The sequence below is a fragment of the Enhydra lutris genome, unplaced genomic scaffold (genome assembly GCF_002288905.1).
Source record: "Enhydra lutris kenyoni isolate GAN:26980312 unplaced genomic scaffold, ASM228890v2 scaffoldscaffold19, whole genome shotgun sequence".
NCBI lineage: Eukaryota > Metazoa > Chordata > Mammalia > Carnivora > Mustelidae > Enhydra > Enhydra lutris.
The window spans coordinates 5,022,049-5,281,652 of NW_019154103.1; the positions used below are offsets into that span (position 1 = coordinate 5,022,049).

Sequence of the window (259,604 nt, forward strand, 5' to 3'; positions counted from 1 at the left end):
CTTTGCTTGGGGAATAAAAGTGTCTGCAAACTCACTGTTGCCCCCACTGCCTTGGATTCCCAGCATTGGTTTTCTTCCACCCCGTGCTCCAGATCTATTTCTAGTCACACCCATCCCTCCACTCCCATGCCCTCCAGGGCAAATAATTGGTCAATATTTACAAAGATTACTGTGGGCAAGACACTGAGCTAGTGGCCAAAGAATAGAAAGTTAGAGGACTTGGCTTCGGTGTCAAAGAGCTTCTGAGCTAACTTAGGGCCAAATAAGGCTAAGTGTTAGGTGCCAGTGAGTGTACTCAGAATGGCAAGCAGGAAGGACTTTCTTCCATAGGGTCAGGGAAGTCTTCCCAGAAGAGGTGGGATGTTGAATTGGGCATTAGTGGATGAGGCAGGCCAATGGTTCTAAATGCATTTAATTTAAATTTAATTTTTTTTTTCTCAACGCATTTTAAGGAAATAGATGCACTGGACTCTATTCCCAGAGTTGTGATATGTAGGTCTGAGGTGGGATCTAGTTGCTGAATTCTTCCTCCTCTTCCTCCGCCTCCCTTTCGCAACCCCCCCCCACCGCCGCCCTTTCTGTCTTTCTTCTTCTTCTACTTGTCCTTCCTCTCCTTTTCCTTCTTCTGCTTCTAAGTTTCATGGGTGACTGAGTTAGGTGATCACTGTTGAGAATCTCTGGTTTGGGGGTGAGGCAGGGAGAAGTAAGGCATATCAGATAGAGGAAACAGCTGTAACCAAAGAGGAGAAGCAGGAAAGCACAGAGCTTTTATTTTAGGTAGGACAGGCAAGAAATAGACTCATTTAGCTGGTATCTATTAGTGTTTGAAAGGCAGCTCAGAAGTTTAGATTCTATACTTTAAGCAATGGGAAGCCATTCATGGTTATTGAAGGGGGTGGGGCAAGAGGTCCTAAGAGATATGAAAGGGTTTCTATAGCAAGCACTTGCTCTGCCTAGAATTCTTTCTCTTCTCAGACTTGAAGGCGGTAAACTATTTTCCTGTGTCCAAAAGCATTAGTCCTGGTCGTTTTTGCAAAACTAGATGTCATGTTGCATCCAGTCCCAGGATGTTTGGCAGTGATTATGTCCATTGCTTTATTCTCATGTCCTCTGAAGGACCATCATAAAATGAGTCTGATGGTGCATTTCCCAAAATTTCAACCACCTGATCATGTCTACGATCATGTTTTCATAGACACATGGGTAAAGGTGATAGAAAAGAAAAAAGGGAACAACTTAAGCGGGATAACAAAGGAAGAAATGTAGGACTTGGAACACAAAGTAAGCAACCAGGATAGCATATAAGGAATTCTTAAGGAAAATAAGGGTTTTGATTTATGTGACCCAAACTGTCACATGGTAGAAGCATTAGGCTTGTTGTGTATATTGATAAGCTTCCCCAAGAAGTAACAGGGTGGGAGTGTTCAAACAGATCATGGAGGCTAAACTATGACACTGTAGGATTCCTGGTTCTATTAAGTGCTTGAATATACACAGTCAGCCATTCCCCTTAGCAAAAGCCCATCGGTAAACCAGGACTGTAACAATAGCACTGCTCATAATAATGACATCTTTCATTTGCATAATATTAGGCATTACATTTCTTTCAAGTGCTGCACAAAACCTGTCATGATTTTGGCCTGTATGTACAATTGGAAAAATATATTACATAAGGCTTCTGCCCTCCTATAACCTAGGGGCCCAAATGAGCAAATACATTATCCAAAAGAAAATACATGTTACACTTACAGAACATAGTCTTCTTCCCTCTAACAATTAAAAATTCTCTTTTTCAAGTCCTGGCCACTATTATTTAGGATGAATCCTAGTGCTCTATTCTCTCTAAAGTCAAGAAACCCTCCTAGGGACAAGTTAGATGCTTGACTCCATCACCTAGCTCTGTAGGAACTCCTGACAAATAAGACCTTTCATAGTAAATGGTGAAATAGAACAATAGGAAAGGACAGCTCAACAGCTACTCTCCTGAAATATATGGAGAATTCTCATTAGGAAAATGCTGGGAGAAATGCTTGCACTGTGCTGAGAATGAGAAAAAAAAATAGTCTTAACTTTAATAATGATGTCAAGAATGATAGATAGACGTAATAAAATATTTTCTAGGTAAGTCTCTGAATAATGCAGTCATTTCCTTTTTTTTTTTTTTTTAATTTGAGAGAGAGAGAGAGCTCGCAGGGGGTGGGGCACAGAGAGAAAGTGAGAAGAGACTCCCCACTGAGCAGGGAGCCCAATGTGGGGCTTGATCCCAGGTCCCTCGGATCATGACCTGAGTTGAAGGCAGCTGCTTAACAACTGAGCCACCCAGGCACCCCCTAATGCAGTGCTTTTCTTAAAATTAGTGTTAAACTGGGCCCCTAGGAGCTGCACGTTAGCCCTACAATTACCTCTGTCTATGATCCAGGCGCTAGACTATGAGCACCATGAGAGAAGGTGTCTTGTTTTCACTGTTTCTATGACTATCATCACTGCACCCTTAGGACCAAGCACAGTGCCTGGCCCACGACAGGCCCTCACTGAACTTTTGATTAGAGAAAGGATGGACAGACTTATTACCTACTGCCACAGAGTATTGCATATCTTATTTTTTATTTATGAAAAGTAAAGAAGTAGCCATAAAGAAAACCACCAATCTCCCTACATAATATACAGTTTGGCCAATAAAGAATCTTGGATCATAGAGAAGAGCTGCGATGAGGCAATCACTGGAAATTATGTAGACTTGGAAAAGGACCAGAAATGTCTAGGCAGGTCCTAAGTTCAGCCTGTACAAGATTAGAGCAATAAACTGAGTATATTTATCATTTAAATGAACAACAAATGGGAATGTGAGATAAGCTGACATTTAAACTTACTAAACTTTATATTTACAGAATGAACACTTTGCAAATGGCCCCAAGGTTACAGTTCTTTTAAATTTTTCACATTATTGCTCTAAGATGTGGTGGGCCTGAGATACCATGATGGTGTGATGATTGTGCCAAAAAGTGATCAATGTAAATATTTGGGAAAGGAAAACATTACCTTTTTTTTTTTTTTTTCTCCGTGGTTGCAGGTTTCAGAGGGCCATTTTTAAAAATGGAAAAAATTAGGGGCGCCTGGGTGGCTCAGTGGGTTAAGCCTCTGCCTTCGGCTCAGGTCATGACCCCGGGGTGCTGGGATTGAGCGCCGCATCGGGCTCTCTGCTCAGCGGGGAGTCTGCTTCCTCCTCTCTCTCTGCCTGCCTCTCTGCCTACTTGTGATATCTCTCTCTATCCAATAAATAAATAAAATCTTAAAAAAAAATGGAAAAAATTGGAAAGGAAATTTTCTAAAAAGCAAGGAAGAAGTTGGTAGAAAGAAAAGCAAAAGTGAAAAATGATAGAATACTTGGAAAAAGAAGATAAAAGATTAAGGACAAGCAGAGGAAAAGAAAGGATAAGTACAACTCAGGGTTCTAGGACCTTGCAGGTATAAGAGGAGGACCTCTGGGGGTACCTGGGTGGCTCAGTGGGTTAAACCTCTGCCTTTGGCTCAGGTCATGGTCTCAGGGTCCTGGGATCGAGTCCCGCATCGGACTCTCTGCTCAGTGGGGAGCCTGCTTCCTCTCTCTCTCTGCCTGCTGCTCTGCCTACTTGTGATCTCTCTCTCTCTCTCTCTCTGTCAAATAAATAAATAAAATATTTAAAAAAAAAAAGAGGAGGACCTCTGAAGTTCTATCTGCAAAAATAGTAAAAACATTAACCATAAAGTGGCAGTCTCAGGGAAGCCTTGAAATCTGAAGATATCTAATACTCAAGTCTGGGAACTACAGGATGAGGTTTTACATCGACATCATGACAACAAGCCAGATGTCCTATGAATCCCTCCTTCTCTCAAGGAGAAATACAGTCTCCAGATAGGCTCAGTCTGGTTATGAATTTGTTTTAGAAAGTTATGGACAGAGAAGGCGGGGCGGGGGGTTCAAGTTCCCTAAGGAGGGGATGTGAGTGGCATCTCTTCTACAATTCTCTCCAAGCTCCCAGTTTACCATAGTGCGCATGAGCAATGAGTAAATCCTTACTTCTTTCAACCTCAGGTTCTTCACTTTAATAATTAATGCAATTATCCACCACAACTAGTTACCAAACAGATACTGTGAGAAGTAACATCTGATTTTCCAGCCTCTTGTTATTCCATAGAAAGATGAATTCTGGGAACACCTTTGGGATTAAGTCCTTCCAGTTGACACAGGGCACAGGATCTCTGTATAAAGAGAGAGCCAAGCCCTGTGCATAGCCTCTTCGACGTGCAATCACTTAGAACAGGCCTCAGGAAAATATTCAAAATGGTGAGGTTTCTATGCACCTCTTTGAGACTTCCCTCCCACCTCCTGGCAAGTTACTATAATGACTTCCATTTGCATAGTGCTTTACAGTTTAGCAACATTTTGAGATAAACGATCTCCTCTCATGTTCACAGACACCCAGAGAAAGGCATCATTACCAGTGTCATCCCCATTTTACAGGTGAGGATACTGGAGTTCATTCAGCTACTGTTTATAGAGTAACCGCTGAGTGTTGGGCCCGTATTGGCGACAAAATGATGAATAATACACAGTTCTTACCTTCAGAGAGGCCTGCAGAGAACACTAACCACCAGCAAGTCCTAGCCTATCAGGGCACATAGAAGCGCCAATGATCCAAGAGTGGAAAAGTTTTCTGCAAGGGGTGTTACTTCATTTTTTGTTGTTGTTGTTGTTACCTCATTTTTATAGAACCAGGTGAGTAAGGTAATAAGAGCCACAGGAAGAACATTCTAGGCCCCAACCCATTCTTATCTGGCCTCTTAAAGAGGAAATCTGTCAACTCAAATACACTTCCGGTGGGATTTTAGACCCTGTAACAACACACAAGGAGATACTTGAAACAGGCAATGTTGGGGAAGGTTGGGCTCAGAGGTGTCATCCGCTAGTCCCTAGACTCCCTGACCAGCCTCCAGGATACTTTTTTTAAGTACACCTGTCTGGAAACTGCTGCCTCTTTCCCACAGACAGACACAGGGGAACTCTCCCTAACTCTTTTCCTAACACAAAAATGAAAATATACGTAGAGATCACAGATCCCATGTGGAGGATGGCCCTTCTGGAAGTGACAACCTGGGAAACAATGTGAAAGCTTTGCAACCACAAGATGTAGTCTAATAACTTCAAGCACCAAGAAGTGTTCAAGCAGACGTTCAAGCCAGAACAAATTTTCCTGCTTCTTCAATCTCCCTGGAAAAGAAGAGGTACAAGCTGAGTCTTCCATGTGTCCTTCCTGCAAACAGGGGCCCAAAAGGAGCTAGTATTCCAAGGCAGCAAATGAATCTGCAGCATTTTGTTCCAAGAGACAAGCCTAGCCTCTCCAGGGAGCGTCGGGCATAACGACCATGGCGTACCTTTGGTTTTTCTCTCGGTTGGACACAACAGAAAAATCTAAATCATTCTGAGGAAGAACAAAACATCACTTTTGTTCAAGTGGATCCTCCTTTTTAAAAACATCTGGGATAGCACAATGGGTGAGTTCAGTGCAAAATCATTTTAAAAGATGCCATTCCTAGAAATAGTACAGAACGGCTTCCTTATGTGGCCTCTGTGGTGGCCAGGGGTCTGGAGGCCTAGGAAGTGACTTGAACATGGCCAAGCAGCCACATCGTTGGAGAAATCCTGGGGCTGGATTTGGGAATGGCACCTACTTGAGAAGGATATAAATTCTGGTCTTGTGCACATATTGTTTTGCAAAATCCAGGCATGAGATCATTTGGCCCAAATGTTTTCTCTGAGGGTTTCTCACAGACAAACACAGTTATCTGAATTGAGTTAGGCCAGAGGGAAAGGCATTCTGGGGATTATCTGATCGTGCATGTGGACATTTAAACATTTCTCGGTTGGGCCCCAAACCAAAGGTTTTATATTTGTTTTCAAGAGGGCCCACAGAGGAGGAGCCTGCTGATTTCTAATCATCCAATCTTTTCCTACTACTTTAAGAAGAACTAAAACGCTCTCTCCAAATCATGGGGTGGAAGACAGAACAGCCGCCACTATTCTTTCAGGCAGCATTGATTTGATTAGATGGGTGAGCATTTCTGTTTTTTATTTTAGACTTTGCAGAAGAAGAGCCTCTAAGATGGCTCATAGTTTTAAGTAGGATTTTCTATTGTAAGTGAAAGGTGATTAAAAAACAAAATAAAACAAACAAACAAACAAAACCCTTAGTTTTAAATCAGGGCACTGGATCTTTCCAGAAGAGAATGGTCTGACTGATGGCATTACATCATTGCAGTGTCTCTGACCATGTGCATCAGAATCATTTGCAGGGAGACCAGTTAAAGGGAAGATCCCTGTACTCCTTTCCAGATATCCTCGCTTATCGGGTATGGGTCAAGCCCTGGATTCTTTCTGTAGGTGTTCCTCGTACCCTGGTACACTGGCAATCCACAGAGTCCTAGATAAAGTGGTCATTCTCTTCCCCCATGTCCTTTGCTTGATTTTGCTCCAAAGAATTTTTTTTTAAAATTTTATTTATTCATTTGACAGACAGAGATCACAAGTAGGCAGAGAAGCAGGCAGAGAGAGAGGAGGAAGCAGGCTCCCTGCTGAGCAGAGAGCCCAATGTGGGGCTCGATCCCAGGACGCTGGGATCATGACCTGAGCCGAAGGCAGAGGCTTAACCCACTGAGCCACCCAGGTCCCCCCCAAAGAATGTTTTAATACAAGATTTTTTAATATAAAAATTTGTATTAACATATAATGTATTATTTGTTTCAGGGGTACAATACAAAAAATTTTAAAATAGAGCTTTCTGAGACTAATTTGTTAGCACTCATCAGAAAGGTAGGGGAGGAATGCCTGGGTGGCTCAGTAGGTTAAGCGTCTGCCTTAGAAGTCCTAGAATCTAGTACCGTGTCTGGCTCCTTCCTCGGCAGGGAGCCTGCTTCTCCCTCTGCCTGTTGTTCCTCCTGCTGTGCTCACTCTCTTTCTGACAAATAAATGAATAAAATCTTAAAAGAAAGAAAAGAAAGAAAGAAAGGTAGGGGATATTTGGCCTATTAACAGTGGGAAATACCAAAAGGCAAGAAAGAACCTGAAGCCTATTTGGTTACCAGTATCTTGATTAGAAAGAGAGAGAGAAGCAGGTGTCCTGAAGGTAGACCTGCAGGGCAAACGGGGGAGGAGGCAGTGTCCAACCGAGGGGAGGCCTGTGAGGGAAGCCACATAGGATAGGTTTTACCTTTTCTTTCACCTGCAAAATGTTCAGAATTAACTTCTGTAACAAAGAATCTTGCATATGAGGGGGGACAGACTCAGACACAGAAATTGGGTATTTTTTTTTAAAGATTTTTTTACTTATTCATTTGAGAGAGAGAGAGTGAGAGGAGAGAGCAAGCCAGCAAGAGCAGAGCGGGGGGAAAGGGCAGAGGGAAAGGGAGAACAGGCTCTCCATTGATCAGGGAGCCCAACATGGGGCTCTATCTCAGGACCCCAGGATCATGACCTCAGCCAAAGACAGACACTGAACTGACTGAGTGGGGCTCGATCCCAAGACCCAGAGTTCATGACCCAAGCTGAAGGCAGGCGTTCAACCATTTGAGCCACCCAGGCAACACTTTCCTAATATTTCTTAAATTTATTTGTAGTTCTAACCTGGATGAGCTCTTGGGATAATAAGTGCCTTAAGTCACTACCAGTTGTGTTATTCATTACTGCTTTTATATACATCTAAAACATTTTTCAAGCTTCAGTGGGTATTCCCCATTGGCAGTGTTCTGAGTTTTGGGGTGTACATTCTTTCCTTAGCCATACTCCCAGAATTTGATAAAACTTGCTCCTATCTTCTTCCTTAATTAAGAATATCCAGTTTCCTTGGGGAACAATTGAGGTATTCCAGCCACTTTCCTCAGGATCATAGATGAAAATATGATATTACCACAGTTCTTTGGGGGTATACTTCTGTTATCTGACAGCAGCCGTAGACCAGGACCTCAACTCCAATTCTATTTCTCCTGCTTACTAGCTGGGAAATGTGGGGCAAGTTATTTTATCTTTTGGTCTCCTCATCTGTAAAGTTAAATATTAGTATATGTAATACCTATCACAGAAGGATCATGGGAACAAACTATGCCCAGAAGTGGATGGGAGCTCAGTCAATGCTTTGGACTCATGGCATTTTGGGCTGGATTCTGAGTAAACCATGTGTTCCCTATGTCTGGCCACACACAACAATTTCAGCATTTGCATGAGATCTCAGCATGTCCACGCCAAAAATGTATATGGAAAAAATAATGTCTGAACACATTAACCCATTAGCAAATTCAAAACCTAATTCATTGAGTTCTGAGTTTTAAAAATAGTTGATGACAACTGCTCTGACTTTATTTAGTAGACAAGTGACTTATTAAATGCTAAATGCATACATTGGAGAATGCACATCAAGTAGACAAGTCTGAGGGTCAAAGTTTTCCTCCCCATCTCCTCCTCCTGTCGATAGTTGAGATGGAATTAGACTTCTTCCATAAAACAGGGTAGGATTAAATCCCGAAGGTCCAGGTCCTGAGGAAAAGACATGACTGACAAGCTCAGGCTGGGTGCCTAGAAGTGCTTATGCCATGAAAGGCATCTTTTCTATTCTGAGCACACATAAGCCCTCTGCTTCCAAACTGTGCTTTATGTTCTAGTCCCCCACGTGGTTCCAGTGGAGAACTGAATAATTTATTTATATTTCTATTAAAATGTTCCTGGTGCTGTCAAAAATAGCATTGTGCAAACAGCCTTTTTCCTTCAAAACAGGGTTTCCAAAAGGATTCCAAATGATCATGTTCAAACTCAAGTGTCATCTAACTAAGTGACTGAAAGCCAATGTTTGTGTGCACACATGGATAAACAGTTCTCCTGTAGAGACTGGAATACCGCAGGAATTCAGTGCTTCAACCCATGGTGGGTGTAAAAGGTGCCAGGAGTGTGCTCCTTTCTACAATAGTGCTGGTCTGAGACCTAAGCAAGTAGTTCGGGCTTTGGGCTTCTTGGTATTACTATCTTCCTTCCCTTTTTTTTTTTTTTTAAGATTTTCTATTTAAGCACTCTCTATGCCCCATGTGGGACTCAAACTCACAACCCCAGGACGAAGAGTCACGTGCTCCACTGATGGAACCAGCCAGGCTCCCTGCCATATCAAAACTTCCTTCCATCTTTTATTCTCATAGCATTGTGTTGCAACTTCCGCCAACTATCAGTTTATTTTTTCCTATGTAACATAAGAAAAGGAATTTTTGTAAAGGATACTGTTATCTGATCATTTCTAACTAAATCATCTCTTATAAAAGTTCTCCTCCAAAGCTTTTACTGGTGGCAAATATGCACACAACACTTTACAGTTTATAACGTTCCCATTTTTCCTGAGCTCCACATCAAGCCTGTGAGAGAGGAAGGGCAAGAATTATCACCCCTGTTTCACAGGTTGGGAAACTGAGAGCAGAAAGTTTAGAAAGGATGTAAAAAGACTTCTGGTTGATCTTTTCAAATAACAACAGATACCTTTTTTTTTCAATGATGAGATATCCTTTCCAGTTTCCTGTGTCTCTCTTGAGTTCTAAAGTATTGCCCAAAAGAAGCCTTGAAGGAGTAAAGGCTGTGGTATATATGTTCTCATATGGTTAAACCCTACTGCAATGTACTTTTCCAAAGAAGGCACTTGGAATAATAACAGCATGGTTGTCCCTTGAACAACATGGGTTTCAACTGTGTGGGTCCACTCATATGTAGATTTTTTTTTTTTCAATAATATACATGCAGTGCTGTAAATGTATTTTCTCTATAACATTCTTTTCTCCAGCTTACTTTCTTGGAAGAATACAGTATATAATACAGATAACATACAAAATATGTGTTAATCAACTATTTATGTTATCAGTAAGGCTTCCTGTTAAGGGCAGGCTATTCATTGTTAAGTTTTGGGGAGTCAAGTTATATGTGGATTTTTTTTTTTAAAGATTTTATTTATTTATTTGACATAGAGAGATCACAAGTAGGCAGAGAGAGAGGAGGAAACCGGCTCCCTGCCAAGCAGAGAGCCCGATGCGGGACTCAATCCCAGGACCTTGAGATCATGACCTGAGCCTAAGGCAGAGGTTTAACCCACTGAGCCACCCAGGCGCCCTATATGTGGATTTTTTACTACATGGGCAGGGAGGTTCGGCAGACAACCTCTGTGTTGTTCAAGGGCCAACCGTAATTTATATTAATCATGGACCAGGTTCTGTATTAACCACTTATATGTTTTATCTCAATTAATCCTCACCACATTCCTAAGCCGAGAGGCACGATTATTAGCACCATTTTACAAATGGGAGAGAGGGGCTCAGAGAGACCTAGTGACTTTCTCTGAATCACAGAAAAGCAATATTGTCAAATCGGTCACTCCAGCACTCTTTTTTTTTTTTTAATTAATTTATTTATTTGACAGAGAGATCACAAGCAGGCAGAGAGGCAGGCAGAGAGAGAGAGAGAGAGAGGAGGAAGCAGGCTCCCCACTGAGCAGAGAAGCCAACGTGGGACTCGATCCCAGGACCCTGGGATCATGACCCGAGCTGAAGGCAGAGGCCCACCCCACTGAGCCACCCGGGTGCCCCACTCCAGCACTCTTAAGCAGAGCTTTTTACAAAGCCAATTCTCTGTCCTTGCAGATGACCCAAAATAAAGGCCAATTCAATTCAATCCAAAGAGGAATTGTCTTTCTCAAAAAAAAATCCAGTACCCCATGGCTGATGTAAATGCAAAATATACAGCCACTTTGAAAGATAATTGGTCAATAAAAGGAAACATACCCTTAGCATATAACAATCCCAGTCCTAGATCTTTCTCCAAAAGAAATGAAAATACATGTCTGTGCTAAAGCCTGAGTGGGAATCTTCACAGTAATAGCCCAACCTGGAAATAACCCAATGCCTGTCACCAGGTACGTGGGTAGCCTGTGGACTGGCCACAGGATGGATTACTACTGAGCAAGACAAAGGGAAGCTACTGGAAGATGCAGCGGTGTTGGGTGGAACAGCCTCAAAAGCGTCACACGGAGTACAAGAGGCCAGACACAAAAAGCTACATTCCATGGCATTCCTTTCATGTGGAATTTTAGAAAGCTCACAACTATACTGACAGAAAACAGCTCAGTGCTTGGGGGTGGGGGTGGGGCTGGGAAGGACAGAGGGAATTGACGAGAAGGGATATGGGGAACTTTTGAGGTAATGGAAACATCCTACATCTTGCTGGGTACAGTGGTGACGGGAGTTTATACATTTGCCAAGACTCCTCCAACATTCTCTTTTCAAAGGATGGTTTTATTGTGTGTAAAGTACACCTCAGTTAGTCCTCCTTAAACACAAATCTAACATTCAAAATAGGCCCAGCTCTGCCCCTGCTGCCTTCCAGAATTATTTGATTATGGGCTGTTGTCACAGCAGGGTTACAGCAACGTCATCGTGGCACTTTTCTTCCCTCATAAAGCAGCAGTTAGTGTTCAACACCCCTCAGCCCTTCAAGAGAATACTATAACTCTCTTAATGTTTCCTCTTCTCAGACATTCTATGCATGCCCCTCACGGAAAATCCAGGGCTGCAGTTCAAAACTGAAGCTGCCTGCTGAGGACTTTACTCTTGCTTGAGGGAGGTCAGCCTTTTTGTTTTCTGTAGGCATTCAACTGATTGGACAAGGCTCACCCATATGAAGGAAAGCAATCTGCTTTCCTCAAAGTCCACTGATTTAAATATTAATTTCATCTAAAAACACCCCCACAGAAATATCCAGAACAATGTTGGATCACATATCTGAGCACAATGGCCCAGCCAAGTTGACACATAAAATTAACCATCACAATCTTCTTTTAGCTCTGTTTCTACTCCAGTTTTTAAAGACAAGGAATGAAATTGTAGGCAATGAACTCCTCAAGACAGTGTTTTCCAAATTTGAAAACTCTTCCAAGAGTCCCTTGGAGAGGGTTATTAAAGCTGCAGTTTCCCATCCCTCCGTGCAATAGATTTTGACTTAGGAGGTCTGGAGTGGGGTCTGAGACTCTGTGGTTTAAATATACTCCCCAGGAGGCTGTGATCAGGAATATTTGGGCAATGACACTGTAAAACAAACCTACTTGTAACCAAGGAGCCAAGCTACTGGTGGAATTTATAAGGGCATTTGCTCAACGGGAATTGTATCCCTTGAAGCTGCTGTAAGGGCACACAACAAAGGCTATTTAAGAGCTCGTTTATTAAGCAATTAATCTGGCATGGGGATGCAACTGGGTCTCCTCCTGAAGGAACTCCATTAAGAGTGGTGGAACTTCAGGGGTGGATGTCCTGGATGGTCGCAGCTCAGACAGGCCCACCTGGGCCCTTCACAAAGGTGGGTCTGGGGCAGAGTCATAGCCATTCTCTGGGCTGCCCCTTCCAACCACACACTGAAGAGATTCCCTGTTTGTTCTATGATGAGGCTAAGCCCGCAGTCCCACAATGCTGTAAGCAGGAAAAGAACTTAGAAACTGAAGGGAGAAGTACACTTAATTCCTTTAAAACAGATAGGGATCTTCTTCTCCTTTTCTTTCTTTCTTTTCTTTCTTTCTTTCTTTTTTTTTTTTTTTTTCTTGTTTGTTTTTAAAGGTTTTAGCCTGGAGTAGAAAGGACATCAGATAAATATCTTGAAATAGCTGAAGAGTGCTCATGTGGAGGAGAGGTTTGACTTTTCTCTCTATGCTCCCAAGAGACAGAAATAGCCCCAGTAGGTGAAAGCTATAGAGAAGGGGTATTATGGGCTGGAAATACAGGGAATACATGGAAAGAATGAGGAGTTACAGCAGGATAGATTGCTACTCATCTGTTGGCCTTGCGACTCACCAGATATGGGATCTTGGGCAAGCAGTTAATCTTGCAGAGTTTTGTGAATTGCAAAATGGGAGTAATAATAGTTTCAGGGCTGGGTGCTGAAATAATAGTTTCAGATGCCTGGGTGGCTCAGTGGGTTAAGCCTCTGTTTTCAGCTCAGGTCATGATCCCAGGGTCCTGGGATCATGCTTAGCAGGGAACCTGCTTCTTCCTCCGCCTACTGCTCCCCTGCTGCACAGGAGCACACACGCGCTCTCTCTCTGAGTAAATAAGTAAAATCTTAAAAAAAAAAAAAAAAGTTCCAGGGCTGTGGTGAGGATTAAACGAGACGTTTGTAAAGCTCTTAGCAGAGAGAAGGACCCATAAATGGGGTTCAATAAGCCACAGATGATAGAAATAAGACTAGTTCAAGTTGTGAAGGGTGAAGAGTCTGCCTAAAGGAGGAGTAAATGTCCATCACCAGAGGTGTTCAAGCCTGGTTACAGCCCTCCTTTCTGGGGAGTGAGGGGGGTGACAGGGAGTGGGGGCTCAAAGATTGGTGTGAGTGGTTGAATGGAACCACTCTTGAAGTCCTTTTCGCCTTGAGCAATTTTACTGTTCATGGAGGAGGTAGAGAACCCAGTTATGCGCTTGCAAAATGATTGTTCTTTTGCTTTTAGTGAAAATGTTTACTCTAGGCAGCCAACCCTTAGCCTTCGAGTTTAAAAATCCAAGAACTTATGATTTAGTTTTTGCTGGGAAGTTATGACATTACCCAATGTTTGCTCCTATTCCACCCGGAGTACCAAAGCTTAAAATATCTACCACAAAACCAAGTGATGGCAGGGAAGACAACTGGCCCGGAGTCCTCCTGCCATGCACACGGCCCGCTGTCTCACCCAGGACCGTGAAAGGAACAGCATTATCAAAGAACCATGGGAGGCTGGGATGGCTATTAAACATAGGAACTGGAACTGCAGTGTTCCCTAAATGTGTTATAAGGATGCCCAAATGTTCACAAGAATTGGAATAAAGGTAAAGAGAAATGAAGAACCCTGTGTCTTTCCCCACCCCCATCAAGCAGGCAGCTACCTCCTTCCCACACCCCCTAGCTCAGAAACTAGATGTTTACTCTCTGGAAATTTGAGCATAAGAGCCTCCTCATTTTGGTATATTGGCACATGTTAGATCCCAGGTGAGGATGGACAGGAGATGCTCTATTGAACACAGGGAGGTTAAGTAAAAATTTGCCTACTAAGCGGAGAGTCCCTCAGCCCCTTTCCCTCCTGGCTTTCAAAACAAGGGTAACCAGGATTGTGGCACAGGGACAGAAGATGAGAATCTTCTTTGAAAAAAAACTTAAAGATTCCCCCAAAATTCTACAGATCCTGACCTTGTAGGACCCCGAATTCAAAGGCCAGCTTACCACTTGATCCCCTTAAAACAGAGTCTACCACTTGTACATCTTTTAATGTGACCTATGGATAATGTCTTGGATTTGATCATTCCACTATGGATCACCAGATATTTGAGGAAAAGCTTCAGCTTGAAGGACAGAGAACATAGCGTCCGTAAAGAGGGGAAAAAAATAGAACCTGGAAGGAATCCAGATAATAGGGAGAGCAGATTTTTTAAAAAAATTCTAATATCCTCAAAGAAATGGGAGAGGAGATTGTGTCTATGAAACAAGAAATGTATTTTATGAAGTGACAATATGAGACTAGGATACATGAATTTACAAAAAGAAAGAGAAGTCCTAGGCAGGAAATGGAAAGCCTATCGGTAGGCATTGGCTCCTAGCTGGACTCTGCAGAAATACCAAGGGAAGAATGGCCTGAAATTGCCCTGTTTCGGGGCTGCAAGCTCCCTCCATTCTGATCCTCTAATCCAGTGTGTCATGAGCTGGGAGTTCCTGATCAGTTAGTCTGTCCTTCACTTACTATCCTCCCACCCCCACCCCCTCGAAGTTGAAATGTTGAAATGAACCTGGCCTGTTCAGGCAATAGTCTTGATCCTGGCTGCAACTGACTTGTGGGAAGAGAAGCGAAAAACAAGGAATTATTATTGACCAGCTGGCTAAGGGAAATCCAAATATGAAAATAAAAGAAGGAGAGAAAATACATAAAATTCAGTGGACTGCTTTTATCAGAAAATATTTTCAACCTGCTGCCTGGTGGTCAGTGTCTGTGATCAAGGACAGCAAGGTAGGCTTAGACAGAGACAAAAAAGCAGGCTGCAGAGGAGGAAAGTGGCAGCAGGTCAAGACAGGGAAGAAACCCAGGGTTTGCTTCCCGCACTGACAGACTATTGGAGGAAGATCAGGTGAGGGCTTGCTCAAGATAGAGCAGGGCGACAGGAGCTAGGGAAAGGTCACACAGACACAAGCAGGGAGAAAGGAGCGAAAGACATTTTAAGCGATGACTCTCAGAAGAAACAATTGCACAGGGAATGAGGTACACAGTAATGATGCTGAACAACGGCGGGTGCTCTAATTTAGACCTGTTTTGGAACTGCTTTGGAACTGTTACAAAGGATGATTCAGGGAAAACCAAAGGTGGTATTCGCGCAGAAGTTGGGTTTTGTGGTGACTTTGGGAGGAAAGAAGCAATCGCAGCTTTTCACCTTTTCACTTTTTTCCCCCTTCTGACAGTTCTAAACTTTATTTAGCTTTGTGAATTTAAATCTAGGTTCACAGGAAGCTACAAAGACAGAATAGAGAAGAGAATTCCCATGTAACATTTACCCCGTTTCCTCTAACGGTTACATACATCTTATATAACTATACATTGATTCAATGTGCGCATATAGTTCAGTTCCATTTCGTTACATGCATAGGCTTCTGAAATGACCACCAAGATCAGGATCCAGAATATTCCATCACCACAAAGGTCTCCCTCTTGCTACCTGTTTGTGGTCACAGCCACCACTTTTCTACCACCTGCCCTGTTATACTCCCACTTGCCCCCTCAGCCCCCATCCCACTCCCTTGCAAGCACTGATATCTTCCCATCTCTTTAATTCTGTCATTTTGAGAATGCAATATAAATAGATTCATACAATACATGACCTTCTGTGATGGGCTTTTTTTCACTTGACATATCTCTGCGGTCCCTCTAAGTTTTTACCTGCATCAATAATTAAATACAATAGTTTAGTCATTCACACAGTGAAGGACGTTTTCCTTGTTTCCAGTGTTTGGCTGTTACAAATAAAGTTACTGTGAGCATTGTGTCCAGGTTCTGTGTACACATACGTGTTCCATTTCTCTGGTATAAATTCCCAGGAGTGCAATTGCTATGTCATATAGCAAGAGTATGTCTAGCTTTGTAAGAAACTGCATCAGTGTTTTCCAGAGTGACTGTAACATTCTATAATTCCACTAGCTGTGTATGAGAGCCAATGTCTCCACATCCTCACCAGCAGTTGCTACTGCATTATTTCTTTTTTTGAAAGATCAGGAACATCCTGCTACCTTCCTTTTTCACCCTCTAAGTAAAAAGAAAAAAAAAAAATCGGTATTTTGTATAGGTATGTATATGTGTGTATGTGTATGTTTGTGTATACATATATATACACATGCACATAAAATCTACTTAAGTTCAAAGCACAGTAAGACAAACATCTGTGTTTGGGTGTTTACATCACCCAATTTAAAAACTAGAACATATCAAACCCAATTTTACCCTTTGCTTCCCCCACCAAGAGAGTGGTCGGCTAAGTAATGAACTCCAAATATACACTAGTCCCAGGAACCTGTGATTATTACCTTATATGACAAACACAGCAGGTGAGATTAAATTAAGGATTTTGAGATGAGGAGATTATCTTGGGTCATCCAAGTGGGCTTAAATACAATCCTTTGGAAATCACAGAGAGAGATCTGACTACAGGAGAGGAGAAAGCAAGGTGACCACAGCGGCAGACACTGGAGCGATGTGGCCAAGGAATGTTGGCAGGCTCCAGAAGCTGGAAGATGCAAGGGATGAATTCTTTCCTAGGAAGGAAGCACAGCCCTGCCGAAAACTTGATTTCAACCTAGTAAAATGGATTTCAGACTTCTGGCTGTAGAACTGTGAGAGAACAATTATTGTTGTTTTAAGTCACCAGGTTTGTGATCATTTGTTACAGCAGCTACAGGAAACTGACACAAAGGCACACTGTTTTGTACCTATATGCTACTAAAATATCTACCTAAATAGTTCATGTAACTAGATTGGATCTTTATAAAATTGCTGTACTCTTATATGGAAAGACTCTGGGAGTTATTTTTCGTTGTTGTTCAACTTTGTTTCTAAGACTTATCTATTTTGTTGCAAACCTTAATTCCTTTATTCTTACTGCTGGGTAATATTCCATTATGTACTTCTTCATTCTCAGTGGATTATGGTAGGTTTCCTTTATCAGATTAAAGAAAACTGTTTTTTTTCCCCCAAAATGAGCTTATGAGCAGATGTCACATTTCCCATGTTCTTTCAACTTCAAATATTGAGTCAGACAAAAAGTGTGGAAAGTAAATTGAAATGAATGTTGTCAGATTATGGGATTCCAAATACTCCATCAAGAGTAAGTGTGAGAGCAAGTAAATGTGAAAGCCCAGATGTCCACTGACAGATGAAAGGATAAAGAAGATGTGGTATACATATACAGTGGGATATTACGCAGCCAGCAAAATGGAAATCTTGCCATTTGCAATGACATGGATAGAATTAGATAGAATTAGAAGGTATTATGCTAAGCGAAATAAGTCAGTCAGATTAAGACAATTATCATATGACCTCATTATTATGAGGAATTTGAGAAACAAGACAGAGGATCATAGGGGAAGGAAGGGGAAAATGAAACAAGACAAAACTGAGAGGGAGACAAACCATAAGAGACTCTTAATCTCAGGAATCAAACTGAGGGTTGCTGGAGTGGAAGGGGGTGGGAGGGATGAGGTGGCTGGGGGATAGACATTGGGAGGGTACGTGCTATGGTGAGTGCTGTGAATTGTGTAAGACTGATGATTCACAGATCTGTACCCCTAAAACAAATAATATGTTATATGCTAATTAAAAAAAAAAAGTAAATGTGAGTGAATTTCCTCACCACTAGGGAGGGAAAGCTAAGTAAGATATATTGAGATGAGGTGTACACAGGGCTTCTCCTCAGCCCCGTGCAGATGCACTCAAACGTGGGAGAGAGAATGCCGCCCCCCCCCCAATTACTCCTGTGGTTAGTGAGAAGTTGGGGCCTCCCTGGCTGAGGCAGATGTGGCTGGAAGGCCCGCCTGAGATGCAGTGACTCACCAGTGGGAGGCTGACCCACTACACAAAATCAAGAATAAATAAAATGACCTCAAAAAGAATTTCTAGTCGGACTTGAGACCCCCGCTTCTCCTGAATATCCAGGAAGGTAAAAGTCATGAATGAATCTGAAGGAACTAAGGATGACTTAGCCTGGGATGAAATGGGTGAGTGTCCATGAGACATTTTCCCTTTTTCCCTACAAATGTTTGCCCTGGACTAAATCTTGCTTGAGTGGCCAGTGAGTCAGCCCACATACCTGGGAGTTGTCATCCAGCTCTTACTACTATTCAGCCATCTGTCTCCTCTCCCCTCACCATATTATTTCCTCAGCTGCTGCTCATATTATCCCCTCTCATGAGAATCATAGAACTTGTCGATTTCAGAGGGAAATGGAAGATGGTCTCACTTTGCACCCCAGCCCAAGCAACGGAAAAATCTATTTTCCAAATTAATGCTCTCTCAAGTTTTCATCTCGGAATTGCTGAGTCATTTCCAATACAATTTCTACACTGCTGAGAAATTCAGGTGAGTTTCTTTTTTTGATATATTTCTTTCAACTTGAAGCGTCACCATGAGACCTACCATAATCCACTGAGAAAGAACCAGCTCCTTACTTCTGCAGAGGCAGAGACACACAGAGATGACCTAAGTAAGGAAAGACATGTGGCTAGGCAGGTCAGCTTGACCGGATCCAGGTAGGCAAGCAGTAAGCACCTTAGCTCCCAGACAAAAGTTTCCTTCCAGCTGTCCTCCTGGCACCATCTCTGGGGCTAGAGGATTGGCTGAGCTCATCCTCACCATCATCCTTCCTACATATTTATAGGCAACTACCAACTGTTTAACAATTTAGTTCTCCAGCCTGAGAATGACTTGATTTTTTTCCCCGCTCTTTTCCACTGTTAGTCCTTTGGCCATTTATTTCTCAAGTGCTGTACTACAGAAACAGTAAAAATCTGGGCAACGGTTTGTGAGGAAGAAAGGGAAAATGGTCAGGTAGCCTTCACTATGCTCTAATATCTGGCTCTTAATAATTAGGGACAATATAGAATGGTCTACATGCTACAACCTCTGATTTATGAGTTATTCAGCCACCTTTCTATCCAGAGCCTGGTGAGAAATTCTATGTAGAGAGAGCACATCAAGACTACATTCAGATCTTCTGACTCTCCATCCAAAATTCTCTTTCCATTATACCATATCCTATTTTTTAGAGTTGAAATTGAACACGTCAGTGGCTCAGTAGGACATTCAACAGGTCACTCCGGGCTCTTGTTGTCATAAATAGGCAGATGATAACTCTGAAGGTCTTTGCCAACAGTTGGCAGCAATCTTTATTTCCATCATCAAAGACCGAGACGATAAATCCACTTGCAAGGCAATGTCTAATGCCTTTAGTGGCAATACCAAGACCAGCTATGTCACCAAACACTCCCAACATTTCGAGATCTATTCAAAAATCAGTGGTTCTCTTAGCAGAGCACAAAGGCAAATACCAAACCATCCAAAATTAATAAAAAGTGATGGACAGGGGAGTAGGACTGGGTAGTACAAAGGATAAAGAAATAATACAGTCAAAGGTTATGGAGTGATTGCTTTATAATTTGTCTTTATAAAAAGGAAAAGAATCAAATGAAAAATTGGCAAGTCGCAGAGTGAAAATGTCAGAAACGTTTTATATGCTAAGGTTTTGCCACACACTGTCTTGCACAATGTTAGAGGAAGCAAGGTTGACATGGAGAATATTTTCACAAGTCTGAGCCAGCCAGGAAGCTGGGGGAAAATGCTCTGAAATTTGGGAAAATTACAGACCTGCTATTTGACATTAGTTTAAGGAACACATCAAACCTCAGAACTTATTCTGAGAACTTGAACAAGAGAAGTACTTCAAGCCCAGAGAAGGGTGGATCCCTCTACAACTTGGAAGCACTATTGGTGGAGGCCTTTAGGGAAGGCCTTGCTAAAGGGGGACGGATGAAGTGGGCTCGCGTTTCTGTAAACCATCTTCTAAACGTGCATGAAGAGCAAAGAGAACCTGACTCAGGACCGGGGCCTGAGAAGAACATATGAGCTAGGTTGGAGAGTTGGATCTCCCCCCTACATATGGGCCTACCATCACATTTAAATTTAAAGTAAATAAGCTTACTATTTTGAAAGAGAAAAGTGATGAGAGCACAAGATTTCTCTGATAATAAACACGTTATTAAAATAAAATACACAACACTGTGTGGTACTGACACGCAAATAGTCATAAGTCATAAGTCATATTGACTTGAAGATCCGTAAATTGACTCAAATACAAACCCATGGTAGCTCTGGTCCCAAACAGCAGGCTCTAGGGATGGGATTTTGGAGTGAGGTAGGGATAACCCGAGGCATATAGCAGCGTCCCAGTCACAGACTCTCACCTGTACGGGTACAGGTAAATGGTGAACACTGGGGTATGTGGCAGCTAGGACGTGTGAATGGAGTGGAGGTGAAAATTACAGACATTGGGGAGCTGGTCTGATTTTAACTCTCTGGAAGCCATGAAAAACCATACCCTGCTAATTACCAACCCAAGGTGTGATATGAAAGCTCGAAGGCCTCCAGCAGTTACTGAGGTGAATGTGCTCAAAATTGGTCCCAGGATCTAATTATAACAGTGGCAAAAGCAGCAAAGAAAATCAACTCACAGCTTCAAAGAATTTCTTTTTTTTTTTTTTTTTAGATTTATTATTTTATTTAACAGAGAGAGAGAGACAGTGAGAGAAGGAGCATAAGCAGGGGCAGTGGGAGAAGGAGAAGCAAGCTCCCTGCTGAACAGGGAGCCCAATGGGGGGCTTGATCCTAGGACCCTGAGATCAGGACCTGAGCTGAAGGCAGATGCTTAATGACTAAGCCACCCAGGTGCCCCTCAGCTTCAATGAATGTCTTAAGTCAGAGTCAGAGTAGGAAAAAGCTAAGACCCTGCGATGTGGCTGGGGATGTTTGGACAGATGAGCCTGAGAAGCACAGATCTTCATCCTCCCCTGTACCCTCTCCCCGGCTAGAGGAGAGCCAACTGCCCTTGCCCAGAGTTGGTACTGACGCCCCACTTGATGTCTACCTTCTTGATCATAACCCTGACTCTGACTCTCTTCAGAGTTTAAGAACAATGAAGTCGCAGCAGTCTGACTGGAAAACACGGCTCCTCCTCCAGGAATAAAAATTGTCCACGTGAAAGACATCGTGACTTGGTTCACACGTACCAGGAAAAGCCAAGAATCACATGTGGGTGTGGATCGTAAAAGAATCAGATGCGCAGGGGGCTGGGGAGGGGGTGGAATTGGTAGCAAGGGCAGATTATCAGGCTGGAGTGGGGGCAGTTACTGCTACGGGAGCCCTCTCCCATAGTTTGACTATCAGGGAAAGGATAACCAGGAATGATCCAAATATATTGTTGTAACAGTTTCTTGAAGTTTGGACCAAACAATGGCCACAGGAAATGAGGTGGAAATGCTGGAATTGCCTTAAGCATTGTCTTAATGAAGAGGTCGGAAAGCTTAGGTCTGTGGGAATGTGAGAAGAGATTTACTATGTGAGACCACAGGGTCTATTAACGTCCTGTATTCCTCAGGAAGGCAGAGGGAATATTCCCTTCACTAAGGCCATGAGCATTACAGGTGAGGAGGCACTGACCTCCTAGAGAACTCTGACGGTGGTTGTCCTTGGTAGGGAGCAGGGCTGACAGTAGGAGCTACTGTCATGGAGATAGGCTCCCTAGTATCAGTGGAAATGACAGAATTCTAAAATGACAGAGAATAGATGGTGGCAGTTAACCATCAGAGCAAAGGAGGCAGAATTACTATGGTGAGCAGCAGGACCCAGACAGCAATCAGTGTATTTTGACCAGCAAACAGAGGTCTATGGCAATGGCTAATAGATCATGATGTTCCTGGGAGCAAGAGCCATGGCTAGCCTGCTAGGATATTACTTACCTTGTCAAGAATCATGAAGGGTCTGGAACTTTGCCCTAACTGCAAACTAACAAGCCAGTCTACCATGGTTTCACAGATGCCGGCAGGATACGTGAGATTCCTGAGTCAGAGACAAGGAATTTTATCATTTGTGGTAGAGCAAGCAGCGTGAGCTTCATATCTGCATTGGTGTCCCTTGCTCCACACCCAACAGGGGCAATGCTGAGGGACACAGGTGACTGTCACCTGTACACAAAATGCCTTTGTGCCACAGTTGAGAAATCCTGAGCTTGGGGAACTTGAATTTTTATAATGGGGGTAAGCAAATTTGCCTGACTTTTGCTCAGGAGAGACATCCCCTGCCCCTGCTGTCTGCTCCACAGGGAGCCCCTATCTCTGTCTCCCAAGGCCATTTTGCTATACAAACATATGGGAAGATATAATTAGGAACAAATGGTTGTTAGTGCCTTTGCTCCTAAGACACAGAAAAAAAGGAGAGATCCACGGAGAATAATCTCCCAGCACCTGCCTAAAAAATAAAAAAAACGAACAAAGAAAAAACAACTTTGTGACAAACGCTTTTTGTTATAAACCACTCTAATAAAAAGATCTTTCTCTAGATCTTTCATGGGGGCAAAGATTCGACTTTGTTGGTTATAACTCATAAGTCTTGTTGGGATTGCTGTTGTGGAAGTTTACCCTGTCTACAGAGTTAGCCTCATACCAGCTGAGACCAGGACAAGGGTACTATTTCCACACTCCCTGTCCCAACATCCTCTCACTAAAGTGGCGGTCTATCTCCCCACTCCTTGAGTCTGGGCTTGGCTATGCGATATCAGCAATCTTTTGCAGAGGATGTAGGCTCTCTTGTGTTCCTTTAACATGGCATGAGCACAAGTCCAGGCTGGCCTGCTGGAGGATGGGCTGAGCGAGCAGCTGAGCTGAGTCACCTCGCCACCCAGCTAACAACAGCCAGCCAAACCTTCCATGCGCAAAGCACCCCAGCAGAGCTGCCTAGCCGGCCCCCCGCAGACACATGACCCAACAAATGGTCGCTGTGGTATGTCACTGAGGTATCGTGGTTGTTTATTATGCAGGATTATTAGTGGTACTGCAAGGCAGACATCTAAGGATGACCATGGCTTTGAACAGCAAGAAGATGTGATTACCTGAAGGAGTCTATTGCTCTTCTCTTTTCTACAGTTACATAGTTGGAACCCGGATGGAAGGAAGACTAAATCTGGCAGTGGATGAACACTAATAACACCATGCACTAACCCCATACGTCCGGGCAAAGAGGACTAGGTGGGAACGGAGCTGCATCTCCCTGACTACCTGAAGGTCGCCTGTACCAGCAGGAAGGGTGGGTGGTGTGGAGCCCAGATACCAGAGAACCGGGAAGCAAAGAACCAGGCCAGAGGGCGGGCATTTTGGGAGTCACAGGCTTCTCCACACCTGGCTGGTACCCCTCCAGGGGGCTGATTCTGAACTCATGGCTTCCTTCCCTCTCTCATGATGGAAAACGCACACTCTTTCCTTGGATTTGCTGCTTCTCACCATGTGGGTGAGCCCCTCACCAGGTTCCTCCTACCCCAACACGACTCCTTCAAGGGTTCTCTGCTGAGCCTCCAGGCCATCAGGAAGGTCCCAATAATCAATTCATGCCCAGACACCTGACCTAGCCCCAACCCCCATCAGGAAAGAGGACCCCTGCTCTCAGGCACACGCTTGCTGGCATTCCGAGTATCAGTTATTCCACAGGGACAGGTTGGCAGGTAGGGCATTTGATACAGAGTAGGGCCTAGAAGCTCAGCCAGGGCAGAGAACTCTGTGCCCCTAGAAAACCTCTCCAATCTGTGACGAGTGTTACCCTGTAGCACACACGGATTATGACCCCCTCTAGATCCTGCTGGGCACTGAAGGGACTTGGGGGGAAGTTCAGATTTTCTGTAAATTCCATTTGTATGGACCAGAGCTGAAGTTTGTCTGGTTACCACAATTGAGGGACCTCAGTCTTTGGTTTTTATCCATTCAGACCGGGACCTAGAAGGGGGGACTTTTTCCGCTTTTAGCACCAAGATACCTTTTGGTTCGTGGCACCCCCGCTGGGACCCTGACATGGGTGCAAACGTCTCCACCGGCAACACCCAATCTATTGGCTCCCATGGCTGGGCACTTTCTCGCAGTTTCTAGCACAACCCTGGTGGATAAGGGGACACTGGCTTTTAAATCCCCTTCGTGGTTCCCCTGGGGTCCCCCTCAGAGCCCTTGGCAAAGCTCGGGAGCTTCCTGCACCGTCAAGAGTTCAGCTGGGCCTTGCCCTATGTATAAACAGGAAATTGTAAGGTTCCAAGGGGCACCTTCTTCAAGCAATAATGGCTCTTAACAAGCACTGCAGTAAAAGATGCTGAACCAGAAAAGTAAACTTTCACAGAGGGGCGACTGCATTAATAGAGTTGACCAGTCATTAGTACTAACCCTCTAACTGTAATGATTTGCACAGATGACCTTCCAAAGAAAAATAAAAGGACAAATAAAAGCAGGCCTTCCAAAGCAGGGCAGAGCATCAGAATTTAGGAGGTGTAGCCCCCAAGTAGGAAATTCCAAGTAACCCTTGAATGGAATGAAGAAGAAAGGAAAGAGTCTCACAAAATTCTAGAAGGAGATGAAGGAAAAAAATTTAGAAGGAAAAGGGAACAAAAGAAAGGCAAACAAAACAAAAGAAAACTAAGTTCACCTCTTCCAAGGGGGAATGATCTTGGAGCAGATGAGGAAGGCCAAGTGGGTATTGTTAGTAGGTGACTTCCCAGTGGGACAGCCAACAAACAGCTGGGGGTGGGAGGTAAACAGGATGCTGGACTGAACAGGAAAACAGGATAATATTATAGGAAGTGCTCTAATTCCTATGTAAGGTTTCGATTAAAATCTCATGTAGGCTCACTGCTTTATTATCTTGAAAAAAAGCTGACACATTTTCAGCCTGTTTCCCACGTAGAGAATTCATAAAATGACCCTTTAAAAAAGTCACATGCATCACATTTGCAAATGAACCACACAAAAGAAAAAAAAATACCTGTGTGGAAACAAATGCCATTAAGATTTCGAAATATGCAGCTGTATTCACTCCAATTTCAGAGTTTTGATTTGATAATAAATTTAAGACTCAGGGGGAAAATATTCATTCTTTTTGGCCATAATAACAATGGTTGCTCTTACTTTCTCATACACTTTGGAGGGACGGCCAGTGAAAAAAACAAAAAAACAAAAAAACAAAAAAACTAAGAATGAGAAGAGACCTTATCCAGCATTTACTCCATATTAGGCACTATTCTCAATGGTTTACGTGTATTAACACCTTCTTTTTAAAAGATTTTATTTATTTATTTGTTTGTTTGAGACAGAGAGGAGAGAGAGAGAGAGAGAGAGCACACAAGTGAGGGGGAGGGGGAGAGGGAGAGGCAGAAGCAGACTCCCCGCTGAGCAGGGAGCCCAATGTGGGGCTTGATCCCATGACCTCGGGATCATGACCTGGGCTGAAGGCAGAGGCTTACCCCAGGCGCCCCTGTATTAACACTTTTAATCCTAACACCAATTGCATGAGGCAGCTACTACAATAATTTCCTCTTAATGGATGCAGAAAGCCCAAGCACGGAGAGATTAAGTGACTCACTCAAGGTGACACAGCTCGTAAGTAGTGAAGCTGGGATTTGAACCCAGATGATCTGGTTTGAGAGTATGAGTTTCTGAACTGTGCTGTTAGCAAGAATACTCTCAAAACACAGTTGTGTTTAACAGAAGAAAATGGACTGACTTTAAAGAATGTTGGGGTGAACTATTAGATCACAAGCAAGGCTGTAACAGAGGGTCCATTCAGAGTTGATTTTAGAGCACCCCAAACATTTCATCTTAAAGCCTAAAGAGTCAACCTTTCTCAGTGTCATTTTTCCTAAACTTACCTTCCTTCTGAGGTGAGAAGGATCCCCATTTGGATACTTCCTTGTAGGACCAAGAGTCACCTCAATGTGTCACACTTAAATCGGTTATTCCTGGAGCAACTATGAAGGAGTCATCATTACAGAAAACTAGAAGAGTTTGGAAAAGAAACAAAACTGGATCATAAGATCACACATGTCTTGGGTAATCATTTTCATCCTTTCAACCCTCCCCTTCTCCATCTGGATTTTGAAAGATTTATTTTGGTCCCATTAAAGAGTGATTTCCAGACCAAAAACTGTCCATGAGCTGCCAAGGAGTCAAGTTTGCCCCTCCCCCTCTTGAGTGGAGCTCCCTGTGCCATCCCAGGGCTCATCTGGAAATCCACCCTGCAAATGAGCCAGTCTTAAAACCGGTTTACAGAGAACATTTTCATCTTGTCACATTAAGCCCAGCAATGAAACAAAGAACAGCATGTTTGTATGATTTCCATCAAGTTAGAAACAAAATCTGAGGTCCACTTAGCCCATAGAATTAAGAAATTTATAGTCTTAAAAACAAAACATTAACATGCTTACTGAAAAATCTTATCCCATGCATTAAATAATCACTGGTCACAAATTATAATTTCCTAAACTCCTAGAACTACAACCTAAGTTCTCTGGATGCTAGTTTTGATGTGCGTGAATGTCTTTCACCAGTTTTGTAAATCTCTCTGCCATATGAAAAGTGATTTTTGTTGACATGCTTATGTATTAAGAAGCAGTGTTTAACTGCTCTAGAAATTTTGTCCTGATGTCCGTCTCAGACTTCTCTGAGAGATATTTTGCAGTCCCTTCGGGGGAATGGATTTCTATCGGTGGTTACTTTCATTTTTTTCAAACTACACAGACACTAATGAAGATTTGGTGGTTGCTTGTTTAAAGAAAGTCATTAAGGCATTTTAAAGTGTCTTTATAGGCCTGGTGCCTGGTGCTTTCTTTCAAATATGTGGAGAGAGAGAAGAGGCCCATGCCAACAAGTAACGGAGGAACAGTTCTATAAAGAACATTTGCTAATAATAACAGCATTTTCTGAATGTTATTTATTAGGTAAACTAAAGGGCCTTTGTTCTCCAGTGAAAAGGAACAGATAAGTCAATCAATGTGGAAAATCAGTTTCTCGATGGTTTGTAAAATAAAATTGTACTCTATTAATATGTTTTATACATTCATTATAGAAGAGAGTCAAAATACAAAAAAGTTTAATGAAAACGGTATAATCACTCAAACCCTCACTTCCCAGAGTGGGGAAGAAAAACAACCTTTTTCTCACTTTTCTATACACACACACACACACACACACACACACACATACACACACACACACACACACACACACACACACACATGCACCATGTATTTTTAAAATCTGTCTTTGTGACCCGGCTCTGTTCAGGTTTATTCCTTTCTTCAATGATGAAGGCTTGGTGACAGGTCAAGCTGGTCACCTATGTCTTATTCCCTCCCCGGATGGATTCATTCCTAATAGGGATCTTCACAGCCTCATTCAGACTTCTGACAGACACACCCCAGCAGTTTCAGAAAAACCCTGGCATCTCTGCATTTTAGCTTGGAGTCAGTCCGGGTCATCTTCTCACATCCTTGTCCCTACATTTAGTTTGAAGAGAAATATTGCAGCTCCCTTCTCATGTTGGAAGGGTGATCATAGAGGGGAAGGCGCACCGTGGCTCCACACAGTTCTAGCGGACAAGGCTGGGATTGATGGGAAATAGAATAGTCTTACTTGAGAAGAATTGAGTTCCCTGCCTTTGGCTATATTCACTTGCCAGGATGATTGTGAGATAGAGGATGGAGAGCAGAGAGAGTTGATGACAGTGCCCTTGTCATAAAGTTTTGAGACTCCATTCTTTCCAGGGTTGACCTTACATCTGTCTCCACATCAACATCTTGATCATGGTGGCAGCTGCAGGGCCCACTATGGTTTCTGGCACATAGTAGGTGCTCAGTATTTTTTGGAACAAATAACTGGATGCGTCAGTGAATCTGACTGCTGTATCCTTTGCCCTCCATTTCTGGAGATTATGGACAGTGACTATGCTAGAATTTGAACAGGCTTTGGTGGAAAGAATGGAGAACTGCTGGCTTCTTTGCTCACAGAATTATCCATTTTCTGTTGTTTCTTGGGAGGACCCTTGGTCTTGGTTTTCACACAGTGGTATGTGGAATGGACTGGGAGACAGCCAATTTGGGCTTTTTCATCTACCAAACAAAACAAACCCAAACATTTGATTTGATGGATGGAATCCCCAAGTGGATGATTTCACTCAGTTTTTTAAACAGTGCAGCAAGACCACTGGCCTCCTGCAGGCTTTCTCTTGGTGGGGGGCAGGGGAGGAGCAGTGGAGGCTGCAATGGGAAGATAAGGAGGGTAAAGGATTAAACAGACAGGGAATGACCTCAAACTAGCAATGGAGATCAAATGTTACATACACCCCAAACCGACAATACAGAGATCTAAAATCAAGGATTGCTATGTTTTTGTAATGTAAGGAAGCAATGTATTTTTAAAACTTCTCTACCAAATGCCATTTTAGGACTTGATAATATTAATATTTTCTGACCTGCTCGAATGAATACAAACAGCAGTTCCATAAGCAGAGATCAACTCACACAGATTTAAAGTGATGGCTTTAGAAATTAGAGAGCTGAGTTAATTTTATGTCTGGAAAGTGGAGATAAAACCACCAGCCAGGAGTGAAGGTCTGTTTTTTGCGTTATCATGTGCGAGTGGGGATGCCTGGGAATCTCTAGGGAGCTGCGGTCAGCTAAGGTTTCAGTTTGAAAGAGTGGTAAGGGATGGGTGTTTCCCAGAGGTGGCCTCGGGGTGAGCCAGGTAACTGGAAATACCTTTCTCCACCCTACACAAGAATGCCAAACATCAACCTAGCTCGCCCCCTTCATTCACACCAGGGTGGTTTGCTGAGATTGAACAATGTTAATGGGTACATTCTCAGGGTTTTTTAGGAGACACATTGTATCTTGAGGCGGTTTACCTGTAGAACCTGTTTAGGAAGGACACTGTTGGACCTTTACTCAGGACAAATAAAAACTTCTACTTGAGCAAGAAAATATGCCCAGTGTTCCCTTCCGGAACTGGCAGTTAACAACAATATGCCCTTGGCTTTGGACCAGTTTGAACACAGGTGAGTTCAACCAGACATACTTACAACCTACGAAATAGTTGTATAGAGATAGCACTTTCTAGACTAAAGGGTCGATTACTGGTATTTACTGACTAGGAAAATAATCGTATACCCATCAGCAGCATATCCAGGAGCCAGAGGGAATGTTAACAGGGTGGTAGTTTTGAATGTGGTTACAAGAATGGTCCACAGGGGCTCCTGGGTGGCTCAGTGGGTTGGGCCTCTGCCTTCGGCTCAGGTCATGATCTCAGGGTCCTGGGATCGAGCCCCGAATTGGGCTCTCTGTGAGGCGGGGAGCCTGCTTCCCCCTCTCTCTGCCTGCCTCTCTGCCTGCTTGGGATCTCTGTCTGTTGAATAAATAAAGAAAAATCTTTAAAAAGAAAAAAAAAAAAGGAATAGCCCATAGCTATTGAGTGGGAGGAATATAAAGTGCATGACTTTAGCCCTGGGACTCTCAGAACATTATCTGCTGCCACTCAGGAAGGAGCCTTGAGGCTTCAGTACTCTCTGGACTCCTGGGACTCCTTGCCTGGCCCTCAGAACAAAACCACCATCAGTTTAGCATTCCCTCCTCCCTCCCTAGTAACTGGACTCTCCCCAGTCAGGCTAGGCCTACCAATTCCTCCCCCCCCCAACCCGCCATTATTCTTCCGAACTGAGGGACTAAATAAAAACATAGAATGATTGTCATCATGATTCTTCTGAGGCTGCTTAGCTCAGCCCTCCCCCTTCAGTTGAGTGAGTTCTGTGGAAGCTTACCTCTCCATTCTAGCAAGGCTGCAACAGACCAAGGTCCACTCCCTAATTTTCTGCTCTCACCCTTGACTAAACACTTCTCTGCCCCCCTCAAAGATTCCTAAGAAATTGTTCTCTCTTTTTTTTAAGGGTGGAGGGGCAAATGGAGAGGGTGTGATAGAATCTTAAGCAGGTTCCATGCCCTGCATGGAGCCCGAGATGGTGCTCCATCTCACAGCCCTGAGATCATGACCTGAGCCGAAATTAAAACTCCAATGCTTAACCTACTGAGCCAGTCTGGTGCCTTGGAAATTGTTCTTTAGGAAAGCCTTGCCAGGGTGAGGGGAGGGAGTGAGTTGGGGGTGGAGTAACAAGGCAGGGAGTTATATTGCTACAGAACTGTGCTTAGAAAAGCCTCCTAGATGTGTCTCTTTTCCCTCAAATCTCTGCCTTTGGATGCTTCCCACCTGAGCTCCCTCAGCTTCAGTATCCTCTCCTGGCTCCTTACCGCAAATTTCCCACACCTCACCCTTTTGCTTATACAAAGTAATTTGGCTCCTGGACCTGCAGAAGCAAGATGTTGGGGTCCAAACACGAGAACTCCCCCAGACACTGGGAACCCTCCTGGTGGAGGAATTTTAAGTCCCAGATCATTTCCTGCTTTACTTTTTGTCTCATCACCTTCACCAACTCACCTAGGCACCCTGCACATCACCTCTTTTGAGGTCCCCTTGTTGAGCCCACATCTTTTTTTTTTTTTTAAGATTTTATTTATTTATTTGACAGACGCCCCACGGTAACTAATTCTTTTTTTTTTTTTTTTAAGATTTTATTTATTTATTTGACAGACAGAGATCACAAGTAGGCAGAGAGTCAGGCAGAGAGAGAGAGAGGGGGGAAAGCAGGCTCCCCACTGAGCAGAGAGCCTGATGTGGGGCTCCATCCCAGGACCCTGAGATCATGACCTGAGCTGAAGAGAGCGGCTTAATCTACTGAGCCACCCAGGCGCCCTGAGCCCACATCTTTGATGGTGGCAGCTTCTCTGTGTGCCACACCAATTTCTGGAATGAGCTCAAGCAAACACCCACTGACCCAAATTAACACGACCCTTTTGTTCTGATTCTAAGCTTTTTGGTGACCCCCACACAGAACCAGCTTCATGAGCACCCCACCTGTGTAGTGGCACCGGGCCCTGTGTTTAGAAGTGCCCTAATATGGTTTAATGCTCTACCGTCACCATCAGAAAATTATTTATTTATTTATTTTTAACCATCAGAAAATTCTTAATACGTTTGAACGAAGGGCCCCACATTTTCATTTTGTACTGGGCCATAGAAGTTAGGTAGCTGGTTCTGCCCAACATGACCTTGCAGAAAAATTTCCCTTCCTTCAAAGCAGTTTCTCCACAGTTCCTCACAATCCTTAACCTCCAGGCCAATGTGCCTTCCCCACTCACTGTGCGATACTGGCCGTGGAGAGGGCAGTTAAGCAGATGGAGAGAGTGGGGGCCCTCTTTTACTCTAATGAAGCCATGGAAACCAGCATTTCAGGGGAAGAGGTGAGGGGGAGAAGGCACGGAAGTCTAAGGAGGGAAGAAGAGCCCCTGCAAAATCACCCACCTCACCCACGTGCCAATTCCAGAAATGCTACCAGTAGACACAATTCTTCTGGGGTAAAGTGCTTTCCAACTGTTTTAAAGATAAGACTATTTCTGAGAGGGCCAGTACCCCACATCATTGGTCTCTGCCATGTGATAAACAAGTCCATAAGCTGTTGTAAGCTGACCACTGGCAGAGGTCTTGGCACAGGGGAAAATCTGAAGAGGAAATGAGGGTACTTTTGGAACTTGGAGAAGAATGAATCACAAAGGAGAAACCTGAAGGAAGCCTGACAGAATGGGCGCTGGGGCAGGAAAGTCAAAAGAGGGGCAACTGAGTGGAGGAAGAAGCTGCTGAGGAAGTATTTCTTCTACTTCACAAGTATGCTCAATTCCGAACAAAAGCTTTCCTGCTCAGCCTATCTTGATGGGCAAAGAGGGCTGTATTAATTTCCTCTGGCTGCCATTTTCCTTTTTTTTTTTTTTTTTTTTTTGGCCAGTAACAAATTACCACAGCCTTCGTGCTTTAATTAGCAGAAACTTATTCTCTTACAATTTTATAGACTGAAGTCTAAAATCAGGAAGGTTGGTAGTTTTTGGAGGCTCTGAGGGAGAATCCTTTCCATGCCTGCTTCCTACCTTTTGGTCACTGCCTGGAAATCTTTAGTGTTCCTTGGCTTGTGAATGTGTCTTTCCAATCCTGTCTTCATCTACCCAGAGTCCTCTCCTCTGTGTCTCTGTGTGTCAAGACTCCCTTTTTCTCTGATGGGGACACCAGTTACCAGATCTACGGCACAGTCTAAAGGCAGAATGATCTCCTCTAGAGCACCTTAACTTAACCACATTTCCGAAGACTGTATTCCAGTAGTTGACAATACTGAATTACATACTCATCACACTGCAACAGGTAGATGAGCGACATGGGGGACACCTTAAATTTACACAATGTGATATGTAAATTACATCTCAATTTGCAAAAGAACTTTAAAAAAGAACTTGTTTTCTCATAGGGTCACATTCATAGGTACAGAGGTTAGGATTTGGTTGTATCTTTTTGGAGCCACAAGTCAACACATGATAGGGTCTTCACATTTTTTAGCTTGCTCACTTTTTATTCATGCTTCTTGTGAACTTCTGAGCTTTGGTTTTTCCCTTGATGAAATCCTGAAATCCTAAGGCTGATTATTAAATAATAATAGCAAAACCTCTATAAATCCAAAAGATTTTACAAGTATGTACCACAAGAAATTCTGCAGGATCTCCCAGGATCTCAGGAGAATGGCCAGAGAACAATAGCAAAATGCTTTTGATCCCTTCAGTAGGAAAGTTTCATAAAAGCCAAGGCCCATGTGTCAAATATTGTTGTACATTAGTCAGAACTTAGAAATGTGAGTGTTTACGGTCCTGAAACTGACATGGAAAAGTAACAAAAGTGTGATTCTGGGAGGTTTTCATTAGACTTACTGTTTTGTTGAAAAATACGTAAAAAGCCTAACACAATATTTGTGAATAAAACCTCTAGTGACTGAATCCTATCCTACCACCACCTTATATGCTTTTAGGAACAAGAATTGCTTTTCAGCAAATTATACCAAAACAGTACCACAGATGAACAATCAGAAATTATGCGTGTTTCCTTATCACTAAGGAAAGATTCCATTACCCTCAGAGATCTGGCAATATTAAAATTACTAAAAGAAGAAAATGATCTCATTTAAAGCTAGGGGTTTTTTTCTCCTCATTTATCTTCACTACTCTCTAGGTCAGTTCTATTTGAGTATCATCATGGCTTGGATCAAGGCCACAGAATATTCTGCAGAAATTGAGATTGAAATCTTTCCCTCTGAGTGCCAATTTTCTTTTTAGGATGCCAGGTTACCTCCCATTTCCTTCTTTTATGTGCAGAAAAATCCCAAACACCCCAGGGTGTCATCCTAATCATATTTCATGACCAGTAATATCACCATGCAATTAAAGTTAAGAAATTGTTTTCATGGAAAAATAAACTTGAAGGAATAACCTAGAACATTATGAAAATGATGAATAATGGGAATTAGATATACTAGATATTAAAATAGATTACGTGGCTACAATACTGAAAATGGTGTGTGGGGGGCAGGGAAGAACTGTGGCCAGACCCAGAGTTGCCCCATAGCCATGGGACCCCACCCCAGACCCAGCCGCTATGTGAACGCAACTTCCAGAAAGATCCCAAAAGAGAACAACCAGCCAAGTCACTCATCACCTGGACCTATAGAAACCATGAAAGAAATGATCGTTGTTTGAAGCTGCTAAGTTTTGGAGTGATTTGTTACACAGCAGTAGTTATAGATTTTATAGATAACTAATATAGGTAGCTCTCCGTGCTTGCTGGTGGTAGACTGAATTGGTACATCCTCCTTGGGGATGAGCAATTTACTAATCCCTAATCAAAATAACAAATACACAGACCCTTTGCCCAGACCCTGACAAATAGATTCACATGGATGCAAGGTGATATAGGTACAACATATTTATCACAGTATTTTTTAAATAGAAATGATTGGAAATAACCTAAAAGGCCATCAATATGGGCCTCTTTAAGCAATTTGTAATATTCAATAAAATACTGTCCGGTCCAACAAAGATGACGGTATTCTTTAAATGACATGAAAAAAAATCTCCAATGTAATTTCTAAGCACAACAGTAACAAAACAGTAAGGTGCAAGGCAACGTGTATAGTAAAGGGGCAATTGAAAAAGAGGAGGAAGAAGACCTGTTTGTGATTGCACGAATATGCCTAGATTATCTTCGCAAGTCACAGGAGAAACCTTCACAGCCACTGCCAGGAGAAAAGTACTGATAGCAGACCAATAAGAATGGGAAGGCAGAGGTTTGCCACATACCCCTTAATATCTTTTCATTTTGTTACAGCAAATGTATTATTTAATCATAAATAAATAAAATTAACTTAAAAAAAAAAGAAATTTCTGGGTGTCTGGGTGGTTCAGTCAGTTGAGTATCTGACTCTTGGTTTCAGCTCAGGTCATGATGTCAGGATTGAGGATCAAGCCCCAAATTTGAGCTCCCTGCTCAGCAGGGAGTCCGCTTGATTCTCTCTCCCTCTCCCTCTGCTCCTCTCCCCCTCTCTCTAAAATAAATTAATAAATCTTAAAAAAAAAAAAAGAAATTTCTATCCATTGTTTTGGCTTTGATTTAATACTGTCTAGACTTTTCGATATTAGAGCTGGATCTTCAAATTGAGGTACATATAGGCCCAAGGATCAGGAATATTTTCCTTTCACGGTGTATATTTGTGGACTTTAAAGGAAACAGTAAAGAGAATCAGTTTCCAGATTTCAAATGAGCCAGAGGTTCTTGCCTGAAATTCATTTGCTGGGAAAGTCCCTTGCCTAGCTGGTTCTGTTTCTGCCCTTCTTTCTCTTAGCCTTCCTTCCACCTCGCACCTATCTTGCCTGGGATACTGGGATACTTCCCCCCAGAAAGTGAAGACCCTGGGGAGGCCAAACGGTTCAAAGTATTGACATTGCTTTTGAGAGAGCAAACAACTTTAAAGATGGGGAAATAAATCCTTTTGCAAATCCAATTCTTGCAAAAGCTAGTTTCCAAGTTTTTGTTTTCCAAAAAATTGAAAGAGAACCTATTATAGTCTAGCACATTAAAAATTATTTTTGATCATGGATTCCTGGGCCATTTTTTACATGTAACTCCAGACTTCAGAGAAATGAGGGAACTGCTAAAAGTCTTTTCATTGCCGTCTGCTTGTTTATATAAATAATGTTCATCAGCACTGACATTTTTAAAAACAGAAAAAGGTAATACAATTGATGCAATAAATTATACTCAGCCATAAGAAACAGAACTTGCTTAAAAACCGAAATAGCCCTATCCATCTTACTAAGTGATACACTGCCAATGAAATTTTACCCTTATGTGTAATGATTGTCGTTGTCAAAACAATTGTAGTGATAACTCCACTGAAAGTTTTCTTTTTTTACCCTTAGAGCTTTATAGTCACAGGAAATTTTTCATTTCAATTTGTTCACATGCTTTTTTTTTTTTTTTAAGAAAAAAAGACTTTCAAGCATACAACATATCAGAGGTAAAATTCTTTGGGGGACATATAATGAAATTAGTTCCTAGTAAAAAAGAAACAATGTAAAATTTGTATGTATTAAAGAATAATTTTGGATTTATTTTTAAAGTGGTGATGGTGGATATAAAATTTCTGTGGCATTTTGGATACGTTTTAAAGAATGATGTAACAAGGTTTTTTTAAGTGTCCATATTTACAGTGTGTTGAAAATTATGTCTTTTGTTAAAGAAACACTTTAAATAACATAAGACTGTATAAGGGGGAAAGTTCTTTGAATTCTTTAAGAAGTACACAAACAAATAATTTGAACTACTGCTTTAGAGACCATCTGGTTCTGCTCTCTTCACTTTGCAGATGAAAAACTTGTCCCTAAAGTGAAGTAACTTCGGTAAGGTCACCAAGTGACATTTGGGACCAAACCCTGGTCTCCTACCTCGTGGGGCGGTCAGCCAGATATAATCTATCAGGCAACAAGCCCAGCCTGGGAAGGGTGAGAAATCCTCTAGGTCTTTGGCAGAAACACCTGAGTGGTAAGGAGCAAAGACCATAGGCCCAGATCCCAATGTTGTGCATTCCAGTGGCCCCTCAGGAATGGAGATTAACCCAAGCAATAAAATGCTGTTTTCCCACATCCTCATGGGGCTTTGTGCAATGTTTTCATGTCCCCTTATGACCACCCTTCATCCGCTTTCCCATCTTTTTCGTCTCTAATTTCTTTCCTTTAAAAAATTTTTTAAAACTTTATTTGTTTAAGACAGAGAGAGAGAGAGCGAGAAAGCGCATGCATGAGCAGAGGGAAGGGACAGAAGCAGGCTCCCTGCTGAGCAGGGATTCCCAATGTGGGGGTTCGATCTCAGGGTCCTGGGATCATGACCTGAGCCGAAGGCAGGCGCTTAACCAACTGAGCCACCCAGGTGCCTCTGCCTCTAATTTCTGCAAATCTTTTTTTTTTTTTTTGAAGATTTTATCTATTTATTTGACAGAGAGAGATCATAAGTAGGCAGAGCCGCAGGCAGAGAGAGAGGGGGAAGCAGGCTTCCTGCTGAGCAGAAAGCCCGACTCGACTCGGGGCTTGATCCCAGGACCCTGAGATCATGACCTGAGCGGAAGGCAGAGGTTTAACCCACTGAGCCACCCAGGAGCCCCAATTTCTGCGAATCTTTTTATTTCAGTTTGCTCACGAGGCATCTCTCCTGGTAACAGGCCTCATGCCCACTGACTCATCCCCACTGCCTACAGTGCCAGCAAGAGCTGGCTGGGACCCAAGAAGGGAAGAACAGGGCTACAGGGAAGACAGTGGCACCTTCTTAACTTCACCTTGGGAGCTCTGCTTTCTCTTGTTCTCACTCCAGACCTGCCTTCCAGCTTTTCATTCAGCTGCAGGCAGGACTACCATATAACTTATTTTTCAAATGAGCATACATTTGAAAGGGCGCCCGGGGTACATGTATTAATAATAATGCCAGAGAAACAGGTAGAAAGCAGGGTCATCCCAGGAACATATGGTCACCGTAGCCATAGGGCTCCTGCAGAGGAAGGAAGGAAAAAACCCACTCAAAATGTTGGATTAGCCATAGGGAGTGTTGGAGCAGTGGATAAATCAGGGAGAGCTGACCTAGAATGGAGTCATAATACCAAAATGAGGGGGGGAAATGTATAGATGATGAATGTCGATTGTGTTGCTTCTGTCTAATATTCTGGGATGATTCAATCCTACCTGTGGGCAAAATCAGCAGCTAAACACACTGGAGTGGTTCAGGGAGTCCAGAACTATCCAGAAATACATCTATAGGACCGATGACTCCTGAAATAACTGATATCCCCCAAATTAAAATTATTGCTTAGGCCTTCTGGACACTAGTTGATTTGACCTGGGTGGCATAACTTGGTGGGAATATCATAAATGCATCCTTCTTTACAGAGAAGAATCATGAGAACATGGGTCATAGGACAGCTAAGTTTTGAAGTGGGTACTAGAGGTGACTTAGTAAAAGATCCAGAGCTTAAGTACTGACCCAAGCTTGTTGGGAGGTGGCAGTTATGGCCTCTGGGGTGGGCATCCAGTATGGCCTGATCACACATGCGGCCTCATTTAACCCTTCAGCGACCACGTAGGTGGGTGTGGTCTTCCCTGTTTTCCTCAGGAGGTAATGCCCAGATGGCCTGTTAGCCCTCTGAACTTCTCTGAGAGATCATTACACGGCATAGACTGTGCCAGGAATCAAAAGAATAACATCTTGTATCCATGCAGTTGTACGCGTTGACAAGTGCTTTCACATGCATCACGTGGTCACAGGGAGAAACTTGGCATGTCTGACTCCATATTGCTTCCATTTGCCCTGCTGCTGTGACCTATAGCTTAAAGAACTTTTGAGGAGCCCTGCGTATAGGCATGTTAATCACAGAAGGAATTTTGCTTACAGCAGAGATTTGCAAAAACTGCTTTTTTACCCAAAAACTACCTCACTCGAGGAGAGGAGGAAGAACATACAGCAGTGAGGATGTTATGTTTAATATTTACAGGAATGATGTGACCAGATTCCTATATGCAAAGATCCAGAAACCAAGGACAAAGGAGTTACATGATCTTTCCTCAGGTTTCCAGCCCTCTCAGTTACCTTTGACGCCAAGTCCCTCCTGCTCCCCCCTCTTCCTAACACAAAAGCAGCTCCAATTCCACGCCGAGGGGAGATGGTTCTTTGGGACAGTAATCTGCCGTCTCCTCAGTTTGCGGCTGCCTTATGGAAAAAAGTTCCTTTCCTCGCCCACATCGCCTCTCCTCGATTTATTGGTCCGCCTTGTGGAAAGCAGATGAGCTTGGACTCAGTTACATTTTCCAGACTTGACAAGAACCTTACGCAAAAGACTGGCTAAGTATCCTGAGGACTGCCTTCTAATGAGAACAGCTGATACCCATACTCATGTGACCTGACTTTGGGTTTAGGGATTTGGTGCTATTCCCAGAGGCTATAGAGCTCTGTGCTCTATATGCAAAGAGATCAATCCTGACAATTTCCTTGGCCTTATGGGGAGGATCATTGGATCACTCAGTCATGCATACTGAGAAAATACTCACTCACAGTTAGACTCACGTGCAGTCTACCAAGGTCTCTAGATTCCTAAAACCTTGATTCCTACCCATCCTAGAGTGGCCTCCTTTCTAGTCCTTGATGATAGCATAATCCTTCCCCACTGGTTATTTCCTCTGCCTGGATTTCCTTCCCCCCAGATCTTTACAGGGCTGCCTTACTCTCGTGCTTCAGGCCAAGGTTGATTAGACTCTCCCTCTCGTCTCAAGTGGCCTCCTCAATTACTCTCTCTCTCATCATCCTGTTATTTCCTTGAATGCACAGCACCACCTGCTTATTTATTACCTACTTTTATCATGTTTTCTCCACTAAAACATAAGTCCCATGAGGTGAGAAGCAAGTCTGACTTTTAATTGCTTAATTCCCAGGGCTAGTACATACGAGGTACTTAATAAATGCCATTTTATGAATGAAATGAATAAGCAACTTCAACTGGGGATGCTTGATCTGGGTCTGTGGCTTGCTAGCACAGCCATGGTTATGCTATAATTCCAACAAGAGTTCATTCGGGAAACTACACTCACTCAACTAACCGTGAAGGAAGGGAGACTAAATTCTCTGCTTGAAGGGGTCTTCTAATCTGCCGGCCTCAGGAAAGGGAGTATCAAGATCATATTGGACAAACTTGTCACATACAAACCCTCCAGTCCACGTATAAACTGTTTGATCTTTTCAAAAAATAAATCCCACATGCTCTCATTCAACTTAACAGCACAGTCATGAGGAAGCATAGAATATAGGATTATTTAATTGAAAAGTATATCAAGCAAAAAACACTCTCAATCTGCTTTGACAAAATGCTGAGCTCAGGAATTCTTCAAACCCAAAAGATTCTAGAAGCTCCAGCATGTGTCAACCTCTGAGCAATTTCACTGGACTCTGGTCATTTCAGACCTTAGATACTATTGCCTGTTTAATTAAAAAGAAAAAAAAATCTACTTTTTTTCCTGTTGTCTGACCACGATGCTAGTTTTTAAAGCAACGATTTCCTAGGATTCTGGCATGAGATAGCAGTCAGAGCGAAAGGAGCTAAAAACTCTATGGGGAGGAGAAGAAATCTTAGAAATACAAAATAGAGGGGTGCCTGGGTGGCTCAGTGGGTTAAAGCCTCTGCCTTCAGCTCAGGTCATGATCCCAGGGTCCTGGGATCGAGCCCCGCATCAGGCTCTCTGCTAGCAAGCAGCCTGCTTCCCTTCCTCTCTCTCTGCCTGCTTCTATGCCTACTTGTGATCGCTGTCTGTCAAATAAGTAAATAAAATCTTAAAAAAAAAAAAAAAGAAATACAGAATAGAATACAGAATAGAAAAAAAAAATTGAAGGCTAATTTTTTTCAAGAGCCAAAACACTTTCAGATGTCCCCTAACAGAACAGATGTCAATCCAATTCATTATGAATGTTGTTTTTTTTTAACCCTGTGAGAATATCCAAAAAAAAAAAAAAAAAAAAAAAAATTACAGGGGCGCCTGGGTGGCTCAGTGGGTTAAAGCCTCTGCCTTTGGCTCAGGTCATGATCTCAGGGTCCTAGGATCGAACCCCGTGTCGGGCTCTCTGCTCAGCAGGGAGCCTGCTTCTTCCCTCTCTCTCTGCCTGCCTCTCTGCCTACTTGTGATCTCTCTCTATCAAATAAATAAATAAAATATTAAAAAAATTACAGTTGAAGCTGCAAATGGACAGAGATCTCTTATCAGTTTACTTCATGCCATAAGAAAAAAACTAAAAACTCCCAAATTGTCACTATAATCTTGGCAATTTTCCTCCTAGACTCTAATACAGGAAAAGCAATCTTTATGCTTTTTAAAAAATGTATTTATTTTATTACAGAGAGAGGGGATGAAGGGCAGAGGGAGAGAGAGAGAACCTTGAGCAGACTCCCCACTGAGCACATAGCCTGTCACATAGCCCCATCTCACAACCCTGAGATCAAAATCAAGAGTCAGACTGCTCAACCAACTGAGCCACCCAGGTGCCTCAGTAATTTTTATACTCTAATATCGGCACAGAAATTGAATAAATCACGGTGCCTGGGTGGCTCAATGGGTTAAGCCTCTGCCTTCGGCTCAGGTCATGATCTCAGGGTCCTGGGATCAAGCCCTGCATCAGGCTCTCTGATCAGCAGGGAGCCTGCCTCCCCCGACCCTCTCTCTCTGCCTTCCTCCCTGCCTACTTGTGATCTCCCTGTCAAATAAATAAATAAAATCTTTGAAAAAAAATGGAATAAATCACCCTGGAGCTGAGATACACATTTTTAACCCTAGTGATATAAGGATGTAATGTCATTAAGTAGATTCCTTACTCATTTTTTTTTTTTTAATAACTGAGATTTTAGGAATGATAGCCTGGTCAATTTAAACCAATCTACCCACTGAGAAAAAATAGAGGAATTTTGCAGCAGGATACTAGAAATGCTTGTTTGAAGGCTTCTGAGAGCTCTCAAAGTGGTACAGAATTCCCAGGCTAGAGAACAGAGGCCCAGGGAAGTGGCCCAGCATATGGGGATGTTTTTTCCCTGGGGACTTTTTTTTTTTAAGATTTTATCTATTTATTTGACAGACAGATCACAAGTAGGCAGAGAGGCAGGCAGAGAGAGAGGCAGAAGCAGGCTCCCTGCTGAGCAGAGAGCCCTATGCGGGGCTCGATCCCAGGACCCTGGGATCATGACTCGAGCTGAAGGCAGAGGCTTTAACCCACTGAGCCACCCAGGGGCCCCTCCCTGGGGACTTTTGCCAACTCTGAAAGTGGCTGAGATGCTGAATGTTGCTTTTGACATTGTCAAAATTTTGGACTAGGGGACCCACACTAGTGCCCACCAAGGGGATCTCTGGTGAACTATAAATTGAGACCCCAAAGTAGATCACCCACTTTCCAAAGGGAAAAGGGTGGACTAGATTTAGAAAAGCCTTATATGGATTAAAGCTCAACTTCAAATGATCTCATCTCCAAACCTGAACTGAGACTATCCAAATTGGTGGTGTTCCTTTCAGGAAGAAAATATCATCCTAGACCTAAAATTAATTCTACAAACAATGTTGTAAATACAACATTGGGCACACAGTAAAGAATAACCAGGTATGTGCTAAGATAAGGCAACATGACAATCAACCAACCAACCACACCAACCCAGAAACAACCAACCCAAAACAGACCCTCAAGAGCTTCAAATATGCAAATTATCAGCTAAAGTCTTACTTAATTTTTCACTATGCCAAGGAGATAAATGAAAAGATGGGTAATTTTGAGGAGAACTAGAAACTATACAAAGTAAACAAATGGATATTTTAGAACTGAAAAAAGATAACTGAAATGAACTTAGTGGATGAGTTTAACACAGATGAAGAGAGAATTGGTCAAATAGAAGATAGGTCAGAGAAAATAATTCAGAATGAATCATGAAGAGAAGGATTAATGGACAATATCTAAACAAGGATAAGTAAAAGAGGATACAGTAAGAAGATACCACATACTTGAGAAAGAGAGAGAGAATGAGGTAACAGTAATATCTGAAGAAATAATGGTGAGAATTTTCCAGAGCTGATCAAAGATATTAAGCCATATATTCAACAAATCTTACCAATCCCAAACAAATCCCCTCCCTCTCTTTAAAAAAGAAAAGAGGAAATTGTATCTAGTCACATTATAGTAAAACTTCTAAAACCAAAGACAAAGAGAGAATAAGATCCTGATTATTATACAAGCAACATTCAATGGAGCAAAAAATGAGACAGAAAACTGAGTTAAGCAGAAGTAATGTAAAACAAAAGACAAGGGAGCATTGTCTTTAAAAAGCTGAAAAAAATAACTACAATGTATTAGAATGAATGGGAAATACATCTTTATACAAACAAAAACTGATAGAATTTTTCACTAGCAGATTTAAGCTAGAGGACATTATTCAGGCAGAAGGAAAAATTACTCCAGATGAAAGCTTGAAGATGCAGAAGTCGGGGCAGAGAAGTTTAATTTACCTTAATATTGACTTATCAAACAAAAGTAGGAATTAGAATACTGGCAGAATATTGCATAATGGCAGATAAAGGTGGGGGGAATAAATGGATTTAAGGTATTCTAAGATCTTTACATTGTTGAGGAAGAAGACAAAAATAGCAATCAAATTAGTCTTGTGAAGAATTCGTTATCTATATGCAAAGGAGGATATAACTTCTAAGCTAGAAGAGAAAAAAATAATAAATTAAAAAATCCAAAATAAAAACAAAGAGAGGAGAGAAAAAAAGAACGTAGACTAGAGTAACAATAAGTTACTTAAGATTATAAACCTCAAAAAAAAAAAAGACTATAAACCTCAATGTAGCAGTAATTATATATAATGCAATGAGATAGAGTCAAAGATCTCCAAAGTGACATAAAAAATTATGCTTATAAGAATTGTCTATATCTCTATATGAATAAAAAATGTAAGTAAAGAGATGGATAAAGAAATACAATAAAAAAACCAATGAGAAGAAAGTAGGCATAGCTATGTTACTATCAGATCGAGTAAATGACATCTATAAAGAGGGACATGATCATAAAATTTACATTAGAAAGATATGACAATTCTAAGTCAGTATCCACTTCAAAATATAGCTTCAAAATACTATAAAGCAAAAGTTGACAGAACCAAATGGGAAAGCAGACAAAAATATTTTAGTGGGAATTTTTATTGACATACTTTTTAACTGATGGAACACACAAACGAAATCAGTAAGACATGGAGGACTTCGGCAAAATGAAATGTTATTAAGAAATAATATGAGAGAATAAATCTAACCAAAGAAGCAAAGACTCTGTACTCAGAAAACTATAGTATACTCATGAAAGAAATGGAGGAAGACACAAAAAAATGGAAAAACATTCCATGCTCATGGATTGGAAGAACAAATATTATGAAAATGTCTATGCTACCTAGAGCAATCTACACATTTAATGCAATCCCTATCAAAATACCATCAACTTTTTTCAAAGAAATGGAACAAATAATCCTAAAACTTATATGGAACCAGAAAAGACCCTAAATAGTCGGAGGAATGTTGAAAAAGAAAACCAAAGTTGGCAGCATCACAATTCCAGACTTCAAGCTCTATTACAAAGCTGTCATCATCAAGACGGTATGGTACTGGCACAAAAACAGATATAGATCAATGGAACAGAATAGAGAGCCCAGAAATGCAACCCCAACTCTATGGTCAACTAATCTTCAACAAAGCAGGAAAGAATGTCCAATGGAAAAAAGACAGTTTCTTCAACAAATGGTGTTGGGAAAATTGGACAGCCACATGCAGAAGAATGAAACTGGACCATTTCCTTACACCATACACAAAAATAGACTCAAAATGGATGAAAGACCTCAGTGTGAGACAGGAATCCATCAAAATCCTTGAGGAGAACACAGGCAGCAACCTCTTCGACTTCAGCCACAGCAATTTCTTCCTAGAAACATTGCCAAGGCAAGGGAAGAAGGGCAGAAATGAACTATTGGGACTTTATTAAGATTAAAAAGTTTGCACAGCAAAGGTAACAGTTAACAAAACCAAAAGACAACTGACAGAGTGGGAGAAGATAGTTTCAAATGACATATCAGATAAAGGGCTAGTACCCCAAATCTATAAAGAACTCCTCAAACCCAACACCCAAAGAACAAAGAATCCAATCAAGAAATAGGCAGAAGACATGAACAGACATTTCTGCAAAGAAGACATCCAAATGGCCAACAGGCACAAGAAAAAAAAGTGCTCAACATCGCTCGGCATCAGGGAAATACAAATCAAAACCACAGTGAGATACCACCGCGCACCAGTCAGACTGGCTAAAATTAACAAGTCAGGAAATGACAGATGTTGGCAAGGATGTGGAGAAAAGGGGAACCCTCCTAAACTGTTGGTGGGAGTGCAAGCTGGTATAGCCACTCTGGAAAACAGTATGGAGTTTCCTCAAAAAGTTGAAAATAGAGCTACCCTATGACCCAGCAATCACACTACTGAATATTTACCCTAAAGATACAAATATAGTGATCCAAAGGGACATGCACTCCAATGTTTATAGCAGCAATGTCCACAATAGCCAAACTATGGAAAGAGCCTAGATGTTTATCAACAGATGAATGGATAAAGATGTGATATACACACACACACACACACACACACACACACAGGAATATTATTCAGCCATCAAAAGAAACAAAATATTGCTATTTGCAATGACTTGGATGGAACTAGAGGGTATTATGCTAAGCGAAATAAGTCAATCAGAGAATGGCAATTACCATATGATCTCACTGATGTGAAGAATTTGAGAAACAAGACAAAAGATTATAGGGGAAGGGAAGGAAAAATGAAACAAGATAAGACCAGAGAGAGAGACAAACCATAAGAGATTATTAATTTCAGGAAACAAACTGAGGGTTGCTGGGCGGTGTTGGTGGGGGAGGGACAGGGTGGCTAGGTTATGGACACTGGGGAGGGTATGTGCTATGGTGAGTGCTGTGAATTGTGTAAGACTGATGAATCACAGACCTGTACCCCTGAAGCAAATAATACATTACGTGTTAATTAAAAAAAGAATTCCCACAGTCAAAAAAATTTTTTCTAATGCATTATTGTCAAAAAAAAAAAAAAGAAAAATCGATCATATACTGTGTCACAAAGCAAGTCTCAATGAATTTCCAAGACTGAAGTCACATTGCATAGATTCTCTGACCACACTGCAACTGAAAAGAAATCAAAACCAGAATATATTAGAAAACCCCCATATATATGGAGATTTAGAAATAAGCCTCTAAATAATCTCTTGATCAAAAAACTATCACAATGGAAATAAGAAAATATTTTTGGATGGCATGAAATGAACGAAAATATTATATATTAAAACATGGGGGAAATTTCCTGATTTTAAAATGTTGCATACTATCTTATGGAAGAGCTAGATTTAACATTTCAAAACTTTCTCACCTCCCCACCCTGCCACAAAAATATATCTCTTCTCCCCTACTTCCCATCTTCCTAAATAGTTACAGCACATTTTGATTAAATTAATATTCACAACTTATTCTTTTGACTATATAAATATATAAATATTTTTCGCAATATATAAGTGGGGCAGATGTTGCCCTTAAGGCAGACCAGTCTTCACCTTTCATCTACCCTGCTGACTTCCTGATTCCTTTGCCATCCCTGAAACTCTTCACTCAAGCTGCCAATGGCATCAACTAAGAGTTAAGTAACTTAAAAATCTCCACAATCCAGACTTCAAGGCCAAAGCTTGAACTAATGACAACTCAAGACGGAAAGAGATGTGTTTGCATATTGCAAAATGGCAAGAGCAAAGCTAAGGAATGCACAAAGGAAACAGCATTAAAAAATTTTATAAAAGTAGGTGCTCTCAAAGTGGGTGGGGAATAGCTGTTTGTTGTTGGCTAACTAAGAGTGCAGAGCAAGAGCAGACCGAGTGTCAAGCATTCTGAATGATTTTATTACAGGGGGAAAATAGCAGATCCAACTGTCTTTTTATTTTCCTTCTTTCAATACCTAAAAATAAGCAAACTAATAAAAAGAAAAGAAAGAGAAGAGAGAGAGAGAGAAAGGGAGAAAAAAGATTCCCAGGATACAAGTCCATTGCTTGAAGAATGTTCTCTCAGATACAAACATGTGCTTATGAATGTGAGTAGGTGATGTTCTCTCTGCTGTGACCCCAGGAGACACCTTTCTATGCTCAGAGTGCAGGGGATCATGTGTAAAGAAAGGAAAGAATCGGGACGCCTGGGTGGCTCAGTTGGTTAAGCAGCTGCCTTCGGCTCAGGTCATGATCCCAGCGTCCTGGGATCGAGTCCCACATCCGGCTCCTTGCTCATCAGGGAGCCTGCTTCTCCCTCTGCCTCTGCCTGCCATTCTGTCTGCCTGTGCTTGCTCTTTCTCCCTCTCTCTCTGACAAATAAATAAATAAAATCTTTAAAAAAAAAAAAAAAAAGAAAGGAAAGAATCCCCTCTCACAGTCAGGGTAGGTGGGGAGGTAGAGAGCAATGGTCTTCCTGAAGGGCCCTAAAGGAAGATGCGGAGAATTATGGTAAGGCCCCTGTTGGAAGCCTTGAGTATTTGCCAAGAGAAGTGGTGGGAATCTGTACAACATGTGAGGTGTACTCTTGGATCCAGATGGGAGAAGAAAACACAGATATCATCTGTAAAAAATAAGAGTTGGAGTTTTATTTTTCTCCTGTTGAAATTGATAAGTTTCTATGGAAGAGCTGGAAACTTGACCTTTTTTTTGTTTGTTACTGGTTCAACAGATAGTTACAGAACACTTACTGGGCACCCAGCACTAAGCTAAAGCTGGAGAGAGTTCTCAAAATGCACTTAACGTTCAGTAGGTAATAGAGACATGAGAAGGCAACCACAACAGGGTAACAAGGCTAAAATCAGGTGGATTGAGGTGTTAGGAAGGCCCTGGGAGAGGTCATCCTCAGCAGCCTGGGTGGATGGATGGGAGGCCTCCAGAAACTGGTCACCTAAGGTAACATCTAAGCCATAAGGTCTGGGACATTGTAACTATGGGAAAATGTTATAAATCCAAACTTCGGATTTACTAATTTATCAAACCTACTTGACATGTAAATTTCAGATTGCTTGTACCCTGTGTCTTCCTAAAATGCAGATAGAGGTTGATTATACTCCTTGTTGTTAAGACTTCTGCTTTTTCCCAATTGTCCTAAGCCTGAAACCCTTTCTGTTGCTTTCTTTTTCAGATCATTACCTAAAAAGGTCCCAGTCCACTCATCTGCTTGCTCTCCTTTTTTCTGACCTATTATGCAGCCTTACCTCAAAATATCAATCACTTGGGAATGAAAGGACAGTCCTGGTGGGGAAGGCTGGAACTTCTTTTTTGAACTGGCTCTCACCAAAGGCCATCAAAAGGTAACTGGCCATGTCCAGCTTTTGATCAAATTTTAATGATCACACTGATATAAACCACTTTCTGTTCCTGATCTATTTCCCAGGGTCTGTCCTGCAACCAGTCACCAGCTGAATGGATGCTGGGGCTCCAGGCCAAAGTGAAAACACTCCAAGGCTTGGTCTCAGCAATTTGTACAGGGACATTACAGAGCACTTTTTATTAGCTCTGACTCAGTTTGGGCTGTCTCCACACCCTGAAGTCAGGCTGTCTGATACCTTTGTTTCCTCCAGTTTCCATGAATACCACCCCAAGGGGCTTTGAAAGCTTCTAACATAGGTTTCCTCTGTTTTTTGGTCCTTTCCTTGGAAATCCATTGGGGTCCACCTTAGTTTTTGGTTTTCAGAGAACATGGTGTTCTCTTGATCACCCGCCTCGGCATGGCACTATTTTCCCTTGGGGGGTGTCCAAAATATTGTGGTTGCCTCTAGAAGCAGCTCCTTGGACTTGGGGTTGAAACCTTGTTGGGAGCAAGGCAATTAACTGGGCTCCCTGTAAGTTGGCTGGGCAAGTGAAGTGAAGCAGAAAACAACTCATTTCTAAAATAGGATAGAAATAAACAACTCATTTCTAAAATAGGATAGAAATAAATTAATTAATTCAGTTAATTGATTAATTCAACCTCACTTCAATTTTCCAGAAATGTCAAAGAATTTCAGTCCAGACGATCCAAAGAATTGCCTGCACTTTACACTGTATGTGTGGACAAAGCCTTAGGCAGTTCAATGCCCTCCCTCCAGTCCCCCACCCTCACCCAGATATCTCGACCCTGCCTGCACTTTTATAAATGTGCAGAAGGGCTTACTGGCTCCCCCATTTTCTCTTATATTCCATGCAGAAGAGAGAATCATTCCTACTTCTTTTTCTTTTCCAAGCAATGCGGGCCTTTGGTCACAGCTGGAAACTTTAACAAGCATGGTGGAAGAAATCATGTTCCAGCTATGGCTAGAAGGTGAACCTGCAAATTAATTACTCACACAGATCCTCAAAGCAGTTGTTGAGGAGGTAGGTAATGTTTGTGGATGAGCTAAGTGCAGGCAGTCTGTCCTTAGCCGAGGCCCAGGTCCTCCCGCATGTTTGGGTGGTCCAGAGGGTGGGGTAAGGGGCAGGGGAAAGCTCAATGGGGAATTTTGTTTCTTTGGCAGCCCATCTGCTGAGGTCACGAACGAACCTCACTCCCGCCTCCCTGTCATGGCGGTCGAGAGGGTGGTCTCTCATACTCAAACTCAACCAGCTACTCGGTACAACCCACACCCTGCTTATGGCCTCTGCCAAAGTATTTATTGGGAGCTTTGCCCCCTTGGAAGTCTAAATGGCTAGGACTTTATAATTAAAGACTTCATTAGTTTCCTACTGCGAATTTCCATAGCTAATGGGACTCAGGCCTGCATTATTGATGGCGTTGGAAGGCGTGTTATCCATCAATCTCGGCCATCCTCTTAAACCCAGGAGCCTGCTGTACCCCCTCTCGCCACGAGGCTGTCAGCAGACTAGGAGAGAGTAAATGCCAGAGTTAACAAGAAAGAACTTCCAGGGTCCCCACACTGGTGTGCATAAATTTGTACTGTAGCCAAAACTAGGCTGGGAAATGTAGTGAGTCCAACACCCATTTATCATCCTTTAATTGTCTTCTATTCTGAGCTCATCCCGTAAGAAAAGGGGCATTCCAGCAGATAAAGCTGGACCTTCTCCATGGCTCATCTTTCAAGATTGTCACCAGTGAGTAGTTTAGAAGCTCTTTGGGGCAGAGGAATGGCAGCCCTTAGAGAGAAGGGGCTGAGAGATGAACTCAGAGCTGCCAAAGGAAGCTGGCGTAATAGGATCATGAGATCAGAACATATTTCCTAGAAAGAGTCATTTTGTGGCCTAATTTCAGGAAAAGCTTTCTCTCCTAATTCATTTTTTTAAAAATATTTTATTTATTTATTTGACAGACAGAAATCACAAGTAGGCAGAGAGGTAGGCAGAGAGAGAGGGAAGCAGGTTCCCTGCTGAGCAGAAAGCCCGATGCGGGTCCCGATCCCAGGACCCCAGGATCATGACCTGAGCCGAAGGCGGAGGCTTTAACCCACTGAGCCACCTAGGCCCCCCTCTCTCCTAATTCCTATAGCGTGAGAGGCTGTACTAAAACAGCAGATATTTGAGTGCTATCTTTTCTCAGGAAACATTCTGTGCACCTCATGTGCATTCTCTCGTCAACTCCTCACACACCATACCTGCACCAATCTATTTTGGCTCTCCTCTCTGGTAAGCATTGTAGCAGGAACATGGCTATGCGGCCCAGAACTACATTTCCCGGCATGCCTGGAGGCAGGTGAGGTCCAGGGTCTGTACCTTCCCAGATGGAAGGTGAGCAGAAATGTGCTACACTCAAGCTGGAGCCTTTAGGGTGGAGCCTGCCTCCTTCATGCTCTTCCCCCTTTCCTGTTGGTTAAGTTGGTGGAAAATGTAATGGTTTTAAAACCCATGAGTTGCTATTAGACTTGGTGCCTATGCCACCCACCAACCCAGAGCACCCGTCTGAGATGGTTTCATGATAGAGAAATAAATAGCCTGCTCCTTAGCTCACCACACTTGAAGGATCCTTATGAGAAGGCTTATGCTCATCTAATACTTTGCAACAACTCTCCAAGGCAAGTTGTTGTTGTTCTTGTTTTAATTAACTTCATCATTAACTAATGACATAATTCCAGTTCTGAGAAGTTAGGAGACTTGTCTGAAGTCATAATGATTAGCAGCACTGGAATCTATAATGATAGAGGTCAGAACAGTGGTCCCTGGGGAAGAGTGCACTGATGGAGAGTGAGCACAAGGGAGACTCCCTCAACCCTGCCTTTGTTTTTCTTCATTTTTGGAGAAAGGTACTTAGATTTGTAATTCACATTCAGACATTTTATCCTTATACAAAGCACTTTCACACAATCAGCTCATTTAAGCCTCAAAAATGCCTTGTATGTTGTACAGGTGAAGAAACTGCAGATTGGACAAGTTGTATGTCTTGAACACAATTAATAAGAACCAGATCTAGGTTTTGAATGTAGGTCTTCCCTCCAAATCCTGTAGCCAATCCATTATATGCCTGTTGAAGCAACTTGCAACTCTCACACGTATAAATTGCAAAACCAACTCACACTAGTTTAAGCAAAAACCAAACACCCCCTCCAACCACCTCAACCACAAACCCCCCACCCCCACACCCTAACTCTAAGTCCTGGGGAAAGACCCTGATTGGGCTGGCTTGACTCTATTGCCTTTTTCATGGACCAGTTGTTGAAGCCCGGGGAATGGGGCAAGACACTGGGATTGGCTGTCCCACTAGAGCCGCGTGCAATGGGTGGCAGGACAGAAACAATTTTCCATAGGAAGTGGAGGACTGTGGATGCTGATGTCAAGTCGGGAAGGGATACTGGACGGACAAAAACAGACACATTATACATATCATGCATTGTAGAAAGGATTCAGCGTAGAACTAATAGCAGCATCCCTTCATTGTGAAAGCATTGTGTGTATGTGTGTGTGTGTGTGTGTGTGTGTGTGTGTGTGTGTGTGTGTATTATATAGGTAATCGTCTCTTGGTCTAACTACAGGCATCCTCTTGCAGTGTGGTCCAAAACACTGTACTCTGTGTCTTGCTTGTTCATTCAGAAACTCTCTCCAGAACGTCTTAGCAGCTCTCTTCTAATTACAGGCCCCAAGGGAGGCTGACCAGTGGTGTGTGCCCACCATCCTCTCCCAGGATGACCAACGTCCTGGATTTATGGGACGAAGGAGTAAAATAATTACACACTGGGTATCCCTGTGAAGAGTGGGAGAGTGAGAGCTAGAGAGAGAGAGCACACACAGAGGGAGAGGGAGAGAGACAAGCAGGCTTCCCGCCAAGCAGGGAGCCCAATGAAGGACTCGATCCCAGGCCCTTGGGATCATGACCTGAACTGAAGGCAGACGCTTAATGGGCTGAGCCACTGAGGCATTCCAAAACTCATTTTCACTACACTGAACTGAGTATGGACTGAAGAGTAATGATAAGTCAGATATGCCACCCTGCCTGTTCCTCAGCATACAGAGGTGTCTGGCAGCTCCCAGCCAATTCAGTGTACTCGGGGACCAGCTGCTGGTCACAGACATGACCTTCACAGTGTACTGGGCCAAGAAAGCAAGCAGTCAGAGCTGTCCAGCCTCATGGAGACTGTCCTCTCTCTATTGTGGCATATGACTTAACAACTTGTGACACATTTTTCACACTCCAGACATTTATGTTCCATGCTTTGCATTTGCTTCTAAACTTAAAAAAAATTATTCACCCACAGCAAAACATAATTTTTACATCGGTCTTGTATACCTACACACAAAATATAACCAAACATATTTCCTGAAAAATACCTAATACTTACCCTTACCTTGTGTGTTGCACTTGGATAAACTCAATTTTACTTCGGTCTTTAAAACTGTGGGGCCTAATGGCCTACAATGACTTCATGACAGGGTGTGAGACTGGCAGGAGAACCCGCAGTCCAACCATTCCATGCACTGCTCCGAGGGCATCATCCATTTCAACTGTGAGCATCTTCCCACCAAATGTTTCAAAAGCCTTTTGTTTTGGGACTCTGGCCCAGGAGTGATGGGTAAGAAAGCTGTGGGGGCCTGACATCATCTCTCTACTTCCTCCTGAGGCATCTCTGAGTTAGAATGGAAACTTTCTCCATACACCGGTCACAGGCTCTGCTCCACACCTCGGGCAGTCAGAAGCTCACTGCCTGCTGCCTTAGCTGAGTTATTATTGTTTTTTAAAAATATTTTATTTATTTACTTGACACACACAGAGAGAGAAGAGAGAGACAGCGAGAGAGGAAATACAAGCAGGGGGAGTGGGAGAGGATGAAGCAGGCTTCCCACTGAGCAGGGAGCCCAACGCAGGTCTCAGTCCCAGGACTCTGGGATCATGACCTGAGCCAAAGGCAGATGCTTAATAACTGAGCCACCCAGGCAACCCTCGCTGAGTTATTAAAAAGTTCTATGATGTTCCCAATAGAAATGAACTTGCTGCCAAGTGAATCCAGGTGAGCTGAATCTCTTTTCCACCATATACTTTAAAATCTTTGAAGACAACACCTATTACTGTCATGAATCCCCTGTCACCAATTTCTTCCATCTGTAAGGGATACAGTTCTCACCATCCCATCTGCTGTTTCTGGACGCTCTTGTTTGCTAACATCCATCAAAACGTGGAACAAGCAATTGAGTTCTTGGTAAATATGTAAGTATCATCCCATTTTAAAAAATCAGCTGGTATAAGGAGAAGAGCCCTTGATTCCAAGATATGGACCCTTGTCCTAGCTGCATGACATTGGGCTAGCCTCTTTTGGTTGATATCTTCATTATTAAAGAGAAGGTTGTGCTGTTGAGTGGGTACAGGGTTTTGGTTTGGGATGATGAACAAGTTCTGGAAGTGGGTAGTAGTGATGACTGCACATGATAAATGAACTTAAGGTAACTGAATTATACACTTAAAATGGTTGACATGAGAACTTATGTGTATTTTGCCACAATTTAGAAAAAGAGAGGGTTGGATGTGGTGATCTCTAGAATTCCTTCCCATGCTTCTAGAACCTTTGCCATCTGACCTCACATTACTTTGCTTTGAAGGCCCCAGGGGCCAGGCTCAACTCTAGATATTGCATGGACAGTGGAGGAAAGACACTGGCTGAGATTCCCAAGGAAGCAGTCATCCAGTCCCTGGTGCACAGCCCTCACCCCCATTGTTCTGGAATTGTGTGGTCTAGTAGGGCATCAACACTGAATACATCCCCAACAAAATTAGAACAGTGACCCTGTGGCAGCCCTTGGGCATAGAGCCCTGCAGGGCATTTAAAACGACCAAATGTGGGGGAGGGGTGCAGGGAGAGAGAACCCTGAGGAAGGTGGTCAAAAGATACAAACTTCCAGTTATAAGAGAAGTACTAGGGATGCAAAGTATAACATGGTGAGTACAGCGACATCACTACATGATTATATGGAAAAGTTATTTACAGGGTAAATCCTGAGCATTTTCATCACAAGGAGAAAATGTTTTTCCTTTTCCTTTTTATTGTATCTTTGAGAAGATGGACATTAGCTGAACCTACTATGGTAATCACTTCACAATATATGTAAAATCAAACCATCATGCTGTATGTCTTAAACTTATGCAGTGATGTATTTCAACAACTTCTCAAAAAACCTAGAAAAAACAAAACAAAACAAAATAAGGGCACCTGGGTGGCTCAGTTGGTTAAGTGTTTACCTTCAGGTCAGGTCACTGTCTCAGGGTCCTGGAATCGAATACCACGTCTGTGCTCTCCGCTCAGCGGGGAGTCTGCTTCTCCCTCTTCCTCTACCCCTTTCTCTGTTCATGCTCATTCTCTCTCTCAAATAAATAAAATAAAATAAAATACCAACCAAAACACATTAAAAATAAAACAAAAAACAGGCAAACGCTTCCTCCGACAACCTGACCTCTGGGTTATATGCAGTCCAACTCCAAGAAGACTTGAGGAATTCCTTCCCTACTCCCTGGTTTCTAAAATGATCTTTCCCCTGCTGTCTATCCCCGGGGTAGTGGTGGGCCCAGAGAGTTGTTGGGACAAAGGTGGGGAAGCCATCCAGTCCGTTCCTTTTCTATAGTTTTAGGAAGCAGCCTTTAAAAGGTGGAGGGAAGAGGAAGCTGAATCTGAGGCCTAAACAGATGGCCTCCCAGACGCGTGCCTAGGGCCATCGCAGAGCTGGGTAATACCAGTTCCCACCATGCCTGGGTGATCCTGGGGAGCAGCACCCACAGATGGCCTCCGCCTGGCTGCTGACTCTAGAACTCCCAGAGCCTCTATCCGCGTTAGTTGGCCGCTGGAGGGACTGGCTGATTCTCTGCAGCAGCTGAAGATGAAGAGCCGTTTTTACACCACTTATCCCCCAAGTGGTGTAAAAACCACCACTTGGGGGATACACCACTTGGGGGATAAGTGGTGTAAAAACCACCTTCCTTCCCCAAGGAAGCCTGCTAGGAACACCAGGGTTTGTCCTTGAGGCAGCTCAGATTCTGATTGGGTGGGCAGCCAGCCAATCCGTGCAGCAGACACACCTGCAGGGGGCCGAGGAAAGTGGAGAGACACTTGATGTGCTCCAGCAGTGTCCTCCACGGGGCCACCTGCTGCTTTCCTGCAGACCAAGGGGACCTTGGCAGTCAGAACACCGGTGTGGTTCCACCACCTCCCAACTCCTGCCTAGCATCTCTTTTTCTTCGTTTGCCCCTTCTCATTCCTTCATTGTACATAAAGTAATGTGTATAAGCACGAATGTTGTGTTTTAAAAAAAATAATAGCCCACGGTATGTTAGGATCGTCATCGAGTGGAGATGAGACGGATAAAAGAACTGGTTTTGGGAAAAGACTCTCCATTAGTGGCATGCCATATACCACGAAGGTATTTTGCTCTCACTGTTTAACAAAACAGCAACAATAAAACAATCCCTACAGACCTTGTTTGATTATGGAATTCTAGTATTTTTCATCGATCATTGTGAAACCCAGGACAATTTTTTAACAGTTTTGTATGTAGCCATTACATGTAGGACAATTTAAGTAGGGACTCTAAAGGTAATGAATCCTAGATCATTTTCCCTTCAAAAGTCTTATTGTTCGGGGCGCCTGGGTGGCTCAGTGGGTTAAAGCCTCTGCCTTCTGCTCAGGTCATGATCTCAGGGTCCTGGGATCAAGCCCCACATCAGGCTGTCTGCTCAACAGGGAGCCTGCTTCCTCCTCTCTCTCTCTCTGCCTACTTGTGATCTCTCTCTCTGTGTCAAATAAATAAATAAAATCTTTAAAAAAAAAAGTCTTATTGTTCAAATAAGCTTCTTATTCAAAATGAAAGAGGGAAAAAAGGATGAAACTAAAACTCCCAAGTGGAGGTCTGGGTGTTTATTAACGATTAAAGAACAATTAAAGAGCCAAACCATATGTAACCCATTTGCAGAGGAGGGAAGGGCCCACATGTGGGCACCCTCTGACTTTCCTCCAAATGTCAGATGCTTTCCACCCAAAGCAAGGCACCGTGCCAGCCATCTGCCTCTGGGCCCCAAGGGTAGAGCATTAGTCATGGCTTTGGGTTCGGGAGTCAGTCAGACCTGGGTGCAAATCCTGAACCTGACATTTTCCAACTGTTACTTTGATCAAACATTTCATGCTCTCTGTGCCTCAGTTGTCCCATCTACCAAGTGAGGATGATGATAATTACTTGGTAGGCAGTTGTGAGACTGAACGAGTTAGGACTTACAAAGCACTTAGTGAGCAGTAAGAACTCAATAACCTTCATTATCATATTCTGTATTCCATGTCGGCGATCATTGAAAGCAACTGGCTCTCTTGACATTGATTTTTCTCCTTAACATTTTATTATAAATAATTTCAAGCATACAAAACAGGTGAAAATTGTACAGTGAACATCCATATACCTACCACCTAGGTTCTACAATTAGCATTTTGCTATACATAGGTTTTATTACATATTTATCTCTTATCCACTCATCAATACATTTTTTTAAAGTATATTTTAAAGTAAGCTGCAGATGTCAGTACTTTTCACAGTGTACATCATTCTCTGGTTTTTTAAAAGGTAAAGTTTATATTTGGTGAGTTATATAAACCTTAAATATACCATGAATGCATCCATCTTGGATCCTTACTTCTGTATCCCTACCCTCTGTTGCCACAGAGACTGCTTTGCCGTAGATTCTCCTCTCCCAGGAACCAGGTAGTGAGTGGTCGTGGTAGGCAAAAACACAGGAGGGAGAGGATCCCACCTACAAGCCATTCATCCTTTGAGGCCCAGCAAGGTCCTACTCCTCTGGGAGGTCCAGATTGAGCTGATGTTCCAGCAACGGCACCCATGATTATTTCATAGGTCCAAGACAGTTTTAGATATCATTTAATTTATGTAGTGTGGAAAATCCTTTTGTACTATCCCTAACAGATGATATTAAATCTCTCTTTGCATGCCTCCAACAACCTACTAGCTTGTCTTCCCCAACTCAGAAGTCCTTTCTGTTGATGAGCTGGAATTCTTCTTCCTGTAACTTACAAGTTCTTCCTTCTGAAGAGAGATTCAATAAAAATAGGAAGCCTGGTCTCTCACATGCCCTTCATTTTCTCTCAGTTTCTCCAGGTCTTTCTCTTCTTCCTCATTTGGTACTATATCACATCCTGCCTTAAACTGTTCATTAATGGGTCACATATTCTGTCTCCTTTTCCCCCCTTTATAAAAAAGATTTTATTTATTTGAGACAGACAGAGAGAGCGTGGGGGGGTGCAGAGAGAGAGAGAGAGGGAGAAGCAGGCTCCCTGCTGAGCAGGGAGGCCCACGTGGGTCTCGATCCCAGGACCCTGGGATCATGACCTAAGCTAAAGGCAGATGCTTAACCTACTGAGCCCCCCAGCAACCTCTGGCTTCTGTTTCCTTAATGAAGTTTCCTGGGGGTGAGGACAACATCTAAATCTTCTGCATGCCAGCCTGAAACACTGTCCTCCTTGAAGGTGCTCAATGCATGGATGTGATTGACTTCGATGGAGAAAAATAAGAATATTAAACATGTTATATATAACTGTAACTGATCTGGGTTCAGACCATTTAAAGAACTTTAGTCTTTTCAGTGTATTTGGAACCACACATCATGAGTAGGAAAGCTTGCACACCACTCGGTCTATGTTCTGTAGAGGAAATAGTCTTGGAATCTGACATCTTAATGAAGATCCTTGACTAATGAAGCTATAAATAAAAACACTGTCCCATGAACTCTATGTTGTTAAAGCTGGGCTGCCTGAGCCACCATGGTTGTATGCTTTGGATTATTAAGATCATAATTTTGGAGAAGAAAACCTTGCTGTACAAGAACTTTCTCTGAAATGTCTGCCCAGTCTTAATATGCACCGCAAGGCCAGGGCTGGGTGGATTTCAATTTTATATTTCAGTCCAAGACACATTCAAAGGGCATTCTGGTGTGAAGTTTCTTCGAATTTCCCAGACCCATCTTCCAAACAAAACTTCCCTGTTTTCCATAATGGGCCCTGGTGTGTGGTAGACCATGTAAATGAAGAAAGTCCAGTTCCAGTCCAGTCTACTTTCTTCCTAATTCCTTCACAGGAAACCCAAGCTGAAGTATCTTTATGAACTTTCTTTAATACCATAAATGCCTCTATTTGGGGCAGGCAAAAACTCTGCCGACTCAGCTGGTTTCCATTTTTTCCGGTTGTGTTTGCTGAAAAGAAAAGTGAGTTAATTTTTACTAAACCTTCTCTCTGCCTCTCAGGAGACCAAGAGTTAGCCAGAAGCCAAATAATCACTCTAACTACATAACTGGTTCTTGCCCTGCATGTTTTTCTTTTCTTCCAAAATTAAGAGAATCCCCCACCCCCTGCTATCCCCTGCCAAACCCATGGCCATTTTTTATCTCATGAGAGGCCAGAGCTGTTGACACCATCCAGATGGGGTCTGGGAGGCCCTGGTTCTTCCCTGAAGAGGGTTTTCAGGGGACACAGAGAATTGGTATAGGAGCCTCTGATATACTCGCAATGACTTGTGTCCACTGGGAGCTTAGTAAATGTAAAGTAAGCCTACGCAGGGTACTTTACTACAAAAGTCAGGGTACAAAGGCACACCTCCAACAGCATGATGGCACACAAAGGGGCTTTTCTGGGGAGACATCTTCTTGAAATAAGAGCAACTTAGGATCTCAAGATTTCCAGAGACATGTGTCCAGTTCTCTCCCTGCTGCAAACCCACTTGTTATACATGGCCCAATGGTAGGCACAGGAGTTCCATATTATTACAGTGACTGGTTGCTCTCCAGAGAGGCTGGCATGGCCTGGTGGAGGTGCTGAGGGGTAGTTCCTGACACAGTGAAGAACAAGAAGGCCAGAGGGAGTGTGTCCACCTGTGGGGGGCAGACCAACAGGGCAGCCTGGGGAGGCTCGATTCTGTGTTCACTGATCTTATAATGGTGCCCAAAACAAGTACAAAAAACCCGCCACGTTGGCCGCAGAAATGGATGGAAAGTGAAAGAAAGGATAGGAGATGAGGGGAGAGGTCAGGACAATCTCCTGAACTAAGTGTCCTGGGTATTCGGGATTGTTTCCTGGAGCAGAAAAAACATCCCGCTTGTACTGTATTCTTTGCTCAGTGCGTGGGTGGGGAGAGTATTTGATTTACATGGAAGCACAGAGCCCAGGAAAAAAGCTGCCTCCAAAACAAGGTGATGTTGATTTCTGGAGCTGCCCTGTTAGCATTAGGAGTTTCTCCTTCCCTTGGGGGCAGAAAGATCTGCCTCTTCAATGTATAAGTCAAAGTTAATCTGTGTCAACTTTTGTTCAACCTAGGACTTTCAACCACACTGTTAATTTACCATGTCAAAGGTCTCATCTCTTTTGCCCTGGAAAGTTTAAGGATACTTAGCACAGAGTTGGATACTGGATGTACATTTTAAAAAGTACCTTTCCTTTCAGCTGGAAGAACTTTATATTACACAGTCACAGCAGTGTCTGAAAGACTGAGAAACCAGGACCGTAAAATAATGGGCCTTTAAAAAAAATTAATTAATTAATTTGACAGACCGAGATCACAAGTAGGCAGAGAGGCAGGCTCAGATAGAGAGAGGAGAAAGCAAGCTCTCTACTGAGCAGAGAGCCCGATGCGGGACTCAATCCCAGGACCCTGGGATCATGACCTGAACCGAAGGCAGAGGCTTTAACCCACTGAGCCAACCAGGCACCCCAATAATGGGCCTTTTAAATGATCTCTAAGTGACCATCAAATAACAAACACATTAGAACATATAAACCAAATATATGTATGTATACCCAAACAAAGGTTGTTCTCAAAACAATCTCTGTACTCAAACGATGTCATTATTGCCAGAAGCATTTTCAAAATTTCTCTTTCTGAGTAGCCTTCAAAACAACCGGCCCAAAAGCAAAACGACGTCACTCGACTCGAGGGCCATAGGTTTGCTTCTTTGAGCCAATGTAATTTTCTGTCTTTCACACTTTTTGAAACTTTCTCCCTCTTTTGCATCATGAACTGATAGCCAAGAGATCCCAACAGATGTGTTTTAATGGTGCTGAGAATGGAAAGCTCCAGCAAAAAGACTGAGAGGCCAACAGCTGCCTGGAATCTGAGAGACCAATGGAGCATGGCCACTGTCCCAACTCTTTAGGTACTGAGTGACTGTAAGAAATGTGAGAGATGCCCAGGTGGCTCAGTTGGTGAAGCAGCCAACTCTTGATTTCAGCTCAGGTCATGATCTCAGGGTCCTGGGATGGATCCCTACATTAGGCTCTCAGCTCTGTGGGACAGCTGCTCAAGTCTCCCTCTTCCTCTGCCCTGCCCCCTGCTAGCACTCTCATTCTCTCTCATTCTCTCTCAAATAAATAAATAAAATTTTTAAAAGGAAGGAAGGAAGGAAAGAAGGAAGAAAAGTAAGTGGATAACTGGCCAAAGTGTCCTCAACTCAAATCAAGTTGAACTCCATTAAGTCAAGGACTATTCCTTGGTTATAGCCAAGAGGTAGCACCATGCATTCAATGTAGATCTGGATTTGGTCAAAGCCCTTTTTTGCAACAGGCCAGAAGGTGAGGACTGGCCAGCCATGCTGGAGCTGGTTGCCACTGGATGGCAGGGATGTTTAAGCCTCAGAGGTAAGGAAGAAAAGAACCAAATGTTGTTTGAATTCCTTCAATGGCAAATGAGACTTAAAAGAGCTGGCTTGGGCCAGTAAGATTAGTTTGAGAGAGTTCTAGGTGTGTGGAGCTACAGGAGAGAAGAGCAGCTCAAGTAGCCAAGAATAATGGAGAACCTGGGTGTGTCCTCAAGATTTGGAACCAAACAACCAAAAACCCCGGTTGGCTTATTGTGTGGATTACATGAAATATTTATGCAGATGCTTGTAAACTATATCATGCTTTTGTTGCTGTGTTATTCACCACCCTTTTTGCCCACCAGGAAAGAAAACAAGCTTCAACCTTTCCACCCTTCCAATTATCACTTATCTACATTCACCCCTATCTCCTTTGCTCTTTCCTTATCTGTTCTTATTCTTATCCATCGAAGGCTAATTACCTGGGCAAATGTCTGTGCTCTTCTACCATACCTCCCTGCCCTGCTCGCTGAGTTCTCATTCCATCCACTATGCCCCCATTCATTCACCTCTTCAACTTCTCTCTCCTTCTTCCCCACCACCATTGAAACATGCTCTTAGATCTCCTAACAAAGAGAAAAACCCTCTCTCATGCCATTACACCCCTATAAGTCCTTCTTGTTTCTTACCTGATTGCTTTTTTCTTTTGAGTCAACCTTCAGTGAAGGGCATGGTCTACTCATTACCTCTGGTTGCTTACATCCCATGCATACTTGAGCACACAACAAGTCTGGTTCCTGAATCCATCACTGCACTGGCATTGGTTTTGGCAAGTGACTACCCCCACCCAATCCAAGGGGCACTTTTTTGTTTTTCCATTCATCCACTTTCTCAACTCTCTTCCCTCAGCTTCTATGGGAACACACTCTCCTGTTGTTTCTTCCATTTTCCCAACTGTTCCATTCCATATTTCTTCCTCCACCCATTCCTCAAACATTTGGGATCCCGTTTTGCCTCTGAGGGCACTAAGAGTTCTTCAGCTCTTAGGAGGCTGCTTGGCAAACAGTTCACAGTCAAGACCCTATGTTAAACTGCAGGGTCTAGAGTTGGTGCTTTCTCCCTCTTGGACTCTCTTTCGGGGCTCTTATCTTCCAGATGGCCAGTTTAGGGTGTCAGCCTGTAGCCACCTGCTGCTGGGAAAGCATGTTATAGAGGCACAGTTTGACCAGCAATGTTCCAGGCACCAAAACGAACCCCTCTTTTTTTCCTTACCCATTTATTGTCATGCCTTTTCTAGGGTTCACCCTGCTGTTCCATAAGTGTGGAGACTTGTATCTGGGCTTATGAAGACAAGTGACCATTCAGTCTGTTTGATCTAAGTCCAATCTCTCCACTGTAGGCCAGAGAGTCTGTTAAACCCAGCATATGAGGGCTAGGGCTAGTCCCTGAGGGCAGAGGCTCAAGCCTTCAAACACCCATTCCTTGGAAGCTGCCCCTGCCTGGCTAAATTCTTCATGAACTTAACCTGTCCCAGAGTCCCAGAACAGGATTTGGGTGTTGAGTCCTGGGTGCACACATTCTCAAATGCATCCTTATATGACCAACTTGTATCTATAGTCTCTTTCTTTTCTATATATGCTTGCTCTGAGAGATCTGACCCACGCACAGGGCTCCAAATATTACACACGGGTGATAAGGCCCAGTCACCATCTCGGGCACCCAGACAGGATTTCTGAGCTGTATCTAATTATAGGATCAACATGCCTAAAAGTTAATTCATTAACACTCCCCCAAACCATCCCTTTACTCCCTACTCCCATTCTGTCCTTACCCTGACTCCCACCTCCCTTTTTATCTAGTTAGCTCTTACTTCTCCATCCAGATTTGGCAAGCCAAGATACCAGTTCACCAGAAGGCTCCGCTGGCCCAGAAGATGAGGTTGGCCCTCCTCTATGTTCCTATAGCACCCCCTACTTTCCCAATGTGTCACTGTATTATAATCACCTGCTCCTTTTTTAGTTTTCCCACTAGATAGTGTGTTCTTCGAAGGCAGGAATGCTGTCTGGGGTATGAAAGTCCAAGAATAAGTACACAGGTAAAATGGAAAAATGCTCCTGTTGCAAATTGAAATACTAACCTTCCTCAAACACAAGCCATCAGTTTATTGAGCAAGCTGAACTTAGTAAGGTTTTTTTTTTCTTCCACCATTGTCTTCAGAGGAACTCTTTGTCTTGTTTCTTACTCTTCGGTGATGTCTCCAGGCAGATTCCAAGACTTCAGTCTCATTAAGCTCCACTCCAACCTCACACTGGAGTCTCACATCAGGTTTAGTTCCTTCCTACTCCTCAGCTCAGGTCTGACATGAGGGTTAAGAAGCTCCAGGGGAAAAGGGGATACTTTTGTTCTTTCATTCTTCCTGATTTGCGTTGTTTACTTACCCTCTCCCCACCCCCAGCCTTCTTCAGAATCCTCTAGGGCAGAGCAGATGGGCAAAACTGAGAGGAAATCATGAGGCCATTATGGGCAATATATGCAATCTGTGGCTTTTGCTTGAGTGTCTGAAGTTCCCTTCATTCTAAGTCCAGCTCTTTTACAGGGCGTGGTAACAGGACTTTTGGGACGCATTCCCCTACTTCTGCCATGGAGATTTCCCACAGTGCACCATGGGTCATGCCCTGTGCAGCTGATCTCTGTCTCTGCTGGGACCCCCTGCCCCACCATGCAGCTCTCTGGCTATCGCTTGGCTCCATGGAAATCTACTCACTCTTAGCCTTCCAAAGGCAGAAATGCATCGTGCTATCCCTGCTGCCCCCTCTCAGCTTACCCCACCACCAGTCCCAGCCAGCCACCCGCTCTCATAGCCCCCTGAGAGCCAGGTGCCAGTCCTCATGGGCCCAGATGCCAAGAGACACAAGGCAGGCTCTCCCAAGACCCTTAGCATTTTCCACTCTGCTAATAGTAATACACTGGCTTAAATGTGTTTGCCACTTAACAAGCGATCATCTACAAAGTGAGAGACCAGTTTGTCTCCCCTTCTTGCAAGAAACTTCTCCCAAGCCTGATGTTCTCTTGACCCTGCTCTCTGCTTGTTTTGGGTGAAGGAATCCCTTTCCCCATGAGGAGTGGAGGAAAAAGCAAAGTTTGCTCCTCTTAGGAATTCCCTTCAAAGAACTCTCTCTTCTAAACCTCTAGCCTTTCCTTGGCAAGTCCTGTGGGATTTCTTTAGCATCTCTCTTTAGAATGTGGGGGTCCTTATCACCCATTGACTTCAGCTTTGAAGCTGTGGCAAACACCTGAGACAACAGGAAAAGTTCCACTACATATCCTGTTAGCTCTTGCTTCTGCTTAAAATATTCTTTCTCCTTCCTACACCTGCCTTCAGCTTCACATCACTACCCCACCAAATTCATCTAAAATATTGTAGTAAAGAGTGAGGAAAAAAGGGGTTTGATTGGAACTTTATCTTCAAACAAAACTAAAACACCACAAAACCCTATTTTGCCCATTTTATAAAATGGATGTTGTGATTGTACACTAATTCTCAGACTGAAAAAATAGTTCATTTTTTGGGCATTAACTGTTTGATAAAATTATAAGATACACAGTATGTTTTCCTTCATTTTACATTCAAGGATAGGAAGATAAAGAGGAATATTTTTGCAGAAAAGAGTCAAGAGTTTTTCATCAGTTTCCTGAGGGCCTCTCTTCTGACTTTGATATTCAAATCACCTTCCTTTGAAGAGCCTAGTGTGTCAGTATCCTTGTCAATTTCTCTCCTTCCCTGTTAACTGCTCTAGTTCCATTGTCATATTCTTCTCCATAGGTTTACCCGTGAGTAATTCTCCAACGTCACCGCCCACTTCACGAAAGTGTATTCGATTTGCATCTTATCTCTGTATAAGCACAACATTAGAAAACCAGCTGGAGGCTGGCTAGGAAGGAGGCTGGTTTAATTAGGACTGAGGTACTTGCATATGGACGCCTTTTTGAGTGCCAAATTCCTTACTCACCACTGTATTATAACCACGTTTGCTTCCCCATGCCACCTTATACCTTTGGGCTTGGTTACTCAACTGTGGGATAACCAGGGACCTCTGCCAGTTCCCAGGAAAGAGTTATACCTGAAGAGCTTCTTGGCTAAGATGGAGGCAAGGACTGACTGGAGCCAGCAGAGAGCTCACAGGAGACAAGGATGACCAGGGATGAGGGTGACAGTGCTGAGTCACAGAGCCAGTAAAGGACTGGAAGGGTCTGACAGGGAAGGCAAGGAAGGTCCAAGACTATTTTGGCCTCATGACCAAGTGGGGGAGACTCAGCCGTGGGATGGAACAGAAACTTCCTCTTCTATAAGATAGCTCTTTGCTCCTGTGCCATCAACAGGACTACAAGTATCTGGGGAAGATACCAGACTACTTAGCAGCATCAAGGGTCAGGCTGGGGCTTCAAATCATCATTTCCAAAATGGCTCCCCCCTCAGCTAAACACTTCTAGAAATGACTTCTTCCTATAAACCTACTGTCTCCCATCCGGTACTTGGCCTCTTTAAACAGAGACTCTGCCAGCACCTAGTCCTTCTGGGTCCACGACCCGTACAAGCAGAATATCTGACCTAATGCCCTGTTACAACTTAAGGCCATTCCCCACTCTCGCTGGCACAGAGGAAAGAGTGAAGCAATCATTAGTCCTTTCCATAAGCATAGCCTGAACTGGGAAGGAAGCAGAGAGACAGAGAGGAGAATGGGACTGGGAAGAGGGACACAGTGGGCAGCCTGAGATAGTGCCCCAGGATTGCTGCCTGCTGGTATCCACACCCTTAAGTAATCCTCTCCCCTTGAGGGGGAGGGCTGGATTCAGTGACTGGCTTCTAACAAATAGAATATAGCAGACATAACATATGTCATTTCTGAGAGATTAGTTATAAATGGTTGCAGCTTCCATCGGGGGTACTTATGCTCTCTCTTGAATCCTACCCATACTCCCCAAAATCAAGCCTTCAACTGAGATGACCACCCCATGAGAGCCTTTAGCCAGAGCTACACAGCTAAGATGAACTCAGATTCCTGACCCTCAGAAACTAGAGATAATATTTTTTGTCTCCAGATGTAATTTTGTGGTGATTTGTTCCACAGCAATAATTAATGCATGGGGCAGGGATTATCGTGTGGGGTCGTTTCCCTGATTTCTGAGTCCACCTGAGAAAAAAGGATCAGAATCTCCACACAGTCTTGATCCTGGTAGACATCTGTGATCCTGGGCCCTAGGGGGTGGGTTGATTTCTTCCTTCCTTCCTCCCTCCTCCCTTCCTTCCTTTGTTGCTTCCTTCCTTTCTGGGGTCTCTAGGTTTCATTGCCGCAGTCAGGTCAAGGGACATACATGTAACCCAAATGGTGCTCCTATCCCTGTCACTGACTTCCACCTGTACTTGGCAGTCACTATTCTGTATGGTCTCTCTTTGAACTAACTGTGAACTCCCTGAATGCAAAGACCAGGTCTTATTTTTCTTTGTTACCTGCCATGACAGATAATTGGCGTTTACAGGAGGTACTCAACAAATGTGAATGTGTGTGGTCTTAACTACATTTGTGCCTTACACTTTTCACCAAGATTCATGCTATCCTAGTCTGCGTCTAGGTAACTAAGCTTCTATCTCAACTATCCGGGATGCCTGGGTGGCTCAGTGGTTAAGCGTCTGCCTTCAGCTCAGGTCATGATCTCAGGGTCCTGGAATGGAGTCCTGTGTTGGGCTCCTTGCTGAGCAAGAAGCCTGCTTCTCCCTTTGCTGCTCAGCCTCCTCTGTCTGTTCTGCCTGCCACTCCCCCTGATTGTGCTTTCTTTCTCTGACATAAATAAATAAAATCTTTTTTTTAAAAGATTTTATTTATTTATTTGACACAAAGAGAGATCACAAGTAGGCAGAGAGGCAGGCAGAGATAGAGGGGGAAGCAGGCTCCCTGTTGAGCAGAGAGCCCGATGCGGGTCTTGATCCCTTGATCCTGAGATCACGACCTGAGCTGAAGGCAGAGGCTTAGCCCACTGAGCCACCCAGGCACCCCAAATAAATAAAATCTAAAAAAAGAAAGAAAGAAAAGAAACTATCTATTATCCCCAACCCCTGCCTTGAAAAAATTCAATTCCACTTTCCTTAAGGAAACCACCAGCTTGTCTCCATTGTATCTACACCAGAAAAACCACCCACTCCCACCCTGTAGAAGGAGAAAAGCCTGAATAAATACAGATAGATAACAAAAGGGCATCAGGAAATCTGCCATCTGCCCTTTCCAGCTAGCCCCTGGCATTTGCAAGACTTATCTCAGTACCAAGTACGAGCTATGAAGCCAGTTTTCTGCAGGAAAAGTCACACATGGAAAAGTATTTGTAATAAAGCTTGAGAAAACGAAGGGAGGAAAATCTTAGGGAAGGATTGGAAGATGAAGGGGGAAAATCTGAGTCTGTCCAAATATGAGACCATAAAAAGTGTTTGAAGCCATCAGCTGATATCTTGGAAGAGATCCCAGGATAAACAAAACCTGCCTGAGGAGTCTGGATAGTGTAACATTCACCCTGATTTGACGAAGGCGCTGAAGTCCTTCCAGCTGATACAGATAAAGCCTTTGAAGATAGCCAACGTTCCAGACACACATTTCCCCCTGAGCAGGCAAGAGGGTGGAGCTGCTGTCAGGCTGAGTAAACAGGATTTGCAGGTAGAGGGTACAAACAAGGTCTGCAGGTTGAGAACAAGAGCTAACTTTGAAATCAGGGGCTACAATGTCACCTTAAAATTAAAAGATGATTGAGTCCTTTGAATTCAGTGAATGGAACTCATTCAACTAGGTATTGTCTAAGTGCCAAACACAGCCCTAGGAGACAAAGATATTCCATTAAACACACCAGACATGAGACTTCCGCCTGGTGGGGAAGACAGACATTTATTTATACATGAGTAACAATGCAGTGTGATGTCCATTCTCATAGGAACACCATTCCAGTTCAGCAGGGCTAGGGTAAGCTTCCCAGGGGAAGGAACCCATGATGTGTAGATCTGAAGGAGGAGCTAGTCCAGAAAAGAGCAGAAGGAACTCCAGACGCAAAGGCATTAGCCTGCGTTAAAGCTTAGAATAATCACCAGAGCACCAGCAGACTGCAATGGCTGAGAGAAGTGTAGAAAGTCAGATGAAAGGCATTAGGATTCTTCATACTAAAAAAGGCAAGGCTAAAAGTGGAATGAAAGTTTTCAATTATACGTTGTTTATACATAGGGCACTGACCTCCCCCACGGAGACTGACTGAGGGGGGTGGGGAAGGGGCTTCAGGGACCCGCTGGGGGAAATCCATTCAGATGGGTCAGCCCAGAGAGAAGGGCCTGAAGGTGTGACAGTGCTGTCACCAGGGAGAGATGGGTCATCAAGACGTCTCTCATGTGTGGGGTTGGGTGGGATCACCTCATGGGATATGCTCAGTAAGAAGCAAGCAGTTGGGGCGCCTGGGTGGCTCGGTGGGTTAAAGCCTCTTCCTTCGGCTCAGGTCATGATCCCGCATCGGGCTCTCTGCTTAGCAGGAAGCCTGCTTCCTCCTCCCTCTCTGCCTGCTTGTGATCTCTGTCTATCAAATAAATAAATAAAATCTTAAAAAAAAAAAAAAAAGAAGCAAGCAGTTGTTGGACTGACTCATGAGCCAGTTAACCTGCAGGGATTCATTTCGGCAAGTGTGAGTGCAGGTTGGGACCAGATGTGATGAGTCTGGGATTTCAGGGGGAGTTCTGGGGCAGCTGCCAGCGGCCTCCTATCTCCATCCCAACACAGTGCTCCTATTCCGAAATTAAAAGAACATCACTTTTGGGGTGCCTGGGTGTCTCAATGGGTTAAAGCCTCCGCCTACGGCTCAGATCATGATCCTAGGGTCCTGGGATCAAGCCCCGCATCCATCGGGGAACATCACTTTGAAGGATCACCGAATTTTTACCTTTCTCACAAGTCTCAGTTTGACTGTGTTGATAACAAAGGAAAGGGATCTTGCCCACTCCCTCTCCTCCTCTTTATTTTTCCCTGCCTCCCGACACGGTTCCGAAGACTGAAAGTAAAGCAGAGACAGCCAACCACACCGAACGGACCCACCTGCGAAAGCACCAGCAGCCCGGGCTAACACAATGGCTCAGGTGCAAGCGAAGGAGCTAGGGCTCCTGTTCTCTGCCCCCCACCCCATCCTCCTCCCTCTAGGCAGGACCAGTGGGAATGGGGAGGAAGAATGGTGATCAGGACACTCAAAAAAGAGCCATTGGGACCAATAAAATTATGGAAAAGTCCAGTCTCTTGGTAGTAAAAGAAACACAAAATAATGTAATATTTCAAAGCCTGTCAAACCAGCAAAAATCTTCAAATTGTATGATAATAAGTACCATGAAAGTAAAGGCAAATTCTCTTTATTGATGGTTACGCGTAAAACCTTAGTGACCAAAGAGGAGAGACTAATGGCACTACCTTCTCACTCCTCTGTTTTGCCATACCAGTCCAAAGACGGGCTGTTTCTCCCCCACTGGGGATGGATTAGCTACACCTTGGTGACTAGGTGGGCTTGCATTGTTGGGGGTGGGGGGCAGGGGGACGCAGTCCACGGGGGGGTGGCTTAGCCTGAAAGCCAGCAGATGTCCCGCAGGAGCCCAGCCCTCATGCAGGGACAAATCAGATGCCCCAGACGCGCGTGAGAAGCAGGGAATTCTCTCTCACTAACATTTATCTTTCTAACCAGAAAGAGGAGTTGTGGGCATAATTACTACAGCTCCGCCACAGAACTTTTTACTTGAGGCAACCATGTTTAGCTAACTACTGAAAACAAAGCATTTCTCTAAATAGGTCCTGTTGACCAACACAGAGCTCTCTAATTTGTAACATTTTAAAGCAAAAACATAGCATTTGAACCTAAACATAGTCATTATTTGTTCTTCTTCAAGGAGAGACCCTCACGAGGCAATATTCCTCATAACCTCTGCATTCTTTTCTCTCCTCCTGATCCCTAAAGAGAAATGATTACAAATGGAACTTTAAGAAATACTGGTGTATCTGAAGCGTTTGTTATTTTTCACCTTATAGCCTTAGACACAGAGCAGGAGGGAGGTCCTAGGGACTTTGTACAAAATAGAGTAGTCAGTGTTGCTGGTAGGAACTACCTCCAGAATTCAGCAAGAAGGTAAGTGAGTATAACTGAAGATTAAAGACTGGGTAATGCCAGCTGGTCATAGAACAGGATAGAACACAGGGTCTGTTTTCCAACTAGTGCCTGCATCAGAAGCTGCAGTGAGCTTTGAGAACCCACCTGTCAGCCTCGCCTCCTCACATCAGCCTTGTCCTGCGTGTCCTCTGCACGTTCGCTGGGGCAATAGTCACAGTCTTCTGTGACCTGCGTGTGGGAAAGCGGATTTTCCTATGAAATGTATGAAAAACAAGACTAAATTCCCTTTCCAAGCTGAGTCACTTGAACTCCTTTCAAATGTGTTTTATTTTCTAAGCCTCCAATTAGTTTTTTATCACCCTACTTTCTTACCTCTGTAGCTGTGGTGCCTTCTTGGCTGAACCGTTCATTGCACTGGCCTCCTCCCTGGTTTTCCTGCCCCCCATTCATCCCAGGCCCTGTGTCAGCCTGAAGTTCTCACCTAGCTTTGAATGCCACTGGCTGATGCTCCCTGAGTCCTGAATTATAAGAGTGGGACTTCCTACAGTTGCTCCTCTATCCGTCCTTAAAGGGGCAGGACAAAAGGGAAGGGAAGGCAGGCAAGATTGGAGCATGCCAGGAAGTGTGATAGAGAGCAGAGGCTTTTTAAGAGCAATTTGGGCTCCTAATTCCAACTCTACTGGCTAGAGGACGTCACTCAAGAGAATTTTCAAATTGGTAAAAACATTTACCTAAGGATTAGGCGTTATCCTGAGGCCTTTGATAGCCATTTTAAAAGTTTAATGTGCCTGCTGTATACAATGTCCCCAGTAAAGGTTAATTCCTTGCCCTGTCCCTATAATGGGCAAAATAGGGCACACTTACAGTATTCAAAAAGGCTGTGTGAATCTGGGTCAGATGATGCCATGTGGGCACGGAGGGGGTGCGAGCTGGCTGATGGGTGCAGATCAGAGCCATTTTTAGGCATTTGTGACCCTGAGTCTCCCGGAGGGTATCTTTGGAATCAAACGCCAAACTAAGAGTCCTGGAAATTAAGGCTCAGGGACTTCCTAGACTCAAGAAACTTCCATGTTGTCTCTTTTTTCCCCTTTCTCAGTGTTTACTTCTTCCTAATATTTCATCTCTGTATGTCGCATCTCCACCAACTTGTTTATTGACTTTCTTGGCTTCTTCCTTTCCTGGATCCTCTGTGGTTTTTCTACTGTATCATAAAGGATGTGTATGCTGGTTTCTTTGTGTGTTTATACATTAGCTCATTTAGAATGCTTCCCTTGCTTCGGGGTCTCCAGGCACACGAGCAAAACAAACTGTTAGAAGCAAAAGGACAGCTGTGGTTCTTCTTGGAGGGAAGGGCAGACGGAGGGGACGGGAGCACCTCGGGAAGTTCTGGTCACTGCTGAGTAGCTCCCAGCACGCCCACAGGGTCTGATCTCATGTCCCCAGACCGGCATGCCTGCCCTCAGGGAGTTTCCTTGTCTCCACGCCAGTGTCACCGAGTCACAGCCCTGGCACCCATGACACTGAACCACGTAGTGAAGAAGTTATTCGCTCTTCAGGAGCCGAGAGTAACACAGTTACTCAATTCTTTTCTTCCAGGCCAGAAATAGTTCCCGGCTCAGGTTTAAGAGCGATTTGTATTCCTTGTATGCATTTCTAAGATTACCAGTGACACTCATTTTCTCTTTAGCATAGTGACCAAAAAAGCATCACTTTACGTTATTTTAGTAAGGAGCGTACATTTTAGGAAAAAGAGAGGACTCCCAGCAGTGAAAGGCCCTACGTGAGCAAGAGTCATGGCCGGAGTCTCTAGCGGCTTGGGGAATTGCTAGGGTGCCCTCCTGGTCTGGGTCCCCAGGGAGCTCAAGCTGCTTTGGGGAGGAAAGGAGTAGGTGGACCTCGTGACAGAAGACACGTGGGGCCCAGTGAGACAGGCCTTTCTCCTTGTCCTGAAGTCCTGCATGTGGGAGCTTCAGACTTCCACCCGCCGGATGTGTTAAGCCCAAACGCTTTCATTTAAGCCCTGGTCTACGAACCAAGAAAAACCAGCCCACTCTAGTGAAGTCCAAACAAGGAACATTCTTCAAACAAACCAGCTGTTTCTCTAACACATTCAGAGGACCCTCTAATCAAAGGGCTTAATTAGAAAGAACTTACTGCTTTCCTGGGTGTGTAGATACGAAGCCAAAATGACAGCTAAATGACTCCTCACGGCGAAGGCCACACAGCCTTTCCAATGACTCTAGACGCCCCGCCCCCTCACTTCCGGTTCCCGGGCCTGTCCTGGGACTGCCTCCTCGGGTGGAGTTCCCTGGTAGGCGAGCTTCGTGGCGGGGAGTCTGATTTCCCGCACCCTTCTTCCTTGCTAACATTGGTGGCCCACTCCTCACTCATATCGCAGTGTGGACTTGAATAATCCCAGTTACAAAATGTTGGCATAAGAAGCAATTCCAGTTCTGATTCACTTAATGTAAATAAAGGCACTCTAAGACGGGTTTTCCTGAAGTGGGGGCGCCCGCGCGCGCGCGCGTGTGTGTGCGCGTGTGCGCACTAATATTCTCTGCCTCGCACTGCGAGACTCTGGTCTGAAGGCAAAGCGCCTACTTTCTGGTTTGCTTGACTGCTCGAAGTCCCTTGGCGTGTGGAGGCCCTTACCTCTTGAGGCCTGTGGAGAAGAGGTGGTGTAGGGACAGAGAAAGAGCATATGTTTGCGTGAAGTGTGTGTGAAATCCTGTCCCCTTGGAGCAAAAAGCCCGGGCAAATGATCTCTACTTCCTTAATGGGATTAAAATAAGGAGTTTCAAAACAGGTGACATTTTATTTCTCTACCATCTTGAGTCTCCAGTGAGGGCTCAGCTGGGCACAGTGGGATTTGAAAAGCAGTCTGGGAGGTGGGCCACTTTAATTGCTCTCTTAAAGAGTTATGAAAGAAAGTTAAAGGTGGCTGTTTCTTGGTGGCTGCTTTGTGGGTTGTCTGATTTCCTTTCTGCGTTTTCTGTATTTTCTAAAATTGTTACAGTGGTATGCTTTATCTCTGTTGTCAGACAAATAATAAAGGTTATTGAATGAGATATCTTAAGCTCGATGATTTGTAACTTGGGTGAGTTAGTTTGAGAATTAAAATTGCCCTTCCCATTTCCTGATGGTCCAAAGTCCTGGAGTCAGGCCCCGGGCAGCATGAGTCATCCCTCTTCTGCTTTGTGCTACCTGTTGGGTGGCTCCTGTGGCAATGGGACAAAGGTGAAAGTGATGGGGTAGGCCCCTCTGCAGCTGTTCGAACCTACCTGCTCCTGGAGGTCAGTTAGGATGGCGGCCAGAGTGAGCAGGTCTTTTGACCACCTGAAAATGAACCAATCTGCTTAAGTTGAGGCTATGCTGCACGTGGGGGGAAAAATCGATTTTAAAGTTTAAGTGGTGACTAGGAGAATAGTAACTACTTCAATATGTGAGGCTGTTCAAGAAGCCTGGAGAGAAGCCCAGAGGGCAAGGAACAGAGGCCTCCACCAAGAGCCTTGTGAGTGAGTCATTTTGGAAGTGGAGTCTCTGGCCCCGGACAAGCCTTCAGATGACTACAGCCCAAGCCAGCTACTTGACTATCATCCCATGAGAGGCCCTGAGCCAGACCCACCCAGTTAAGCCACTCCTAGAGTGCTGACCCCATAGAGTGTGTGGAGTAATAAATGTTTATTGTTTTATGCTGCTAAAATTGGGGGTAATTTATCATACAGCAATAGAGAAAAATTCACTCTTCTTAACATTTTATAAGCACTCCAACCCTCTCCTGACCTTCCTCTGATAACTTACTTTATAGTTTGCACTCTTGTGGGCAATGACTGACACATTTTTTTTCAGTTCTGATATTTTTGCTATGTTTATTTATTTAATAGTTTTATTGAGATGTAATTTACATACCATAAAATGGGCCAACGTGTTAAAAAGTTGTAAAATTACATAAAAGTTACCATTTTAACCACTTTAAAGTACACAATTCAGAGGCATGTTGTGCCAACAGCACTACTGTCCAGTTTCAGAATGTTCTCGTCGCTCAAATGGAAACTCCCCACTGACACATTTTAAACGATAAAGTAACTTTCTGTTCCTCAGATCTGGGACAATCACGTAGTAACAAAGAAAAACAATTAAGTCAATAAGACTTTTCTTTAAAGCAAATTTGGAGTGAAACAACATTAATATGAATCTATTCACATTCTTACACAGAATAAAGAGACCTAACAGGATACATTCTACTAGGGATAAAATAAAATCTCAAATGATAATTTTACAATAACTAATTTTTACAAGTCCCTTTAAATCCACAGAGTGTAGAACACCCATGTTGTACTCGGCCACCAACGGACGAGAACCGGGGCAGCCCTGGGCGCAGAGCAGGGAGGGCGGACAGGTGTCCTGTAGTGATGGCCTCTAGTCTTTTTGGTATTAACAGACACTGGGATTAGAAGGATCCAGAGAAACATCTGGGCTCAGTTAGTTCATGGTATCTGCCACAGGTGTGGGGGTGCTAGGTGATGGCATTTTGATCAGCTGTTTGCCAACCCAGGAGTGGGGGAGAGGTTGGTAATACATGTCTTTAGTTCTAGCACCATTTCCTTCCAATCATCTTGTTTTATTACTATGCATATTAGTAGTGACCAGAAAATATTGCTACTGAATTGGAGGACAACTACACAAGGACCTATCACATATTATCGGCTGGTTTTAGTTTCTAGTGTCCTATGAAAAATAGAACAGAGGGTTATTGCCAAAAGAGTATCTTTGGCAGGCGTGTTTCTCCTTTTCCCCCCTGGAGAGGACATTATGGCTTCACTATGGAGTGTCTGTGACCATCCAGATATGCATACTCTGCTCCTACCCTGGGAGGGCAGCTTGAAACAGAAAAGCAACAGTTGGAGGATATGTTTAGCTCACTGCACTTGCATGGTGTGCAACTTTCTCATTTGTCCAACTGTCCATTCATTCATTAAAAAAAAAAAAGTACCGACTGTAACAGGCACTGGTCCAGGCATTGGTGATGAGCAGTGAACAAAACAAGTGGAGCTCATGGGAAAAAGAGTATAGATTTTGCACATAGTTCTCAGAGTCTGACATTCTTGAGAGCTAATCTGGATTGATCTGCATTAGTAGGACACGAGTGGGACTAAGAAAGGGCTGGCAGGTCCAACTGCACATCCTCTTTCCCTCACCCCAGAACCTCAATACAAATAGTAAAAGTGAAAATAAGGGAAACGTGGATGTGGCCTCCTTTGCTTTACTGAGGCCCATCATCTCAGATGCTGGCCATTTCCTTTCAAACTTCCCATTTCCAACATCCCAAGACAAAGTTACTATTTCCCGGGGTTTCTCCTCATTGCTAAGGAATAGCATGCAACTTGTAATACATTATGAGACAAAGCCACAACCATGACAATAAACTCTAGGCTACTTACAAAAGTCTTCCCCAAACAGATGACACAGACCTGAGCATCACCCGCCCAGACCCTTTGTGTCCACCATGAGCATGTCTGCAGAGCCAGACTTGATCACCTTCTCTGGGCAGGGCTCTAGCTTCAGCGTTTAGAGGCCAGAGGAAGGCAGGGCACAGCAGTCTTCCAAAAACCAGCGGTGCTCAGAGTGCAGAGGCAAAGCAGCCTTCCCAGGCACAGGGTGACTGAGTCAAAAGGAGGTTGGGAAAAGAAACACAGGGGAGAGGGGGTAGCAGGAAGTCTAGACAAAATGAGCAATGGCTGGGGGAAAAAAAAAACTGGGGATAAAAACACATTTCTTTATTGTAATAACCAAAACCAAAAAGCAGGCTTATTGCCACGCTGACCATAAATATGAAATGGGCCTTATGCTCCATGATGAGATGAGTGACAGGGTGAGTGAGTGAGGGGTGAACCAAGGGGGGTTATTCACATGGAATGCCTGAACATGATCTCTCACAGACAGGGAGATTCCCTGGCCAACAGAACCATTAAAAACTGTCTGCTTCCTACATTTGTTACAAGGAACATGAGGCACTCCAATAAAACCCAGCTATTGGCAGAGGGAGATCTAACATCTGACTCGCAAGGCAAAAAGAGCCAGCTGTTCCAGCTTCCAGGACTCAATAAGAACTTCCTATTTCAAGTCAAGTTCCCAGCTGTCCCACGGCTCAGGAACAAGAGGTTGAACTCGGCCACCCTCTCCCCCAGACACACACCCTGGCCAACAACAGGAGTGTTCCAGTTTTTATCAGCTTCTTAAATCCACTGGGGGTTGCAATGAGATAACTTAACATGATTAAGGACCAAGAGAAAGCCAGGGGAACCCAGGTTGGGAGAGAAAATGAGATGAGAGATACAGGAGTAAAGGCCTGAAGTCCAACCTGTAACAGAAAGATTGTCTGGCACCCCGGGACTGAAGAAGTCTTACACCCAGGGGCCCCAGGCCCCAGTGTCCTTGGGGTCACAGCGTGGGTCCTGTGCTGGGAAGTGCACAGGCACTGAGTGTTTGTGGTAGAACTGTAGGCGGGAAAGGAGCTGCTTGACAATATGGGGATGGTCTCTTGACAGGTCATGTCTTTCTTCTGGGTCCTGGTCAATATCAAAGAGCCAGACGGTCTTGGTCGGTGGGTCCGATGAGGGTATCACAGAAGCATTGTTTTGAGATGGTGGAGGAAACCAGCAACCACAGCCTGGCAAAGAAATGCAAGGTTTACTGGGGGAAGAAGCATCCTGGGCAGATTCACACTTCAAGTAAGAAGACTACAGAAGAAGGCTGAGTGGGGTCGCGGGCAGGAACACGTAAAAAAGATGCGGCCCTTGATGCAGTATCTACATCTGTCTCAGACACTGACTTCCGGTGCTGTAACTAGACCTGGTTCACGGCTTCACAACCAGGGGCTTCCAGGCCAGGAAGGTGCATGCGTATGTGCATGTGGGGGAGGGGGGCGGGGGAATTTCTGGTTGTCACAATGACTTAGGGGAGGTGCTACTGGCATACCGTGCCAGTGGGCCAGGGAGGCTAAGATACATTGCAATACATGGTACGCTACCAGACAAAGAAGAATTGTCTGGCCACAAATACCAAGAATGTCATCATTATAAACACTGCTTAACGGCATCACGGCCTTAGCCATCATACCCCACATTTTAAAAGTATGTAAAAGACGTCACTTTTAGGGAATGTGCTCAGGGGAAGCAACCACCTTCCTCAGCTACGCAATTGGTTGAGGATGTGACTTTCAGAGTTTCTCCTTGCTAGCTAGGTGTGCTGTCCTCGACAGCCACACATCTCTGAAATCCTTATTTTACATGACACCTTAGAGCGGCATTGCTTCCTTTCACCCCCCACCTACAGTTAATTTTCAGTCTTCTTTTGTCAGGACAGTAGATAAATCATTCTTCCCCATTCAGCGGCCCCAGAGGTATGTTCTGCAAAAGTCGTCACTTTGGTAAAGTTTTCCTCGCTGTTCTGGGGGGAAATGCTCAGCATTCTACCTGGGTAGCCGGTGAGAAGTTTCCAATTCTTGTGTCTAATTGCAGCATGGAGAGAAGTGTTGAAGGCAAAATATTCTGGGCCAGAAGAATCATCCTTTGCTGGAGCCAGGCTCTTCCCAGGACCTGGAAGAAACAGTGCGGAAGCATTAGATCACTGTTACAGAAATGCGTCGTTATAAATCAACATTTAATATCCTCCTTGTAGAATGGTAGATTTTATTCAATGCCTGAGTGTAAATGCACATCCCACCACAGAAATGAATCTTCTATTAAATATAAACAGAAAGCTATAGTTCATTAAACCTCAATCATAAACCACCACAAATATAAAAGGAATCCCAATGAGATTAGAACACTAATTCATCCTTAAAATCACTACGTTCTGCCAACGTACAGCTGGCTTTATGTGGAATAGTGTTCTGTTACAGCAGTGCAGGTTGTTTTCTGTGTGCCTTTTTTCCTTTTGCTGTTAAATGACTGAATTAGATGAATACATTTTCTATATATATTTATCCCTATGTAGATAATGGAATAGATTATAACATGTACACTTTAATGGAGTCTGTCTCAAGCCATGAGAGTTCAATCATGCCATGATCAATTATTTAACCACACTGATGAAATTTAAAAGTAACTGAGCAATGCTCAGTTAACTATTCAGACAGGATAATTAAGGTTTTAAGAATGACTTGGTATACAAAATCTTGGTTATTATCATGGATTACATTAAAGTCATCTTGGGGTTTTATACTAATTGATTATTAGGTTTTTGAGGGGAGCAATTAATAGTACCTACTCCCCCATCTTCTTGAATTTGGAACCAACTGAAAGGTGGACACCAGAAGGTTAGAGCTAAAAATATTGCCTTTCTTACTGATAAAGTTGATTGGAGAGAAGATAGCTTCAGATTTGGGGCAGAGAGTCCTTCCTACTAACTGACCCTTGACTTAGAAAGACTAAACCACCCATCACCGATCTTGCTGGACACCCATTGGGCTCCCTCAGAGCTGAGAGCTGACTGGAGTGTTTACGTATATCCTGGGGACAGTCTGGCCCCCAAATTAGACAGACAAAATGTCCGAAACGAGCACGCTCAATTCCTTCTTTTGAATAACTCCCTCTGTGGCTTGCTTGTGAGGAGTGACTAAGGTGCAGCAAGAGAGACCTGAGTCCTACTCTAGTTAAAGACCCTGGGGGAGGGACGCCTGGGTGGCTCAGTGGGTTAAGCAGCTGCCTTCGGCTCAGGTCATGATCCCAGCGTCCTGGGATCGAGTCCCACATCGGGCTCCTTGCTTGGCGGGGAGCCTGCTTCTCCCTCTGCCTCTGCCTGCCATTCTGTCTGCCTGTGCTCGCTCTCTCTCCCTCTCTCTGACAAATAATTAAAAAAAAAAAAAAAAAAAAAAAGACCCTGGTGGAGGAGGCACTTGGGTGGCTCAGTCGGTCAAGCCTCTGCCTTCAGCTCAGGTCATGATTCCCAGGGTCTTGGAATCAAGCCCAGTGTTGGGCTCCCTGCTCAGCAGGGAGTCTGCTTCTCTGACCCCTCTGCCACTCATCCCACTGTGCTCTCTCTCTCTTTCTAATAAATAAGTGAAATCTTAAAAAAAAAAAAAGATCCTGGTGGATCTGTGAGGGCAAGGTATGGAGGCCCCAACCTTACTCATACCTGTGTATGTTTCAAGGCCTCGATTTAGGGACTAACTATAAAACATCTACTCTGTTTTCAGTCTACATTTACCTGTCAACTTTTCAAACACGGTCACAGCAATCGCCTTGGGTGCACTTTCTTTTCTTTTCTTTTCTTTTTTAAATATTTTATTTATTTATTTGACAGAGAAAGAGAGATCACAAGTAGGGAGACAGGCAGGCAGAGAGAGAGGGGGAAGCAGGCTCCCTGCTGAGCAGAGAGCCCGATGTGGGGCTCAATCCCAGGAACCTGAGATCATGACCTGAGCCGAAGGCAGAGGCTTAACCCACTGAACCACTCAGGAGCCCTTGGGTGCACTTTCAAATGCTGCCACATCACCTGCCCGAGGGCTAATTGTGTGTGTGTGTGTGTGTGTGTGTGTGTGAGAGAGAGAGAGAGAGATAGGTTGGGAACAATCCCCTCTCCACCATGGCGGCTGGCCCATCTCTCCACCATCCTGTCATAAAGACTCTGAGAGTGCCCTCCTCCCCTGACAGAGCTGATGCCCAGGGCTTCCTGTGGGAAGCACTGTCCGTGAGGGAAAAGACAGGGTCCCATTCCTCCGGTCAGTCTTGTGGCAATGGCTCTGGAGGGACATACTGGAGACAGAGCCAATAAACGTTAGTGGTTTCAGACCTTCAGTCTTCACAATCACGTACCAACAAATCGTTAGCACCAAACAGCAGATCTTTTTGACTTTTTGTTTCTCTGCCTGATTGTGGATATTTTGGCTCTAATACAAACAGATGCTTGCCGAGACAGAGGCACAGAGGATGTCTATTGTAGGAAATGTGGTCTCAATGCACAGACTGGGGTGTGACTGTGAGCCTTCATGATTTACTCCTTACAAGCTTGCATAAAGGACACATTTTGATACCAGAGAATGTTAAATCAAACAAGCATGCTTTGCAAACATAAACAAGGAGAGGAAATTAGCTGTCTCGGCTATACTTATATTTATATACATTTTTTCTTAAAACAAACAGGAACATAAAATACCTAAACAATAAATAAGTCTAAGACTAAATGACGGAAGGTGCTATTATGTCAACTCTACTTTTTTCTTATTGAGAAATTAAACAAAAAGAAAATTACAAGGAATAATCTGCCTAACACCCCATGAGCCTACACCTAGAATGTTAACATTTTGTCATGTTTGCTTTAAAAAAGAAAAAAAAAAAAAAAAGGAAACAACAATGAAAACAAAGGGACAGTTTCCATGTGACAATTTGTCCCCATCCTCAATCTCAGTCCCCTCCTCCTGAGGCTGCTGCCATCACGGTTTCAGAGCACAGTGAATCCTGCCTACAGCCATTTAAAAACAGAGTGACATATGCATGCATCAAAGAATAATATCTAGACCTGTTTTATACTTTAAAAATGTCCATGTGTATGTTATGCTATACATATTCTGCAACTTGCTTTTTTCCTCCACTACAGTATTTTTAGAGCTCTCTGATTATGTTCGTGTATATATATTCCTTTTAACTGTTTGGTATTTGACTATATAAAAAAATCACATTTTATTTAGCCATTTTTCTGTTAGGCATTTCGGTTACTTCAATTATTCTTCTGTTTTTCCTACTACAAACTCTCCTGCCATGAGCACTGTTTTCCACATCTCCTTGCGCAAGTTTCTCTAGGATTTGTGTCTAGAAGCAAAACTGTCTGGTTGCAAGGTGCACAGCCTTCCAACTTTCTAACACATACCAAATGGCCCTCCTACCAGCAATGTCTCCCTTTCTCCATACCCGATAGCTGATAGTTTCAGACTTAAAATTGTTGCCTAACTAAACATGTTAGACAGAATCTTCATTTTTTAAAATCATTCAGTCTGCAGGAATTATCCTTCTTTTTCTGTGTCAATCCAAGGGTTGCTTTAAAAAACATTTTTAAATAATACCCATTGAAAAAAGTGCACAGAAGATGCTGATGAAGACTGGACACTCCTGTAGACACAGCCCACTCAAGAGATAGGACGTTCGTAGGACTTCAGAAGCCCGTGTGGGCAGCCTCCAGTCTCCATCCTCCTCTCAAAGATAGCTGCTACCGAACAATGAGTTCTTTCTGCCTGTTTTTGAGTCAATGGAAACCACACAGCGTGTTCTTCTTTCTCTCAGGCTCTGACTGATCTCATAATGTTTGTGAGATTCACCCTTGGTGTTGAGGTTCAGTCTGTTTCCAGCACTTCATTCATTTTCATTGCTGGATGTTATTCCCTTGCATGAAGGTTCCACAGCCTCTTGCTTTCAGAGTTGGAACCCACAGGGAACTGATTGCTGTGTGTGAAGCGAGGCAGGACTCGAGATTCATTTTTCAAAGATAGCTACCATCTGACCAAGACTGTTGAAAAGACTGTTCTTTTCTACTCATCTGCAGGGATACCTTTGTCAAACACCTGATTTCCATTTGTGGTGAGTGTCTCCAAAGCAGTACAGTCCAACAGAACTTTCTTTAGTGCAGTATCTCTATCTTTGCAGTACATCGCAGGGACCACTCGCTGCACATGGCTACTGGGCATGAGAAATGCAGCTAGTACAACTGAGGAAATTAATTTAAACTTAAATTGCCACACATGACTTGTGACTACTGCATTGGATAGCTGAGCTCTAGAGTTTCTGTTCTGTCCTACTATTTGTAGGATAAGGATATTTGTCTATCCTTATGGACAAATAAGGATATTTGTCTATACTTAGGCTAATACTAAACTATCTTAATTACTGTAGATTTATCATACGTTCTTCTATCTGCCAGTAAAGTCCCCAAATTTGTTGTTCTTCCAGACTGATTTCATCATGATTGGCCTTTTGCATTTTCAATAAAAATTTTAGGAGTATCTTGTTCAATTTCACAAACTAGCTGGTGGGATATCAATTATGATGGTATTGACTCCAGGGAGCAATTTGGGGGTACTGCTGTTTTAAAATATTCAGACTTACAATTCACTAGTGTGGTGGATCCTTGTATCTTCTCTTGATAATAGTTTATGATTTTCTGTGGAAACGTCTTACACATCTTTCCTTATGTTTACTCCTAGTTGTATAATGTGGATTAACAGTACTATAAACAACATTTAAAAATCGATTTCATACTCTGGATGCTGTATGTAAAAATATAATTGGCTTTTTTAGATATTGATCTTGTTCCCTGTGACTTTGCAAAATTCATTTGTTAATTCTAACCTTTTGCTTAGAGAGTCTTTGGATTCTCTACGCATCCTACCATGTCACCTGCAAATAATGATACTGCTTCTCCCCATCTTATATGTTTTAGTTTTCTTTTTCTTACCTCGTGACACTGGACAAAACCTCTAATATAAATTTGAATAAAAGTAGTGATAGAGTTTCTATCTCATTCCTGATTTCTGGGGAAAAGCTTTTAATATTTTACTATTAAGTATGATGTCAATATAAAATTTTTATAGCTATGCTTTATCAGATTAAAGAAGATCTTCTTTTTTATCAGATTAAAGAAGATCCTACTCCCCATTCACTAAGTTTTTTTAATCATAAAAGAATGTTAAATTTTACCATTTACTTTTTCTGCATCTGAAAATATCGTATAATTATTCTTTTATCTTTTAACACAATGAACTATATTAATTGATTCTTTTTTTTTTTTTTTTTAAAGATTTTATTTATTTTTTTTTCAGAGAGAGTGAGAGAGGGAGCACAGGCAGACAGAGTGGCAGAGGGAGAAGCAGGCTCCCTGCAGAGCAAGGAGCCCGATGTGGGACTCGATCCCAGGACGCTGGGATCATGACCTGAGCTGAAGGCAGCTGCTTAACCAACTGAGCCACCCAGGCATCCCCATATTAATTGATTCTTAAATGCTAAACCAACCTTGCATTTATGGAATAAACCCTTTTTCATCAGGATGCTTGTCATTTTTATATATTGCTGGATTCACATTTTTTGGGGGATTGATTATATTTCCTGGATTCACATTTAGTTCAGGGTTTTTGCACTTATGTTTAAGACAAAAATTGCTCTATTAAATTTTTCTTGAAATATTGTCATGTTTTTGAGTCAAGGTTATATTGGTCCTATAAAAGGAACTGGAAGTGTTCCCTGAAAAGTTTGTGTAAGAGGGTTGCTATGCCTAAATATTTGCAAGAGTTCATTTGTAAAACAATGGGGGCCTAGAGTTTTCTTTGTGGGCAGGTTATTTATTAATTTAATTTCTTTAATAGACATAGAACTTTTCAGAACTTCTATTTCTCTTTTCTTAGTTTGGTAAAGTGTATTTGGGAATTTGTTTAGTTCATACAAATTTTCATCTCTGTATTATCTTTTTAATGTCTGTAGCATCTGTAGTAGTACCTTCTCATTCCTGATATTAGCAGTGTGTGCTTTTCACTTTTTTTCCCATGATAAATTTTGTTAAAGGTTAATTTTTTTTTTAAGATTTTTTATTTATTTATTTGACAGAGATCACAAGTAGGCAGAGAGGCAGGCAGAGAGAGAGAGAGAGGAGGAAGCAGTCTCCCTGCTGAGCAGAGAGCCCGATGCGGGGCTCGATCCCAGGACCCCGGGATCACGACCTGAGCTGAAGGCAGAGGCTTTAACCCACTGAGCCACCCAGGCGCCCCAAAGGTTAATTTTTATTAGTTTTTCAAACCAACATTTTACCTAGTAGTCCCTCTCTATAGTGTGTTTGTTTTCTATTTCATAAATTTGCCTCTTCTTTTTATTATTTCCTTCCCTCTGTTTCCTTTCGGCTTAATTTGCTCTTCTTCTTCTTCTTCTTTTTTTAAAGATTTTATTTATTTACTTGACATACAGAGATCACAAGTAGGCAGAGAGGCAGGCAGAAAGAGAGAGGAGGAAGCAGGCCTCCCGCCGAGCAGAGAGCCCGATGAGGGGCTCGATCCCAGGACCCGGAGATCATGACCTGAGCCGAAGGCAGAGGCTTTAACCCACTGAGCCACCCAGGCCCCCTCTTCTTCTTCTTTTTTTTTTTTTTTTTTTTTTGAGAGAGAGAGAGAGAGAGAGAGTGGGGGCAAAGAGTAGGAGCAAGGAGAGAGAATCTTGAGCAGGCTCCAAACCCAGCATAGAGCCCAACTTGTGGCTTGCTCTCTCGACCCTGAGATCATGACCTGAGCCAAAATCAAGAGTCAGATCCTTAACTGACTGAGCCACCCAGGCACCTCTTAATTTGCTCTTCTATTTATAGTTTCCCAAGTATTTCATGTTCAGTACTTCTCTATTTCTAATATATACATTTAATACTATAAATTTTCATCCAAGCACTAGTTTATTTTTATCATGCAAGCTTTAAATATGCATCCTTGTTATTCAGACCAAAATATTCTCAAATTTTCATTGTGATTTCCTTTTTGACTCATGGATTATTCAAAAGTGTATCTCTTAATGTCCAAACATTTGAGAATTTCCTATTATCCTTTTGTTACTAATTTCCAGTTTAATTCCATTATGATTAGGAAATAGATCCATAGATTTTTAAAAAATAAAATTCTAAATTTAGAATCCTGTTAGATGTACCGTATATGATTTAAATCCTTTGAAATGTGTTTCTACTTGCTTTGTGGCCCGGTATGCGGTCAACTGTATAATGTTCCATTCTCACGTGTAAAAAAAAAGAACATGTGTTCTCAAGTTGCTGGGTGTAGTGATCCATAAATATCATAGTTTGTTAATTATACTGTTTGAATATTTTACATCTGTACTCACTGGATTTGCTAATCTCTGAGCAGAAACTAGCGTTCGAAGAAAAGCATTAACAAAAAACTCTTTCTCCTTTCCTTCTGAGCTGAAAGATACCATTGAGATAGAGCTTTCTGGCCAGAAAGACATACACAGTTATAAGATGGACCAGTCACATGTACTGATGTTGGATATAAAAAAGGAGATGAGCAAAACATTTTCGGGCTAACAAAGGAAATCACTCTCTTACATCATAGGTAGTAAACTTCTAGAGCTCCTTATCTGAGCAACCTCGGGAAACCTGAAGGAGTTCGAGTTGGAGCTTCTAGAAATGAGGTGGGTCCGTGGTTTCCAGTGGAGAATGTATTCTCCAGAACCAGAAGAAGTGCCAGAAGCACCTTAGGAATTGGTTATGTGGGACAGTGAGTCAGGGGGCAGGGTCCAGGTTCCCTGTCTTCATTTCAGTCGATGCTGGTTAACACTTAAGGAAGAATTTGTAGTATTTGCTAAATACATTATACTTCTCTACATTTTTGTTTGAAAAAAGGGTCTGCAGCTAAATGACAACTGGAAAGATATGAATTAGTGGTGGTGATGGACTGACCAAATGGGAAAGGGACCCAGTGGTCCCACGGGATACTTCTAATCTCCCGGGGCTCATAAAAGGCAACGTTGTTTTCTTGACTGTACAACACACCCTCCTCACTCTTCGGAAACTACTGTCCAATACAGTCTATGACTTTATTTTACAAAATACATTATTTTCCTGTGTAATTTATACGTTTCTTGTATGTAAGTTAGAAACACAGAAACGTACAAACAAGAAAATTTAAACTATCTCTAAATTTATTAGCTGCATGTTAACATTTTGGTGTATAACCCCTGGAGGCTTTTAGCTACACAAGGCTTAAATAAAATAAATACGTTCGCTGACTTGCAAGGAAGAGGAAAGTTCGTAGAAAACAAAGTTTTCGTGGCTAGAGAAAATAAGGCAGGGAAGGGAGGAGTCCTAAGCATCAGGGCAGGGGTGAAGGGGATGGTCTGGGTCTCTTCCTCTCCGGGCTCTTGTTCAAATATGCACTGGGTGTGGCTGGAGAATGTGGCTCGGGAAGAGTTAATGCTGTGAGCCTTCTGGAAAGAACAGCAAGGGGTGGGAGTCAGGGCAAGGAGAGGGCCTGCAATCCTAGTGAGGTCCCTGCCCAATGGTCCACAGAAGGCCACAGTGTGCAGCAGGACACAACAAGCCCTTCTGGAGTGGGATTGCTTGGGTTCAAATCTCAGCTCCATTATTCACCGGCTATGTGAGCATCAGGGTTAGCAGATCTCCCGGGACCTACATTCCCTCATCTGTAAAATGGGGATAATATCATCTATTTCACAGGACTGTTGTGTAGTCTAAATGTGCGGATACGCTGAAAATGTACATTAGCACTACATCCATCATATAGTACATGCATAATAAATGGTTTTGATACGAGTTTGCAATCTTGGGCAACTTTCCTAATTCCCCCTGCCTCAATTTACTATATTGAAGTAATACAGTCATTGCAGGTGAGAGAAGGCATATCCAGTGCTTAGCACAGTATCTGGTATGTTATAAGACTATCATCAACATTGTCAACATTAAAGGTAATGATGCTAATAATTAAAAGCACTCACTACATGCTTATAAAATGCTGTTAAGTGTTCCATGTATGTTAACTTGTTTAATCCTTGCTCTATGAAATAGGTAAAAATGGCTGGTAATGATGGTCACTGAACGGCAGCTATTATCAATATAAGATAGGTTCTTTTCTTTTATATTTTCTTTTACTGAAGACCTTACAAAGAGGAGAAAAGTAGGCAGAAGTCATTATTATACCGGGGAGGGGGGCGGGGGGAAAGATGCCCTGAACTAAAATCCAAACCAAACAAACCGCTTCTCTGGTCTGGGTCTGGAAAGGACCTATATTTGCTCCCCTACACTCATGTTCCAGAGCTTGAACAGGTTTGGGGGAGAAAGCATTAATAGCGCAGCTTTCATTTGCTACTTGAGGCTTTTGTCCCTTTTCTGCCCGGCTGCGAGGGTTGGCCTTCGTTTCTACTGAGCCCTTTCTGGTTTTGAACACGTTTATAATTTACAAAGACCAGCCTAAAAGTTTATTCTGCCTCTAATGACCCAGTTTATTCCTTGCTGCTGGGAAGCCACCTTCACGTTTTTATGGGATATGCAGTTGTACTTCAGGCAAAACGTACTCACTTGGGCTAAGTGGGGGGAAACCCCCAGCATTCCCAGATATTTAGTGATCAAGGTATTTTTAAATATGGAATCCCAAAAGGTATCTTTTCTAACCAACAGGCAAACGGGTCTGTTTATTACATGAGCCAAATGTGCCTGGTAATTAAAACACCAAAGCTTTATTTACTCCCGACGTTTGACTGGCTAGCCAATTTCTTCATGGCTCGATCCAAGAAAAGTTCAAAAGAGTCCCAAATCAAAGGGCGGCTGAAGTCACTAAGGTCCTCATTGTGCCAGGCAGTGTGAGCACCCCTGCCCACAGCTGGCACGGCCTCCGCAGCACCTTTGGACTCCGTCTGGATGCGTGCTGTGCGCACACGTGTGGATGGGATCTCTATCTGCTCACGGTCTGACAAGTCCTGAAAACTGCAGGCTCGGGCCGCAGCTGCTTCTCATCTCGCTGTGTGGCAAGGGCTTACACACCCAGACACAAATGTGTTCATTGTTGTTTTGATTCTTGTTTTGAAAGTCATTCTAGATCTAAAAATAAGTTTTTCTCTAAAAATAGTTCCCAATGAAATGCAAGCTAGAACCCCACACTGTGAGCTGATGCTTTACTGAAAACTTTGACTCAATTTTCAGAGATGGACAAAGCCCCTGCCAGCCATGGGTATGGCTCTGGCAGCCGGCAAGCTGGCATTCACAGAACGGTTCAGAATTTGCCAGCGGTGTTCCCTATACTATTACTTGCTAGTTCTGAGAAGGAACTCTGACAAACCACTGTGCATTTTAATAGCTTTTAGAATGAATAATCCATTAAGTCATTTAGCCACTCTGAGTTCCTGTTTTCTTGTGTGTAAAATGAGGAGAAAAATAATGCCTAATGCCTACCTCACAGGACAATGGTGAGGATGGAATGAAATCCTGGGGGTGGTGAGCATTCTTTGATTGTTAGTATAAAAATACAAGTCTCTTGAATTCCCACAGCAGTTGCCACACAACTAGGTACATGGATAAACTAATTGACGAACTGAAAGAAATCATTCAATTTAGGTCCAACCTATGGCCCTTGATTGATGGCCACCAAAATCAAGGTATGGACAGCTGCTCGAACCTGTAACAAATGTGAAACCAGACCAGCTGCCACGGGAACAAGATATTATTAAAAAATTGTGGGGAAGACTGGGAGGGGAAATGGGAAAGTGAAAGGGCACAGAGTTTCAGTTAAGAAAGATGCATAAGTCCTAGAATTCTACTGTAGAGCACAGTGAGCATAGTTTATATTATACTGTGTCTTTAAAAACTTGCTAAGATGGGGCGCCTGCGTGGCTCAGTGGGTTAAGCCTCTGCCTTCGGCTCAGGTCATGATCTCATGGTCTTGGGATCGAGCCCTGCATTGGGCTCTCTGCTCAGTGGGGAGCCTGTTTCCCCCGCCCCTCTCTCTGCCCACTTGTGATCTCTCTCTGTCAAATAAATAAAATCTTAAAAAAAAAAAAACTCGCTAAGAGGGTAGATCTTGTGTTAGGTGTTCTTATCACACCTATATACACATATATACAAAGGAAAATAATAACAGGATGGAAGGAAACTTCTGGAGTTCGTATATGACACAGATTGTGGCAATAGTCTCAGAACTCATCAAGTTGTAAATATTAAATATCCACAGCTTTTTGGATGTCAATTACATCTTAATGAAGTGATTTCTTTCAGTGAAGGGTGTGTGGGTGACTCAGTTCAGCAGCCGATTCTTGATTTTGGCTCAGGTCATGATCTCAGGGTCCTGAGACCAAGCCCCGAGTCAGGCTCTGTGCTTAGCATGGAGTCTGCTTTTCCCTCTCCCTCTGCTTCTTGCCCTATGCATGCACATGCACTTGCTCTCTCTCAAATAAGTAAATAAAAATCTTTAAAAAATAGTAAAGTGGTTTTAAAATGAATGAAGAAAACTGTGGGGAAAAAACATGCCAATACCACCTAAATTATGTATGCTAAACAAGATGTCTGGTTAAAATTGTGAAAACAGAGTGAAACAGATCAGGGATTCTCAATTCTGGCTGTCCACTGGCATCACCTGACCCCCTCACAGTCACCTCAGGACTTAACCACGGCCCAAGGCCCTCTGCTGGATGCGCCCACGTGGGCACAGGTGCGGAGGAAGGGGGCCTAGGGAGCTACGCCAGCACTGGGGTACGGTGGAACTGGCTTATGGGTCCCTTGCCCCTTTGCCCTCAAGGGGTACTCCCACGGTGTGCACCCCGGAGCAAGGTAACATAGAGAGGCCTGATAAGCATTAAAGTTATCCCACCAAATTCATCGTGCCTCTTGTTTCTGGACTTAAACCTGATTGCTGCAAGTCTTCTGTTACACCCACACCACTTTAGAATCCTGTCTCCCTGGCGAAATCCTTGCAACACGAAACAGGAGTGTTGGGGAAAATATGCCAGGCATAAAGCTAATCAGAAAAAGGTGAGGAGGAATATTACAGATGTTATTTATTACCTACAAGGGGAAAATCAAAATGCTCATAATTTTTATATATGCATGCCACATGACATATTTCAAATGAATCTGGGCTTATGATTTTCGGTTTACAAAGTCAGTTTCTCCAACACCTACTCATTCAGTCCATATTTGATATTTTAAAAGTCCTAATGAAAAAGGAACTTTGATGTGGCTTGCTCAGCCTAGACAGAGTTCAATTGTTAATCATTATTGAATGGTGCATGATAAGTATTCAGAGAATGTGTGCGCTTATGTTAGAGCGAACTCCAACAGTGGGTTAATGTCTGGCATCAGCCACCAGCGTCAATGCAGCACCGGAAACCCAAACAACAGAAAACAAGCATTCAATGAGTCCTCAGCGCCCGACTGCCCCAGGAAGTTTAGCAAATCTGTCTGAAACAGGTTGTCAGATCTTCTCAGACACTGGTTCACCTTGAACCCTGAATAAATGTACTATATATATTGCTGATTCATTTGCCTGTTAAACAAATTTTATTTCAGTGATCACTCTACATGCTAGATCCTAAGTCTTCAGAATGAATAAACTTGAGTCCATAAGATAATAATAAAATAATGTCATTAAACACCACCAGTTCTAAAACAGTGGAATAAACATTTGTGGGCTGGTGAATGAAATGTACGAGGTGCCCGATGATTCCAAAGGAGATACAAACTGCATAGAAGGATCAGGAAAGCAGTGCTGCCTGAGCTGGGCTCCAAAGCACAGGAGGAACAGGACAGATAAAGTGTAACAGAGAAGATCCAGAGCGTGTCTCTCTGCTTGAAATTTTCTTCTCCCTGTGATGTCTTCCTCCTTTCCCGTCTCTAAATGAGAACATGGAGGCAAAGCACTTAACCTCGGTGCCTGGCACCAAGAGTGCTCAATCAGGGCCGGTTCTTATTCCTACCTGAGACCGCTTTTTAGTCTCCTTTGCTTTTCTTTCTCTGTTCATCTCTTAAATGTTTTCATTCCCCCAGGTTCAATTCTTGACATTCCCCTGGGCATTCTAGGCGCCAGAATCTTATCTCCTACCCAGAGATCGCTCTTTGTTCTGTCCAACTGCCCATGCCTCTAACCCAGGCTGACCTACCCAGGCCACCAAGGGGCCGGAGCCCAGGCGTCTGGCCTTGCACACATGCTGCACCTCAATCATGTTGCAATCCTGCATTTGTAGACAGGGAAATGGACATCCCTCTTCTATTTCTGGCCTTTGCCATCAAAACAGCCTCAACCTCAAACCTCAGCTTGCCCCTCCTCTCTCGTCCCTGGACAGTACATATACTCTCTCTGGCTCTACCTCCTTTCCAGGGCCACCTGAGCCACTGTGCCTTTCTTCAGCCTGTGCCCAGAGGGAAGAGTAGAGGTGGCAGGCAGAGAAATCCTGTATATATGCCCCTAAGATGCTTCATTGAAAGCTCCTCTCCAGGGACACCTGCCTGGCTCAGTTGGTTAAGCCTCTGCCTTTGGCTCAGGGGATGATCTCAGGGTCCTGGGATTGAGTCCCACATCGGGCTCTCTCCTGCTCAGTGGGGAGTTTGCTTCTTCCTTTGCCTGCTGCTGCCCCTACTTGTGTGCGCTTGTGCTCTCTCTCTCTCTCTCTCAAAAATAAAATAAATAAAATCTTTAAAAATGAAAAAGAAAGCTCCGCTCCCATGTAGCCCACATATGGTCAAGTCCTGGACTCACATGCTGGGTGCCTCCTCTCCACAGCCTCCTGCTGTAGTGACAGTGGTAGAAACGTGTGGGATGAGAAGACAAAGAGGTAGAGTATGGATCCCTGGGGAGAACCAAACTTTGAAAGGCAAAGCAGAGAGGAGGAGCCTCCAAAGATCTGAGGAAGAGGAGTTAGACTGGAAAAATGCCTCAGAAGCCACGGAAAATATTCCACGGAGGAAATGGTTACTGCCAATGAGAAGGAAAGTCTGAGAACACGAGGGAAAGAGAGCACGGGATGGGGCAAAGAGGATGTCAGCAATGACTGTGGACAGAGCAATTGCACTGGGCTTGCGACACACAGTGCCCAGAATAAACATGCACAAGGGATCCAGTAAGCTTGTAAGAACAAGGACAAGACAGAAGAGCATGTCTTTTCTCTAATCATCCCTCAATTAAAGTCATAACAGATGATCATGTCCAGTGCTGACGTCATCAAGGGCCAACTACCACCTCTATTCCAACCTGCTCCACAACAGGCTAATCCAAGGCAGAACTGTGGCTCTCCTCGTCATTCACATGTTTGCTTTGTCTCTCTCTAAATACAAGTTTTTAAAGTAATTGGTAGAGTCCGTCAGCAAATAGCTATAAATAGGCCCTGTGTATATATGAAAAAAGGGAAACTAACCAAAAATATTCATCTTCAGCCTGTGATTAAGATGATGAGCACGAACCAGGCTGGGTCGTCTGTTCTCTGGCGGGGGATGAAAGGAGAAAGGCTCCCCCGCCCCCCAACATGGCATTTAGTGAAATCCCAACCACAAAGCCTCATGGTCCAAAATGCTTGGCTGAAGACTTCTCTCTTCCTGGGGTGTACTGTTCATATTCCAGCACGCAGGAAAGACGTATCTAAGCTCTGAGCACATTTTTTGGATACGGAAGAAAAAATGCTAATTTAATACTTACTTTGGAAAGGGGGCCCTGCCCATGGAATTGGCCTGTGACAGCTGTCAGGTGGGCCTGGCCTCTCTGGGCAGGTCGGGGATGCCGCCCTTCCTGACCCCGGGAGCTCAGGCTGGGGCGGCGGTGCCAACAATTACAGTGCAGAAAGCTAAGGCCAGTCGGCACCCTTCCAAGGGCAGCCCTGCACAGCACTGCTCTTCCGGCAGCCCCAACCCCAGCGTGTTATACCAACCTTATCATCACCGAAATGAGGACCACAAGGTGCTGCCCGCCGAAGATAAAAAAGCAAACATCTGAGACTGCTCTTTCCAGCCGAGCCTGGTTCAGTTGAAACGAAGGATGTTTTCTATTTTGAGACTCTCTGGGACCCACGTGAACCAGGCTTCGGAACACAATCTCTCTTTCCAAGGAAAACTAGAAGCACATTTGAGAAGGTAAGCAAAGATGGGGTCTTTGCTCTGCAACTGATTTAGAGAGAATGAAGGGTCAAAGCACCACCACCGAGTCCTCAGACCCACTTGAGAAGATCTGGTTCCAGAGCACACCCGCTTCAATGCTCTGTCCAACACGCAGACATCCCGGGATTCCCAAAGCCCCAGTGTTCTCCCGGAAACACCGGCACTAACACTCACACCCATAAGCCCAAACGTGATCCTGGAAGGGTGCTGGCCGCCAGGGACCCCACACACATTCGGGAAGGGACTCACAGAAGGGGCAGCATCTGACCCTGTGCTGGCCATCCCCCTCTGGAGAGACACTCTCTCCCTATTGGTCATTTGCTCTCTATTTGAAGCCCGAAGCAGGTGGGAGGGACTTGACGCTAAGCATCGCTATCACTTCTCCCCACCTCCAATCCCCCAACCAGTGTTAGCCTGCTCACATTAAGGAACGATGTGCAGAGTTAAACCTCACTTCTGAGACCTGCATATGGAAAACCAATTAAGATACAGAGAAAAACAAGACAGAACTGAATTTTCCATCTGACTCAAGAATGTTGAGAATCGGGTAGATTGGGAAATGGAACGGAGGGGTCTCCTATTATCTCGGGGGTTCACCTACTGCACGATGATAGTCTAGGTGAACGAAACCCCGCAGAGCCAAAGCACATTCTGAAAACACGGCCGCTTGCTTTGATGCTGTCTCCTGGCCCTAGTATAGTTTGTCACATGGACAATTTAAAAAAGATACCCAGGGCAATGCTCCTACCCCTTCTTACACCTTCTTCTCCATTTCCTTCTTCTTCCTTTTTGGAAAAAGGAGCGTTGTGAATGCGGAAGTGGGGATATTTGCACCATGACAAAGCCAGAGCTGGGCAGAAGAAGCAAAACAGGAAGCTGCCTACAGAGGGCCAGACAGTCACTGGCAATTTGACTCCCCACGCAGTATTTTGCCCAAAGGTTTCTCTATGGGGCTGGAATTCCCAGCAAAAGGATTCCCCCTAAACTGACTGAAGCTTTGCATTTATGAAGGTATCATGTAGGAAAACAACAAGAAGAAACCAACAAGAACGTTTTGAACACCTGCTCTGTTGAAGGAACTGTGCAAGGTGTCATGGGAATTACAGAAAAGCATTTATTAGTTTTTTTGAGGATGTGCCAGGTACAATTTTAGATACAGAGAAAGTATCTTTACTTAGGAAGTTTATAATTAATTGGAAGGATAGAGGTCAGTGAAAGGCAAGACATGACGAATGCCAAAGGAGTGGCACATAACTGAAATCATTTAAGCACTAATTGAGCACCAAGTATTTGCAAGTCATTGTGCAAAGGGCTGGGGGGAGTGTCCCAGAATTCCAAAGACGGAAAGCGTATTTCTGGCTGAATGGGGGAAGGGAAATCTCCCTGGGAGAGGTGAGGCTGGGGAAAGCGGGCTGGCAGTAAAGGACTGGTAGGAGTGGACAGAAAGGAAGAGGGTGCCCCAGGCAGAGGGGAGGAGCACCAGACAGGAAGTCCCTAAATGTGGTCATTCTGGAGGACAGTTGGGCATCTTGGCTGGCTGCGGGGGACACAGAAGAATGCATTCAATCAGTTCCCCCAAACTACAGAAGTGAGAACTTTTTTCAGCAGCTAATTGGAAACAAGTCACAACTTTTGGAGCAGAAATGAAAGGCACATTTTTAGAAAGCTTCATCTCCATGCTCACTGTGATGTGATTAGTAAGTTTCTCAGATGACTTAATACTGGGACAACACCATAGCTGGGAAAAACTGTCCCTGGGAGAGGACAGTCCACACTGCAAACGAGCCTGCTATCAGCAGAAGACAGCAGAAGACGCACCAGAGAGCCTCGACAGGCCGGAAATGAAACCAGGAGATAGAGGGAAAGCCTTGGGGACCAACAGAGCAGGAGAAAAGGGGACTGTTAGGTCTGGAATGGCACTACTAAAAGAAGAAAGTGAGGGCGAGCCTGCTTTTTGATGGGAATGGTGAATTAGGTTTAGATACACTGTGACATGAGCGAATGAACACGTCAGTGTAGACGTGGTGAGGGATTTACCGCAGGTGTGTTTCCAGTGTGTCCAGGGTTTGCATCACCTGCCGCGTCTCCTTCCGCGGATCATAGTCCCACTGCGTTTCCTCGCTCCCTTGCCCTTAGGCTGTGCTGGCAGAATATGAACAATGAGAGGGCAGACTCCCAGGCAGGCCTGGGCCCAGAAAATTCTCCTGTGCACAAGCTTCCATGCAGACAAGCAGACCGGCCTTGGCTGCTCATTAAACACGGTGGGGGCCACGAGATGGAAGCAGCCGTGGTTCTCCAAACACCACTTGGACAAGAGCTGTCTGGTGCTCAGGAGACCCATTTTGTTCTCTGCATGAATGAGAGATGCTTGTGTGAATGGGATTAGCATGGACTTTCTGTCTGCTCCACTAGCCGGCCTTATAATCCATCCCTCCTCCATCGCATGGCCCTCCCTCCTGACTATGTTCCAGACCTGCTGGTTTCTTCCATTCTTTGGCCGCACCAAGCTCTGTTGGTCTATACAGCCCTTCCCTGCAGCAGACATCTTTGCATTTGCTCTTCCCTCCTCCTGAAAGACTTCCTGTGGGCTTGTGGCCCAGCTAACTTCATTTTCGGCTCTCAGATCAAATACTACTTCCTTAGAGTAGCCTTTTTTTTCACCACCTAAATGAAATTCGGTCAACCCCTGTTCACCTTTCATAACCCATATTATAATTTGCAATTACATATTTCTTTATTTCCTATGTTTCCCTATGAAAGTATAAGATCCCCAAAAGGCAGAAGCCATGGTTTTGTTGGTCACTGTACTGTTCACCCAGTACCTTGCACTTTGGAGGGATCTGATCATCAGTACCTATTAAGCAAATGACTGGTGCTCCCAGGTTCTGGTAAGACCTGAGAGTGATCCGACTGGGGACAGACAGGAGGAAGGGAGCAGCAGGCAAGACACAACTGTGGGAAATACACACTTGGGTAGACCACTGACATCTCAATTCACACCCCAGACAGGGTCACTGCGGAAGAACGCGGTGTAGGGAAATGATATGAGAATAATGAAGGAGCTGACAGCTACGGGATAAAGACTGTTCGAGCTCCTGGGGTCCCTCAGACATCACATCTCCAGAGCTGCCCTTCATGTAGATAAGGAAACAGAAGGTAAGTCCCTGACCCAGCTAGTTGGTGTCCGAGGTATCCAGCTTCAGTAGTGGGCCCTGCCAAAAAGGTTTGGACTCTTCTGGTTGCCTTGATAGCTGAGAGGGAATATAATTTTAAATCTGTGGCCAGGGAAAACCTGCATTTCTACTGCTGGACCTAAGGGGCATCCCGTGATGGACTTAGGTGAACCTGTATGTCCTAAGATCTTGACTCCAGAGTCCTTTCTCCTGAGTGGGCAGAGAGGCGGGCAGCTGTGTGTAAATCTGAGGAAGAGACACCCACATCGCACTTGGTTATGTCTGTCCTGAGAGTGCAGCACGTATCTGGATGAGATGAAGAGCCTTCCTCAGAGAAGTAAGGAGTGGGGCTCCTGGGACCTGAGAAGAAACATGTTCCCTTCCCCTGGGTGACTCCTCTGTTCTCATGGACAGCAGTTTTTACTCACACATTGGAGCTGGAGATCCAGTTCTGACGATCACTCTAACACATTTCACTCTGTGCTAGGGACACTTCTCATATTAATACAATTAAATTAGCTTATCAGGCCCCTGGTATCCTTTGAACATTTGTGAGAAAGCTGGCAGCTTACCAGGGCTTTTTCCAGAAAAAATATTTGCTACTGAAAAGTGATTTCCACACACATCCATACCTCCCTTAATCGGGAGGTAATTACTGGGCCGGTAAGGACATCGGAGCTGGGGGCTGGCACAGACAAGTGTGCGCAGCCCTAAGTGTGCCAGTGGAAGCCGAGAACGACCCTGGACTGGCACTACCCCTGGCCCCTTCTGCTTTTGCCAGCTTCCCTGAGGTCAGAGCATCCAAGTTCCTCCTCGGCTGGAGGGCTTGGATTAAATACCTGCTCCCTGGTTTATGACCGCTTTCTTACTTCATCCAGCCCACATGCCTCCTGGAGGTTCAAAGGATGTAAGCTCTGTGGAGACTAGAATCCTTTCCCCATGGAATACAGTTGTTTATCTCATTATTTCAACGAATATTTGTACCTTACTAGGAACTGATTTCTTTCTACTCAGTGACTACTTATTAAGCACCTAATACGGCTGGGAACTGCTCCAGGGCCACTCCCTGCAGGCAAGGAGCTCCTGATCGCAGGAGGGTCTGTTCCCTGAGGGTACCTGAGGGCAGCGGGCAGCACGGGCCAGGGTGCCCGGCAGTGCTGGGCAGTCAAGAGTATAAGCAGGATGCCTGAAAGGCTCTAAGACTCTTTAGCCAGTAATGTTTGGGGGATAAAAGAGAAATGCCTCTTAGTTTCAAGGAGCTCACATAAGGTACAAGCAGCGTTAGACTCCTGCAGAAAGAAGAGATACTCTCTCAGGATTAGTAACTGCTCATAATGATGTGAGGAGAATATGGAGTGAAAAGTAAACAAGCATTTCGCTCCAACTTAGGGAGAATTTTTGTCATCAAACTAGTTCACTCCCCTCCCTTCCCTTGCCACCCCCTCCATGCCTACTACCACTGAGGGTAGAGGACTCGGTCAGTGGAGTCACATGAGCTTCTCGTGAGGAAGAAAGCAGAGGGTAAGTCAGAGAGGACAGGAGGGGCTGGGAAGTGCCTAACTTTCACGTGACTCAGCAGAGACAGAAATCACAGAGCTCCCCCGCCTTGTCACACTGGGTGACACGGCTCCTGGGAGGACGGGACAAGAGTGCAGAGGATCAGGGCAATCTCCTGACATGGCAGATAATATACTAAAACCATCAAGCAAAGCAGAAATGGAAGCTGTAATTACCCAAATGCTTTCCAGGAGCAGATCCTGAAGGGGAGGCAGAGAAGGGCAGTTTCTACCGGGGGCCTCTGCCAGGGGCCAGGGAAGGACTGGTCCTTGGGATGCCCCTGACTCAGTGGGGCTGACTGGAGTCTTCTGCCTGTCCCCCACCTCCCCACTCACTCAGCAGCCACTACCCAGCTCCGCGGGCTCGGGTCCATGTTCACACCAGACAGGGTGGCAAGGAACACTACAGAAGAGCAGTTCTCCACTGCTGTGAGACGGGCAGGGCTGGAGGTGCCCCGAGGGCCTGCAATCCCAGCTCTGCCCCTGCCCAGCTATGCAGCCTCAGGCATAGCCTTCCAAGACTTGCTTTACTTCCCTGTAAAACAGGAGTAATACTACCACCTCCCTTCCTGGCGTTGCTGTGAGGATTAGAGGGCCCAGTGCAAAGTGCCCAGGCCGGGCCAGGCACAAAACAGAAGGTAAATACAGGAGCCATTACTGTTACTATAGCTGTTATTGTTATTATAAAATCTACCCCCCTCTCCACCACCCTCCCATGTCACTGAGGGACTGAGAGGAGACAGCAGTAACAAAACAAACCGGTGCTCAGAGCAAGTGAAAAATTTCAACACGACCACAGCACCCATAGCCCCGTACAGCAATTCTGCATCTGGCCGAGATCAGATGCAAACGTCAAACAAGACGTTTGCCAGTCAAGCTTCTGCATGTGACACACTGTATCAGGGGCCACGAGGGAAATAATAAGATCTTTGACACTACCAGCTAACATGTCCTGAGGTGGCCCCCTTCAGAAGCTTACAGGGAACAGAGTGTGGTTTCCGCACCAGCCCTCCTCCTCCGGATTCATTGCATGCTCGATGCTTCCGACCTCTTTGACCCATGCAGCTGGACTGTTGAAAATCTGTTTGTAGGTCCACTAGGCTGCCTCATATTGTTGCCTCATTCCTCCTCACACTGTTTTTTACAGATGGCTGTGAGTGTGGCACTCCACATCTACCCCATTTCATCCCAGCCTCTTAGGTTTGCCTCATTGATCTCAGCTGTCAGCTTCTCCCGGATGCTGACTTACCATCTGCTGCAGTCACTAGCGCCCACTGGCTCCTACAGCATCTGGAATGTGTGAGTATAGCTTTGGTAGCTTCCTCCAAGTCTCGCCAGTAGAAAAATGGGTCACGGATCGGAAGCTAGCCAAGATGTTGACTCAAGGAGGTAGACATCCCTGACAGCTCTTTTTTCCTTTAAAGATTTATTTATTTATTTGAGAGCGAGAAAGAGAAAGAGAGACAGCATGTGTGGCCAGAGTGTGGAGAGGCAGAGAGGGGAGAGAGAGAGAGAAACTTAAGCAGACTCTGCACTGAGCATGGAACCGACATGGGGCTTGATCTTGTGACCCTGAAATCATGACCTGCACTGAAATCAAGAGTCAGATGTTTACCTGACTGTGCCACACAGGTGCCCCTCTCTGACAACTCTTAATTCTTAAATCACTCCACTTAAGACTTCACCAGCTTGCCCGTCCTTGCCATGCTTGCTCCTTTATTCCCTGTCACTCCCAATCAGCTATTCTTCCTCTTGGCTCTCTTACAGAAAGTGGGGCCATGAAGACGGGCAGTGGCTGAGGACAATAAAGTGAGCACAGAGCGTTCCATGATGGAGTGTGGTGAGGGTGGGGGGTGGGGTGGGAAACAAGAGGGCAGTGGAAAGGAGGCCAGTGAAAACTCGACTCTGGGAAACATTAAGCTAATGGAGTTCAGAACACCCAATCTGTGGAGGGAGATAAAACAGAAATATTTGAGAGATTAAATAATTCAGTGTTGAGCCTGCTGTCCACACTGTGCATTCCTAACTGGCTGGTGGTGTATAGATTCTATCAGATAACACGTCTTCATCAGTTGGCTTCCAAGTAGAGTTAGCCCCATGAAAGTGTCCTTCTATTACAAAATGAACCCAGGTCAGCTCCCTGGGGTGCAGGCTCAGGGAAAATAGTGTTTTCTTCCATAACCTGTCATCAAAGAGGCAGTGACTCCTCACTGGGGAAAAGCAAGTGTTTTGAACCAGAAGAAGCCTAAGCCCAGAGTTTGGAGTGTAGACATTTCTAGGACTTCTGGCTGGCCCCCGCCCTTCTAGAACTAATGTTAAGGAGGAGCATCTTGTTTTCAAAGTCCTTTAAATATCTGAGGAACCCGAAGCTGTGGAAGGGGTGGAAATGCCAATGATATGGACTCTCTTCCCTAAGAGATCCTCATAGCTGACCTTGAGTGAGGCAAAGAGACATAATAAAGCAAATCTAAGAATTGAGGGGATGAGAACAAAATAACCTTTCCTGTGTACTTAAAAAAAAACCCTTAATTATTATTCAGCCATAAAAAGGAATGAAATCTTGCCATTTGCAATGACATGGATGGAGCTAGGGCGTATACAGCTAAGTGAAATAAGTCAGAGAAAGACAAATACCGTATGATTTCACTCATACATGGGAATTTAAGAAACAAAACAAATGAACAAAGGGAAAAAGAGAGAGGCAAGCCAAGAAACAGACTCATAACTTTAGAGAACTGATGGTTGCCTGAGGGGAGGTGGGCGGTGGGGGGCAGTGTGATCTAGGGGATGGGGACTCAGGAGGGCACTTGTGATGAGCACTGAGTGTTGAATGGAAGGGATGAATCACTATATTGTACACCTGAAACTAATATTACATTCCATGTTAACTAACTGGAATTTAATTAAAAACTTCAAAAAAACCCCTTTAATTATGAGACAATCCAAGCACACAGAGAAAAGTAGATTAAATAGCTTAATATGGTAGCATAATACCAAGGTATCCAACCCCCAGCTGGAATCATTATCCACTTACGGCCAATCTTCTACCTTTCCCTGCTCCCAGCATTGTTTCAAAGCCAATCTCAGCCATCATAACATTTTATCTATAAATATTTCAGTAGAGATCTCTACAAGACAAGGGTTCTTATAAAAAAAAAATAATAATCACAACACTATTATCACATTAATAGTGATTTAGTGAGCAAAGAGGAGCAACGTTTCCTAGAACATTGAAATAATTCCGCAATGGCTTCACATACTCAGTGCTACGGTTGGAATGTTTATGCCCCCTCCAAATTCATACGTTTCGATCCTAGCTCCCAAAGATGATGGTAGTCGGGGGTGGGGTGCTGAAGTCATAGGCGTGGAGTCCTCATGGATGGATCAGTGCTTTATAAAGGAAGCTCCCGAGGGATGTCTTCCCTCTCCTCCATGTGAGGACTTAGCAAGAAGGCACCAGCTACGCATCAGGAAGTGCACACTCACCCAGCTGGAATCATGCTGGTACCTTGAACTTGGACTTCCCAGCACCCGGAACTGTGAGCAACCATTCTCTGTTGTTTATAAAGTACCTAGACTGTGCTATTTTGTTATGGCACCCTGAACAGACAAAGACATCCAGCCAGTCAGTATTCAAATGTCTGCCTTTGCATGGTTTTTAAATTGCTTTTCTAATGAGGTCTGCACTGACCTCCTGGGTGGCCGGGAGGACACTGTCCTAGTGCACGTAGCTGGCTCAGGGCAGCCCAGCATGCCCACAGAGCACATCCTGTACTGGGTGGAGTAAGATTCATTTCATGTTGCACTTATACCTCCCAGCACAGAGAAGTACTTCTATTAAAGTACTTCCCTGATTTCTGGAGCCAGGGGCAGCTTCAGAAAGCCAAACAGTATTGAAGGCCACAAGTGACGAATTTCACTTCAGCCTTCAGGCCTGTTCAGCACTCAGTATCAGCAGAGGACTCTGCCCTGTCTGCAGGGTCATGGTGTGGGGGGGGACCAGGAGAGCCCCCGGGGCCCTCTTAGCTTGGGCCAGCAGTGCCCTGACTGACATTTCGGTGGGACCTTGAGGGAGGCATCAATAAATGTTAGCAATTCCACTTGCCCTACCTTTGACTTTCTCAACTAGTCGGAGTTAAATGTTAATGAGCGCTGAAGGCTTCCATCTCAGGTAACAGGCATGCAACACAGACATGTGTAAATTACAAACTGTGTTCCAGGCCCTGAGTGGGGATGGACGCAAAGATGAATGGACAGATGCCCAGGTGCCTGTCTTTGAGAGGTTTGGGATCTAAGAAAAATGTGCAGGCATAAGCCTGTCGTAATGGGCTAGAGGAGCATATAAAATGTGGAGGGGCACCAGAGGTGAGGCAATTAGTGCTTCATTCTGCCAGGAAAGGTTCGGGGGGGATACTGGCTGGCCAGGCCTCACTGAGGAAGGCTGTGTTTGAACTGGATCCCAAGAGATTAGCCAGATTTCTGCAGGCAGGGGAAGGCAAGAAAGGGCAGTCAAGGCAAGAGGAGCAGCGTGGCAAAGAGCACGGAGGCAGGAAGGCATGGGGCACATCTGGAGACAGGAAGAACACAGCACCGCTGAGCACAAGAGCCAGGAGAGGGCAGGCTCAGGAAATGGGGCTGGACCACGTGGCTGTGCCGGCCTGCATAGGACCTCCAGTCCAGCTCTCTTCTGGAGCGGGCACTGGGGGCTCATGGAGGGATTCTAAGCAGGCAAATGACTCAAGTGGGGAGGATTTCAGTCTTATCTCCAGCCAGAGGGGGAAGCTTGTGGTGACAGATCGTTCAAATATATCATGGTGACTGTCTCCTATGTTTACAGCGAAGCCCAGCACCACAGACGAGCTGGGAGGAGCGAGGAGCAAAGAGACAGATTATCACGGAGCAAGTTCAGGGAGGAGGGCAGGGCTATCCGGTCCCTCTCCGTGCCCACCATCAGCAGCACCTGTTGCCTTTCAGCTGGCATGGAGAGATCCATGCTGCAGTCAGGCTGAGGCCAGCCAGAGCCCCGGGACCAGGCTGGATAGCAGGCAGAAGCAACACTGCGGCTGTTTGGTACCAGGCATCTGGCCACTCGCTGCCCGTCAGCCTCCATCCCCCACCCCCATGCTCCTGCTCTGATAATCACGCCCCCTAGTACCCTGTCCATGGGACCTGGGGCCAGCCTTGCTCTCCCCACAGCAGACCTAAAGGCCTGGCCTTCAACCCCATCCCATGGACACTTTCCTTACGCTACACACCTGCTTGCCTGGCCCTCTGATTTGGCGGGCCCTGGGAGCCCCAGTCTCAGAAAACAGAGGCTGCTGAACGTTGGCAGAAGATACAGACTGCATAAGCAGGGTTCATCTTTGGGCCCTTCTCATCAAACCTTGGTCCCATGACCCAGCATGGTCAGCACCCCACTAGGCCCGGGATTTAGCAGAGTGGCCCATCTGCTCTCCCAGAAGAGCAGGCGCTGCTTGCCCTGCTTATCCTTAGCTGACTGAGCGCTCGTAATCTCTGTTCGCATCTCAAACTTCCTGTCACCCGCATGCTGTGTGTCGCACTGCCCCTCCGATATCCCTGCCAAGGCAGAATGCTCACGTGTTTTCTCTTTGAGGGCTCAGAGTAGGACTGTCATTTCTCTTTTGGGGACAAGCACAGACAGAGCTTCCTATGCAGGGAGTCGAGATGAGGGCGGGGCAGGGGAAGAATGGAAGCGATTAAATTTAAATCCCCAACCGGCATTCTGATCCCATGAATTTCCAGTACCACTGCTGTAAGTATTTCCGGGAGAACTCCGTTGTGCAAAGACAAGTAGAAGCAGCATGGTGAAAACTCCTCTTGCTTTGAACGCAAAAATGAAGTCGGTGCCCGGGAGTTATTTATTTCTCATCCGCTTCGGAAAGAGATTGTCTAGAGAGTCTGGAAGCCTACATTCCATTTCAGAAAGCAGACCAGATTTCTGCTGACAGCCAGTTTGGCAGGGGGGAAGCTTTTGTCTGGTTTTGCCATGCGAGCTCATTTTCTGGGGGGCACTCTACGCCGTCCTCATTCTAGACACCAAGAGAGCTGTAGCTTCAATCACGGAACAGTAATTAGCACTAAAAGACTTTTGCACGTTTTACTTGGGACCTGTTTTCAGAAAATCCAAGGCCTCCCTGCCGCAGTGAGAGCTGCCAGGAACTGCCTTGGTTCCACATCTTCAACCGAGACCTGCACTCGGCCTTCCTGTGCTTCGGGAGTTTCAGGAACATTCCACCACTGACTCCCATGTTCAGCTGAATCTTGGATTTTTTTTTTTTTTCTTGGATTTTTTCCCTAGTTGCTTGGATTTTTCCCTAGCTCTCAAAGGCCTCGAACCTCTGACTTAGTGTTGTGTGCATTGTTCAACTTCTCCCTGCTCCTAAGGCTTCGCACAGTCTAACAACTTAGCAATACAAGGACAGTCAGGCCAATTTCTGTGACAGATTCAGGTCCTCAAGGGTTGGATTAAATGAAAAATGTGAAAAAGATGTCTGGAGTTGTGCGGGGCGATCAGCCGAGGGCTCCCTTTCCTTGTGGGAGCAGTGGGAGCACAGTGTGGGACCTCCATGTGACATGGATCGGCCCATTGCTACCTCTGTTATTTTAGGTTTTATCTGTGCCTGCAGACTATACTTTTTTTTGAGGTTAGCATCCATATGCTATCCTTGCCTTGCCCTCAACAACTGTGCTCAGTAATATTTGCTGATTAAGTGATTGAGGACATACACTGATAAGACTAGAACTTTTGTGGTGGGGGGTGCTGTTCTCTTGGTTAGTGGGATTCTGTTCTGGATAGTGAAATTGCTCCCCTCATTCCCTCCTGGAGAACATAAATTCTATCAAGAGAACATAATCAAACTAGCAATAAAAACTAGGAGGACCCTGAAATCCAGCCTAGGAGGCCACTAAAGAGTCAATTCAGTTCTGATAAGAGAATTATGAGGCAAGGCTGTAAGGATTACACACAATAGATTTATAACACAAGACTTTTTTTTTTTTTTTTTAAGGACAAAAGTAGTGACTGGAGACATTTCAGATGAAGAAATAACCATGTTAACCTCACTGCTTTTTAAACATTTGCATCTGGGAATTGCAGAGGCTCAACAGAAAGCAGATTGCCTATATCCACTGAAAGTCATTCTGGCATGAGAAATTTCTCTTGCATAAAGCAAAACAGATGTGTGAGGGGGAAAAGCAAACCTTCTTATGGGTATATCAATGTTTGCAATTACATCATTATCTCAAGAACTATATATCGTGCGAAGCAACGAGTCCAGAATCTTGACCATACTATGCCCCTGAAAACTCAATATAGAGAGCAGAAACATAGTCTCTGGAAAATACTAATTATTAAAGCAGATAAAAACCTTAACAGTATATTCACATGTCATCAACAGTGGGGTTTTTTTATTTTTGTTTTTTTTTTTTTTTAACTGGAAGGATATCTGCCAATTGAACTAACCCTGTACCAGAGATGACGCATCCAGAATTTTTGGCCAAGTCCTGCCTGGAAGATATGAATTTGGATCCATTTCCCTGTTGAAGGGACTGGAAAAAGTACCACATCCTTGTGAGTAGTAAAGAGTACACCAGGGTCAGAAGCATATGTGTCTGCCTATTGGGATCCGCAAGCTAATCCATTTGGAAATAGGAAAGCACTCAAAGGCTGCCCCCCTCAAGGTACAGGGTATTTATGGTATTTTTCAGGGCAGGAGGCAAGTGCCTGGCTGTCTGCTGGGTCCTGGGAGGTGCACAAGTGAAGCAGAGACAAGAGCACAGGCACTGAGCTGGGAAGGAAAGCACAGGGTCCAGGATGGGGAGGAAGCACAGGGTCCAGGAGAGGAGCATTCACAGTGGGGAAGAGAAGAGCACGGACAAACTCCTCAGGGAGCAGTGAGTCTGAAACCAGGCCGGAGAAGGAAGTTGTTCAAGGAAACTTCAAATTTGATGCGCACGTAAAATAAATAAACAACTATATTACATATATGTAATAGACTGGGAACGGCGATACAACAGTCAAGATCAAATTGGTAGAAATGAATGCTAGTATGATTAAAATAGCCCCGAATAGTTGATATGGTCCTATTACAGAAACAAAGTCAAAGTAGCATTCTGTTCAAGCACACACGCACATACACACACACACACACACGCACACAATTAGATGTAGCATTAGACACAGCTTAGAGGGCTTAGGATTGTCCTGGGCACCCCTCTTTGATGATGGTGATAAATAGGTTTACAAATTATGAGTGCATGTCGAAGAAATGAGTAAATGTATTTCCACTAATAGCTTTCCTCCTCTTGCAGAAATACACAAAATTGTACGTTTTATTTACTTACGCAAATTAAACTTCAGATACAGTCTCTACCTGACGCCACACAGCAATTTATTTATCACTTAAGAAAAACCCACAGCATGGGGCGCCTGTATGGCTCAGTGGGTTAAGCCTCTGCTTTGGGCTTGGGTCATTAACCCCGGGGTCCTGGAATCAAGCCTTCTGGGATCAAGCCCTACATCGGGCTCTTTCCCTTCTTTCCCTCTCTCTCTGCCTGCCTCCCTGCCTACTTGTGATCTCTGTCAAATAAATAAATAAATAAATAAAATCTTAAAAAAAGAAAAGAAAAGAAAAGAAAAACCCACAGCAGTGATGTGTACTCTAAAAGAACAGAGTCACACAGGACTATACGAATCTCTACGGTTTCTCGTTTTGTATTCGTTATGAGTATCAGTAAGAGAGTTCTTTTTATTTTCTTCTGACTTCACTAAGTATGTTTTCTGCAGTTGTATTCTGATGCAGGTTACCCCTACTATCGAAAAGCATAGTGCTTCTATGGAAAATTTCTCAGGCTGAAATAGCATACATTGAAAAAGTAATTATCACTAATTTATATGGAAACATTTTTGAGTGTTGCATGCGCAAAATATAACCTCTCAGGCTTTCCTGATACCTGTGGGCACATCTTGCTAATGATGTATGAAATAGATCACAATAAAGCACAGATGCTCACAGACAGAGCTCAAAGCTATAGGTCAGCTGGATGCATGAGACACTGAGTATAGCTCCCAGGGATGGAGCCTGGCGGCACCACTCTAGATGCCCATTGCCCAGGGAGGGGGTTGGCAGGTGGGGTTGGGGGAGGCATTGCCTGTTTGAGAGCTCCCTTCAAAACAAATGCAAAAATGCTATTCTCCGTTTTCACCTTTCTTCATAAAACTGAAAATCCTCTTTGCGTGCCTTTTGGTTACCGGAAACAGGTACTAAGGTGTGTTTTTGTGTAAAAGGGAAAGGTGAAACAGGAACTTGTTTGAAAAGTAAGGGATATCTGTATTTAAAACTGCTTTAGTGAGGGGAAAAAAGGATTATAAAACACAAGTATCAAACACTCTCCAATAAATCACTTGGATAGCAATGCATGTAAATAGAATGAGCTCCAAATATGGGTTAGATGAATAAACAAAGGGTCCCCGTTGCAAAAGGCTGAGGGAGTGTTTTCACATTTAATTTCGTGACCACTTCCTCTATTTCACTGACTGGCAGCATAGTTGGAGATGTCTGTAGTCCCGCCACTTCTGAAGGAAAATATACAGAGCGAAAAAAGTATGCTGAAAATATACAGAGCAAAAATGTTCATTGTTAACGAAAGGCGCCGGCATTTGAACTTAATAATCGGATGCCATTTCCATTTGGAGTCTATATAAGTTTTCAACATGATAGAAACTTAAACAAGTCAGGTTGAAATTATACGTAACTCTGTGCATAGATTTCAACTGTGATTAATCTCTTCTTCCATGTACATGTGCAATCTCTTAAGGAATATTCTTAACAGCAACCTAAGAAGGAAGAAGAATGAGGTTGTGGTTCCAGAGGGATCCTCGACGAAGTGAGGAGTGAGGAGATATTAAATCAGCCCCCGTAGGTGGCTTTGAGCTTGCTGCCCCTGCATCGGGCCAAAGTACCTTAACTCCTATTCTCCCCACTGGACACACCCTTGCCTCTTAAAGGTCCAGTTAAAACCCAAGCTGTTTTGAAATCTTCCGGGAACTCCATTTAGGAGTAGTCCTCTCCTCATGTAATATCTCACCTATTCTTTATTTTCTCTGTTTCTCATTTGGCTCTTCAGCATCTACTAACGTGTATTATTATTTTGAAATATGTCTACATTTTATTTCCCTGATTCATTTATATGATCTTGGAGGACGAGGAACACTATGTTATACTCTTCCTGCCCCTACTGCAACCTTCAAAGTGTGGTTCTAGTACCGTTAGAATTGTCTAGTTCTTGGACCAAAATATAGCCTCAGAGATCCTTAAGGGATACAGAGGGAGGGCCTAGGAAGCTGCATTTGTAACACACTGCCCAGGCGATTCTTAGATTGAGGACCACAAGAATACAAGAATTAGGGGACTGCTGTGAACATAATCAGTCCTAAGAAGTATTTTTTGAATATATACAGGAACACAAAAGACCCAAAGCCAAACCAAAATAACACCAACAAAAACAAACAAAAAACCATGTGTAAAACTAAAGGTGCTAGGCACTCAGGCCAGTCTGTAAAATATAGAAAAATTATTTTCCTGAAAATATGTAGATGTCTCAGGGACAAATTTTTGTCAGGACAGCGTTTACAGTCCAGGAGGTTATCTTGCAATCTCACTAGACTGGGAAGCACTCAAGGGCAGGGACCCTGTGTTCCTCACCATTCTTATGCCTGTGAGACCTTGCAAAGAAGCATGGCAAAGGTGATATGAAGGAGCTTAACTCCTCAGCAGGGTCCTCTGATTCTGCCTCCTGAAGTCCTCTGTCTGCCTCCCTGAGAACATTTCCCTTCCCTGTGTCACTCTCTGTCCCGCCCATCCCCACCCTCAGCTAAAGTTTTCTGGGCCCTGGGTCTGCGAATATCCTTTCAAGGTCAAACAGAACCAGACTTTGAGCAACTGGTGTTGGGTGAATTCTAAATCCATGCCCTTTGCCCACCCTGAGATTACTCCCATGTTTGTGTGACTTACAAGGCAAAAGGGACTCTGCAGATATGACGATTACTAATCGGTGACCTCAAATAGGGGGATTATCTGGGGGGCCTACCCTAACCCCGAGACTTTTATTTTTTTTTAATTTTTATTTTTTTTTAAGATTTTATTTATTTAGGGGCGCCTGGGTGGCTCAGTTGGTTAAGCGACTGCCTTCAGCTCAGGTCATGATCCTGGAGTCCTGGGATCGAGTCCCGCATCGGGCTCCCAGCTCCACGGGGAGTCTGCTTCTCCCTCTGACCTTCTCCTCGCTCATGCTCTCTCTCACTGTCTCTCTCATGTCACAAATAAATTTTTTTAATTTTTATTTTTTTTTAAGATTTTATTTATTTATTTGACAGAGAGAGATCACAAGTAGATGGAGAGGCAGGCAGAGAGAGAGAGAGGGAAGCATGATCTCCACCGAGCAGAGAACCCGATGCGGGACTCGATCCCAGGACCCTGAGATCATGACCTGAGCCAAAGGCAGCGGCTTAACCCACTGAGCCACCCAGGCGCCCAACCCCGAGACTTTTAAAAACAGAGAGTTTTCTCTGGCTCAGAGCGCAAAAGTCAGAGAGATTAGAGAAGGATTTCAACAAGAGGAAGGTTCTTGCTGGCTTTGAGAGGGAGGTGGGTCACTGGGCAAGAGCCTGAGAACAGCCTCTGGAAACCAGGAGCAGTCCCTGCAGAGAGAACCGGGATCTCAGTCTTCTAAGCACAAGCAGCGGAATCCTGCCAGCCACCTGACCCAGCTGGCAGCGGACCCGCCCCTGAGCCCCCAGGTGAGAGCGTGGCCTGACTGATGGCTTGATTGGCGCCCTGGGAGATCTGATGAGGAGAACTCCACTGAGCCTGCCCAGATTGCTGACCCTGAGAACCGGGAGATAACAGAGGGGTGTCTTGTTAAGCTGTAAAGCGTGCGGTAATTTGTCACACAGCAAGAGGAAAGGAACACAGGAGCCCTCTGGGAATGTCTACAGCAGTCCTCTGCCTGCCTCTTCTCAACTCTAGCTCAATCAGTGCTTGACTTGCAGAGACAAAGAATGGGCATTAGTAGAGCAAAAATAAACAGGAGGGGTGGCTATTATTGTTGTTGTCCTTGGTCACTGACCCATTCGGGCCAGTGGCTCCATCTCTCTCTCTCCCCCGTTGGTGCTGCCCTCCCCAGGCCCGCACAGCATCAAACCTGCCCTTCTGTCCTCTGCCAGGGCTTATGGTTTTCAACAAAAGCCTCTGTACTCCAGCTAGATCCCTGATGCTCCCAGGACCCCAGGTGGGTTTAACACAAACAATTAGAAATGTAAATACAGACCCTGCAGAACACTGGCACACAGACCTCGAGCAACCGCAGGGGGTGACAGTGTGTGTCTTTAAGAATTAGATACCGTGGGGTGCCTGGGTGGCTCAGTGGTTTAAGTCTCTGCCTTCAGCTCAGGTCGTGATCTCAGGGTCCTGGGATCGAGCCCCGCATCGGGCTCTCTGCTCGGCATGGAGCCTGCTTCCCCCTCTCTCTCTGCCTGCCTCTCTGCCTACTTGTGATCTCTGTCAAATAAATAAATAAAATCTTAAAAAAAAAAAAAAAGAATTAGTTACCGTGGGGCGCCTGGGTGGCTCAGTGGGTTAAGCCTCTGCCTTCGGCTTGGGTCATGATCTCAGGGTCCTGGGATGGAGCCCCACATCAGGCTCTCTGCTCAGCAGGGAGCCTGCTTCCTCCCTCTCCCTCTGCCTGCCGCTCTGCCTAATTGGGCTCTCTCTCTCTGTCAAACAAACAAAAAAAACCCCACAAAAACAAACAAAAAAACAAACCTTAAAAAAAAAAGCTCCCATGTCTAAGGTTCGGTCTCATCCAAGCTCCATGGGCTCAGCAGAATGGCACTCAAGAATCCAGCTCTTCAGACACTTCATTCCTCATTCCTGAAATCCTCCTTTCCCTGTTCAAATCAAATGACTCCATCCAACAAAACTGCTCTTATTTCTAAATGATTTTCAAGTGCCTTGCTTGATCCCTGAGCAAAGCTAATCCCCACCAACCCCCTCCCTGCCTTTCTCCTTAAGCAACTTTGCTCAGTCCTCATTTAAGGGTTCGCTTCATTCTTTCTGCTTTGTACTGAGAAGCTATTTAATCAGGCCCCTCACCCTCAACTCCCTCCAGCTCTGCGGGGGCAGGGGCTACATCCCATTTATCTTCACATCTCCCCAGGCCTGCCCGGGGAACACTCAGCACATGTTTAAGAGGTTCACTCCGAGCGCTGAGTTGGACTTACAGTTGAGATTTCCTTTGCTGTCAGGTTTCAGGTAGGGCCTTAAGATCCCTTGATCCAGGGAAATAAGGGCCATGCAGCTGTTGCAGCCCACCCCTGGGGTCCTCCAACCCAGGAAGCTGCAGAGAAGGGGGAGGAGAAGGAAGCTCCAGATGGAGAGGAGGGAGCGCCAACCTTGCTTCCTGCCCCTCAGCCAGCAGCAAGCAGACTTGCTTCTCTAATTTGATCTTTTCTCTGCTTTGGCCAAGGCTGAGTGCATTCCCCAAAGAGCAAGAGTGAAACAATGCAGTTGCTGTTTCAAAGCCGGCAAAAAGAGTGGTGGTGGGAAAACGTGAAGAAAGCATGTTCCTTGATTTATTTTTTTAAAATGTATGTTATGGGAGAAGTAGGCAAGAAGACAAAATATGCAGTACATTCTGAACCATGAAGGAAAGACACTTTCTATAGCCTTTTAGAATCTTTCATACTACAGTTAATCATGTATTAAATCACTCAGCAAACTCTGCATACACTGTAACTGGGCCAGGCCTCCCTTTGCACAACTGGTGGATGAGCCTGTTTCCATTTATAAACCAGAGGGTCTCAGGGCTGGGTCTTGCTGCTGTGCACCCTCACGCCCTGATGCCTAGCACAGTGCCTGGAGGACCGCAAAGAGCTCAGGGCACGGTGGCTGGCCAGCCCTGGGGATTGAAAAGGGGCAGCAGAGTCTTGGGGCCAGGGGACCAAGTACTTCCAGGAGAAGGGGATAATGAGCACTGACAAAGCATCAGGGAAAGGCCTAGTCAGCTTATCCTGAAAAGGAGCCAGGGCTGTGGAAATGAGGAGGAAGGGAAATCAGGGAAGAAGGCAGCTTGCAACTGGGTAAAAAGTAAATGGAAGAAACACTGAATCATGGGCACAAATAAGTGTTTTTAAAAATTCATTTAAATAGGGACGCCTGGGTGGCTCAGTTGGTTAAGCGGCTGCCTTCGGCTCAGGTCATGATCCCAGCGATCTGGGATCGAGTCCCACATCGGGCTCCTTGCTCAGCAGGGAGCCTGCCTCTCCCTCTGCCTCTGCCTGCCACTCTGTCTGCCTGTGCTCACTCTCTCTCTCTCTCTCTCTCTGACAAATAAATTAAAAAAAAAATTCATTTAAATGTACATTGTGACTTGACCAGTAAAATAAACTATAGAATATGATGCGGCAATTAAAAGAATAAAGTAGAACCACCCCATGGTTTCCAAACCTCAGCATTACTTGCATTTTGGGTGGACAATTCTTTTCTTTTCTTTTTTTTTTTTAGAAGATTGATTTATTTGAGAGAGAGAGAGAGAGTGAGCATGCATGAGTGGTGGGCAGGGTGCAGAGGGAGAGAGAGAACCTCAAGTAGACACCACACGGAGCATAGAGCCTGATGCAAGGCTTGATCCCATGACCCTGAGATCAGGACCTGAGCTGAAACCAAGAGTCAGGCACTTAGACAGTGGTGTTACCCTGGTGCCCCTGAGTGGACAGTTCTTGGTTGGGGGCTGTCTTGTGCACTGCAGAATGTTTAGCAGCATCCTTGACTTCTATCTATGATACCAGAGTAGCACCACTGTCCAGCCTGCAATGGCCAAAAATGTCTCCAGAAATTGCCAAATGTCCTTTGAGGAGCAAAACTGCCCCCAGTCAAGAACCACTGCTCTATATGTACTCACCAGCTAAGATCTCCAAGGCAGATCATTGAGTGGAAAACATGTCACAAAAAACTCCATTTTACATGGTACCATTTACATGGAAAAAGCATTCTACACACACACACACACACACACACACACACACACACACACACACGCATGCACACGCACTCGTGCATACCCACACACAATATCCATATTATGTAAGTAAGCACAACTAGAGTGCCTAGAAGGACAAAACTTCTAGCAGACTAGGGCAGGGAGTCACAGTGAATCTTGACTTTATCTGGACTGTTTGTGTCTTTAAAAAAAGAAAATGGAAATGTACTCGGTGGGAAAATTAGTTTGGAAACTGAAGATACAGAGAAAGTACTTGTTAATTGCTCCCTGACAAACTTTCGAGAGGAAGAAAAAGGTGGCCAGAATGAGGCAGAATGAAAGGAAGGAATTTTTAGGACGTGGGAAAATTGAGCTAAATTCAGTCAAGTCATAATTTTGTATAAAGCTTATGAAGAGAGGGGTGAATACCTTCCAGAATGCTTCCACTTATTAGCTCAAGATTTCAATGATGCTTTGCCAGCGTTGACTTTCCCGCTACAGTTAAATATGTATGAAATGACAGAATTCCTCTTTTCTGTTTTTCCACTGCATGTTTCTTTAATTTGTGTTTCTTTGGTGTGTGTACAGCTTTCTGTAACTGAAGTGCTGATGCCATTATGGAAACTGTCACTCTTCCGAGTTGGAAAGACCCGAGAATGAAAGCTCACTTTGCCTTCTGTTGGGTCTGGCATGGCTGAGTACACTGCAGGAGTGTATTTGTTTTTCATTAATTTGTTTGTCATTTTTCTCCATGATCTATGGAACATTTATTTCCCCTGTAGCAAAAGGATCTGAAATGTCAGAGGTTTCTCTTGGTTTTGCTGGGGTAATGAATTGTGGAGAAAAAGAAATTTTTCTTATATGCTAGTTGATTGTGGAAGGAGACATTTTGTGACCTTTTGCTATTTTACAGTGATAATGAATTTCCTGACAAACCTGGAAACTTTGGGCTTCTTTATTGAAATAATAAGGTTTGAGGAATAACTTTGACCTGGACCTTTGTGGAATTAATCAAATAAAGATTTTGGAAAAATTGATGAGTTTGGTCTTTACCGAGACACTCTAATTTATTTCTGTCACTGAGGCAAGTAGACAGATCTGTACCACATCTATACCACATCAAAACATCAAACAACTAACTACAGACCCAAATCCCTGAACAGAGATTTACACACATGTGGTGGGAGGGGGCCTAGGTTCAGGGACTTCTAGCTTGATCACTGTTTGCTTTGTTTCCTTTTTCTCTTTTTCTTCTCTTCCTTCTTTTTTTTAATTGCAAGAATAATACAAACTTGTAGAAAACCTGGCCTATGCCGAACAGAATGAAAAAGATAATAGGAAATCATCCATAACCTCATTCTCCAAAAGTAATGGACCATCACACCATTTTGGTCTGCTCCTTCTAATCCTGTTTTGATGCCTATAATTTATAATTGAGATGATACTGAATATAAAATTTTATATTCTGTGTTTTCTTTCCTCCTAAATAGTGCATACGATGTTTTGTTTGTGATCTCTAAACACTTTAAAGGAAAACTATACTGAGTCCTTAGGAAGTTCTAAACAAAGGCCACAATTCACGGGGAAAAGGAAGGAATAGATCTTTTAATTTTTTTTTTTTTAAACGCAGGTACCCCAGGAATAGATGTTCTTTGCAATACTTTAGGAACATCAGATTCTCCCATTGTTCCCCTGCATGTGTTAATGGATAAGATGTATTTTTCAGATTCTCTGACACTGTAAATATGCATGCGCCTTTATGTTTGAAAGGCGAGATGAGAAAACAAGCCCGTTGAGTCAGGATGCCAGCCGAGCTCACATAATGACTCTGGGTGAGGGTGCCCTGTGTCTGTCAGAGACAATGACTGACCCACAGGTGTCACAGCTAGTGCTGTGACCACCCAGACAGACGTGTGGATGTCAGCGCCCATGTCAGTACCCTCTATGCCAGGGTACTGGGGGGGATGACTCCTTCTCCACAGAAGTAGCATAATCAGTTCCCTGATTCTCTACGTATTATCTCTGGGAGCTTGCTGGGGTTGTCTACACCCATTCCAAATATCCTGCAAGACAGAGGAAGTACTTGAAAGGTGTCAGAACTCACAACCCAAACAGGGTCTCAGAGAATTTAGGTAGAAGTATTAGTACCTCATTCTTGACTTCTGGTGGGGTGTAGATGCTCAGTTCACTGTCATTTCTTAGAAGTTTAGATATTCTTTGTGGTTGTTGACAGGATGAGAACATAAGGAACAAAAGGAAAAAGGAAGGGAGCTTCTGAGTTGAGCTCTAAAATCTTCACGTCTTGCTCAACTGAATATACTTTGAAATTTTTCATCAAACACCAGATTATTGTAGGATAAGAAAACAATTTGGTATTTGGATAATGAGAAAGATCATGTAAAATGCTACCTAGCTAGCCTAAACAGGAACTCAGGGGAAATTACAAAACTGTAACTACAATTAATATATTGATTATATAATTACTTAAGTAATTAATACATTAGCAATTATAAAACAGTTCTGAAATTTAAGATCTTGTATCTCTGTCTCCAACTGCATATCTCACAAAATATTTCAAGAATCTTAAATCAAATATTCACACAAACATTTTAAATTATAAATCTTGAGGGCACCTGGGTGGCTCAGTCAGTTAAGCGTTTGTCTTTGGCTCAGGTCATGATCCTGGAGTCCCAGGATCCAGCCCCACATGGGGCTCCCTGCTCATCGGGGAGTCTGTTTCTCCCTCTGCTGCTCCCCCTGCTCGTGCTCTTGCTCTCTCTCTCTCTCTCTCTCAAAAATCAATCAATCAATCTTTAAAAAACAATTTTAGATCTTGGATTCCAAATTGGGTGAAAGTGCTGTTTCCGATGGGGGCTACTCGAAGTGTGATCAGAGACCCAGCACTGACACCCCCTGGGAGCTCGCCAGAAATACTGACTCAGGTGATCTCTATACTCGGTCAAGTTTGAGAAGCTCAGGTGTAGACTAGGGTGAGGAGCAGACCTTTACAAATACAAGTGTTTTCTCCCAGTGATGAGAGGCAAGTTCCTAGGAGATCCTAAAAAGCTGTTAGTACTGTTCACAGACTGCTTTCTTATTCCCCACTAACAGGGGAATTTCTAGTATTTTCATCACCACCTTGCTGGTGTGGAGAATCTGCTCCTGACTGCTGAGGGAGACTACAGCTCAAATAACCAGCTTTGGCTTTCTGAAGTGGGAAAACAATGCCAAGGTCACCATGCTCTGGATTTGGGGTCAAGATAAGATAGAGGAAAGAGGATGGCTGGTCTGAAAGCATCTGAACAGTTGCAGAGTGGATGAATAATGCAGTGCATTTTGGCTGATTATTATTATTATTTTTTAAAGATTTTATTTATGTATTTGACGGGAGGGAGAGAGATCACAAGTAGGCAGAGCAGCAGGAAGAGAGAGGGGGGAAGCAGACCCCCCCATGGAGCAGGGAGCCTAATGTGGGGCTGGATCCCAGGACCCTGAGATCATGACCCGGAGCCGAAGGCAGAGGCTTAACCCACTGAGCCACCCAGGTGCCCCATTAGCTGATTATTGACTCCAAAACGAGTGTTTTCTCTCACCTGCTTACTTCTGCTTCTAGAAGAAAAGCAGGGCAATTCAAGTTTTGAGGAGGGCTCAAACGCAGGCCTAACTAAGGTCAGGAACGTGTTTGGTTTATCAGTTAGGGGAATTTAAACTCAAACCCAGTTGGTTTTTAATTCAACTTAATCACTCACACGCGATGAAGTGCCATCAAGTTATCTAAAAGAAAGCAGTCACTGCACAATGGAATAGTTGATGTCATGCTAGGAGCTGCCAAGCCCTCAACAAACGGGAAAGTGATTTTTAGAAGGGAAAATGTAAAATTATGAAAAACACATAGTTTTTAGATTTGCTTGCATGCTCTTCCAAGTGTCTGGTGATTTATGAACATCTCTCTGCATTCTTTTCTAATTTGGTTTCCACTGTCAACATTTTCATTTTAAAAGAATGCGTAATCATTTGAGCTCAATGCAGGGTAAATGCTGTTCTTTGTAATTTGTGAAAAGATTCTGAAAAAATAATCTCATACACATTTGAAAATATAGTTAAAATTAGAAGGTACAAGTTTAGATTTTTTTTTTAAGTCTCTAACATTTAAATGTTTAAACATGTTTTGTTAACACTTAAAAATCAGGAATTGTATTCTAACTTGTCCAAGAAATGACCCAAGCCCAACCCTCAACTTTCTTTATTTTTTAATTTATTTTTTATTATTTTTAAAAGATTTTATTTATTCATTTAAGGGAGAGAGAGACGGAGACAGAGAGAGCACAAGCAGGGGTAAAGGTAGAGGGAAAGGGAGAAGCAGACTCCCTGCTGAGCTGGGAGCTGGACCTGGGGCTTGATCCCAGGACCTGGAGATCATGACCTGAGCACAAGGCAGACGCTCCCTCAACTTTCTTTAAATGAAATATATATATTACAAAGAATTCTTAAATCTCAGGCAAATGATTATAAGGGAGAGTGATACCGGAGCTGAGTTTCTCTTTCCTCTTTCTTATTTTCTCTTTTGAGAAAGGAGCTAAAAGTCAGATAAGCACTGAGTTATTTTCTGTAAGAAATTTTTACCAAATGATATAAAAGGCTCTGAAATGAATTTTTGTAAGTTGCCAAAATAATCATGACTTCTTGATAAGTCACCGTAAATTTATACTCATGTTGGACACGGGTACACTTGAATCTCTGACACTAGCCGTCAAGGAAACCAAATCTAAGTTTTCTATATCTTACTTTATGAACAAACATTAGCTACTACAAATCAAGTACCTCTGACATCTATCCAAGCTTTTTTTAAAAGATCTTTTAAAGGTTTTCTCAACTCTTTCCTTTTCTCCTGGTTCTTAAACGATTCTCGCTCTCTGTCAAATAAATAAAAATCTTAAAAAAAAAAAAACTTTAAATGAGGGACATTTAGTCAACAATTGCTTTTTGTTGGGACACTGTTCTAGATACTTGGGTACAGTAATGAATACAAAAGATAAAAATGTCTGCCTTCATGGGGCTTATATTTTAATGGAAGAAGATGATAAATATTTAGAATACAATTATGACAGATGGTGTTGTGTGCTCTAAAGTCATGCAGGCATGGCGGACAGGGCAGGGCTGGGAGCATTATGCCTAGACAGTTTCTGGAACCCCGTGCATTACTGGCCTTAGTTTCTTTGGATTTTTCTCCACGTGATTGCTCTCAACTCCCTTACTTAACCATGTATGCACCCTCTTTAAAACTGCTCCTGTGGAGGCTTTTAGTTGAGAGAGCAACTAAGCACAGGTATCTAACACCCCTGATGTTTTATTTTATTCTTACTTTTAAAAAGATTTTATTTATTTGACAGAGAGAGATCACAGTAGGCAGAGAGGCAGGCAGAGGGGGAGAGGGAAGCAGGCTCCTTGCTAAGCAGAGAGCCTGATGCAGGACTCAATCCCAGGACCCTGAGATAATGACCTGAGCCGAAGGCAGAGGCTTAACCCACTGAGCCACCCAGGGGCCCCACCCCTGACATTTTAAAGGGAGAAGCTAGAGCTGACTGAAAGCTCCTTTCCTGGGAAAATGGCATGGTACCCCAGGAAATAAGGAAGAGACCTACTAACAGATTTTGGAAATCAGGGCAGGATAGAAAAGAAGCCTTCAAGTGATAATCTCTTTCACTACCATGAGTCAGGAGGACTAGGAAACACCCGCGCCAGCAAGTCCAAGGGCACCTCCAGCATCACAAAGGATCCATCCTAACACAGGGTGCATTGGCACCAGGGAAAGAGCTGGGCATAGCCACTTACATATCTGGAATAGAGTCCGTAACATTGGCTCTCGGTCAAGGGCTCTGTCAAATACCAAGAAACCACCTAGAGACTATTTTCCCTTACTAGGAGGGCCCACTGCACCAGACAACTTTTCCTCATCCACTGGCTAATAGAGAGATCACTGAGCTAGTTCTATGTATCTTTTATAAACTAGTCCTCCTGCTTTTATATTTGAATGTATTCTAACACCAGGAAAGATGGAACCCAAAGATAATTAATTGATGCCATTTTTAGCAAAACCACCTGCTTTGTACTCAGTAATAAAATCATATGAACATAGAACAGAATAAAATATACATAAATATGACAATATTGCACAACATAAAAGGAGACGAACATATATGTAGCATCCCTAACAACCGTTTACTGAAGAAAGGGTCAACCATCAGCCTCAACTTTGTGTACTTAATACAATCAAATGAAATAGTAACTCTATGAAAGAGGCAAAAGATACAATGATGAAATTATTTGTTTTTGTTTTTTTTAAACAAAAAGAGCTGGAAAGCCTACAGAGAGGCAGTGAGGAAAAATATGTGCCATACTCTATTTTGAAATGCCACTGGAAGTATTAAAGAGATACAGAACGAGATCTGTTAACAAAAACAAAAACAAACAAAAGATCAGTGAAGTGGAACTCACCCCCAAATGTGGAGGGAAATGGCAAAGAGATAAAAATGACAAGTGACAGAATATACGCATGAAGGACAAAGGATATCTAACATACAGGTAAGGGTGTTACTGCCCAAAAGACCAGAGTACATTTAAAAAAGATAAAAGTCTAAACATCTATCAGATTAAAATTTTCCTGGGATAAAAAATCTTGAATTGTGCAGTACTTTAACTCTCTACCAAGAAAAACTGATGAAATAAATCCAAATACACTGGTGATACATATATATCACCAGTGTTATGTTTTAACATAGTTAAAACATATATGTTTTTAACTATCGGTACCAAAGATAGAACACTACAATTATCCAATCGAGGGAGAAAACAAGATACCTCTAAAGCAAGAGTATCAGGCTATACTGAGATTACTCTTCTGCAACAAAAGATGCCAGAGACCATAAGCAAAGTCTACAGAATTGTGAAGGAAAAAGAAAAAATTACCATGGGATTATTTACCCAACCAAGCTGTCATTATGGGCAAAAGTAACAGAAAGCTATATCCTCAAATATGCAAGGCTTCAGAAAGTATATTATGCATGAAGTTTCCATGGCAAGATGATAATTCAAAGATGTACCAAACAAACAAAAAGGATAAAAATAAAATTTCTATCTCAAGATGAAATTACAGTAAAAGGAAGGAAGCACTTAAGTCTATATGTAATTTATATAAAATTAAATCTGTTTTTCACTCCTATACCCTGGGATCATTTCCCAAATAAACTAACTATATACAAGTCTTTGTCTCATGCTCTACTTTTTGCGAACTAAGACAGTAAGCAAGAATGAATAATTCAATACATGATACTAAAAATATTGATAACTAAACAAAAAAACTTCAGTTCTCTAACTTATACCACATAGTAAACATTCATTTCTGGCTGTATGGTGAACAAGAAATCTCAACACACCAACCTTCCAAAAACAGCAAAACAAGCTATATAGGTTTATTTATTTTTTTAAAAGATTTTATTTATTTATTTGACAAAAAGAGACAGCAAGAGCAGGAACACAAATAGGGGGAGTGGGAGAAGAAGAGCATGCTTTCCACCCACCAAGGAGGCTGATGTGGGGCTAGATCCCAAGATCCTGGGATCATGAACTCAGCCACCCAGGTGCCCCTACTGAGGTTTATTTTTAAAAGAAAAACTTTTCAGGGGCACCTGGGTGGTGCTGTTAGTTAAGTGTCTGACTCTTGGTTTCAGCTCGGGTGGTGATCTCAGGGTGGTGAGATTAAGCCCCACGTTGGGCTCTGCAAAGGGCAGGGAGTCTGCTTAAGACTTTCTCCCTCTCTGCCCCTCGACCCCCAAATAAGTAAACAAATCTTAAAAAAAGAAAAGAAAGACTTTTCAAATGCCTTGGTGATATGTTAAGAAATTAACCTTGAAAATTACAAAGGGAGGACTGCTGCTTCCAACCAAGTGGTAAAGGCTGGATTTACCCTTCTGCCACAAACAACTAGAAAACTGGACAAAATATAAGAAGCAATTGTATTCGAGCATTTAACGAAAGCAAAATAAAATCAAAGTGATTTACCACTGCATACCTGCTAGCATGGCTAAAATTAAAAAGACTGCCAATGTTAAATGTTGGTGAGAAAGTAGAGTAACTGAAACGCTCACATCCTCTTAAACAAAGTTAAAGTTTGCTAGACTAGATTAAAGAAAAGGAAACAGTAGATGTTCCTTAAAGAGACATACTTAAAACACTGAAAGTGCAGAAAGAATGAAAGTTAAAAAGTTGACAAATATGTATCATGAGAATATTAACCAAAGAGAAAAAAGAGAGCTTCTATTCCTAGATTCAAAGCAGATAAAATGGGCTTTCAGGCAAACTAAAAAACAAAGGAAAAAACCACACACTTAAAAAAAAGAGATCATTTTGCTATGGTCACATGTTCATAAAGTTTGATAAAAGGTTAAAAAAAAACTACTTGCAAGAAGATTACATTCTCAATAATGCAATTAAGATGGAAATTAAAACAAAAAAAGATGATGAAAGGCCATATGCCTGAAAGTTTTATTTTATTTTTTTTAAATTTTTTTTTAAAGATTATTTATTTATTTATTTATTTGACAAAGAGATCACAAGCAGGCAGAGAGGCAGGCAGAGAGAGAAGAGGAAGCAGGCTCCCTGCTGAGCAGAGAGCCCGATGTGGGGCTCAATCCCAGGACTCTAAGATCATGACCTGAGCCGAAGGCAGCGGCTTAACCCACTGAGCCACCCAGGCGCCCCTGCCTGAAAGTTTTAAAACATAATTTTAACCTATTTGGGTTGAAGAAAAAATAAAGTATTTCTTGTGATAATAAATATATGATAAATAAAAACAAAATTAATGATAAAAACAGAACATACCACTACGTATAGGATATAGCTGATATAGTATATAATAATAATTTTAGAGGTTTAAATATTTATATATTTTAAAAAGACTGAAAATAATGAGTTGAATTTTCAACTTACATTAGGAAAAACAATAACAGCAACACAACAACAACAACAAAGGGAGTAAATAATTACTGGCATAAAAGCAGACATATGGGCCAATGGAACAAATAGAGAACCCAGAAATAAACCCAAGAACACACAATGGGGAAAGGCTAGTCTCTTACACAAATGCAGTTGGAAAAACTGAATATCCACATGCAAAAGAATGAAATTAGACCTTTATACCATACACAAAAATCAACTAAAAAAGATTTAATGTAAGGTCTAAAACTGTAAAACTCCTTGACACAAACATAGGGAAAAAACTTTGTGGCATTGGTCTTGGCAATGATTTTTTTTTTGGATATGACGCCAAAAACACAAACAAAGGCAAAAATAGTCAAGTGAAACTACATCAAACTAAAAAGCTTCTGTACAGCAAAAGAAAAAAAATCAACGAAATGAAAAGGCAACCTATAGAATGGGAGAAAATATTTGCAAACCATATATCTGATAAGAGTTAATACCCAAAAGGAACACATTCCACTCAATAGAAGAAAAGACCAATTAAAAAATGGGCAAAGGATCAAAAAGCAAGAAGTGTTGGCAAGTCTGTGGAAAAAAGGGAACCCCTATGCACTGTTTCTCATGAATTGGTTCAGCCACTATGGAAAGTAGTATGCAGTTTCCTCAACAATAGTATGGAGTTTCCTCAAAAAATTAAAAATGGAACTACCATATTATCCAGCAATCCTACTTTTGGGATATATCTAAAGGAAATGAAAACAGGATATTGAAGAGATATTGGCATTCCCATGTTCACTTCAGCATTGTTCATAATAGCCAAGATATGGAAACAACCTAAGTGTCCATCAATGGATGAATGGATAAGGATGATATGGAATATGAATATAAATATATTTTTGTATATAATACATATATTAAAAATATATAATAGTACATATAATACTATTCAGCCATAAGAAAGAAAAAAACCCTCCATTTGTGACAACATGAATGAACCACAAAAGCATTATGTTAAGTAAAATAAGTCAGACTGAGAAGGAATAATACTGTATGATCTCACTCATATATGGAATCTAAAAAAGAACTGAACTCATAGTGCCAGAGAGTGGACTGATGGTTGCCAGGGGTGGTGGGGATGGGGACAGAGGAAATGGTAGCTGGTGGTTAGAAGGCACAAACTTCCAATTATAAGATGAAAAAGTTCTGGGTATCGAAAGCACAGCATAGTATTTAGTTAACAATACTATACTATATACTTGGAAGTTATTTAAAAAGTGGTCTTAAATGGTTTTACTACCAAAAATCCAAAATACCAAAAAAAAAAAAAAAAAAGTAACTATGGAGATAATGGGCTTGTTAACTAACTTTATTGTGGTAATCATTTCATAATATAAGCATATGTCAAAGCATCACATTATATACCTTAAACTTACATAATGGGATATCTCAAATATATCTCCATAAAGCTGAAAGAAAAAAAGATAAATATCTCCAATGCACAAAAATACTCTTCCACTGGACACAAAAAGAGGAAACACCATTCAAGTTATTTTATGACAACAGCATAACCTTAACCAAAATATTACAAAGATAATTCAAGAAATCATAATAACAGGATATTCTTATATATAAACATGAATGTAAAAATGCTGAATAAAGTATTAGGAAATTTTATCTAGCAATGCATAAATTGTAACTCAAAAATGCAAATTTAACATCAGAAAATTAATAAAGAAAAATGCATATGGTCATATAGAGGCAGAAAAATTTTGAAAGAAAACAAACACCTATTCATAATTTAGAAAATTTTACAAACTAGGAACAGAAGGGTGTTTTTTTACTCTGATACAGAGTATAAAAAGCCTATAATGAACATTATAGTCAATGGGAATACTTTGAAAGTTTTCCCTCCTGGCTTGGGAATAAAACAAGGGTAACTGATATCACCATTTTTATTCAACACTGAATAAAAACAGCAATAGGATAAGAAAAAGTGAAAGGTGAGTGAGTAGAAAGGAACAAATTGTCATTATTAAAGATAATTTCCTTGCTGATATACAAACTCAAGAAATTATTAGATTTGGTAATGGGATTTAAAACTGACACTAATTGGATATAAGAGTAAAGGTAAAATGAATATCCAAAACTCAACTGCATTCCTATTTACTAACAAATAACAGAATTCAAATAGAAAAAAGGACCATTTGTAAAAGCAACAAAAACACAAGATATGCAAAAATAAATAATAAAAAATCTTGAAAATTATAATACTTTACAGGAAGTCATACAAGAAGACAACATCAAAGGACATCTATACTATGTTCATGGACAAAATGATCTGTAAGTTTGATGCAACTTTAATCAAAATCTAAATTTTTTTTTCAAGATGGTAGGCATAACCATAATGATTTTGCTATTTTTAAACTGTAAACTTATTTAGTATTCACACTGTTACACCTAAAATACATTATTTATTTATTTTAATTTTTTAAAGATTTTATTTATTTGTTTGACACAGAGAGAGAGAGAGAGAGAGCACAAGCAAGCAGAGCAGGAGGAAGAGGGAGAGGGAGAAGCAGGCTCTCTGTCTAGCCCAGAGCCTGATATGTGGCTCGATCCCAGGACCCTGGGATCATGACCTGAGCCGAAGGCCGCCGCTTAATTACTGAGCCACCCAGGCGCCCCAAATACATTTTTTAAAGCGCCAAATGTAAATGACTAAATCTTTGTAGAACTAGAAGAAAATATAAGTGAATATTTGAACTCAGGATGAAGAATTGTTTAAATTTATAAACACAGAATTCTGCAAAGTGAAAATTTTTACTTTTTAAAAGATACTAAAAATTAAAAGAAAAATATTCACTACATAAGAACAATGAATATTTTAATATACAAAAAGTTCTTACAAATTGATAAGGGAAACATTTTTTCCTTTACATGAGAAAAAGATAGGAAGTGGTAATTACAGCCAATAAACAAAAATAAGCCTAACCTCGGCAGCAAAGAGATCCAACGTAAAGCAATACATTATTTTATTTACAAAATTGGCAAATGTTTTAAGAAATGCTAATATACCCTGTAGCCAAGATTGCAGAAAATAAACATTCTCACATAGTGATGGTAGAAATAATTCATACATTATTTCAGGGAAGCAAATGACCAATAGATTAAAAAAGGAGCTTCAAAATGTTTCCGCCCTTTGACCCAGGAATTCTGCTTTTAAACATTATCCTCTCAAAATAATGGATGGTCATTGCACATTTATTTATATAAATGAAACTTTGAAAGTATAGCAACACATGCAGAAACAGGGTTAATGACTACCTATTCCACATATTAGAATTGTAGATCCAGGTTAGAGAATGACATGCAGCCATTGACAAAATTGTTAAACAAAAATTTTAAAGATGAAAAATTTCACCCTTCCTTATGCTAACAAATTAAGCAATGAAATAATATATCGTAGGATCCAAATTCTGTGAAAATGTGTGGTATATGGGTGTCAGTTTATAGAGGGGAGAGAGAGAAAACAGAAAAAAAACACACCAAATTATAACACTGCTACTTTGAGGTAGCAGGATAGCGAGATCGTGGTGATTTTTACCTTTATCTCTGAACATTTCTGTATTTGTCAAAATTTTAGACAACACTTCTCCTATGTATTACTTGTATAAGAAACAAGCTGGTGGCTTCCCTTCTATCAGAACAAGTCTAGCCTCCTCAGTCCGACACACTGTCTTTATTATCCCATCTTCTTCCTGCCTTCCCTTTGTCTCAACAGACTTACACATAAACCCTTTTGCTCATGCGCTTGTGTGTCTCAGGACTGTCCTTTCCACCTCAGGAACTCTTCATTCAGGGTTCCAGGCAAGGCTTCCTTCCCTTCCTTAACCAGCCTGTGTGACTGAGCCCACCACCAAAGAGCAGCTACCAGACTCTATGGCAATTAATCCACAAGTAATCAAGTACAGTTTGCAACATCTCTACTACTGTGGCCTTGAACTATTATTTGATTTTCTTTTAACTTTTTGTATGTTTTGGTTCTTCCCTCCAAGTAGATTATGAGCTATTTTTTGCCATTTTTCATAAAGTCTAGTGCAACGAAGTAGGTGTCTATGGTACACAGAATAATGGCCTAACCCCCAGAGCCTGTGAATATTTTAGGTTATAGGACAAAGGGGAACTAAGATGGCAGATGGAATTAAGGTTGCCAATCAGCTGACCTTCAAATATGGAGATTAGCCTGGATTATCTAGGTGGGCCTAATGTAATCCCAAGAGGCCTCAAAAAACTAGAAGAGCTCAGAAGAGGCATGAGGACAGAAGTAAGGTTGGAGTGATGTGTTATAAGGACTCAACTCTCCATTGTTGGCTTTGAAGATGGAGGAAGAAGGCACAGGTCAAGCAAGGGGAGCAGCCTCCCCAGGCTAGAAAAGGCACCGATATGGATTCTCCCCCAGAGAATCCAGAAAGGAATATAGCCCTGCCAACACTCTGGATTTTTTTTCAGTGAGATCCATGTCAGACTTTTAACCTATAGAATTGGAACATGAATTTGTGTGGTTTTAAGTCATTAAGTTTGTGGTAATTTGTTCTGGCAGCGATAGAAAATTAATACAGTGTTAAATATTATTTTCCTTCATTCACATTTAAGTCAAGAAAGATAAAACCAAAGTTATTAAAATAATGGACCCATTTCAGACTATACTTTTTGAGGAAGTCTATCCTAATCACCCCCAAATGCCCCTCACTATTTCTTTATTTTTCCTTAGCACTTATGTATCCAATTTACATCACTTATCATTTGTTGCTACTTATTTTATTACTGTGTTAATATCACTTCCTGGGCACACAGTTTTTCCTCTCATTCAAAAAGCTCTTCAGAAGTAGGGGTCATTCCCTAGATATTTGCTGCCAGAGGTAAAAGACTTCAGTTTATAAATGCCTGATTATTAACATCTTACGTTATGGATTACTTACACGGGAGACCACGTACTCAGCTTTCTTCTCAGAAATGTTTTTATAAAAGTTTTATTTCAGCCTTATACAGAAGTATCCTCAAGCCCCTAAAAAAAATCTGACCAGATTAGTAAATATCTAGAAAGGGGACTTACTACACTTTAATTCCACTGGGTATGTCCCAAAAAATTTCACGAGGTTTTATGTTTTTCCGAACTTTCCTGGTTGACTATTTCGAGAAAGTCGTAAGGATTTCTCCACATAGATTGCAAGACTAGGGAAGTGAGGTAGAAAGATGTCTGGTCTGCGGGGGCAGAGAAAAAAGTGAGTCTAGACATCCTCGAATCTCAAACAGACCTGGGTACTGAGCAGGCTCTGGTGTGCAGGAGGGACTCTGTGGAGGGTCTAGTCTATTTTGTGTTGAGTGTCAGAATCAGCACAGACCTCTGAATCAACTAGAATTACCAGGCTACTCTTGGAGGGCCATGGCTAAAATTTCTAGGCTGTACCAGAATTAAAGAAAAGGAAGGAAATAAGTGGTCGGTTGGAGACAAGAGGATTTGGTCTCATCGTAATCCTAGGGGAAAAGAGAAAAGCTGATGTGTAAATAGGGTTCTGGGCAAGTAAGCACATGGCATTGTGGAGAAGGGAGTGCCGGGAGGCAGCTGGCCCCGGCCACATGCTCTTCTCCCAGAGGCAGGGCTGCCCAGCCCTTTAAGTCCGCTTCTCTCATCTGGCTCTGGGAAGCCTTAAAAAAGTTGCTTACTCTGATTTCTCCAAACATAAAATTGGGGCAGTGGGATTTGTCATTTCTGTGTAGCCCAGGCCTGTGGTGAGGATTAATTAGTGTTTTTAAAGGGCTGTGGGTTTGGTGTGGTTTATTTATTTTCTCAGGATGAAAGCCAGTATGCCAGCACCAAGTGTTAACAACGAGGGTTTGATGTATGTTACTTGAGATGCACTGTGTGAAGTGGGATGGGTGGGATATGAGGCTTGGGGGACTGCCTTTGGCATCAAAAAGGCCACATTTCCAAACACACTTTAGTGCTCCCCAAAGCGAAGGGGGCAGAAGAAAAGCCTTTGAAAATTAAAAAGGGGCAAAGTCACCTGAGTTTAGGCTCTGCGACCAAGGGCACATACTAAGCTACACGAAGGAACATTTGATGAGCTGCTAAAAGACAAATATTAGCAGGTAGAGGAGACACAGAATTCTGTTAACTTTGTGACAAGCTGCAAAATGAGCTCCCATATTCGATAAGGACAAGGAACGCTAGCAGAGGCCATCAGGGTCTGCTCACACACTAGCTTGGCCACCACACCACAGGTGGGCATGGGGGCAGAGACACCAGTGCGGCCCCAAGTCCCACTCACTGAAGACCCAGCAGCTTTCCAGATAGGGCTGTCTCATGAGAACCCTCTGGGCTGGTTTTCTTTTTGTTTGTTTGTTAAGATTTTATTTATTTTTGTGAGTGTGTGAGAGAGAGAGAGCACAAGCAGGGGGAGCAGCAGGCAGAGGGAGAAGCAGGATCCCCACTGAGCAAGGTGCCCAATGCAGGACTCAATCCCAGGACCCTGGGATCATGACCTGAGCTGAAGGTATCAGACACTTAACCTACTAGGCACCCAGGTGTCCCCAGGCTGGTTTTCAAAAGTCTATCTTTATGGCTTCATTCCTGATTAGGGAAGTGAGATGTGCTCATTACTAAAACTTACAACTGGAGAACTACATAAAACAGAAAGTGCAGACACCCCTCTCCCAATCCCAGCAGCCAGAACATAATCGTTATGAACTCTTGTTGGAACATATTTACCAGACCCAGATATAATTGTCCTCAATTTATAAGCAAGGAAATGGATAACTCAGAGAACTTATCCACAAGCTTATAGGAAGTAAGTCAAAGCTGGAATTGAAACCCAGGCTTAAGGACACCCCAGAACTCTGCATGTTCCACTAGGCTACACACCCTGTCCCCACACTCCACACCATCCTGCAGTGGAATTACTACAGGGCTCTGTAGGACTTGCATAACTGTCTTTACACACAGAAGCTGCTGTCACCCACACAGTCAGGTTGTGTATGAAACTGGAAGTTAGTCACAGCTAGACCCATTTTTCCAGACACATGTAAGTGTGTAATGCTCTGGTGGCACTTGAGTGGGTGGCTCTACACAGATCTGGGCGTCCCTTTTGTCCAAATCCCTTGCAGAACAGAAAACAGAGAGACTCCTTAAATTAGGAGGACATGACTTGTGTGTGAGGCTCGAACCTGGAAAGCCCTGAATTCTGGGTCTGTTATTTATTAGCTGTGTGTGACCATTGCCTCAGTTTCCCCTTCCAGATTATAAAGAGGGGGGACACACTGATTGCCTTCTAATTTCTGGTATTCTGTGCACTGACAGCAATCTCCTCACTGCAAGGTGGTGGGCTTCACGCATCCCCCCATACTTTTCTTATTCTGCTCAATGTTGAATTTCAGGCTGAAGGGCAGAAGGTTGCTACTTCACCAATATGCCCAGAAAGAAATGAAAGTGCTTTGAAAATAAAGTATGATATTATTGCTCTTGCTAGATTTATTCTAATTAAATGAGTGGGTGACAGCCAACTTGAATGATTAATTTATTAGCAGGCGTTCTTTCAGTGTGTACAAATCTCCACAACAAAAGGGATTGAGAGGAACACTTGGGTGGCTCAGTCGGTTAAGCACTGCATCTTGTTGTTTTTTTTTTGTTTTTTTTTTTTTAGATTTTATATATTTATTTGACACAGAGAGAGAGAGAGAGAGATCACAAGTAGGCAGAGAGAGAGGGGGAAGCAGGCTCCCTGCTGAGCAGAGAGCCCGATGAGGGACTCCATCCCAGGACCCTGGGATCATGACCCGAGCCAAAGGCAGAGGTCTAACCCACTGAGCCACCCAGGCGCCCAAGCATTGCACTCTTGATTGTTGCCCAGGTCAGGATCCCTGGGTTGTAAGATCGAACCCCGCCTGCATCAGGCTCCACGGTGGGCATAAAACGTGCTTGAGATTCTCTCTCTCCCTCTCCCCCTCCTCTCCATCTCCCTCCTCCCACCTGTAAACAAAGCAGTGGGGGATTGAGAGGGTTACAGATGAAATCTCGCCCTCCTTGGAACTGACAGCTCTGGACGGGTAAAACACAGGAATATAAACAACCATGTTTGAGGTGGCAAGAGCTCAGTGTCCTAGGACGCTCCAGAGAAGCTCGAGACACTCCAGATTGGAGGGGCCAGGCAGAGCTTCATGGAGGAGCAGTGATGCGAACCGGTCCCTAGAGAAGTGTCAGAAAAGCACAGGAAAAGGACGGGGGCTGAAGGTGGGCACTGCAACCATGCTGAGAGGGCGTGTAAGCTGAATGACGCAGGTTGTAGCTCAGGCGTCCGCATGTGGCTGTGGGCAGCTGGGGACCATGAACAGCCGGCAAGCTGGGAAGGGACAGGCCATGTCCATGGCCTCTTCCAGACCAGCTTCTAACAAAACTTAAAGTCTAACTGATCTCCAGTACCTACATCAGTATCTAGCTTGTACCTGCTGACGAAATCGTCTCAGAAACGGACTAAATGTTGCTGTACAGAGGAAACAGGAAGGCGCGCCGAGCATGCAAACCTGGATAGCTCTTAGATCTCGTGTACAGAATTGGCAATTTTACCACAGAAAATGAGTGTGTGAGAGAGAGGGAGGGAAAGACTCTTCTTTTACTCTGTAATCAAGGCAGAAATAACATCTCATTATAACCTTTAAAGAAAGGAGGCCTTTTAAGTGAAATAGTAACAAAGCTGTACAGAATCACTTTGAAGACTTGGCCTTCAGTGGTGTGGAAACTGCTAACATCTGTCAGTGCCCTTCATCTATGACCAAGCTCCTACCAGAAGAATCTGAGTGCTTTGTACGAACACACGTGTGTCAGGTGTATATGTATACATCATACAACCAGATGTACGAGAGTCATACAACCAGATGTATGAGAGAATTCTAACGATACACAGAATGTCACATCTGAAATCCGAGGTGAGTTGTGGTCTCAGATGCTGTAGGCTCATCACTTCAGAACAGCACATGTCAAGCCTGGTGCCTGCGGGATGGGTGTATATATTTTCTCTAAGGCAAACTAACTCCTTTGAAATTAGTTGTCCTCGTGGTCTGAGGCATGCTGGCTAGAACCTGAGGGAGTTTGGAGCGGAGGCTCCTCAGAAGCATGTCGAGCTAGGCTCACACCTGCAGGATCTCAGGGCCTAACTGGAATCTTGGCTGCTCCTTACCACTTCAGAGAGTACCAGGCTTCCCACGAATGAGCTTAAAGGGCATCATCCCTGTCCCTAGGGCTCTCACAGGTCTCCTCCACTGACTACCCTGTACTGCTCAAGAAGGACACTGAGTATAGGTTAGCCTACTAGAAAGAAATATTTATTTATTTTTAAAAATTTTATTTATTTATTTGAGAGAGAGAGAGACATAGAGAGAGAGAGAGAGCACAAGCAGGAGGAACGGGAAGAAGCAGAGGGAGAAGGAGACTCCCTGCTGAGCAGGGAGCCGGATACGGAGCTCGATCCCAGAACCCTGAAATCATGACCTGAGCCGAAGTTAGACGCTTAACTGACTGAGCCACCTAGGCTCCCCTAGAAAGAAATATTTTAAAGACACAGGGGAATAAATAATTCTTAGAATCTATTCTTAGAAAGGAAGGAGGGAAGAGAAAAAGGTACTATCTGAACAGAGTCCAAAACGTGTCTGTCCAAGGTTACCTCAGAACAAAGCCTTTAAAGATGAACAAAAAGTTTCCTCAAAGCACACAGGAAAGCAATTACAGCCCACAGGTCTGACGCTGGCCATGGGGATGAGGGGTGACATGGAGATAAAAGCAGAGCTAGATATGGGGCATGGAGAGGCATGGAGAGGACAGTGAGCAATGAAACAATGCAAGGGAACTTGCCAAGAATGGAACACAAAGAAAGAGAAGAGCAAGAAGCAGCAGGGACCCGGCTCCGAGGGGAAGTGAAGCTGAGCCAAGCGCACAGGCAGGGACTTTAGAAGTATTTCATAATGCTTAAGAATTCATGAACCTTCTTGAAACACTTAGTGATTAATAATATTCTATGGTTAAAAAAATAAGTTCTGATATCCTCATGTCTTATCCAATAAAACTTTATTTATCTGGTAATATTGAAATAAAATAAAATTATAAATTTATTTTCCTGATAATTAAAAAGAAGAAGAAGAAGAAGAAGTATATATACTCGTCTCTCACAGAGATCTAGCAAAGGGACTGAAGAGAGGGAGGGGAAATCCCACATCCTCCCTTCTGGCTGAAGGCAAGCCTGAGAGTGGGCATTTATAAACTGGATAAGTAGTTTCAAACATCTGTATATGATAATGTTAATGGTTACCAGCCACTTCCGAATTTTAAATTATTTTTTTTTAGGAACAAAATGTAAGCTGTAAGTTCAGGGATTAAAGGTGGGTGTGAATTGCCATCGGGAGATACCTTTAGGTTCAGGAAAGGCTAAGAGACGGTAAGACGATGACTTTAACCTGATGATCTACTATTATTCATTAAGAAGGATTTGGTGAGAAATGACCATGATGGCGGGCTCTGTGCTGTGCACTGGGGATATGGCAGTAAATGAAAAAGATATAGACCTCATGAATTTCTAGGCTCTTCTTTGGTTTTGCATTTTGCAACACATATTTTTAATTGTGGTAAAAAAAAAATACAAAATTTACCACTTTTACTGTTTTTAAATGTCTGGTTCAATGGTACTAAGTACATTCACATGGCTGTGCAACCTTCACCACATCCCCCCACTGAACTCTCTTCATCTTGCAAAACTGAAACTACAGCCATTAAACACGAACTCCTCGTCTCGCCCCCTCCAACCTCTGGCAGCCCTTTTTCTACTCTCTGTCTCTATAAATTTTGACTGTACAAGGTACCGCATTAAATGGAATCCTGCAGTATTTGTCTTTTCGTGACTGGCTTATTTCACAAGTGTTGTCAAGGTTCATCCACTGTGTACCGTGTGCCAGAATTTCCTTCCTCTTTAAGGCTGAATAGTAGCCCACGGTATGTGCATACCTTATTTATCCTTTTGTCCTACCAGCTGTGCATTCCCAATTTACATGCCCACCAACGCACCTAAGTGGTCCCATTTCTCCTCCTCACCAACACTTGTTATTTTCCTTCCTTTTTTTCTTTCTTCCTTTCTTTTTTTACTTTTCATAGTAGCCATCCTAGTGGGTGTAAGCTGTGGTTTTTTGAGTCTGTTTCTGCTTTACTGCAAAATCTCCTGGTCTGTGGGAAATGATACGACCTGTGGTGTGTGCCTGTGTCTGTCCCAGTCTTCTGAGAATATCTTTAGTATTCATAGCTAACCTACAATGTACCAAGGGTCTGCGGCCATGAAAAAAGACCAAACTCCACCAGTAGAGGGGATGCCCTATACTCTTAGAGTAAGAGGGAGGAGGTAAAGCTGCTAAACCCCAAAAGGCCAGCTTCTGAGAGGACGTGGTACTACTTAGAAGACAGGGCTCTGCCAGGAAATGTCTAAGGCCTGTTCCTCTGATTCATGATAGGATGAGACATTGGTCCACAACCCCCAACAAGACCCACTAAAGGGGAGAGGGCAGACAGAAAAGTGGATTGATGCAGTGATGTTTTAGAACGGGGATCAGAAAAGTGGGCAGGATGTAGTAATAACAAAATCCTACAATTCAAATTATTCTAGCACTTATAATGTTTCTAACATTTTCACTTGTATTTACCCATGTACAACGACATCTTTGGCTACGTCAGTGCTTGGTAATGAGCGCGGGGTGGAAAAGGAGAGAAACTGAGTCAGCAGCTTTGCTCCTTTGAGGCCCTATTTATATAAGGACCCACAGAATGTTGAAGGTGGAAGGGACCTGAGACACCATTTAATTCAATCTTTGCTTCACAGGTGAGGAAACTGGTAAAGTGGCTGTTGGGAAGGTAGAGATGGGATGCCACCCTCTTGTGCTCTAGTAAGGACAAACAATCTAGGAAGTGTTGGAGTTAGAAACCAAAGACACAGTCCTGGGATAACACTGACTCAACGGTCAACCTGTAATCTACATTCTAGATTGGCTGCTAAATGATTTCATTCTGCAAAGCCTCTAGAACATATTCATAAAACATACTCTATAAATAGGATTCAGAGACTTGGTCGTTGTCCTATAAATACAAATTTTCTTAGAGCTAGATTTCATCCACCCCCCCCCCAAATTAACTGCATAGAAAAGGAAATGGGCTGGCAGCATCCTCCTGTGAAGCAGGGGGCCCCCAAAGATAGCTCTCCTTATTTTAGCTTCTGTTGCACAGTGGATGGAAATGAATATAAGAACTGGGGAGAAAAGCTTGAGGTGATGCATACATGGCGGTGGGGGGGGCACTTTGCTGCTTGCAGGCAGAGACAGAAGTGAATGCAGACCAACAGTGAATGTGGTCGTGTGTTAACGCCAACAGCAGACAATGTCCCTCATTACAAGCAGGAGTCAGAGCAAGAGTACTGGTTGGCAGGGAGAGCCAACAGGGAGGTCTGGAGTGGGCTTCAGGGAGGGGCTGGGGGCTGCAGAAGGCCAGAAAATGTCCCTGAACTTGGGACAGCAGTAAAGGGTCATCGTAAGTCCATAATTCAATATTTGGGAAACTGAGTTGAAGAAAAGTGGAGGGACTTAAGGCCTTATAATCCATGGATGGCAAAAGTAAAATGATTCTCTCTTCTGATTTCCATGCCCTCCTTTAACTTTTATATGGGAGAAAACTTGTGCCCGTGCTGGGACTGAGCTGGGGCCCCGTGGGAAGATCGCAAAAAACAGAGCAGGTTGTGCTAGAAGCCCAGCAGCCAGCAGCGCTGTGGCTGGGTTACACGGAAATACAGACTTCAAGCTCCCAGTTTTGTTTGTTTTCTTTCTTTCTTCCTTCCTCCATCTCTCTTACCCTCCCTATTCCCTCCCATCTCCCTCCCTCCTTCCCTCCCTCCCTCCCTTCTTTCCTTCCTTCCTTCCAAGAGAAAAAGCATGCACATGCAAGCGGTGGGGAGGAGCAGAGGCAGAGGGAGAGAGAGAATGTTAAGCAGACTCCAGCTGAGCATGGAGCCCAATATGGGGCTCCATCTCACGATCCTGAGAGCATGACCTGGGTCCAAACCAAGATTCGCACACCTAACCAACTGAGCTACCCAGGCACCCCCTCCCACACCCCCCACAGCTTCTGATGCTAAGAAAAATTCAGCTTGATGAGGGGAAGGGCCTTAAGGCCTTTCTTTCATAGATGGAACTTGGTAAGGCCAGCTGACAACCATTACAATGTGTGCAGCATCTTCAGTGCCTCCTTGGATGTCATACCGGGTTTCTCAGGGCATTAAACTACCTAGAAGTTTCACAAACCCTTCCTGCCTCTCCTCTTTCCTTCTGGCCACCCCTGGAGATTCTGGGATCACTGGTTAAGAATCACTGCTAGACTAGAATGTGTCACAGCCCTTTGGTGTGCTGGGGCAGAGAAAAGGTTAGAAACCACGGAGGTCGTGGCCACAGTAAGTAGTCATGGGTCTGTGCTCCTCCTGCACAGATGATCCAATTACTGCCTAGCACCTGCCACAACAATCCTTCTAGACTACTAGAAATACAAAGCAAACTCACATGTAATTTTTAAATTCTCTATCAACCACATAGAAAGGGAAAAGGAAACATGGGAAATTAATAATAAATTTAATTCAACATATCAAAAATATTGCCATTTCAATGAGTAGTAAGTATATATTATGATATATTTCACATTTTTCATACTAAGTCTTCACAATCTGATTTGTACTTTATACTTGCAGCACATCTCAATTCACAATTAGCTACATATCAAGTGTTTAAAAGCCACATATGGCTAATGGCTACCATACACACCTACAACCACCCTGCCTCTCTCACTGACATGTGAGAGAAATAGCAGTTTCTCCATACTATATCCATCCCGACCTGCCTCAGGCCCTTTTCTTTTCACTGGGGTCCTAATTCTATCACAGCAATCTTCCATTTAGTCAAGAAATCATCACTGAGGGCCTATCCACTGCTGGGTATTCATGTTCACTTACAAGGATGAAAAGATAAATAAGACACAGACCCTGACTTCCAGGAGCTCTCACCTTGGTGGGAAATGAAGGCACATACAAGAGAATTTGCTGAAGGCTCTACACACAGATACACACAAAAGGCTGCTGAGGAAGGATTTTCTGGGGTTCCAAGAAGCATTCGCATACATGGGAAATTTATGTTGAGTTTTAAGGGATGAAGAAAAATCGTGGAAGGGCAGAGAAAGGTGTTTCAGCCACAGAGAAAAGCATATTCAAGACAAAACAGGATGATCTGCATGTGTCTAGCAGGGCAAGGACTGGCTGGATGTGGCTGGTGGGGAGAGCAGGGGCTCAAGTGCCCATTGACACACAACCAGTGTGAGGTTGTTGTCTGCGCAGGAAAATCCCAGGGCAAGTTGTGGCACGGACTGGAGAGGACAAAGAAGTCAGGAAAGCCTGAACGACAGAATGAAGGAATAAAGGGTGTGGCCGTATGTCTAGAAAGGAGGGAATGTCAGCGCCCAAGGGAATGAATGAAATGGAAGAGCACTGTTATGTGAAGAGTCTTCAGATGACGCTTAATGATGGAGGCTGGGCAAAGGGCCTAAGAGCTAAGGCTTTCCAGACCCGAACTCACCAGGCTAGGGTTCACAGGGCCACTAGCGTGGAATTTAAACAGGACTATCACAATCTGTTGTGATCTGAGAGCCAAAATGGCTTCTTTCCTTGAAGAATGAATGGGGCTACCTATTGCTTAACTTAGGCAGGACAGAAAATCAAGCCAAATGACTTCCAGGATTGCTAGGAAAGCCACACTTGGGATACGCAGGTGCTGGGCAGCACCTGGCCAGCTCCACTGCATGATGTGGTGGCTTATCTGATCTTGGGTTCCCTGAAGAAGGCTCTGAAACTCTCATGTGAGAAGACAGCAACAACAACATGACCTTCCCAGGGAGGAGGAGCCACTGAGAGCCTACGGTAAAGTTGAGGCAGGGAGATGGAATGGCATGAAGGTCATATAGCCAGTAAGTGCAGAGAGAAAAACAGCATCTACCCTCCAGGGCACCAAAGCGACAGTGAGGTCAGCAGAACTAGTATTACGCAGAACTGTTTGTCCTGAGCGCAAACTCAGGAAAAGGACCCTAGAAAAGGATTAAGTGAGGCTGGGGACACACTAGGCAATAAAATGTCTTCACGAGCTAAAGCGATTAAGTTTAGTAGCAATAAATGAGGTACTCACATGGTGAAATATCCACAAAGTTTGGGTCGATATTATGCAGCAGCTCCATTCTGGGGGACGGGCTTCCTTCGCTAGAAGAGAATTTTTTAGGAAACATTAATTTCCTCTCTCAAATTAAGACGATGACTTTTAATACTTCCTTCCCTTGTACTTACAGGAAATAACAAGCTTGCCAATTAACAACTTGGTCATGAATTCAGAGATCTCTAAAGTCTGTAGTTGGTGCATCTTTAACTCATTATTATTTGTCTACATTATAGTAATGACTGAACATCTAATAAGATGGTCAGTGTCAAGCATATGACAATTAAACGATACTCTTAACTGTGACCCTTTGCAATACACGTTGTGGCTGTAGTTATACATGATCATTCTTTACAAAGCAGAAATGAGAGGGGCACCTGGATGGCTCAGTCGGTTAAGCATTTGTCTTCGGCTTGGGTCATGATCTCAGGTTCCTGGGATCGAGCCCCACATCGGGTTCCCTGCCCAGTGGGGAGCTTGCTACTCCTTCTCCCTCTGCCTGCCTCTCTGCCTACTTGTGCTCTCTATCTCTGTGTCAAATAAATAAAACCTTTAAAAAAATTTTAAAGAAAGGGGGAAATGAGAACTCAAGTCATTCTGTGTACACTTCACATTGACCGTTCACAGGGAGATGAGGAAAGAACATCTATCAGGACAGTGGCATCAATACTACAGTCACAACCTATGTTAGTGGTGAAAAGAAACTTGGGGATCACAGTCCAACCCCTTATGATATGAGGAAGGCAGACAAAGTTATTGGCCAAATATTAGATCATGTGACTCTCAAAATGGTGTTCTGAAAGAATTGGGAGCATTAGGGCACCTGGGTGGCTCAGTTGGTTAAGCGTCCGACTCTTGGTTTTGGCTCAGGTCATGATCTTGAGGTCATGGGATCCAGGCCCGCATTGGGCTCTGTGCTCAGTGTAGAGTCTCCTTCAGTTTCTCACTCCCTCTCCTTCCTGCTCATTCTCTCTCTCTCAAATAAATAAAATCTTCAAAAAAAATTGGGAACATTACCATCACCAAATGTATGTGGGCTGTACATGATGTACCCAGGACATTTTGCTAGTATAGACTCAGCCTTATGTAAAAAATAATTTTAGTTATTGGGAGAGTACTAAGGACTGCTTGATAACCTAATAAAAGGTTGCAAAGTACTGTTAACACTGTAGGATTTGTATACACCTGAAAAACCACTAAGGTCCCTGATATAACCACGAGGACATGTTTTCAGGTGACCCAATATCCACACCTCAAAATCACAGGTAGCTGTCTACAGCAGTGGCTTGGGATTTCAAGTCCAGAAATTTTCAAAAAATCTGGGTTGTGATTGGCCATGTTGTATTCGCCAAGAAAAAAATTTTAAAACAAAATTGATTTTAAAAAAACCCAAACTTCAACTACCATCACCATTATATTACAAAATAAAGATTTTTTTTTAAGTGTGGGTGGGCAGCACACAGAGGGAGAGGGAGAGCAAGAATCTTAAGCAGGCTCCACACCCAGTGGAGGCAGACTCAGGGCTTGGTCTCACAACCCTGAGATCACGAACTGGTCCAAAATCAAGAGTCAGATGCTTAACCAACTTAGCTACCCAGGCACCCCCAAAATAAAGATAATTCTAATAGCAAAAAAGGTAGGAAGACTATGATCGCAGAAAAACATGACAGCTCTTCAAACTGAATGTATTTAACTTTTGTATGCTTTCAGATTTCCTTGCTCTTCTCTACTCCATAAAACACCCTAATTAGAGAGTGGGAGGAAATCCACAGGGATGCCCCTAGTCCTGGGCGCACAGGAGGCAGCACTGTTGGGGAGAGGGGGCATATTTCCCAAGACTCTTCTCATTTTCTTCTTGAGGCAATTATCTGATTGTGATGAAGACTGCCAACGAGTCCAATTTGACAAGAACTAGGATTTGATTCCAGAAGCTCTGAATGCAAGAAGGGAAGATTAGCAAACAAAATGGTGAATGTGAGAAAATCCAAACAGGATGTTGATGATGTGGATGGGGTCTAATTTGTGGGTTTAATGCAAATAGAGTTAAAATCTGGATGATAATAATAGCGAGTAAGTCAGGAGGCGAAATCAGAATGAGTGCATTCTATGAAGTTTTCACGTTGTTCAGAAGAAGTTAATACTACTAATGAAATATAGGTTTAGCTAAGTAAAATTTGCAGGTTAAAATTCTAAAGTAACTTGAGGGGTGCCTGGGTGGCTCAGTGGGTTAAGCCTCTGCCTTCAGCTCAGGTCATGATCCCAGGTTCCTGGGATGGAGCCCCACATCGGGCTCTCTGCTCAGCAGGGAGCCTGCTTCCTCCTCTCCCTCTGCCTGCCTCTCTGCCTACTTGTGATCTCTCTCTGTCAAATAAATAAATAGTCTTTAAAAAAAAAAAGAATTACTTATTTTTTTATTTCTTTTAGAGAATGAGAATGAGAGCAAACAGGGGGAGGAGTGAGGGACAGAAAGAATCCTGAAGTAGACTCCCCACTGAGCATGGAGCCTGACATGGGGCTTGGTCTCAGGACCCAGAGATCATGACCCAAAGTGAAACCAAGAGTCGACTGCCCAACCAACTGAGCTACCCAGATTCCTGAGGTCTCTGGTCCATTTTAAGTTAATTTTTATGTGTGCTGTGAGGCAGGGATCCAATTTCATTCTTTTGCATTGGATATCCACTTATTCCAGTACCATTTATTGAGAAGATTATGCTTTCCCAATTGAATTATCTTGATACCTTTGTCACATATGCAGCTCATTCTAACACACAGCTCAGGGTGAGAATTACTAATCCTGAGCCTTGTTCTGTGAAGTCAACACATTTGATTATATGTTCTAAATTCTTTGTTTTCTTCTAGAGAGGAAAAGATGAGTGACTAGTTCCTAGGACACTTAGGTAATGAGTCCATGTATAATGATAATGGCTTCCCCTTGAAAGGAAGTCCTAGTTCCTCAGAAAGTATCGTAAGAGAACCATTGATAACTTCCTACAATCAGTCCCTTTAACTTGCCCCTGTATAGGGATATAAGTACTTTGAACATATCTCTTTTTGCATATGATACAATTTCTTTCTGCACTGAAGTGAGACAGGAAAAAAAAAAACCGCTTTGCCTGTTCATGACAGTTTTCAGCAACATCAACTGTGTGATCATAATCTTACAAATAAATAGTGGCTTCATCAAACCCATAAATGCTTATGGGACTCATTATTGCTATATTATACCAGGTGTTAGCGTCTATCCTCTATACATATCTATGCATTTATAGGTAATGCTACCAATACCGCAGCATTTCATGATTACTTGTACATTATACTGTTCCCAAGTCATATTTCCATACAACGAAAGTACTAGAAAGTGGACATTCAACTCTTTCGGTAATTTATGGTCTTCCTCCCAACCAGTTCTAAAGGCCTCACTCTCTCACATGCAGTCCTGCACTGTCTTTAATGGCACAGGCTTTCAGGGTCTGCATCTCAAGTCCACAAGGTTATATAAACTAGAGCCTTTCTTCTTCACCAGCAGAATGTGGATAAAAGTATCCAATTCTCCAGAATTGTTAAGAGAATTAAATGAGGCAGTGTAGGGGCACCTGGGTGGCTCAGTGGGTTAAGCCGCTGCCTTCGGCTCAGGTCATGATCCCAGGTCCTGGGTTCAAGCCCCGCATCGGGCTTTCTGCTCAGCAGGGAGCCTGCTTCCTCCTCTCTCTCTGCCTGCCTCTCTGCCTACTTGTGATTTCTCTCTGTCAAATAAATAAATAAAAATCTTTAAAAAAAAAATGAGGCAGTGTACATAAAGCACACCAACATAAAGTTTGGTAGAGAATATGTGCTGAATAAGCCGACAGCTTAAAAACAAGAACAACTTTTATTGCAAAATGTGGATTCTCATTCTACAGACATGGAAATAACATAACCACAATTACAAGACTATAACCTGAGACACAGATATAAGAATAATACGTAGAGGGGCGCCTGGGTGGCTCAGTGGGTTAAAGTCTCTGCCTTCAGCTCAGGTTGTGATCCCAGGGTCCTCGGATCGAGCCCCACGTCGGGCTCTCTGCTCAGCTGGGAGCCTGCTTCCCCCCCTCTCTCTGCCTGCCTCTCTGCCTACTTGTGATCTCTCTCTGTCAAATAAATAAATAAAATATTTTTTTAAAAAAGAATAATATGTAGATACAAGGAGACATTAATATTCCCATCCATTCTTCTTGCTGGCAAGAATTTCCCTCATGAAATATACTGGCGTAGTTATAACTTTAATTTCTAAGACATGTTACAATATTCCCTCCTATGTGAGAGTCTCATTTTAGAAATGTGTCAGTGTCAAATATAGCTAAGTCACACAGTCTACTCACCATGAACTGCATATAAAAAAGATACAGTGTCATCTGTTATCCAGGGATTTTCCCCTATTTTTCAGATATGGTAGAGTTTGCTGTACAAGCAACACTATCTTTGCTAGACTGTGGATTCCATTTGTGGCATTTAAATCTCTGAATAATGACGGATGATGTTCATGGGAAATGATTTTCCAACAATGATACAAGTTAATGCAATGACCTCGTTTTATTACCACAAGGTAGCATGGGTTTTTACTACGGCAAATGTTCAGGATCCAGAGTGATAGGAACAAAGCAGTGCTCTCTAATTAGTTTCTTTCTTCTCTTTCTTTCTTTTTAAAAAATCTTATTTATTTATTTTGCAGAGAGAGAGACAGCAAGAGAGGGAATACAAGCAGGGGGAGTGGGAGAGGGAGAAGCAGGCTTCCGGCCTAGCAGGGAGCCAGATGTGGGGCTCGATCCCAGGACCCTGAGATCATGACCTGAACCGAAGGCAGATGCTTAACGACTGGGTTACAGAGGCGCCCCTCCAATAAGCTTCTTAAGGTAGGCAACTATGGGACTGTTCAACGATCCTTACTGCACGATGCTCACTAGCCACCCAGCTTACATGAATGACAATGGCAGTGAATAGGCAAATAATTACGTAAAGAAAAAGAACTACAACATGTTGTTCACATTGACCACTAAGGACAGAAAGCCATCTCTAAACCGGTGAAATGGGCAGGTTTCAACCTTGTCCATAACAACTACACTAGAGTGATCTGGGGGTTTCTTTGTTTTGGCCAGGCATTAATGAGCATTTATTATGTGCCACGTATCATTTTAAATGCTTTACCCATATTATCATATTGAATCTTTGACACTGTGACACAGATATAACATAGGCACAGACCAGTTAAGTGACTTACAAGATCATGTGGTTGAACAGGGGATGGAATTGGCTTTGAAACTCGGGCAGAGTTTCAGACTGACTCCTGAATTCCTCACTTCTAACCACTATTTAAAATTGTCTTCTAAGCAAGATGCAGACAGGGTCTCAGTTTCTCCTTGAATGTCCTACATTTCCATTCATTCAGCTTATCTTTAAGGCTCCATTACCAAATATCTCTACTAACTTCAAATGCCTCTATTAACAAGAGACAGAATCCTTTTCTCCATCTTCTTCTCTTACAAACTTGTATAAAATGGTATACAGTTAATTATCTTTTTAAAAAAGATTTTACTTATTTATTCATCAGAGAGACAGAGTGAGTGAGCATAAGCAGGGGGAGAAGCAGGCTTCCCATTAAGCAGGGAGCCCAGTGTGGGGCTCGAACAGACACCGGGATTTTTTATTACCCAGGGGGTCAGCACCGGGATCATGACCAGAGTCGAAGGCAGACGTTTAACCCACTGAGCCACCCAGACATTCCCAAGTTAATTATCTTTGATGACATTTTAGTATTCAATTTTAATTGACCTCAAATTTTATATTCTCTGGATTAGCTTTAAAAATAATAGGGCAAGAAGACACCGATCAGTAACTAGTTTCCAATATGCTATAAATATTTTCTCAAAGTCTACAGTTTCAGACACTGAGATCACAGCCCTGTCCATTTATAAATAGAGTTTCCAGTTTTTGACTTTCATTTTCCAACTAGTTGAAGGGTGGGGCAATAAAATATTTCCCATAAATAAATGAAATGCTTTTATATCCCATATTCATTTTACCATGAGCTGCTGGCCATCTGTCATAAAAGACACACCCTAAAAAGCAGTATCAAATTTTTAGAAACAGAAATAGCCATGATGATATTTTCTGAGAAGAAATTTTGAAAAAAAAAAAAAAAAGTTACTGATTAAAAAATTCACAACAATATGGTGAGTGCTGTGAAGTGTGTAAGCCTGACAATGCACAGACCTGTACCCCTGGGGCAAATAATACATTATATGTTGATAAAAATAATTTTTAAAAAATTCAAGACACACCCAGAGTAATGTCCATCCTGTCATCTCTTCGTGAGCAATGTCATCATTGTTACTATCTTTATCTCAAGCTACTGAGTCATGACTGTGTTCCAGGCACTCTGCTGGGTATTTTTATACATACTCTTCACTAAACCCTCACCTAAGTGCCTATGAGGTAGGTAGTTACATTTTACACAGGAGGGAACTGACGGTTGCAACTGTTAAGTAACTTGCCCAAGGTCACACAAATAATAAATGGGGAAGATAAGATTTGAACCAGATCTAACCACAGAGTTCACATTTTTTAGCCATTATACAATTGACCCTCCAACAATGTAAGGGTTAGGGGTGCTGACCCCCTGGGTAATAAAAAATCCACGTACAAGTTTTGACTCTCCCCAAAACTAACAATTAGTAGCTTACTACTGATCAGAACCCTTACCGATAACATAAACAGTGGATTAACCTGTATTTTTAATGTTATGTGTTTATATACTGTGTTCTTACAATCATGTAAACTAGAAAAGAAGAAATGCCATTATGAAAATCATAAGGAGGGGTGCCTGGGTGCCTCAGTGGGTTAAGCCTCTGCCTTTGGCTCAGGTCATGATCTCAGGGTCTTGGGATCGAGGCCTGCATCGGGTTCTCTGCTCAGCAGGAAGCCTGCTTCCTCCTCTCTTTCTGTCTGCCTCTCTGCCTACTTGTGATCTCTCTCTCTGTCAAATAAATAAATAAAATCTTTAAAAAAAATAAAGAAAACCATAAAGAAATACATTTACTGTACTACACTGTATTTGTATTAAAAAATCCATGTATAAGTGGACCCAGACAGTTCAAACCTGTGTTGTTCAAGGGTCAGTGGTACCAGTGAAATTCCTGGTGGGGCTTCTTTTCCTTGTTATGTGGGTCCAGGTGATATAAGGTTTCCGTAAATCTCATGCTCCTTGAAAAGCCATTTTAACATGCAAACATAACCATGAATAAAGAGTTTAGGCATCGAAATTATAAGATTTTGACTAAATTTGGTGAGGAAATATATAACTTAAATTCATTTGACATAGAGTTATATATGGAGAGATTATTTTCATGGATATTTTTATTAAGAAATCTTATTAAATTTTTAAAGTAGGCTACTTAAGAAATAAGTAGTATTAAGAATAACTGAATCACTCCCCTAAGTATAGTCTTTTCCTATTCATTACTGAAAAATAATTGGTAGGACTTCTGGGTTAGTATCAGGGCAAACTAGCAGGGCCTAATATGCCTTTCTTCCAATTTCTGTGATAATACCCATGAAGAATTACAAAAAGATGAAAACTGGCAAGAGTGCTGGAAACTAAAGAGAAGACCAGATGCCAAAGTCTCCAGGGGATTTTCACTAATGCCAATGTTGAAGAGATTAACAACATATTTTTGGATTCTACCATAAGAATCAAAACCTGATCCCAAAGAAAATGGAAAAAAGACAGATTCACTTTGTCTACTTCTAGCTATGGGACTCTGAGGTTGCCCTAAAGAAAAAAGGGTCAATGATCTCCCAAGAGCTGTCTTCAGAACTAGCCCATCAGGTTTTTCTTCCTTCACTCCCAACTACATCCATCCCTATGTCCACCCAGGCAGCAAACACTAGACTACACAAGAGGAAACAGAAGAAACGAGGCATAACATGTAGTATCCTTGCATGGGAAGTCACCTAACCAAAAAACAAAAAAAACCCCAAATCTGAACCAACCCTTAGAGCACTACATATTGTGGACTTAGGGTAGAAGCTCTCTCTCTCTTTTTTTAAAGACATTTATTTGAGAGAGAGAGAGAGAGAGAGAGCGAGAGCGCACAAGCGGTAGAGAAGGGGCAGAGGCAGAGGGAGAGGCAGACTCCCGCTGAGCAGGGAGCCCGATGCGGGACTCAATCCCAGTATCCCCAAGATCATGACCTGAGCTAAAGGCAGACACTTCACTGACTGAGCCACCCAGGTGCCCCAGGGTAGAAGCTGTTTTATAAAAAAGGTTGGTAAAGTAGAGAATAAAAAAAATAATACATCATTCCTTAAATATTTTTCTTTGACTTAAAAACACATGCCTATTCAGATGGCAGTCTTTGAATGCAGGGCTACTGTTTAGAATTCTCTACCATCCTTATTTCGTCAACCATACTTATAATGCTTCTTTATAGTTCCTACGGCTGTTTTTTTTTTAATTTTTTATTTAAATTCAATTTAGCTAATATACACTGTATTATTAGTTTCAGGGATAGAATGTAGTGATTCACCAGTTGCATGTAACACCCTAGGGCTGTTTTTCTTTTTTTTTTTTTTTTTAAAGATTTTATTTATTTATTTGTTAGAGAGAGAGAGAGCGAGCATGAGCACAGGCAGAGTGGTAGGCAGAGGCAGAGTGAGAAGCAGGCTCCCCGCTGAGCAAGGAGCCCGATGTGGGACTCGATCCCAGGACGCTGGGATCATGACCTGAGCCGAAGGCAGCCGCTTAACCAACTGAGCCACCCAGGCGTCCCTAGGGCTGTTTTTCTTAAACTGGAGAAGAGCCTAAGAACATGTGACTTTCCAGATTTCCACAAAAAAATGGTGGTCATCTAAATTTTAATCTCTCTACATATTCTCCTTAGAAACCATATGGAAAAGGAAAGAAAATTGGAGTGCCTGGGTGGCTCAGTCAGTGAAGTGTCTGCCTTTGGCTCAGGTCATGATCCCAAGGTCCTGGGATCGAGCCCCACATCAGGCTCCTTGCTCAGTGAGGAGCCTGCTTATCTCTCTCTCTCTCTCTCTCCCTCTCTCTCTCTCGCCTAAGCCTACAACATAAGTGGGAGACAGAACGTGTTTAAACCCTGGGAGGTTGTGAGGAAATAATCATCTGAGACCTGAAGAGTCAGTGCGAGCGTCAACCAGGGCAGAGTCAGGCCAGCGTCATGCAAAAGAGGATGAGGGGGCACAAGAGGGGAAGGACTCAGACTGCACCTGGTCAATTAAACTCCAGGGATAGAAGATTGAGATACAGGTCGACACCAAGTGGATCAGAGGACTGGCCCCCGGGGAGTCCAAGGGGAGGGCTTGGACAGTGTGCAGGACAAGAGTGATGGTCTCAGGCAGTAGCAATCTGACAGGAGCAGTTGAGGAACAGGTGTCTTGTGGAAAGTGAATGGTAAAGGGGAAAAAGGAAAAGGCAAAGATCAGGGTCCTACTGACACAACCTAGTATCACAGAATCACAAGAAGGCAGACCAGAAAAGGGCAACGTTTATTTTAAAAAGTGCCTTTGCTATAGCAGTAGAAGAAGGTGTTCTTGAACTAAGAACTAAATTATACTCTCAAAAGCCCACCCCCTTAGACTGCCTGCTATTACAGGTCCAGGAAAAGCTGACAAATGAAAACGTGAACAACGAAAGCATCTAAATAAAGTTACCATAGGAGTTTAAAAAATAGGAGATGAGAATTCAAAACTTTTGGCAAATGAAAACACTGCCCCCATTATGTCAAAAAAAAAAAAAAAAAAAAGAAAGAAAGAAAGAAAGAAAAAAGAAAAAAAAAAAGCACCACAATGCAGAAGGAAACTGTTACATGCTATTTCAACATGAATTAAACACAGTTAAATCAGCAACTGCCAATATAAAAAAAAACCCTGAATCAAAAAATTTTAAACTCTGACACTGAACTAAGAAACTAAAAGAAAAGACAAAAATCTCAGTAATGAAGGGATAGTATGTATATATATCCCAGTATATATAACTGAAAGTATATGAGGCATATGGGGAATAAAAATGAAAAGAGAGAAGATAATTCGGAATAAAGAAAAAGGATCAGAGAGAAACAGAAATAAAAGACATGTAAGTAAGATTCAGTAATATTTATAATTGCAGTCCCTGAAAAAGAAACACAACAGTGAAATACAGTATTTAATACTATAGTTCAAAAGTCTCTGAAATAAAAGATCTGAATGAACAGATTGAAAGAACTCACTGTATATCTAAGAATTTACAGGGTTCCCTTCAAGACAGAGCTAGTAAAAGTCTTAGGCTTTAAATCACAATAATAATAAAAATCTTCTGAGCCTCCGGCAAAAAGATGAAGTTACTTAAAAAAAATCAAATCAAATCATGTTGACATTAAATGTATCAACAGCATCATAAAAAGCAAATAAAAGTGGGGTAATATTTTTAAGAAATTCAAGGAAAGAAAGTCTGAGACAAGGATTTCATATCAGTTGAACTGTTTTCAATTATGTTGTAGAAAATGCTTTAATAAATAGTCAAGAATTCAAAGAATCCTGAGAAATCTTTTAAAGAATTAATTCTTCCAACTAAGAGATAATTGAGAATATTTTAGAAATTCAGAAGTGGTTAGCATGGAATATATTTATGTAGATCTAAGAACAAAATAAAATTGTGAATAAGGACAGAAGAACAGTATTCTATATATTATATGTTCTGACCAGGTACAAATCATACAACTAAGAATAAGACTGGAAGAGACACGCAAAAGTGTTGAGTTAAATACACTACTTAATTTCCTTATTGGTAATAAGTAGGAGTCAAAGATGCCATTGGAAGCTCACAAACCAAATAGCAAAGTAAAAAAGGAGGGCTAAGGGGCGCCCTGGTGGCTCAGTGGGTTAAAGCCTCTGCCTTCGGCTCAGGTTGTGGTCCCAGGGTCCTGGGATCGAGCCCCGCATCGGGCTCTCTGCTCGGCGGGGAGCCTGCTTCCTCCTCTCTCTCTGCCTGCCTCTCTGCCTGCTTGTGATCTCTGTCTGTCAAATAAATAAATAAAATCTTAAAAAAAAAAAAAAGGAGGGCTAAGAGAATTATATACAGATCCTCCAATAAACCCACTTTAAATTGAAAATATAATATAGTGAAAATTCATTTAATATATCCAACCTATGAAACACCATAGCCTAGCCCATCTCAAATGTGCTCAGAACACTCATATTAGCCTTAGATTAGGGCAGATCATCTAACACAAGCCTATCTTATAATAAAGTGTTAAATATCTCCTATAATTTAATAAATACTGTACTGCAAGTAAAACACAGAATAGCTGTCAACATATTGCTTGTTAACCCTCATGATCATGGGGCGGCCTAGGAGCTGCGGCTTGCTGCAGCATCACGGGAGAGATCTTACCGCATAGTACTACACTGGGAAAAGATCAAAAGTCAGACTTTGATGTATGGTTCATTCAGTATGCACATGTATGCATTCAGTAGATGAATGCGTATCACTTTTGCACCCTCACAAAGTCAGAATCATAAATCAGGGACAATGTGTAAAGATATTAGGATAGGGCTCCTGGGTGGCTCAGTGGGTTAAAATCTCTGCCTTCAGCTCGGGTCATAATCTTGGGGTCCTGGAACGAGCCCCACATCAGGCTCTCTGCTCAGCAGGGAGCCTGCTTCCCCCTCTCTCTGACTGCCTCTCTGCCTACTTGTGATCTCTCTCTCTCTGTGTCAAATAAATAAATAAAATCTTAAAAAAAAAGATATTAGGATAAAGGGGAACACTAGAAAAGCACACAAATCATTCTAAATATTAAAAGAACTAAAAAAATCAAAGGTCAAAGATAAGAGTAAGTATAGCATAAAACGATACAACAAAGGTAGGGATAAAAATACCAGTCATAGCAATATATATCAACTCATCTACCAAAACAAAATATTTTCTGGCTGGATCACCAAGAAAAGCCTAACAGTATACCTAACAACGATAGAAACGCATTCTTTTCAAGTTCAGGGGCAGAGACAACAACAAAGATCATATGTAGAGCCAAGGTCAAATTCAAAAGGACTCAATAATATAAAGTATGTCCTCCGACCACACGGAACTGAACTAAAAATCAATAACTACAGAAAACCCAATGTATTTATAAATTAACACACTTCTAAACACTTAGGTCAAAGAAGAAATCATTTGCACCATCCCCTCTCTTATATCTACCACTAATTTTGACATAAATTCTACCTTGTCAGATACCAAGATTAGAATCTCAGTTTTCTTTGAGTTTGCAGGCAAACTCTTATTGTAATGGTACTTACCAGAAGACAATAAAGCAATTGAACAGAATCTTGAGGAGAAGAGATTTGGCAAGAATTGTCAGATTATTATTTATGTTTGAAGGTAACAGATATTTCATATGGAAAGATTAAAAAAAAAAACCAAAACCCTCATGCCTGGGTGGCTCAGGCAGGTAAGCATCTGACTCTTGGTTTCGGCTCAGGTCACGATCTCAGGGCCCTGAGATTGAGTCCCACATCAGGCTCGGGCTTAGCACGGGGGCTGCCTGTCCCTCTCCCTCTGCTCCTCCCCAGGACCCTCACTCTCTCTCAAATAAATATAATCTTAAAAACAAAACAAAACACCCTCATCATTTATGTACCTCTACTGAAAATTGCTTTAAAATATAAAGCAACCAACCAAAAGATTTATTGAAATTAAGAACTGAAGGACGGCAAAGCTACATAGTAAAAGAAGTGTTGGTAACATTAAAGACAATTAAGCATACAGATCAACATACATAACTTCTCTACGTGCAATTACAAAGTTGAATACAGAAGAAAAACTTTTTGAAAAGAAGAGTTAAAAGATTTATAATATTCTGTTTCAGAAAGCTGGGTCTAGGGCGCCTGGGTGGCTCAGTGGGTTGAGCCGCTGCCTTCGGTTCAGGTCATGATCCCAGGGTCCTGGGATCGAGCCCGGCATTGGGCTCTCTGCTCAGCAGGGAGGCTGCTTCCCTCTCTCTCTCTGCCTGCCTCTCTGTCTACTTGTGATCTCTCTCTGTCAAATAAATAAATAAAATCTTTAAAAAAACAAAAAAAAGAAAGCTGGGTCTATGATCCCAGATTAAATTAACAAGCACATGAAAGTGGAAAATAAGCTGAAAAATATTGATCAAGAAAGTAAAGACACGATAAAATTTTCTTTGACTATTTCTGCCTCCAGCTAAGATGGACTAGCACGCAGGGTGGACATAACCTCCTACCTAAAACAACCTAAAGAAAAACAGACAGAATGTATGGAGTAACAGTTTTCAAAACAGGGACTCTCAGGCAAAGGACAGCGATCTCTGAGGGGTAGGAAACAAAGAAGGTGAATCCTACCATTAAACCCAGCTTAAAGTCACCTTGAGAGAGTTTCCAGACCCTGGTGCAGAGAATGGGAATTGAGGCATAGCCCAGTGGACTGCCTGAGTTCAGGAGGCAGAGCTGAGGGTCCAGAGAGACCAAGGGATCTCAAATTCATAGGACGGAGTAGCAGAGAAGAGAAAGCTGCCCAGAAAGAGATTCTCAGAGGGGCCCTTAGAGTATTTAGCTGAGCACTGATCAGATGTTCTTGAGGGAACTACCTCAAACTGAGGAAAGAACCATGTGAAAAGATGAAAGGGAATAGTGCCCAGCGTTCATACAGACTTGGGACCAGCATGTGCTCCCTCCAGCCAGATTCGCAGGACACTGGGTAGATTACTGGGGAGGTTCTGACTCAGTAGTGGAGAAAAAATAGCCCTAGACTGAGCACAGGTCTGGACCTGCCTAATAAATTACAATGCAACAACCAGAAGAATCAAACTAAGTTTCTAAGTAACTACATCTCAGAACGAAGCAAGATTTAGAACAATACATAAATAGCACCTAACAAGGTCAAATGCACAATGTCTATGTGCATCAAATCAAAGATTAAAAGTCATGGAAACATGCATGACCCATAGTAAAGAGAATAATCATTCAGTCATAACCAACCCAGAACTGACATGGATGCTGGAATTAGCAGGAATCATTAAAAGTTATTTTAGGGGCGCCTGGAGGGCTCAGTTGGTTAAGCGTCTGCCTTCAGCTCAGGACATGATCCTGGGGTCCTGGAATCGAGCCCCATGTCAGGTTCACTACTCAGTGGGGAGCCTCCTTTTCCCCTTCCCTCCCTCTGCCCCTCCCCACACACGCCCCACCACATCACTCATGCTCATGCTCTCGCTCTCTCTCGTGTACTCTCTCTCTCAAGTGAATAAATAAGAAAATCTTTAACAATGACAAAAAAGTTACTTCGACTATATTCTGTATGATCATAAAGTTACCTAGAGACATGGAGGATATAAAAAAAGACCCAAATGAAACTCTAGAAATGAAAACCTACAAAGGGTGAGATGAAAAATAGACTGAAGAGAATTAATGGAAGATTAGGTATTGAGGAAAAAAAAAATTGCAGGCACAGCAATAGAATCTATCCAACATGAAATACAGAGGAAAAAATAATGCTTAAAACAAAAAAAAAAAGAAGGGGCGCCTAGGTGGCTCAGTGGGTTAAAGCCTCTGCCTTCGGCTCAGGTCATGATTTCAGGGTCCTAGGATCGAGCCCCGCATCGGGCTCTCTGCTCAGCAGGGAGCCTGCCTCCCCTCCTCTCTCTGCCTGCCTCTCTGCCTACTTGTGATCGCTGTCTATAAATAAATAAAATCTTAAAAAAAAAAAAAAGACTGATATCTCCATTCTTCCCAAATTTAATTTTCCAGGTTTAATCTCATTCAACATAGTATATAAAAAGTTTTTTTTTTTTAATTTAACAAAATAATTCTAGAGCTCAGAAAGAAATTTAAAAAGTGGGACTAGTCAAGAAAATTTTGTAAAGAAAACAGAATGGAGACGTGGATAACTAATTTCTACCAGGTATTTAAACATACTCTAAAATGTATATTACAACAGATTACACATTACAACAGTGAAGTGTTAACATGAGAACAGCTAAGTCAGCGGACTAAACCAGAGAGCACCAAGACAGAAGACAGGAGTAATAAGAACTTAAAATACAATTAAAGTGGTACTAAAGTCAGTGAAAACAGAAACATTCAATAATAATAATAATAATAATGTAAATATTATACAATAATTTTTCAATAATCAGTCTGGGTTGTTTTGGTAATACTTGAAATGAAGTATCATCTTAGTTCAGAGGTTGTTGACCTTTGGCTCATTGACCATTATGTTTCACTGGCCTTCATGGTATTTTCCCTTCAGTTTTCCTCTCGAAATTGAAACCATAGTGGGTTGTTATTGCTGTTAGCTTTTATGTATTTATTTGAGAGAGAGTGTGGGCACAAGGGGCAGAGGGGGAGGTAAAGGGAGAAGCAGGCTCCCCACTAAGCAAGGAGACCAATGCAGGGCTGGATTCCAGGACCCTGAGATCATGACCTGAGCCAAAGGCAGATGCTTAACCAATTGAGCTACCCAGGTGCCCCAAGTTTTAAGTTTTTAAGTTATTAAGTTTTTTAAATATTTTACATCATCAGATAATATTTGCTTGTCACTATTGTCATGTTATAACATCAAGAAGAGTTTCCCATAAGAAAGAAAAAAGGTACCTACCATTATGATTAGGGGGTTCTGTTTTTGTTTACATAAGTGTAATAAAATATAAAATAAGTTTAAAAAAAGCAAGAGAAAAAACATTGTGAGGTATTGATCGTTTGAAATGTCTTAATGCAACCTACAGGCTGCTTACCGCGTTGAAAGGCAGAAAAAACTATACAGAACTGGAAAGAACCTGGAGAAGCTATGTCTCTACAGATGAAAACATGCACTGTGGTGGGAAACAGAAGAAAAACTGAAGCAGTTGAAGGAGCTCCTGTTGCAAACAACGTCACTCTCTCCAGAACGGCCAGTTCTTCTAAAATTTTAATATTTGGAAGCAGGTCTAAGAGGAACTGATAACGATACCACTAGCGAAACCTCTGATGCTCACGAAACAGCCAACTCTATCAGTGGGATTCCTGTTTCAGGAGACACTTTTGAAATTTTCAAAAATTAGCATTATCTTGAAACTGGCATTCCAAGTAAATACCTGACCGGAAGAAAGTTCCAGAACCCTGGGCACAGATCAAGTGTCTCTGACATTTGGCTGTCCATTTGTTTTCGATGTTTTGGAGAAAGAAGCTCCAGATGTCAATGTGACTGGATGCTTTCTCTGTCAGCAGTCATGGGTGCCAAAGGTTGCGCCACTCAGAACAAATGATGGCCTGCCTAATGCTGGGAGAAGCATCAACTTCAAGGCCAGAGGGGGTGAGTCATTTTTCAGGGTCTTTCATCAAGAAAGAGGAACTGAAGGAGAATAGTTCTTCACTTACTGAATAGAAATGTGCTGGATTTCCAGAGTAAAGTCTTAAAATGCTTAATTAAACTATGGGCAGCCATTTTACTTTTTTTTCAAACAGAAAAGGAAAGCCCACTCTCTCATGGTTTAGCATACTTGGACAATATTTTTGGCCATATCTCTTGGCTAAAGCCCTGTAGTTAGTATTACATATGCTGCTCAAGAATAGGGAGCTCCTGTTCTATAAGAGATGGGTCGCTGGGAGTTCACTATCCTTCTAACACTGAAGAGAGACTTTCCCCAATCTGTAGTCAAGGGTGCCCAAACTTTTTCCAATTTCTTTGCAGGCAGAAGCAAACATGCCAAACTTTTAAAGGTTACTCATAATCAATATAATCTTAAGACTGAAATGTGGATATATCATCCAAAATTTGGTGATGTAGACAAACATCAAAGACTTAGACTTTGCCAAAGATAACAGCCTCAGCGAGCCGGGGACAGAAGAAGTAATTCCAACTGAATGCAACTATTTCTCAACTTAAGCCTACCCTTATTTGGCAAAGTGAACTACAAAGTTTTGACTCCATTTGCTATGGTGTACTTTTGCAAGCCAGGATTTTACAACACTTTTGCCACCAAAACAAAACCAAACCAAAATCAAAACTGGATGTCAAGCATGACTCATACATTGTCATATAAAAACCACTCAAAACTTTCTCCTGCTTCTTTAAGTGAAACTGCAACAGCTTTCACAGTGCAATTAGTGATTAGCTGAAATTGAAGTTCAAGTTTGGCTTTGCTTGGAAATTTTTGTTTTATTTCCTTATCATAAAGTAGGTATGAATCTTTGCATTAAAAATTAATGAGAGAGGGGTGTCTGGCTGGCTCAGTCCAAAGAGCATCCAAGTCTTGATCCTGGGATTTTGAGTTTGAGCCCCACACTGGGTATAGAGATTACTAAAAAAAAAAAAAAAAAAAATTACATAAACTTAAAAAAAAAGTAACAGATTTTCTTTGAAAAAATTTATGAGACAGGTATATAAAGAATGTTTCTCATATTTTTCTATGTGTAGTCACATAGAAAAGAATGTATTATCAGTGCTGAATATCACAAAAATTAATTCTTTCCCAACTTTTGTGCATATGTTTTGGTACTTTTCTTGTGTAAATTCACAGCTCTCAGAGTCTCAAAGAGGTCTATGAATAAAAAACCTGGAGAAATAGATATTAGATACTGACCTCACATTACACACATCTCTCAACAGTTCAAGAACTATATGGAAGAAAATCAAAGCACCACACTTTGAAGAAAATATTTAGTGTATTTCAGGCTGAGAAAAAGTCTTCTGACCAAAAAAGCAAAAAAGAAACTGATTTCAGCAAGAAAACACAAACTTCATTAAATCAATGTAGAAAAGTCACAAACATTTTCAAAAGAGAAAATACAAATGGAATATAAAACATATAAAAACTAATTTCTTTAATAACCAAAAAAATTCACGTTAAAATGAGATGATTTTGCCTATGATATTTAACAAAGACGTTTTTAAAAGCTATATAAGGAAAATCTGTGATGGAGATGAGAATTGTCATATACCAGTGGAGTAAGAGTACATTGGTACTTTCTTGGAACACAATGTTATAATGTCTGTCAAATGCTTTCAAAATGATCATCTCTAAATGGTGTAAGATATCTCGCATATGCGGAATCTAAAAAACAAAAGTGGGTGGAGCTGGAACTCTTAGAAACAGAGAGCAGAATCATCGTTGCCAGGGCCTGCAGGGTAGGGGAAATGGGGAGATGTTGGTCAACGGGTATAGACTTCCAGCTGTAAGGTGAGTGGGTTCTGAAGGTCTAATGTACAGCATGCTGACTATAGTTAACAATACGGTATTATATACTTGAAAGTTATTAAGAGAGGAGATCTTAAATGTTCTCCCCGCACACATAAAAATAGTAACTATGAGAGGTGACCAACCGGTTAACTAACCTTACTGGGGGGACCACTTCCCTGGATATATGTGTATCAAATGATTATGATGTACATCTTAAGTTTACAAAATGTTTTATGTCATTTATATCTCAATAGAGCTAGAAAAATGAAGTTAAGCTATATCATTTTTCCTCACATTATAAATTCGCCAGTTGTAAGTCAGTCAGAGGAGAGAAAAGTGTGAGGTGATGGGTTTCACTGGATGACAGAACACAAACCACCCAACATGTCCCTTGAACAGACATCTCTGGTTGCTACTTGTTGCCTCACCATCGAATGATGAAATATAGAGACATTTTAACAAAATCGACCTCAGATTTAACTTGACACCTATCTTCTTCACTCTCCAAAATCAGGCAGACTTTTTCAAGGTCTGTGTTCCACAGCAACAAAAGAAAAAAAAAAACCCACTAAAAATGTATCCAATAAAACTGTGATATTAAAAAAAAATAAGTCAATATGTAGAAGTCATTCTCTAGTTTAATAATTTAATTTTCAATAATTTCTATCTAGGGGGAAAATCCAAAATATAGACAGAGATTTTTATGAAGAAATTCTTTACTCTGGTGTTAATGATAAAGAAATAAAAATCAACCATCTATATTAAGGGAATGATTAAGTATGTCAGTAAGTATTTCAGTAGTATTCAGACAGAATATGCAGTCACTGAAATAATGTTTGCAACGAGTTTCTTGAATGACATGATCAAAAGTGATGATGTGTTAAGTGAGGGAAAAAGGTAGTAAAAAAATGCCAGGAAGAAAAACTTTAAGGAAATATGACACATGTTTATGGTAGCATGTTTCCAGGTAACATTTGGGTGATTTTTTTTATTGCCAGTACTTTGCCAATTAACCTCAGTGAGTATATATTACTGACACTCAAGGAAATTAAATTAAAATTGAGTGACCACGGAACACATGTGTACATCTCCCATTTAGATCACAAATAGGGGCAGAAATATTTTAAAGAAAAAGAAAAATATCATCTTGTATGAATGAGCAAATAATGAGTATAAACTTTCAAAACAACTAATGAGAGAAGAACTTTTATTTCTTGTCTTAGCTGTTCAATGACGTGGTTATGGCTGAGCTCTCTTTAAATGGCAAATCATAAACTGGTCATCAAATCTAAACTGAAAAACCAACTTCTCAGGCAAGAACAGGAGGAGACAATTTGGGGCTGGTTAGGGTCCCCCCCCGCCAAATAGAATGATTTATAAGAAGGACTGAGATAATAGTTGGAGAGTAGGAAAAGGTAAAGAAGGAGCTTCCTGATGCTTCAAATTTTGCTTTTTGAGGAAAGATCTTTTAAATTTGGTAAATTCTCTAAAGAAAACTTGGGAACTTTGAGTTGCAGAATCATTAAAAGAAAAAGGATACAAAGCTAATCAAATCAGATTTTCCCCTGGGTCTACAGGAAGTGAAGACCTTCCTCTGTCTCACCTCCTGGATGAGATTCATTACAAAGGAACAAACAGACGCCATGCTTGTGAGAGGCTGAACAGCCCTGCCGAAAGCTCCTTTCATACATTCCTAAGCTCACAGGAAATTTTAAACTTCAGTGTTAAAACTTTAATAGCTATCAAACTTCCTTTGCATAAAGCAATCTTATGTCAAACCCTACTATTTATTTTTATTTGTGTTTTTATTTTTATTTTTCTAAGATTTTTATTTATTTATTTGATAAACAGAGATCACAAGTAGGCAGAGAGGCAGGCAGAGAGAGAGGGAGGAAGCAGGCTCCCCGCTGAGCAGAGATCCCAACTTGGGGCTCGATCCCAGGACCCCGAGATCATGACCTGAGCCGAAGGCAGAGGCTTTAACCCACTGAATGACGCAGGTGCCTCTTTATTTTTATTTTTAAGGAGGCTCCCTGGCCAGGGTAGAGCCCAGTGCAGCACTTGAACTTACGACCCTGAGATCAAGACCTGAGCTGAGATGAACTAAGACATTTAACCATCTGAGCCACCCAGGCACCCCAAACCCTATTATTTTAATACTATCACTTACATAAAATTTGATAATATAAAGTTTAGAGATAACCAGTAAATCTAGCACTTGGGATTGGTTAAATGATGGTATATCCAGACTGTGCACTGTGGATTAGAAACCTAAATGTCAACACAGACCAGGTAGCTAACATAAATGAATGAAGTGGGTCTGGGTTGGGATTTGGGGACAGAGTAGACTAGCGATTTGAAGAGGGAATACTTTAAGGAAGACATCAACTACTTGACTCCTGTCAGTTGGCTTTGTGGAAAGATGGGCCGTTGTGTGGCCAGTCACTTATTTTTTTAAAATTTTATTTGGCAATAATATCAAATTTAAGGAAAGTTGCAGAAATAAGAAATAGTAAAACGACACCTATGCCCTCTACCCAGATTATCTTATTGTTAATATTTGACTCGGTTTGTATTTTTTCTCTCTGTATACATACACAGACACAAAGATACACACTGTGTGTATGTCTTGAAATATAAATTGAAATACATAGACTCAATTTTTTCTGAACCATTTGAGGAGATGTAAACATGCTATCATGACCCTTAATTCCTCCTTCATTGCATATTTCCTAAGAATAGAAACCTTACTAGTTTTGAGGGGTGCCTGGGTGGCTCAGTGGGTTAAGCCTCTGCCTTCAGGGTCCTGGGATCGAGCCCCGCATCGGGCTCTCTGCTCAGCGGAGAGCCTGCTTCCTCCTCTCTCTGCCTGCCTCTCTGCCTACTTGTGATCTCTTTCTCCCTCTGTCAAATAAATAAATAAAATCTTTTTTTTTTTTTAAAGATTTTATTTATTTATTTGTCAGAGAGAGAGAGAGGGAGAGAGAGCAAGCACAGGCAGACAGAATGGCAGGCAGAGGGAGAAGCAGGCTCCCTGATGAGCAAGGAGCCCGATGTGGGACTCGATCCCAGGACGCTGGGATCATGACCTGAGCCGAAGGCAGCCGCTTAACCAACTGAGCCACCCAGGCGTCCCTAAATAAATAAAATCTTAAAAAAAAAAAAAGAAACCTTACTAGTTTTGAGATGAGGCATGTGGAGTGGAGACAGCATGAGGAGGTTGTCCCCTCCTGGCCCCTAGGGACTAGTCAGTCAGCCACTTTTTCTCCCTCTATAACACCAAACCGAGATTAAATACTATTGCACTAAACAACTGCTATTCTATCAGTAAAAACAAAAACCTCCAATATATGTACATTTATTTCTAAATTGGATATAGGTACTAATCTTCTAATATATTATTTACCTTATAAAACATATTGTTAAGCAAAGGTAAAATAAATTAAAATATAACTTGCAGTTTTCTTCCTGTACCCTTGAAGGTGTGTATGTCCCCACCTTGGGTGCCATTTTTCTATACCATGGCGGCTAAGCAGGAAGAAGACTGCCACCATACCTGAGGCTGAGTCTGGCTTCTGCTCCCTAGTGTACTTCTCTAACTCTTACTGCTCCTAAGTGCACTTCTGCCCACTCCCTCTACCACAATATGCTGTTTTATTGCCTTCATAATGTTTATTGCTACCAGAAGTCATCTTGTTTATTTATGTGTTTACTTATTTATTTCTTCTCCCCCGGCCCCTACCCCTACCCTCCAACCCGGCTCTACTAGAATATAAGCTCCATGAAAGCCAGGATCTTCGTGTCTTATTTACTCCTACTTCCTCCGCCCCTAAAACAGGGGTGGTTCAAAATGGGTGCTCACTAGATACTTCCTGGCTCACATTGTAGCTCTATCCCTTGCGTGGTCCTCCATTCTCCTAGCAGATGACAAGGCGGGTCCCCGACCCTCCGCAGGAAGCAAACAATACCCTATACTACTACCCCTTTGGGAAGATTCTCTGCTTAAAAAAAAAACACCTGTAGAGGGTGAGCAGCAGAAGACTATCTTCTTCTTCACGTAAAACACAGGGCCACAATCTCAAATCCAGGAGTTAAATATATATAATTACAATATTTCTAAAGACATTTCCATTAAAAAAAATAATTTGTTTGTAAGCCAAATTATTTTCATACAAAAGCTATCGTGTTCCCCTCAATCCTGTCAGGCTGTTCTTGCACTTTCTGCCCTGACAGGGAAAAAAAAGGGAAGATGAGCAGGTACCTGATGGTTTTCCACACATCGAAGCCATCCAGAGGTTTGGTGCCATTGGTGCTTCCCCCCGCCAGGGTCACGAGTGTCGGCAGCCAGTCAGAAATGTGGATGAGCTCACGGTTCTTTATACCCTTCTGTTTCAGCAACGGGCTTGCCACAAAGCCCACCCCTCGGATGCCTCCTTCCCAGAGGCTCCATTTTCTTCCTCGGAGGGGCCAATTATTGCCCCCTGCCAAAGTCTGTCCTCCATTATCTGAAACACAATTAGGTCTTTGCATGAGGACAACGCAAGACACATTTAAGAACAGAAGACTTCTATGTTGCTTAAGCACCATCTGGTGCTTAAGAACTAAAAAAGATGCCCCCTCCTTACTGGCTCCTGTCCCAACCTCCCCTCTCCCGCCCGACACTCCGTCCATTACACAGACATAATCGGAGGGCAGCATGGCACCAGTCTGACGTGAGACCTTTGAATCCCCTCCGACAGGATCTCTGAAAAACAGAGCTCTGCTTGGGGTAGAGCCCTGTACTAATAATCGACTAGGTTGCGAATATACGTGTGCAATTTCATGTAACACAGGAGAAAGAAGCCAGGTACTCCAAGGCCCTCCCGGTCCACAAAAAGAAACCACAAGTGACATTGCACTCAGTGAGTTAAAGCTCCTGATGAGCAGGGACCTTTTAATTTTACTCACCAGGAAAAACTTTCTAACCTTTACACTGGTAACTAAATTAAACTTCTCCTCCCTGGGGATTTGAACTCTTTCTTAAGTGTGAAAGTTGAACATGTCTCCGGTGGGCTAGATGTTTCTTATAAACACAGCAGTTGGGTGGAAAAAATAAATGCCAGAAAAATTCCTCCCTTCTTGACAGGATGGCAAGACAAAGCTTCATCTGATGCACTGTGCCAGGGAAGAGAAAGGTTCTCTTCCAAGACAACTGAAGTTGAACCCCGAGGAGAAGTTACAAGAGTGACTGAAATTAAGCATCTTACCAGCTGGGAGGAACTCAGTTAGCAATTAAGTTGGACTGTAGGGGGGGGGAAAGTGGTATTTCTTATATACTGAGGTTATAGAATCATGGGTTATCTCCAAAAGTATCCATACACTTAGGGGACTCCACAGACGCATTTGAAAGAATGCCTATTTGCATACGTATTACACCTCAATTAAATCTCCCCCTCAATCACTGTTATCCAAATGAACCACAGGAGGGCAGTAGGACAGACCTAATGTCTGTAGAACATCGTACGTAAAAATCCAACGCAGAAATCAAGACCAACGCCACAGGAAACACATGGAAAGAGAAAGCACTGGCATTTTGTAAACACCTACTATGCACCAGGCACCACTTCAAGTTTACATTATCTCTCCCAGAATTTGAAGTCTGAGAGACCTGGAATTGAAGCCTGATTGCCAACCATACACTAGCCGCATGGCCCACGGCAATACGCTGCCCCAGTTTCCTTATGTTCAATGTGGAGATAGGAATTCTCAGCTCAGGTATTGTGATGAAAATGAAATGACACTGTTCATGATCGTTGCTTGGCTGGGTGCCTGGGATACCCTTAGTGCTCAGTAAGTGGTAGCTAATATTTATAACTCAGTCTAGTATCATAAGCACTTCGTTGTTAGAAAAAAAAGAAGAAGAAGTTTTAAAAAGTCCAAATAGCTATTAAGTGGCAAAGCTAGCATTTGAACAAGGTCTGCGTGACTTCCCAGGTACCTTCAGCCCCCAGGGTGTCGTGTTCCCAATGTTCCCAGTACGGAATGGGTTTTACACCTACAGGTCATGGAATGCTTCCCTGCCCTATGAAAACCATAAGCCACAGTCTCAGCAAAGGGTTCACTCTCCTTTTGATACAGCAGAAGGTGATGCTATTTCGAGGTGATGATAATTCCCTTTAGAGAAATCTTTGTGGCTGGTGGGTAAGAAATTCAAGGCTCTCCTGCCAAGGAGGCTTCTGTTCAGATCCTTAGCACACAAGGTGCCTGGTTCTTCTCTGTGCTTCATGAAGGGAGGGAGAAGAGTGGAGCTAGGTTACGTGAAGGTGACAATTCTTCAACACATAGGTGGGTGACAATCTGTCTCACCACTTGCCATCACAGACTTATAAGAACCTTTCCTTAAACCCTGTATCTCTTCTTGACAAAAAGTCAAGGCCCAGTCACCCAAGTCAGTTGTTTGTTTGTTTACTTGTAAGATTTTATTTATTTATTTGACAGAGAGAGACACAGCGAGAGAGGGAACACAAGCAGGGGGAGTGGGAGAGGGAGAAGCAGGCTCCCTGCTGAGCAGGGAGCCCGATGCAGGGCTTGATCTCAGAATCCTGGGATTATGACCTGAGCCGAAGGCAGACACTTAATGATTGAGCCACCCAGGTGGCCCCCAAGTCAGTTTACTAACTACACTTTCAACTTTACAAGAGCAAACCCGTGTATTCCAAACAAGAGGCCACCATCTTTGACAGAGGGGCTTCCTCTGTACTCTGTATACTTCACAGAGTATCCATCACCCAGAGCCAACCTTTCAAAACTTAAAAGGAGCTGCTGTTCATATTACACCAAAGGACACTAGAAAGAAACGTTTACACTCTGCGGTGAGGTCAAGAATGGCTAAGCCAGCACGATTATCTTGCTCTATTATCTAGACTGCTATAAACGATACTGGTCCAGGGCTTGTGGAAGGCGCCCTTGGCCTCCATTTTAAACAGATGCGCTCCTTTGAGATACTCTACAATGTCTCTTTCAGTTCCATGTACTTGCTCATGCTCGATACAAAATCATGAGATGACAGCGGTGGCGGAAATGTGGCGATGAGGAGGAGGAGGGTGGTTGGGTCTGCTATCTGACTCTGGGAGCAGCCCTTCAGGTACCAGTCTAAAAGGAAAACAGACTGTGCTGGAAAGAAAAGGTGGCCACTGTAGCTACCGTCAGAGCTGGGGGTGTTTCTGCATCTTACAAGGGGAGGGGGCCCTTGCAGTGAGCGGGACTGTTTCTGCCACTAGCTCACTGGGCAGCTTTTCCCATTAGCAGTGAGAAGGGATTCTGTCCTCTGTCATCAGTCACGTTCTCAAGACCACCCTGCAGAGAAAGCACTGTTAACGGCTACACCACGACTTCTCTTGGACTCCCCTGTCCCAGCGCTGACGGCACAACCAGTGCCATGAAGAGGGCAGTTTGGCTTTGCCAGGGGTCTCCGTCTACACAGCGGGTGCCTGCCTGACGACCGCCACTCAACCACAGAGCGGTGGGATCCACAGTTGGGCTCTTAGGAAATACGGTGCCGTGCATCAGTTCTGGCACAGTCTCCTGGGTAGTTCAAGAAGTTGGACAGAAAACTGATCCCAGCAGCAGCAAGAATACAAGCTCATTTGGGATGGTTTCCTAGACTGTTCAATCTGACAAATTAAAATTTGAAAAGATGACAGAAGTATCCCCATTTCAAACATGTTTCTTTTCACTTGCTCTCCTAATTTTCTTCTGGGCAAAAGTTAACTTGTGTTCTTGCTAAGAATTAATTTTCATGAGAAAATTTTCTTGTTTCATTTCCTGACTGACTTCTTGATGAAAAAAAACCTCCAAATCAAAATAAGAGGACTCCAACTAGTAAAGGAAGCTCTGAATTTTTTTTTTTTTTTTCAGGGAAATAGCTTTTCAGCAATGTTTCTGGCAGAGGGAAAACTTAATTATAAACATTTTGCTGTCTAGAAAAGAAATGTCAAAATAAAACAAATGTTGTCATATACAGATGGTGAATCGCACTTCATTATTCCTTCCTGAACAAAAATAACTGTCAAAAAGTGATAAAAAACATTGGTGGGTCGATGATCTAAGCAAATGTATAAAGTGTATGACAATGAAGCCTCATCCTCATCCAGCTGATAGAAGTTAGGATGGAACCACAACAATAACATTAATTCTTAGGACTACTCCCAACAGGGTAAGGCTGTGACTTGGCCGTGTAAGGCGGCCATGAACATCAGTGTGTGTTTCTATCTCATTGCTTCCTCACCCAGGCTTACCCAATACATCCTCCTCACTCTGACTCAGGGATCCTGAAAGAAAAGGCAAGAAAGGCACCAAAAGTCTTGCACCAGTGCCTGGACTTGGCTCTGAACAGGGCCAGCAATGTAAGTGTGACAGATGGGTAGACAACATGATTTCAAATACCAAGATGCCTCCTTCTCTAAAGAAAAAAGAGGACCTGCTTGCTGATGGTTGATTTTTTTAGACCAGTTTTTTTTTTTTAATTTTTAACTAAATGCAAATTGGAGGGTTAATATATATGTCTTAGAAGTCACCTAGAGGATTAGGTAAATCTACTTACTAACTACGTACTTATCGGGCATCAACACCTGCCCCCCTCCATAAAAAGTGCCTTGTGCTGGGGCACTTGGCTGGCTCAGTCAGTAGAGAGCGCGACTCTTGATCTTGAGGTTGTGGGTTCGAGCCCCACATTGGGTGTAGAGATTACTTAAGAATAAAATCTTTTAAAAAAATGTCCAGTGCTTCATTCGTGTAGAACTAACTTTGCCCTGTCATTAGGATATGTCCTGCCCTTTCATGATGACTTTGCCTTTGTACGTGTTGGCTCCTTTGCCTGAAATGCTCTCCATCTTCTTTCCTGCCTGATTTAAATTTTAATTCTTAGGATAAATGTCACTTCTGTTAACTTTCACTTACTGCCGCCCCTCCCCCCACCCTGCCCTGCACTGCTACCCTGCCTAGATAGTCTCTCTGTATATCAAACTTATTTCTGTATATCGTTAACTAGTTGTTCATGGGTTCGTCTTCCCAGGGAACTCTACCTCCGAAGAACAAATACAAGGACCTAGCACAGGGCGCACCAACGAGAAGGGCTTAAGAATTGGGTGAGGGAGGCTGTGGGTAAGGAACAATAAACAAATGGAAAAAAGGCTACCAAAAATTGAGACTGAAGGCACTAAAAATTTACTTTGATTATGGGATGGTGTTTTCTGAGCCTTCACCCAGTCCCTCCATGACCTTCACTTTTAGGAAACTGTTCCATACACAGGTCCTGCTTATTTAACAGGACATTGCAGGGGTTAGGGGTGGGTCCCGGTCCCCATGAGGATTTAAGCAAATCAAACACACAATACCAGAGTTGTTTGTCCAATCTGGCCCTTGATCAGTCACACTGAAGTCAAAGGGGATTGTTCGAGAGCATTTCAAGGAACTCGGTCCTGGAGAGGAAGAAAGTCCTCACTCAGCCCTTAAACAAATCTTTGGGGAGGGCTCACCTTATGCCAAGGACCACCCAGCTTTGGCGAAATGGCAGCCAAGAAGACAGACTAGGCTCTCTCTCTCATGAAGTGAGTAGAAAAAGAGATATGATCTCTCCATTCATGGTCCTCTTGGAAGAGCCGGAACCAGAGTGACATTACAGGGCAGACCACGGTCAGAGATGGGAGAGCCCAGGCACAGAGAGCAGACGTTTAAGCCCCTTACTCACACATTGGATAGTGGGGTGTTCTGCATCAAGGCTTCTTAATTCAAGATTAGGTTAACTACCCTCTTAAGAACACTGCTGCCAGAACTTAAGGCAAACTTGAGCGGAATGATGACTCGATAGAGGCCAGAGGGTATCTAGCTGCTTAGTGAATGTCATCATTTGTCTCTATCATCCCTGCCGCCACATTTCGAATTTCATTAAAATGGATTCAAAGGATTGGAGTTAAGTGCTGTGAGTTGGGGGCGAATTGTTCTCTGAGCCTGATTGTCTCATTTGGAAAATGAGGATGACAATGATACCGATCTTAACACAGAGCATAGCGCAAAAGCAGCACTCAATAAATATTAGCCATTTTCGCTGACGAGAATCACAAACAGCACCAGCAGCAAAAAAGGCAGAGCAGAGCCGTCTCCTCTCTGGGTACGTATTACACATACACTAGGTTTAAATATTACAGCTGCATTCTAAAACACCATGCATTCATCAGGAAAGGATTTTCTGCACAGAGCCCTTCTCAATTACATGCTCTCCTCTGTAGGTGATTTCTTGAGATCCATAAGAACACAGTGAATTTGAGAGCTTTTGCTGTTACTTTGGGGACAGAGCCAAGTGACACCATTCCGTTTCTAGGAGTTTAAATAAAGTTCACCAATTATCAAAGAAAGACGAACAATGATCATAACCTGTGATTCGAATGAAGTGTCAGAAACTGAAGCTTTATTCAGTTATATTTGTAAGGATTTCAAATGGTTTGCAGCATTCAGACGGATGAATGCTCCCACCCTACTCCCAGACACAGACCTTACATCTGGATAAAAAAACCAGGATTGGGAGGGTCCTGCTGGAATGCGATTGGCAACAAGACCCCAAATAAAGGATGCAGCCACCAAAAATCAGGGAAGTGGACAAATCCAAGGAAAGGGCAAAATAGGAATAGGGAGGTTTTACAGGATGGCAGTTAAAGATTTCCTCATTTTAATGGAGCTAATGTCATTGCTTATAATGATGAGATACCAGTGAAATTTTATCTCTCCTTTAAAATTTAAGGATGGGAAGACTCGGAAGTATATTGAAAGACTAGAGGGACGTGAGTGGGGGATGGGTTACAGGTAAGCGATGAATCACTGCATTCTACTCCAGAAACCAGTATTGTGTTCTATGTTAACTAACATTTTTTTTAATTCACATATAATGTGTTATTTGGCTCAGAGGTACAGGTCTGTGAATCATTAGTCTTACATAATTCACAGCACTCACTATAGCACATACCCTCCTCAATGTCTATCACCCAGCCACCCTATTCCTACCTCCTCACCCCCCAGCAACCCTCAGTTTGTTTCATGAGATTAAGAGGCTCTTATGGTTTGTCTCCCTCCCGATCTCATCTTGTTTCATTTTTTCCCTCCCCACCCCACACAACCCCCACCTCTCAAATTCCTCATATCAGAGAGATCATATGATAATCATCTTTCTCTGATTGACTTATTTTGCTTAGCATAATAACCTCTAGTTCCATCCACATTGTTGCAAATGGCAAGATTTCGTTTCTTTTGATGGCTGCATAGTATTCCATTGTATGGAATCTCTATCCATTCATCTGTGGATGGACATCAAGGTTCTTTCAATAGTTTGGCTATTGTGGACATTATCTGCTATAAACATTGGGGTGCATGTGCCGCTTTGGATCACCACATTTGTATCTTTAGGGTAAATACCCAATAGTGCGATTGCTGGGTCGTAGGGTAGCTCTGTTTTCAACTTTTTGAGGAAGTTTCCTGCATACTGTTTTCCAGAGTGGCTGCACCAGCTTGCATTCCCACCAACAGTGTAAGATGGTTCCCCTTTCTCCACATCCTTGCCAGCAACTGTTATTTCCTGACTTGCTAATTTTAGCCATTCTGACTGGTGTGAGGTGGTATCTCACCATGGTTTTGATTTGTATTTCCCTGATGGCGAGTGATAACATTTGAATTAAAAAACAAAATTAAATAAATAAATAAAAAGTTGAAACCAAAAAAAAGAAGAAGAAAGAAAAAAAGATGGGAAACAACTGGTCGCTAAATCTTAAAATGGGAGATGCCGTGAATAGAGCATGCAACACTTGATCTTGAGGTTATGAGTTTGAGCCCCATGCTGTGTGTAGAGCTTATTTTTAAAAAACTTAATAAAATAATTAATTAACTAAAATGGAAATGGAAACTGAAAAAATGGTGTCCTAAGTTATTACAGTAGGCAAACAACTGTACTTTTTCTGTAGTTGAAAGCACTGGTGGTCACAGATTTTAGTGAGCCTTAAACTTCAGTTTAAGATAAATACAGAATGTTGTGAGTTTCTCTCACTTAGGAGGCATGGGTTTAATCTCTATATTCCCGATCCCCTAACAAGTAGCCCAGAAGCCCCATGTCTAGGGTACTTAGGGCCAGCAAAAATACCACATGTCTGTTCTAGACTCTTTTAAAATTAAAGGCCTTCTTGTTTTCTCTTCAGGTTGATCTTGAGAGAATGCTTGATATCTTTAACTAATGAAGTTATGAACTTCAGGGCAAACAAAAGTCATTTGGCACTTCGAGGAAGTATCACAGTTTACTCACGAATTATTTGGTTCCCTTTTCAAACCAGATTTTCCTTTTTCTTTTCTTTTCTTCCTTCCTTCCTTTCTTTCTTTCTTTCTTTCTTTTTTTTTTTTTACTAGCTAGCTGTTTATCCATCAGTAATGCTAATCAAGAAGTAACAGATGGAAACATGTCACAGAAGTTCTTCAGAGTCTGTCAGGTCTCAGAAGAGCAAGAGTGAAAACACCATCAACAGAGAGAAAAAAGAACTGCAGTTACATAATTACAAGTGCACTAAGTCCTTGTATAGCAACAAAGTTGGCAATGGAAGGCAATGACTTTTCAGAGAGAATTAAGACAGAGAAAGCTAACCTATTCCATTCGGGCAAGCACCAACTACGTCGTCCTTAGGGTTTCCCAGAAAAACCAAGAAACCAAACTGAGTGAACAGGCAATTCTGTTTGCCCAAAGCTCCCTTCTTTTCTTTTTTTTTTTCTTATGTAGAAACCATAAAGATATTTGATTCTTATTTTCTGTACTCAAAGCTCTTTTCTGAAGTTTATTAAATGGTAAAGGATCTCACTGAGGTATGAGTGTCTACTCATGGAACAGAGACAAGTCATCAGCACAATCCTCTTTGGAGAACCATATAAGAGTAAAACATTTAATGACAGAAACAAAAACAACACGAAATACCTAGGTACTACAAAGTTTAAGAGAATTTAACAAATAACACAAATGCTGAATACATATTTAATAAAAATAAAGGAACACAATTCCTCTGGATTTGCTGATGACACCTGCTCCAAAGCCAAAGCAAAACCAACTGGTTTTGGGTCCTCCTGACCATACCTGGTGTCAGAACCCCTTCTACAGGGGGGTACCCAGGGCGAGTGAGGAGAAATCAGGTGACCCTGGACATCCTAACCAGGTGCTGGGAAGGGAAGGCAGCAGAAGAAGAGAAAGTGTGGGAAGCAGTGGGGCTCTGTGCCTAATGAGAAGCAAGAGGCTAAATGGAGGCATTTTAGCAGGACATGAAGGGATGTGGGAAGAAAGAGGTCCAAGAAAGACAAATACCATGTGATTCCACTCATCTGTGCAAGCTAAAAAAGTAAATAAAAAGTGGAATCAGACCTATAAATACAGAGAACGCACTGATGGTTGTCAGAGGGAAGGGATGGAGGGATGGGCAGAATGGTTGAAGGGGGGGCGTGAGATACAGGCTTCTAGTCATGGGCTGAAGAAGTCCCAGGCATAAAAGGCACAGCACAAGGAATAGTCAGTCGTACTATAAGAGTGATGTATGAGAAGGATGGCAGCTGCGCTAGTGGTGGGCACAGTATTACATATGGAGATGGGGAATGACTATGCTATACACCGGAAACTAGCATAACGTGGTGTGTCAACTCGACTCAAATTTAAAAATTGGAAGGAAGGAAGGAAGGAAGGGAGGGAGGGGTCTGGTATCTGGGAAACTCAATGTCTCCTGAACAGTCACAAACCAGGATTAAAAAAAAAAAAAAAAATCAAAATAAATGCCCCTGGATAACCACAATGGGCATCACCAAGTCCCTGCAATCAGACCCCAATGCAGTGCCCACTTAGTCTCAGACACAAATCTAATGTATGCCGTGCGGCTCCCTCATTCACAGCAGACTAGAATCTACAAATCAGAAAGGTGCAGAGCACTGGAGATGGTCTCTGCAGAGAGTAAAGGAATACGAAGAAGGGGACGGCGAGGCCCTTTGCATTTCCCTGTGCCCAGTGTGGTGAGACCACAACAGACGACCATGACTGCAGGCTCAGTGGCCCTCCCAGCACAGTATGGAAGAGGGTAGAGCCGCACTGATGAATGCTTTTCATTTGCTGTTGAGAAGAGCACAGATATGGCAAGAGATGGCCTGAGTCTTCATAGGTAAGGGGGTTGTGGCGGGATCTAGATGGGAGCGTGATACAAAAAGGCCCTGCACGAAGGGGCTTTCTGTAGAGAATGGCTGTGCACCAGACACTCCTCAGCTTCAGCGTGCTGGTTCCCTGGATGGGAGCCAGCGATGGGGCAAAGAGACCTTGAACTGATTGAGATGATATGAACTGACTGACCCCAGGTTTCCTTCACCCAGCAGAAATGGAACCCCAGCAAGCAGTATTATGTTCACTTCTGGGGAGAAGAGCGGAAGCAAGTCACACTTCTTGCATATCTAAGTTCCTGGACAGAAGTCTGTGATTGCTGCACATACGTGTGAGTGCTGTGGCTGGATGCCCTGTGCCGGACAGACAGAATAGTTGTTAGGTTATTTTGCAGATGAAATAGAAGGTGAATCCATTTTTATTGTGGTTGTTTAGTATTTATTGTGGATGTGGTAATCTGTGACCCGTCTGTGGACTCATTCACAGATTTTACCTTTGTGTATAAGAGCAACCATAAGGACTGGGAAAGTTCTGAAATAGGAGAGAAAAGAAAGCTTGTTTATATCAGAGTTCTCAAGCCTTTCAAGCTGAAAACCCCATTTTTATAACCAATATTTTATAGTGCTCCCTATACTGTCTTATAATGGAATTCAGACACAATATTATAGTTACACACCTAACTTTTCAAAAATTTTTAAAAAGATTTTTATTTATTTATTTTTGACAGAGTGACAGAGATCACAAGTAGGCAGAGAGGCAGGCAGAGGGAGAGAGAAAAGCAGGCTCTCTGCTGAGCAGGGAGTCCAATGTGGGGCTCGATCCCAGGAGCCTGGAATCATGACCTTAGCTGAAGGCAGCTGCTTACCAACTGAGCCACCCAGGCGCCCTACACACCTAATTTTTTTTTAAAAGATTTTATTTATTTATTTGACAGAGAGAGAGATCACAAGCAGGCAGAGAGGCAGGCAGAGAGAGAGGAGGAAGCAGGCTCCCCGCCGAGCAGAGAGCCTGATGCGGGGCTCGATCCCAGGACCCTGGTATCATGACCTGAGCCAAAGGCAGAGGCTTTAACCCACTGAGCCACCCAGGCACCCCTACACACCTAATTTTTAAAACAATTCTAAATGTAATAAAAAGGACAATAATCAATTAGCTTGTATTTTATATGAGGATATGCAAGCTCAATCCTAGAAGATAGAACAAAGCAGTTAGATCATTTCATGTACTATGTATTTGAATAAATCTGGGCTTAAAGGAGACAGTTATAGACTAGAAGTACAGAAAAATCAAAGAGGCAGGTATGAATGCTTAAATAAAAGTTAGGATAGTAAGTGTATAGCAAACCACATGAAAATGGCCTTGTGTTTACATGCATACTTGAGTAGGTTCTAGATTCAAAAAACCATAAGCATGATTTTTAATCTTCACGACTACGTAGCAGGACATCTGTAGGTATACAGGCCTTGGGACGGCCCCTCATTGTGTGGGGTTAGTAGGGGCGTGTGTATCCCAGTCCTCTGACCACTGAGTGCCAGAGCAACTAACCAAAGTTCCAAAATGTTTCCAGTTGGAACCAGCGGCCTACGTGAAAGTAAACTGGGACATACCGCCAGGGATAAGTAGTAGCCTCACTGTCAAGTGGCTTGGCAGATGACATTCATTACTTTGTAAATTTGCTGTAGTTTGGAGTCTGGCCTAAAGCTTTGCGAGCTCAGAAGTAATTCTACTAGCACATGGAAAGCAGCCCCAGCTCTCAGAAAAGAACAATTATAAATGCTATAGATATCAGAATGTCAACTGGTTTACGATGTAAATGTACCTGTCGCAGTGGCGGGCATGTTCATGCCCCATGGGAGTGGCTGAAGTGCGTGGGAAGCTAAATGGACATCAGATTTCCTGGAGCAGAAGGACTCACTGCCTCACTACTGATACACAGTTTATTTATACTTTTGTTTGCATAATCTCATCATAAAGGAATTCCTTTTCATCTAAAACAAATTAAATTGCACTAAAATATTCAAAAATACAATGAAAGAATGTTTCTTTCTTGGAAAAAGGAAATTAACCAAGTTTTAACCATTTTTTCCAGCAACTAATTCTCAAGAACCTACTCACGTTCTCTCAAAAACACATAGGTAGCTCTATATCTATTAAGGAAGTTGAAATTTGTAGTTAAAAACTTCCTATAAAGAAAATTCCAGGCTTAAATGGCTTCACTGGCAAATTCTGTCCCACACTTAGGGAGAAATATTACTAGTTCTACACAAACTCTTCCAGAACATAGAGAAGCCTAAGCTTCCCAACTCATTCTATGAGGCTGGCACTACTCTGATTCCAAAACCAAAGACATTACAAAAATGAGAGAGAGAGAGAGAGAGAGAGAGAGAGAGAGAGAGAGAGAGGAAGGAAGGAAGGAAGGAAGGAAAAAGAAAGAGGGAGGGAGAGAGGAAAGGAAGAAGGAAGGAAGCTTATAGTAAACACAAGTGCAAAAATCCTTAACAAAATTTTAGTGAATCAAATCCAGCTATATACAAAAATGATAATGCATCATTGTGTTCATCTTCTGTTGATGCTATGACAAATTACCACAAACTTAACAGCTTAAACACCACAGATTTGTCATCTTGTAGCTCTATAGGTTAAAAGTCTGAAGCAAATCTCATTGGGAATCCATGTGTCAGGAAGGCTGCGATCCATTTTGGAGGTTCTAGGGGAGAACCTGTTTCTTTGCTAGGTTCTAGCTTCTAGTTTCTAGAAGCCACTGGGATTCCTAGACTCAAGACCTTCTCTATCCCTTTTCAAAGCCAGCAATAGCTAGCTGAGATTTTCTTGCATTGTATTACTTTGACTTCTTCTTTCTCTCTCCCACTTTTAAAAAATAAAGATTTATTTATTTATTTGAGAGAGAGAGAGAGAGAATACATGCACAAGAGAAGGAAGGGGCAAAGGGAGAGGGAGAAAAAGAATCCCAAGCAGACTCCCCACTGATCAGGGAGTCTCAATCTCACAACCCGTAAGACCATGACTTGAGCCAAAATCAGGAGTTGGATGTTCAACCGACTGAACCACCCAGGTACCTCTCTCCTCTTTTAAAGACCCCTTTTAAAGACCCCTGTGATCACATTATGCTTATAAGATAACCTTCCCAATTTAAGGTATGATAACTGGCAACCTTAATCAATCTGAAGCCTTAATTCCCCTTTGTCTATAACGTAACATGCCCATAGTTTCAAGGCCTTAAACTGTGCACACATCTTTGAAGGAAGAAACAGAACATTACTCCCCTTACCACTATCATGATGATCACATGATGTTTATCCTAGTCATTTTCAAATACAAGAATAAAGTTGAAAGAATTATACTACCTAACTGTAAGACCTACTATATTAAACCACAGTAATCAAGACAGCATGGTATTAGAAGGGGAGCTTGGTAAAAAACGATACTTAAATGATTATTTGATACTTAGCAAAACAAACCAACTGAGAAAAATGTCTATACAACAAATGATTCTTAGAGTGATCAGATACCTAGCAAAAACAACAAAACAAAACAAAACAAAACAAAACAAAACCCAACCTTGACGAATCCTACCTCACAACATACCTAAAAAATAAAAATGGATATTACAACTCAAACAAAGATTAAGATATGGGCAAAAGATTTGAATAGATATTTCTCCAAATAAGATGAGCACATGAAAAAAATGTTCCGTATCATTAGTCATCAGAGAGATACAAATCAAAACCACAAGGAGATACCACTACACATTCAGTAGGATAGTTACCATCAATAGTAAGTGCTGGAGAGGATACAGAGAAACTGGAACCCTCAGACACTGCCGGTGGGAATGTAACATGGCTTTACTGATTTGGAAATACTTCGGCAGTTGCTTAAAAAGTTAAGCAAGGAATTACTACAATTATACATCTATCCTGTATTTTATGCCCTTTGGATGAGAGGGAGGTTGAAGAAAAAAATCCTACCTTCAGGAAAACTCTCCCTGGTGTCACAGGAATATATACATTCTGCTTTGTGGGAATAGTCCCAGCCTGCCTACTCCATGTATATTTCAGAGCACAAGCAAGGCGGGAGCTCAGGACAAGAGACGTGATTCTTCTAGACAGGGCCCTCTGAATACCACCCCAGTTATGAAAACCCAGAGCTTCCAAGATATGTCAGATTCTTTGTTCTTGTTTTCACCAACCCATCAAATTGACTTGGTTTCTTTGAAAAACAGTAGGTCTCTGCTGGCAACAAGGTGTCTCTTAAAGACCCTTCTTTTAACCTTTTTAATTTTTCATCGGAGCCTTTTGTGATCAGCTGACCCTATAAAACATCTGCCTGGCATGTGAGACACAAAATTCTTTTTTGGAAAGCTCTTCGAACGTATCCAAAGAGACTGCTTCATTGTTTATTCCATTTTTAGTTTCCTGCAAGTTTAATGTGGAATCAAGTGGAAAATGACTTCAAAATACATAAGAGATTACATGAATCTTTTCCATACTTTGCACAATCATGAAGATACATTAACCTTATCAGCGATGAAATGGTATGTTAGTGATTTCTTTTTTATTTTATGATTTACATACAGTAAAAGCCACTTGTTTTGGTATGGAGTTCTATGAATTTTGACAGTCATATAACCAGTGCCACAATTACAGAACAACTCATCAAATCAGAATCACTCCTTTATACTGCTCCTTTATAATCAAACCCTCCACCCTACCCTTAAGCCCTGGCAACCACTAACGTCTGTTCCATCTTTGAAAGTTTTGCCTTTTCCAGAGGGCTTTATAAAAAGAATTAAGCTTGGGTGCCTGGATGGCTCAGTCAGTTAAGGGTCAGACTCTTGGCTTTGGCTCAGGTCATGAGCTCAGAGTCACGAGATCAAGCCCCACATCAGGCTCTGTGCTCAGCACACAGTCCAGTGGGGAGCCTGCTTGAGATTCTCTCCCTCCCTCTCTGCCCCTCTTCCCACTTGCACATGTGTGTGTGTGTGTGTATGTGTGTGCGTGTACGTGTGTGTGTGCATGCGTGCTCTCTCTTGGAAAATAAATAAATAAATAAATAATATCTTTAAAAAAAAAAAAGTATCCTACACTGTGAAACTTCTTTGGGTCTGGCTTTTCTCATTCAGCACAATGCATCTGAGATTCCTGTACACCAATGCACGTATCCATGGCTCGTGCTGTGGGGTGGCAGGGTGGTCCGCTGCAGCGGGGTGCCACAGTTTTGTTGAACTATTGCTTAGCGGAAGGACATCTGAGTTTGCTCCAGCCTTCAGCATTTACCAAACAGGTTGCTCTCAACATGTGGGTACAGGTTTTTGTATAACCATGTTTCCATTTCTGTTGGTTACATCCCCACCACTGGGATTGCCCCTTTCGAGATATTTCCTCCCTCATCTTTGGTTTCAGCATTTTGATTACAATGTGAGAGTAGTTTCCTTTGGTTTATCCTGATTTGATTTTACTGATCTTCTTGTATATATGTATAGCTCACCAGATTGGTGAAGTTTTCAGGCATTATTCCTTCATCTTTTTTTCTTTTTTTTCTGCCCAACATTTTTCTTCTCCTTAGGACTCTAGTGATGTAAATGTTGGATCTTTTAATATTATTCCATAGGTCCCTACAGCTTGGTTCAATTTTTTTTTTCTGTCAGGCTGCATAATGTCTACCAATCTGTTTTAAAGCTCACTGACACTTTCCACTACTATTCTGCTACTGGACCCACAGGGTGAATTTTAATTTCAGATATGGTATTTTTCAGTTCTAAAAATTCAGTTTGGCTTCCTCCCTCCCACCCTCCTTCCCTCTCTTCCTCTCTCCCTTTCTTCATTCCTCTCTATTTCTCCACTGAGAACTTTACTTTTCCATGTATTTTAAGAGTATTCAACTGTATCTCATAAAGAATGGTTATAAAGGCTACATTAAAATTTCCATTTGATGATTCCAAAATTGGAGTCATCCCAGCATTGGCCATCTATTGACAATCTTTTTCCCCAAGTACTGATCACATTTTTCTGGTTCTTTATATGGTGAGCAATTCTGGATTGTACCCTGGACATTTTGAATATCAAGTTGTACGACTCTAGGTCTTATTAAAATCCTCTCAAGGATGTTGATATTTGTTTTAGTAGACAACCAACCCAGTTAGATTCTGATTGCAAGTTTCACCTCATTTTCTGTGAATAGTGGTTATAATGTCAGTTCAGTTCTTAAAGGCTTTGCTATAATGTTTGGGTTCACCCACCTAGTATGTGCTCCACTCAGGAGTTAGTCTGGGACTCGGGTAGTGGTTTATATCACTGCTGAGTTCCTGAAGCCTTTGCTTTGCTTCTTTGGACTGTGTGGCACATGCGCAGCTTAGAGGTGAGCCCTGGGCTTATGTCTGTTCATACACAGAATTGGGGGACCCTCTTCCCCACCCCTATCCTCTCTAAGATTCCCCCCACACTTCCTAGCCTCATAGGGTCCCCTTTTCCTTGTTCCTCTGGTCAGAAAGAGGCTTCTCTCAGTTTTAGCCCCTTATTATATCATTGATTTCCATACAACTGAGGTTGCCTTTGGGAGCAAAGCAGCAAAATAAAAAGAGATAAAATAACGAAACTCTCCCATACTCTTTGGAAAAAAAGGGGGCTCCTTTTCACTGGTCCTCTGGCCAGTCAGAGAGAATTTTCTTTTGGGATTTCAGGCACCCAAACCCCCAGTGCAAACACAAATGCAGGTCCTCAACTGGGGTTGGCTGTGCAGCGAGGCAGGGGAGAAACAAAAGGAACAAAATAGTAACTCCCTATATTGTCCAGCAAAGGACCACTTTGCCAAACCGCTGTTTAGAAATAGAGGGTCTCACCTAAAGATTTTGCTGCCAATGCCTGCTGCATTGTTCTAGAATTCCTTGGGTCAAAGCTGAAAGACAGAGAAGAGAGAACAAATCCCATAAAACTCACCCCAGGTATAAGGGATGATAAAGCTTTGACTTCATTCTCATTCACTGTTCCCCTGCTATTTTGCAGTTTTCAGTTGCTCTAGATAGTTGCCTTCTGTATTTTCCAGAGTTTCCAAGTTAAGCCATGAATGAGGAAGACAGGCTTTAGTTGGCTTACTCCATCCGGCCCCTCACTGAAAGGGTATGATTAGGATTGTGATGAGAACTGGCCAACAAGAATTGCGATGTTTTTTGTGGTTGTTGCCATTATTGTTTTATTGTTTGCCTGGGTTAATACAGCAGCAGAATGAATGCCACCTCGTATCAGGTAAGCATAAAGAAAAAAAACAACAGCAGTGATTTCAAAGGACTTAATAAGCACCTGCAAAGTACCCATGACTGCTGTGTGCACAGTGGGACCAGACGACAGAGGTCCAAACACAGTCCCTACTCTCAAGGGACAGATCGTCCACAGAAGAGTCTGGTCCATGTGAAAAATACAAGACTGTCCACGAGGAGGACCAAAAAAGGACCCAGAAGGAAAAGAGGGGGGTAAAAACTGGGCAATTAGAGCAGGTAACATTTAATCCCCTGCCCGAATTAGATGGAGAAGAAAAGGCACCTTCCACCAGAGGGAAGGGGGCTTGACAGGGTAATTATTCTTCGAAAGTTGGTTTTGTACCTTTTTCTGACACACTGAGTTTATGTGCCCCAAAGGAAACCAAGGGGTGGCTTCTAAGGACGTTTTATGACTCCTGACCCTGTTCTTCCATCCCCTTCTCTCCGCTGGTAGAAAGGCTTTCCAGGACTTCCCGCATGAGGACTGAAAGCCCAGTCGTGCCAGAGTGAGTCATGGGCTCTTTCCTGCGGAGTCTTGGATTACCAACAGACAGAACGTTCAATAATTGTTGTAACTCAGCTGGTTGCTGGCATTGTTCACGTGTTTCAGCTGAGTTGAAACATCCGGAAGTTTACTTTTCCTATTTTATTTGGGTTTATTCCTACAATCACAAAGGCAACATCTTCATTCTAGGACAGTATTGATTATACTGGAAAAGACTGTGAAGCATTCAGAGAGGCCCTGCCCAGGAGGCCCTGGGAGCAGACCCCCACAGAGGCGGAGAGGCTGTGGCGAGAGCAGCTGACAGATGGCCCGCGTGGGCGCAGGGGGGCCAAGTCCATTGTGAATTTTCACTTGCAGCTGTGTGGAAAGTACCTACGGCGGTGACTCCACGTCTTCGTATTTCTAGCATTAAATTACAGCAGAGAAGCGAACGTTTTCAAGGGCCGAGCACAGAGGGAGGCCGGTAAACTTTAGCTGGTTTGGGCCATCGCTACCACGCACTGCTGTACAGAAGGACAGTTTAAAGGAAAAAAGGGATTCCTGTCACAATCCGGGCCTTGAGCAGAGAGCCCGGACAGCTGGCAGGGCAACCAGACCTGTGGTTAATGGAGATATATCTACTTGCAATCATGGAAACTCAGCTTCCATCTTGTGTGACTTCATGCCAAGGCCTGGATTTTCTTTTCTGGAAGGAGGTGTGCGTGGATCCAGAGTTACTGCTTGGCCAGCCCTTCACGGTCACATGTCAGGGGCCAGACCAGTGACTATCGCATTTGTGCCTTTTCACAGTCTTGTCTGGGAACTCGACCTTCTGTAAGAGACCTTGCTTGGGTCCCCCGCTCCCCATCCCCCCGCCCACCCCAGGTCCCCCCTCCTCCCAGCAGGCTGCAGGGACCATATTTTGTCGCTTATCTAACGCAAAATAAACAGAGCAATCTGGAGCTAATTTAAGTGGTTTCCCATATCAGGATACAGCTGGGAAAGATTTTAAGCAAAAGGCCCAACAGGAACAATAGTGCTGTGAAGTTGGGCAGCGGCGGAGAGCAGCAGGGGAGCACGGGAAGGCCGCTGCAGACAGCCTGGCAGACAGCTGTCAGCCGCTCCAATAACAATCCCCAGAGCCAATGAAAACGGGCAGGGGCCGTGCGGGCAGCTGGGCGGAACACCAACAATGCAAACGGGATTCAAGAGGGCGTTCCGAGTGAATGGCTGGAGCGTCAGGGCCGCTGGTCTCCCAGGAGCCCTCTGCAGGGCTCCCATGCAGCAAAGCCTGGAGAGGATTCGCAGATGAGGGGACAACACTTCATTTCTCCGCAGCACTGGCCAATTTTTTATTTTTTATTTTTGACGTGCATGCATACATGCTGGCTTGATCCTGACTTATGAATCCAGCGAAGCCTGGATAGGAACATCTGTTTTTGACATCAATTTCTCCGACTCTGCAGGCTGGTTGTCTTTTTAACTCTTTGGGGGCTCCTGGCTAGACCTTGAATTTCCTGGTCCAACTCCACAGAGGTGAGAGGGCTTGAGGGAGTTAAATGAAGCGAGGGGCTGCTCTTGAAAGAACTTGCAAATGCTTTATATATTAAAACAAAAAACTGCACTTGGATCAGGCTCTTGACAAAAATCCACCAATGAGGTAAACTGTACAGTCCTAGAGGCAGGACCCTTCTGTGCAGAGAATACTGAATTGGAAGCACAGAAACCTGGGCTCTCTGTCTGCTTCTGCCACAGCCAATGCCCTTATCCTCCTCTTCATCATTCAATCCGGGATATTAGTTCATGCTCACACCTTCCTTCCCAGAAGGGCTCAATTTTGTAAAAATGTCCCTCTGGTAAGAGCAGCCTTTGGGTCTGTTATAGAACAATTCCATCTGTTTAAAGGTAACTTAAAATAATCCTTGTCTGTGTTCTTTTTTTTTTTTTAATATTTTATTTATTTATTTATTTGACAGAGAGAGAGATCACAAGTAGGCAGAGAGGCAGGCAGAGTGAGAGGGAGGAAGCAGGCTCCCCGCCAAGCAGAGAGCCCGATGTGGGGCTCGATCCCAGGACCCTGAGACCATGACCCGAGCTGAAGGCAGAGGCTTAACCCACTGAGCCACCCAGGTGCCCCCCTTGTCTGTGTTCTAAAGGAAGAAGAGTTCCAGGGCGCCTGTGTGGCTCAGTCGATTATGTATCCAACTCTTGGTTTCGGCTCAGGTCATGATCTCAGGTCATGAGACTGAACCCCATGTCAGGCTCTGTGCTCAACGGAGAAACTGCTTGAGATGGTCTCTCCCCCCTGCCCCACCCCTGCTCATGCTAGTGTGCACACACACACTCCCCCTCTCTCAAATAAATAAAGAAAATCCTTGAAAGAAGAATAATTCTATTTGGAAGTTTCAGTTAAAAAATATACAAATGAAAAAGTAGAAATTGAAGATTTCATTAGTCACTGTTCCATCTATTATTCTATCATTCCACAATAAATTTTTAAACAGCACTGATTATCAAAGTTTCCATGATAATACAACTGATTTTAAGACTAAAATTTCAGGTTGCAAAAAGGCAGAGATATGCATGGGTTTTCTGAGAATAGAAAAGAATACAAAAACTTCCAGAGGATAAAAAGGTAGGAAGGCTGGGCACTATATCCTTTAGAAATATAATATCCTTTCCATTCCTATCTATGTGATATCCTTTGTAAGTTTGGACAATGATTGCTTCAAAAATATCCAAGCACACTTAAAAACCCAACTATCTGAACATACAAAATCTCTTTAGGACAGCTCTCATACAATAGCATGTATCAGAATCCCCTAGAAAGTTTGTTAATACACAGGTGGCTGGGTCCCACCTCCAAAATTTCTGGTCTAAGGAAGGCGCCTGAGAATTTGCATTTCTAACAAATTAGGATGAGGATGCTTCTGGGCCTATGCCTTGAGAACCATTGCTTCACAGAGAGATGTACGGCTAGTTAAAGTCAACCAGTTTTACTTAGTATCCTTTATTCTTTTGAATCACTGGTCAAATATGGATGAAAAATCAAAGTGGAAAAAGAAGCAAGAACACAAACGGGTACGGAATCAATGCAAAATATTCATAAAAAGTCACACAAAGAGAAAATGGCTGATCCTTAACTTTGTTGAGGATTAAATTATAAAGGTAGTTATTTCCTGAAGGGCAAAATAGTTCTTAAGGGAGGAAAAAATGTGGCAAAGGAGAAGGCTTTATAATAATGAGTCTCTGAGTCTATACTGTACTAGTGGCTTTCATCCTTCGACCTGACTACACAGCAGAATCACTTTGGGAATCCAAATCTTTGGGGTGGGCTTTCTAGCTGGCTTGCAAACATAGAGAAGATTGTGAACCTGCCTAGAAGACAGTATTTGCATTTCCACGGGTGGAGTACAGAATCTCCAACGGTATCTGAGAGATCAACATGAAGACAATGAGGTCAAGAAAGATGCAGAGCATGTGAGAAATGGCCCAACTGGTCAGAAACAAAGCCACAATCACAATTCTCCTGAAGCCCGTCCAACCCTTTATCACATTATTTGACTGCAGTGTAATAATAATTAAAAAAGACAGAAAAAGGGAGTACTTGGGGAGATTCTGAAATAGAGACCTCAGTATATACAACAGTAAGGTCAATTACCATCCTGGAGATTCCAGGGGTTTCATTCAAAGTAGCTGTTTTAAAAACCAAGGAGTCAATGTGAGCTCCCACCAATTCTGGAACTACACTTCTTCTTCTTCTTCTTCTTCTTTTTTTTTTTAGATTTTATTTATTTATTTGACAGAGAGAGAGAGCACAAGCAGGGGGAGAGGGAGAAGCAGGCGCCCCACCGAGCAAGGAGCCCAGTGTGGGGCTCGATCCCAGGACCCTGAGAACATGACCTGAGCCAAAGGCAGATACTTAACCGACTGAGCCACCCAGGCGTCCCTGGAACTACACTTCTAACGAATGGTTATGTAACCTGGCCTTCACCATCTGTAACCCAAATGGCTGCGGTGAGGTTGGAAGGGTATTAACCCTTCTTGTAGTACACGAGACCATATGAATTTAAAGACTAAGGAAAAAGACAGAAAATGGATGACAGTGATGCTACCTGGCGGCCCTAAGAGCTCACAGGCAGATTTCTTGCCGGCAAGCCATTTGTCGTCTTAACAGTGATATCACCACAGTGCACTGAGAGGGGTTTGCCAGAGGGAACGGGAAGTCATGGAGTGCCTGGTGAGGCCCACAGCTTGTCTGTGACTCAGCCTACTTTATAGGACTTAAAATGAATCAAAACTACGTTTTTAAAAGCCGTATCTCCACCTGGTTCCCATCACGGTTTTTTGGCGAGCAGGAAAAGGACCTGTCAGTTTCTGTCTGCAGGAGGTAAAAAAGGGACAGCACATTTCGGGGGGAAAAGCAAATAAACCCATTTGCCATGAGGGTTTCAGGTTTACGGGCACAGCAGGTGGGTCAGGAAGTGCAGGACGGGTCCAAATTATGGCAACAGCAGCCTTTCTTTCCCTCGGCCAGGCAACACAACACCCCGCGGCCAAGGAGAGGGTATATTTTGAACTCAGGAGAGGGAACAGTGGTCGGATAGGAGCTTCTCCAGCTACCTGACTAAGGCACTTACATTTTATGGAAAATTTTCTCTCCTGGGATCAATTCACAATACCACTATCCATTCCCATTTCTTCATAAAAACCGAACAGATGGTCAGAAATGGTTTTTAAAGAAGTTTTGCTGAAAGACTATTCAAGGCATTAGACAGAGGAATCCAATTATCATTTTGATCACTTAAAAGCTTTGTTCGTGTTTACTGAAAACATGCTGACCCTTGCGGGCAGGCCTCAGGGAGTCAGTGGGATCCTGCAGGAATGTTCCCTGGTCGACTAGGGCAGGGGCTCCTTCCCCAGACCTTTTCCTGCCAGCCAATAACACGATGGGAGCCGAGCTTTTAAAAACGTAGTTTTAATTCACTTTCTGTATCATAAGGTAGGCTGAGTCCCAGCAAAAGCAGCAGTTTCGGATGGATTTAGTATTCTTCCTATCCTGCTGCATGATGGAATCTATTTACTTGATTTGGTTCTCAAGTTTCTCACCATATGATCAGATGTAAACCTCGTGGTTCTTATCAGTTGATTTTACAAAAGTGACTTAGAGCCTCTCGGCATTTCAACACTGACTCAGTGTTGCCTATTTGTGTTTACAGACTGGCCATGTTACAAACATTACAATTATTCTCTGACACTGTGTGTGCTTCTGCCCAAATAGCTAAGGTACCCAAATTTTTAGCCAGTGGAAAAAATACCTTTCTTATCTACCTGTGGTCACCTAGATCATGATTTCTCAAAATGATTGTTATTATTGAAAATTATGTTTTTGAAGAATTTTTAATGTCAGGGAAATTTTTACCACAGAAAGGTAAATATTTACCATGAGTGGTAAGATAACAAGTAATTTACCATTTTTCTCCTTATATCTTTCAAGAGTTTTCTAGTTTTCTACCATGATTATTTTTTTTTTTTTTTTTTTTTTGGTCAGAGCACGATTAAAGTAATTTTTAAAAATTAATGAGGATACTAAAGATTTCTTCCAAAAATTGATATTCAATCTAAAATACGTGTGGCTTAATGTATAATAAAATCTATTCTGGTAATCCAAAGTTTAGAAAATATTAATTTTGATGTTAATTTATAAAAAAGAAAGAAATGAACTAGGGAATACCTTTTTTAGGGAGAAAAATAATATTTCAGAGCCAAATTGTTAAAAAATACATATATAAATGAAACAAACCCTCCACGTCACCGCCAATCCTCCGTGCCATACTTGCTGGAAAAGGGTGGTTCGCGTATCACAGTGGAGGGGGCCACAAATTCTTAGAGCCATATGATGGTGCCAAGATACTCAACATTCATTATACTTCATGAATATCTTCTTCTTCTTTTTTTTTTAAAAAAAGATTTTGTTTATTTATTTGACAGACAGAGATCACAAGTAGGCAGAGAGGCAGGCAGAAAGAGAGAGGGGGAAGCAGGCTCCCTGCCGATCAGAGAGCCCGAGATGCGGGGCTCAATCCCAGCACCCTGGGATCAGGACCTGAGCCGAAGGCAGCGGCTTTAACCCACTGAGCCACCCAGGTGCCCCCATGAATAAGACGTCTTCTTATGGATATTAAACATTCCTGTTAATTTTCCAGGTATTTTGACAACCAAACGACTACTTTCTTAGCTCTTGAACTGCTTTTCATTCCTTATTTGTATATTTTTGACTAGTAGAGGCATAGTTCAACTCTGACAGAAACACTCCCTTAGGTCAAATAAATCTGGTCTTCACTATCAATGTGCAATCAGTTTGGTTTCTGTTTCCTATTCCTTTCCTGGATGCCTTATTGAGTTATCTGATAATTACTGGACCAACTAACTACTGCGGCCACCTCAACTGAAACAACTTATCTGGGCGACATATGTAAGCTCTTGGCTTCCTTTTTTTGAGCTCCATCAGTCATGGCATAAAGGGCTTTTCTGAGCTGCCTTGATACTGTCACTAAAAGGAAACCAGTGATTTCAGGAACTTCTACGTTGAGGCTCATGGTTAGTAAAACACTCAGAGTCAGTCTAAGGAGAGCTAACTCTACACACTGAGAGAAAAGATGCCCTAGGGGCAGAAACGGGGAAGGTCAAAGAGCTTTCTATGAAACACAAAGACTTCATTAATTTGGAGAAAAAAAAAAAGGAGGGCGAGGATGTGAAACAGAAGGTAACATAAAACCTGATGTCTTTCAGATCTAAACGGTGTTTACTTGCTTACTATGGCCCTTATGTAATCTTAGTCTGTGACTTCATTTACACTTTGAGATTAGCATTTACTACAAATATCCTCTAAGATGATGATTCATTGTGTGATTACTAAAGTTTTCGATGAGGTGAACGTGTATCAAGTAGGGCATGACTTCCATAAAATTCAGAATATCCTAGACATGGATGAACATCTCACGGGTCAAGAGTTAATGGTCACACACTCCTATGTTTCTTCCAAGACTCTCAGCAGGTCTGCAAAGGCTTCCCCAGCAGATTTTAAGGCAGACCAAGGCCAAGGTACATCAAGGGGCCCTGACTATTGGGAGAATGAGATGGGCCCTTCCTGGGCTGTTCTACTCCAGAGCAAAGAACACCAGACCTGGGCACATGGACAAGCTTTCTTGATCTAACCCAAGAGCAGCATTGATCAAACTTCTGGGTTAATGTGGTAAAATACTAAATTTGCCCATCTTCTAGAAATTCTCAAGTAGAACAAGAGGTCACCGAAATGAGGATCCCATGGAATCCGACCCCGAGACCACCTAAGGATGACCATCCCCAAAGTCATCCTTCTCTTACTGACAAAAATCAAAAAGAGCTAAAACTTCGACTTGTTCTGGAGATAAAATGTTACCTTAATGCCAAGTTTTCTCTTTGAGATTTATCATTTTCCTATTAAATTATATCATTTATCATGCCCTAAGAGCAATGTCAGTGTCTAAGAAAATCAGAAACAGAGTAGAGAATTAGGAAAGAATTTAGTAACTGGAGGTAGTTATATTCATTCATGGGAGGAGGGGAATCTTTCTGGCCTGTTTTCTAGCAGGAACTATAAAAGCATATATACCTACACATATGTTTTGCAACGGCACACATTAAAATATCAACCTACTATGTGCCAGTGTTAAGCCCAGGGGACATTGTGAAAAACAAGACAGGGAAAGTCTTTGCTCCCTTGGAGCTTAATTCTGGTGAGGGAGATAGATGGCAAAGTACAGCAAAAACAGCAAAAACAACCAGAAAGAGAATGCCCACTGTGATAAGTGCTATGCAGAAAACCAAACACTATGATATGACAGACAATGAGGGGGCAGGGAGAGACAACATCAGATGAGGGGTTGACTTGTGAGCTGATTCTTAAAATGACAAGGCATCGACAGCCCTGGGAAGGTCAAGAGAAGAGAGTGTTGGACTAAGGGAACTCAAGTTCAAAGTCCTTTCTAATACAGTATTCAGGTTGTATGATACATTATGCCAAAACTTCTTTTAAAATAAAGACTGTATCAACTATATTCCTGATAATTTTCTGTTGTCAAAAAAAAATGTAAGCTAAATGATACTGAGCAGTAAAACACAAAGGAAATTTTGTGAGTATCATCACTTCTCTTCCATTACCTGTACCCCACTCACCTACTTAATCTCACTGACATTTGTTTACATGATAGCAGATGTGTTTACATGAAATCCTTTTGTGTTTGAATACAATCGTGTTTAAAGGTGGCAAGTTAAAGCATGGGTTCAAGGAGAATTGAGGGAAACTGAACACTCTTCAATCAAATTTGGCCAAAATCAGTTAACTTCTTAGAAACCTACAATGGAACGAGAGATAGACAAAACTCAAACTGTCACCGCAGTTGGCCCATCTCATCTGCATCATGAGATAACTCGAAACACAAGCAATTCATAGTTTTTTTACTGTACCTTTGATTCAGGTAGAGAGTAGATTTATTAGTAAGCAGTAATTTATTGTTTCTCATAGGAAAAGTGTCTCCTACGTTGCAACTACATATTCTAAACGCAATTTCATAGTTAACATATTTTTACATCCAGAAATTGTGATGCTACTTTTATGTACTAAAACTACCATTCCTAATACCTCCGTTAGATGTAGTCAGAAGCCTTAGGAAGGCAATATATTGTCAATTTTTTAAATAAAGCTTCTTTTAAGTGGAATTACTCTTAAGAAAACTTTTCAGGATGCTCTCATTGGGTTTATAGTAGAATACATCTAATTTGATTTGTAAGAGTCTTTTATATATACACAAAATATTTTATTTTAGAATAGTTTTAGATGTACAGAAAAATTGCAAATGTAATGCAGAGAGTTCCCATAAAACCCATATTCAGTTTCTTTCATGGTTAACATCCTACATTAATAAGTTTTACACATTTTGGGGACAAAAATCTCAATTTCATGTGCACAAATACACACACACTTGAAGAACTTTCAGCCTAACATGGTGTTTCTTATATGGTTCAGTATAAAAATTGCAATCCTTCAAGACCTTTTCTTAATGTCTGATGTCTTTTAACTTTAGAATAATGATTTATTAAATAAAGTAATTCTTCTCCAGACATTTTTAGAGTCAAAGCAATTTTTTTTTTTACCAAAAGGCCATGACCAAATAATTATCTAATTAGCCAAAAGATTTTTTTTCTCAGCTCAGAAAGGAATTAGAAATTACAACCATGAAAGGCTGTTAATTGGGTTTTCACAGAAGCATGAAGTACTAGAGCTTTTTTGTTTGTTTGGCTCTTCTGCCATGAAGGTTCCCCCATTAACCCTTTATCTTCTGCATGACAGCACCAGTATAATGCTGCACTTTAGTAGTGGAAGGGAAACAAAACAGAGTCAAGTAAACTTGGAGATTTTTCTTAAGTATGTGATTTCTATATGTGCACCATTTCAAGACAGGAAAGTAGGAGCCCCATTCCTCAATCTGGGTTAAGACAATGGAGGCAGGGCAGGGGAATGACCCTCTGGAGCTCTCGTGGGAATGCCGGCTACAACTTCAGCAGCCCATCTCAGCCCAGGCTGGAGAGTAGTCAAAATAGGGCATGCTGGAGGGACCACAGAGTCCTTATTCCATACCACCAATATCTCCTTACCACAAAGGTCAGCACTTCTGCATTTCTGAACAAGGAGAGACTGCCACTGCCAGGAGCTGGCTTGGCCTGGACTCCAGGAAGGATTAGCATACAGTCCAAATGCCTGTGGGAGTTTGGTTAAGTTTGATTCACATTTTATGTGCTTAGCATGGAGCTTTGCATAGAGGAATCACTGAAAGAGTATGTGCTGAACAGGTGAAGGAATAAAGAATTCACTCTCCCCTAAAAGAACTACAGACACTTAGGGTTAGACATAGCTGTTGGAGTCCAGAAACTAAGGGCTATCCAATAAGGCAACCATAGGAGGACATCTGAATTTCAAGACTTGGCTCATCTGGAGATGCTTCTTAGCTCCCAGACTCCTGCTTAGCAAGCCATTCTCCTGGGGGACGTTGAATACATTTTCAGAGAAAGTCTCCTTCACATCCAAAGAGGCAGGAGGAGGAAGAGCAGCAGAAGTGCTTTCTATGACAAGTGAAATCTAGAATTGCTCTCAGTGGTGTTCTCTGGGAAAAGAAACTGACAGGCTGGAGAACAGTGGTAGGTAGACGGACTTATTTTTCACTCAAAAACTTTTGGACACTTGAAAATTTGTACTTCATGCATTAGGAGCCAAAAAATAAAGTAAATTATTATTTAAAAAATGAAGTCTGCATGAAGCCATTGACCTAAAAGAAGATTCCTGTGGAGTAATCACAGGAAGGTCTTGAATAAGAGGCAGGATGGAAGGGAGGGGACAGAGGTCTCAGAGAGTCTGCTACCCTCTGGCCGTGGACAACACCTGCGTGAGTACCTGAGCAGGTACATCAGTGGATGGTGAGGCTGGGTGGGCAGCAGGGACTCCTGCCTCCAGAAGCAGGCTGAAGAGAATCACCTTTCAGCACCCAGACTCTCATTTCCAAGGAGCTCCGCACACCCGGGGATCTGACTGCCAATCCTACCTCTTTGCAGCTCCTGAATCCTCCCCCTTGGCTTCCACTCCTCATAGAGCACCATCAACAGATGTCCTTCTGTCCAGAGTCTCTGGCTCTCCCCACCTCCTCTGCAGCCTTACTGTTCATCACTGGACTTCCTAATTTTTCCTACTCTTCTCTCAAATCACCATCCCTCTCCCCCCATATTGAAGCTCATACACTCAGACTATACCACCGACTAATTATTTTATCGCAGGTGTTTTTAAACTCCTGAATCACTGCTGCCATGTTCCTTGAAGATTTCAACACCCAGCATCCTATCGCTCTCCCCAGTACCATTCCCATCATCCTCTGCAAACCACTGATGATTTCTATATCAATACAGATGATCTTTCCAAAATCCCAGACTCTCAGTGAGCTGACCTCTTCTCCTTCATTGATTTTAGCCTCTACCCTGTTGTAGCACCTCACTCCCAGACTCATACTCTGGACCTTGCAGTTAAAAATATTTGTAAACAGGGGCGCCTGGGTGGCTCAGTGGGTTAAAGCCTCTGCCTTCGGCTCAGGTCATGATTCCAGGGTCCTGGGATCTGTGATTGAGCCCTGCACTGGGCTCTCTGTTCAGCAGGGATCCCGCTTCCTCCTCTCTCTGCCTACCTCTCTGCCTACTTGTGATCTGTCTGTCAAATAAATAAATAAAATCTTAAAAAAAAATTGTAAACCCTCCACAATCTTAATCTCAAGCATCACACTCTCTCCAGTGACCACCAACCATCTTATCAGCTTACCTGCTATAGAATTGAGCTATTCAAAATGGTAACCATTCACATGCAAAAGAATAAAACTGGACCCCCTATCTTACAGCACTCACAAAAACTAACTCAACAAGGATTAAAGTCTTAAATGTAAGATATGATACCATGAAACCCCTAGAAGAAAACACAGTGGAAGAACTCCTTGACATTGGTCTTGGCAATAAATTTCTGGGCATGACACTCAAAGTATAAGCAACAAAAACAAAAACAAGTGGGATTACAACAAACTAAAAAGCTTCTGCAATGCAAAAGAAACAATCAATAAAATATTGATTACTAATTGATAATGTAGTAATTGATTACTAAATGATAATATTTTATCCATATTACATTGAGTAAAGAATATCATTAAAGCTAATTTTACCTATATCTTTTTAGTTTTTTTTGAACATAGTTAAAATATGTATATGACTCACATTTGCAGTATATCTCTATTGGACAACGTTGATCTAGAGCCTCAATAATTCTTCAGCCACCCACAGGATATATGATCCTTCAATCACACGGCCTTTTTACCACACCATAACAACCCTTCACCAAGTCCTAAATTTCTCTCCTTACCTAGTCACATTGCATGGCCCATCATTAGAATCTCTTCTTTTTCATTGTTTTATTTGTCTTAAATTTTTTAACTGAAGTATAATTAACATGCAATGTTACATGAGTTTCAGGTGTGCTATATAATAATTCAACAATTCTATACATTTGTTAGTGCTCATCAAGGTAAGTGTACTCTTAATCCCCTTTACCTATTCCCCCAACCCTTACACACATCATATTTTCTTTCCTTATTTTTTTTTTTAAAGAGAGCGAGAGAGGGAAAAGGGGATAGAGAGAGAGGGAGAGAGAGAGAATCTCAAGCAGACTCCCCATTGAGCGCAAACCCCGATGTGGGGTTCAATCTCATGTCCCTGAGATCATGACCTGAGCTGAAATCTAGAGTGAGATGCTTAACCAACTGAGCCTCCAAGGAGCCCCCATATTCTCTTCTTCATACAACTTTGCCCTTGTCTCTTTTCATTAAACTCAACATCATTAAATTCAACTTTCCATGTCTCCTCAGGTATCCCAAAACCAAGTACCATCATGTTTCTTGGTCAAATTTTGTCATCATTAATTCTCTTCCTACTGGAAGCCCAACGGCTCTAGAGGCAGCACATAACCATTTAAGAAACAGAACGAGTGACGGTTTTAAAGGAAAGACCATTAACCAAAAAAACTTGAACAGAGTCCTACTCCCACATCCGCCTCGCTCTAGCCATGTAACTACAGAATGCATCTTAACCTCTTTGGGGCTCAATTTCCTCATGTAAAATATGAGGCTCTGAGCCTTTCTAGCTTCAACATGCTAGGCTTTGGTGAAGACTGTGGGAGTCAGCATGAACGTGGGGCTATGAATAATGCTTTCTGACACTGTCTTGGGGCCAAAACCAGCAGTTTGCATGCAAGTAGTTTATTTTGGAAGGGATCCCAGGGAGCAGGAATGAGAGACCAGAGTTGCTGAATGAGGAATGAGAAAAAGCCACACTAGGATGTTATCAAGCTGGCCACTGCCACAGGTGACTCATGCTCAATCTCACCAGTCCCCATTGAGAACCCGGATGAACTTCACCTCAGAATTGTCACTCTGGGGGGTGTAGGGAGAAAACATTTATGCACTGGCTCCCCGTGAGTAATTGTGGCCCCGTGGGCATCAACTCCAGCACATCTGGGACACTGAGTCTCTCCACGTTGGAGAACATGGGGGCTCAGGGCAAGGCACAATGGTTGCCCTGTGAGAAGCTGACCAAAGCCTACTCTGAACTGGTCACCAGAGCAGCAGCAAGACATGGGGCTATAAGGATCTGCCATGATGCATAGAGCTGTAGGTGACACACTGTCTTAGTAAGTGTGGTTTCTAAATGAAAGACTAGAGCCAAAGGACGCAGTTGCTTGGTTTTTAGCTATGGGTCACGGTCCCTTAGGCCCATCTCTTCATCCGAAAAGCAAAGAATAACACAAACCTACCTCACATTCTGGGAAAGGCTTGAAACCAGAGTGCTGCCATTCAGTGGCTTAAGAACTTCAGTAATCTTTAAAGACAGAAATGGACTTTGGGGCTTGTGCCGGCCCCAGTCCTGCCTAGTTGCAGATTCTGGGGCCTCCAACATAGAGGTTCAGCTCTGTTCAGCCCTGGTTGTTGAGAGCTTCACACCCTTACATCCCCCCACCCTCCTCCAACTGCTTACATGTGGGCTTCTGACTTGTTTTCAAACACGCAGTTTGCTGAAAACAAGGTTCCAACAGCCTCCCTAGCCCTGGGGACCTCCTTTTCTAGAAGGTGCTGGTTTCTGCTCATCTAGCACAGCTGAATGAGGTCCTGCTTCAATCTGGATATTTAAATCCTGAATATGATACAATATGATACAATATTTATACAACAACACATTGCCCAGAGATCATTGCTTTGATGCCCTCAGCAATACAAAATGACAAAAGCCAGATAGTGATGATAGTAATAATAGCTATAATTATTGAATTCCTACCTCCCACCGGGCCTGGTATCAGGGAGTTTACACAAATCTTACTTTACTTTTCACAACAGTCCTTTGAGTAAGTTTTATCCTCATTTGCAGATAAGCAAACTGATTCTCAGAAATTTACCTAAAGTCACCCAATTAGTAAGTGGTAGAATGAGAATCTGAGCTCAGGTCTGTCTGATTACAGGACTCCTGCCCATCTTAACCACTGTCTCTTCAAGATGGGTCTCAAAATTCCCATGTTTCCTGGGCCATGACAGATTAGACTTGTCATCAACCTTCTGGAACCAGTCCTATATTCAGCCCAGCCCCCTATCCCAGCCTTGTCCAGAACTGGTTTTGTTTCCTCTCCCTGTCCCCAACATGTCAAGTAGGTCATCTTCCATGGAATTTTCCATTGACCTGAAGCTAGAATCTTTGTTGGCACATTATACTGCTTCATCAGGCATTTGACTTGGGCAGCCTTTTGAAGTTAAAATGTATTATCAATTTCTAGTGTGCTCTCTGAGCTAGAACAAAATCAAGATCCATTACTAAGTTCCAATGATCCAATGATGAGAGATGGAGGCCCAATGCCAAGAACAAGAGAGCAAGGGGAAGGAGATTATGCTTCGGGGAATAGACTGAATTGGAGATGAGATAATAGCATGTAATTTTAGAAGAGCAAAGCATTGTCCCAAATACCAACATTCAAAATTTTTCTTTTCCAACTATGCTTCTTGCTTCTTACTCTGTACATATTGTATACATACATGAGAGGGAGAAAGACCCACTGATCATTACCACTGAACTTGTACACATACTCTCAAGGTCCCCCCAACACATTAACCTGTTCCAGTCCTGACTTCTCAAGAAAGTCAACAGTGGCTGACTGGCTGGGAATCTTCAAGGAAGAGGCTGTTTATGTCTGCTCCTTTCTGAAACCTCAGGCTTGGAACATCTCATTACCATGACCCATCATTTCTTTCTCATTTATAATTCCCAATAGGATCCCTGGTTGATGGTCACAGAGGCTGTGCACTAATCCACAGGGACATGGTTTCTGCATTCTGTAGTAATAAGTGATCTTGCTGAAGTTCCAGAATCAATTAGTGCTTCAAGACATGAGAAAATATTATTGACAAAAGGACAGACATCCCGGAAGAAAAGTAAGTAAGTTCCTGCAGAGGAAATTAATACCACTGCTTTTCAGTCATACACAACAATAAGACTGATTGAATGAGCTGACAAATAAAGCAGTGAGAAGTGAGAATGAAGGTTTCCCAGCAAGTTTGCCTCCAAGAAGCTGGTGACAGTGCCTAAATCCTTTCTATCGCTACTGGGAGGAAGAAAAGAGTGCCAAGGTTGAGAATTCAATTCTTTACCTCTCTTAATGCTCTAAACATTTTGCAAGTAACTGTATTATTAAACAAAGCACAGTGTAGAATTTAATAAAAAAGGGAGAATGAGACACACCTCCTCATTTTTCACAACAACGTGTTCCACTGTGAACAAAAGACAATTTCTAACTCACAGAGCTGTTTGAGACTATGAATCCAGTAGCTGGAATGGAAAGGAAAAGATCTACATTTTCAAACCATTTCAGCTACCAGTCACCTGTGCTTTTTGACAAATTACCTCTCTATGATTATGCCTCTATTTAGAAAAAGGTGATGATTATTTCTAATCTACCTCCAGAGAATTAGAAGACAATGCAGCTCTACAACGAAAGATATTTTTCAAAGACCTTAAGAAGCAACAGTACTCTGCGGGGGGGGGGGGGGGGTGGTGGGGGGGGCTATGCAAAGGTAGGGGCGGGGAGCATCTGGGAAATCTCTGTATCCCCCAGAAGAACAGTCTGCAAGGAATGAGACCACCTTCTTGCTTGCTTTCTTTTTTAACATCCCAACTCCAGATTATGCAACCAAAGTACATCTTTCAGTGGAGTCACTGGAAGGCAATACCCTTCTTCCAATGATGCTGTCAATTTTCAACACTGTTTTTGGAATTTCCTTTAAAGTCAGTGTACGAACCTCCTTGGCTGAAGGACCCCACCCAGCTCCTGCTCTGTAGAGCCTTACAGTCTACTTTGTGTTATTCCATCTAAGCCTGGTCATTAGAGAGAAGAGCTACAATACAATCCCTGGGTTATTTCCAAGAGGTAGGAATTACGGTAATTATAAAACTACAATCTAGAGCAGCACTGCCCAATAAAGATATATATAATCTGAGCCACACATGTAAGGTAAAAATTTTCTAGTGGCCACACCTAAAAAAGAAACAGTTAAATTAATTTTAATAAATATTTTATTCCACTCAACATACCAAAAATATTATTTCAATATGTCACCAATATAAAATTGTATTATTTTACAATCTTTTCATGCCAAGTCTCTGAAATTCAGTATTTTATGCTTACAGCACATCTCAATTCAAATTAGCTACATTTCAAATACGTGGTAGCCACTGGTGGCCAGTGGTCACCACCGGACAGCTCAGATCTAGATCCTTTTCTCTCCTGAATAATGAAAGCCAGGGCACTCTTTAGTACTGGATTAACTGAGTTCTTCTAGGTTTTTCTTAATTCCTTTAACATGTGAGTAGATGACCATGATACAAGAAAGCAGTCTATAACCCTGGGCAAAGTTTGACATTATAACAAAAAAAGTTTTGTAACAGGTGCCTGGGTGGCTCAGTCATTAAGCATCTGCCTTCGGCTCAGGTCATGATCCCAGGGTCCTGGGATCAAGTCCCACATCAGGCTCCCTGCTCTGCAGGAAGCCCACTTCTCCCTCTCCCACTCCCCCTGCTTGTGTTCCCTCTCTCACTGTGTCTCTCTCTGTCAAATAAATAAACAAAATTTTTTAAAAAAGGAAAAAATGAAAGTCTTGTAACAAAATCAATGTGACACACGCCAGAATACATGGAAATTAAAATAGAAACGGTAAACATAGGTCTAGAGGCTCTTTCACCCACTGACAATTCTGCCTCTTGCTGGCCTGTGAGGCTACTCTATCTCAGAGATGCTGCCTGTAGTCTTTTCTCAAAGCTGGGCAAAGCCGGAGACAGCTTTGAAAGGGAGGGACAGCCTTTGCCCAGGAAAAACCGGAATCTGTGATCTAATCTATTTAATGATTCACAACCCAAACATACCAAAGACAAAGCACTAGCACAGGGGGCCTGGGCCTGGGGAGTGCTGGGAGCCAGCCGGGCTGGAGAAGCAGACACAGGAATGTAGCAGGGCTGAGGACCAGCAGGTGAGAAAGGAAAGAACTGAAGGCTCCGGAAGGGCCTCTGAATACCCTTCCTTCTAGGAGGCAGCCAGGACTCCCTGGCTTCTCAGCAAGAGTGCAGATTCCACACCCCGACGAGAGCACGAAGATACTTCATGTCTGTTGTGTGGCACATTCTGGAGGCAGCCCACGCTAACCACCATCAGGATTTGCCATCCAGGATACGCAGTGTGAGAGAGCCTGGGCCTCCTACTGGCATTCAACAGCCAAGCAGAATCTCCAGCTGAGTGCTGGACCACCTGCCCTCCACCCCAAAACCCCACTCCAGGCACCCATGAGGAAACACAGCTCCTGCCTCAAGCTTTAAGTAAGGATTAGTGGGCAATTTTTTTTTGGTGGATGAATGTGGAGTTGATTCTCAAAAAAATTTTTAATTCTTCCATCAAAGGATCAAAAGAAAAGAGCAGAAACCTGAGATTTTGAACTTTACAGGATCCGTAAAATTGTATTCTGTTCCAAAATTTGCCTTTGTTTTAATTTTTAAATATTTTAAATTATTAGCCAGTTAAGTTATGTATTTTTTCTTCTATATCTAAAAGCAAAATTAAGGTTTCTAGAAGATGCATCCTATTTGTACTGTGGTTTTGGGTATCCCTTTGAACGCCAATGGTAAGCCTGGACTGGCCTAGTCACCAAGCCCAGAACACACCTTTGCGTCCTTCCTCCTGCGTGTCTGCTCAGGCCTCTCTCCATGCCCAAAATGTCCTCCTCACTCTTTCCATTCACCTACCCATAAGTCCCTGATTATTCAAGCACAGTTTAATTTCTGTCCCATTTCTCCTATAAAATGCCCCTAGTGGCCCCCATCTAGATGCTCCTTCTTCTAAACTTGCTTCTATTCCACCCACATGACCCTGAAATGATGGCCTGTGTTATGGCTATAATGCATGTACCCTTCTCCACCTGCAAACATTCCCTGAGTTCTGTGCTGGACACTGAGTTGGACTAATGGCTCAATGTACTTTTTGTTCTGCTCCTGACCACTCACTACTACCAGTAGCATTTCTCCTACACTAAATGATTTTCAGCCTAGGTGCCTTGGAATAAACACAAGACCTTCTAGGTCCTGGTGTCAGAGCCACAGACATGGGAAAGGACTTTTCTTTTATTTTTTTTTTTTTAAGATTTTATTTATTTATTTGACAGACGGAGATCACAAGTAGGCAGAGAGAGAGGAGGAAGCAGACTCCCTGCTGAGCAGAGAGCCCGATATGGGGCTCGATCCCAGGACTCTGGGATCATGACCTGAGCCAAAAGCAGAGGCTTTAACCCACTGAGCCACCCAAGTGCCCCAGGAAAGGACTTTTCTAAACTGTACCCTTGGCCTTCCCAATTCCCAGGAAATCTGAATTTAAGACCACTCCCACCACACTGGGTGTTCCTTAAGAGAGACCCTATCTCATCTAGCTTCCGGCCTCCTCTGGAGACCTCAGCAGACAGTTATCTCAAATAAAAGAGTCATCATGCTTACTCATTCTCGTCACCAAGAAGACAAATGATCTCTCCAGGTCAGGTGAGCTCACCTGGCAACACCCTGATGATCACAACCTGCCACAAACACTAATCATTCCACTCCTTCCGGGATTCCCAGATGGGAACTCCGTACTGCACACAGGCTGCTCCCAGAGACTGGACCGTCCGCATGCCCCACCATGTAGTCTGCACTGTTAGCTATGAACCTGAGAAGCACCTTCTAACAGCAAACGTGACACCAAAGTGGGGTTTTAACTTAAAGTGGCTCCTGCAGAGCCTGGATGGCACAGTTGATTGGGCATTTGACTCTTGGTTTCAGCTCAGGTCATGATCTCAGGGTGCTGAGATCGAGCCCCTCCTCAGGCTCCATGCCCAGCAGAGTCTCTTAATATTCCTCTGTTCTTCCCCCGTTCGCTCACGTGTGTGATCTCTCTCTCTCTCTCAAATAAATTTAAAATTTATTTAAATAAATTTATGTAAATTTAAATTTAAAATTTACATAAATTTATTTAAAATACATTAAAAAAATAAAGTGGCTCCATAAAGCTGGCATTCTCAGTCCAAACACAGCACTCCCTTCTCCCTTCAGCCCCACTTCTTTTACACTTTTGACTACTTTGTGTGTGTCTGTCAGAATATGTCACCAGATCACAGGCTGTTTTGAGGACAGAGATACAGTTTTTGTTTGTTGGGGTTTGTTGTTGTTGTTGTTGTTTTTTGGTAGTCTCCATAGCCGTGGACATCATTTTTCATGTGTGTTCAAATTTTTGAGACAACCCTTATTTTATTTTTTAAGAATCCGTACAAGTAAGAAAGTCCTCTGGGATGGAAATGATAAAAGAAAAAAAAAATCACTGTACTTGGAACAGTCATCTTAGAGGAGGCTGATTAACTGTGGCCCCTACTGTGAGAGAAAAACAGAGAGGAGATCATAGAGATTACTGTTGGTTTAGAGTGAAAACTGCTGGGAAGAAATAAACCTGTGGTGCCAATAATCTCTGAAATATTTTCTGATTAAGAAAACATGAAAAAAAGAGCCCCATAAGGTTAAAGGTTGCTCTGTAAGAAGGGAACAAGCCTGCAAGGCAGAATTTCTGTATGCCACGCTTTGTTGGCGCTTTGCACCTAACTGCCAAAGTCAGCAAGACAGGCAACTGGGGTTTTTTTCAAATATATTTTTCTTACTGCTTTGGGCCTGGACAGGGGGTCTTATGCTTCTGAAAGCAGAGGCTGTCGGCCGGTCTGAGGCCAAGCACAGCAGGGCCATCTCCCGCAGAGCCAGGCCCTGGTCCCCACACCCTGGTAGACCAGCAAGTCTCCACGACCCCTGGAAGGAAGGGTCAGGAATCGGTCCTCGGCTCCCACAGGGCTTCAGACCAAGTTAGACAGCCGTAGCGTCACCGCATAAAGCCAGAGTGGAGAAGGAACCTGGGACAGGACACAGGCACAAGCTAGTCCCGGAACTCTGTACATTTCAGGTAAATGCCTCTTTTCAAATACAGCCACACGCAGGCGTAGCCGTTACCACCGCCTCCAGGAGAACCCCACGCGTGCGCAGGAAAACAGGGACGAATCAGACCGTTTGGGTTCTTCTGTAGTGAAAAGTTAGCCGTGTGAACACATTTTGGCTACTGTTGTTTTCTTAAAACCCTCTGGAATAAACCCCCATGTTCACATTCTAGAAAATGTGAATATAAATAATATACAGCCTTTGTTTTTCAACTGAAATGTACTAGTCCCTCCTTTGAAACCTAAATTTGAATCTTCCATCTATTATTACTAACATAGATTTAAAAAAAAAAAATTCCAGACCAAAAATACTTGCAATCCAGTCTCCTTTCTGGTGATTCACAAACTAGTAATTCCTAAACCGCTTCGTCCCCTCTTTCATCCTCCAACTGCTGACAGGTCTCTGCCCCCACAGCTTGCAGTGACCTAGCTCAGCCCCTTTCCCCTGCTGAGCTCGGTGCCCACGGGACTGCTTCCAGACAGAATCTGCTTTCACCCAGCTTTCTCCTCCACAGCAGGCTGTCCTCCTAACTCCCCTCTCCTCTTCCCAGGGAGTTTTGCCTCCAGTGAGTATGGAGGAGTAAACAACAGAAGAAATGGATCCATCTTAAATGTGGCCTCTAAAATGGAATGAAAAACAAGAAGCAGAAGTAAACCAAAATCAATTGGAAAGCTTCTTGCAATTTTGTCAATAATTATGCTCAGTGCATTATGTGTCTTCCGTTACCCATAAACTCCTAGAAGTATGAAAATGCAGATTATTTCATGTTTCTCATGATAAAAAATTCAAAATATCAATGATGCAATATTATATCATGGCCAATCATAAGCAATATAATAAAATTTCGGAGATCTATCTGATAAACTTAGGGAATGAGAAGCATCTTCGCCTTAGACTCTGAGCTTATGGATTCAATGGTTTGTCACAGAGACTACAAACACAAGATTGTTCTGGGAGCCCTTAAAATGTTTTAGTTATCATTTTCTCTCAGTATACTAATGAATAAATCTGTATGATTACTACTATTAATAATAATATTTTAAGGTGATCCAACAGTCTTTCAGCATAGACCTTAACATATGAAGTCTAAAGAGGTAAAATGGATTCATGACTTCTGGCTGGGGGAAACATCATTCTAGTCTCACAGTTTTAAACCATGTATTCTTATCTCCTTCTATGGTAGATGTGTTCAATAAAGGGACAATTGCAAAAAGAAAGTGTGGACATACTGTATGACTGATTCCCTTAACAGGTTTTCCTTAGCTTTGTCAGAAATGCATTTAAGTGTTTGAAGAACCAGAGACTGGCTTACCAGCAGTCAGCCTTCTTTGTTCCTGAGACAGAATTAATCTTTCTTTCTTTCTCTTTTTTTTAAGATTTTATTTATTTATTTGACAGAGAGAGAGATCACAGGCAGGCAGAGAGGCAGGCAGAGAGAGAGGAAGGGAAGCAGGCTCCCTGCTGAGCAGAGAGCCCGATGCAGGGCTCCATCCCAGGACCCTGAGATCATGACCTGAGCTGAAGGCAGAGGCTTAACCCACTGAGCCACCCAGGCGCCCCTGGGACAGAATTTCTACAGCATTTACAAGCCTGCCAACTGCATGAGGACATTTCAGTGGTGGAGGAGTTCTCCATTTGCTAGTACCCGTTCCTAAGAGGATTCAATATATGAGGGAGGAAAGATGAGAGATTTAGGAGAATTAGTTAAGATTCTCTATTGCTCTGTTTAAGAAACTAAATGATGTATTTTTTTTTTAAGATTTTATTTATTTTTATTTGACAGAGAGAGATCACAAGTAGACAGAGAGGCAGGCAGAGAGAGGGAGGGAAGCAGGCTCCCTGCTGAGCAGAGAGCCCGATGTGGGACTCGATCCCAGGACTCCGAGATCATGACCTGAGCCGAAGGCAGCGGCTTAAACCACTGAGCCACCCAGGCGCCCCTAAATGATGTATTTTTGTCTAAATGATGTATTTTGATGTACTTTGTCAAGGCTCAGATAATAACATCCAAAGCTTAGGTTCCGTCAGAAGTCACTCTGGTCAAGTAGAAATGTGCTGCTGAGCGGGATCCGGTCTGTTCTTCAGTGGTGACGTACGTCTGTGTTAGGGAAATTCTCCTGAGCACTGCAGGTGCCCATCCTTCAAATGACTTCACCCTCAAGTCACTGCGACAACCAAACCATTTCTGCACATTGCTAAATACTATCACAGAACTGCGCCCGGTCTCAGGAGGACTGTGGATCTGTGCTCTGTGGCCCACACGGGCTTCCGGGCCACATGAGTCTGTTCCTAGAAATGGGCCACTCTTGCGGCTCTCCGCACAGGCATCCCACTGCTGCGGAAAGGATGCCTCCATCCAAGGCTATCACCAGCCCTGACAAAAGGTATTTGAATGCAGAATGACAGAGCAATGAACTCTCCTAGTAACAAGAACTCAGGGATAACCGGTCCAAGCTCTCCTGCATATTTCTTCAATCTGCCCTTTCACCACCATCAATTTCCCCCCTGCCTTCACTCAGCCCCTCCTTAGCCTCCTACCACCTTCACTGTGGCAGCCTCCTAAAAGGTCTGCCTGCCTCCAACTATGCTCCACACTGACCCTAAAATGAAAATCTGATCCTGCTGAAAACCTGTCAATGCCTCCCTACAGCTTTCACTGTACCTTGGAGATGGCTTCCGGGCTGCACACAGGCTCTCCCGCCACGCTCTCCAGCCTCCCACCTGGCCATCCCCCTGCCTGCCCTCTGGGCGCCAGCCCCGCTGAGCCTCCTATGGAACTGCTCTCTCCCCTCTGCCCCTGTTCCTGTTCCCTTCCCACAGCGGAGAATGCTGTTCAGTCCTTCTCCCAACTGTACACTGTTTATCTGGCCAACTCATTCCCAACCTTGAAATCTCAGAAAGCCCCCAGGCCCCTGGGCTCTGGCAGGTGCTCCTACTATGTGCACACAATACTCAGGGTCCCACCCCAACACGCTTCCACAGCATCGCAATCATACATCTGCTTGTCTGCCTCACTAGCTTTGAGTTTGCCGAGGGCTGGAACTATGTCCTGTTTGATTTTCAATCTACAGGGAGAGACTGAGTAAATAAATGAATGATCAGCCAACCTGCATTCAACAGATCATGAAACTGAGGCTACCGTCTACATGACTAACTGGCAGGGAAGCTGGGGCTTCAACGCTGGTCATATCCTACCGGAGAAGGACTCAGAGGGTCATCGTTGTATACAAATAGCAGAATGCTATGCTTACAATGGGATAAGAGATATTTGTTAACAACACAAATAATCACACGTTAAAAAAAAGTGGCATTAATTTGCCAAGGTTGTAATTATATGTACTAGCGGTGTGGAGAGCGGAATAATTTAAATTTCTCTTGTTCTTTTTTTTTTTTAAGATTTTATTTATTTATTTGACAAACAGAGATCACAAGTAGGCAGAGAGGCAGGCAGAGAGAGGAGGAAGCAGGCTCCCTGCCAAGCAGAGAGCCCGATGAGGGGCTCGATCCCAGGACCCTGAGATCATGACCTGAGCCGAAGGCAGAGGCTTTTACCCACTGAGCAACCCAGGCGCCTCCATTTTTCTTATTCTTATTTTTATTCTTATTCTTATTTTTCTTATTAGATTTTTTCAAGTCTGTTCCTAGAAATGGGTACATTTACCTGAAGTGAAAACACTCAGAAGAGGTTAAACTTCAAATCCAGATGGTTTCTGGTATATATTTTATATAATTATTTTATATAATGTATACATTTTATATATATGTATGTATAAATTTATATACACACACAAAACACACACATATAGTTGATCCTTAAACAACACAGATTTGAACTTCTGGGTCCACTTATATGCAGATTTTTTCCCCAATAAATATAGTACAGTACTATAAATGTACTTTGTCTTCCTTACGATTTTCTTAATAATATTTGCTTTTCTCTACCTTACTTTATTGCAAGAATATAGTATACAATACAAATAACATACAAAATATGTGTTAATAAACTGTTTATGTTATTGGTAGGCCTTCTGGTCAACAACAGACTATTAGAAGTTAAGTTTTTGGGGAGTCAAAAGTTCTGTGTGGATTTTCAGCTGCCCAAGTGCCCTTAATTATTCAAGCACCACTTGTAGATGTATATGTATACATACGTACGTATTGGACTTCTGCATATATGTATATTATATATACAAGCTATTTAAATAATTACGATGTATACAATAAACATATATACATTCCTTGTTAGGTGAATTCTTGAGGTTTGAGTAAGTTACCTGAGATCTGAGGTTCTCAAATTTTTGTATACAGAAGAATCACCTAGATTATTTTTTTTAAATAAGGATTCCTAGACCCAGACCTCAGGATTTCCGATTTGGCAAGTCTATAAAGTCTGAGAAGTTGCATTTTTAAAAATGGAGGTGAAATTCACATAACATAAAATTAGCCATTTTAAAGTATACAGTTCATAAATAAAAACAAAGCTGGAGACATCCCAATTCCAGATTTCAAGTTACATTACAAAGCTACAGTGAACAAAACAGTATGATACTGGCACAAAGACAGACACATATACCAACAGGATAGAACAGGATAGAAAACCCAGAAATGAAACTACCACTATATGGTTAATCAATCTTTGACAAAGCAGGAAAGACTATCCAACTGGTAAAAGATGATCTCTTCAACAAATGGTCCTGGGAAAATGAGAGCAACATGCAAAAGAATGAAACTGGACCACTTTCCTACACCATACACAAAAATAAATTCAAAATGGATTAAAGACCTAAATGTGAGACCTGAAACATAAAAATTCTAGAAGAGAACACAGGCAGTAACTTTGAGCTTGACCAAATCACCATAGTGATTTCTTTCTAGACACAGCTCCTGAGGCAAGGGAAACAAAAGCAAAAGTAAACTATTGGGACTTCATCAAAATAAAAAGCTTCTGCAAAGCAAAGGAAACAATCAAAAAACAAAAAGACTACCTACAGAATGGGAGAAAATATCAGATATTTGCAAATGGCATATCTGATAAAGGGTATTCAAAACATGTAGAGAACTTACAAAACGCAACACCCCTAAAATGAATAATACAATTAAAAAATAGGCAGAAGACAGGGGCACCTGGGTGGCTCAGTTGGTTAAGTGGCTGCCTTCATCTCGGGTCATGATCCCAGGGTCATGGGATCGAGCCCCATGTTGGGCTCCCTACTCATCAGGGAATCTGCTTCTCTCTCTCCCTCTGCTGCTCCCCTGCCCCCATTCATGCTCTCTCTCTCTCTCTTTTTCTCCTTGTCTCAAATTTTTAAAGAATGGGTAGGAGACATGAACAGCCATTTCTCCAAAGAAGACACACAGATGGCCAAAGACACATGAAAAGACGCTCAACATCACTTCTCAGGGAAATACAGGACACAACTACAATGAGCTATCACCTCACACCTGTCAAAATGGTGAAAATCAACAATGCAAGAAGTAACATATGTTGGTGAGGATGTAGACAGAGAACCCTCTGGCACTGTTGGTGAGAGTGCAAACTACTAGAGCCACTCTAGATAACAGTATGGGGGTTTCTCCAAAAGTTAAAAACAGAACTGCCCTATGATCCAGCAATTGCTCTACTAGGTATTTACCCAGAAAATACTAATTCAAAGAGATACATGCATCTTGATGTTCATAGCAACATTATTTGCAATAGCCAAATTATGGAAACAGCCCAAGTGTCCCACTGACTGATGAACAGATTAAGAAGACATGGAATTATATGTATATATACATATATACATACATACATAAACACACACACACAATGAAATATTACTCAACCATATAAAAGAATGAAATCTCACCAGTTGCAATGACAGAGCTGGAGAGCATAATGCTAAGAGAAATGAGTCAGTCAGGGAAAGACAAATACCATATGATTTCACTCATGTGGAACTTAACAAACAAAACAAATGAGCAAAGAGAAAAAAAAAGAGAGAAAGAGGGACAACCAAGAAAGAGACTCTTAATGATAGAGAACCAACTGATGGTTATATGGGGGGGGGGCGGTGGTGAAATATGTGATGGGGATGAACGAGGGCACTTGTGATGAGCACAGGTGATGAATGGAATTGCTGACTCACTACACTGTACACCCAAAACTAACACTACACTGTATGTTAACTAACTGGAATTTAAATAAAAACATTAAATAAGGGGCGCCTGGGTGGCTCAGAGGGTTAAGTCTCTGCCTTCGGCTCAGGTCATGATCTCGGGGTCCTGGGATTGAGCCCCGCATTGGGCTCTCTGCTCAGCAGGGTGCCTGCTTCCCCTTCTCCCTCTGCCTGCCTCTCTGCCTACTTGTGATCTCTCTCTGGGTGTCAAATAAACAAATAAAAATCTTTTAAAAAAATTAAATAAGTAAAATGGATATAAGGAAGACTGTATAACAGAAGATTAAAAATGAATGGGACTTGTAAAAATAAAATGAAATAAAATATGCTAAGTCATATGAAACATTAAAGATGTTTGGATAAGAAAAAAAATAAAGCATCCACTTCAGCCACATTTTAGTACAGTCACAATGTCATGCAGCCATGTCCTTAGAGACTGCATTTTTAACAAACTCCCCACTTCTGCAGGTGGTCCTGAGGTGGCAAACTCAGAAGAACCACCTCGAATTTTCAGATAATGAAGACAGAGAAGCCTCGGGGATCCCCCTCAGATGATAAAAGGAGATAAAAGGAGATAAGGAGATAAAAGGAGATTTAATAAAAGAAAAAAGTCAGCTTTCCCAAACATCTAATTCTAAAACACATATGCCTTTGCCTCGACCGTTCACGAAATGGAGCTAGTTTATTCAGGGTTATTTCAGGGTTTCTTGTACTAATGGATCCAACATGTTTAGATGTACCCAGTATTTTCATGCCTACAAAATAGGGCGGTGCTAAGCGAAGTCAAGTGAGAAAAGTGGAAGAAATGAATCACTGCTCTAAAATCAGCCAGATCCAGGCCCCGTTTTCTTGGGTTTTAGTCACATTATTATAGCACATTACTAAATTCCACTTCAGGCAATGAAACTGTCAAAGAACACAGGAAAAAGTCTCCAGAGGAAGAACTGCAATAAAGTTTCTCCTCCTGGCCAAACTCTTCTCCACATGTGAGGGAAACTGGTTATTCTGATAAGAGTTGATATAAATATATAATGGCTACATAAAGATGTTGAAATCAATTACAGTTTTCTCTTCAAGGTTTTAGAATCCGTTTTCCTAGTTTTAATTCATGATCTAGTTGCTCCAGAGTGGACTCTGATTTTAGCTCATTTTACTCAAGGTCAGACTTCAGTGAAGATTCCTGGAATCTAGCAACTGTAAAGATCAGCCTGGTGACAGGAGCCGTGGTTAAAATGGTGTCTTCCTACCAGCCACGAATGCTGCTGCTCTCCAGCGATATCCTACTAAAATAACACAGACATAGAAGACAATGGAAAATAAGCTGTGATGAGTTAGAATGAGATGTAAACTCATCACAATGTGAAAAACCAAGGCTGAAGGACAACCTGTAATACCCAAGAGACTCTTGGGAGAAATTTCTATAAGCAGTTAGGCCAAAGAAGCTGGGCTGAAGAAACAAGGGCTGGCAACTCCCATTTGCCTCGTGACATGGGGCCACCCTGCCCACCTGCAGGACTGCAGCCTGGGAGGGGACAGTGCTAATTTTTGACGTGACCAGAGAGTTATTGCCTCCTCCCTTTTCTAGATGCAGTAAGAGATCACATCTCCCAGAAAACAATGAGTAGGAGAAGAAAAGGATCTGACACTGGGGCACACTGTGTCCTGGGAAATGCCCCTGAAGTGAAGCCCTGAAGGTATGGAGATCAGAAGAGACTGGTAGCTGTGGACGCTGGGGTTCTTCTAGCATTTCCAAGAACCAGGTAGTCAAAAGGGAAGAAAATGTCAAGTACATCAATCAGATTCACTGCAGTGTAGAACGCTCAATGCCCAAGGCCACTGGGACTGGTGGAAGCTGTGCACATCACCCTGACCATAAACGACAGGTTTGAGAAGGAATTAACCAGAGAACCATGATCAGAGGCCAAGAGATGGCCACATACTCTGTGTGGACAGATCCATCACTGCCTATACTCAGAGGAAGAATACATAGCTGATAATGATTTAGAATGAAAATGAAGATTCTAGCAGAGGTCTATTCAGAAAGATTCAGGAGAAGCATAGTTCTATGAATAGGAATGCAGAAAGCCCAAAGTAGAGGTAAGGGACCATGGAATGAACTAAAAAGGAAAAGAAGAGATGCAAAAGCTCAGCTGATTATGGCTAATAGGTATCGACCTTAAGTAGATCTACACTTAAATTCTGACTCTTCCATTTGTTAGTCCATTCGGCTGCTCTAACAAAAACCACCGACCAGGAGGCTTATAAACAACAGGAATTTATTTCTCAGTTCTGGAAGCTGGGAAGACCAAGATCAAGCACCCAGGAGGTCACCTTCTGGTGAGGGCCCTCTTGCTGGTTCATAGCCGGTGTCCTCTTGCTGTGTCCTCACATGGAGGAAGATGCTAGGGATCGCTCTGGGGTGACTTTTATAAAAGCACAAAACACCTAACCATTAGGTTACTAATGTAACCTAATCACCTCCCAAAGGCCCACCTTCTGACCCCCACATGTGAGTTGGGGATGGACACATTCAGACCATAACAGTAGCCTTGGGCAAATCATGTAACCTCTTTAAGTTCTGGTTTCTTCACTTATAAAATGGGGATAAAGAAACTATTTCATAAGGTTAAACCTTGTGAAACCTAAACCAAGGTGAAACCTATTTCACAAGATTAAACTCAAGGTTGCTTTGAGCTTTAACGCTAACAACATGACCAATAATGGGAAGTGTAAGGAAGGCTCTAGAACAGTGCCTGGGTATGCAGTAAACAAGCAGTGGTGTAGTTGTTGTTGTTGTTATCATTATTATTATTACAAGTGTAGAAGAAAAGGGAACTGCACTGAGGCAAAGGAAGGATTGCAAGAAACTAAAACTACAGTTGATAATAATTGACATTGGAGATCCTAAAGAACAGAAGCCAAGTGGCAAAAATGTCTGACAGATAATGCAGAGGAGATCCAGAAGACTGAGAAAAAAGGGGAGAGAACTGAAAATAATGTGAGAGAAGCTGAATCAGCGATTCAACCTATTAATTAAAGCTGTTTTTGAGAAATAAATTGAGCAGAACTAAAGCAATAAGCTAAAATATGTACAAGGAAAACTTTCAAAGCAAAAAATAATCTCAGCCTGCAGATCAAAGGGCTCATACAGATGAGGCAAAATTAATTCTTAAATATTTTAAAAGACCTACACCTAGCTGTAACTCAGCAAAAAAATTTAAGCTAGGGAGATAATTAAAGAAGAAAAATCCTCCAAAAAACGTTCCAGGGACCAGCCCAACCAGAGAGCTCTTTCAAACAATCTGTGAGCTGTTCCAGAGCATAAAAAAAGAAGGAAAAAAAAATCATCCCAGGCATTTTAAAATGAAGTTAGCATAACCGAGACAACAGACCCAACAGGGAGAAGTCTCCAACCCCACTTTCCCTTCTGAATCGACGAAGTCCTAAATAAAGCCATAGCAAAGTGAATTCAGCAGTATAAAAAATGGACATATACATGATTAAATCGGATTTAGCGAGACAAAGGAAAGATGGTCCCAGATTAAGGTACCTATTAATATATCATAGGGTTAGTATACACAGCAGCCTTATTAGAAGGTAATTCCTGTTACCTTCATGCAAAGCTTCAAAAATTATTTTTGACAACCTGAATAAATAATACATTATGGATGTTTATGAAAGAGCCAACTATGTAAAATACGGTTATACAATGCATTTGAAATTATATAAGAAAAGATTGTAAAATACTGCTTCTTTCTAACTCTCACATAGCATGAAAACATGTTATGGCCCCTCTTCCCAAGCATCCTCGACAGCAGTAACCATTGTCACAGGAGCCACTTGGAGATATTTAACAGTTTTCCAGAGGTACTGTCTCTACTTCTATCTGAGCACTTTGCAGTCTACGTAGGATACATTTTCATTTCAGGATATCATTTATCCTTAAATTGCATAACTGTGATCTGTACAACAAAGGCTTGCTTTGTAAACTTACAACTTTCAATTCTTGCAACTGTGAGGTCATTTCCCGGGAATGATTACTAAATCAGTATTAAATGTCTTGGCCTCCTTTCTTATTGATTCTTTCTATGACCTCTATAAGCATTCGGTTCCAGACCTGATTAAAGTGCTTTACCATGCTGCTCAAAATAAAGTAAAGTGAGAAGACTCTCAGAATATGAGAGATCTTATAAGGAATCAAGTATAAGATGTCTCCATTTCTCCGGGAGAGGGGAAGTTTGGGGGAGGTTGGAGGGAGACACATGGTATCTCCCATTCAGCTCGTTTCATAGCAGAGCATGCTCAGAAACTTGGAGTGTTGTATCCCAGTGAAGCAACCTCCTCAGAGTGATGCCTTTCCTGCCGTGCCCAGGCTCCTCAACAGATCAATATGGCAGCAAGCCATGGGGAAAGCTCTGCTATATCGTGAGATCCAATAAGAATATCTAGATCATCATCGGCATCATCTCAGCAGACAGCCGTGGAGCCAGAAAGGTTGCTGCCTGGCTTTGCCTGGCTGTGTGGCCTTGGGCAGGTTACTTAGCCCCTCTGTGCTTCAGTTCTCACATCTGCATGGTGGGATAATAGTAGTCCCCAGGTATTATTGTGAGAATGAACTGAGCTAGGTCATGTCAAGCACTTTAAACACTGTCCTACACAGAGTAGGCACTCAATAAATGCTAGATCCAATAACAATGCCTGATTAAAAGCAAAACAAAACTACTCTTTTTTTTTTTTCAAGATTTTACTTATTTATTTGAGAGAGAGAGCAACAGAGAGCACAAGCTGGGGGTGGGGGGCACAGAGGAAAAGGGAGAAGCAGACTCCCCATGGAACAGGAAGGCCAATGTGATCAAGTGGACTCTTAACCCACTGAGCCATTCAGGTATCCCCAAAACAGAACTACCCTTAAAAAAAAACAAAAAGCCTATCAGATTGAAGCAAATGAAAAATCTACCCACTTCGGCATAATGAAAATGTCTGGTGTGGAGAAAATGTTCCCCTAAACACACACACCACAAAAAACACAAACTATGAGTAGAATACCCACATTAATTCCTCAACATGTCATCACACAGGCCTCATGTTGTCACTTTACAATAAAATTCACCAGAAGACAAGTCCTATCCTCACCCTTGGAGTTTCCAATCACATTTTTAGGTTTTAGTCAAGGATCACCAGGGATTTGCCTTTTTCATAAAAGACAGGCCAAAGAAGATTCAAATGGCCTTAGAAGGAAGAGAGGCAATGCTGGGAGTATGAGCAAACGTAAAAATATATATGTGGGCTCACATATATACACACATACATACACGTGTGTATACACATATCTACCCACACACTCACACCAACACACAATTAATAGCTAAGACCACAGGCTTTGAAGAATGAAATTATTACATAGAAAGTAAAACAGAACTTTATAAAAAAGGAATTATCAGAAAGTAAGAGTTCTTGATAATGAAAAAATATAACAGTTAAAATGAATTTAATAGGAGCGCCTGGGTAGCTCAGTGGGTTAAAGCCTCTGCCTTCGGCTCAGGTCATGATCCCAGGTTCTTGGGATTAAGCCCCGTGTCTCGGGCTCTCTGCTCAGCAGGGACCCTGCTTCCCCCTCTCTCTCTGCCTGCCTCTCTGCCTACTTGTGATCTCTGTCTGTCAAATAAATAAAAATCTTTTTAAAAATTTAAAAAAAACAAATAAAATGAATTTAACAGAAAAGGTTACCAAATAATGATAAGGAAGTTTCCCAAATAGTAGAAAAAAATAAACAGGAGAGTTTGGAAAAAAATAAGGAAATTAGAGGATAATCTACTAACCAAATAATAGAAGTTCTATAAAGAGAGACTAGAAGAAAGATAGGATGGAAGGTCAAACAATTCTGAAATAAATAATACAAGAATAGTTCCCATTAAAAGAGGCACCTTTAGTTTCAGATACAAAGTGTTCTCGGAGTGCTTAGCATAAGTAAACCAAGATCTACACCCATTCGCTCATTACAGGGACATTTTATCAAACTGTGCCTAACAAGACAGAAGAAAAACCATGAGTCTAACAGAGGAAGAATCACAAGGGCACTGCCAGAATGAAAATTATTTTCAAACACTTTCTTTCCTCCTTCTTCTTTTCTGCTTTTTCTCTAATCAACGTGTATGAGTTTTACTCTCAGAAAACAATGTTAGTACAAAAAAAAATCTATACTTGGCCACTCGAGCCTCGATTTAAATGGTTCCATTTCTCATCTGTCTTCTTAATGTCACAATCTGTCTCTCTCATACGGAACCACTCTACTCAGCACAAGTCCTAGTCACAGAGGACGCCTGGGCCGCAGAAACAGCAGAGAACAAGCCACTCTAGGAATTCACTGCCCGGCTCATCTGCGTCGGAGTGACGTCTGCTCATACTCACGCGGGTGGTGAGAGCTTGTTTTCAAGCGTTCTGCCAGAATATTTTGATATCTGAAGGAAGAGGGGGAAGGCCCATAATTCTTTCCCTTAGACACATTTTTCTACCCATTATTATCATGTCTCCGTTCGCACAGTTAACATTTATTTTAATAAGGAACTGCTAAACGCAACAATTTGTCTTCATTCCGTTTATCGAATACCACATCCTGGGCTTTGCCAAGAGATGATTTTCCTATTGACAGACTTACCTGTGGAGAAGATGAACACCGTGTTGTTCCAGAGCCCGTGGCTTTTTAAGGCTGCCGTGACATTTCCCACTGCTTCATCCATAAGAGACACCATTCCTGCGTAGTGATGTCTATTCTTATCCTGGATACATTTGTATGGTTTCAGGTATTCCTCGGGGACCTGCAGGGGCTCGTGGACAGACTGAAGAGCAAGGTAGAGAAATAGAGGCTGGAAAGAGAGTTTATGCAAATCAGATAGGAGGGTATGAAAGCCTTAAATACAGAGACAGAAGTCCAGATTTATCAGTTAATAAAAGTAATATCAAGGCAAACCACAGAATGCCGTGAAAATATTTGTAAATCATTTATCTGACAAGGGACTTGTATCCAGAATATAAAAGAACTCTTACAACTCAGTAAAAAAAAAAGACAATTAACCTAATTATGAGATGGGAAAAGAACTGGAATAGACATTTTTTCAAAGAAGATATACAAATGACCAATAAGCTCATGAAAAGATACTCAAAAGTTGCCTATAGCTGTAGCGAGCTGGGGTGGTGGGGGGAAGAGGAGGGGTGGGTGAGTGCTGACAGACATGAGGTCTCTTTTGAGGTGATGAAAATATTTTAAATTTAGATTGTGGTGATGTTTGTACACCCTTATGAATTTACTACTGAATTATATACTTTAATTGGGTGAATTTTATGGCATGGGAACTATTAGCATCAATAGATACTAAAAATGTAACAAAAGACACAAGACAAAAAATTAAAAATAAAAACTTGAGTTCTAAAATGGCCTAGAAGGCTCTGATCCAAACAAATAATAATAATACCAATAATAACAACTATATATTAAATGTTGTTTATGTGCTAGATACTATGATACTGATTTACATATTCTGTCTCATATAATACTCAAATCCAGCCTGTTACATCCATTTCACAGATAAGTTAACTGGGGCTTAGAAAGGTTATAGGATTTGTCCATGTTCATATTAATTGCAGAGCAATTTCTTATGGGAAACTCCACCATTATGGTGCAGATATGTACCAAGAGATGCTTTAGTTTATTGCTTTTGCCAAAAAAAAAAAAAAAAAAAAGGGGGGGGGGGGGCGTCTGGGTGGCTCAGTGGTTTGAGCTTCTGCCTTCAGCTCGAGTCATGATCTCAGGGTCCTGGAATCGAGCCCCGCATTGGGCTCTCTGCTCAGTGGGGAGGCTGCCTCCCCCTCTCTCTGCCTGCCTCTCTGCCTACTTGTGATCTCTCTTTGTCAAATAAATGAATTAAATATTTTTTTAAAAGTTTCCACACTTTCGGAGAGAGTTTAGGATTTTTCATATGAGAGAACAAGTGAACACCATACCTTGCTAGTCTTTGATCAAGGACCAAACATAATCCCAATTTAATTCCTGGAAACTCAGGATTGTGATACGCTGAGTTTTACCTTTTACCTTTTACACCAATTTATAGCATTTAACATTAGTGGTATTCCAGCCTCTCCTTTTTTAACGAGCCTTTCTGAAAACACTCTTCTTCATTGAGCTCCTACAGAATTCCTTAATGGGTTGAAAACCCTCAAAGAGACAACAAGGGTTCAACCCAAGAATAATAACACAATTCTGTTAAAGTATTTGAGGCATTTAAATCTCATAAATGAATGGGGAAAAGTTAGAAACCAGACTGGGGTGGGGGGTGGCTCATATTTCATTCTTCATTACTGTTGAGATTAAAAAAAAAAATTCTGTATTATACACCTTGCTAGATAGAGTAAGGAATATACATATAGAGAGCTCAAAAAGATACCCAAAAGATTATTTTTAGTTCAGATCTTTAGATCTTTAGAACTTGGCAACACCTTTTCCCCCAAATCCAAGTGTTAAAAACAGCTGTTACATATCAAAGTCATCACTTTAAAACCTATTTCTCGAAGGAGGTTAGGTGATGGAATGATAACTCTGATAACTAGAACCTAGGCTTCATTTTTCTAACCCGTCCACAGGAGAACATTCCAGGTCGCAACTCCAGAGGTCAATACTGCAATCTTTGACACTGCTTTAGCTCTGCCAGCGCCCCCCCCCAACACACACCCTCTATACTCCAGCCACACGTAGAGCACTTCTAAGCTCCCCCAGACCACAGTCCAGGGAACCCCAGCACATGCCCTGCCGGAGGGGCGGTGGTGAGGAAGGAAGCTGGGCTGAGACGCCTGGAGGGGCGGATAGGTGCTCCGGGGCATCGGTGGGCCCCGCGGTGAAGGCGAGGGTCTGCAGCGGGAGCAGCCGTCGGGGACCTCAGCACTGGGTCAAACCAAGCCCTACCACCAGCCACGGTCTGGATGGGGACAGGATTATAATTGGAAGGCTACCACAGTTTGGGGCCCACATATTGTTTTTAAAATCAGGAAATACCACATAAAACTCCGTGGTCTAAAAAAATAATATTCTTTAAGAATCAGAACTCCAACAACTCCTTGCCCATACTCCATCGGGTAACGAACAGCTGGAGCATGAAACGGAGGCCTCACTCTCAAGTGCTGTCCAATTCCTAGAGCCTCCCCACTGTTCTCCCTGAGGGGCTTCACTTACTTAGGTCAGCAGCCCGTGACCCAGGCGGGGCTTCGCTGGGCAGGGGTGGAGGAAGAAGATGCGCTCATCCGGGTCATTCGCGGCAACGTAGCAAAGCACACAGTGAAGGAGAGAAAGGGGAAAGGAGGCAGGGTATTCCCAGCCAGAAAGGAGGCAGGGTATTCCCAGCCAGTAAGTGATCTCTAGAGGTGATGGCCAGGGAGGAGTGCTTACGACCACATGGGGTGGGGGGGGGCATGATTCTCAGACCATCATTAGAGACTCTTACAAATATTCAGTATGGGGGCTCTTGGGTGGCTCCGTCAGTTAAGCATCTGCCTTGGACTCAGGTCATGATCCCAGGCTCCTGGGATGGAGTCCCACATAGGGCTCCCTGCTCAGTAGAAAACCTGCTTCTGTCTCTCCCTCTGCTGCTCCCACTGCTTATGTTCTCTCTCTGTCAAATAAATAAATAAAATCTTAAAAAAAACAAACAAACAAAAAAAAACAACCCAGGGGTGCCTGGGTGGCTCAATCGTTAAGCATCTGCCTTCATCTCGGGTCCTGATCCCAGCATCCTGGGATGGAGCCCCACATTGGGCTCCCAGCTCTGTGGGAGGCCTGCTTCTCCCTCTCCCACTTCCCCTGCTTATTTTCCATCTCTCACTGTGTCTCTCTCTGTCAAATAAAAACAAACAAACAAAAAACCCCAAGTAGTCAATCTGGAAATCATTCTACTCACTTTGTTAAATACAGCAGAACATTACCTGTTATTAGTTTCCTTAGGGACCCCTTACTCTTGAGGGGTCAAAGTTTATAAAACTGCAGCAACTCCCCCATTTTTCCAGGGGTCAAGCTTGTTTAGGTTCAAACAGAAGGAATATAGCTGAGAAGAGGGAGTGAAAAGCACCTCTGAGGGATGTGGACTGTGACCATCTCTGGCCCTGCAAGGGCCTCACACTGCCACCAACCACATCCTAGAAACTTACAAGTTTCTTACAAACTTACAAGGAACACCTCGAACAAAACAAGTGATCTTTTTCCCCCATGTCACCAGCAGTCATCAAGGACCATTCAGTGTGTGGGTGGACAGACACACATCAGTTCGTCAGGAGGTGGCAGAATGATGTGCAGTGCAGCCCTATTAATAAGGTGAGGCCCAAGCAACACAACCAACTGGCCTGCAGCCAGCTGAGGTAAGATCCTTGCTGCACAGTGAACATACAAAGCTGATTTCCCCATACCTGCCTATGTAGGTTCAGCTCACTGTTGACCTAAAGCAAGCAGCTGCCATCCTGAGGACAGACTCAGTATTACTATGCTATCTACTGACTTGAGTTCCAACCCAGGCATGCCTCAGCCTTTGGAGACCCGTGGGCACATTCTGACCTGACAGACATTAAGATTCAAAACATGGTAATACTGGAGCTGATTTTGACCTCCACGGACCTCCAGGTCTATGCGGGACCCTGATCTTTCTCTTGTTCCTTCTTGGGTCAAGGTCCCTGCTGTGACCAAGCCAGTTACAGCTACCGCCTTTCCAGCAACCCTAACTATAACCCTTTCAGGATCCTTAGAAATACAAAACAGAGTCAAAGAGGGGACTCATGACCAAATGCTTAAGTATTACACAAACTATGACATTATTGCCTAAAGTTGTTAGCGTGTAAGTAAGATGCTAAGGGTTCTTTTCCTTTTCTTATTATGCCATAGGTCTCCTAATACCTACTCTAAATATCCTCCCCATGCTAAGAAACAGATCCCAGTGAGGAAGGAAGTCTTACTTTCTTTAGTATATTTTCCTAATTTAAAGTGTAAAATTTCAAAATAGAGGATGCATTTTTTAAATCATTGCTCTATTGTTGGCTTTCAAATTAAGACATTTCTTTCCAACTCATGTCAGGAAAAAATGTCTACCACTAGAAATTCACATTTGCTTTAAGAAGCTTCCAGTAGGGACGCCTGGGTGGCTCAGTTGGTTAAGCAGCTGCCTTCGGCTCAGGTCATGATCCCAGCGTCCTGGGATCGAGTCCCACATCGGGCTCCTTGCTCATCAGGGAGCCTGCTTCTCCCTCTGCCTCTGCCTGCCATTCTGTCTGCCTGTGCTCGCTCTCTCTCCCTCTCTCTCTCTGACAAATAAATAAATAAAATCTTAAAAAAAAAAAAAAAAAGAAGCTTCTAGTAGATTCGGTTTATGAGAAAAAACCTTTGTTTTTATTCTGCAGAGTGTTGGGGGGGTACTATTTTTAACTGAAGGATATGTTATGGACATGTTGCTTTTACACTGTTGTGTTAGTACTAAGGGAATTTTCCTGGAGAAAAAAAGACATTCCCTCCCAACACATGTGCCATGGCTATTAGCAGTATCTCCCTGAATCCAGCACCAACTGTGTTTCTGTTACAAAATACCTCCATATGCTCTTTTCCCCTCAAGTGCTCTTTAAAATAGGCACATTTTTAAGATGGCTTGTGGATACTTCATGTGTATTTCTATAATGATTTCCATCTTAGGACAAGTTACTTATGCTATAGTCTCTATAGAGCACCTAAGGAATTAGCACAGAATTAGATTCAACATTGGGATAAAATGAGGAAAAGCCCAGCTCCTGGAACTATGGGATGCATCATTTTACTGAGAACTGAAAATGTAAATGTCTGCATTTGTGTCTTAAACAAACATTCTGGGGCTGTTCCTTGGTACTGATTATTTCATTCATTTATGTCTACACTTGAAGCTCTACCTTGAGGACGTGGGGAATGCTGGACACTGCTTCAGAATATTTCAGACACTGTTGGAAAGTCCCCATCCTCTCATCTGGCAATTCCCATAATGCTACCTATGAGCAGCACTCTATTACTAACTCGAGTTTGGATGGCTTGCGGGCTCTTCGGGACTCATTTCCCCCAGTTCCCGTGCTTCCCGCAGCACACCAGATAAGGCAGCCCACCCACAAAGAACTATTTCACCCAGCTGCTTCCTCTTATCCGATTAATGTTACAGGCACTGTGAGAAAATACTCCATTGTTGCCTATTGGGAACTCATTTTTACTGTAGGCGTATTATAGCTGTTGCATGATTAAGGTGGTGTTTTACTATAAGCTGGAAAAGGCAGTTGGCTTGAGCTTGTCCCCTGTGTTTGAGGGGGGTCAATAGTGCCGGCACATTCAGAATCACCACTGGGAGGGAGATGGGGGCAGAGAGGTAATTAAATACCAATGATATCCTCCCACCAGCACGAATAAATCACAATATTTGTTATTGGTCTTTATTACAAGCTTTTCAGATAAGCCCGATACACTGTCAAGATTGGAACTGTCAAGCTGAATCATACACTGGGGCTAATAACATCCAGTCTCGGATATGAGCTGTGAACTTGGGATGCCTGTTGAGTGCACTGAGCTTGGTAGTCAAACAGCATGGGTTTAAATTCTGGTTTGGACTCTCAGTAGCTCTGTGACCTTGAACAAGTCTCTTGTTTGCTTATCTGTAATAGGGTGCCTAACTCAAATGAAAGAACAAGAACCACAATTCCCTTAAGACCTCATCTTGTTCTTTGGGCTTTCAACACTATCTATAAAACACCTACCATACAGAAGAAAACTGAGAACATAAACCAATTACCTAGCACAGTTATCTTTCCAGCTCTCTGAAAATTGGTTCAGATTGACATTTTTTAAAAAAGACTTTAATTATTTGAGAGAGAGAGAGAGAGAGCATGCACATAAGTAGGGGGAGAGGCAGAGGGAGAGGCAGAAGCAGACTCCCCGCTGAGAGGGTGCCCAATGCAGGGCTCAATCCCAGGATCCTGTTAAGGCAGACATTGAACCAACCGAGCCACCCAGATTCCCCTGTTTAAAACCTGCATATGTCCACATATGTAAGAGAGTGTTCTGATCTTCCAAGTTCCGCAGGAAGTGTGGCTACTCCAAGACGTCAGCCCAAGGTGGGCTGAGGACAGATACAAGGGAAGACCTCCAATACTGAGTTATAACAGGCAAAGGCAAAGCCAGGAAGAAACTATGTCAAAAAGGGAGTCACCTGCCAGGTACCGCTTCTGAACAGATATACAAACCTAAACCCAAACTGTGATCTGCCTTGAGGCCATTCAGTAATTGTCAAAGAAGCAAAGTGCAGAAAACTAGGAGCACCAGGTAATACTGCACATTCTGTAATTTGCTACATCAGGGTCTTACTGAAGGACTAATTTCATCAGTGTGCTACTGCAAGTCTTAATGAAGCCACACTGTGGACCAATATCTGACAAGATGAATCTGTGACCCAATTTCAAACGTATATTCAGAGAATTTAGTTTATGAAGGTAACCCTCAGTCAACAACAGCAACAGCTACAAAAACGTTTAGGGCAATTCACACTCTTTTCCATTTCTACCTTTAGATTAAGTCATAAGATTTTAGTACATGGCTCATCGGTATACCACATTCATGGAGTGAAAGACTTAATATTGTTAAGACATTCATTCTCCCCATGTTGTTCTACAGAAGCAAATCCAAAAGGAAGTGGATGAAATCCAAATCCATGCAGGAACTTTCTTGGTAGAAACTGACCAGGTGATTCTAAAATTAACATAAGAATGCAAAATATCTAGAATAGCCAAAATAACCTTGGGAGGCCAAATACAAAGAGGACTTGCCCTGAACCCAAAGTCTGTCTATCTCTTAACAGAAAGTTTGCCATAATACAGCCTCATCGTGTACACAAGCCTATCATTTTAAAAAGTCAACATACTAATTGCTTATAGCACATGCACATAATACACCAAAATTATAAAACTATGTATCTACCAAAATACTGTAGACCCAGTATTCCTCAAAGCGTCATCTGAGGACCCTTGGTGTCAGAGTCAACCTTGATGAGTTTCATTAAAAGGCTGATGTGTGGGAGCACCCAAGTGGCTAAGTCAGTTAGGCCTGTGACTCTTGATCTCAGCTCGGGTCTTGATCTCAGGGTCATGAATTCAAGCCCCACGTTAAAAATAAATAAAAATAAAAATAAATTAATTAATAAATAAAATAAAATCCTGATGTATGGATTTCCCCTAGACCTAAGGAATCAGACCTTTAAAGAGGGGTTCCAGGAATTTCTATTTTTATCATGCTCCCCAGGCAGATACCAATACACTCCAAAATTTGAAAACAACTCCCCTAGAATTTATTAGATTTTTTTCCCCCAACAAGCACCTTTTTCCTACACTCACCTGAAGAGATGCTATCTTTTTTTTTTTTTTTTTAAGATTTTATTTATTTATTTGAGAGAGAGACAGTGAGAGAGAGCATGAGCGAGGAGAAGGTCAGAGAGAGAAGCAGACTCTCCGTGGAGCTGGGAGCCCGATGCGGGACTCCAGGATCATGACCTGAGCCGAAGGCAGTCGTCCAACCAACTGAGCCACCCAGGCGTCCCTGAAGAGATGCTATCTTAACACAATTTTGATATCGATAAAGATGCAAGACTTACCTTCTCTGGTGGGTGGTTAGCTATGAGGGCTGTAGCTCTTTCGGTAAATACGTTTGTTGAATACATATTTTTATATCCTGTTGCGACTTCTTCACCATCTCGAAAATCAAGAGCACATCGTGTGACATTTAGAGCATCAATTAATGTACAGCGCTCATGGGAATAGTAATCTTCACTACCTAGGAGATAACCTACAACAAGAATGGGAGATGAAAGTAGTCAGCATAGCATAAAACTTGTTAAACAAACTAATGTTTCAGCATTTAATTGCCTAGTGCAATTGATTAGCCATGACAAGGCTAATCAAATGACAAGGCTAATCAGAGCACCACTTCTTAACATCTCTATATTTGCTAGCAGGAGGCATTAAAATGTTACTGTAAAAAAATTCAAGTTCATTCCTCCTCAGTCAAGTCTTTAGGACACAAGGCTCTGTCATGTAACTCTCAAAGTGGATGATTCCAAGTAAATCCATTTTAAAAAATCAGAGTTTAAATTCAGTAAAGGTGATAAAATCTTAATCTTTTAAAGATATCTAATGGCAAAAACAGCATATGGTTAATGTGATTTCTTACAAGTTTTTACTCTGAGGTAATCACATAAATAAACACAGCGTTCAAATAATGTTGATATTGACCTTGGGAGACTGGCTTCAAGGTTATTTAGAGAAGCAGTGCTGGGAGGAATCATCTTTAGTCAGATGCTGACACCCACTGGTGGAAAACACAAACCTTTCCAAACAGGAGCCCTAGACAATTTAACAGAACGAAAAGATCAAACTGAAGTAGATTTTTCTACCAACCATGATCTCATTTTCGCCGCTGATGTAAATGGCATGGACTGCCTATGCCACAATTTGAATGTAAACATGAAAGGAAATGGGTGTACTCAACTAAAGCTGTTTCTGCAAATGTCCCATATTTTCCTAAAATATTAAGATAAGCTGTGCTGCATATTGTATGATTCCATTTCTAGGAAATGTCCCGAAGAGGCAAATCTATAGAGACAAAAATTATGTTAGTGGTTGCCTAGGGCTGGTGGGGTTGGAGGAAAATGGGGAGTGACTGCTGGTAGAAAAGGGGTTTCTCCATTCGCAAATCAATCAATGTGATAGAACAAATTAATAAGAGAAGAGAGAAGAACCACATGGTCCTCTCAATTGATGCAGAAAAAGCATTTGACAAAATCCAGCATCTGTTCCTGATTAAAACGCTTCAAAGTATAGGGACAGAAGGAACATTCCTGAACTTCATAAAATCTATCTATGAAAGACACACAGCAAATATCATCCTCAACGGGAAAAAGCTCACAGCCTTCCCGTTGAGATCAAGAACACGACAAGGATGCCCACTCTCACCACTCTTGTTCAACATAGTATTAGAAGTCCTAGCAACAGCAATCAGACAACAAAGAGAAATAAAAGGTATCCAAATTGGCAATGAAGAAGTCAAACTCTCTCTCTTCGCAAATGACATGATTCTTTATATGGAAAACCCAAAAGACTCCATCCTCAAACTACTAGAACTCATACAGCAATTCAGTAACGTGGCAGGATACAAAATTGATGTACAGAAATCAGTGTCTTTCTTATACACTAACAATGAAAATACAGAAAGGGAAATTAGAGAATCGATTCCATTTACTATAGCACCAAGAACCATAAGATACCTGGGAATAAACCTAACCAAAGAGGTAAAGGATCTGTACTCGAGGAACTACAGAACACTCATGAAAGAAATTGAAGAAGACACAAAAAGATGGAAGACCATTCCATGCTCTTGGATCAGAAGAATAAACATTGTTAAAATGTCTATACTGCCTAGAGCAATCTATACTTTTAATGCCATTCCGATCAAAATTCCACCGGTATTTTTCAAAGAGCTGGAGCAAATAATCCTAAAATTTGTATGGAATCAGAAGAGACCCCAAATTGCTAAGGAAATGTTGAAAAACAAAAATAAAACTGGTGGCATCACGTTACCTGATTTCAAGCTTTACTACAAAGCTGTGATCACCAAGACAGCATGGTACTGGCATAAAAACAGACACATAGACCAGTGGAACAGAGTAGAGAGCCCAGATATGGACCCTCAACTCTATGGTCAAATAATCTCCAACAAAACAGGAAAAAATATACAGTGGAAAAAAGACATTCTCCTCAATAAATGGTGCTGGGAAAACTGGACAGCTATATGTAGAAGAATGAAACTTGACCATTCTCTTACACTGTACACAAAGATAAACTCGAAATGGATAAAAGACCTCAACGTGAGACAGGAATCCATCAGAATCCTGGAAGAGAACATAGGCAGTAACCTCTTCGATATCAGCCACAGGAACTTCTTTCAAGATATGTCTCCAAAGGCAAAGGAAACAAAAGGGAAAAAGAACTTTTGGGACTTCACCAAGATCAAAGCTTCTGCACAGCAAAGGAAACAGTCAAAAAAACAAAGAAGCAACCCACGGAATGGGAGAAGATATTTGCAAATGACAGTACAGACAAAAGGTTGATATCCAGGATCTCTAAAGAACTCCTCAAACTCAACACACACAAAACAGATAATCATATCAAAAAATGGGCAGAAGATATGAACAGACACTTCTCCAATGAAGACATACAAATGGCTATCAGACACATGAAAAAATGTTCATCATCACTAGCCATCAGGGAGATTCAAATTAAAACCACATTGAGATACCACCTTACACCAGTTAGAATGGCCAAAATTAGCAAGACAGGAAACAACATGTGTTGGAGGGGATGTGAAGAAAGGGGAACCCTCTTCCACTGTTGGTGGGAATGCAAGTTGGTGCAGCCTCTTTGGAGAACAGTGTGGAGATTCCTCAAGAAATTAAAAATAGAGCTTCCCTATGACCCTGCAATTGCACTACTGGGTATTTACCCCAAAGATACAGATGTAGTGACAAGAAGGGCCATCTGTACCCCAATGCTTATAGCAGCAATGGCCACAGTCGCCAAACTGTGGAAAGAACCAAGATGCCCTTCAACGGACGAATGGATAAGGAAGATGTGGTCCATATACTCTATCAAGTATTGTGCCTCTATCAGAAAGGATGAATATCCAACTTTCGTAGCAACATGGACGGGACTGGAAGAGATTATGCTGAGTGAAATAAGTCAAGCAGAGAGAGTCAATTATCATATGGTTTCACTTATTTGTGGAGCATAACAAATAGCATGGAGGACATGGGGAGATGGAGAGAAGGGAGTTGAGGGAAATTGGAAGGGGAGGTGAACCATGAGAGACTATGGACTCTGAAGAGCAATCTGAGGGTTTTGAAGGGGTGGGAGGTTGGGGGAACCAGGTGGTGGGTATTGGAGAGGGCATGGATTGCATGGAGCACTGGGTGTGGTGCAAAAACAATGAATACTGTTACGCTGAAAAGAAATAAAAAATTAAAAAAAAAAAAAAGAAAAGGGGTTTCTCTCTGGGGTGATGATAATATTCTACAATTGGACTGTGAGGACCAGAGCACAACCCTGTGAATTTATTAAAAATCAGTAAGTTGTTCACTTTAGTTGGGTGAATTATATGATGTATGAATTATATATACCTTAATAGAGCTATTAAAAAAAAATAAGCTGTGCTAGACTCTGAGCCATCGCCTAACAAATAATGCTTATGAATCTTAAAATGAGGTGGATAAAATTGGCCTAGTCCTTTCTACAGTTCTAAGCATTCTCTACAATCAAAAGCCTTACACTCTTTACATGAAAAAGGAATTCATTTTTAATTCATTTCCTCCTTTTCCATGATTCAATAAATTCAAAGCCTGGAATACAACGAATACCTTGGTCTTAAGACCACTTTATTTTCAATTTAATTTATTTACTTATTTTAGAGAGAGAGAGAAAGAGTGAGTGTAAGGGGAGGGGTAAAGGGAGAGGGGGAGAGAGAACCTCAACCAGACTCTGAGCTGAGTGTGGAGCTGGACGTGGGGCTTGATCTCAGAACCTCGAGATCACAACCTGAGCGGAAATTAAGAGTCAGAGGCTTAACCGACTGAGCCACCTAGGTGCCCCAGACCACTTTTTAAATGGTAATCTTTCCCCTAATATTTATAACAGAAAGGGAAATCAAATGTATTTGTTAATTAATATGTAAAAGAGGAGGAAATGTATCCATAAAATGATCTTAGCCCTTATATGGATAACTAGAGAGGCTAGGACACTGGGGTTCTATTTGGAATTTTTAGTAACTCCTGGGTGTGAAGAGCTTGAGGAAATCACTTAGAGTTATTTCTCTGTAAATGTAAACTGCTGTCTACTGAGAGAATGTAAGCATAGGATATACTTGATTAAAAGATGTATGGGGGCGCCTGAATGGCTCAGTCAATTAAGCGTCTGCCTTCGGCTCAGGTCATGATCCCAGGGTCCTGGGATAGAGCCCTGTGTTGGGTTTCCCTACTCAGTGGGGAGCCTGCTCCTCCCTTTCCCTCTGTCCTTCCCTGAGCTTATACATTCTCTCTTTCTCTCTCAGACAAATACATAGAATCTTAAAAAAAAAAAAAAAAAGATGTAAGACCTATCGGGATGCCTAGGTGGCTCACCAAAAAAATAATAAATAAATAAATAAAGTACCAACTATAAATATTAAAAGGATACTACAAATAGGAAAATTCCAGGAATAGAACTATTTATTTACATATTTGGCCAGAAGGATACCAAACAACCATGTCGCAATCACACACAGCCTTTCTCACAACAGTGATTCACAAATTTGCACTTACATGCTAAGCCTGAAAAGGAGGGCATCCTTTGCTTTTTTGGTGAAAAATCATAAAATACTCTTTGAACAACTAAATCACCAACTTCTTAATTTAAGTTTTATTGAGCTATAAGTTACATCCCATACAAGTCACCTACTTAAAGTGTACAATTCAATGGTCTTTAAGGTATTCAGAGCTGTGCAACGAGCCCCACAATCCTCTGCTTTTTTTTTTTTTAAAGATTTTATTTATTTAATCATGAGAGACAGAGAGAGAGGCAGAGGCAGAGGGAGACTCGATCCCAGGACCTCAGGATCATGACCTGAGCCAAAAGGCAGACGCTTAACCATCTGAGCCACCCAGACGCCCCATCTGACTGCTTTTTAACAGAACACCTAAGTCGTAACAGTGAAAAAAGCTGCATGGTCATATTCCCTCCTATCTGCAAGTCCCCATTAATGGCGGGTGTTGGTTCATCTGAATCCTAGGGCTTCTCAATTCTCATAAAAGGATATGATTTTCTTCTGGCCAAGTGAATTTTTAAAATATGTGACTTGGATTTTAGTGAAAAAATGAAAATACCTATCATCCTTCCTCTTGCCAGAGCATAGGTATTGATCGATCTTTCAGCAAAGGTCTGAATGAAAACTGTCAAAGGATATACAGTCTGCCTTTTCCCTTTAGAATTTCCAAAATGACAAAGAGCTCTTCCACTCAGGCTGACTTTAACAGTTATTTGAGTATGTGGAGGATATGAATTCAGGTTCACCAAGAAAGAATGCCATGACTGCTTAGCCACGTCTGCTAGAGAACCAGGGCGGGAGTGGGGCACACGCAGTCTCCTGCCTGAAGTCCTTGCGTCTCAGTGTTAACCCCGGATCCAACAGGGTGTGACAGAGCTGTGTGTTTCAACTGCATTATTTGGGCCCCCAGTAATCACTGAAATGCCTCTGGCATTCTGGCCCTACCCTGAATAAAAAGGAACGTCTCAAGAAACACGGACAGGAAAACCACCACTATATTACTAAAATGCTGGTTTTGAGGATCTTGTCCACCTTATCTTTCCCCAAAGGAGAAATTTCTTAGGTCTAAGAGCCAGAAAATGCTTTACTCTTCCTGAACATCTGGTTTCCATTTATCTTATAAATAATGTGACTCTTACAGCGGTCTCCTTTTAAAAAAAATTTTTTTTTTTTTTAATTTGGACATAAGGAATCTCAAGGTGCAGAGTCTATAGCCAGGTGGGTTTTGTTTTTTTTTTTTTTTTTGTAATTTGGTGCCACGCCACAATTTCACCTTTTTCTACTCACCCTGATTTGTTACTCTATTTTTGTGAAAACTTTATTTGAGAGAGAGTCCAAGCAGAGGAGGAGGGGTAGAGGGAGAAGCAGGCTCCTCAATGAGCAGGGAGCCTAATGCTCATTGAGATCTCAGGACCCTGAGATCATGACCTGAGCCGAAGGGAGATGCTTAACCGACTAAGCCACACAGGTGCCTTCTATTTATTTTTAAACTTTTTATGTTCAGCATGTGTTCCTTTTTGGATGTAGCAGGTTGTAAATAAATGAAGAAACAAATGAGATGTAAACAGGTAGCTAAACAGGTTAAAAGAGGGTAAGTTTTAAAACTAACCCAAGTTTTCACGTTTTTATAGGGCTATCAAATCCATAAAATACTTCCTTTTTCTTAGTATCCTTCCTATTAGTTTGTTATTTACTCTCCCATTTTTTTTTTTTTTTAAGATTTTATTTGTCAGGGAGAGAGAGCAAGCACAGGCAGACAGAATGGCAGGCAGAGGCAGAGGAAGAAGCAGGCTCCCTGATGACCAAGGAGCCCGATGTGGGACTCGATCCCAGGACGCTGGGATCATGACCTGAGCCGAAGGCAGCTGCTCAACCAACTGAGCCACCCAGGCGTCCCTTTACTCTCCCATTTTATTCTTTTGATTGGTCTTCCCCAATCAGGCCATTTCAAAAACAGATCTCAAGAAGGGGAGAAGGATGCCAATCGAAAAGTGTCTCCTCTACCATCTCTAGAAGAAAAAAAAAATCTTTAAGACAGCCCATGAAGAGAAAAAACATTCTTAACCTTTGTGAAGGAAATATTCTTGTATTGGGTTTTGTCTGGAATTTTTTTCCAAAAGCAAACTGTAGGGGCGCCTGGGTGGCTAAGTCAGTGAAGCTACTGCCTTCAGCTTAGGTCACGATCCCAGTGTCCTGGGATCTAGTCCCACACTGGGCTCCTGGCTCAGCAGGGAGCCAGCTTCTCCCTCTGACCCCCTCTCTCGTGCTATTTCTCTCTCTCTTTCTCTCTCTCTCTCAAATAAATAAATAAATAAAATCTTAAAAAACAAAACAAAACAACAAGCTGTATCCCCTTTTGGTAATAAGGTTCTCTAAGAGTACAACGGTCTCGGGTGTGGAAATAGCAAATCTTCACAGGCCCCAATGCAGCACTTAATATCCTGGCAAAGGTATGCGCCTCCCTGTGAGCAGCTGCCCACCATGAGCTGAGCACTGAGCCATGGGTACGGAGGTGGTAGTAGAAAGTTGCCCCACGGCAGTGCTGACAGATTCATTCTGTGTTCAAGTTTCCAGTCATTTCATTTGATTACACTTGGGTGTGTTTTTACGAGATGGGTTGCAGCTAGTCTACGTTGTAAAAGAAACATGTGCATTTCCATTACCGAAATAAGTATCAAATCCTCGGCGGGTTGGAAGGCATTCTTTCCGGAACATTCCCAGGTGCCATTTCCCGACCATATGGGTAGTGTAGCCTGCTTCTTTTAGAAGCTGGGGCAGCAGTTTTTCATCCAGAGGGACACAGCTGGGCTGACAGGGCCAAATGATTTGGTGTTGTAAACCTGTGTGGATCTTAAAGAGACAAAACGTGAAATTATAAACTGATGGTGTTGAAACATCCCGAACAAGCAGATAAAGCTGTTGTTTAATTTATTGGACACATCTGCGGATGTGACTGTTGAACTCTATCCCTGTACCAGCTTCGGGACACTTCTGAATGGCACCTTTACTCACTTATTCAAGTAAGGTAATGGACATAAACAGGATTGGGGAAAAAATGAATAAAAGGACTCTAATAAACATTAGCTATTTCAACAAATATTTATCAAGGAATTATGTTAGAAACCATCAATTTAGGATTTCACCTCCTACCTCAAAAGAAGTCACTGTAACACAAAGTGTGGATCTATCAAGGAAAAAGTGTTCCAATTTCTGTGCACATAAGAAATTCGTGTTAGGTGTGGAAGGAGCTTCTGTAATCTTTCCAGATTTGGTGATTTTTTTTTTTAAGGGTTATTCAGAAGCACAATGAAAGTAATTATTTGCTTTCCTTATTCCGCTTTATGGAAACCAAAATTTCAAAAGTCAGTGACCGACTTTTTCTTAAGGAAAAAAAAAATCAGCCATCTGACCCACATATTAGGAGTGGTTCACACAAGTATGCCCAGGGTGCAAGGACCACACAACAGTCAGGCTTTAAGAAATGACCCCTGGGGGCACCTGGGTTGCTCAGTGGGTTAAGGCCTCTGTGTTCGGCTCAGGTCATGATCCCAGGTTCTTGGGATTAAGCCCCATGTCGGACTCTCTGCTCAGCAGGGAGCCTGCTTCCTCCTCTCTCTCTGCCTGCTTCTCTGCCTACTTATGATCTCTATCTGCCAAATGAATAAATAAAATCTTTAAAAAAAAAAAAAAAAGAAATGACCCCTGGTTGAGTCTTGGTGTGATATTCAAATAGAATATCCACAATTACATGAGAAGCTATTAAAGTAACCCTTCCTTTTCCAACCACCTGTGTGAGGCTAGATGTTCTTCATAAACTTTAACCAAAACAATATATTACAACAGATTATAACAACCTAGCTATCTTCTTCTAATAGAAGATACAAACAAAAATACAAAACAGTATTACTCTTCTCATGTAATTCTCTTATGTTGGATAATACAGTCATTTTTCATAAGCTATTGATGTTAACAGGTAATGGGTCTATTACTGCTGTTTTTCAATGAACAAAAGTACTTTTAAATTTCTATTTTAATTTCTGATACGGTGAAATTTGAAGGTGTAACCCACAGAAACATAACCTCTTTGGGGTCTTTAATAATTTTTAAGCACACACAGAGGTCCTAAGACCAAAAAGTTTGAGAATTGGTGTTATAATATCCAGCAGTGGTCCCTGCCAGTGAGGGAAATAAAGTAGGACAGGGAAATGGTGACAGAGGTGATTTTTTTGAGAGGGTGGCAAAAGAAATTTGTGGAATTGCTATTTGAACAGTAATATGAATTGAGTGAGAGAGTTAGACAGCCTTGCCAAAATACAAGGCAAGAATATTCTAGGCATCAGAAATAAAAAGTGCAGAGGCCCTGAGCCCTGAACTTGCCAGATGAGTCTGAAGGTCCACAGGGAAGCCGGCGTGGTCCCGTCACAGGTGCTTTGCTGGTGGGCAGCAGGCCAGCCCTGCTGGGGCCCTATCAGAGCAGAGGCCCCAGGGGCCTCCGTCCTGGGCCGAGCACCACTCCCTCCCCACAAACTTCACACTTCTCCTCCCTGTCCCAGCTTAGCCAGGGAGGTGCTTTCCTTTGACTGATGTGGGACTAGGGTCTCCCCTTCAACTCTGCACTGGACACTAGCCTTTTCTAGAAAGGGCTAGGTACTCCAGATCTCCCTGGAATAAACGGGGCTCTGGGGACACAGAAGGTTGAGAGCGCCAGTTCTCAACCCAAGCCCTAAGTCCCTGGTCTCTGTCAGCTGTCAGGTGGGTTGCATGCAATTATTAATAGATGGTAAAAGTGTGTTTGCAAATGCTTTGCTGGCTTTTATCATTTAAGACAGAATGCGTAAAGCTCGGGGAGTTAAATCCTATCTCAGCTCTATCACCGAGGACACAGTCAACATTCAACAGGTGTCACAGTAATAACCGTAAGCTTTGTTACTAAGAACATAGTGAGCCTTCCCCACTACGCTGCATTTTGCTTTCTAGAGAGCCGGCGTGGCACTGGAGAGAACATGCCCCTAAGCCCAGAGCTGCCCCAGGAGCCTGTGGTGCCGCGTATGAACACCAGATAAAATGTATATTCACCTACTCGTCTATGGTTCCTCAGGTATGATGGACTACTGACACATCTCTGGGTGTCTCAGTTCACATACTGACTTACACACACCAGATCCACAGATTTTTACTGCATTTGAAATAGATGGCAATAGATAGATATAAAGGAGAAGCCAAAAAAAAAAAAATTCACACTTACTTTTTTCCCTGATTTATTATAAGCTACTATTGAATCGTTTTCTCCTAAGCTTTCACATTGCCTTGAATTTCATTTTTTTTTTAAAGATTTTATTTATTTATTTGACAGAGAGAGATCACAAGTAGACAGAGAAGCAGGCAGAGAGAGAGAGGGAAGCAGGCTCCCTGCTGAGCAGAGAGCCAGATGCGGGACTCGATCCCAGGACCCTGAGACCATGACCTGAGCCGAAGGCAGCGGCTTAACCCACTGAGCCACCCAGGCGCCCTTGAATTTCATTTTTTGTGGAACTTTCCAGAACCACCACTTTGGAGTAGTACTTGCCACTGCTTCATTTCCTTCTAGCTTTCCATATCCTTTCAAAAGAACCACATACAATACCTTAAATGTGAAATTAAAATGGGTTTATTTATTTTTTTATTAATCATTTTTACTAACATATAATATATTATTAGCCCCAGGGGTACAGGTCTGTGAATCGCCAGGTTTACATACTTCATAGCACTCACCATAGCACATACCCTCCCCAATGGCCATAACCAACCACCCTCTCCCTAACCCCCTACTCCTGGCAACCCTGTTTGTTTTGTGAGATTAAGAGTCTCTTGCGGTTTGTCTCCCTCCCGATCCCATCTTGTTTCATTTTTTCCTTCCCTAACCCCAAACCCCCCACCCTGCCTCTCAAATTCCTCATTTCAGGGAGATATGTGATAAAAATGGGTTTATTTTGAAGGTGATGGATAATTCTCTATCTTGTTTGTGGTGATGGTTTCACAGGTATATACCTATCAAAACTTATCAAACTGTATACTTTAAATATGTGCAGGTTATTGCATGTCAATCATACATCAATAAAGTTTTTTAAAAATAAAAGTGAGTTTAAGATTTCTATTAAGATTTTTCACCTTTCTGGTACCTGGGTGGCTCAGTGGGTGAAGTGTTTGACTTGGGTTCTGGTCATGATCTCAGGGTCCTGGGATCGGGCTCCCTGCTCAGTGGAGAGTCTGCTTCTCCTTCTCCCTCTGCTCCCTAGTACCCCTCCCTGCTCATACTCTCTCTTTCTCAAATAAATAAAAGTCTTTAAAAAAAAAAAAAAGGTTTCTATGCCTTTCCTAGAAATCATTGGACACCTCCCCTGGGATAAGTGCCAGATGCCTTCCAATTGCCTTCCAAATCCACTTTCTGCCTTCTGTCCTGCTCTCTGCCCTAGGAGGCTGACCTATGGGAACCAAATCAGAGGACTCTGTACCTTCTGGCTTCTGACTGGGTTCAGCCAAGGTGGACCCCTGACAGGAAATTAGAGGGAGGGAAGAGATGAGTCCAAACTTCCAGACCCTGTCTCTCTGAGCAGGCCATCCTGAAGGCAGCCGTCTCTATGTGACACTCTTTATGTGACTCTCTATGTGACACTCTATGTGACTCTCTATGTGACACTCTCTGGCTTCTTTCCTTCCCTCCTTTCTGGTCCAGGGCTAGCAACAGCTCCTCTGGGTTACACACCATTACTTGTGTTCCCTTTCCCCCAACTCACACTTTTTTGAATAGTCCCTTTATAAATAAATCTCCCTAAATGATCCTAATTTGAATGTGCTATCTCTTTCCAGCTCGGATCCTGAATAATAAGGATGCTACAATATCCAGGCTGGGGCAGGAAACATTGCTCTCAAAATACATGCACACACACACACACACACACACACACACACACACACACACCAGATCACAGAAGGATTCTGTTCATGGTTAACAACATAAAATTTCCTCAATAGAAAATCAATCCTAGATTCAAAAGCTTTATAACATATACTAATTGGCAACAGTGCAGGATAAGGAAAGATAATATTGTAGGGAACCCAAGACCCAGTGGAGATAAATGCTGTGCCCAGATTTCTTTAAACAGAAATCTCATCCATCACACGCACAGAATTAACTCTGATAGCTATAAAGCCCTGCCAAGGGATGCTGTGTGATTGAGTTTTCCTAGTCCATGGGCACCAAGCCAGGTGGTCAGCTGAAGCCTGTTTCTATTATCTACAATCATATGGAGCAGAGAATTTGTTCTTTCCAATTCCCAAGAATTTATGTGACAGAGCGTTTTTATGGCATTACTGGGGAAGCGGAAGCCAAACTCTGGATGGCAGCCAAAGACATGTTTTTAGTCTGTTCAAACACTATTTGAAGTAAGGAAGCTGTAATGTGTAGAGAAGCAGTAAACAGGCAAATGCTGAGCTGGTTCCAACAGAGCACTTTAGTTTAGCACAGAATTATAGATCCACACCACACTTCGTGGGGCAGGATGATGACAGGGCACCAAGAGGAACCAACGAAAAAACAAGTGTCCTTTTGCAAACACAGCAGCCTCTATGACAATTCCATTTGAACCCCCCTCTTCAACATTCAGAGAGCAGGTATGAATGAAGAGGATTAAACAGCTAATACAGGACAGTCCAGAGGAGCTGCTCTATACTGATCACGTGTGGCCATCTCTTCTTCATTAAACCAAAGCCTCTTTCCAAAAACAGCTTCCCCTCTAAGATTTTACTGAACCGTCCAGGCTTTCCTGCACAAACGCAAAAGGTCCACAGAGTCCGTGAAGGACCTGGCTTGTCTCTAGGTTCTTTCCATGAGATAACTGACGAGCACCCTTGTGTGTGTGGTTTTTAGCATATAAAATTTATCTGATCCTGTGAGTTATTCCAGCCTGTGTAAACATGGAAAATCCTATCACTGTCATCTCATGAACTGAAAAAAGAAAAAGCTCTATCTCCTGGAGGGAGAAGGAAGGAGGGGAGCTCCCACCCTCAGAACCTCTTCCTATCCCCCCCTTAAGCGGTCCAGGCGGTCTGTTGATTGGTTATCTGCGGGATTTGGAAGTTCAGAGGGCACTATTTCCGCCACACTGATAATAAACTCTCCCAGGGGCTCCACGAACCACGGCCACACATAGGGCAATGAATGCCATTTCTCTCCTAACTTAATAATGCTGAGATAATTAACATCCAGGTGAAAGGAAGGAAGATCCTATCCTATCAGTTGGACCTGTGCACGATGCACTCACACCCTCACAGCACCCACGTTTTTGCACCCCTCCTGCTACGGTCCTTTAAAATTCAGAAAAACAGGCAGGCCCACCATCCGCTGTATACACGAGGGGGCTGATGTATACACCAGGAACACAATGGCAGATCACGCTGGCAGCCGGCCAGGAGCTCAGAATCTCTAGCCCGCTTCTGAGTCGGTACACTGCAGGTTTTAACCACGGTCAAGTACCATTCACGCCACCTTAGGGTCTGGGCCTGCAGCTGCCCCACAGAACAAATGGCTAGTGGAGAGTCTGCGCCCTCCCCAAACTTAAGCCTTCTGAAAAGCAGTCAGCTGCCCACGCTGTCGAAGCCAAGAGCTACAGAACACACATTATGTGTGTCGGGGGCCTGACTCTGCCATCTGGCCTGGTCCTCCAGAACCCCGGCTGCAGAGCTGGCTGGTGTCACCGACAGTTTTAAGGGTCTATTTATTTTGGTGTTGATTAGCAAAGAGTGTAGATCTCTGGTTAAACCCACAAAGGGATGCTGTTTGTAGAAAGAATAAACAAGGCAAGAACTGAATCGGTGCCTTCCTCTGTTTAAATTATAAATCCAACCCAAAGCCCCAAAAGCAAAGCTAGGAAAACAGGGAGGAAAAGAAATTTTTAGTAAAGTGATAGGACTAAAGAAACACAAACAAAGAGAGTTACCAGACAGTGACAGCTTATGTTCAGGGTGATTCTTGAAATAACAAACCCCAAAAATCAATTCGCAAAAAAACCCCATAAGTCAGTGGGTCCTACTGCACTCAGCCCCAAACTTATTTCTTTATTTCCACATTTCCAATTATGCGGGAAGTAAGATATGTAAAACATGGAATTGTTTCTTTAAAATACTTTCAACGTTTGCCAAATATGGCTTCCAGATGCCCCTTGCCTTCTGGGAAAATGCTTCTTGGCTCTGGCCAAGCTTACGAAAGATATCTGGCTTCAGCAAAACAAAAGACCGATCAAAACAAGTCATCTTCGGGGCTCCCTGCATTAAAGCCCTGGTGCTGTCTTAGTTGTCACTGTGGAGCTAATGCATCCTCTGTCCCTCCCCTACCAAAGCACAGGAACAGAAGCTAACAAGTGCTTCTCTTCAGAGGTGCCCATGGTCGCCCGACTGTAGGCTCTTATTTCTGACTCCTTGGATGCCACTGCCAGACGGTCCCACGAACACTCCCAATCTGTGACCTACTTCTTTCCCCCGTCACCCTGCCCACTTCTACCTCTTCATTCCTCTTTGCCCCACTTCTAGTCGTAGAGCCCAGGGAGAGACGACCAGGGACAGGAGTCCACGGTCCCCAGGAGAGGCAAACAGGTAGAGGGTTGATAAAGGATGGGCAGGCAGGGCACTGAGGGCACTAAAGAAAAGAAACAGGGAGGTGAGAGCATCCTTAGGCAGAACCCATTCCTCTTTCTGTGCCAGTAGGCAATGCCCTATTCTGCCTGGAGCCATGGGTCTCAGCTGCTCACATTCTTAAAGCAAACTTGAAGCTGAAGTCAACAATTACTGGCAATGCTGCTGACAGTCCCCTTCCTATATTTCCTGTCCAAGGTTCTATGTTAGGGGTGAGTGAAAAGCTCTGAAATGTCCTGTCCATTTATCAATGTGATTAAGAAAAATGTGACTTGGGTCCCTTAAGAATGAAACCTTGGAGTCATCTTTTATTGCTTCTATTCCCTGCGAAGGTTACAGAGTCTGGGGGAGCGGCCTCCTCCGTTCCCAAGGTGAGAATGTTCCCAGTTGAGGATCAAAGTTACTTTCCTTACTTTTTTCCTAGAAGGAAACATTCCCACTAAGACCTACTGCTATTTTGCCCTTTAATCTTTTTTGTTTCTTAAAAGGAACGCAGGGGCCCTAGAAATGGCATTATCAACCATACGTGGTGAAGACAGTGAGCTTGAACTCTCTCAGGAAATTCTCAGCTGTTAAAGTATTTAGCACATTCATTCATTTAGTTGTTCAGCACTGACTGCTTCTCCAGGCCAGGGACAAGCAAGGCCATCTCCTGGACAGGTCAGATGTGAGAACAAACAACCACACTTACAATATGTACTAAGAATACAGAGCTATAATGAATATTAGGATTGATTAAAGTCAATTTGTAAGAATATAAAAATTTAGTATTTTCAAGTCTTCTTTTGAACTAAAAGCACTATACAAATTCTACTAAAAGCTGACGGATTTTTATTTATTTGACCACTTTGACTAACATCTTTATTACATACTTTTATTGGAATATATCTGACATATAACATGGTGTAAATTTAAGGTGTACCACATTTACACATTCTGACATCATTGCCCCTGTAGCAATACTTAGCTCATCTATCATGTTACATAATTATCCTTTCTTTTTAGTGGTTGGAATCATTTAGTTCTAGTTTCTTAGCAAATGTGATGATTATAGTACAGTATTCTTGCCTGTGGTTGTTGACTATACTGTACATTAGATCTCTAGGTTTTATTTACTGCTTGTTGCACATCTGTACCCTTAAACAACATCTGTCCTCTCCTCCCACCCTGTGAAGGACTTTTAAATTAATACTTCAATCCTGAAATTTCAAATAAGGGGAAAGTGAATGTAAAACCTATTTCATTAGAGGCACAACATGTCTCCAAAGGATACCAAGAGAGTAATAAACAGGGGCTCTGTACAGGAAGGAGGACTGAGGGCCAAGATGAAAAGATCTTTTTTTTTTTTTTAAATACATACCTCTGTTTAAAATCTCTTAAACGTGAAACTTTGAAAGTATTTCCTAAAGACAATTTTAAAAATAAGCTTAAAAAAAAAAAAAAAGGTGGAGGGGGATTAAAAAATTGAATTCTAACCAGAATAACATGTATCCAAGGAATGCCACATGGCAGTCATTGTGGTTCCTTAACATGTATTTACTCAGAACACTGTTAGATGAGAAACGTTCTTAGAGTAGCCTTCAATGTAACATTACTATGAAAACCCGAACAAGTAAGCTGAAGTTTAATATCTTATCATGAGCAGGCAGTATGAGGACAGGGAGACCCTGCCTTCACCTCCGAGCTCCCAATGTGCTTTTCATACCCTCCTCCGCTCAGTTCCAGCCAGAGACCTTATCCCTGTTCTCAGAGCTCACTGCTGCCACTGGGTCTGCACTGGGCTGTCCCTCCCACTGGTCTAAATTCTCTTTCCCAGGATCTCTGAATGGCTGACTCATCATTCAGGCCTCTGCCCCTATCTTCTTAGAGATAATTCCCTGAGCCACTTAGCACTTTACCTACTTTATTTTCTTCTTTACATTTATCACCAGGCCCTTTAAATCCACTTAGCTAACTCATTTGTTTATGTGTTTATTTCCTTCCCCCCCCCCCCCCCCCCCCCCCCCCCCCCCCCCCCCCCCCCCCCCCTCCAGGTCTCTCCTTCCCCTCATCTCACCTCCAACAGACTGCAAGCAACAGGAGATCCCCAGAGTATAGCACAATGCCCGGAAAAAAGAGCTGCTCAATAAATATTTGTTGAATGAAAGAATGAATGAAAGCATTATACTTAGTGGTGACAGACTGAAAGCTTTCCTCCAAGATCAGAATAAGAAAGGGATGTCCACTCCTGCCACTTCTAATCAAGAGTGTACTGCAGGTTCTAGTTAGGGCAATTAGGTAAGCATCCAGAATGGAAAGCATCCAGATTGGAAAGGAAAAAGCAAAACTATTTCTATTTGCAGATGACAGGGTCTTATATATAGTAAATCCTAAAGCTATCACACACACACACACACAGACAGACACACACACACACACACTTTCAGAACTAGTAAGTTCAGCAAGGTTGCAGGATACAGATCAAATGTCAGGTACATTTCCATACACTAACAATGAACAACTGAAAATGAAATTCAGAAAACAATTCTGTATATGACAATATCCAAAAGAGTAAAAACTTAGAACTAAACATAACCAAAGAATTGTAAGACTTGCATGCTGAAAACAACAAAACATTATTGGAAAGAAAGTAAAGAAGACCTAAATAAGTGGAAACATATCCCTTGTTCATAAATTAGAAGACTTACATTGTTAAGGTGGTAATATTCCCCAAATGGATTTACAGATCAATGCAGTCCCTATCAAAATTTCATTGCATTTTTTTATAGAAATGGACAGGTGATCCAAAAATTCATATAGAAATGGGAGGGGCCAAGAATAGCCAAATGAATCTTGAAAAAGAACAAAATTGGAGGGGCGCCTGGGTGGCTCAGTGGGTTAAAGCCTCTGCTTTCGGCTCAGGTCATGATCTCAGGGTCCTTGGATGGAGCCCCGCGTCAGGCTCTCTGCTCAGCGGGGAGCCTGCTTCCCCCTCTCTCTGCCTGCCTCTCTGCCTACCTGTGATCTCTGTCTGTCAAATAAATAAAATCTTAAAAAAAAAAAAAAAAGAACAAAATTGGAGGACTCAGATTTTCTGATTCTGAGACCTACTACAAAGCTAGAGTAATCAGGATGGTGTCGTGGTGCCATAAGAATGAACATATAGATTGAGATAATAAAACTGTTAAGTCCAGAAATAAACCCATAGACCTATGGTCAACTGATTTGTGACAAGAGTGGGAAAAGCATTCAGTAGGGAAACAATTATCTTTTTAACATATGGTGCTGGGACAACTGGGCATCCACATGCATCCACATACCTCAAAAAAGTACAAAAATTAAATAAAACGCTTCAGAGACCTAAATGTAAGAGCTGAAACTATAAAACTTTTAGAAGAAAACAAAGCGGTAAATCTTCATCACTTTAGTGGTTTCTTAGATATGCCACCAAGACCACAAACAGCCAAAGAAATTAAGTTGAACTACATCAAAATTTAAAACTGTTATACATAAAAGGACACGATCAAGAAAGTAAAAGAAAACCCACAGAGAAAATATTTGCAAATCATGTATATGAAAAGGGTTTAACATCCAGAATACACAAAGAACTCCTACAACTTAACAATAAAAAGACAACCCAAATTAAAAATGACAAAGGATTGGAGTTGAGATTTTCTCCAAAGAAATATACAAATGACAAATAAGACATGAAAAGATGCTCAAGGCCATTAGGGAAATCCAAATCAAAGGCACAGTGAGATACCATTCCATAGCCACTACCATAACTAGAAAGCTATGATCAAAAAGATAGGAACGAGGGCTGGCGAAGATATGGAAAACCCGGAACACACATACATTATTGTGGTGGGAATGGTGTACCTCCTTTGGAAACAGTTTGGCAGCTCCTCAAAACATTAAACAGAGAGCTGCCATATGATCTAGCACTCCACTCCTAGGTATATTCCATGAGAGGTGACAAAAAAAAATATGTTCACACAAAAACTTGTGCATGGACATTCGTAGCAGCATTATTCACAATAGCCAAAAGACAATGTCCATCAACGTATAGATGGGTAAATAAAATGTTGGCATATCCATACAATAGAATATTATGTGGCCATAAAAAGGAATGGTACATGCCTTAATATGGATGAAAAGATATCTACCTTATGATTCCATTTATATGAGGTCCAAAATAGGCAGACTATAAAGGCAGAAAGTGGATTAGTGGTTGCCGGAGGCTGGGGGAAGCGGGGAATGGGGGGTTGACTGCTAACAGTTACGGGGTTTCTTTTTGGGGTAATGGCAAGTTTTAGAATTAGATAATGATGATGACTGTACAACCTTGCAGATATGTGAAAAACTGATAGATTAGACACTTAAAATGGTGCATTTGATGATATGTGAGATACAACTTAAAAAAAAAAAGTCGAGTATAAGAGGGGTGCCTGGCTGGCTCAGTCAGGGGAGCATAGGACTCTTGACCTTAGGGTTGTGAGTTTGAACCCCATGCTGGGTATAGAGATTACTTAAAAATATAATCTTTTTTAAAAATAGAGTAACGGGAAATGAGCAATATCTTATGTTGCAGGTGGGAATGCAGATTCATAAAACCTATTGAAGTACAATTTTATAGGATTTCTCAAAATTACAAATGCATCTACCCTTAAACCCAGAAAAAGTCCTTTTCTAAACTTTCTAAGAATTTATCCTACCGATATATTTAACCATGTGTAAAAAGATATATAGCGAAGGCACTGACTTCAGCTTGGACATATCAAAAGACTGGAAACAATCTACACCTCCATCATGATATGACCGGTTAAGCAAATTATAATATATCCATTTAACAAAATAGTATGCAGATCCATGTAACAAAACACTATACAGTCGTAAAAATTGAGACTGCTCTTTTATAACAATGTGGAATTATTTCAAATGTAAAATAAAACAAACATGTGAAGAGTGTGCTACCATCCACATAAAAAGGGAATGTTCACATATGTATTTGCTTGTATATACATAAAATACCTTTTGAAAGATATACACATACAATTCAGATAACACTGTTTGCCTCCAAAGATGGGGAACGGGATGCCTAAGGAACAAATCAGTATGTGTGTGTGTGTGTGCACGTGCATGTGCATAGGTGACGATTTCCAGTAATCTTTGAGTTTTCAAACCACTGTACTCTCTATTCAAAAAGATGAACAAAATATACATCTAAAGTATTTTTAAAATAAGTAATGAAGGAGTCATTAGGTTGTGGGAAGAACAGTGTAGAGAGACCTGAATTCTAGTCCTGAATTTACCAATAACCATTTACTTCCTCTTCTGATCAGTCTCCCTCTTCCTCATTCCATCAAACTCTATGCATTTTTCACCAAAGCATGCAGGTTTAAAAAGGTTCATACATGAGGATTCTGAACAATTATATGTCTCAGTATAAAAGGCTGGGTTCAAGTTTCTGTAGAAGCAAGTTCCAGCAGAACAAGCAGCACAACCTTGCGAGGCGCGTAGCTCTGAGCAGGAGTAATCTCTCTTCCCGCCAGTAGATGGGGTCAGTAGCTATGATGAGGTTCATCTGCCAAATTAGAAACCTGCTCTAAGGGACACAAGGACTTAGCCTCGAAGAACTGTTGAGCTAGAAGGAGCCTGAGAGTTCAGCCCAGCTCCCGTATTTTACAGATGTGGAAAATGATGTCCACCTGGTCAGAGCGTGAAAACTGACATGGTGAAGACTGGAATCCACATCTCATTATTCCCACCCAGTCCTCTTCATTAAATACTTTAATAAGCCAAAAGGCTAAAACTCAGAATTTGGGAAAACTCAGTTCAATCAGGCTAGGCTTAGTTACCACTTTACACTTTTCTAAAGTTACAAGAAGGGGTGCCTGAGTGGCTCAGTTGTTAAGTGTCTGCCTTCTGCTCAGGTCATGACTCTGGGGTCCTGGGACTGAGCCCCACATCAGGTTCCCTGCTTGGTGGGGAGCCTGCATCTCCCTCTCCCACTCTCCCGCCTGTGTTCCCTGTCTTCTTGTATTTCTCGCTGTCAAATAAATAAATAAAATATTTTAAAAAAATAAAAATAAAAAATAAAGTTACATGACTATGGAAAGGATTGTTCTTTAAATATTCTATTAAAAGATGGTTAAGTTCACAGATAGAACTATTACATAGTTCTTTGAAGTACCTAATTTTGAAATAGTCAACAAATTTCCTCATTTTAGTGTCTAAATTTTTGCACAACCCGTGACTCGTTCAGAAATAAAACCTCTCCCCCTATTTTCATTTTCCATTTAACATAGGAAACTCCTAACTTGAAACATGATGGGTTAATTTTTTGTTGTTGAGATGTTTAGAAATTACCTAAACACCCCCAAATAATGGATTATTTAGTAAATCTGAAGCAGCTCTTGTGATATTTTTAATAATTCTGAGTGGGCAACACAGTGTGGTGTAACCACAGTTGTGGTTACAGAGCCACACGGCCTGGCCATGTCCTGGTCTACCACTTACTAGCCCTGGGACCTTGGGCAAGCTTCTTGCCCTCTTCCAGCCTTGGTTTCCTTGTTATCAAATAGGGATAAAAGTAGTACCTATCTCATCGGGTTGCTGAGAGAAGTCAGTAAACTAAAAAAATGCTCAGAATGGTATCAGTCTATATAGTGTCTGAGGACAATGAAGCTCCTTAGTTCTCCCTGAAATGCTGGGTCCTTTAAAAAAGAATGCTTGCTAGCCTGAGGTAATTTGTAATTGGGTCTTCTGAACTTAGAATAAAACAGGGGAGAAAAGTCAAGTAAAATGTTCAGGGAGACTAGCTTGCTACACTGAGCGGTCTCTGAACTGTTTCAGAATACTTAGCTTCTATTCTTCCTTGGCTCCTCAACTACAGGATACTCTAAGCTCATTTTTTTCTCCAAGATGGAATGGTGGTGACTCGTGGAGAAGGATGTTAGGGGACAAAAGCAGCCAATTATAAGAACAAGTTTTATAAAGTATGGTACTTCCTGTTCAAGTCTGTAAGAAGGGAGGAAGTTAGAGAAATGAATGGCTCTCCCATTCTTCTGCAATTTGAGTTCAGTTCTCTTATTTCAGGGCAAATGCAGAACTATTTGGGGAACATCCTGCCATTCTCTCCTTTCTTCTTTACTCAAACGCTCCTTTACTCCTACTAAGTGTCCAGGGTGAGATCGGCCTTTGAGCAGGGATTTCTGATTATACCTTGCAGCCAAAGCTAGACCTGGGGCAAGTACTTAGGTCTGCTGGTGAAGGGAGCCATCCTTTACCTCCATGGAAACCTGGGCAAGAGCTACTTCTCAGTGCTGTAGTAAAACTCTATCTTTTCTGTTTCTACAAGTCTTCAGATCAGTGTGGAAATCTTTATCACAAATAAACCCTCCCTTCTCTTGATTTCTGGACAATGAGGCTATGGTTGATCAAGGGGCTACATGAACACAGATTGAGGAGAGCAAAGTTCAAGCATATCCCGTGACTTGCAGAGTAAGGGCTCAAAATATATTTGTTGAATATTTGTTGAATAAACAATACGTGTGTTCTAAAACAATGCTTGTGTTCTAAAACAGTCTCCTTTTATTGTATTTAATATAATAGCCATAATCACATCAGGATCTTAAAATCAACAATCTTACTCAGATTAAGCAAAAAGTACACAATTTTATGGGCCTGAGATGACTACTGGATACAGGAGGGGAACAAGACCCAGTTTTACCACTTTCTAGCTACGTGATTCTTGTAATCAAACTTCTACAAGTTCACTTCCTCATCTATAAAAGGGGATTAAAAGTTACAGCTACCTCATGGGCTATTTCAAGAATTCACTTTAAAAACAGTAAAGCACCGTGCAAATGTTCTCAATATTCTTATTCATCTAACATATGTGCACGCTCTCTGTAAGTACACGTATCTCTGTTAACTAAAGAGACGTTTTTATTTTTATTTTTATTTTTTTAAAGATTTATTTATTTATTTATTTGACAGACAGAGATCACAAATAGGCAGAGAAACAGGCAGAGAGAGAGAGAAAGGAGGAAGCAGGCTCCCCATTGAGCAGAGAGCCCAATATGGGGCTCGATCCCAGGACCCTGGGATCACGACCTGAGGCGAAGGCAGAGGCTTTAACCCACTGAGCCACCCAGGCACCCCTAAAGAGATCTTTTTAAAGAAAAGCTTTTAGAGATAACGTGAGCTTTCACTTCTCATCTATCAGATTGGCTAGTCTCAAAAGAACAAGAAATAACAAGTGTTGGTGAGGATGTGGAGAAAAGGGAGCCCTCCTGCCCTGTTGATAGAAATGTAAGTTGTACAGCCACTAGGGAAAACAGTACAGACATTCCTCAAAAAATTAAAAATAGAGCTATCGCATGACCCAGCAGTACCACTTCTGGATAGTTATCAAAAGAAAGGGGCAAACCAATCTGAGGAGATCTATACATCCCTATGTTCTCTGCAGAGCTTTTTTTTTTTTTACGATTTTTTTTCATTTGACACAGAGAGATAGCAAAACACGGAATACAAGCAGGGGGAGTGGGAGAGGGAGAATGCAAAGTGAAGTCCGAGAAAGACAAATACCATATGATTTCACTTATGTGTGGAATCTAAAAACCAAAACAATGAACAAACAAAACAAGATTTATAGACACAGGCAACAGTTGGCTTCCAGAAGAGAGAGGGGTTGGGGGGCAGGTGAAAGGGTGAAGATGATTCAGAGGTACAAACTTCTAAATAAAAAAAATAAGTCATGGAGATATACAGCACTGGGAATATAGCCAATAATATTGTCCTAATTTTGTATGGTGATAATGACAGCAAGACTTATTGTGGGGAATCACTTCATAAAGTATAAAAATAGAAAATCACTATGATGCACACCTGAAGCCGACAGGATATTCTACACCAATTATACTTGAACCGTAAGTAGGTAAGAAAGGTGCTCAGAAGCATCCAACGCAAGGTTAAATAAAAATCTCAGCAGCCCAAGAAAAATCAGCCTCGGTAGATGCACTGTGCCGAGGACTTGAAAAATGAATCTTTGGTCGGACAGCCCTAACCTAGGACCCCTGGGTTCGCAGGAGAGCAGAGTTGCACCCTCGGTGGGCATTCTTCCCCCCCCTCCTTTTTTTAAGATTTTATTTATTTATTTGTCAGAGATCACAAGTAGGCAGAGAGGCAGGCAGAGAGAGAGGAGGAAACAGGCTCCCCGCTGAGCAGGGAGCCCGATGTGGGGCTCGATCCCAGGACCCACAGATCATGACCTGGGCTAAAGGCAGAGGCTTAATCCACTGAGCCACCCAGGCGCCCCACTCTTCTCCCTTTATTCGATTCCCCCCTCCCTCCGCTCCACTCCGGGTTCCGAGCCCCCTCCCTGTCCTCCGTGCGTCGTCCAGACCTCTCCGCAGAGGCCGCTCAGACCCTTCGGTCTACGGCTCGTAGGCCCAGCAACTAGCACTCCCCTCGAAACCCTTTCACCCCGACCTTTAGAAAACGAAAGACAGAAAAAGCGCCGGAGAAGGTGGGGCTCGGGGGACTGCGGTCGCCTCGGGGCGGACATGCGCAGAGGCCGCGGCGGCCTGCGGGCCCGGGGGGAGCGGGGACCGCGCGGCCAGGGAAGGGGAGCAGCCGCCTGGGCTGACCCAGCTCGGGGAGCTGACCCCGCTAGCCGGCGCCCGCCCGGGCCTCCCGGCTCCACCTCCCAGAGGCTCGCGGGCCGCCCGGTCGAGCTGCGGCCGCGGTAGGGGCGGAGCGCGGCGCCGGCGGCGGGCTGGCGGGCCGCCGGGGGCGCTGCGTACCTGGTAGCGACCCGTGAGCAGCTGGCTCCGCGAAGGCGTGCACAGCGGCTGCGTGTAGTAGTTGTCCAGGAGCACCCCGCCGGCCGCCAGCGCGTCCAGGTGCGGCGTGCGGATGTTGGAGCCGTGGAAGCCCACGTCGTTCCAGCCCAGGTCGTCCGCCAGCACGAAGACGAGGTGCGGCGGCCGGCCGGCCCCGGCGCCTGCGCCCGGCGGGGCAGCCAGCAGTAGCAGCCGCAGCAACAACGGGAGGACGCCGGGGAGGAGCGGCCGCCGCGGGCTGGGGCTTCGGGGCAGGCTCGCCGCGCCGCGCCGGCCCATTCTTCGCCCCGCGCGGTCGCCGCGCCTGTGGCTCCGGCAGCCCCCAGCACCGCTTGCAGAATCAGGAACTGGGCGGCCGGACCTGCCCCGCCCCCGCACGGGATCTCACCCCTGGCGGGCGGCGGGCTGTAGAGGCCTGGCCCCGGGGCACCCGCCGCCAATGACCGGGCCTGGGCGCGTGTGGCGGGGGAGGAGCCAGTGGAGAAGCGCCCGGGGGCTCCCGCTCCTGGGCTCCGTGGAAGCTCTGCTGATGCTTATGAGAGCCAAGACTTCTTCTCTTTCCGGAGACGAACTTTGCAATGTAGCATCCTCAGAGGAGCAGATGTAGCCTTTTTAGTAACTCTTCGCCATTTACAAAGCATTTTCTTTAAATTCCGCCAACAAACTCGGCAGCTAGGAACTATAAATAATGTACCCTCCTCCCCCCCCCCCCCCGCCTAACTCCAACTCACATCCTGTGCCGTGATATTTTTTTTCCTAAAGATTTTATTTATTTATTTATTTATTTGACAGACAGAGATCACAAGTAGGCAGAGAGGCAGAGAGAGGGGGAGGAAGCAGGCTCCCTGCTGAACAGAGAGCCGGATGCGGGGCTCGATCCCAGGACCCTGAGACTATGACCCGAGCTGAAGGCAGAGGCTTAACCCACTGAGCAACCCAGGCGCCCCCTGAGCCGTGATATTTTAAAGGTCGTGGAGGAATCATTTCTGGCAAAAGAACTCATAGACTTGTGCAAGTGGGAGGTCGATGGGGAGGCAGAACGCTAGGTGATGTTTGAGATGCATTTATGAATAGCATACGACCGTGAAGCCACTTCCTCCTCACTACCCAAAAGAGGGCCCAATACACACTCCGATGGCGCAGTGCCCTTTTGAAGGTGCAGTTTTACTTAGGCTGCCCTGAGGATGGCGGCGGGGGGGGGGGGTGCTGTTGTGTGACCATTGAGTGGCTCATTAGAATGTTCAGGTATGAGTCTCTTCATGGCTGACTCCTCGACATTCAAGTAGTGAGCCAGAGAAGTATAGTATGTAATTTGCCTGAAATCATCTGAGGATGGAAGGAAAAAAGTCTCTTAACCACATGCTCATTGAAGTGGCAAGTTAGCCTTATGACCAGTACATTCCCACCACCATCCAAAACTGTCTGCCTCTTCTGTGTCTGGAGATAGACTGTAACTGTTTACACTTATGGGGACTGGTGGGTCAGGCACTCTATCCTTTCAGGTTATCTGAGTCTGATACCATGGGAATTATTTCACAGCTTTATAAGTTGTGGGTAACTGGTACCAAGGGAAACTAATTCTTTTTTTTTTTTAACATGTTTTCTTTAAATTCAATTAATTAACATATAATGTATTATTGGTTTCAGAGGTACAGGCCTGTGATTCATCAGTCTCATATATAATACCCAGTGCTTATTACATCACATTTCCTCCTTAATGTCCACCAGTTACCCCATCCCTCCATACTGCTCCCCCCACCAGCAACCCTCAACTTGTTTCCTATGGTTGAGTCTCTTATGGTCTGTCTCCCTCTCTGGTTTTGTCTTATTTTTTCCTCTTTTCCCTTCTGATCTTCTGTTTTGTTTCTCAAATTCCTCATATCAGGGAGATCATATGATAATTGTCTTTCTCTGATTGTCTTACTTCACTTAGCATAATACCTTCTAGTTCCATCTACCTTATTGCAAGTGGCAAAATTTCATATTTTTGATGGCTGCATAATATTCCTATGTGTGCGTGTACATGTGCGTGTGTGTGTGTGTGTGTCTGTACCCCATCTTCTTTATCCATTCATCTGTTGATGGACATCTGGGCTCTTTCCATAGTTTGGCTATTGTGGACATTGCTGCTATAAACACTGGGGTGCACATGCCCCTTCGGATCACTACATTTGTATCCTTGGGGTAAGCACCCAGTAGTGCACTATCTGGATCATAGGGTAGCTCTATTTTCAACTTTTTGAGGAACCTCCATACTGTTTTCCAGAGTGGCTGCACCAGCTTGCATTCCCACCAATAGTATAGGAGGGTTCCCTTTTCTCCACATCCTTACCAAAATCCTGCTGTTTCTTGATTTGTTAATTTTAGCCATTCTGACTGGTGTGAGGTGGTATCTTGTGGTTTTGATTTGTATTTCCCTGAGACGAGTGATGTTGAACACTTTTTCATGTGTCTGCTGGCCATTTGGATGTCTTTTTTGTAGAAATGTCTGTTCATGCCTTCTGGCCATTTCTTGATTGGATTCTTTGTTCTTTGGGTGTTGAGTTTGAGAAGTTCTTTATAGATTTTGGATACTAGCCCTTTATCTTATATGTCATTTGCAAATATCTTCTCCTATTCTGTCAGTTGTCATTTGGTTTTGTCAACTGTAGAAACTAATCCTTGTTTGTACATATGCAACAGAATTCTCTCCAGTGGAGTGACAATCCCATGGCCAAGGAAACAAGTTTTGCCTTCACTTGCACATTTGGTTTAATATTCATGGTCTGATTCTTGGGTTGTCCTTTGAACTAGTTTTAACACCTTATCAGTTTCCTCATTAATTGAATTAAATAAAATCTTTAACATGTATTTGTTTTTATATTTGTACAAGGGTCATTTTATCTTTTTTAAAAAATTATCCTTTAACATATGGAGTATTTTCCTTGTACATATAACTACTTTTCTTTGCATAAAGTGGATTAGTTAATGACACATCCAAGTTTAATCTCTAGTGGAATCAGTGGAATTTAGCAGGAAAAAAAACGTAAAGTTAGCATTACTTTTAAAAAAATAATTTTGAAGAGCTGTTTGATTCTAATTAAGGCTTGAAAATTTCATTTAAAGATCCCATAAGAGACAATAAAAGCTTGAGAATTTTCTACTATGCCATTGCATGTCCTTTCTCTCCATAACTGTTCCTCCCTACCCTTCCTGATAGAAATCAAATTGCCCAAACATGGCTGTTGATCTGCAGAAACAGTTTCTCCTTTGACCACCTGCTCCAAAACTAGCTACACTTACACTGAGACTTCCCATATCCTGCATTTTCAAACAAAAACCTATGCTAATTGTGCTCTGGAAATGCATTAATTTAAAAGTTAATTTTAGGGGCACCTGGGTGGCTCAGTGGGTTAAGCCTCTGCCTTCGGCTCAGGTCATGATCTCAGGGTTCTGGAATCGAGCCCCGCATCGGGCTCTCTGCTCGGCGGGGAGCCTGCTTCCTCCTCTCTCTCTCTGCCTGCCTCTCTGCCTACTTGTGATCTCTATCAGTCAAATAAATAAATAAAGTCTTTTTTTAAAAAGAAGTTAATTTTATTTTTATGTCTCGAACACATGATATGCGGTACAGGCTAGTTATTATGAAGTCTCTCAGTTGGACTTTGATATTTCCTGATGACTAGACTCAGGTAATGGGTTTGTGCAGAAGTATCATAAAAGTGATATATCTTCTTGAGGCTTCATATTAAGAAGGACATGATTTTGATTTATTATTTGATCATTTTTTAAGGCAGCCATTTCTCCACTATAAAGTTACTATTTTCCCCTTGTAACTAATCATATTTTATGGAGAGATAATTTGAAAATACGTTTATATTCTATTTTTCTAAAACTTTTTAGCAATCACTGATGCTTCTTGCTTTGATCTATTATTACTAGATGGTTGCTGAATGGTGATTTTCTAATTCTATCACTCCTTCTATATTAATTAGCTGTCAAGTAGGAAAGAAGTTTGCCTTCTCTCCCATTAATTTGTTCATTTAAATCACTCTAAACTCATGGATTCTTGTTTTAATCAATGTGCTTTACTATAATTATTTTTATCCTCAAATTTCCTTTGATTTGGCCAGGGGGAGCCCCTTCAGTCTGGCTCTTTATACTGGTTTGGTGTATCCTTTTTAAGCTTTGAGCACTCCCCTACTTTTTGATACAACAAGGTATTCTAGGTTAATCTTGTACTTTTCCTCCCCCAACCCTGGAATTAACCATTTCTACAAGGAACCCTCCCTGATTGCTTTTAATGGAGGATGGCATCTAGAAATCAATATCTGTGCTATAGTATAGTATATAGTATATAGTAGAGTATATAGCTCGTTGCTACTGGGCTGTCATTACTTCCAGGATCTCTCATCAGACAAAGATAGGAACTAGATGTATATATTCACGCAGACATAAGTATGTACATATAGTATATTGATAGATACGAATAGGTACAAAACCATAAGTTCATAGTGAATATCTCCAATTCTACTTTCCCCCTTTCCATACTATATGGGTAGTACCAATTTTCATTCATACTTTTTAATTTTTGCCAATCTGATATGAGAAATGGTATCTCAGGATAGTTTTTGGTTTTGCCTTTTTTTGTTTTTTAAGATTTTATGTATTTATTTGACAGAGAGATAGAAAGTGCACAGGTAGGCAGAGAGGCAGGCAGAGAGACGGGGGGAAGCAGGCTCTTTGCTGAGCAGGGAGCTCGATGCGGGGCTGGATCCCAGGACCATGGGATCATGACCTGAGCCAAAGGCAGCTGCCTAACCAACTGAGCCACCCAGGAGCTCCTGTTTTCCATTTCTCTTGTGAGTAAGGTTAAACATTTTTTGAGATATGTAAGGGCCATTTTTACATCATTTTTGTGAATTGTGTCATTTTCAACTGGTTTGGGTCTCTTCCCCCTCAATTTTAAAAGTTCTTTATGGACTACCTCTTTAACTGTGATATGTGATATGTATCAGAAGTATTTTCTCCCAGTTTGTCAACTGTCAAATATTTTGTTATGGTGTTTTTTGATAAGCAAAGGTGACTTTTTTAACGTGCTCAAATCTATCAATTTTTTTCTTGCATCTGGAATTTTTGAGTCATGATTTGACTTTCCTTATGCCAAATTTAAAGTAAAATTCACCCACATTTTCTTCTAGTATGGTTTCAGTTTTCATATTTAGGTCCCTGACTCATTGGCATTTATTTTTGTGGATGCTGTGAGATTTGAATCTAATTTTACCCTTTTCCAAATGGTTACCCAGTTCCTAACACCATTTGTAAAGAAAATAAAGAGGTCTATGCTGCCCCACTGCTATGAGACACCATATTTATCATATGCTTCATTTTCTCATATACTTGAGTCTATTTCTGGGCTTTCAGTTCTATTCCACTAGCATGTCTGTTGACTCAGGCACTGTAATTGTTTCAGTTACAGAGGCTTTATAATATGTTTTAATGTATGATAGGAATAATGAACCCTCATAATTTAATATTTAGTGCTTTCCCGGTTATTCCTGCATGCTTATTTTGTCATATGAATTTTAACATCAACATGTCCAGTTCCATAAAAAAAAAAAAAAAAAAAAATTTGTTGGTGGGCCGCCTGGGTGGATCAGTCAGTTAAGTGTCTGCATTTGGCTCAGGTCATGATCTCAGGGTCCTGGGACTGAATCCCACGTCAGGCTCCCTGCTCAGTGGGGAGCCTGCTTCTCCTCCCTCTGCCTGCCACACCTCCTGCTTGTGCTCTCTCTCTCTTTATCTCTCTCTGTGTGTCAAATAAATAAATAAAAATCCTGATTAAAAAATGTTTTAAGGGGTGCCTGTGTGGCTTGGTGGTTTAAGCCTCTGCCTTCAACTTGGGTCATGGTCTCGGGGTCCTGGGATCGAGCCCCACATCGGACTCTCTGCTCAGCGGGGAGCCTGCTTCCCTCTCTCTCTCTGCCTGCCTCTCCCCCTACCTGTGATCTCAATCTCTCAAAGAAATAAATAAAATCTTTTTAAAAAATGTTTTAAAAATTTTGTTGGTATTTTTATTGGACTTGCATTAAATTTATAAACTAATTTAGAGACAACTGAAGTCTTTGTAATATTAAGTTGTCCTATCTAAAAACAAAGGTTATCTTCCATTTATTAAGTCTACTTTTGTCTTTAAGAAGTTTTAAAATTTTTCCTCAGATCAACTTTGTGCTTGTCTTGTTAACTTTATTCCTAAATATTTTATCTTCTCTGTTGCTACTAGAAGGGGGCTTTCTTTATATCCTTTAACTGGTTATTATTTGTGGACATGAAGTTTACTGATTTCTGCATGATAATTTATATTCTGCCAAATACTGAATTATTTCACTCTTTGAGTTTGTTTAATTATTGATTTTTAAGGGTTTTCCCAGTACATAATCATATCGATAAAAACCATTTCAGTCAGTTAGGAGATGCAAAAATTAGGACTGAAACAAAGTCAGCTCCCAACTCACTAGTGGGTATAAAAGTTAATTTGGGGGTAGGTAGAGTACTTGGAACTTGGGATATATTTTTTATATAGAAAGGATATTTTATAGGGATACTTGGGTGGTTTAGTCAGTTAAGTATCTGCCTTTAGCTCAGGTCATGTTACTGGGGTCTTGGGATCGATCCCCACATCCAGCTCCCTGCTCAGTGGGGAATCTGCTTCTCCCTCTCCCTCTCCCTCCTGCTCGTGCTCTTTCTGTCTCCCTCAAATTAATAAATAAAAAAATCTTAAAAAAAAGAAAACATATCATACATAACACTTGGTTTGCATCTAACCCATACAAAACCTATTTAACTCATAGTTAAAATCTCTTAACTCCTGAAGTCAAGAAGAAAAAGACCAACAATCCATTTTTAAATGGGCAAAATTTTGGAACATAATAATAGTTTACAGGAAAGGAGATATAAGTTGTTATTAAATAAATGAATAGATGTTCAACCTCACTCAAGAGGAAAAATACAAATTGAACCTTCAATGATATACCACTGATACTAGTGATAACTCACTACTTTTGGTATGGCATAAAGAAACAAGCCATCTCACACATTAATTGCAGAGGTGAAATTTGGCATAATCTCTAAGGGAAGCAATTTTGCTTATCTATCAGAATGCGCATACTCTTTAATCCAGCAATTCCCATTGTAGGAATTTATCCTTCAGATATATTCATTGGGAGAAACAGCATGTGCATGAAGATGATCATTTTAGTTTTAGTTTTTTTTAGAAAAAGGCAAATAATAGGGTCTGGCCAAATTAATTATGGAATACTAAGTAGTCATTCAGAAGGATGATATGGAATAATCTCCAAAACATAGCATTACTTTTTAAAAGCTAGGCAAGAAACATTATGTTTGGTATACCTTAATTTGTTTAAAAATATATGTATATATGTATATATATATCTGTATTCATATATTTTCATGTTTTAAGAGAGAGACTCTTGTGTATTTATAGAGTATCTCAGGATACAGAAGAAATAGAGAAGGATACACAAGAAATAATAATATTGATTGTCTCTGGGCAGATAGGTTGCAAAAAAGAATAGGAGAGATACTGACTTTTCACCATATATCCTTTATGCATTGTAAATTTTTAACTTTATACATATATTATCTATTTCTAATAATATTAATAATGGTAATAATGTTATTTACATTTAAACAAAAATTAAATTGCATTATGAGAATAGAGTGCTAAGACAAATATTCCCCAATGAACATGTTTGGAAAGCCCCAAGGCCATGCACTAAGACAATCACATTGATGCTCTTGCTGTGCCTCCTCATTTCTCCAGTTTGCAACCCCCCTGGTTCTTGGCACAGTGCTAACCAGCTAGAAGCTATGCTTAGAAGTTAGGATACCTGTGTTTCAATGCTTCTCCCAACCCATTTGGTTTTAGTGTCTTTGAATATGATAAATATTGCATACAAAGTCTAAAACACTATCTCTAAATGTTTAACCGTTGGGGTAGAGATAAGAATGACAAGAAGTCTTTCTTCAGATAGAGAACCTGAAATTCACTAACTAAATGTGGTAAATTATCATTGGTGTTACTCATTGCCCCATTACCGCCCTGCATAGTGCAGAAGGAGATAGACTCGAACATCAGAAAGACTATCCCAACTTTGTTACTTTAGATGTCAGCTATTAAATTATTTTCACACACACAAAAAAATTACTTTCACAATACATTTAATTTTGGAAACTTACCTAGGATGGATTTGTTTCTACCATATCTAACTGAGGTGTAGAGTGTCTTCTTGAAAGCCTATGAGGTCATACACCAGACTTACAGGTGACCGTTCTTTTTTTTTTTTTTTTTTTTAAAGATTGTATTTATTCATTCAACAGAGAGAGAGAGATAGAGGGAGCACAAGCAGGGGAGGGGCAGAGGGAGAGATAGAAGCAGGGTCCCCACTGACTAGGAAGCCAGATGTGGGGCTTAATCCCAGGACCCTGGGATCATGACCTGAGCCAAAGGCAGACGCTTAACCAACTGAGCCACCTAGGTGCCCCCAAATGACTGTTCTTAATGTTCTTTTACCTTCTTCTAGTCACTAATACTTAAATGCATAAGTTGCATTAACTATTATCGGTTCTATTATCACTGCATTAAGAATCATTAAGCACGTGGGAAGGTAACTCTCTATAAGAAGCATCTTAAGTTTATTGTTGGTTTTGTTTGGTGTGTTAATGTATGTGCATGTCTTGAGAGGAAAAGGGTCAGTTTTTTAAAAATCTTTCTTTTAGCTCTAGTATACTCCAGATTTCTGAAATTGATAGTCTAGATAAGAACAGTGATGGCCAATTCACAATGAAACTTCCTTGACCCCCTCTTCTTGTCCATTGCTTATCACCTCCTATCTCCTCAAAACTGACTAGAGAGAGTAGAGAGTGGAAAATAGCACCATTCATTTAAAAAAAAGATTTTGGCACAGCATTCTTTTGTGCATAAGTCAATGCACTAGGGGTGCTTGGCTGGCTCAGTCAGTAGAGCCTACAATTCTTGTTCTCAGGGTGTAGGTTTGAGCCCCATGTATAGAAATTACTTTATAGTAATTACATAGAAATTACTTTAAAATTTTTTTAATCTTTAAAAAAAAGTGAGATAGTGCACTGAAGCATATATAGGTCAATGAATTCTCACAGAGTGAACACACCCATGTAACCACCACCGAGATCAAGAAACAGGATGTTGGTATTGCATTTTGTCTCATTTCTTCTTTCCTTTCCTTTACCTTTCACACAGTCCGAGCCTTAGTCTTTGCACAATATTTACTATATACAACAACTGAATTGCATTCACTTTTTCTGTACTGAACATTTTACACTGTATACCCATTTCTTAAGCAGTTCTACACCAATACCTCCCAACCCCTTTGGCCAGGCCTGCACGCGCTATGATGGTGTTGTGTGCCATGCGATACAACATGCCATGTTGTATGCCATGCGATCCATTTCATGATCTTCCTCTGCTCTGTTCTGAATACAAGCTACATGTCGCAGACTCCTTTACCTGCTTGCTCCCACATAGGTTCAGCCAAAGGGGGCACTGGTGAGAGATTGGAATGTGGGAGGAAGAGAGAAGCAGGGTGTTTCTTTCCCCCTTTAGGCTTTGGGTAGCATCGTCAACACCATGGTTCAATCTTCTTTGGTTTCCAGCTCCTTCTGGCAGCCCCTTCCCAAATGGTCCTGGTTGGCTTGGCAGCCCCCATCCAGGCATTCCTTACTAGTTCTCCATGTTAAGTTCTCTCCTAGGAGCTACCTGGCAAGTTGATCACATGGAGAGGCCACATGGAGGGAGACGAGCCCCAGCTGTTACAACAGTCATCCTTGCGGACCTGCCAGACAGGGGAGTGCAGAATGACCAACCATTTTTTTTTTTTAAACCCTGCCTCTTTTTATAGGACATAATTATTTTGGGGTAATAATCATGAGATAAAACAAATAATAACCAGAAAAGAAACACAAAGAATGAACACTTTATATTAAACTTTGTATCATGCCAGTAAACGTAGTAAGAAAAATAGAAATTAAGTAAATAGCATGGAAAAGGGATTAATGTTTTAAAGTTATATTATGTATTTTTGAAAAAGGAAAGTATATCTACATATTGGCCTGTTGTAATAAAACAGTCTGTTGTCTGTAATAATAAAGTCACCTTTTCTGTTTTAAAGATTTAAGCTTTGCATTGACTTCACTGAAATTAATCTTCTTCACATATTAATGTTAAATCAACAGTGTAGCGGATTTGTCCAGTTATCTTTGCACATAGTTGACCGAAGAACATATTTTAGGCTTAATTTTCAAAAGTCAGTTTTTTACATGAGCAACACATGTATAAAAAATTAGGAAAAGACTTTAACATAATAAATTTGGCAGAGATTCCTAAAAATCCCCTTTCACAACCAACTGTAGAAATTGCCGTATGGTCTTTATTTCTTTGGGGACAAGTATAGTGGCTTTCAAATATCTCCGTAGTTGAAAATTTCCCACTAAAATATCTTCCTCAGAAAATGTGTCAGGGGCGCCTGGGTGGCTGAGTTGGTCAAGTGTCTGCCTTCAGCTCAGGTCATGATTCCATGGTCCTGGGATGGAGCCCATTTGTCACACTCCCTGCTGCTCAGTGGGGAGCCTGTTTCCCTCTCCCTCTGCCCCTACCCCCGCTCATGTTTTTTCTCTCTCTCTCTCTTTCAAATAAATTAAATGTTTTTAAAAAAATTTGTCATACAGGGGCGCCTGGGTGGCTCAGTGGATTAAAGCCTCTGCCTTCGGCTCAGGTCACGATCTCAGGGTCCTGGGATAGAGCCCCGAATCGGGCTCTCTGCTCAGCGGGGAGCCTGCTTCCTCCCCTCTCTGCCTGCCTCTCTGCCTACTTGTGATCTGTCTCTGCCAAAGAAATAAATAAAATCTTAAAAAAAACATTTTGTCATACAGTTCTATTATACACATACATACATATATATATACACACACATATATATTATATATGGTTTTTCTTCATCTGCTAAAATCAGAGAAAATGGATGAATGATAACAAAGTGTAACATTATTTAATCTACCGCTTTAAAACAAGTGCCCAGTCATTGGTGAAAAAGATCAAGGCAGTCAAATACGGCTCTGCTGATTTCTTCCAACACTGTAAGACCAGCATCTTTTGTTGTTTCTCCTGGCATTCTTTGAAGTTGGATTGTTTATTCTGAATAAACGACCATTTCCTGAGATTTGGTTAGTGCATGATTAATAACCTTCTCCACAAACTGCGTATTGTTCCTTTGATTAGAGTCTCATATAATATTTTATGTAAATAATTTGTCCAGTAACTAATAAAATACTGAAAAGTCACAATTTAGGTAACTATTAAATTATACCACTGATGGGGCACCTGGGTGGCTCAGTGGGTTAGAGCCTCTGCCTTCGGCTCAGGTCATGATCTCAGGGTCCTGGGATTGAGCCCCCAATCGGCTCTCTGCTCAGTGGGGTTCCTGCTTCCTCTCTCTCTGCCTGCCTCTCTGCCTACTTGTGATCTTTGTCTGTCAAATAAATAAAATCTTTGAAAAAAATTATACCACTGATGATTATATTTTCTTAATCCTTTTTTGAGTTTCAACAACCATTTAAAAAGAGAACATGTGGATTTTAGAGATAATGTTCAAAACCAGTAAGATATTTCATGTATGAACTAAAATCTGTTCTTGATATTATACCTCACAATTTGCCCTGCTTCATAATCAGCATCAATAGAAAGTCGAAGTAGTTGCACAGAATGACAGAATTGAACTTAACTTCTATTTCTTTGTGTTTACAATCCCTCTACTGTTTTAACTGGCCCCACAGGGATTGAAGACTCAAATTATGCCTGAAGTAAGCTTGAATGATTCCTGCAGTAAAGAACTTACTCTTGGGCGCCTGGGTGGCTCAGTGGGTTAAAGCCTCTGCCTTCAGCTCTTGTCATGATCCCAGGGTTCTGGGATCGAACCCCATATTGGGATCTCTGCTCAGCAGGGAGCCTGCTTCCTCCTCTCTCTCTCTCTCTCTCTGCCTACTTGTGATCTCTATCTGTCAAATAAATAAATAAAATCTTTTTTAAAAAAAGAAAGAAAGGCTAATTTACTTTAAAAAAAAAAAAAAGAACTTACTCTTGAAATGAATGCATACAGCTGAGTCTGTCAGTGGTTAAGTACTTATGGTATAACCAGAACTTCTCTAAAAATTCCTTAAAGATGTTTATTGACCTATTTGAGAGCCAGAGAGAGAGAGAAAGAGAGAGAAAACCAGTTGGGGGAGGGGCAGAGGGAGAAGCAGACTCCCTGCAGAGCAGGTAGCCTGATGTGGACTTGATCCCAGGACCCTGGGATCATGACCTGAGTCTAAGGCAGATGCTTAACCTACTGAGCCACCCAGGTGCCCAGGGCTTCTCTAAGTTAATTTCCATGTGGAAGCCAATATTCAATAAGAGAAGCAATAAAGATGTGCTAATTTGAGGTAGATAGACGATCAAAACATCAACAATTGACAACAGATGATTTAGACTGAAAAAGTGTTTTACAGGGAGGAGGATTTGACATAATGAAATAAAGAGAACTGAGATAATTAATGGCATCATTGAGCCTACCTCCAGACTTCTTACTATGTTATTTAATAAAATAGCCAAGAGCCCAAAATCAAATCAAACTCTTTTTAAGTTTGGCTTTTATTTAATAAAATAATTTTTTTATTTAATAAAATAAATAATTGCTTATAAATAAATAATAAATAAATAAATAATTGCTTCAGCTGCTGTTAATGGGATGTTTTCTTACTTGCAGCCGGAAGTTCCTGACTGCTACCCTCTGTTCCTTAGTAGGAGCTGCTCCTGGATGATAAGAGTCTATGTTCACTGCCTCCAACACTTTACCTCCTAGTCCGTTTTCAATAAGGTCTACCTTCCACCCTCACCAGTCCCGCAGAAAGAGCTCATGCCAATGGCGACACTGTAGTCTAACCTCAGAGGCACTTCTCAGCCCTTAATCTTACCTTTGGACGCAGTTAGCCTTCCTCTTCTCAAAATGTTTTCTCCCCTTGGCTTTCGTGACACCTCAGTTTATAACGAAATACACACCTGTTTTTTTCCGTTAAATGCTTGACCTCTCTGGTCTATAAATTCCACAAAGGCAGGGACCATGTCTGTTCACTGCTTTTCCAGTGCTTGGCGTGTTGGAAATACTCAATGAACTCCTGTAGACTAACAAATAATTCAGTGAGGAAAGCAATTACCCAGAGAACTTTAAATACAAGAAAGGCTTTAGCAGATGATGATGTAGTCTGTTCTTGGCTGGTGAAAGAGCTGGGAAAGGCAAGTCTTCTGGCTTTCTGTCCAGAAACTTTTTTTTTAACCACCCCACTCCTATGTTTCATGGCATGCTAATACTTCCAAAGTGTATACCTGGAGAAAATGTAATTAAGTCATGTGTTTGCCTTTTATAATTCATATAATTTATATGATTTTATATTTATATAAATTATATGCCTTTATAATTCATATAAACTACTGAACTATTCTGGAGATTCATTAATGGCAGACAAATAAGATCTGTCATTTCTACTTACATTTGTCGGTTCATCAGAAGAGTTTGATTTGATTTTGGGCTCTTGGCTTTTATGAGACTTGGGCTAAAGGATGCTGTTTGTATAGCTGAAACTTTCTTCCTCTCACAGATGCTTTGTTTCCTTCTAATGTCAACCTTTTTGTGCAGTTCAAACATGCACAAAGTCCTCTCAGTAATATTCCAGAATCTGTTATTTAATGGGCCATATGGCATACTTAAATATGGGTTTCTCTGCCACCTTTCCCATCAGTAGAAAAGGAGAAAAACATAGATTAGCGGTGAACACCAGCAACTTAACAACATCCATCCATGTTCTGGTACTGTGTTGACTAGACAGTGGTTTTGCAGTTCTGAGAAGCTTTCCTAGCTCAAGGAAAGAAAGCGCCCATCATTCACTATCACATTCTCGAGAACATTCTTTCCTAAGCCGTAGACGCGGGCTTCTGCACATCAGTAAAGAGTACTTTCAAGCGTGCTGGTTGTTTGCTCTTCAAGACTGACCCTGATCCTGGGCCTGTTCCTGTGAGGCCTCTCTCGGGGCCTGGGCCACCCTCCAGCAGCTAACGGTTTTAGGGAGGCTCTTTTGGGTCCAGGTGTTGACTTAACAGCCAGCTGATAAGCCATTGGGAACTGAAAGCTTCAGAAACTGGTCTTTCTCTTGGGGCCTCTCCCCTTGTCAGGTGTTCTTGCTACACAAAAACTTCTCTTACACCTTTACTTCATCTTCTCAGCTTCAGCTTTCAGGGCTCATCGGTTTATTTTCCTATGTTTCACAATTCGACTTCCCATGGGAAGTCTGGCTCAGAGGTCTCGTAGGTCACTGGTCAGCCTATGCATTGGCTGAGGCCAAAGTTTGCAGCCAGGCCAGGTGCACCAGCTGGGTGGGCCTGGATGCCAGGGTGACTTAACAGCACCAACCAACCATGAAAGGAGGAATGGGCACAACTTCTTAAGTAAATTAGGAAGCACATGTCTTTTACACTATGGATAGGACTTCTTTAATATTCATCTAAATGTTCTTTATTGATCTGTCCTAGTGCTATATTAACTGGAGGGCGTGAATGCAATGTTGTCCTTTCATTATTGATTACTGCACCAAAAAACCCGGAGTGTCTATGGTGCAGAAAAGGAATCCAGAGATGGTAAGTAGGTATCTTAATGGTTAAAGGACTACACGGAGGCAGAGAATAAGAAGTGGGATCTCCCAGGCAAAGGATTTAAATAGCACCTAACACCAGAACTGAGATCATGGATATGGAGGGTTGTTTTTTTTTTAAATTGGGTCTAACTAAATTTTAACATTATATTAGTTTCAGGTGTACAAATAAAGATTTGATATTCATATACACTGTGAAATGATCCCACTAGTCTAGTTATCACCCATCACAATACAAAGTTACATTTTTTTCTTATGATGAGAACTCTTAAGACTTATTCTCTTAGCAACTTTGAAATATTCTGTACTATACTAACTATATTCACCATGATACATAGAATATCCCCAAAGCGTATTTATACCCAGAAGTTTGTACCTTCTGACCCCCTTCATCCATTCTGCCACCTACCAACAACCCTCCACTTTGGCAACTGCCAATTTGTGCTCTGTATCGAGTTTTGTAATGTCTGTTCATTTTGTTTCTTAGATTCTGTACATATAAGTGAAATCATATGATATTTGTCTTTCTCTAATTTCACCTAGTAGAAGGCCCTCTAGTTCCGCCCACATTATCACAAACAGCAAGATTTGTGAATTCGTGGTTTGTTTGTTTGTTTGTTTGTTTGTTTCAGATAAATACCCAGAAGTGGAATTGCTGGGTCAAATGACAATTCTCTTTTTACTTCTTTGAGGAACTTTCATACTATTTTCCATAGTGACTGCACCAAGATAATATTCTTGACAATAGGAAATTATCAAGATTATTAAATTTTGTTACCAAGATTTCCCTCTTTTCTCATACAAAAAGCTATACTAATGAGAAATGAATGGCCTATTGGAGTTCTAATATATGATTGCTTTGATCAAACATTTTAAAGGTATACTTGGCATCTTGGTAAAACTTAAGAGAAATTTTAAAATTTTGTAATTAGAATACATTTTATGTTTTACATTCAACTTTTATATCTAGGAAAGATTCCGTAAATGTTTAACAAACATTTATATAACAAATTATAAGTGATAAGCCACCTTTTACAAAAAAATTTGATTTGTTCAGTCAACTAAATTCAATTCTGAAAAATTTATCAGAGAATTATTTCTAAATACATCCTTTTTCTTGCTGTACACAGTGCTAAGGGCAATCCTGTCAGCTCTTACGCTCTTGTTTGACCTGCTTTGTCAAATGCTTTGTGAAAGGATATTCAGAAGGGTACATGTGATGTCAACTTTCATTAATTCTTTCCCAAAGAGAGGTGTTCAGTATTCAAACTGTGTTTTCCTGGCACAATCTATGTTTCAGCTTCATTTCAGAAGGTCTACAAGCACTGCTTCCTTTGGAAGACTGTTCTTTTTTGCAATTACTCTTCTAAAACAACCTTTGAAAGGACAATAATGATGTCCCATAATACTGCTTGCAGGGAATTCATTAAGAAAATAAGTATTTCAGAGAATTGAATAAAAATGTATGTATCAATATTAAATTTTACTATTTTCATTGTAGATATATTATAAAAAATTAAAACTATCCCTTATTCAACCACTGTTTCTCAATGAAACATATCCATCCATAGTACCACTTTGCTTTTATGTAAAACAATTTGTTTTCAGGTACAAGAACCATAAGCATATATTCCCAAAATTATACAACATCCTCTAATTCAATTGTAATAGCGATTGTATATTAGTGGACACTTAAATGTTTTGTTGAGTTTTACAAACAACATAGGTTAATAGAAAAACACTCATTTCAAATGTCTTCATTTGAAAGAACAACATAAATCACTAATCCATTATTCTCTCTTGCTGAGGAAAAAATTGAGAAAGATTTTATTGAGATCATAAATCTAGATTTTGAAGATTTTGAAATGAACTCTTGGTTTCTTGTATTCCCCCAACAATCAGTTATGATGTTTGGCATAGTTAGAGAGCTAACATAATTCAGTTGCCTGCCGAAGGTCTTTTTCAAATTTTGTCCTTTCCACCTTTCTTCTGAAGCCGGTTTCTGGTTGGTTCTGTCAATACCAAGGGTTCCTGTATGATGCTTGCTGGGTAATTTTTGCCCAACAGTTCAACTTCCACCTGTTGTCCTACTTTACTTAGCTCTACAGGGACATAGGCAAATGCCAGACTCTTCTGGATGCTGTAACTGTAGCTTCCAGATGTCGTGTTGCCAACCACCTGAAAAACAAGACCCAGCAATCCTTAGCACCTTGACCACAGCTTTGTGCTCCCGCCTCCAGATTAAACACTTCAAAAATAGGTTCAACTAACAACCTGAAAGTCTTGGGGATTATTCTCTGTGGGGCTAACACCAGGAAGCAAACTTGACTTCTGAGAAGAGTAGGCTTGCAAATTGTGAAAAATAATTCTCAAAATACCTATCAACAGCCTCGAACTTCTCAGTTTTAAATCACACCTAGTTTTTTTTAATAGCTGGCACTATTTTCCTCAGTTTCATGCCAAGAGATATGATAGGTGAAGACTCGAATGTTTCCATTTTAAACTTCAAAAAAATTCTCTTCCACCATCCAACTAGCATGGCAAAAGACACAAGGGAAAAAAAATTCTAAAACTTCTAATGTAAACTGTTCCTCTTTGGGGGTTGAGGAAATGGCTTGTCAAATTAAACTACTGATAAATCAATAGTTAATGTGAAGTGAACATTCTTTGAGTACATAGCATTTAACAATTCTTGGTAATGCTAAGCACTTAATGTTAACTTTACCCTCTCTAGACCCACCATGTCCAAAACATTTTGGGGAACATTCTAGAGCATGAATGAGGTTTGGTGCCCACCCTCAGAATCTTCCAGCCTTGTTGAGGAATTAACACAGAGATAGAAGAAAATAGAACCAAGAAGCCAGGAAGTAAACATCATCAAGCCAGGATTTGTTCTCCATTTGGAAGCTGGGTCGAATGAGGCTGGTGGAAAAGGGGGATGAAACTTTCCAGGATGAGCGGAGACAGGGAGTCAGGCGTGAGCAATCAGCGTTACGGAGGATAAAATGGAATCACAGAGGATGGCAAACCAGAGAAAAACATTGAGCAAAGAAAAAAACCTAGGAGGTGAAAACAAAGGCTTTACTCAGGCTTGTTTTAAAGATAAGAGGATAAGTCAAAACCAGATCTAAAGGGAAAGATGAAAGAGAAACAGTAAACTTTGAGAAAGAAAAGAAAAGAAAAGAAAGAAAGAAAGAAAGAAAGAAAGAAAGAAAGAAAGAAAGAAAGAAAGAAA

The 259,604-nt window shown here is 42.3% G+C and overlaps 2 protein-coding genes across 2 annotated transcripts in view; both read right to left on the reverse strand.

Annotated features, from left to right (window-relative positions):
• Positions 1-73,350: 73,350 nt before the first annotated feature.
• On the reverse strand, positions 73,351-242,222 carry LOC111148285 (arylsulfatase B). The gene is made up of 8 exons (XM_022504765.1): positions 241,562-242,222; positions 224,771-224,957; positions 217,354-217,544; positions 209,337-209,544; positions 158,644-158,887; positions 136,153-136,223; positions 76,958-77,080; positions 73,351-76,152 (listed from the first exon to the last, which is right to left on the reverse strand). The coding sequence occupies exons 1-8, from the start codon at positions 241,877-241,879 to the stop codon at positions 75,887-75,889; spliced, it is 1,608 nt and encodes a 535-aa protein (XP_022360473.1). The 5' UTR covers positions 241,880-242,222; the 3' UTR covers positions 73,351-75,886.
• Positions 242,223-257,435: 15,213 nt separating this feature from the next.
• LOC111148380 (dimethylglycine dehydrogenase) overlaps positions 257,436-259,604 on the reverse strand; it is a 65,981-nt gene continuing 63,812 nt past the window's right edge. Inside the window, exon 16 of the mRNA XM_022504885.1 lies at positions 257,436-258,547. Within this exon, the coding sequence (XP_022360593.1) occupies positions 258,332-258,547 (216 nt within the window). The 3' untranslated portion in view covers positions 257,436-258,331. The remainder of the gene's footprint in view (positions 258,548-259,604) is intronic.

Coding starts and splice junctions, on each gene's coding strand:
- LOC111148285 (XM_022504765.1), bottom strand. CDS start 241,879: ATGGGCCGGCGCGGCGCGGCGAGCCTGCCCCGAAGCCCCAGCCCGCGG. Junction 158,888..209,336: donor GGTGTTCATCTTCTCCACAG/GTAAGTCTGTCA, acceptor ATTGTGTTTCAG/ATAATGGAGGACAGACTTTG. Junction 76,153..76,957: donor ACTTCTCACCGGCTACCCAG/GTAGAATGCTGA, acceptor TTTCTTTGCCAG/GCTGTGGTTGCTGGTTTCCT.